Source organism: Populus alba, chromosome 8, assembly GCF_005239225.2.
Source record: "Populus alba chromosome 8, ASM523922v2, whole genome shotgun sequence".
Lineage (NCBI taxonomy): Eukaryota > Viridiplantae > Streptophyta > Magnoliopsida > Malpighiales > Salicaceae > Populus > Populus alba.
This window is the reverse complement of record NC_133291.1, coordinates 2,321,404-2,577,792: the sequence shown is the minus strand read 5'-3', so window position 1 is coordinate 2,577,792 and position 256,389 is coordinate 2,321,404. Positions and strand designations below refer to the sequence as shown.

The 256,389-nt window shown below is 34.2% G+C and overlaps 29 protein-coding genes, 6 long non-coding RNA genes and 1 other non-coding gene across 56 annotated transcripts; 19 read left to right on the top strand and 17 right to left on the bottom strand.

Moving 5' to 3' along the window:
- Positions 1-6,785: 6,785 nt before the first annotated feature.
- LOC118052420 (LOB domain-containing protein 1) lies at positions 6,786-8,703 on the top strand. Its single transcript, XM_035063398.2, has 2 exons — positions 6,786-7,216; positions 8,043-8,703. The coding sequence occupies exons 1-2, from the start codon at positions 6,875-6,877 to the stop codon at positions 8,364-8,366; spliced, it is 666 nt and encodes a 221-aa protein (XP_034919289.1). The 5' UTR covers positions 6,786-6,874; the 3' UTR covers positions 8,367-8,703.
- Positions 8,704-22,971: 14,268 nt separating this feature from the next.
- LOC118052421 (ATP synthase subunit d, mitochondrial) lies at positions 22,972-26,137 on the top strand. Its single transcript, XM_035063399.2, has 5 exons — positions 22,972-23,230; positions 23,886-23,967; positions 25,358-25,422; positions 25,539-25,625; positions 25,709-26,137. Exons 1-5 carry the CDS (start codon positions 23,060-23,062, stop codon positions 25,808-25,810), a joined length of 507 nt encoding a protein of 168 aa, XP_034919290.1. The 5' UTR covers positions 22,972-23,059; the 3' UTR covers positions 25,811-26,137.
- Positions 26,138-27,802: 1,665 nt separating this feature from the next.
- LOC118052422 (uncharacterized) lies at positions 27,803-33,961 on the bottom strand. The gene is made up of 7 exons (XM_035063400.2): positions 32,173-33,961; positions 31,079-31,496; positions 30,773-30,917; positions 30,273-30,388; positions 30,108-30,186; positions 29,214-29,447; positions 27,803-28,520 (listed from the first exon to the last, which is right to left on the bottom strand). Exons 1-7 carry the CDS (start codon positions 33,371-33,373, stop codon positions 28,185-28,187), a joined length of 2,529 nt encoding a protein of 842 aa, XP_034919291.1. The 5' UTR covers positions 33,374-33,961; the 3' UTR covers positions 27,803-28,184.
- A 2,330-nt stretch (positions 33,962-36,291) lies between these two features.
- Positions 36,292-39,864, top strand: LOC118052426 (cyclin-L1-1). Of its 2 annotated transcripts, none has more exons than XM_035063407.2 (9): positions 36,292-36,451; positions 36,688-36,844; positions 36,972-37,053; positions 37,196-37,336; positions 37,463-37,629; positions 38,342-38,612; positions 38,904-39,318; positions 39,459-39,494; positions 39,592-39,864. In XM_035063407.2, exons 2-9 carry the CDS (start codon positions 36,693-36,695, stop codon positions 39,660-39,662), a joined length of 1,335 nt encoding a protein of 444 aa, XP_034919298.1. In that variant the 5' UTR covers positions 36,292-36,451; positions 36,688-36,692; the 3' UTR covers positions 39,663-39,864. The 2 variants fall into 2 exon arrangements, with proteins under 2 accessions (XP_034919298.1, XP_034919297.1); XM_035063406.2 differs by having other exon boundaries at positions 36,295-36,451; positions 37,460-37,629.
- A 557-nt stretch (positions 39,865-40,421) lies between these two features.
- On the bottom strand, positions 40,422-41,414 carry LOC118052427 (mitochondrial import inner membrane translocase subunit TIM14-1). Its single transcript, XM_073410747.1, has 3 exons — positions 41,262-41,414; positions 40,981-41,159; positions 40,422-40,874 (listed from the first exon to the last, which is right to left on the bottom strand). The coding sequence occupies exons 1-3, from the start codon at positions 41,262-41,264 to the stop codon at positions 40,718-40,720; spliced, it is 339 nt and encodes a 112-aa protein (XP_073266848.1). The 5' UTR covers positions 41,265-41,414; the 3' UTR covers positions 40,422-40,717.
- Positions 41,415-41,516: 102 nt separating this feature from the next.
- LOC118052424 (protein REBELOTE) lies at positions 41,517-47,397 on the top strand. 4 transcript variants are annotated; one of them, XM_035063402.2, is made up of 14 exons: positions 41,517-41,652; positions 41,738-41,859; positions 41,951-42,011; positions 42,236-42,344; positions 42,446-42,497; positions 42,593-42,687; positions 43,073-43,141; positions 43,448-43,936; positions 44,228-44,527; positions 44,686-45,009; positions 45,214-45,420; positions 46,106-46,195; positions 46,300-46,397; positions 47,002-47,397. In XM_035063402.2, the coding sequence occupies exons 2-14, from the start codon at positions 41,751-41,753 to the stop codon at positions 47,099-47,101; spliced, it is 2,103 nt and encodes a 700-aa protein (XP_034919293.1). In that variant the 5' UTR covers positions 41,517-41,652; positions 41,738-41,750; the 3' UTR covers positions 47,102-47,397. The 4 variants fall into 4 exon arrangements, with proteins under 4 accessions (XP_034919293.1, XP_073266847.1, XP_034919292.1 ...); XM_073410746.1 differs by having other exon boundaries at positions 41,534-41,859; positions 41,951-42,024; XM_035063401.2 differs by having other exon boundaries at positions 41,535-41,859.
- Positions 47,398-56,684: 9,287 nt separating this feature from the next.
- On the top strand, positions 56,685-59,472 carry LOC118052436 (elongation factor 1-alpha). Its single transcript, XM_035063420.2, has 3 exons — positions 56,685-56,836; positions 57,615-58,096; positions 58,238-59,472. The coding sequence occupies exons 2-3, from the start codon at positions 57,635-57,637 to the stop codon at positions 59,123-59,125; spliced, it is 1,350 nt and encodes a 449-aa protein (XP_034919311.1). The 5' UTR covers positions 56,685-56,836; positions 57,615-57,634; the 3' UTR covers positions 59,126-59,472.
- A 1,485-nt stretch (positions 59,473-60,957) lies between these two features.
- On the bottom strand, positions 60,958-64,803 carry LOC118052454 (transcription factor GTE6). Its single transcript, XM_035063449.2, is given in 8 exon segments — positions 60,958-61,592; positions 61,671-61,837; positions 62,495-62,642; positions 62,754-62,978; positions 63,387-63,464; positions 63,922-64,146; positions 64,244-64,367; positions 64,580-64,803. Coding segments are annotated over 7 exon segments (1,167 nt in total). The 5' UTR covers positions 64,361-64,367; positions 64,580-64,803; the 3' UTR covers positions 60,958-61,385.
- Positions 64,804-68,957: 4,154 nt separating this feature from the next.
- LOC118052451 (uncharacterized) lies at positions 68,958-71,487 on the top strand. Of its 2 annotated transcripts, XM_035063441.2 has the most exons (3): positions 68,958-69,369; positions 69,665-69,774; positions 70,601-71,487. In XM_035063441.2, exons 2-3 carry the CDS (start codon positions 69,684-69,686, stop codon positions 71,251-71,253), a joined length of 744 nt encoding a protein of 247 aa, XP_034919332.1. In that variant the 5' UTR covers positions 68,958-69,369; positions 69,665-69,683; the 3' UTR covers positions 71,254-71,487. The 2 variants fall into 2 exon arrangements, with proteins under 2 accessions (XP_034919332.1, XP_034919333.1); XM_035063442.2 differs by lacking the exon at positions 69,665-69,774 and having other exon boundaries at positions 68,974-69,369.
- A 1,541-nt stretch (positions 71,488-73,028) lies between these two features.
- On the bottom strand, positions 73,029-75,656 carry LOC118052437 (elongation factor 1-alpha). Its single transcript, XM_035063421.2, has 3 exons — positions 75,525-75,656; positions 74,377-74,858; positions 73,029-74,236 (listed from the first exon to the last, which is right to left on the bottom strand). The coding sequence occupies exons 2-3, from the start codon at positions 74,836-74,838 to the stop codon at positions 73,349-73,351; spliced, it is 1,350 nt and encodes a 449-aa protein (XP_034919312.1). The 5' UTR covers positions 74,839-74,858; positions 75,525-75,656; the 3' UTR covers positions 73,029-73,348.
- A 4,359-nt stretch (positions 75,657-80,015) lies between these two features.
- On the top strand, positions 80,016-83,142 carry LOC118052458 (uncharacterized). Its single transcript, XR_004688189.2, has 2 exons — positions 80,016-81,045; positions 81,542-83,142. It is a non-coding gene; the product is annotated as an uncharacterized lncRNA (long non-coding RNA).
- A 3,171-nt stretch (positions 83,143-86,313) lies between these two features.
- Positions 86,314-88,761, bottom strand: LOC118052435 (elongation factor 1-alpha). Its single transcript, XM_035063419.2, has 3 exons — positions 88,612-88,761; positions 87,630-88,097; positions 86,314-87,487 (listed from the first exon to the last, which is right to left on the bottom strand). The coding sequence occupies exons 2-3, from the start codon at positions 88,089-88,091 to the stop codon at positions 86,600-86,602; spliced, it is 1,350 nt and encodes a 449-aa protein (XP_034919310.1). The 5' UTR covers positions 88,092-88,097; positions 88,612-88,761; the 3' UTR covers positions 86,314-86,599.
- Positions 88,762-91,066: 2,305 nt separating this feature from the next.
- Positions 91,067-94,532, bottom strand: LOC118052440 (26S proteasome non-ATPase regulatory subunit 11 homolog). The gene is made up of 2 exons (XM_035063424.2): positions 94,381-94,532; positions 91,067-92,526 (listed from the first exon to the last, which is right to left on the bottom strand). The coding sequence occupies exon 2, from the start codon at positions 92,499-92,501 to the stop codon at positions 91,233-91,235; it is 1,269 nt and encodes a 422-aa protein (XP_034919315.1). The 5' UTR covers positions 92,502-92,526; positions 94,381-94,532; the 3' UTR covers positions 91,067-91,232.
- Positions 94,533-99,484: 4,952 nt separating this feature from the next.
- On the top strand, positions 99,485-102,280 carry LOC118052442 (uncharacterized). Its single transcript, XM_035063433.2, has 4 exons — positions 99,485-99,705; positions 100,513-100,669; positions 101,016-101,309; positions 101,426-102,280. The coding sequence occupies exons 2-4, from the start codon at positions 100,535-100,537 to the stop codon at positions 102,089-102,091; spliced, it is 1,095 nt and encodes a 364-aa protein (XP_034919324.1). The 5' UTR covers positions 99,485-99,705; positions 100,513-100,534; the 3' UTR covers positions 102,092-102,280.
- A 2,251-nt stretch (positions 102,281-104,531) lies between these two features.
- LOC118052441 (RNA pseudouridine synthase 5) lies at positions 104,532-113,433 on the top strand. Of its 9 annotated transcripts, XR_004688180.2 has the most exons (15): positions 104,532-104,727; positions 104,824-104,881; positions 104,959-104,986; positions 105,095-105,141; positions 105,265-105,355; positions 105,459-105,624; positions 106,143-106,230; positions 107,016-107,100; positions 107,329-107,404; positions 107,639-107,706; positions 107,881-107,950; positions 108,172-108,250; positions 108,989-109,082; positions 109,348-109,694; positions 109,841-113,433. XR_004688180.2 is itself a non-coding variant. In XM_035063426.2 (14 exons), the coding sequence occupies exons 1-14, from the start codon at positions 104,616-104,618 to the stop codon at positions 109,417-109,419; spliced, it is 1,131 nt and encodes a 376-aa protein (XP_034919317.1). In that variant the 5' UTR covers positions 104,532-104,615; the 3' UTR covers positions 109,420-113,433. The 9 variants fall into 9 exon arrangements, 7 of the variants coding, with proteins under 7 accessions (XP_034919317.1, XP_034919316.1, XP_034919318.1 ...); XR_004688181.2 differs by lacking the exon at positions 109,841-113,433 and having other exon boundaries at positions 108,358-109,082; positions 109,351-109,406; XM_035063426.2 differs by having other exon boundaries at positions 109,351-113,433.
- On the bottom strand, positions 110,306-118,161 carry LOC118052428 (uncharacterized). 3 transcript variants are annotated; one of them, XM_035063412.2, is made up of 6 exons: positions 117,890-118,161; positions 117,381-117,652; positions 116,692-116,924; positions 116,067-116,601; positions 114,453-115,586; positions 110,306-113,426 (listed from the first exon to the last, which is right to left on the bottom strand). In XM_035063412.2, exons 2-6 carry the CDS (start codon positions 117,577-117,579, stop codon positions 110,482-110,484), a joined length of 5,046 nt encoding a protein of 1,681 aa, XP_034919303.1. In that variant the 5' UTR covers positions 117,580-117,652; positions 117,890-118,161; the 3' UTR covers positions 110,306-110,481. The 3 variants fall into 3 exon arrangements, with proteins under 3 accessions (XP_034919303.1, XP_073267018.1, XP_034919302.1); XM_073410917.1 differs by having other exon boundaries at positions 116,067-116,924; positions 117,381-117,698; XM_035063411.2 differs by having other exon boundaries at positions 116,067-116,924.
- Positions 118,162-127,955: 9,794 nt separating this feature from the next.
- On the top strand, positions 127,956-128,027 carry TRNAH-GUG (transfer RNA histidin (anticodon GUG)). Its single transcript has one exon. It is a non-coding gene; the product is annotated as a tRNA-His (tRNA).
- Positions 128,028-129,097: 1,070 nt separating this feature from the next.
- Positions 129,098-135,147, top strand: LOC118052433 (serine carboxypeptidase-like 27). The gene is made up of 9 exons (XM_035063417.2): positions 129,098-130,224; positions 130,330-130,425; positions 130,605-130,697; positions 130,797-130,882; positions 130,988-131,248; positions 132,588-132,715; positions 132,797-132,892; positions 134,364-134,469; positions 134,717-135,147. The coding sequence occupies exons 1-9, from the start codon at positions 129,858-129,860 to the stop codon at positions 134,864-134,866; spliced, it is 1,383 nt and encodes a 460-aa protein (XP_034919308.1). The 5' UTR covers positions 129,098-129,857; the 3' UTR covers positions 134,867-135,147.
- A 1,267-nt stretch (positions 135,148-136,414) lies between these two features.
- Positions 136,415-139,330, top strand: LOC118052432 (serine carboxypeptidase-like 27). Its single transcript, XM_035063415.2, has 8 exons — positions 136,415-136,902; positions 137,176-137,271; positions 137,372-137,464; positions 137,547-137,632; positions 137,716-137,976; positions 138,086-138,309; positions 138,435-138,543; positions 138,667-139,330. Exons 1-8 carry the CDS (start codon positions 136,515-136,517, stop codon positions 138,808-138,810), a joined length of 1,401 nt encoding a protein of 466 aa, XP_034919306.1. The 5' UTR covers positions 136,415-136,514; the 3' UTR covers positions 138,811-139,330.
- A 771-nt stretch (positions 139,331-140,101) lies between these two features.
- LOC118052449 (tetraspanin-6) lies at positions 140,102-142,108 on the top strand. The gene is made up of 3 exons (XM_035063439.2): positions 140,102-140,718; positions 140,806-141,122; positions 141,833-142,108. The coding sequence occupies exons 1-3, from the start codon at positions 140,227-140,229 to the stop codon at positions 141,870-141,872; spliced, it is 849 nt and encodes a 282-aa protein (XP_034919330.1). The 5' UTR covers positions 140,102-140,226; the 3' UTR covers positions 141,873-142,108.
- Positions 142,109-142,457: 349 nt separating this feature from the next.
- On the bottom strand, positions 142,458-143,170 carry LOC118052398 (agamous-like MADS-box protein AGL62). The gene has a single exon (XM_035063365.1). The coding sequence runs from the start codon at positions 143,115-143,117 to the stop codon at positions 142,458-142,460; it is 660 nt and encodes a 219-aa protein (XP_034919256.1). The 5' UTR covers positions 143,118-143,170.
- Positions 143,171-152,930: 9,760 nt separating this feature from the next.
- On the top strand, positions 152,931-157,048 carry LOC118052430 (MLO-like protein 6). Its single transcript, XM_035063413.2, has 15 exons — positions 152,931-153,281; positions 153,561-153,618; positions 153,740-153,981; positions 154,130-154,246; positions 154,338-154,398; positions 154,601-154,689; positions 154,935-155,009; positions 155,116-155,210; positions 155,295-155,344; positions 155,440-155,480; positions 155,601-155,774; positions 155,879-155,914; positions 156,156-156,223; positions 156,370-156,430; positions 156,517-157,048. The coding sequence occupies exons 1-15, from the start codon at positions 153,159-153,161 to the stop codon at positions 156,961-156,963; spliced, it is 1,737 nt and encodes a 578-aa protein (XP_034919304.1). The 5' UTR covers positions 152,931-153,158; the 3' UTR covers positions 156,964-157,048.
- Positions 157,049-158,440: 1,392 nt separating this feature from the next.
- Positions 158,441-160,811, top strand: LOC118052452 (uncharacterized). Its single transcript, XM_035063445.2, has 6 exons — positions 158,441-158,922; positions 159,136-159,163; positions 159,432-159,662; positions 159,883-159,946; positions 160,025-160,084; positions 160,470-160,811. The coding sequence occupies exons 1-6, from the start codon at positions 158,798-158,800 to the stop codon at positions 160,523-160,525; spliced, it is 564 nt and encodes a 187-aa protein (XP_034919336.1). The 5' UTR covers positions 158,441-158,797; the 3' UTR covers positions 160,526-160,811.
- A 502-nt stretch (positions 160,812-161,313) lies between these two features.
- On the bottom strand, positions 161,314-162,889 carry LOC118052460 (uncharacterized). The gene is made up of 2 exons (XR_004688191.2): positions 161,896-162,889; positions 161,314-161,767 (listed from the first exon to the last, which is right to left on the bottom strand). It is a non-coding gene; the product is annotated as an uncharacterized lncRNA (long non-coding RNA).
- Positions 162,890-164,508: 1,619 nt separating this feature from the next.
- On the bottom strand, positions 164,509-167,781 carry LOC118052447 (rhomboid-like protein 19). 2 transcript variants are annotated; one of them, XR_004688183.2, is made up of 9 exons: positions 167,542-167,781; positions 167,335-167,459; positions 166,265-166,325; positions 165,988-166,154; positions 165,789-165,894; positions 165,459-165,661; positions 165,223-165,360; positions 164,700-164,885; positions 164,509-164,597 (listed from the first exon to the last, which is right to left on the bottom strand). XR_004688183.2 is itself a non-coding variant. In XM_035063437.2 (8 exons), the coding sequence occupies exons 1-8, from the start codon at positions 167,563-167,565 to the stop codon at positions 164,798-164,800; spliced, it is 912 nt and encodes a 303-aa protein (XP_034919328.1). In that variant the 5' UTR covers positions 167,566-167,781; the 3' UTR covers positions 164,509-164,797. The 2 variants fall into 2 exon arrangements, 1 of the variants encoding a protein (XP_034919328.1); XM_035063437.2 differs by having other exon boundaries at positions 164,509-164,885.
- A 517-nt stretch (positions 167,782-168,298) lies between these two features.
- LOC118052459 (uncharacterized) lies at positions 168,299-170,008 on the bottom strand. The gene is made up of 4 exons (XR_012170518.1): positions 169,870-170,008; positions 169,422-169,553; positions 169,236-169,322; positions 168,299-168,918 (listed from the first exon to the last, which is right to left on the bottom strand). It is a non-coding gene; the product is annotated as an uncharacterized lncRNA (long non-coding RNA).
- Positions 170,009-170,091: 83 nt separating this feature from the next.
- On the top strand, positions 170,092-171,760 carry LOC118052450 (chlorophyll a-b binding protein 6, chloroplastic). The gene is made up of 4 exons (XM_035063440.2): positions 170,092-170,424; positions 170,577-170,679; positions 170,941-171,229; positions 171,329-171,760. The coding sequence occupies exons 1-4, from the start codon at positions 170,135-170,137 to the stop codon at positions 171,478-171,480; spliced, it is 834 nt and encodes a 277-aa protein (XP_034919331.2). The 5' UTR covers positions 170,092-170,134; the 3' UTR covers positions 171,481-171,760.
- An 8,240-nt stretch (positions 171,761-180,000) lies between these two features.
- LOC118052461 (uncharacterized) lies at positions 180,001-181,533 on the top strand. Its single transcript, XR_004688192.2, has 2 exons — positions 180,001-180,453; positions 181,230-181,533. It is a non-coding gene; the product is annotated as an uncharacterized lncRNA (long non-coding RNA).
- A 6,862-nt stretch (positions 181,534-188,395) lies between these two features.
- On the bottom strand, positions 188,396-192,654 carry LOC118052444 (putative serine/threonine-protein kinase). The gene is made up of 5 exons (XM_035063435.2): positions 192,252-192,654; positions 190,876-190,991; positions 189,280-189,490; positions 188,949-189,186; positions 188,396-188,761 (listed from the first exon to the last, which is right to left on the bottom strand). Exons 1-5 carry the CDS (start codon positions 192,394-192,396, stop codon positions 188,476-188,478), a joined length of 996 nt encoding a protein of 331 aa, XP_034919326.1. The 5' UTR covers positions 192,397-192,654; the 3' UTR covers positions 188,396-188,475.
- Positions 192,655-199,791: 7,137 nt separating this feature from the next.
- Positions 199,792-204,489, top strand: LOC118052438 (chorismate synthase, chloroplastic). The gene is made up of 13 exons (XM_035063422.2): positions 199,792-200,049; positions 200,157-200,307; positions 200,386-200,462; positions 200,546-200,604; positions 200,972-201,055; positions 201,156-201,248; positions 201,616-201,696; positions 202,194-202,325; positions 202,503-202,605; positions 202,761-202,855; positions 202,962-203,027; positions 203,706-203,790; positions 204,038-204,489. The coding sequence occupies exons 1-13, from the start codon at positions 199,905-199,907 to the stop codon at positions 204,184-204,186; spliced, it is 1,320 nt and encodes a 439-aa protein (XP_034919313.1). The 5' UTR covers positions 199,792-199,904; the 3' UTR covers positions 204,187-204,489.
- An 8,161-nt stretch (positions 204,490-212,650) lies between these two features.
- Positions 212,651-218,591, bottom strand: LOC118052431 (patatin-like protein 6). 2 transcript variants are annotated; one of them, XM_035063414.2, is made up of 3 exons: positions 216,459-218,591; positions 214,724-215,009; positions 212,651-212,877 (listed from the first exon to the last, which is right to left on the bottom strand). In XM_035063414.2, exons 1-2 carry the CDS (start codon positions 217,587-217,589, stop codon positions 214,740-214,742), a joined length of 1,401 nt encoding a protein of 466 aa, XP_034919305.1. In that variant the 5' UTR covers positions 217,590-218,591; the 3' UTR covers positions 212,651-212,877; positions 214,724-214,739. The 2 variants fall into 2 exon arrangements, with proteins under 2 accessions (XP_034919305.1, XP_073267054.1); XM_073410953.1 differs by lacking the exon at positions 212,651-212,877 and having other exon boundaries at positions 214,481-215,009; positions 216,459-218,590.
- A 6,819-nt stretch (positions 218,592-225,410) lies between these two features.
- On the bottom strand, positions 225,411-227,876 carry LOC118052453 (V-type proton ATPase subunit G 1). 2 transcript variants are annotated; one of them, XM_035063447.2, is made up of 4 exons: positions 227,763-227,876; positions 226,873-226,983; positions 226,177-226,277; positions 225,411-225,754 (listed from the first exon to the last, which is right to left on the bottom strand). In XM_035063447.2, exons 2-4 carry the CDS (start codon positions 226,958-226,960, stop codon positions 225,611-225,613), a joined length of 333 nt encoding a protein of 110 aa, XP_034919338.1. In that variant the 5' UTR covers positions 226,961-226,983; positions 227,763-227,876; the 3' UTR covers positions 225,411-225,610. The 2 variants fall into 2 exon arrangements, with proteins under 2 accessions (XP_034919338.1, XP_034919339.1); XM_035063448.2 differs by having other exon boundaries at positions 226,873-226,965; positions 227,763-227,815.
- Positions 227,877-232,024: 4,148 nt separating this feature from the next.
- LOC118052434 (protein disulfide isomerase-like 1-3) lies at positions 232,025-235,158 on the bottom strand. The gene is made up of 8 exons (XM_035063418.2): positions 234,582-235,158; positions 234,212-234,341; positions 233,785-233,956; positions 233,524-233,687; positions 233,375-233,452; positions 232,753-232,845; positions 232,518-232,586; positions 232,025-232,369 (listed from the first exon to the last, which is right to left on the bottom strand). The coding sequence occupies exons 1-8, from the start codon at positions 235,097-235,099 to the stop codon at positions 232,238-232,240; spliced, it is 1,356 nt and encodes a 451-aa protein (XP_034919309.1). The 5' UTR covers positions 235,100-235,158; the 3' UTR covers positions 232,025-232,237.
- A 5,797-nt stretch (positions 235,159-240,955) lies between these two features.
- On the bottom strand, positions 240,956-242,463 carry LOC118052443 (caffeoylshikimate esterase). The gene has a single exon (XM_035063434.2). It carries the CDS (start codon positions 242,320-242,322, stop codon positions 241,309-241,311), a length of 1,014 nt encoding a protein of 337 aa, XP_034919325.1. The 5' UTR covers positions 242,323-242,463; the 3' UTR covers positions 240,956-241,308.
- A 6,226-nt stretch (positions 242,464-248,689) lies between these two features.
- LOC118052456 (uncharacterized) lies at positions 248,690-251,244 on the bottom strand. The gene is made up of 3 exons (XR_004688188.2): positions 251,111-251,244; positions 250,595-250,974; positions 248,690-248,902 (listed from the first exon to the last, which is right to left on the bottom strand). It is a non-coding gene; the product is annotated as an uncharacterized lncRNA (long non-coding RNA).
- A 980-nt stretch (positions 251,245-252,224) lies between these two features.
- LOC118052455 (uncharacterized) lies at positions 252,225-255,791 on the top strand. 3 transcript variants are annotated; one of them, XR_004688185.2, is made up of 4 exons: positions 252,225-253,524; positions 253,621-254,116; positions 254,488-254,597; positions 254,904-255,791. It is a non-coding gene; the product is annotated as an uncharacterized lncRNA (long non-coding RNA). The 3 variants fall into 3 exon arrangements; XR_012170539.1 differs by having other exon boundaries at positions 252,225-253,848; positions 253,968-254,116; XR_012170538.1 differs by having other exon boundaries at positions 252,225-254,116.
- Positions 255,792-256,389: the final 598 nt, after the last annotated feature.

Genomic DNA, 256,389 nt, shown 5'->3' with positions numbered 1-256,389 from the left:
GTTTAACTACAAGCCCATAGAACCCGCAAACCTCCGGTATGAAACCACTTCAGGTCATGGATTCAGAAAGGGTGAAACATTCTTGCAAGTTGGGGCTTGACCCTTGTGAGTTGGGTTAGGAGAAGTGGCTTCCAACCTTACCGTGATTGACATGTTTCATGAATCGGCTTACACATGTTCTAGCGAAGACCTACAAATTAACAACGATTTACCAGCACTGCTTGTTAAGAAATACTTGAAGTAGGAATTTGTCTTGTGAAGAAACCGTGGTGTGATCAAGGCTGTGTCAACATGGCGAGACCGAGTTTTTTCTTCGCCAAACAAATGGAAAATTTTATTAGCCACTTGTTTTCTTTTTCCTTCATCATTGTATGACTCATTGATCAGTTTCTAGAATATAATTACCAGAAAACTCTCACTGAAATCCAATTCGCAGGACACATTTGTTGACCTTTTCTAAAATAGTTTGGTATTGCTAGTTTCATTTCTTATGAATTTTCTTTCCAAATTAAAGACTATTTTACAATCCATTCTCTCTCTTTTTTCTCCTCGCCTTGATCCATTTTACACTGAGCCAAGAATCTACGTGTGGTTTGGTTCACTGCTCCCTGACAGTTCATTAATTAGAAAACACTCATTATCCGAATCGACCGACTGATTGAAGCTCTTGGCTAACTCTTGAACAAGTAAACAAAACCCTAACCCGGGAGTCAGATTTGATTTCTCAGAGTGATGTGCCCTAACATTTACCTCTCTTTTTTCGAAAAGGTCATCTGAAACAGAACAAGAAAAGGGAAATAAAGGAAGAAACCGTGTCACAAGAAGCCATTACAAAATCTAGCCCACCTATGCAATTACGCGTGAACCAACATCTGTTGGGTTAAAAAAATAGAAATGGAAACCAGTTTGCAATAAAAGACTTGTAAAACCCTTCTTTTCAACCAAAGTGTCTGCACATTGTTCGTATAGAATTGGCCACGTAGCTAGCTAGTGCAACCCAATCTGTAGATCTTGCTCGAGATCTAATTCCTCATACTCGTGAGCTGCACTGAAGTGATTAGTTATGAGAAGAATGGAATCTTTGGTTATCTGCTTAAAATTTCATGTCAAGTCATCATCCATTCATTGGCAAGCATGATGTTGAGATGCATCTACAGTTTATGGATCTGAGATTAGCCGTCTGCTGGAGAAGGACCGGACGATATCTAATTATGGAGATTTACTTCTCCCTCTTTGTTTTTTCCCCATTATTAAGGTGTGCTGGTCTTATATGTCACCATTATTAGCCGTTAGTTTATGTACAAACTGTAAGGGAACGTTTTTCATTGCGATCCTACGTTTTTCTATAAAAAAAAAATGATTTTTTTGGTTTTAAACTAAAAAAAATGGTGTTTTTTTATCATTTAATGTCAAATTTAAAAAAAAATATATGGTTTTAATGCATTTACAAACAAAAAACACTTTAAAAAATAATCTCTATCATCACATTCTTAAACATATACCAAGTTCATATTTTGTATTGCGGTGCATGGTGATTTTAAAAAATATTATTTTTTGAAAATGTATTAAAATATTTTTATTTAATCTTTTTTATATTATAACATCAAAATCCTTGGAAAGTATTAAAAATAAATTTAATATTTTTTCAAGAAAAATATATTTTTAAAATATACTTAAACCCGGATGAAAACACAATACAATTCAGAGAATAAACCTTCCATCCATTGAGTTTTATAAGCATTATTAGTTATTATATATGTCAGCATTGCATGTTGGTTAGCATAATATTTGATTTAAACCTCACTAGAAAGTATTTTAATCTTCTCAACCTTCTCTTAGATTAAAGCTTGAAAGAAAGAAAAAAAAAGATATGATTTGGAAAAGCATTAAGATTGTTTTTTATTGGTAAGATCGCATTAGAACTTTCCTAATTAAGCGACCGGTAGAAGAATCCAGACAGCGTTGTAGAGGCGTCAGAAGACTACCAAGACTTTTCTATACATGTACTGTGAATTCTAAGCCTCCTTTCTTAATCCGTTTTAAATGTTATTCTCAATTTATTACATTATTATCACACAATATAGTCTAATGTGCTCCGTCTCGTGTCTTCGTATTTGTAACATGCGGAGTACCGAACTTCTTTTGTTCTTCTCTAAAGAAATCATAGCTCCTCGGCCTAATCTAGACTAATTGTGTCCGAAATTCTGTTTTTATTTTCTTTTTTCTTTTCCTTTGACAAAAGCTTATAGATGGGGCTCACATGGATTCACATAATTCAAACCCTGGCTGCTAAGCAGATCCGGAGGCTCATTCTATGATCCATGCATGCTCGACCGATCTGCTTACGAACCTTCAATTGTAGCGGGGGTCAAATAATGGTAGCATGATTTTGGGAGTGAATTTACCATGTACTTCTGTTGACTTCAGGAAAAATTGACAAGGGTGTTAGGTCACGCAAAATTAATTGGAAAATTAAGAAATGTTGCCACTTGTCACATGATTATGACTCGTGTCAATCATGGTTAATAATGAATTAGTTTAAGACCGATCTCACTTTGTTCATCTTTCTATTAAATTGGAGGGTAATAATTCGATTTCTTTAAAGTTTGTTTTGGTCCACACGCAAAAGACTCTCTGTCTGTCTCGAACATGACAAGAGAAATCCATCTACTGAAGAACTTCAAGCGTGGCTCCGTGAAGCTATTATTCAAATGGTATCTTTTTCGAACTAGGAAAACTCGGAGAGTGGACTAAATTAGTGCTTTACAGTTCTTCTGGTCTGGTGACAATTGTGCCAGCTGCTAGATAGAATTAATCTCAGCATTTAGAGTTTTGTTTGGTTAATTACATGGGATTTCAAAACATGAAAACTAATCCAAGAAACACTCCATCATATATAAAACAAGAGAATATATAATAATCACAAATATCTATTAATTTTAACACTTGAATATAATTAATCACCACACTTAACATCTTCTTTTCTTTTCTTTTCTTTTCTTTTCTTTTCTTTTTTGTGTGTGTGCGTGTCTTTTCTATAATTAGTCTAGCTAGATTAAAATATCAATTACTAAAAGACTTGGAGGAGAAATTAACCTAACAAAGGCAGCACATTGAAATCAATATCCAACTACTTCCCACTACAAACTATATTAAAGACCCAAGGATTTCTAACTCGAAGAAAGAATGGCATTAGGGTGTAGAAATAATACAATCGGAAAACAAAAGTCTCTCTTAAAAGGTCACATTCTCGGGGACTTTTTATAACAAAATGAAGATGATAAGGATCCTCATTTCTCTCCCATTTTCTCTGCGCCCCCCACGAGCCATCGGTTCTTCACCGAACTAGTGACCCACCATGGACCATAGGAGCTCGGGGCTCCATCCTCTGTACTCTCTTAAAATCTTAGGTCGTTATCAATTCATCGCCACTCCATGCAGTCTAGTGTAAAAGTGGTGATAAGTTCGCATAAAATATGCTGCTGACACGGTTGCGTCACAGCAATCAACATCAATAAAAAAAAAAATCATAATTCCTCGGTAAGAAGTCGGCTCCGATGAATTAATTTGGATGGCCAGATCAGCCAGGTGGCATTCCCTTTGAAGTTTCGCGGAGATCTTCTGTCGCTCTGGCATGTTAGGCACTTACCCTGAAAAAAGGGTTTTGCCATAAACAGCAACGTGGATAAAAGAAAATTAGCAGCATAGGAGGCCAAATATCACAAGGCACATGTTAAAAAACCATCCTCAATTCTCGGTCAATAAAACAATAGTGCATGAGCTTCTTTATATTAAAATATAGATTCTAAATTTATTTTCTTAGCTAAGGATGTTGTTCTTTTATTAATTTTGGTTTCGGCATTAACCAAATCCAGTCACGATTAAATTTGACAATTTATCGAGTTCATAGCATACCATTAAAAATATGTATCTTTCCTTGAAACGCTAAAAAAATAAAAAAATAATTTTTTTTTTAATATATCAAGAGACATTATCCAAATATGTTAGGCTCGGGCATGGAAATACAGCTCAGAAAGATCTAGGTGCATGTATAGCTGTATTCAAGAAAACCAACCGTATGCTGGTGCCTTTATGAGAATACATCTCCTTACACGTGATCATTTATGCTGTATTGACCTTATAGAAAAGTGGAGGGAGACCAAGAATACTGTTATTTCATCAGCTTTGGGATGCTATAACAAGGTTGGTAGGTGATTCGATGTGGATTATACATACATTATTTAGACAAGTGGAGGGAGGCCAAAAACACTGTTATTTCATCAACTTCGAGATTCTATAACAAGGTCTCTTGGTAAGTGATTCGACAAGTTGGTACCAAGGGGATCGCCTAACCTAACTATATGTTTTTTAATTTACCAATCCGGTAGCAAAATCATTACAATAAATTTAGGAAATTGGGCAACTGTGTGGTTCTGATCATTGGAACAAAGGTATGAAAGTGATATTTATGGAAACATAACCGAAGGTAGTTATTTTATTCCTGGAATTATAACTAAATTGTAAGACTAATGCTTGCAGGAGTCTTGAAACCAATTATTATGACAGGACTCGTACTGGTATGGAGTTAGTAATTAACGACCGATAACTACTCTGGTTTGAACGATTTAGCAATGATGGAAAGTTACCAACCTACACTGGGTCGAAAGAATTCAATCAAGTTCAGTGTGGTGAAGGTTGGGTGTGAAGTTATTGATGCTTCAAATCTGTCTCAAAAAATATATTTTCAAAGCATAGCAATCTGCATCCTGAATCGAGTAATACTGTAAGAACAGGAAGATTTTAGTATCTTTTTTCTTTTTTGCAATGTAGAGAGAGAGAGAGAGAGAGAGAGAGCATCATCCTTTATAGTTACCCATGGACCCTTTTAAATAAGAACAATTTGGGTTTGGAAATGAACAGGGTGGTAGCTGGGAATCGAACTCTGATCAGGTGGTTATAAAAAACATAAATATAATATTAAACACAGTTTTATATTGATTGACCAGAATCCAAAGATCCAATGCGTACGGATAGGTTAAGAGAGCTCTAGAGAGATGCTTGTTGTTGAACATTCATTTTGAGTAATTGAAATATTTGTAAAGAACGCACAGCATATCATAAAAAACACATTCCTTCTCTCTCTCTCTCTCTCTCTCTTGGTGAAAAAAATAATCTACGGAGAGATCGAGGTAGTCTTCTCGTTCGTACTATCCTAATCAATTAGTTTCCGACGTGATCGTGTTTTAGTGGACCTTTTGGTCTCATAAAACTAACTCTGTGCCCCCACATTTCTAATGAATTCCTAGTGGATTTTCTTTTTTTCTTCTTGCTCTCTGATGTCATCTACAGGTCCCCTTAAGAAGGAAGAAGGAAAAACGTAACATGCTATATACCTCAAAGAGCCCAAAATTGTATAGATTTATGTTGAATACCCTTTTCAACGTAACATGCTATGTATAACTTAAATACACTGTTTACTTTTGTGTTTTAAAAAAATTTTAATTTTTTTACTATTTTTATATCTTTTTATATGTTAATATCAAAAATATTTTTAAATATATATATATATATATATTATTTTGATATGTTTTTTAGTAAAAAAAAATTTAAAAATAACCACTATTATAGTATTCGAAATTAAAATTTGAACATTTCTCCTATTGCGTGTAGACTTGGAAAAATACAAGTATCCTTTTTATTATTTTTCAAATTGACAAAAACAACCGATAACAATTCAATATTATAATCAGTACCTCCGTAGAAAATGTAATATTGATAAAAATAATTAATTACCTGAAAATAGAAATCAACGTTAGGCTTAACTACTTTGTTTGTTTCCTTGAAAACAAAATTTTGTGTTCTAACAGAAATTTGATAGTCCTTAGCCTCCGGTAAAAGGAGATTTTCGGAATTTGTCAGTACTGTAAATGTACGACTCTTTCTCTTGCCTTGTATAAATTGGCTTCCTACAAACGACATGTTACCCAACCAATTCCATATCCAACGTTTTTCAGTCTCCTATACAGCCAAGTGCTCGGTCCATTGCAAAGACTAGAATTTTATTCTGTAGCGTGAAAGATACTAATTTTTAAAATATTGTTTATTTAAAAATATATTAAAATAATATTTATTTAGATAATTTTATATTTTTTATATTAACACATCAAAACAAAAAAATAATCCAAATATTGTTGTTTTTTCGTATAATATTTTGATTTGGAGTCTCATCATATATAATCGCATGGCCTCTTTCATAGAATTACTTTAAGTTTCTATTGCATGAAATGGGAATGGTAAGATTCTTTTAAATGCTACAGCCATAATATTCTTGCCAGGTGGAGTGCTTGAAATAGCCTACCTCCCTCTTAATTTTAGCCCACGTTCTTACAGGACCAAACAGGTCACACGCTTAACTCTTGACTCTGTTCTTCTCTTGCTGTAACAAAAACAAATGACATGTTACATTTCTGATGTCTGCCACGTCCCATTTCGTTACAGTTTCTAATACAGGCCTGCTGTTGTCTCCCACCCAATTAATAATTGTTTATTTCCAATGAATGAGACAAATCCACGGTGTGGAATTGGAGTTTAAACAAGTCAACAAATACACAGTGATGGAAAAAAATTGACAATTAAAAATAAGAAAGGCAAAAAAGAAAAGCCGCTACCATTAACGAAGTGATTTCAAACTGTGAGTGACGTCATGTATGGATTTAATTACATAAGCTTGACACGACACCGTTAAAATAAATGCCATTTTTCTCTATATATATTCCTTCCTCTTGCTTGATGTTAAACTAAACTCACATAGTAGCAGCAATTAATTAGCTCCTCTCTGCCTCCATTTCCCTTCTCCATTTCTCTCTGATCAAGTATGGATATGCTTCAGAAACCTGCAGCGATATCACCAATCAAAGCTCCCTCACAATTCTCCTGCTCCCCGTCTTCTTCTTCTTCACCACCTTCTTGTCATCATTCCTGTCCAAGTACTTTTCCTTCTCCTTCAAAGTCTAATTCACTGAGTCTTACTTCACCTTCAGCTGCCACTCCCCCTCCTCCTCCAGTTGTTATTAGCCCTTGTGCTGCCTGCAAGATCCTTCGCCGGAGATGCGTTGACAAGTGTGTTTTAGCTCCTTATTTCCCTCCTTCCGAGCCATATAAGTTCACCATTGCTCACAGGGTCTTTGGAGCTAGCAACATCATCAAGTTTTTGCAGGTAACCACAAGACATTCTTTAGTTCCATCAGTTTTTTTTCATGGCACAGGTATCCTTCCTCCATGAGTTTGAGTCTGAGAGATTTGAATACTAAGAGAAGATTGTTTTAATGTCTTTTCAACCTCCTTTTGTTCCACTTAAGACAGGATTGTATAAACACAAAGCAATACTTACAGTTTGGCTTGAAACAGTTTTACCAAAAATTGATTTTTCCTGAAACTGTGAGGTTCTTTTTTAATGGAAATAAAAGAATGGATATTCGAGGGACAGGTAGCTTTAGAATTTTATATGGTTTAAACTTTTCATCCCCAACCATTTTTAGCTTTTCTCCGGGCAAAAGCGAAGTAGCTCGCTGCAGTGCGCGCTTCACCTGCTTTATGGAAAAAAAATTATCATAACGTTGAATTGGGGCATCACTATTTCTTGACAGAACCATAAAAAAAAGAAAAAAAAAAGAGGAGGGGCATGGCCAAATTACTTGCAAGTTTAGAAAGCCAGTCGCACACTGCACAAAGAAGTCAGAACCCAAAAAAAGTGTCCATACTAGAGGTCAATGGATGCGCTAACTCCTCCAACACAATTTGTTTAGTGTTATAGAGAAGTCCTTCCACCCCATAACTTGCACATGGGTGCGCAATATGCATCGCCAGTTCCATGGGCACGGAACTTGGAACCCATTCAAAGGGCATGTATGGAATTCCCTCTAAAAGTCATTATGTTGTCATGTTAGGAATCACATCAATCACCGTTCAAAATATTGCATTTACCACTTTCAAGATTCAATTCCAAAACTGACCATTACTGCTACCAATGTAAAAAATCGCAGGAGCTACCAGAGTCTCAGAGAGCAGATGCAGTGAGCAGCATGGTTTATGAGGCCAGTGCCAGGATTAGAGACCCCGTTTACGGCTGCGCCGGTGCGATCTCACAGCTTCAAAAACAAGTCAGTGACCTCCAAGCACAGCTTGCCAAGGCACAAGCTGAGGTGGTGAACATGCAATGCCAGCAAGCCAATCTAGTTGCTTTGCTTTGCATGGAGATGAAACAATCTCAGCAAGAACCCGTCTTGCAGCAACATCAGTACATCGACACGAGCTGCTTTCTGGACGAGAACAATCTGGGCGCGTCATGGGAACCTCTTTGGACATGATTATGCCAATCTTATGCCCTCAAGATGGGGCAGGCATCGGACATTGAAAAACATACTCATTAAGAAAAACTTCAATAAAGTAACCATATTAGCTTTGGTAGATATGTGTCATGATGGTTTCCTGGTAGTCATTTTGACCCGCGAAACCTTTGAAAACGGACTGACATTGATGGGTCTTTCTTATACGTGTAATGCTAGGAAATAAGAGAGGGAAACGTTGAAAAGAAAATATCGAAAGAAAAGGAGAGAGGATATTGATTTGTGCTAATTGTTGAATCAAATTAAAGCAGAAGTTATATATTGGTGACCTAATTTTCTAATATATCATGTTTGTTCACGACTTCCTTGTCAAACTTTGCACCTGACCTCGCTATTAATTTCTTGATTTAGTGCATTAATTTCTTCATTTAGTGCATTTTTAGGAGTGCGTTTTAAATTGTAATTAAGTGTGTTTCAAAATTGCATTGATGTTGAAAATATATTAAATTAGTATTTTTTTTAATAAATTTAAAATACTAATATAAAAAATTTTAATATATATATATATATATCCACACAGTAAATACTTTTAAAAACACAATACACTACACGAATAATCATAAAATTAATCTAACCCTAAAAAGTGTAATTTAACTGATCATGTTTTGGGTTTGTTTTTTAGAAATCATCAGTTTGAGTCTCACAGATCTCAAGACCATTAGAGGCTTACATAATCGTTAACTTCAGGACCCATGAAATTAGTCGAGGTGAACGCAAGCTCATCAAACACTCGCATTAATTTTTTTTTTTTTTAAAAAAAAACTTATAAAATTAATCTTTAATTTTGACCTTGCAACTGTTGACGTACTGAAAATAACTGCCAATGGTGGATCTGCTACCTCATTCATAGGAAAAATAAATAAATCCATGCTTTTCCCTTCATCCAACAAATTTGGAGGATCTGGACTTCTTTTGAAAGTGTAGCATACGGGAACTGCCAACCTATGTAGAATTTCTATTTGTGAAATCCCACAAATTAAAGAAACATGAATTCCCAAGTAAATGTATTCATGCAATAATATAATAGTGCACCTGATTATCTCATTTAGATAATATATGATATTTTAAGTGCTAGGGGATAATTCTAAACACCTCAACTTTCTTAGTGTCCACTTGTGTGTTAACATGAAGGAAAGCTCGAGTATAACTCCAGGTAATGGCGGAAAGAGGGGGGGTTGGTCCTGTAAAAAAATGTCCCTCCCTTTATAAATTTAATAAACATTACTAAATTTTTTTTCCCCTCTTAAATTATGATCTGACCCCTCTAAATGTTTTTATTTGCTCCGCTCCTGATTGCAGGCAAGATAAGAATAATTGTATCAAATTTAATATTTTGTGCATTGTTTTTTTTTTATAAACAGTGAGAAAATTGAGCAGGACATTAACATGTTAATATAGTGAATCCAAACCCAATTTTGTGAACATAATTTCTCCCATAACATGTAGTCGATAGCATGCATCTCGTGGGCTGCCTTACAAGAAACTCCATTGATAAGCTTTCCTAGTCTACAAAAAGAAGACACGGAACACGTCCCAATCTCTTCAATTTTTTTTCTGTTTGGAAAGACGATTGTAAACTATATTTCCTTAAATTAAAAACATTTTATTTAAAATTAATTTTTTATAATTTTACATCATTTTAATGTGCTAATATTAAAAATAAAATTAATATATTATTTTAAAATAAAAATCATTTTAAATAACAATGCTACCACAATACATGATAAATTCCCCATCGATCATGTCACGCGCATCCCACGTGTCTGTTTTGATTTACAAGCAAAAGAACAAGTCTACTCACTTTTGTGCTCTACGCCGACGACTATTTTTTTGTTATTATTGCTTTTTTTATATATTTTATTCCCCAATTCACATCACGTCAAAGTGAAATCAAAATTTCAAGGTCAGAATGTTAAATTGTGAACCACGCTAAAACATGCATCCGCTACTTTTCTTTCTTTCTTTCTTTCTTTCTTTTTTTGAGAAATTATAATTCAGAAAAAAAGGAGAAAAAAATAAATATTTAGATATAAGTCAAAGTCCCACATGGACCGTTACATCGGACCATACATGTACAGTCTTGAAGGGGCAAGACAGTGAATTCCCTTTTTTTTTTAGTTACTGGTTCATGCATTATATATCTATGCTTGTGGTTTTGGATCTACATTTAGATATCGGTGGTAGCTTACGTGCTCTATCTAGCTATATAGAAAAAACTATTTGGTAAGTTAAACAAGATTTTTTTTTTATTGTGTTTTGTATATAAATGTATTTTGAATTTTAATTTTGTATTTATAAAATTAAAATTTTAATTTATTTTACATGCAGAAATTCATTTTATAAAAAAGTTTAATGGGAGATATATTTTTTAAAATTTTTATTATTATTATTGCTTTTTTTTGATATTTTAATAATAATGTAGTTAGCTACTCAGGGTACTTCCAAACTTCACATCACCTCAAAGTGAAATCAAAATTTCAAGGTCAGAGTGTTAAATTGTGAACCACGCTAAAACATGCATCCGTTCAGTATAATGACAATCTTCCGTTCATAGCTGTACTACTTTTCTTTCTTTCTTTCTTTCTTTTTTTTTTTTCATAAATTATACTTCAGAAAAAAGGAGAAGATAATAAATATTTAGATATAAGTCAAAGTCACATATGGACCGTTACATCGGACCATACATGTACAGTCTTGAAGGGGCAATTCAGTGAATTCATTTTTTTTTAATTACTGGTTCATGCATTATATATCTATGTTTGTGGTTAGAGTGGGTTTGAAAGTGTAATTGTGGCTATATTTTAAAGTATTTTTTTATTAAAAAATATATTAAAATAATATTTTTTTATTTTTTAAAAATTAATTTTAATGTTAGCACGTCAAAATGATCTGAAAAAACTAAAAATATATTATTTTAAAATAAAAAAAATTCAAATTCAAATTTTAATTTTTTAGAAAACACTTTTCAAATACAAAAATAAATTGGTGGTAGCTTACGTGTTCTATCTAACTATATAGAAAAAATTATTTGGTGAGCTAAACAGGTTTTTCTTTATATTGTGTTTTATATATAATTGTGTTTTGAGTTTTAATTTTGTATTTATAATTAAAAACTTGATTTTAATTTAATTTACATGCAAAAATTCATTTTATAAAAACTTTAATCAGACATGTATTTTTTAAAAAATTATTTTTAAAAAATCACTACTAGAAATATTTTTTAAAAACTAATTTTTTAAAATTACAACCATTAAAATGGCATGTGAATCAAGGGTCAAGTTTTGATATTTGTATTTTTTAATAATAATAATTATGTGTGGTTCAAATTTTGTTGACCTTTCCATTGAATAAGAAAGTGCGCAAGAATTTGTTAGTAAAACAAGAATAAGTTCAAAATTGGATGAGCTTTCCTTCCGATGTATTTGTCGCTCTTGAAATAAATGTAAATGCATTAGAAATTACAAATAAATTCTATTCTAACTAGTAATCGTAAGCATATACAATCGCGTGCCTTTACATTCTATGTGATTTGCATTTACATACATTTGTATATGTGATTAAGATGACGTGTTGAAATTACTTTGCATGTTCTTGAACTTGAATAATATTGTGAATGCATAGCGTGGCAAGACGAGCAATGTTAATGTCGAAATCTAACTTGACTTGAATGGCTGATTTTAGACGCAAAACCTGTTCTTGATAGTAACTCATCAATTGGTGTTTTTTCCCATCAATGGAAGTGGATTATTGCATACTAGTTATGAAAAAAATATATATATTATAATTAGAGAATAATATAAATTATATTTTAAAATATTATTTAAAAATTTAAATTATTGAATTAAAATAATTTTTTAATATGACATTAAAATTTTGATAACTAAGTAGTTACAAGTTTAAATTTTATTATTTTTATTTATTTGATAAAAATTAAACACAAAATAATGTGAATTTGTATAAATTTCAAACTTAAATTAAGAGTTTTCACTTGAAATGATATGTTAAAAATAATATAAATTATATTTTAAAATCTCATTAAGTTATTGAATTAAATTAGTTCTTTAACACTATTTTATATTAAATAAATATAAAAATATAAATTTATATAAAAAAATATTAAAAGAAACATTAGAAACATTCATTAACCCTCGATTTTTTTTTTGGATGAATCTACTTTCCAACAATTTAATTTTATTTAGTATAAGTTAGAAAAAAACAGATTGCGAGCTAGTGGAGTGTTAATAAACACATTCCATATGATGATATGAAATAAATATAAAAATTTAAATTAATATAAAAGATGTTAAATCAATCTCCCATCATAAAAGATCTAATTAGATCCTTTATATTTTAAATTAATATAAATGTTAAATCAATCTCCCATCATAAAAGATCTAATTAGATCCTTTATACAATGTACTAGTTACAAGCGCCTTTGCATAGAAATGTTTACAAAATGCTCTATTCCTTTTTCTTTCTTTCTTTCTTTTTTTTTTTTTTTTTGATTTACATGGATGTCCGGTCAGCTTGCGCGTACCACTACTAATCCCACGACTCACTGAACATCCTGCAAACCCAGTGAGCATGGAAGGCACCGCTGGAATGACAGGCGTGCACAATGAGGTTTGAACCCAAGATGCAGATGAAGAGAACAAGTCTCTTCAACTGTTGGGCCAAGACCTCAAGTACTTCTTTTTTTTTTTTTTGTCGTGGAGGTAAAATAACATGGGGTTTCGCAAGTTTTTACGAAAGTCAATTAACAGAATAAAACAAATAAATTATATAAATTAAACTCCATACCATTTCCGTCGGTCAGTACAATTTTTTAAAACATGAACAATCATTTAATATTTCCAGAATTCATGATACACTGATTATCACCTGCCACATATATTTGTGCATAAATTTTTTACAGAATCAAGTCTTGGTAATGCGGTTGGATTTGGAATTCCTAGCTAATACCACTGAAAGAAATTAATAAATAGTATGTACAGGGGTGAGAAAAAAAAATAGAAAACCAATTAAATAGAGAAAATTAAAAAAAAATAACTGAAAAAACTAAACCATGAAAAAAACCTTATTAAACTTATTATAAATTTTAAAAAACCGATCGGTTCGATTCGATTTCAGTTTTATAAACCTGAAACCAAAAAACCCGAACTAGAAAAAACCAAGCCAAACCAGTCTGAACCGGTTTTTGTCATAAAAATCAAACCAAAACCGGTCGGTTTGAACCGGTTTCAATTTAAAAAAAAATAATTTGATTATTTAAAAAAAAAATTAAATCAAACAAAAAATGATCACCTTTACGTATACATAAGATATGACTTGACCATAATTAAGAAAGAAATTAATAAACAGCCTTTGTTGTGTTATAGAAAAAAAAAAAAACGATAAAAACTATCTCTTTCATTTACCATAACAAAAATGAAGATGCTGCAGGGATATTGGGTTACTACTCCTACTCAAATTGCATTTAGGGTACAAGAAAAGCATGCATTTAATTATAATTTTCAACAAAAAATGTTGTCTTTGTTATTTCTTGACGAGTCAAACTTCTACCTGCTTATAAAATATCCAGCTGGCATAAGTACACAACTTATCGGGACTAGCCAGCTGCCTGCTAGCTAGCCCCAATAAGTTCACATATTCTATTAATTAATTAGTATTCATGACGGTGATACTTTAAATTCTTCAGCCAGTCAAATTTAATTGCTCCATTCATGACTTCTGTACATCATTTCTAAAATCCAAAATATAAAAAAAAAAAACCTGATAACTTGATATCCTACCATCAATTATATACTTGTATAATAGCCCAATTATGTTTAATTTTGAAGTTTTCTGTTGCAATAATTATTGTTTTTTAAGATGTTTTTTTAAAAAAATATATCAAACAATATTTTTTATTTTTTTAAAATTATTTTTAATAGTAAAACATTAAAATAATTAAAAAATATTTTCAAAATACAGAAAAAAACATTATATGGGTTGAAAAGCGCGCTTATATATATTTGCTTTATGTGAGATGTGTTTCTGCATATAGGGGCTGCCACATAAGTACGTACAGTGTGAACGATGACGGAAAGTAAATCCCATCACGCGTGAAGCCATGAACCGAACAGCACTGCTTGTTGTGGGACCTTGTAATCCTTCTTGTTTATTCCTAGCTAGCTAGCTCGGTGTAAAACGTCGAGCAATGAGATAGCCCACAGTAACACCTGTTCTTCCAAGCTATCGAAAAATGGCTGCCATGCAACCTGCAAGTGGTCAGGTTGGTTTTTGCTTTTACTTGAACCTGTACACACTGCACTGGACTGGAAATACGGTGGCCTCTTGAGATTGCTGTTTGGTCACGAGACTTTCTTCTTCTTAACTGGAAAACATTAATATTTTTAGCATAACTTGTAATTGTATTTTTTATTAAATAGATAAGTTTATTTATATAAAAAAAAACATGTTTCTAAAATAAATTTAATTTAAAAATAAAAAATACGTGATGTTAAACACTACAACAAGCATGTGAAATTATATATAAAAAAAATATAGAAGTCCCATCTCAGCCTCAATACGTCTATTTCTATACCCATGCTCCCAAGCAAGCCGCGGCCCCGTGACAGCTGCCCGGAATTCTGTCCTGGTAGAATAGCGATGTCCAAGATTGCCATAAAAGCCTTGAAAGCTGCTATCTGAATCAGCAATTCCGTGGTCAAAAGAGTCAGCTTTAGGGTATAGACAAAAAAATCCTTGCCATCGCACGTGCAAGCATGCTTATTTTTTCTCTGCTAGCAAGCCTTTCCATCCCGTACGCATGCGCGTTCCTTTTCCTTTTTCTTTTTTTCTCTCTTTTTTATAAAATCTGTTCGAATCTAGAAATCTTTCTTCTCCAAGCTTCGTCATTGTTTTCTCCAGCAAGAATTTGATCAGAAAATTAATATAAATAATGTATCATAAATCTGAGCGCAAACATTAATTTAATGTCTGAGCAAGCACATATACATGAAGCTGGGGTTCTTTCCTTTAAAAACATTAATTAGCCCTACTTGTTCGTTCGTTATCCTTTAATTTTTCAAGAAAAATATCTCTCTGTTCTTTTCAAACAATGAGCTGAAAATCTTCACGTTCATACTGCGCACGTAAGGTGTAAACCCTAGGGTTACTCCAGGAAAAATTAATGTCGACTTTGTCAAAAAAAGAACATGGCACTGTAATTTTCTTGGTCAACTGTGCTAGTTTTGAGCCATCGCGATCCCCTTCTCCCTTTAATTACGAACTTTTTTTTTTTTTTTTTTTTTTTTACGTAGGTATCCAGGCTAGCTTGCGCGCACCACGACTAATCCCACGGCTCACTGAACATCCTGCAAACCCAGTGAACATGTAAGGCACCGCGGGGATAACAGGTATGCAAGGTAAAGTTTGAATCCAGGATGCAGAGAAATGAAACAAGTTCCTTCAACCACTGGACCAAGACCTCAAGTGCATTAATTACGAACTTCTTGTTCATTTACGAGGCTGTTTGGTAATCCTGCATGTGTGGAGCATGGGTCACGTAGAGCATCAACGTTATCCTCGTAGGGAGGCAATTGCAATGAAAATTCTTTATGGATTTAATTATCAATTAGGGGAGAGTATTGACTAGTCTTGAAATTGAAGGATCGAGAAACTGCGAGAGGTTTTGGTTCGTGAATCCATCAATCCACGAGTTGATTTCTAATCAAGTCGTCGAAGTCCACATTATTTTGCTTTTCTAGAACGACTAAGCCATCAATTCGGAGAGTTTAATGTTTACAATAAAATCCGTGACTCACCTCTTGATAGCAATACAGATCATGCGATTTTAATGATGAGTTCTCTCTTTTTAATCTCTCTATTATTTTTATTGTATCGGTGAAAATTCTAAATCTTAATCTAATACTAGATTAATAATTATTATGTTCGCATCTCAATTAATCATGATCATTGGGATGAATTGCAAAGTTATTATTTATTAGCATTAAACTAGTTTAAGGCTTGCGCTATATTGTAAATTGAATTAAAAAAAATATTGCAACCTCTCATTAATCCAACCTCTCATCTAATTAAACATTACAAAAAATATTCTAATTATAAAGAACTGTTTGTTGTTGTTATTAAACTCGGCTTGCCGGGTGAATCTTGCAAACTCTCATTAATTTAATATTTTACTTAGCTCAAGTTTAAAATTAAATTGTATTAGAGTTTTTTCAGCGTGACCAATTCAACTTGACCAATGCAAAGACAAGCCGACTGATCAATAAAAAACTTTTTAAGATAAAATTGAGAAAAAAAATGATAAAATTCTAGGACAGGGAACTAGTTAGGGTTAGAAAATGTATTAGTATCTATAGCATGTCTTATCCAAGATAAGTTGTATTTTGTGGTTTAGATGCAGTTTTAAAGGTAATGATATGTTTTTAATTGATGATCAGTGTATAGATTATAATAAAGATTTATTCTTATAAATAAACCAGACATTTTGAATTCATTGTAGGCTTATGTGCTTAAATAAATTTTAGTGGGAAGAGCTCATATATAGGTGTTCCTACGAGGGTTCACCTATCTTGAAAAATAAAAGAGTTTTTCATAACTCGTATATTGTGATGAAAAATATTTTGAATTAAAATTTATGAATACCTGAAATAATTATTGAAAATTTCTAGTCAACTTCTAGTATTTTAATGTCAACCTACTTATAGGGTCAACATTTATACTAGAATATTGATAATTAATTCTCATAAATTAAAATCTTTAAGATTATTGAAATATTAGCCAAGTTATCATGAATTCAATAAACTTGTTATTAAATAAAAAAAATGCATGCAAATGTATTTTTTGAGTTTTTGTTTATGTATAAAAAATGCTAAATCATACCATATGTTTTTATGTATGTGTGTGTGTGTATTTTAAGTAAGATATGATTTTTATGAGACTTGATTGAATGCATATCAAATAAATATAATTTTTTTTTTGGAAAATGAAAATCTTTTTTAGAAATTTTTGAGATTTCGATGAAAAGAAGATATTTTAATATCAAGTTAGCATCTTATAGTATAATTCTACAGTCTTAATATTAAATAAAAATATTGTAAAAATATACGAGAGACCCATAAATAATTTTAAATTGAATCCTTGAAATTTAATGTTTATAATTTTTATCAATTTATTTGGGGACTAAAAAAAAGCTATTTTTATTCTAAAATATTGTAAATTGTAAATAAATATTTTGTCATGATTGTTAGCTGTGAGAAGTGAGAACATGTTTTCATTTGTTAGAGAAACATCTCCGGCTGTAACCTGTACTGGGACAAGAGCACGTTGAACACTCCCAAGTCTTCCCTTTTGACGATGCTTTAGCTAGAAGGTCAAGTTTTCACTCTATGAGGATGTCGACACATAATACAACGATTTGGAGTAAAAAACATAAAAAATTAACCAAAAAGCTTAAGCTTTTAAAATGGAAATTAAATTACTTTAGTTAGACCTGGAATATTTAAAGCTTGATATGAGAAACCCAAAAAAAGAAAACCCCTAAATATTTCTTGCACTTGTAACTGAAAAAGGGTGGTTAACATCCCTAGCAAGCTGTGAATATTCCAATACTTTACTAGATTTCTCTTCCATTATAATCATCCTATTAATTTACGTGTTTATAAATTCATCTATCATTAATTAATCAAAACCAATTAATTAACTAAAAACCACCACCTGCGCGATTGACGCACAAGAATTCTGTGTTCTGATTAATTAATCAATAAACCTTTTTTCCCTCCAAATTTGTTTCCCTCCCAGCTAATTTGTCATGGCCATGGCAGGACCCTGCAGGTTGAACGCGAAAACTTAAGCTGAATAAATATATTTCTTACTTGGATCAAATTAAACCAAGAATTCAAGACACCGCCTGCACTATAAAAATACAAGTTCTGCTTGCTTGTTTTAGCTACATGCACCAAACCACACCCAACTTGTCCAGACTCTGTCATTTGATGCTCTTAATTTCCACTCCCGACTCTAGCCACTACCAGAAAATCAATAAATACAAACGGAAATACCGATGGAATATTTCCGTCGGTAAAAGCCCTCGGAAATTTACCGATGGAATTATTCCCTCGGTATATACCGAGGGAATTACCGTGGGGAAAAAAAATTACAAAAAAAAAAAAAAAAAAGATGACATGTCATTTTTTACCAACAAAATTACTGACGGAATTTATTCCGTCGGTAAACTGTGAACATTGTTCATCATATCAATTACAAAGGGATTTACCGACGGAATTTTCCATTAGTATTTTCCAGAGAGCTCCAGAACTGTTCATCTTCCAATTGCACTGTTAATTGTTTTATTTTATGGACAAAATCACCGACGGATTGAAAATTCATCGGCGTGTTTTGGCGGTTTTCTGAAAATATTCAATTGATTTAAAATTTTCATTTAAATATTACAGACGGAATCACCGACGGATTGAAAAATCATCGGTAATTTTTTACGGTTTCTGAAAATTTTTTACGAAATTGAAAATTTAAATTAAATATTACCGATGAATTTACAGACAAAATAATTAAAAAATATTAATATTCAATTATCCATTGGTAAATCCGTCGGTAACGCGCCCTAATAAAAAACCTGAATCTGCTTATTTCACAAGAGACAGACTCATTATTTTTTTTTTTTTTTCTTCTTCTTCTTCGCTATATGTAAAAAACATCAATATCTATTTCTTTCTCTTATTTTCTCTCCTCATCTCCTTCTCTTTTCCTCCATGCTCGGGTATGTCTTATTCTTCTTTCTTTTTTTATCCTCTTAGTTTTTTTTAACTAATATGCTTCACAATTTTTTTTTTCCCTAGCTTCACTTGCAAGTATATTAAGGTAAGATCTTTCTTTTTTCTTTTTCTTTTTTCATGATTTTTTCACTATATTTTTTTTTATTTAATTTTAATTGATTTTGTTCTTAATAATTTTATAAATGTTGTTGTGAGATTTTATTTTTTTTCATATGAGATCAATTTTTAGTTGATTTATTTATAGGATTTTTAAATTTTTAGCAATTGCAACTTCATTTTTTTCATATGAATTTTTTTAGTTGAATTAATTTTTTTGTTTTATTTATTTGTTGCAAATTTGTTTGAGTTGATTTTCTTATTATTTTTTCCAAGCATTTTGAGTATATATTATACAATGTTGATTTATGTTAATTTAATTATTTTATAATTTTATAAAATAAATTTTTTTTAAAATGTTTTTAAATAATTACTGATGGATTTACTGATGGAAATTTCCGTCGGTAATTAAAAAATATTTTTACCTACGCGTCTATCCGCCAGTAAATCCGTTGGTAATATTATTACTGACAGAATTATTGACGGACAAAAAATTATTGACGAAAGATTCACCGACGGAAATTCTTCATCAATGATTTAGTCAGTAAATTAATTACCGATGGAATATGTATCTTACACCGATAAAAAAATTCCGTCAATAAAACTGTTAAATCTTGCAGTGAGCCTTGCAGATATTCTGCGTGAATATGAGACAATTGAGATCTGATTAAATGTTTATATGTCGCTGTTGACGACGGAAAAGAGAGGCGTCGTGGTGTGAACACCTTGAAACTATCAAAGACGGATCAAGACGTACGTATTTGTAGCCATAGATAATAGAAGGAGCTTCACTGCTTGAAGGGATATATGAACATGATTGATCTTTTGGCGGAAGCCATTGGCGGTGTCAAAGTAATGTTAAATCTCCGCCTTTTGTTTCGTTTCGCTTTTGTCAAACAGCAACTCGTAATATTCTTTAATTGATATGTTAAAATTAGCAACAGTCAAGATCTTTTATCTAAGAGCTATCGACTTCAATTGGACTGTTATTACCTGTTAAAGCTGCCGTTGCAAAAATCAAACATTCCAGAACAAGAATTCTTGCATACTTGTATTCATAGTTGTTTGAAGAATTGTGGGTGGAGTTTCTGGATCTATGCTGGTTAGAAATATAATTGTTGTTGATTTGCAAAATATTTTTTACTCGGAAATATATTAAATAATATTTTTTTATTTTTTAAAAATTATTTTTGATATCAGCACATTAAAATGATATAAAAATACTAAAATAATATTAATTTGAAATAAAAAAAATATAAAAAATTTAAAAACATTTTTAAAATATAAAATTAAACAGATTCAAAACATGTCGCTTTATCTCCTCTCAGCATGGATGTATGTAGGCATGTGTTCTGTTCTAGATGCAAAACAGGACCAGGAACTAACTCTTGGGCTTCTAGGAATTGTGGGTTGAGCCTTACTTGTGAATCTAGCTCAGTAGGGGTTCTACTGGAAATCTGTGCTTTCGTAACAGAAATTGAATTTTCTATGAGAAAAGAGGACCAAATTTAACTTTCACTATTACGGTTTCTAATACAAGATACGTCGCTAGCCTGCTATCTAATTCTCATTTTTTGCCACGAAATAAAAGCTTTTTTCAATTGAGTCCCTAACACTTGCAATTTTTTAACCGGGTGCTTGCTTAAATCAATATCCCTTTATCACAAAATTCTCAGATTGTGCTTTTTTAAGAAAATTGATGGAAAATCTAACACACATGGATAGAATGACAATTGATTCTTTTGCTGTTCGTCACAAAATTGAGAATTGGATAACACAGTGGTTTTCCCTTTCGGATTTGATTACATAATCAAAATCTCCTTCGGGAAATTCATTTGTTCGCTGCAATGAGGCCCGGCCCAAGAAGGCTTTTGCGCGAAGATACGTCTCCGAAATTACTTCCTTTCCCTTTCCTCATGGGCCTTTTCGAATCGTAATCCACGAGTTTTCCCAAAAATAAAAATAAAAATAACTTTAACTTCTTTAGCTACCTTGTCCATAGCAATGGACCGCACCTAAATCAGTATATTTGAGAGTAGAATTGTTTTTTAAAATATTTTTTATTTAAAATTTAATTAAAATATATTTTTTATTTTTTAAAATTGATTTTTAATGTCAGCATTACATCAATTTAAAAATATTCAAAAAATTTAATGAAAAACTAGTTCAACAACCGCAACCCCAAAAATATTTCCTGCAAGATAAAAATTATTGGTTCCTGCATGCATGATTCACGCAGAACTGCCTTCTATGGTGATGAACAAGGTGTTGCTCGAGGAAAAGTAACCACAAAATAGACACGTCACTTATTTTTCAAGGTCCTGAATATTGACTGGGAGCAGGAGTACAGTCAAGTTTTTGCTTCTTTTGAAATGGAACATGCTAAGCTAACCTGACCACAGCTCTGCCGGGATTGTCAATCTGTGGAGTTGCGGTTGCCTTAATGCAAACCCCGACACATTCTGCCAGTATTAAAGGGATGTTTAAAAGTATAATAATAATTTTTTTTAAAAGTGTTTTTAGTTTAGAAAATATATTAAAATAATATATATATATATATATATATTTTTTTATTTTAAAAAAATTAATTTTGATATTAGTATATTAAAATAATTTGAAAACATAAAAAAATTATTAATTTAAAACAAAAAAAAAAAACCTTTAATATTTAGCGTTTCTAGACTTGCAAATCACATGTAGTGACTATTTAATAATGTGGCTACGTATGAAGATGAGATCAAACCACATAAATATATGCTTGGTTAAGTTAAAACATGGATTTTGTTTTGGTGAAACCTGCCATGAATTGAGGCTATACTTGAAATTTAACAAAAGCAAAAAAATTGAGCTTTACAAATAGCAGCTCATCTCGGTTTTTCCAGAACAGACATTAACGTTGGGAGACGAAACACGGGTTAGCTCAGAAATTCCAAGGTCAATGGAAAGTTATTGCGGCATATGAAACTTGTCTCCATTAACTGTGTGTATATTCAATTAATTGGACCACCCTCAAAGTAGTCTATCGACGGTCTTGGAAGGGAAGGAACAGTGGAATGTCTTCATCGGTGGATTCTTAAACGATCTTGAGACCTTTGCACATTTGGATCGCTGACTGATTTAATGGTTATGCAGCTGCAAAACTGGCCATGAAATTCAGAACCTCCTGTCAAAACGTTGTAGGATTTAATGGCAAGGCCTGTCATAACTCATCTGGAACTTTAAGAAGAAATGCTACGAGCGCATAAATGTAACAACATAAATTTTAACACGGGTTAGCTCATAAATCCCATGAACTATTGATTGTAATTAGCAGACAAGTCTTGCTGTAAGCAATGGGACAAGGTACAATGAAATGGCCGGCTCTGCTGCCACAAGTAGAGCATGATTGTTTCCCAGGAGCCTAATCATCATGAACTGGCTCCTCTGTTTCACCAAGGTCGTGTTTTCGGTTCGCTGAAAACCTCGCATGCTCTAGAAGGAAGATCGTCAGACAAGAAATATCCTTAGCTGGCCCAGTTTATGTGGACTTAATGAGGCTCAGATTAACCAGAGAATCTAGATCATTACAAGCCCATTGGGCTACCACTCGAAACCTTATGCCAGACGACGACGCAGAATTTCACGCAAAGGCCGAAGCGAAAAAAGGGCTACACGGCCATCGAGTGAACTCCCTGAGCCACTGATAAAATCACACAAAGGCGAAACATTTTACAAATCCGAAAACTTTCTGTTTGGTAGCCGAGAAAGAGAGGAGAGAAAATGAGCGGACCATCAAAGAAAGTAGTGGATGTGGCATTTAAAGCATCGAGAACCATCGATTGGGATGGGATGGCTAAGCTTTTAGTCTCTGATGAGGCTCGCAAAGAGTTCGCTACACTTCGTCGCGCGTTCAACGAAGTTAACTCCCAACTCGAGACCAAGTTCAGCCAGGTCTCACTCCCTCCCTCCCTCTAGATCTCTTCCCTTTTTTTATTCTTTTTTTATGAATTTCTTCGTTTCTGGATATAGAATTCTGGTTAACTGTATTGTATTTAATTTGCATATATTTTCTTAATCATAAAGATAGGGATTTTATATTTATCTCGATCATTTTTATGATCGTTGGCATCTTTAATTTAATTTTTTATTTTAATTTTGACCAGGGATTTCGTTGGGATTTTGGAAATGGGTCTGGTTTGCATTGAAACTACTTTGTTGCCAATGAAAATTAAAATGAGAAATTAGTGATTGATCTGTTCTCGTACTGTACGGTTATATGGCGGATAATTTATTGTTGGATTGATGAGAGAATTAAAATAGCTGCAACAAGAAAAGGGAATTATTTTGCAGTAATGTTAGCAGTTGTAAATGTCGGTTTTTCAAGCTGCATTGCACTCAATTGTATCTCCAATAGCAGCAGAGACCTATTAATAGTGCATACGTTGAGGGGCACTCGTGCTTGTCCATTATGAGTGACTTCGTATGCCCAAAAGCAGCTCCATGAAAGTTGTTCCTGCTGTTCTTACTTTTGATTTTCAGCTTTCTAGGTACCTTTTCTAGTGATTGTGAGTATTGTTTAATGATTGTTGATTGTTTTATTGTGCAGGAACCCGAACCCATTGACTGGGAATATTATAGAAGAGGAATTGGCTCTCGCTTGGTGGACATGTACAAACAGGCATATGAAAGTATGTTTCATTATTCATTCGCAGACGTGACTCTCATTCTTTTCGTTTACCTGATTTACGTTGTAGTATAACTGCTGCCTTGTGCTGATTGATACCTGTTTACTTGATATGTTGTTGTTAATTGCTGGTGTCAATGATGTTGCTGGAAGTTACTTGTGTAAGGTTTCCTTGTCTATATTGGATAAATAGTTTAACTTGGGACACTATTGATACTAAATGATTTATTATTTCTAGCAACCATCTGCTTTGGGTTGATTTAAAATGCATCCTCCTTTAGATGATTAGATGTTTATTGAACTGTTTTATTGACTTAACCAGGTATAGCATTTAGCATGATATGTGGAAACTGGAAAGTTTTGACCTTGGATTCATATGCTGACACTCATCGAGTGCTTAAACTTTTAATAGCTAGCGGCATATATATATCTCTTCATGTTTTTAGCGGAGCAGAAAGACATGTTATCCCTGCTTCAGGCCTCACTGTTTTAATTACCCTTTAATAGTTGATCTCGAGGGAACACTTAATGGATGGACTTCCCTGCCATTGGGGTCTAAAAATATCTTCCAAAGTTGAATTTCAGCTGAACATCTATGGATGACGGGTCTCTTTGTTTGATCTTCTCATATTAATTCATATTAAGAGGTTTTGTGAGATGGTATTATGAAAGCTATCCAATGTAATGTTATCATCCATCCTTTAAACCTCATGTGATGTTTTTTTCTCTTTATAAGCTATATTGAAAACCTGTCTGATGTTTCTGAATCTGCTTATGATTCAATCTATAACCAAAGCCTGAAAACTTTTACCCTTTACTTGCTTATAAAAATGAAAGGAAAAAAAATTACCATTTCCTCACATTTCTAAAAGTTCCTTTGCTTTCTGTTTGTTTTATTATTTTGTAAGTATATTGTTTTGTTTCTATGCTTCAGAAACTCACCTTAATGCCTTGTTTTGTTTGCTATGTGTTTTATACTGTTATTAAGTTGATTTATTAATATTTGTTAGGTTGTCTCTTGTTTGATACTGATTTCCTTCCCTGGCATGTGTTTGCCCAATGCATGAATGATGCTTAGACTTATACTTTAGATTCCTTAAACCAATCTTAGTTCCTGCACTTTGTGTGAACTGTTTTGTTGCCTACAATGGAGTGTGTTTTGTCTGCTTTAGGTTTGGTCCATAATGTAAGTAGTGTTCTTTTTGCATTTTTTCAGTTCTAAAGTATAAAGCAAGTGTACATAGAATCATAGCTCTGCTATCTTATTGGATCAGAATCAGTGTGTGACAGGAATATATTCTGGATATTCATCCTTATAATGTCTGGTTACTAAAATGGAGCCACTTTCTATCAGAATACTGAATTGAGCCAACTTGTCCATATTTTTTTTGCAGGCATAGAGATCCCCAAGTTTCAAGATAAAGTGACTCCAGAATACAAGCCAAAATTTGATCAATTGGTGTGAGCCAATAGTGCAATTCTGATTGTTATAGTGGTTTTTTAAACTTGTCTCTTGCAACCACCCCTCCCTCGCTCACTCTCTCTTACAGTATATATTCTCTTTTGGTTTTGCAGTTGGTGGAATTGAAAGAAGCAGAGCAACAATCCCTGAAGGAGTCTGAGCGTCTGGAGAAAGAAATTGCTGAAGTTCAAGAATTGAAGGTGAATGGAAATGGATACGTCATCTTTTATTTTTATTTGTGTCCGGTTTATGATTTCTAACCACCAGACATCAATTTGAGCAGACAAAAATCAGCACCATGACTGCTGAGGAGTACTTTGAGAAGCATCCTGAGCTGAAGAAAAAGTTTGATGATGAAATCCGCAATGACTATTGGGGTTATTGATCACATTAGCTGATTTTGGCACCAACCCTGAAATTCTGAACTTGTGGTGTTTTCCTTATTCCTTTTACAATAATAATTTCTAAAAGGTTGCTCCCAGTTTGTAGAATTTGACCTTCAACAATGCCCATGTCAAATGCTAAACTTCACTTGGACAGGCAGGTTGGGGATTTACAAAGCGGCGTGCTTACTTTGATCAGCATCAATTGTTATCGATCTCTTTTTTACATTTTAAACTGTTTATTATGAAAATAATCCAGGTGTGATTAACATTTTAAACACTCATTCTGGATTGCAGTCCATTCTATTTTGAGAGCAAGGCTTTTTTTTACCAACGTCCGGTGGAAACAAGTTCTGTCTGTAGCTCTTGTATGAACTTTTGAGGTTCATAAACATAAATATGATGAATACAATTTTTGCGTAGCTTTCACAGCTGCTGCTTGTTTTTCCCTTTTCTTTTCCATATTCCTAATGGAATCCCAGACTGACTTCACCGTTGATTGAATTATGTACCTTCCGAAACTGTCATCAAATAATCATCGTAGATGCTGCTAAGGCTGACTCAAGGCTCTTTGAAGATTCTAGAGAGGCTAATGATTATTCTTCATAAAAAATATAAACAAAAAACAAAAGGGATCATTCTTGAATGTTGAAGTGTTAGATTATGAGTTGGTTTGTTCCTTGCTCTTTATTGAAAAGTTTTATGGTGTTAAATGAACAATTAGGGATATTTAATTTTTTAAAAAAAAATACAAAAATATGAGTAAAAAAAAATTTCTAAGTGAAATATATTTTTATCATTTTTAATAGGTTATAAATTTTATTTTATTTTTTTTATGTTTATTTTTTAAAAAAAATAGTATCAGAAAATAACTAATTGGATACTGCACCTTAAAATCTCTCTTTTTGCATCGGATTTGAACTTATAAAAAATTTTAGAAGAAAAAATTCATATTAGAAAATGAAAAACTTCACGGAAGTACTTCATTAAGTAAAATTAATAAAAAAAAAAAAAAAGTTGATATGCCTAAATGAGAAAGATTAAATCGATATATTTAATTAAGATAAAAGTTAAACTCGGTATGCCAGTAGCGAGGTTAAGTTTGAAAAACATGTCATCGAAGTACTTGATTGAGAATGTAAGTCAATGTAGTAAAAGGAAGAAAAAAATCGAGTGCGGGGTTGAGAAAACATGTAAAGCTGGCGAGCTAATAGCGGATTATCTTATTCTTACAACAAGAGGCGAATAACTTAGAAAACCTTCAACCTATTACTTACTGGTCGCAGGCTAACTCATGGATATAGGCTTTTATATGTTTTTTTTTTTTCCTCTGATGGCTGTTCGTGTTTTTATGGCTGTGCCCACATGAATATTGGGCTCTTTTTTCATTTGTAAATTGTGATTCATGTTCTTGTGCTGGGAGAGGATATTTTCCCTCCCTCCCTCCCTTTGCAGGCACAGAGATCCCCAAGTATGTTGACAAGCATAAACTCGATGCATCGTCGCGCATCGCGAAGTCATAAACGTTTAGTATCGAACATTCGACGTTCGTGTCCTCTGGGTCTGGTTCAGTTAGTGATTATTTCTCGGAGTCAGATGCTCGTTGTTTTGCCTGTGAACCAAAATTATGTTTTTTTCTTCTAAGAAGTCGGTATGCATGTATAGAAGAGGCGACGCCAAGTCTAATAACCACTATGACACGGATTAATCTGATCATGATAGCAAAAATGGGATGCTGATTTTGACTGGTTTTGAACCAAATACATCCATGAATCTTCTTTGAATAAAAAATTATAAAAAAAAACCTTAAATTAGTTTATAAAAATCATACCAAATATAATTTTACTCTCAAAAAGCCATCAAATCCCAATAACGTTTGTACTTTTCATGTGTTAACTACAAGCGGGTGGATGCTGGATGGAGATAAAGATACAGAAAATGCAAAATTAAACACCATCCTTGCAAATGATTAATTGAATGCAGTAAGATTCGGATTAAGGAAAGAATAAAATAACCGCACATAAAATGTACAGTATAAAATCTGGGAACAAGGTACAAGATCACTGCAAAAACAGATCATCTGCCATTCTTGGCAAACCTTGAAAATTCTGAACAAGGCATCCTGAAATGAGATGTCTTGACCTGAAAAGAAAAGGAAAACAAAAAGGGCTCGTCGACAGATAAAATTTGATGCATCTGTCGCTAGAGATTCAGAAAAAGAAGAAAAAAACTTGACTGATAAAATTTGATGCATCTGTTGCTGGAGATTCAGAAAAGGAAAAATATCTTCCAGCAGCATTCACAAAACTAAAACCCGGAGGCTGTGGTTGATAGGATTCTTGCTTCAGAAAGGTCTTTATATCTATCCAGGACTAATCAACTTTTTTCCGAGACAGCTAATCTAGCTGCCTCCTCGTTTTTGTCCATGGCCTTCCTTGCTAGCTCATAGCCTGCAAAATTCATGGCGCCTAAGGGAGCAATCCAGAAAAACCTCGGCACTGCTCCTTTGAATAAGCCGAGGGGCCCCTTGTGTCGGATTATAGAGAAAGCTATAAATGACATTGATATAGTTCTTCCTGGCGGAGCTGTCATCATTCTAGTTTTCATCACATCAAAAGGGGTAGTGATAACAGCAGTTAGGCCTCCAGATAAAGCTCCAACTGCAATTGTTTCCCAGGGTTCCAGCTCCCGCCTTAGAAGTTGTTGAGCAACCTTGAAGAATCACGCCAATTACACATTAAATGGAAAACAAGACACTAAAGGAAAAACATGGCAGAAGAATGCGTTAGATTTTAGTAGAAAATAGAACATAAGTCAGTCGCACATCCTCAAATGCATCTAGGGGCAGTAGTAGGATCAAGTAAAGCTTAAATGTTTCATCTAGTGGCAGGTTTTGGACAATTTATTAGCATACTTCCTTTCCCCTTCCCTTCTGTATTCAAAACTTCAATCCTTGCAACTATTAAGTTTCTGTAACATATATTTAGTAATGAAGGTAACTGTCAAGTTTCTACATAATATATTTAGTGATGAAAGTAGACGTGCTTCCCATTCTGTGTCCATTAACACTGTTCACGTGCTAATAATTTAAAGAGAACAACCAATTCTTGGCATTAAACTGTTGCACAAACCCCAACATAAATGTTATTACTACAAATCATCTTCAAAATAAAATCCATTTTAAGAAAGTAAGCAAAAAAACACCAAGCCCCCATGGTATCGAGGACTGCAATCAATAATGGCATTCTACTGATGCAATTGTTTTGCCAAATTTAGTGGTGGACTACAAGAAGAAAGTACCATGCTCTGGTTGACACGCACATAGAGTTGAAAACAGCACCTTTAAAATTTTACACAGAAAAAAGAAATAAGTTTATTAATATTTAAGCACAAAAACCTGCTTACCTTCTTGGACTCGCCATATAGACACATGCCAGCAACATAAAATGGAACCTCACGGAAAAGAGTTGCACCAGTCCCACGAAAGAACCCCTTTAGGCCATCTTGCTGCCAAGTACCAACAATAGCCTGTCCTACATTGTCAAAAAGGCCAGCCTGCAAACGCTGCTTCAGTACCTCACATGGGATCCGCACTGCTGTCCCCAAAAATGTGCTGCAGAATGATGCTACAGATTGAACCTGTATAACCTCCCAATGCATGTTAACAGTTGTTTCAGATTAGAGTTGGAATAGTTGTTTCAAAACAACATAAAATTGGGGTACGGGCCTTAATCATATTCATTTTTATGCATCACTTGTCAAGGCATCTCCTTTAGCACAGGAACAACTCTTGAGCTTGATATGATAACATAAAGTGCAAGTCATGGAAAATAGCCTAGTCAAGAACTAAAGTAAACAATTATATGCTGTGCTGATCTATCTTCTTCTTTCAAACACAAAAGATTTGCAACAACTGATGAGCAAGAAAAATGAATTGAACACAATGGTTTGAGCACCCTATATAGATTCAGTGGAAAGAACCACCAGGCGAGCCAGAAAGCAACTGAATTGTTTTGATCAGTAGAGATAACAACAATAAGAGCAGCAGTAATAACAATAAAGCTGAACTGAGTGATACGAGAAAACAGTAATATTGTTGAAAGTCTAATGCTTAAGCAGAATCTATTAATGCTTTGCCATCACGCAAAATAAAGAAACGGCTGCTCTAAATCATCACTGCCAGTTTGAACTCTTTGCAATTAAACACCATTCAAGAGATTTGGGAAGACCAAGATTTAAATGATTTAGTACTTGTAAATGGAAAATTAACAACCCCAGTAGCATAATGATAAGCATCACCTGGATATCTGGGAGTGTTGGGGCAACATTTATTAGCACAAGTTTGGTAGCTTCAAAAATCCCAGTTCGCAAGCCATGGCTGAAATGCCCATGGAGAAAAGGTGAGCTAGTAGATAAATAGTTGCTACTCAGCAAAAGGCTGGAGGAAAAAAGACTAAAAAAAACCTTGAAAACTGTCCCCAAATTGCAGGAATTGAACCCCTGTACAATCCTCGAACTCCAATTTGTGGAAGTTTTGAAATTATTTCTGGGAAAGTCAACGTTGAAGCTTGCACCCGAGTCTAAAACAGATCATGAGAAGACCTAACATCAGCACTAATGGAAAACAGCATGCATATATATATAAGAGGATTACCAAAAGTAAATTAAGAAGACATTGCTCAATTCAACTTCACATCTATGTGCTCCAATATTTAATTCTCTGGATTATAATTTTTTCAAGTTCCTCTTTTTTCCACCTTTTGACAGTCTAATACAAGTCTATTATAAACAAAGGACGAGATACTGACAGAATGAGGATGACCAACTAAAGGGGAAAGGCTATGTAGTATTTGATCATGAATATCCCTCTATACGACCAATAGTCAATGTAGCTGTAATTGGTCCAAAGTTTCTAGTTGCATTAAAGACAATCAAGTGAACAAAAAAAACACTGAATAGTACACCTTAATTGTATCAACAGGATGCATGAGAGAACAAGAGAGTGCACATGAAAGACCCCCAGCCAAAGCAGATCTTAAAACACTTCCAGCAGGTATTTCCACGGGTGGTGCAACAGCAACAACAGTTGCAGCTTCAAACCATATATTCCTGTATGTATTAGAAGAAGAAGCCAGCATCAAATAGAAATAATCTAGAAAATTGCACATTTTCTGTCTCATCAAATGAAGGCAAGCTTGCAGTACACGATGTGAATGAGCTTGCACAAAACTTGTGTAATAGCTCTGGACAAATAAACACAAACATTTTACCTGGGATCATCTTGAAGTCGATCAGGAGGCAACAGAAGCATAAAATTACGAAAATGCCCATAAGAAATAGATTCTTCAGTGTCTGCATTCAAAAATCGCATCATAGCAACAGCATTGTCTTCATTTGCTGGCAGTCCAGCATTTTTTAATGATGCCAATATTTCACTCTTTTGCAGGGTCCCAGACTTGCTCAAACAAAGAGAAGTGTAAGCACGGAGAATTGTCGGTTCCTTCTGTTCCATCAAGGACAAAAACTGTTTCCAACCAAATGATTTTGAGAATAGGTGACTTCTAGTACGGTGCATGAATTCCCGAGCATATTTACGAGGTAATTTTCTCTTTCTCAACGCAATTTCGAGATCCTCCAAAGTCACTTGACCATCACCATCTCTGTCCAGTTCCTCAAAGAATCTTCTTCCTATAAGAATGCGAGGGTGCAAATAAGAGCAATATTTAGGATGAGAGATACAGAAAGGATTGACAGTATAATAAAAAATCCATTTGAAGATAAGCAATTCTCTCTTCTTTTCTTTTCTTTCTTCTGTTTTTTTTTTTTTTTTTGCCTTTACTTTCTAGTCTGAAGAGTAAAAAATTAACAGTTGCATCTACTAAAAATTTGTTAGACAGTATTCAGAAACGTGGTTGAAACAATGCTTTTTAAAAATTTTAAATTTTTATTTTTATTTAAAATTATTTTTATATATATTTTCAGATTTTTTAATATTTTAATATAGTTTAATATGGTAATGTTAAAAATAATTTTAAAAAAATAAAAAAATATATTATTTTCATGTATTTTCAATCAAAAACACTTTTAAACATAACCATTACCACCCTCTCATACAACCCTTAGTCAAATAAGATCTCCTTTTCCAGCGAAGCACGTTCTACAAATAGATGGATATATCAGCTCCATTCAACTGATATTGAGTAAACTTTGACAAACAAGTGTTACTCGTCTATGAGAGTACTAGAACACTAACAAGAAGTGCGCTCAGCAATATTTCATGCACGTATATTTCCAGTTTTTCATTGACACAAGCAGGAACAGAAACCAGTACAGGTAAATTTCCTAAGGGGACGAGAAACCATACCTTCGGCCTCTGTGTATCTAAAGAAATCCTGGACAGAGAACAGCCTTTTCTTGTCAGGATATTCTTTAGAAGATCGACCAAGCTGCTGCACAAGTTCAATCAACTCTGTGAAAGAAACCGTGGATAATGTGGATCTCAAACGCTCTACATTCGATAGCGGAATGCTTAGTATCCCACTAGCTAGTTTCTGTGGCGAACTACCCCCAGTGTCCTCGGTGCTGTTGGTAGGCGCGCTGCTTACACCATCATCGTCTTCTTCATTAACTGAAGAGGATACTCCAACTATGCTTGATGGTACCCCACCAACTCTCGCAAAACTCAAATTTCCCAAAAATCCATCTACATGTACCTTTTGACCTTCCCAAATACTCATGATTGCCGTCAAATGATCAAACTGGGAGGACGCTGGAGTTGAGTTCGAACAATTATTTTTACAACCCTTGACATTTCTTTCCTGTAAACTCTGATCAAACTTCTGTAGATTCTGAATCAAGAGGTCAAATAGAAACCCTATAAAGCATTCGATGGACACGTGTTTCTCTGTTTTACCCTTCTCGTTCACATTCTGATACCCTTTAACAGATTGAACCTTCAATTCCCTCTGCTTCAGTTCGCCCGAAACCTTTGCTTTTGACCCATTTTTGCACAAATGCAAATACTCTTTATCCTCGTCGCCTGCTTTCTGAAACCGTTTCTTGTTTGTTTTGAATGGGCTAGGAAATGCCTGAACAAAACCATTAACCAACAAAGACCACGACAAGGCAAACCGCAAACAATTTACACAAGACCCATCTTCATTTCTCGTCTCCTTCTCTTTCAATAATTTCTTCGAAACCCCAACCTTATCATCACCGCCATTTCTGTGTCCACTTTCCAAATTCATCGAAAACATCCTCAATAAACTCCTAACAGGAATCTTGATGGATAAAAATCCTTTCCTTTTCTCTTCACTAACCCCGCAATGCCTATTTTCACTATTTCCAAGACTAACACTCTTCTTTTTCACAGTGAAGATTGAGACTTTACTGCTATTATCAGTATCTGAATCACGGGTTGCCTTATGATCATTCTTTGAAACCCCCCAACAAGTTTCAAGATCTTTAGCAGCTTTCCGAATCCCGAGTTCAAGTGGTGAAAGAGCATCTCTGACCACTTGAATTGAATTCATAAAAGACTCTATTGGATCATTTGTAGACACCATTACTACAAAATCACAATACCCCAGTTACAAAAATCCAATCTTTTTACTCCCCCAGTTCTTATATGTACCTTGCCAATTCAAATCTATACAGAAAGTCTGATAAAAAAACAGTAGAAATAAAACTGTGCCCAGAAAAGCACAAGATTAAATAAAAAAGAAAGAACTAGGTGCAGCAAGTGTACAGTGGACTGAACCGGATTGGGTAAGATCCATTGAAGCGGCCTTAAAGGGCATCTGAATCTGAAATTGCAAGACCCTAGCTATACGGACCGATAAACGGTGTTGTTGTGTCCATTTTTGCTTGTTGATAGAGTATTGGAAACGAGAGGTTTTTTTATATATTCAGTGAAAGCTCAGTTCTTTGTGAGAGGAAGAAAAAATCGTGGATAAAATTTTAGAACTTTAGAGAGAACAAAGTGCTATATAAAATTTGGTGGATTCTTTTTTCAAAAAAAGAGAGAGAGGGAGAGGATTTGGTGGCAGGGAAGGAAGAGGAAGAATAGGCCTCTGGCTTGGTTTTTGTTTTGTATTGTTATAGTTTTGTGTGATGAATTTTTGTGAAATTAAAGTGAGGGGAAATTACTTCTGTTGCCACTGCTGTTTGCTTTGCTTGTTTTTGTTTATATTTGGATATTTATTAATAAAAAAAATGGATAAAATCTGACGTAAGGACCCGGTGGAAGGGGAAGACGACACTTGGATCAGATTTTGAGTGCTACCAATATACTGTGGATAATGTACTAATCCATGTCTATCCACATTGGGTTTTTAAATACAAAATTTTGAGTGTTTTTATTGTTTTTGTTTTTTCATAATTTGAATTCTATATTGTAGCCATTCATTTGCTAAACCCATTGATCTTAACTCTGCCAGGCCGAGCATATCCATCCAAAACTTGACATGGTAAAGATTTCGACAGTGGTTGATGCAGTAAATTTTGTTTTAAAATATATATTTTTTTAATATTAACATATCAAAATGATAAAAATTACTAAAAAATAATTTAGAATTAAAAAAAATCAAATATACATTAACTGCACCTTTTAAATTATTTGAAAAAATAATTTAAAATGAGATGTAAATAGATTTTAAAATATTATTTAATATCATATTAAAAAAAAAACCCAAGTTAAGCATTTCAAATGTATTTTATATTGTAATCCTAATATATATAGTTTAAATGGACAAACCCTGAGTTTGTTTTCTAAAAGTTACTAATTTGAGCCCCACAAACCTCAAGGCTACTAGAAACTTATATGATCGTTAACTTTAGTGCATATAATATTAGTTTATATACATGTAATTTAACCCGAACACTCATGTTAATTTAAATAAAATAAAATATTATATTGTCACTAAAGTTATTTTACTTATATCTCATAAATTTTTGTTCAATGTAAAAAATAAAACAACATTCTTTACGTGTTTTTTAGATTAAGAAATAAAATCATGAATTAAAAACTTTACGTGTGTATTTAATTAAATAAATAAAAAATTATTTATGTGGTTAAAATAAATTAAGAAATTTAATTTTTAATTAATTAAAGTTAATTAATTAAACTCAAGATTTAAATACCTATATTAATCAAAATAAAACAAAAAATCACTTGAACAGGGGTGTCTTGCACCTGTAAAAACTATTTTTAATCTCAAAACACCTAGACAAAATCCTATATACCATGAAAAATCTCTTGACAACCTCGAACAGCCTGAAATATTAAAACTAACCCGAAGTCTTAACCTCTTTACTGTGATAAAAAAAAATATATGAAATCGAAAGTGATCAGAGTAACACAGGAACAAGGATAAGATTTTATCCCACTCCATGTAATGAAAAAAGGGATGTACCTCAATGACATCTCCAAGAAGATCTCTCTGATAGACACTAGCGTCTACACATACAAGATATTCATGCATTATTACACTTGACTCTGATCAATGCTACTAATCCTACCAGTCTAAATCAACATTTATTATTTTTATTATTATTATTCCTAGCAGAGATCACAGATTTTCAAAGGGAGCAAGGTTAGAGATCTCTCCACAAAAAATAAATAAAAAAACTACATGTTGAGCAATGTTAATGGCTTTTTTGTTCAAGACAAAATGAATAATCTAATACCTGAATTAGATTATTTTTATTTGATTTTTGTAAAAAAAACTAACCCGATTTTTTATTTTAAAAAAACCAAAATAAAACTAGTTTAAACCAATAGATTTCGGTTTGATTTGATTTTTTTGGATAAAAATCGGTCTAAATTGGATTGGTTCGGTTTTTTCAGTTTTTTTTATTTTAGTTTTTTTTTTTCGTTTCAGACTTATAAAACCGAAATCGAATTGGTCAGTTTTTTTTTTAAATTTTAATTGGTTTTTTTTCACGGTTCGATTTTTTCAATTATTTTTTTAATTTTTTTTTTTAGTTTTTTGATTTTTTTTATTTATCCCTACCTAAATCAATAATTAAATCATATCAAATTTAAAATTAAATCCGTCAAGATATGACTGGTAGAATCTCAAGTAGATTAAAAGGTTGGCTTTTAAAAAAATAACAATAATAATATTTTGTTCAGTGTGAAATTCACACTCTTTTCTCGGGAAAAAAAATTGTTACTAACTCACCAAAATCAACGTAAATAATTTAATTCTAATGCTATATAATAGTTACAAGTTGAATTATACAAAGTAATTAACCTGGATTGACATGTAACCTCTCACGATCTTGACTTGTAGCTATACGTATATTCCACGTGGCAATGTAGCATCACGCGACCTGCATGAGTGACTCATGGCCCCATCAAACATTAAAAAAAAAAAAAAAAACTGCAAATAAAGGTGAAGCCCCAATAAAGAAGATCCAGCTCAATTTGCAGAGCGAAGCCCACAATCTGAAAATCCAACCGGCCCTGATCAACGAAAAAACAAAAACCTCTTTAAAAGGAAACGTAGCCGTTTTAAGCCGAAGCGCAGGAATCAAATTCCAACATCCTGCAAACCTCACAAATCACAATCCCTAACCCCCAACCGGTTGCTTCTCCCCTTCAATACCGCCGCTCTACGTCTTCTCGCCAGCGATCTTAGGTCAGTCTCCGATTGTGTCTTCTCTCTATCTGGGTTTAATTGTGTGTTTTCTGCATAAAGCAACTCACCACAATTGCGGAAATCTTGGGGATACTTTTAAGCTTTCTTTACACTATAAAAGCCAATCAACTAGCAAACATGCTTCTTTTTTTTGTGTTTAGCAAGGAAAAAAGATGGGTTATTAATAACATGTCAGAATTTATAGATTCATAGTTGATTCGGGTTATTTGTGGCAGTTTCAATGATTTACACAGCGATTGATAACTTCTATTTAACTGATGATGAGCTACAAAACTCCCCGTCAAGGAAAGATGGAATCGATGAAGCTACGGAGACAACTCTTAGGATCTATGGCTGTGATCTTATCCAAGAGAGCGGCATTTTACTCAAACTGTATTTTCTCCTCTTTGCTTAATCATGTACTTGATATATGTTTTTTTTTTTCCTCGTTTTTTTGCTGATGCCTTATACTCATGCTGGTTCTATCCGTTTCTGTTTCATTATTTTTTATTCTCAAAAGACCTCAAGCTGTGATGGCTACCGGTCAAGTTTTATTCCACCGATTCTATTGCAAGAAGTCATTTGCCCGTTTCAATGTCAAGGTTAGAAGTGATATTTTCACTTACAGTGTTAAATTTACGAGAGATGGGGATTGGTTTGTTTAGTTCTAGCAGAAGCAGTGCAATATTTATAATTCCCATTTATTTGTCTAATATGTTTTTAGGATGTGCTAATATTTTGCAGAAAGTTGCGGCTAGTTGTGTATGGCTTGCATCTAAACTTGAGGAAAGCCCTAGGAAATCGAGGCAAGTCATCATTGTTTTCCACAGAATGGAGTGCAGGAGGGAAAACTTACCCATAGAGTTTTTGGACCTGAATTCAAAGGTTAGAAATATGGTATCATGTTTGCATAAAGATGCTTCAGTATCATTCTCTTCCCTTTGGCTCACAGCTGGTTTTAGTCCTTCTGGTGTTAGGCACTTACAGTTTTCTCTCTGTGTCAAATAGAAGTTTGCAGAGTTGAAGATTGAGTTGAGCAAAACAGAGAGGCATATACTGAAGGAAATGGGTTTTGTTTGTCATGTTGAGCATCCCCACAAATTCATTTCAAACTACCTAATGACCCTTGGAACACCTCAAGAATTAAGACAAGAAGCATGGAACTTAGCTAATGATAGGTACTTATCTGAATCAAACATTTCGAATGTATCATTCTACAGTTGTTTTGTGAGTCTTATGTGCGTGGTCTGTATATTCAGCTTGATGAATTTGTGCGTTGTTGCTTTTTCCGTGGAAAAAATAAAAATAAAAATCATGTTCAACATGACCATCAATTTTGGAACTAAGAATTATTTATTCAGAGGCAGGGATGCCCTAAACAAAACGACAGCAGATATAAAATAATATTCCTCGCTTAGTGAAATAGCTTATCTGATGTCAGTTTTCAGAATACTTCTTTTTTGCACTTGATAATTAAAAAATAGTCATTCAGATCTCAATAAAAAGAGCATTTACTTTTTGACAGGATTCTGTTAGTTTAAGTTCCTCTTCCTTTGTAACTTATTTCCTCAGATCAATTGTAGCAGTTGCATCATCTTTAAAGGCTTTTAATTGCCGTGCAAAAGATTGCCGAGTACTTATAACATAAGCTCCAGTTATAATGTAACAGTTAGCATGAATTACAATATTTTAAAGGCTTACCTGGTTGCTTATCTCATATTAGTACAAGACAGAATTGCACAACAAGGTGGTTAAAAAAACAGACGCTGCTTCTGTTTTTAAATATATGGATTTTGGTGTTATTGCTTGTTTACCATATCTTCTTTTCCTGGGACATACTAGTGTGCTTTCTTGTTGGTATTTTTCTACATTAACCCATTCTCTTGGCAGTTTGCGGACAACTCTGTGCGTTCGTTTCAAGAGTGCAGTTGTGGCTTGTGGTGTTGTATATGCTGCAGCTCGTAGATTTCAAGTACCTCTTCCTGAGAGTCCACCATGGTGGAAAGCATTTGATGCAGAGAAATCTGGGATTGATGAAGTTTGTAGAGTTTTGGCTCACCTATATAGCCTTCCTAAGGCACAGTATGTATCAGTCTGCAAGGATGGAGATTTTTCTTTTTCGAACAAGTCTTCAGATTCCCAATTGCTCCTGATTTCAAAGGTGGTTCTGTATTTTCTTTTTCCTCAATTTGATTCTAAATCAACCTTTTAATTTTTGGTTTTTACAATATTTGCAACTGTCTCCTTGTCATCAAAGGCAGTATATTACCTAGTGACAAAGGAAGTATTGCTGTTGTTTCCTTAAGAAAGAAAAAAACATCCCGGTTGTTTTGATCGGAAAAAGGATAGAAACTGCAAGCATTTTAGAGATTACTTCATATTCATCTGAGACAGGTATGCTTCATCATATAAACACATTGACTGAAATTATATTTTTTCTGCTCTTGAATAGGAAATTCCACGGACTACTAGCCTGCCAGCTAATAATGATTCAACTGAACCAAAGGCAGCTCCAAGTGGGGTTAATGTTGAATCTGGTGGATCCAAGGACATAACAAAAGTTGCCTTAGACAAGCTGAAGGAATCTAAAAAGACCGATGATGAATCCAAGCCCGCTGAGGGAGAGGCAAGAGAAGAGCTCATTCCAAGATCAAAGTCTGACCACAGAACAGAAGCGAGTGGTGACAAGAGCAAGGAACGGGACAGGGACAGGGAGAGGGAAAGAGAGAGGGATAGAATAAAGGCCCAGGATCGTGATAGGGGCAGAGATTCTGACCGGGAAAGAGAGCGAGATGAAATTGAAAGAGACAGGGATAGGGCTAAGGATCGAGGTCGTCATCGTTCAAAGGATAGAGGAAGAGAGACAGGTCAGCTCCCAAGTTCCTTTTTGTCCACATGTTACACTAAATTTGGGGGCTAGCACTTCTCTGTTTAAAATTTTATACAACTTTAAGTACTCTTGTAACACATTTCTAATTATATATGTGATCTTTTAATCTAAATGCAGGACACTCGGAGAAATCAAGGCATCACTCCTCACGTGGTATGTATTTTAACTTTTCTTATGAGGTTCATCCTTTTTTTTTTTATTCTCGATGTAAATGGCAGTCCTCTCATCTGTGACCATTCTGCATTTTCAGACCGTGACTACCACAGTTCCTCCTATTCATCAAGAGAGAAGGATCGGCATAGGCACCACTCATATGCTTGAACTGGCCATTGGCATGTGCACGCACTTCCTTTTTAGAGATGTAGCAGCAGGGATTGCAAGTACAGTACTTGTATATTAACTTTTTTTTTTTTAATTGTTATAACATATTCTGTATTTGTCCCATTGGAACATAAACAGAGGAGCAAGAAAACACCATCATGTTTACAGTTAAATTGAGATCTAAAACATAAGAGTTCCATTATGCTAGTTCTCTCACCACTATCTGTTCTATACTTGAACTGGCCCTTTTTTTGTGAAAAAATGTCAAACACTGGTTTTTCTATTCTTTTCAAGTTACTACAAGGTGATCATGTCATTGTGGTTAGGCGAACCACCCCATTTTAACAGGAGGGGATGCCGATGCTGGGCTATTGGCTTAACCGTCCCTCGTGCTAGAGTGCTAGCGACTCCCTTTGAAGTTTAGAGCGTGGACTCACAATCAGCGATGAGTGATTACTTGCATATACTGGCATGTTAAATTGGAGGAGAATATCATATGGAGCAGTAACATGTGATGTCATTAATATGACCACAAAAACACATGCTATTGTAAATGTGGTGCCTGACAGGTTCTGATAAAAATAACAATTGTTGCATGCCAAACGAGTCCTCTATCCGTTTCTCATATAGGTGGTGTTGGGCACCCAGTCTTCCTGCAGGTGAGAAACTTGAATTCCTAATACAACCTGCAGTGCACCGCACAAGCAATTTTACCGTCAGCTGAAGAATAAAGTTGAAGGCTCAGTGTAAACCAGATGCTTCAGGTTGGACTCTCAAAGATAACTAATAAAAGTAACAGTTGTCTGAATACATATTTTAATTGTCATCATCACCAAGAACTGCAGCAACAAATCTCGTCGCTGAAGGACTTGCTGCTGTTGAACTCCTAGCCTTAGTAGTAAATGGCTAGTGAAGAGACAAGAAGAGCACACATTGTAGCAACTCACAGTTTCTTGTGCTTTGAAAGAAAAGAAAAGAAAAGAAAAGAAAAGAAACCCTATTCAGTGTTATGTGCAGCAGGCAGCGGGCAAGCAGTAGAGCGTGTTGAAGAAAGATCAGAATGCAGATCCGCCATCCTTTGTCTTTCCAAGCATCACGTCTTTAGCCTCGTTGATTTTTGAAGCAAGGTAGTGGCTACCACCAGCATCAGGATGGTTTGCTACCATTACTCTTCTATGTGCTTCCTTCACCTTCTCCGCTCCAGCATTTTCTCTTCTCAAAAAAACCCCATCTTTCTAACTTCAATTATTAATCATAATTTCAAGATAATCAAGCAAATAATATTCATCAAGAAAGAATAATAAGAAAAATTAATTACTTAATGCCAAGAATAAGAGCAGCTTCTCTTCTCGTCATTTTAGGCTGAAACCCTCCATCATAAAATTTGCGTATTCTGGGCTTTGGTGGTCTTGCTTTAAATGATTGCCATGCCTGGATCCCGTACTTCCCTGCCAGTGCTGCTGCTGCTATTGCTAGCCCAGCCAGAAACGGCGTCGCCTGAAAATCACTCCATGACTATTAATTTCACACCTATCATTATTTCAATCATCGATCAAATCCAGAATTATTTCAGAGAAAAATCTAATCAAATCTGCTCACCATTTTTTTTTAAATTTATGAATAGTAATAAATAGAGAGAATGAATACTGCTAAAAACTCTTCAAAGCTTTCTTTTGAAGAAGAAGAAACAGTGAAAGAGCTTCTTGCTGATTCCCAGTTTCTGTGGCACTTTATAGTCCCAACTGCCAACCATTCACTGCCAGGTGTTGCATAACCAAAGGACATGTTGGTGATTACGTGGTTTTATTTTGTTTAAAATGGACCGGGCCACATGCCACGGCCCACAATATTTAGGGTTATATTTATTTCTAAGAAGACGTAAAAACCCACCTAAACCCTCTTCCTTTTCATTTGCCCTGGTACTTCACTGCTATTCTCTAAGTCTTGAAAGCCACCAAAACCCAAGCGCTCAAGCTTGTTAATTCTTGAAGTAGGCATAAAGTGCTTTCTGGGTTATTTTCTTTTTGAATTTTTCCGTGTTCTTTTATAGAGATTTTGGTAATATTTTTGGGCAGGGAAAGGAGAGGAATGGGGAAACTAGGAAAGAAAGCAAGGAAGTTTGCAAAGAAGAATTTGCAGTCAGTGCTTAAAAGGCAGAGGAAGGTCAAGTCTTTCTTCAAAAAGAAAGCTTCTAAAAGTATGTCTGACCTTGTTGTTTGTTACTTTCATTGCGTTCTTTGCTTTTGTTGTTGCCGTAGCTTGAATTTGTTGGGTAATTATTGGTTTAGGAGATGAGAGAGCTCAAGCTGAAGATTCTGATGGAGAAAGAGAAGAAAAGTATAGTGGAAGGTAAAGAAAGCAGGTGCAAATTAATGCTGCTGCGATTAGGCGCATTGTTTTGACCGCGAAAGATTGAGTTTAATTTTGTTGTGCTCTTAAGATATGATTAAGGGGTTATCTTAAATAGTTCATCTGCTTCTTATTGATATTATATTTGTCTGTCTATGCTTGTTTGCTTACTTAGGAGAATGATTTTGAGAATTGGGTTGTTTATTGATTTATTTTGTATGCAGAAACAATGAAGTTGAAGATTTTAAGGATATTTCCCTTGATTCCGTATTTGCTGAAGATGATAGTGATATGGATGGGGATGATTCAGATAGTGACGGATATTTATCTGAGGTTTTGAATTATGTTATGCCAACTTTGTTTTTGTTAAACTTAATTTGCAACATTACCTTTGCAAGGTGTTTCTAATATTGCTGGTCATGGCAACTTATCAGGATACAAGTTGTTCATATAATGGTGAAACTAGAATTGAGAATCATCTGGAAGGTCAGGATACCACCACCAGTTTCTCTGGTATTTTAATTAATTTTTAAAATTTTAATATGCCCCTTTTATTTATGTTTTTAGTAATTTGCATGCAGAGTACAATGGCGGTGATGATTTATCGGTGCAGAACAAGGAAATTCATTTAGAACTGGCAAAGAAAATGAAAAGGCTGAACAACTTGAAAGCCAAGGTGGTCAAATCATAATTTTTTTTATTACTCAAAATAGAGTTTTTCAAAGGATTTGTAAGATTTTGAGTAATGTTTTTCATATACTGTTATAACTTCAGTTTGTTGGTTGACTCTAAAATCTGTGAGTGTTAAAATCTAAGCCTATCATAATCTAATTGTGATAGGGAATCTCGTTTTATTCTATAAACCCATTTAGGCTTTGACCATTTGTCTGGAATCTGTGATAGTTTTTTGGCTTTTATATGCTTATCAGACAACCTATGGTATTGAGTTTCTCTTGTTAGTTTCTGTACTTAAAATGTCTGCTAGGTAGCAGAATCCGTTTTATGAATTTACTGTCACTATGTAGAGATTCAACTAAACTCTGTCACTTAAAATTTGACAGGATCCAGAATTTGCCAAGTTTTTGGAAAGCAACAAGGAACATCTGCAGACATTAAGGGATGAGGAAAATGTAAGCTATGAAGTCTTAATTTTTTTTTTCATGACTATTAATATCTTGAGAAATTAAAGGTGTGGATTTTTTTTGCAAATTCCAAGCTCCACTGGCTTGTATATCTATCTTATGACTGCTTGATGTTTATTTATGTACCTGTCATCTATATTACTCTCCATATGATCTGTTCTAAGACAAAAGAAATTTCTCCCTCCATCAAAGGCTGTAATTTTCAGTCATTGAACCTTATATTCAATCTGGTTTGTGTCTCGTATCTTTTTAACCCCTTCCTTTATCAAGTTTTAACCATCTCTTCCTTCACAGCAGTATTCAGATGAAGAAGAGTCTGATGAGGATGGCAGGGAGTCCACTGATAAAATGGGGAATTTGAGTAGCTCTACTGTTAATTCTTTGTGTGAACTAGTCAAGGAGCAGAATAATGTCCCTGCTTTTGTAAGGCTCTTAAACGGGTACAGGGCCGCCTGCCACTACGGATCTGAATCACCCACCATTGTTGAAGACAGCCACACTTTTTGCAAGATCTTGACATTCATGCTTCACGAGGCTGATAATATATTTCGTAAAATTCTGGGAATATCAGGCTCCAATGATAGGAAAGAGGCCATCTTGGAACTAAAGAATACTTCCAAATGGAAAACTTTGAAGCCATTAGTCAAGTCTTACTTGAGAAGTACCCTGTTTCTCCTAAATGAGGTTACTGACTCTCAGATATTAGCCTTCGCCTTAACCAGACTCAAAGCTTCTATAGTATTTTTTGCTGCCTTTCCTCCTTTACTGGACAGACTTATCAAGGTATATTAATCCTAGAATTTTACAAATTTGTAACTAACGCAACTAAGAAACCAAGATAACAATGATTTTCTGGGGATTATGATAACAGCATCTTCATTTCATGTCTAATTTGTATATTACCAAGGCGTGCACAATTAATGCACAATTTTGCATTATATTGGATGTTAGGGTCTTGTAACTTAGGAATTTCAGACCGTAGCATTATTCAGTACTTGTGAATTTGTTTGGTGTTTTATGTCAATCTTATGCTTTAAGCGGTTGTGCCTTACCAAGACTTGGAATTGTATGCAGATATCAGTTCATTTATGGGCAACGGGCAAAGGAACTCTATCAGCATGCTCACTTCTCATCATCAAAGATGTAGCTGCTGTGTTTAACTCAAATTGCTTTGAAACCTGCATGATTAAAGCATACAAGGCTTTTATTGACCACTGCAAGTTTGTGGAGCCAGTTCTGTTTAAGCATCAACAATTTCTGAAAAGCTCCTTCATCGAGCTATGCTCTCAAGATCTGCAGAAAGCTTATAGCAAGGCAATGGTTTCTATCCAGCAACTTGCCAAGATATTGCAGCTTGGTTTACGAACTAAGAAGGTATTCACTCAGAAAGCTACACTGGTACCATGTTTTGTTTAATCCTAACATCGTTTTACATCTGTCCTTGGTTGCATTGCTGATTTTTGTACTTTATTTTTCAACTTTTAAGGAGTGAATTGATCAAAATTCTGTGTTGAAATGTTGCTTTTGTGCAGGAAGCAGTAAAGAAGATATGCAGTTGGCAGTATGCTAACTGTGTAGATCTGTGGGTTGCATTTATTTCTTTGAATATACATGATTATGATCTGCAGCCTCTGCTTTATACGATAATTCAGATCATAAATGGAGTAGCTGTCCTGTTTCCAGGACCGAGATACATGCCTTTAAGAGTTAAATGCATCCAATGGTTGAATACCCTCTCTGAATCTAGTGGAGTTTTCATCCCAATTACATCATTAGTGCTGGATATTTTGGAATATAAAATAGGCAAGGAGGGTTCGAAACCTGGAAAGGACTTCAGCTTTTCATCTGCGGTCAAGGTAAGTGCAAATTTTACTTATCCTGAGCCAGTTTTCTTATGTGGCTAACATGGCGAGGCTGTTAGCTCTATGATATGTGTTCAAACCTTTATACTTGATTTCTTTTACTATCAATCAGTCGGTTTTTAAAATCCACCTGTTAACTCTCTGGCATTAAGTGTGCTGCATGCATGGTTAAGCTGATGGTGGTTGTTTCCTGTGTAGCTGCCAAAGCATTGGCTAAAATCTCGAAACTTCCAGGACGAGTGTGTTTTTTCAGCCATTGAGCTGTTGGCGGCGCAATTTGCTCAATGGAGTTATCACGTATCATTTCCTGATCTCGCAACTATTCCACTCATCTATTTGAGGAAATTCCATGAGATGACTACTATTGAGAGTTTACGGCGTGTGGTGAAGCGTTTTATTGATCAGGTGCATGATCTCTTTTCAAAGAGTAAGGTGTTAGATTATATCATATTTAAGAAAGTTTAAACATGTTACAATCTACTTTTGAGATTGCTCTTGGGAAATGGTTCATAGGAATTTGGTAAATACTTTAAGAGGAAAATAGTCGTGCATTATAGATATGTTTAGAGATCTCTTTGAATCCTAGCCAATATAAGTAATGGGCTCGCTCAACACTCAGGCTTTTGTTGAGAGTCAAGAGGCTTTCCTGCCTGGCCACTTGGTTCTTTAAGCTGAGTATCTAGGGCTTTCTGGGCATGGCGAGATCCTGAGTTGTAAATCATTGATCCTAGTCTAACAAAAAGGATTTCTTACGAGGTTGAAACTTAGTTTATATTACATGTTGGCATAATTGTTTGAAAGCTCTGGGTTGTGATTGCAATCCTTGTGATGGCAATATGTTTTCAGCACCTTGTTATTGTGAAAATGGGAAATTCCTTAATTTTGATTATGCTAGTTCTCCTCTCTCTCTCCCCGTAAATTTAACCATAATCATTGGTATTCAGCAGTGCTTTATTACTGTTAACAAAGTGGATGTGCAGATTGTGTAGGGATCCTTTTTATATTTTATTTTTTGTTGAGATGCATGGTGATTCTTGGAAGGATGTATAATTTACATAACACTATTTCTCATACTTGTTTTTAACTGTAGGTAGAGCAGAACATTGAGTTTGTCCGAAAGAAGAGAGATGAGGTTACTTTTTCTCCGAATGATCAGCAATCTGTTGAATCATTTCTTCAGGTTTGCCCCCCTCTCCTTTTTCTATGCGTCCATCTGTGACCTATTCTCTTGTAGGATTCAGTAGATGTCACTTGTTCTAAATTTGATTTCTGGTTACTGTGCAGCTTGAAAAGTGCGGTGGCAATGCTCCATTTACAAAATATTACACAAGTGTAATTGAAAAGGCTGGTTCCAGAAATCTGCTTATGAATGGAAAAATAAGGTGCGCCCTCTATTTGGCCTTATTTTTCACTCTTATAATTTGCTGCAGTGAATGGCTTGTGCTATGATGGTGTCAGTTTTTTAGGCATCTTCTACCTGCTATGAAAACCCGTTTAAATAATCATGGGGCAAATTAATGAGGCGTATTTTGACATATTTGGGCCTTACAGAGTTTGAACTGAATGCTAAGTTACTAGTTGGGGTGGGCTGTTCCCATTTTGAATGAAACTGAACTGATAATTGAGTCATTCTGTAGCTCAATGCCAGATTTTTTATGTTGATATTCAATGACATCTGGAAAAGGAGATGCCAATTTTTTCAAATTGGATTGGGTTTATTTAATTGAGATTCCAATATCCCAGTCGTGTTAGGCCAAGACCAGAAAAAATAAGGTAATGCTGGGTCAGGCCCAGTGTAGTTGTTTCTACTAGGATTGCCACGCTATATAGTCACTGCATTGGCACCATTGCGAGCATGCGCCCTTGTAGCTGCAACATTGTAAATCTCTGTGCAATCTCTAATAAATCTGTATTTGACTATGACATATAATAACAAACTTGAGAAGGGCTTTGGTTTGTGGTAACTAAAACTGATGTTTTCTGTAGCTCCCTGGAGCAGAAGAAATCAAAAGGAAAGAGGCAACAAACTCCAAAGAACGCAATGGATGTGGATTTGGCTGTTAATGCTGAAGGAAATTCACATTAAAATAGAACTATTTCGTTGCGATGTAAACAGTGGAGAGAAATGGAAGAACTTCAGCTTTCCTACCCACCATATCTGATGTTTGTAAGATCATAAAAACTTTGATTACAGTGTCTTACAGCAAATTTGAACTGCGTCTTATTTAGCCTTAAAGACATTCTGATCTTCAAACAGGGTTCAAGTTCATTTTTGTTTAGATTGTAAGATGTTAGGTCTGACGAATCCTCGGTGAGTCTTGTTCATCATATTTACAAGAAATTAAACTAAATAAAGTTTTGGGTTGATATTTGCTGTCTAAAGAGAGTTTGATAGGCCAAGCTAGTGAAGTTAGAACTAAGCGATAAAGATATGAAGCCTATCAAAGGTTCATGTCATTTCTTGCATTACGTGATCAATGACGGCTAATATTTGGTCAGTATCATGATATTTTGGTTGTGACTAATATATTAATTAAACATTGAAACATAATTGAAGCGGCCATCTCATAACTATTGTCGTGCATGAAACTGCTGTTCTATTTCCATGACATGGAAAGCACTATATATGTCTTTTAAATAGCTTCGCGTTTGTGTAATAATATTTCTAGATCTTGTTGTGCTACATTAGTGGGTGGCACTTTTGGGAGCAGCGATAAACGAAAACAGATGCTTGCAAGCTGTTTACTTTGCTAGCCCATTTCTTCATAAATTATAGTTTGTCAATTGAAGTCAGTTTTGCCCGTTTTGGTTTCCTTAACCAGAGGACTAATCTTTGGGGTTCTTGGACCACGGGCAAGGGCAACTGAAATGCTGGCCGGGGCATTATAATGTGTTATGACATCCTGTAATTAATGATCAATATTGGACCAAGTGGGAATACATGTATATTGTATACAATATATATATATATATATACACACACACACAATTAAAAAATTATGATCTAAGCCATGTTCACGCGTTCCCTGGGAACAAAATTTTAAAGGCGATGGGCGTCTCTGATTGAATAGTTTTTAGCCTTTTCGTCATCCCTAGGTCCCTGTTGAATGCTTGGGAGCTAGCCACCAGCCAATTACACCCGTCTGTGATTACAAAAAACGGTCATCTTAGTTTACTGTCGCGTTTCACTACACGGTCAATTTTGGCCTGCTGAACCATACATGCTGCCGGGACTCCGCTGACCTCTCACACAATTGGTGCACCACCAAGTGATGCCTTAGCCCGAGCACTGGAATGTTGACTGTTGCACCCCAAAACCCTAAGCAAACTCCACGATCCTTGCCCTCTCTTATTCCCACTACTCGTTTCAATCACCTTTTCAGATTGAATCATCCTCGATGGGCTCTTCTTGCTCTGCCTCATCTTGATATCGCTTAGCTCCATCTCCATTGGAAGTTTTCCAACTCCAAATGCCAAAAAGTACCATCTCGGCTTCGTTGGGGTCGCTAGTATTGATACCTTCTTCATCGAAAAGTCATACCTATCATCGTATTTCCTTGTTGCGAACCCATGATTCTCTGATAAAGGCTCTTGCAGAGTCTTGTCACTCTTTTCCTGTAGCTGTTTTGATGATGTGGCCCTTGACTTGTTGAAAGAGGATGATTTCCATGGGAAAATGAAGCTCTTCTTGGTATTTTTAGCTTTCTTTGTGCTTTCCAGGATCTGTGTTTTTTCTGCTACTGCTTCTCCTTTGCAAGTAATGAGCTTTCCACAGAAGATGATTTCATCTTTGGGATAAATATTAGAGGCGGTGAAGTCTTCGCTGAAGAACTCGAAGAAATCTTGATCAAAAGACGATCCCAAGCTTTGATCTTCTCTGGAGAAGCCATCCCAATTAGAAGCATAACCATTTAGCGGAAGATCACAGAGAGATAGTGTTTCTGCTGCATCGTCAAAATCTTGCAACTCACTGTTGTCATGTACCGGTAATTGATGAAGGCTCGTTTCTTTTGCAACCATTGTGAATATCAAGCAACGGCAAGAAAACTTGAGGGTTCCACAGAGAACTAAGAGGAGATTCTTGAAGGAAGTTTGTAAATGGCTTTGGTGTAGATTGATGAGAACAACTGGCCAAGTTGTCACGACTATATATAAGCAAGGAGCTTGAAGGGAAGATGCTTTGACATTTTGCTTAAGAATAGGTTCTTGAGAAGGAGTGGGGGCGGCTTCTAGAGGGGAAAGAACAAAGAAGATGAAGTAAAAGAAAGTAGAAAGTATCCAGAATATTAATAAAATTCTTGATTTTAGAAACTCCTTCTAGAAGAGCAGGCGGTCATCGATGAGCAAAACAGGTTTAATTGTTTTTCTATAGGTTGATTAAAGATTTCGCAAAACGTATCTTTAGGGTCGGCTTGTTGGAACTTGGAATATTTTTAGTGGTTAGTTAGGGCACAACGCTTGTCTCTACGTAGATGTCTTCTTTTTTTTAAAAGAAAATAGGAGGATCTGTGGAGCTTTCGTGTGATGTGAGTTTGATATATGCATAGTTCCATTATTATTATTATCAAGGACCCAAGGGCCATAAATTCTGCGTTAAACCTCCCCCCCCCCCCCCCTGCTGCTGATCGGGTATTTTTTAAAAGGTATTAGGAAATGTAGTTGGGATTATTATTTTTATATATGTTTTTATTTATAAATATATTAAAATAATATATCTTTTTTATTTTTAAAAAAATTATTTTTAATATCAACACATTAAAATAATCTAAGATCACAAAAAATATTAATTTTACATTAAAAATTAAAAAAACATGGTGGAAACGATCATTTGTATTTTATTGTTAGATAAAAGGCTTTACAATAGTAAAGAGTTATCTATTTTTTTTTTGAAAAAAATTATTTTTTTTACTTTAAATTAATAATTTTAAAAAATTTTTAGATCATTTTAATATGCTAATATTAAAAGTAATTTTTAAAAAATAAAAAATTATTTTAATATATTTTTTATAAAAAATATTTTAAAAAACAACTATAATTATAAAATAAAAAAATATATAATTTTAATATATTTTTAATAAAAACATAATATTTTTAAAAAACAATCATAATCATCTTTATTAGCCCTTTGTACTCAATTGCTATCGTGTCTTCCACGTGGAACGTGTTGAGATCTAGAAAGTCAATGGACACATCAAAATATTCTTGGTTAGCAAGTATTTTTCTTCTGGGTAATATCTTTTCTTGCTCATCAAATTAATATGCTGTCACTGTCATCATCTGAGAAATTGTTGCACGTTTCTCCTGCATGAAAATGAAAGGATTCGGAAATGAGCATGCGGAGGTAACCTTTTTGTTAGTTGATATTTTACCACGAAAAAAAAAAAGAATTTTAAAAAATGAATGTTGCATATTAGGAGTACGTAAAAAAAAAAATCAATTAAATTGAGAAAATTAAAAAAATATAAAAAATCAAACCAAATAATTAAAATTTTAAAAAAACTGACTAGTTCGGTTTGGTTTCGATTTTATAAACTTGAAACTAAAAAAACTAAACTAAACCCAAATTGAAAAAAAATTAAGCCAAACCAAAAAAACTAATTCAAGCTGGTTTGAACTAGTTTTTGTCTTAAAAAACTAAACCAAACTGAAACCAATTGGTTTGAATTAGTTTCGATTTAAAAGAAAACAAATTTTAATTTAATTTTTTTTTTTTTATAAAAACCAAATTAAACCGAAAATAATCACTCTTATTGCGTACTGTTATTTTTAAGAGCCGATCGTTGTCGATTTTACCATTCAATTATCAACACAGCGAATGTATGGAGTAAGAGTGTTCTTAAGGGATGGCATTTGGACATCTTACAAAACAATTAACAGTCCTAGAGAAATATTCGATGATAAAAAAATTATGCGGTGCCATTAATAATTGTACTAATCCGTTGACAAAAAAAATATGGTTTGATGTCACTTGTTTTCGTTGCTGGATAAAATAACAAAATTAATGACAATGTTAACGTTTTAAATATAATTGATTATGTTAATTTAATTATCGATCTATGCGATTTCCTACGATATATTAACTACTATATATATATACTAAAAAAAATTGGGGTTTTTTCTTTGAATTTCTTCATTTAATATTCCTTGCTCCTTGAAGAACCATACCTATATATCAACACTTATTGTCCTTCTTGCATGCTCGCTTTCAGTACTCTCAAGAGGATCACTCTTTTCTTGCTTCTTTGTCTTTGGTGATCACACAAGCTCTCTCTGTTGATTTACTGGAAGAGTATGATCAAAAGAGGAGCATCGATCTTGTTTGGAGAAGTCATCCCTGTAAGTACCATCGCAGTTTCTTAACGGAGGATTAGCAGACGAGAGTTTATTTTACATCTCCAAAACTATGCAAGCCAGTATTTTCTTGTTTACTGTTTCACGAGGGTCAAATTCCTTGGAGCTAAGTAATCATTGTATCAGAAAATTAATAGATAGGAGAAAAGATATGAATCAAGTGAGTAATCATTATTGCATGGAGCGCTTATTGAAAATGTCAAGTTTTAGTTATATATCAGCAGGGGAAAGACAGACAGAAAGGAAGAATCTTGTTCATGATGATACAGTTGGCTACTTCTGGAAGACTGGGAATACAGAAAGAAATGTATGCATCACGGGCCTCAATCATTCTAGATTTCCTTATTTTATCAACGTTCATATCAGTATTTTCCACTCCTTGCCGCGTTTTGTCGGATTCTTTGTTAGATTTTAACGACGAGACTCGTCTAGGGTTTGGCTTTTAAGTTTGAATCAGAAAGCACATTGGCATGTATCGTATGAATTCAGGTAAAAGACCGCGTAAACACATCAGTACCCATTTTGTCCTTACTTTTACCTTTTTGTGAACTAGTTATAGAGTACCTAAGCAACTTCACCTGTCCTGAAAATGGTTTTGAACTGAAATTATCTTTTAATAATTAAATTCTCTTGGTGATTTTTTACTATCTTTCGACATCACATAAAATTAATTTCATTTAGTGGAGTCAAATTAGGACACTAATAATAAAAAGGGAAAAACATTGTATTTCTTTTTTTATTCTAAAAATAAAGAATTAATAGTTATTTTTTAATGTATTTTTTTTATTTAGAAACGTGTTAAAATAATATTATTTTTTATATTAGCATATTAAAATAATATAGATATATATATATAAAAAATTTAATTTAAAAATGAAAACTTAAAAAATTAATTTTTTTAAAATACAAAAATAAAAATAAAATATAAAAGGTGTCGGAGTCAGAGGAATATCGTCCTAACCTAAGGCGTGGAATGATCCCTTTACCCAAGGGGCACATGAGTTAAAAAGAATATGGACCGTTGATCACTCTCATCGACAGATGGGAACATCCTGGCTGGAGTTGGACTTCTCTTACTTTGCCTCATCTTGATATTGCTTCTCTATCTTTGCTAATGGGTTTTCTAGATGCATTATTGGGTTTGATTTTTTTTCTAGATTTCCTTAATTTATTGACGACAGCGTGTTGTGTTGGATTTTATATTTGCTTTATCTTATTATATTTAAAAGATATTTGAAAATGTGATGATAATTGTTTTTAAAATTTTTTTTATTTAAAAATATATTAAAATAATAATTTTTTAATTTAAAAAAAAATTGTATAACACATCAGAACAATTAAAAATATAAAATAAAAAAATAAAAAAATTAAATTTTTAAAAAACATGGTTGAAATCACGTTTTAAAAAATTTTTATAGCATGTATTTGTTTTTATATTTCAAAAATATTTGAAAAAATTGATTATTTTTAAAATTTTTAACTTTAAATTAATATTTTTTTATGTGTTCATTGTTTTAATATATTATCATCAAAAATAAATTTTTTTAAAAAAATATTTTAATATATTTTTAAATAAAAAAATAATTTCTACTGTAATAACACTTCATGACATCCATTAATATCCAAGTAAAATGGGATTAAACAGAGCACCTTTTCAAGGCACTCGCCTGTGTGATTGGCTTTCCACTTCGTGACGCATAAAATGGACCGTGATGCTCCGCGTTTGGGATTTTTTCTTTGTTTTACTTGACCGTTTCTGCCAAAACGACATGGAAATTACACGAGTTCATAGTTGGCAATCTTTTGGTCATTTTGGAGATTTTATCAATGTCACAAAGGTATATAAAGACTACTTCCAATCTTTTTTAATTTTAAATCTTTTACCGCACATCAGAACATCCTCGAACGCCTCGTGTATCAATTAAAATCTTTTTTTTTTTTAATGACAATTTTCAAGACATGTTCTTACATCAATTAAAGGAATGGACTCCTCTAGATTTGATCTCAAAATTCAAATTGAGAAAATAAATCTTTTTAACTATCTAACTTTAACTCTTTTAGTTATCACTTCACTGAGCACACAACACGACGTCGTTGTCGACCTGCCTTTGAAAGCACGCATTTTCTCGTTTCTCTGAAATTTGCCCATGGTATTCCCCTTTATGCACCTGACGTATCCTTGCCGGAATGTGGACACAAACATTTCTACAACGCTTTCCCAAAGCACGTGATTGCAATTTCAAGGTAACGATTAGTTCCCGATCAGTTATACACGAATTTCTGCGAGTGAGATAGAAAGACATTTAGAAAAGTAATAGAAGAATGTATCAGGTATTCTAAATTTATATAAAGTATATTCGGTAAACCTATCCGATACATGACCTGATTATTAGATTAGATCAATTACTAGACCGGGTTTCAAAACTATAGTTTTTTTTTTTAGTTTAACATGGGTGTCCGGGCCAGCTTGCGCGCACCTCGACTAATTCCTCGGGCCCTGAAGTTAACAACCATGTAAGTCTCCAGTGACCATCATATGAGTAACTTAGGGCTCGAACCTGAGACCATAGAGGGAGCAAACCTCTTGGTCCCAGGCTCTTACCACTAGACCACCACCTAGATGGTTCAAAACTATAGTTTTTGCTCTTACTGGGTGGTGATTCATATAATAAACTTGTACTTTAATTTTCTAGATTAGAAAATTGATTTTTGAGAATCTAGAACTGTTTTATGCAGATGATTGTTAAGGGTAATATGTGTTAGACCTTCATGTTATTTTTTTGTATACTTTATGTTATCCATAAGCTCTCCTCGTAATGCATCTGTTTCATTAGACTTGATATTTTGTTGATAAAATATTGGCCATAATTTAAAGCTATTGCTATGTGCTTCGTCTTTTATTAAGACTGGGTTCAACTTAGCCATCAATCTTTTGGTTGTTTCTTTCTGTGTCATAAGATTTTTAGCATGTTTTCACCATCATCCCGGGGCTGTTCACGGAATCGGGTTCTTGATTGACGGTGGCATCTATTTCGTTTGGAGTCATTTTCTGGGTCTTTATTGTGTCTTCAATGATGACATTTTGTTGGACTGGTGTTTTAGTAGCTAGTAGCTCTTGAATTTCATGTCTTTGAACACCATGGCTGCATGTTCTATATCTTCTATGATTTCCACTTTTCTTTGTTCGTTTTACAAGGCTTTCTCTGATATTTTTTAAAATGCGTCTTTTAATCTTACTTGCTGGACAAATATTGATGTTAATATAGTTTATAGGCTCGGTATATCGACAGTCAAAAAGCTCCGCAAGCTAGAGAAGAAGTCTTGATCTATCATCAAGGTCTGGCAAGTTATAGATATCCTTCTCTTCTGCTTAGTTGTGTTCTTGTGTAATCAACTCTGGGCGACCATTGGGCCTCCCGGAAAAAGAAATTTTTGGTTGGGCGTGATATTGTTTTTTTTACTTGGATGTTTATTCGGAATTTATTGAGCTCCGGCCATATAGAAAACGAATGGTTCATTTTTTATCTTTGAGCCCAATATTGAGCTGTATTTTCTATCATTATTTTTCTTGAAAAATCCCTACAGGCTTTGAGCTTAGGCTAATCAAACTTTTCTTTAATTATTTGGTGCTGCTAATCGATATTAGCTACGAGATTTCGAGTTTAAATTTATACTCTGTAAAAAGTAAATAAATAAACAATATAGTTTTTATGGATATTTTTGCAAGATTAGTACAATTGCTTGTTTGTCTCTAAGAACTGGTTAAGACGTTGTTTGTAATAGAGGTTAAACTTAATTTTTGTCATGATTTGAATAATTTTTTTAAAATATTTTTAATCAAGCTAATGACGGTGTTATCTAAAAGATTTAAAATATTTTTTTATTTAAAAATATATTAAACTAATATATTTATATTTTAAAAAAAAATTAATATCAATATATCAAAATAATCTAATATAATATATATAAAAAAAACACTATTTAAAATGCAAATCCAAGCAACTCCATATTCCATATAATAACCCGGATTGTTTTTTTGCATGTTCAAGATAAATTTCGTTGAAGTTCAAATAGTTAACTCAACGTCCATATTAAATGGAAAGCGCTATCGGGACGTGACATGGCGATTTGCAGATGAAAGTTGACCTGAAGTTCTTGATTACACAAAGTATGAGGACATGACTGTTCTGATTTCCAACAAGATAGTCATCGAACTTTTACTAATTTCTCCTAACCCGAATGGTCTGTTGATTATAATTTATGAACCGAGTGATCCTGGGAAATACATGAAGTAAATGTGAATATTTTGAGTAATTTTATATTTATCTTCATCACGTACTAGATTATCTGACAATAAATTTTAGAGCGTTCTTGTGTTGATATAAATTTTAAGGTTTAGGTTTTTTTTTTCTAGTATTATCTTTTAACATTAACTTTATTTATTATAGTTTCATGATATGGAATATAGATTTAATGTGATGACTAAGTTTTTTTTTTTTTTTTTTCCTTTTTTTTAAGTCAATTTTTCCCTTGAATTTCATGTTAATTTAAAATTAAACTTTGTAATTTTTTTTTGTTTATTTTTATAAGATTACTATGATCTCAATGCATGAGTTACGAGCATGATAAGTTAACTCGAGTTTTTTATTTTTTTATTTTAATTTCACTCCATAACATTAAAAATTAAGTTTTATAATTTGTTTTTTATAAAAATTATTCCAATCATATGATTAGAGTTATAGATTTGAAACATTAACCTGTGCTAAATTGAGTTGTTTTTTTAATTAAAATTTTATTTTCAGCTTTATCCTTTAATATTGGATTGATTTAAAATTTAATTTTATAATTTGTTTCAATTTGTTTTTTATAAGTATATTTAAGTTTTGAATTGATAAATTAATCTGAATTGATATAAGTTAGTTTAATATATTTCCCTCTTATTTTTTTAAAAAAATATTGTATTGATATTTTTTTAGTCAGGTTATGCTTTTAATAATTATTTAGATTATTTTCGAATCCGTTACGTTAATTAAGTTATATCACATCAACTCTTATATAATTAAAATTTTATTAACTAAAAAATACATTAATAATATCTAAATATTTTAATATATCTATATCATAGATCAACGATCTAATTATATTTAAAAAAAATTATTTTAACCTGCGTGCAACCGCAAAACAATAATCTAGTTTACTATCTATTTATCTTTCTTTTCAAGGTGAATACAGGGTAATTACTCCTATTTTTTTTTTTTTATATAGAAAACGATTATTTTCCAGTGAAGAGACCTGAGAAGAGGCCGTTGATAGTCAACTGCGTGAGAAACAAGTGAAGGACATTTAAGGAAAGAAAAATGCCTCCAGCGCGCTATAAATGACTACAAACCCTATCACTCGTTCCTCGCTCTCACACCTGCTTCTTCTTTTTCTATCCTCTTGCCGCTAGTGTTTTTGCATCATTCTTCAGGTTCGCCACCCCCCTCTCCTTTCTCTTGTTCTAGTCATGCCTGTTGTCTGATTCGATTCTCCCTGACACCTCATAACTACTGATGTTCAGTTGATTTGTGTTGATATTTAGTTCTTGATTGCTTTGTTTAGCATTTTTAACTTTAATACGTGGTTTTGATCTGTATTATCGGCTGTCAATCTGTTTTATCTTGATTGCTAGTGCCTTTTATTTGCCTTGAAGATATATAGAAGAAGATCTATTAGATTACAATTCACTTACGTGGTTTTAGCATTTTGTTACTGTTTGTTGTGTAGATCTAATTAGATGTGAATTTGTAGGATTGTGAAATGCCCAGCCGTTATTTTTTCAGCTTTTTACCTGTTGTATGATTTTATTTGTTGATTTTTTGTATTAAAAGAACTTTTAAATCAATCTTTTATTTCTGAAGATGTTGATTTGATTTTTCAATATAAATTTTGCTATTAACTGTCACTTAGATCAAATGATGTGAAGGTCATCAGAAGCTACGTAATTTATTCTTATCCAAAATTATCCTTTTTTGCTGTCTAATTTATCAAATATAATTAACTAGCGTATACAATATGTGCTGTTGATATTTTTAAAATTTTATGCTGTAATCTTCCTTTTGGGTTTGACTTGTTGTCCAATTGGTAAGCTTGTGCTCTTAGATTTTTCTATTGACATGTCCTCTTGAAGTGACATCAATGTCAAATATAATTTTGCTTTCCGTGTGTAATTTTGGTCTCACGCTAAGATTTTGCTTTCTGAGTTTCAGTTAAGCGCTGAGATTTCATTATGGGTAAAGAGAAGAGTCACATTAACATTGTGGTCATTGGCCATGTCGACTCTGGCAAGTCAACCACCACTGGACACTTGATCTACAAGCTTGGAGGTATTGACAAGCGTGTCATTGAGAGGTTCGAGAAGGAAGCTGCTGAGATGAACAAGAGGTCATTCAAGTATGCTTGGGTGCTTGACAAGCTCAAGGCGGAGCGTGAACGTGGTATTACCATTGATATTGCTCTGTGGAAGTTCGAGACCACCAGGTACTACTGCACTGTCATCGATGCTCCTGGACATCGTGACTTTATCAAGAACATGATTACCGGAACCTCCCAGGCTGACTGTGCAGTCCTCATCATTGACTCTACCACTGGTGGTTTTGAGGCTGGTATCTCCAAGGATGGTCAGACCCGTGAGCATGCTCTTCTTGCCTTCACCCTTGGTGTCAAGCAAATGATCTGCTGCTGTAACAAGGTATGCTTGTGCACATTTCAAGTTACACCAGTCATTTCATTTTCCTTGTTCTACCTTGCTTTAGAATTTTGGTTGTGAAATTCTGGAATTTGGAAGCTTTAGGTACTTGAAACTAAATTAAATTTGTTATGCTTATCACAGATGGATGCCACCACACCAAAATACTCCAAGGCTAGGTATGATGAAATTATCAAGGAAGTGTCATCCTATTTGAAGAAAGTCGGTTACAACCCTGACAAGATTCCCTTCGTTCCTATCTCTGGATTTGAGGGTGATAACATGATTGAGAGGTCCACCAACCTGGACTGGTACAAGGGACCAACTCTCCTCGATGCCCTTGACCAGATCCAGGAGCCCAAGAGGCCCTCAGACAAGCCCCTCCGTCTCCCACTTCAGGATGTGTACAAGATTGGTGGTATTGGAACTGTCCCAGTGGGTCGTGTGGAAACTGGTGTCATCAAGCCTGGTACAGTTGTCACTTTCGGGCCAACTGGACTAACTACTGAAGTTAAGTCTGTTGAGATGCACCACGAAGCACTCCAAGAGGCTCTTCCTGGTGACAATGTTGGATTCAACGTCAAGAATGTAGCCGTGAAGGATCTGAAGCGTGGTTTTGTTGCCTCAAACTCAAAGGATGATCCCGCCAAGGAGGCTGCGAACTTCACCTCCCAGGTGATCATCATGAACCATCCTGGGCAGATTGGAAATGGTTACGCCCCTGTTCTTGACTGCCACACCTGTCACATTGCTGTCAAATTTGCTGAGATCCTCACCAAGATTGACAGGCGATCCGGCAAGGAGTTGGAGAAGGAACCCAAATTCCTGAAGAACGGTGATGCAGGAATGATTAAGATGATTCCAACGAAGCCCATGGTGGTGGAGACTTTCTCAGAGTATCCCCCACTTGGTCGTTTTGCCGTGAGGGATATGCGCCAGACTGTTGCTGTGGGAGTGATCAAGAGCGTGGAGAAGAAGGATGCTTCTAGTGCTAAGGTGACCAAATCCGCTGCCAAGAAGGGTGGCAAGTGAACCGTGCAGGTTGACTCTACTGAAATCTATTTTAAAAATAATGACTTGGTGTCCTTTTGTTGTCTATCCAAAGGATGCATTTCTGTGTATCATGAGATTTTTAGTTTTGTGTCTTCACCATCATCACAAGGCTTTTCACAGAATTGGGTTCTTGATCGGCGGTGGCGTATACAAGTCTTGAGGCAGTTTCTACTTCTTTTTGTTGTGTCGCTCAAATTGAGATGCATTTCGAGTTTCATTACAGCTCTTATTTTCAATCAAGTCTAGTATTTGGATAATGAGAAACCCCCCATGTGAAGTTTTGAGATCTTTTTTATTTTTTTATGTTCAGTCTATTTTTATCGTTAGTTATTGAGTGGAATTTTCCTTTTTGTTAATTTGTGCATGCCATGTTTTCCTTTGGATCTTTAAGGATACCGAATAACAATTTCAAGGAAGCCCAGTTTTTATGGGCCTAGATTCCACGGTGACATGGTCTGAAAAATCGAAAGGGTGTTAAAGATGTTGCTGACCATCTCTTTGGATTGGGTTCACATTCGAAATCGATGATAAAAAGGGCTAATGTTGTAATAGATTAAAGTTGGGCCTACGAACATGGACCGAAGTGAACTTGCAAAATACCACACGGTCTAATAGTCAGGTCTGTTTTCCTTTCTATTATTTGCATCCTGTCATATTAACAATATCTAAATGTGTGGGGAATCACTGTTCCCCCACACAACAATCAAGTCATGTGGATTTCTAATATCTGTTTTTCTTTTTTGTTGGTTAACTTCTTATTTTTCAATTTTAAAATATTTCTTTTTTTCTTTAAATCAAATAAATTTTAGTTTTTCTTTTTTTTTTCAAAATATTTTTTTTTCATTTCTTCATTCTTTTTTATTTTTCATATTATTTTTTTTTTTATTTTTTTTCTTTTTTTTCAATATTATCAAGTTTGTTTTAGTGCTTAAATATGTTTTATTTGTTTCTAAATTATTCAAATTGTTGATTAAACACATATTTATCTTTCTTTTAAAAAATGTTTTATATTTTTTTTTTTTATATTGAGTTGATGAATTTAAGAAATATATTTTATATTAACCGCTGTATTTTTTTTTACAACTTGTAACATTGTTGATTTGTATATCAAACTCAACTTTCTAATTTTTTTTGAATAAATTAAAATCTGTAATTTATAAAATATTAAAAATTAAAGTTAAATATAATGATGAATACCAACCAGCCCGACCCAACCTTACCCAAGAACACCTCGCTGTTCTCTAGCATAGAAAGTTTCGTCGCATTGTGCAGTGCTATAAATGAGAACGGAGGGAGCACTTCCTCCGTTGGCATTCTGATGAATATAGCCTTCTGGTGCACCACTGCAGTGTGCATGGGATGATACTGCAACTTATCATCATGAATACTACACTTGTGCTTTGATTTCCGGGAAATAGTTGCATAAACTTGGAGCAAGTATGGACCCAAGGAGCTGGGGATATTAGAAGACATAGTTTCCTGTATACTGAGACGACTATTAGGAGACGACATCAAGCTATGAGAAACCAATGGCCTAAAAAGGTTAAAAAAATGGAGAGTGCAGGCTAGTTCACCACCAGCTCCAGCAATCTCCCTTTGCCCATCACCGTTGACAGCCACCTCCTCCCCGGCACCGCAGTCTGGTTTCCCTCACATGCTCTTGTACTCCCCTACGCTTCCTCACCACTTTCTGCGTAGAGGTACTTTGGCTACAAAACATGCTTTCGTTCATGAATGGGGAAGAAGGAGAAGTTGAAAGGAGAAGCAAGAGCTGGCGTGGCAAAGAAAAAAGGAGTCTAGCAGAACCCAAAAAACAAAAACATCGCCGCCAGAAAACTTCCAGTAGCTCCCAGATGACAAGTTCAGAAAACTCAAGTTCCATCTTTCTGTTCTACACCAAGCAAGAGTATCACTCATACATCTTACAAAATCGTAGCTACAAGTGATGAGATTTACATTGCAAGAAATGAAACTGCACTTGAATCTGGCTTTTTCTTTTTTTGGGAAAATTGGAAACGGCTGCACATTAGAATGGCTTTGGTCGCAACCAGCTTCTCACGGAAGATAAATATCACTCATCAAGAGACAAGTCAAGATACGTGCTTTCTCCCCCCAATACTTGTCGGGCTCATTTTCTGATGGCAAGAATCACTTCCCACTAAAATGTTCCATGAGAAAAGGCAACCAAGATGAAAGCTTACCAGAATCCATAACAGTACTTATCTACGGTACAATAAGATCATGAGGAGGGCTTTTTACTCCTTTTCTTGGCATTTTTGGCAATAGCATCGCAAATCTCTCTTTTACGTTTGTTGTTGTTATTGTTATTATTGCTAGGGGTGTTGCTGTTGTTGTTGTTTCGGCCACCTGCGCTGGCTGCACTTTTTCCCTGGACTTCCAGCGCATCCTTCACAAAAAACTTTAGCCTCCATAGGGTGGTTTCGCTCTGCACAATTTGTTCCTTTACCAAGCTGTTCATTCAAGAATCTATCATATAAGCAATAATTATGATATAAGTTATGACCTGTGCATCGATGTCAAGGTCCACCTCTTCAGCAGTTGCTTGAAAGCCTGGATTATTCTGAGCAACAATCTCCAATGCTTTGGTCAGGTCTTCAGGAGATAGCCTTGTAAGAGCTGCCCCAAGCTTTCTTTTCTCTTCGGTGGACATCTTTCTGGAATGGCATTTTCAAAATTAACTTTGGTTGTCAAAGAGAATTGAGAATTGAGAATTTAAATCTTCATGCTAACTCATAAGTTTAATAACTAATATAAGGGCCAGCGTCAAATTTTTCCAAACAAAATAAAAGGATGCCCAAATGATGACAGATTTTTAAAGAAGCAAGAAAAACTAACCCATGCCATTGAATTTAATGGATTTAAAAAATAATGACCAAAAACCAATTACTATCTGAAAAAAATGATGAAAAAAACCCTTTAAAATTTAACGATTTTATTTGAAAAAAAAAAAACAAAGATGAAATACAATGGTCAAACTATTAGATTATTTTTTTTAATGACTATTTCAAGTCACACAAAGTTGATGACTGACCTTACAAAATAAAAACGCACTTTGAACAAACCTATTTCTCTTTGAAACTCGCTAGTCTTCCAGATGAATCATTAATTGTCAAAAAAAGCAAAAGGGAAAGGGTCACCGCAGAAAAAAATTCTTAAAACATGACATTTTCCAAAACATAATCATAAAAACAAGATGAAAATACAAAAATGAATGTCAAACTTGATTACACAAACAGAAGACCAATTTCAACATGTTTATGAATATTTTTATAGATCATTGAACAAAAAGCTTAATTTCATCAACCACGAAGTGGAAACAATGAGCTTTTGTCAGAACTCTATATAGTTTTAATAAAGTTTGTGAAACTTTTTATACCTCATTACCCAAATCACGAGCCATTTTAGCATGAGCAGCCTCCTGAGCAAGCTGCATATCCAATTGAGCCTCCGCTTCCTCCTCCTCTCTTCTTTTCTCCTGTGGGTACAGTGATTGGTGTTCAATAAAATAATGTTGAAATAAAAGACAACAAAATTGCCTTTTACTTTAGCAAAAGGTCATGGACTCAGATAGCTCACTAGCACATACCTCTTCGGTGACTTTAGGCAGAAACTGTAGCCATTTCTCCTCAAATTTTCCCAGCAATGTTTTGGCCATAACATGAACATCACTTCTTTCATCATTATATTTCATTGCATTCTTAAACACTAACCTCACATCAGCACATATCTCCCTTACATTCTTGTATCCTGTGCCATCCTTGGCCTCCATTTGATTTTTAATTGTACTGAAATCCATGGGCTTGTCGATAACCTATTGAATGCCATAAGTGCCAAATTCTTTGAAGTCAGATTCAGAAAGCACCCATCTCTAAAATGGTAGAGCAGTTAACAACAAGACAATAAATGATAGAACCAACTAAAATTCAGGGCCATGTCTCCAACTATGCAACAAGTCACACTTGTATGCGCGTGATCACACAAATTGAACATGAAAAGCATGATTTACTTTCCTTTAAAAACAACTCCATATGGTTCTCATGTGAACATGACATGTATACATGTGTATAAGGGGGCAGCATGTGTTGTAATGTGTTCGCAATTATACTTGATGGCTCTTATGCAGTCACTGGAAAAGGAAATCAGTAACTGTGCTCCAAGTGATTTCTGATATAGTGGATGTGGATGGAATAGGATATTGAGAAGGGTGATAAGACTTCACCTCATAATAGTCATGCAAACCAAGACCTTTGACATCTACAGGTTGCATAAAAGGCCACGCCCATTTGTGCTGTGTAATCTGAACGCAACAAAAAGAAATTACTTTAGATACTGAAAATTACCTTGCGACACTTGTTTTTTCTTTAACCTTCTAGCATCCAAGAACAAGATCCAAATATAGATTTGATTTGGCAGAACAAATCAGATAAAAACAAACAATTAGTAGCATGAGTTCACAAAAAAAACATGGCTAACAAAGACAAAAAATTAGGACCAACTCTCCAAGCACACACAGAAACTAATTGGTAACCATAAAGTGCGATGTAGTAGGGGTAACAGGAACCAATTTCCATAACATATGAAAAAACTCAGACAGCAATTTCTCAATCCACCTTAAAATCTTATAACAGAAAAGATAATCAACTCTTTCTCAAGATAAAAACGAAATTATGTTGTAACCACTCAGACAGAAGAAACACAAATGATAGAAATAATAAAATGGGCAGCAATAACAACAGCATTGATTGATACATTACTTGACGCAATATTGTACCGAATTGGCGCATAAGCTCTTGCATTCTCTTAGCAGCAGCTGCCTCTCGTTTCGATGCATCTTGCTGCTGTTTCCTAATACTAGGAATATGCCTCTCTTTATCTTTATCTTTCACAGTGGAGCTTCCACCTTTCGAAGAACCACTCTGCTGCTTTTTACTTGTATTCTTCAAGTAAAACTGCTCGACCTCGTTCACTCTTTGCTCCAACTACACATTCATTCAAATATATATAAATAAATCAAACTCATTCCGAAGCAACTAATACAGGCTAGAAAAAAATTAAATTATATAAAATTTCATTTACTTTATCAACTTTTTGAAGAATTTCTTCCACGTTATGCTTGAAACCCTCTGCTTCGGCATCGGGATTTCTTATCGGGAGATTACCGGAATCCACAATCGACGGGCTTATCGCTTCCATTTGATTGCTAAAAAAGAAGAGAAATATTCCAAAATTGTAAAATTGAATTAATAAACCCTCATACATACCTATTTAGCTTGATTTTAGAAACAGAGCCACTAAATTTTATATATATATATATATATGGAATTCATTTACGATTGTTGAATGATGAACATAATTAGACTAAAGAAGTACTAATCGAGATTATAAGATATTTTGTATGTCATGTATAAGTACCTGGAGATATAAGTTTATGTATACGGGTACAGTGCAGGGAGTGGTGGAAGTAACAGAGCAGGCGAGGCGCAGAGAGACTGCTCTGTCTCGCTTCCCAACTCTCTGTCCAGCGAACTGCGAAACGAAAACCTGCCTTCTCTTTTTAACGGCGTCGGTTTTATTCCTGTTGCTGTGAATCTTGTGATATGTCGAGTAACGGCGCCGTCTCTTTCACTTTTTCTCTTTTCTTTTTTTTGGGATTATTTCCGTTTCTCCTCGTTTTCTTATGGTAAATTGTAATGTGTGAGTGAGGGCTCCAAAATAGCGGACCTCTAATATGTCTCTTTTTAATTTGACCTTTTTATTTTTCAAATTGTTTTTATCATGTCCTCGGATTAGTTTTTATACATAAAAATCATTTTTTTTCCTCAAAACATACACTGACAATTCATTTAGAACTCGTTTAGGAATAATAATAAAAAAAAAAAAACTGAATTTTCACCCCCTTTTGCTAGATTTGAATTCAAAATTATAAGGTAGCAACAAATTGAAATTTGAGCATTGCTTACTTTCTGGAGGAAGTAGATTGTTTGTGGAGATTATATACACTGGAAATTAAGAATTGTTCTGCTAAATTCAACCCTGAGAAATTTTTACACCAGATTTGTTCGGTTCATACAAACAAATTTCCCCCCATTTGTGGCAGAACACTCGGTGGAACATTCGGACTCCACATTTCAGAAGGACTACACGCAAGTGGAATGATTTGAATACTAGAAAACTCGTACCATAATCGAGCAAAATCCACTTATTATAATTACTTATGGACTGTCTGTCTATATACAAAATCTCTGAAATCTGTCTGATGGGAGGATGATCTAGTCCGGATCACAAGAGGGGAAGACATCCTTTAAAACAAGCATAGAAGAGACGAGAAAGATGCGATCTGCATTTCAACGGTTTGGCAAGTCCAGCACGGCCTTTGTGGCGGTCATCATATGATCCATTAATGCTGACAACAACGGTTTTTTCATCATCAACTGCCAGCATCGGAGCCGGGATCATTGGTACCGGTGCCTGGCGACTCTGCCTTCTCTTGATATCACTAAGCTCCATTTTTGGTGGAATCTTTGCTAATCCGATCAAGACCCTGTGCTTTCTTGAATTATTACTTGAGTATCGGTCCCGGAAACTTCCGGTTAATTTTGGGGTGGGAGAAGCTCTTAAGGTCTCTACGTGAAGTGAATGTGAACGTCTGCTTCTGTTCGACAAGAGAGCTGAAAAACTTGGAGGGTTAGGACTGTTGGCGGGTTGCTTTGTTTTGTGGAGCATGTTTCTTCCAAAGAAGATGATATCTTGCGGAGGGTTTGTCTTTGTGTCCTGATCAGGTGGCAAGAACTCAAACAAGTCTTGGCTTGAGAAACGATCTCTTTGTTCTTGATCATCATGGTGATAACTGTTGGGTTCAGGCTCTTTGATGAGGAATGATGGGAGATCACAGGAGGAGAGGTCTTGTTCAGACTCTAATTCCCAGTAATCGTGATAGATTTCGGTGGTCTTTTCCATTTCGCGTGCCTGTTTTTTTTTTAAAAGAGAGAGACTTGAGGTTGAGGAGTAGAGAGAGATGGTTAGCGAAGGATTAATTTGCTAGCCAAGATCTATCAATATAAAGGAAGCAGAGAGGGACAAAGAGAGGGGTATTTCTTCTTCTTCTTCTTTCTAGGGGAAGGTTCCTGTCTAGACACAAAAGTATTTCATCCCATTTGATTAATTCTCCTTTTTTTTTTTTTTTTTTTTTCTTGTAGTGTTTCTGGAAGAGGACTGGGTTGTAAGTTCATAAAGAAATAAAAATGGAGAAAAGAAAGGACAAGGTAGTGCTGTAGCTGTGATGTGTCGGGAGATAGAAGAGAAAAGTAAAGGAGAAATCGGCTGTTTGACTCTTGCAGGAACTGGTTATGAAGGAAGCTGTCAAGTTTAAAGACTCTCTAGAAAGACTGGATAACTAACTTGATAACGATTGAAACAGATAAATTGGGCTAAACCAGACAACTTTAGAACCTTGCATATATATATATATATATATATATATATATATATATATATATATATATATATATGCAATTAGTGTAATGCTTAAAATTTGCAATTGCGTGAAAAGATGATTGGTGTGTGTTTATCTCTCGTGCTATTATCAATCCGGGTTAATTTCAAGGAGCTGGCTTATATTCAAAGAGGCGTGTTTTATTTTTATTTTTTTTAAATCTGGGAGTGGAGAATTTAGAAAAATTCTTTAAAAGCACTAAACAGATATAAAAGATGTATCTTTGAAAATACATGGAGAGAGACTTAGGATAAATTTGGGATGGTGGTTAACTGTTTGTCTGAAGATTTTTAAATTTGTTTTGTTTTAAATTAATTTTTTTTTATGTTTTTGGATTGTTTCGATGTGTTAATATTAAAAATAAATTTTAAAAAATTAAAAATATATCATCTCAATGTATTTATGAGCAAAATATATTTAAAAAAAACAATTTCTAATACAATCTCAAACATATTCTTAGTTTCAACAAACATATAAATTGACAAGATGATATTTTTTATTGTAAAAAAATAAAATATAAAAAATATTATTTCAAACTTGATTTTGAGAAAAGATTATAATTCTTATGTTAATAATTCATTAAAAAAAAAAAGAGTTTTGTTTTGGTGTAGCATTATTATAGTTATAGGTTGATCTGCATTGTTCATGAACAATGTAAATTACAACTAAAATGATGAGGTTTCGACTAAAATGACATCATTTAAGTGATTTTCTTAGTCCTTAGCATTCGAGATTCCTTAATTTAAATAAAAAAAAAAAAACAAATTGGTCCCTAGATTTGGAAGGTTAAGAGAAAATTAAGAAGGGAGGGGGAGGGAAGGAGAGAGAAAGCTACGTTCCGAGCAAAGTAACATGCAGATCTTGGACTTTTGTCTTGTAATGGTTCTATCATCTCTCATGATCGAACAAAAAAAAGATCGAGTCCCAAAAAGATGATTGGGTTGATGGTTCCAAGACTTCTAAAGCCGGGTTTTTAGTGATTCACTTAACCTTGACCGATAATATAAAGAGAATAAAATGATATTATTTTAATTAAATTGATTAACCAAAATTTACCCGGTATTCTAATTACCTGAATTCTTTTATGAGTTCACGCCTAGATTAAGTTTGTCAATTATATTTGCGATGAAGCTTTACAAATTATAGTAGATTAGGAGTATGGTTTTTATGAAGAATAATTAGTTAGTTAATTGATTCCAGCCTTCTCATTTATCTTTTTTTAGTAAGATGTTTGATAGTTTATATTTGATAATTGATAGATAAATGTGACTTGTGGCTAATATTCATAAAAAAAAATAATTATGAAGATTAAGACTCTTCGATGTTTAAATAAATATTTTTATAGAAAAAAATAATAATAATATTCTAAAGAGAAATACTTTGAAAATATATACATGTAGCATAGAATAAAAATTATGAACATTTATTTTGAAGGACGCACGGTGTATTGATAATCCATAAATCTTGTTCTTTTTTTTAATATGAAAGACTTAGATATAATTTTATCTCTGTGATATTTTGAGTTATATTTTACTTATTTTATTTGGCTAAAAAGATGAAGATATGGCAGACCATGAAAAACATTAATATACCTATTAGTGTCAGCAGAATATAAACTTGTTTATTCAAGTTTATCCGTTGAAAATTAAATCCTCTAAAATTTTATATAAAAAATTTTAAAATTAACAACATTAGATTTAGTTATTATATTTAAATCTACGAGTATAGCGAATACAATTATGCCCGAGCCATAATAACAAAAATTATTGGGCTCAACATTTTCAAGAAACACATGTCAGGCTTGCTTTGCTGGCCTTGGCAGCACACTTAGCCAAGCTACTAGGCTTGGTATCACCAATCAGAGCGAAATCCAAAAGTACTTGGATCTAATAAATATATCAAACCTAGCAGTTTTTGGGTGTGGTAATGACCAAACCCAACACACCTGGACATGGCACGCTACCACACCCACTCATGGTTGGGTATGGCTTTGGGCAGACCCAATACATTTTCATTAAGATGTGATTGTGTTAGTGTATGTCAACCTAATGTATCCGAGAATTAAAAAAAATTGTAAATATTTTTTTTCTCAATCTAGTATTTTTTTAATGAATCAATTTATATGCTTATATGGTGCTCGGATTACATCCATATTTGATAAACAAAATCTCCATTTTTTCTTACCGGATAGACACAATGATATAACTCTAAACAAATATACAAAATAGGGGTCCATGTGGTGACTTTTCCGGAGAAACATGTTCATATCTTTTACATTTCTCTTCTAGAAAATGCCCATAATTGATCAAGTTGGTGGAGGCATGAAATAAGTGATTAATCATATTCAAATAAACAAAACCAGAGGACCCATTCTCACTAGCTACGTGGAGTCCAGAGAAGAAAAGAGAAGAAGAAAGAATCAATCCATGGATTGAACGAGGGATCTCTATCACCATGTCCTAGGAGCATGCACTAGACCAGATAGTATTTCAACAGCGAATCATTTTCTACATTAAAATATATTATTTAGCTTGAAAATCTTAGACCCTTTAATACGAACCCTTGGACTTGGGATACTTCACTAAGAAAGGAAGTCCTGCGGGAATCAAGAAATCAAGGGAGCCCAAAGAAATGGCGAGGGGAGCAGCTCTTCTTCACCTGCTTCGATCTCAAACCAAACAATTCTCAGCCAGCAGAAACTTCCACTCAGGTTTCTCTCTTCATTTTCTTTCCCAATCTACTTATTGCCTCGTGGGGGCTTGCATTTCACAATCTCATTTTTACGTAAAAGAGCACAAATCAATGATCAGCTTGAAAGTTATGTTGTATTATCTAATACTTGATTGGAGAAGAAACCGACTTCTTTAAATCTTGCCGGGTTTTGTTACAGAGTGACTAAAGCTGGAATCTTTCGTACAGTATATACAAAGATTTTAATTTTGAAAAACATAAACATTGAGAATTAGAAAAGTGTAGGAGACCCGTGATCATTTCTGTGCTTTCAGGGGTTGTGTTGAATTTAAAATGTCTCGACGTTCCCAACAGGGGAGAAAGAGCAGGCCAGGTCTGGATTTTGTGAAGTTGGGGCGGCTTATATACAAGTTGTACTGCAAAGGTTTCAGCCTTTTGATTAGTTTCATGGGAATTTTATATATGATGCAATTGGATGGGAACTAGTCTTCATATTTGTTGAATGCCCTCAATATCTGAGCATATGTGAACTATATGAGATGCATTTGTGAATGGTTTGATGTTGCTGGAGTAACAAAAATATTTGATAAATTTGGAAGCTGGGAATGCAGTTGGCTTGGTGCCTGTTGTTTTGCAGTTTTAATTGATTGGTGGACATATTCAGCAGTTAATAAAAGATATAGGATCAACCAGTTTACATGAATTAAATTTGTTGTGCTTTGTTACAAGGTGGTCCTTCTCAACTGTTTTTGTGTGAATCTTTTTTCCCTGCACATCTTGCTTTGTCACAATTTCTGTCCTGTGCTCCCTGGACCAATACACACTCCAGTACTAATGAAATTTTCAGACCAAAAAAGATATTTTAATCTTGCTCAGGGATCGCTTTCTTGAACCAGTTTGTGTGTTGGCCAATCTTTGTTTGTAATACCCCTCGTTGTTCACCTGATTGTCTCTTACCTATAAAACAGTTTCATCAAACACTGAGGAATCTTGTTGTTCACCACATTGTCTCTCACCTCTAAAACAGTTCCATCAAACACTCTGAAGATTCTTTCCACGAGTCAAATGCAGATTGTTCCTTCTATAGTTGCTTTTTTCATGTTTTAGCACTATCTGTTCTATAGTAATGTCTGCTTTTGTTTGGAGATGCCTGTCAACCAATGTAAAAGCACATTCACTTAGTTTCTGGGAGCATTACTTAAAGAGATTGCTTTACATGTTCTTATTGTTATTAATTTTCTCTGTTTTAGGCTATCATCCTTGTCAGTTTGGCACATGGTCACACAGTCTGTGTGCCAAATCCAACTTCAACCATGGCACTCTTCTTGCTGCAACTCAGAAAAGATGGGCATCTCAAGCTAAAACAACAGAAGATGACAATAAGATCAGCATTGGACCCCGTGGAAGGAAGGAAGCGGGGCAGGATGAAAAAGAGACTGGGGTAGTATATTATGGTCTGATCTCATCCACCATCAAGAAAGTAAAATTTCTCTCTCTTTCAACCTGCTGCCTGTCCGTATCCTTGGGTCCTGTCATAACTTTTATGACATCTCAAGATTCAAATGTCATCCTGAAGGGGGCAGTTGCTTCTTCTGTCATATTCTTTAGTGCTTCGACCACTGCTGCTCTACACTGGTTTGTTAGCCCTTACATCCACAAGCTTAGATGGCAGCCTGGCTCAGACAGTTTTGAAGTGGAGATGATGTCCTGGTTGGGAATCTACATTCCAAAGACCATCAAATTTGCTGATATCCGGCCTCCAGAAACCAACAGGCCTTTCGTGACATTTAAGGCCAACGGAAATTTCTACTTCGTCGATGCAGAGCACTGTCATAACAAGGCATTGTTGAATAGACTGTCCCCCAAAAAATCTGCTCATGAGTCTGCTTTCAAAAATCTGTGATAGGAAAATATGGTGATGACTGGCCTGCAAGGTTTCCTTGAGAAAAGTAGGACCTGATTTTACTCGATGGTTTGCGATAAGCTCTGGCCTAGTTTTGAGCCAATGGGCATTTTTTTTTCACAGCCCTACTTTGCGAGACAAGGTTTCTCAGGCAAGAGAAATAACCAATATTTGATGTTTATATTTTAATGTTACGAATACGTCTATTATGCACACCTACATATAATACGTCTATATATGTCTCCACTGCATACCAGTAGGAGGTTCTGCATTTTGTTTCCAGCCATTTAACACATGCATTGGCTTCATGAAACACATGTTGAAACTGTAATTTGCCATGCTCTCCTCAACAGGGTTCTTCTCTGGTTGAGCTATACTTCCGGCGTTTTTCTTCTGCCAGTATTAGTAAGTGAATCACTACTTTGGTCTCTGGAGGCCGCCTGCCAAGCCATCTTTCAATCCCAGCTTGACACCCCAAAATTCATCTCTTACTGTTACTGGTGTGCAAGCACCAGCATGAAAAGCAAACCCAGCAATACATCACCCCTGCCAGTCACGAAGCAAGCTATTCCAGGTGTTCCTCCACTCAAAACATCTGTGTTAATTTTGTTGCACCATGCAATGTTCCAGGCTGCATCAGTTTCTTCGACAGAACGAGAGATGAGATTAAATGGATTGTTTTGGTAAATGGCACTGGGATTGAATAACCCTCCATTACTCCATCACCAAATACCCACACTGCAGCTATGTCTATGTGATATCCCGATCATCGTTTCCTTTGCCAATTTCAGACTTGGCAAGGCTGGACCTAAAAACCTCAGATTGTCTTTCTACGCTCTCCGATCTGCTCCACTCTAACCTGTTTTTTTTTTAAAAAAAAAAAAAAAAAAACAATTCCAAACTAACATGGTTAGTGCCCACACTTTAAAGGCTCATGCTCATTAGCAAGGATTTCTATCTGAGCTGCGAGCCACAAAAATGTATTAACACCTTCAGGCACTCTCCACTACCAAACACATTCCCAAATGGCCATCCATCTCATTCCTGTTATCATTAAGATAGCTTCATAGTTCATACAGTCTTGACACAATTTTCCGTCATCACAACAGTTTATCCAAGCCCAAGTTTGAATCAGGGCGACAGATCGCAAAGATTTTCATATGGATGCTTTCACGAAGATCATCATTGACCAGTTACCAGTCCCAATTGCCTCCGCTGTCAACTTGACAGTCTATAAATAAGATTAGAGGGAGGGAGCGGCAGAAATCTCGCTAGAATCTAGTGCAGCCACATGACTCTCCTCCACCCAATCCAAGTATCTTCCCTAAGGCGAATCGATAGGGTTCGCCTATTTTAACAAAGAAGGTTATAAATATGTTGCAAAAGCCCAATTAGATGGCATTTTCGAAGCTTGCAGGCTATTGGTCACCGCAGCAATTGCAATAAAATGACAACTAATCACTAGCAAATCATATATATATATCGATTCCATTTACACGTTTGAAACCGAATAATTGAAAACTCAAAAATAAATAAACGCAAATTTAGAAGAACAGATTCCAGAGAACAAGAAAGAAGGCAAAGTGTGTCGAAGGCCGAATGGATAATATAATAAGGTTTTGTATTTAATATTAAATATTAAAACAAAGGTTTTTATTGAATGTAATTGCTTGAGATTTGTAAAAATTTTACGCATGGATATGAATTTATAATGGGAATGATTCTAAACACGCTGTCAGAATAGAGAGAAATAATTGCGCGAACAGAAATCAAAGTTGACAAGCAAAATTAGCAAGTAAAATATAAAAAAAAGTTCTGACAAAAGATTTAAAAGTTCTGACCGGTGTGTCAAAAAAAACAGAGGATAAAATTCTCAACCCGAGAGACATAACAAAGACACAGAAACAGACTAGATCAAAACCACACGCCACCGCCTATCAAGAACCCAGTTCTGTGAACGACAGCCACGCAATGACGATGATGACTTACGACTATAGTTCTCGTACCAAACAGCTAGACAACCAATGAATAGACTAGATACAAGAACCCATTCTTGATTTATATTATAGCATCTAGTTGCATCATCCTGCCCAGTTCACTTGCCACCCTTCTTGGCAGCAGATTTGGTCACCTTAGCACTAGAAGCATCCTTTTTCTCCACGCTCTTGATCACTCCCACAGCAACAGTCTGGCGCATATCCCTCACAGCAAAACGACCAAGTGGGGGATACTCTGAGAAAGTCTCCACCACCATGGGCTTCGTGGGAATCATCTTAATCATACCTGCATCACCGTTCTTCAGAAATTTAGGTTCCTTCTCCAACTCCTTCCCTGATCGCCTGTCAATCTTGGTGAGGATCTCAGCAAATTTGACAGCAATGTGACAGGTGTGGCAGTCAAGAACAGGGGCATATCCGTTTCCAATCTGTCCAGGATGGTTCATGATGATCACTTGGGAGGTGAAGTTCGCAGCCTCCTTGGCGGGATCATCCTTCGAGTTTGAGGCAACAAACCCACGCTTCAGATCCTTCACGGCAACATTCTTAACGTTAAATCCAACATTGTCACCAGGAAGAGCCTCCTGGAGTGCTTCGTGGTGCATCTCAACAGACTTAACTTCAGTAGTCAGTCCAGTTGGCCCGAAAGTGACAACCGTACCAGGCTTGATGACACCAGTTTCCACACGACCCACTGGGACAGTTCCGATGCCACCAATCTTGTACACGTCCTGAAGGGGGAGACGGAGGGGCTTGTCTGAGGGCCTCTTGGGCTCCTGAATCTGGTCAAGGGCATCGAGGAGAGTTGGTCCCTTGTACCAGTCCAGGTTGGTGGACCTCTCAATCATGTTATCACCCTCAAATCCAGAGATAGGCACGAAGGGAATCTTGTCAGGGTTGTAACCAACTTTCTTCAAATAGGATGACACTTCCTTGATAATTTCATCATACCTTGCCTTGGAGTATTTTGGAGTGGTGGCATCCATCTGTGATAGCATAAACAAATTTACTTTAGTTTCAAATACCTCAAGCTTCCAAATTCAAGAATTCCACAAACAAAATTCTAAAGCAAGGTAGATTAAGGAAAATGAAATGACCGGTGTAACTCGAAATCGCAAAAGCATACCTTGTTACAGCAGCAGATCATTTGCTTGACACCAAGGGTGAATGCAAGAAGAGCATGCTCACGGGTCTGACCATCCTTGGAGATACCAGCCTCAAAACCACCAGTGGTAGAGTCAATGATGAGGACTGCACAGTCAGCCTGGGAGGTTCCGGTAATCATGTTCTTGATAAAGTCACGATGTCCAGGAGCATCGATGACAGTGCAGTAGTACCTGGTGGTCTCGAACTTCCACAGAGCAATATCAATGGTAATACCACGTTCACGCTCAGCCTTGAGCTTGTCAAGCACCCAAGCATACTTGAATGACCTCTTGTTCATCTCAGCAGCTTCCTTCTCGAACCTCTCGATGACACGCTTGTCAATACCTCCAAGCTTGTAGATCAAGTGTCCAGTGGTGGTTGACTTGCCAGAGTCGACATGGCCAATGACCACGATGTTAATGTGACTCTTCTCTTTGCCCATACTTAACTAATAGAGTTGAGCTGTCATATATAAAGGTTATAAGAGTTAAGAAACAAACACTGGGACACTGAAACCACATAGAGAAAGTAAGCTCATATATGCAACTGGGTCTACTTGTAAGATACAGAATAATAACAAATTCTCTAGGGGTAAGATGCAAGTATTCGGACCACAAATCAATCAAAAAAACAATGTTTAAGCCAACTTCAAATATATCTTAATATTTAAAACCCTGAAACCCAAAATAAAAAAAACTTTATATTTAGCAGCAGCATATCATTTTGAAGATACACATTTGTATAGCAATGTAAGATTATTAATCAGTTAAACAGCAAATTATAAGTCTATTTTAGTGACAGTGCTTAAACTAATTGAAGAAAATCATAGAATCAATACAGGAATCCTTTTAGATGTATCAAAACCAACACAGAAAAAACTAGATCTAAATAAAAATCAACGACGATGTATGCAGTAACTATCACTGAGAAAACTGTAAATAATCTAAAGAAAACAAGAAAGGTACGAAGAATCAAGATCCAAGACTTTTCTAGAATTCAAGGCTGATAAAACTGATTCAAATCACAGATGCTTAACAGAGAAAAAAGAAACAACATTTTCTTGTTTATGATAAGAGGAGCTAATCAATAAGGACATGTGAGAGAAAAGGAGAACATCGTGAATCGAACCTGAAGAGAGGCGCTAAAACCCTAGCCGCGAGAGAGGAGAAGCAGGCTAGTACAAGAACAGGCAGTGAGCGAGGGAGAAGCCAAAGCGGTTTGTAGACGTATTTATAGTACCCTGGTGATATTTCTGTTTCCTAAAATGACCTCGTTGTGAAATTTAATCCACGTCATGTCCTCGCATGCATTGGTAATTACCGTAATTTGGCAACATTCCGAGAACGCTTTTAAGTTTTAACTAGCCTTCCCATTTTTTGAATTGGAAATAAAACAAAATAATAATCGGTAAAATTGTATTGAAGATGCCGTGTTTTATTTGGTTGGCTGATTTTATTTTAATAGTAATAATAAAGAGAATAAATTAGAAAAAATGGGATGACCGTAGAGAAAGAGAGTGTCTGGGATTGGAACGAAGAAGATAGTATTTGAGAGTGTAATAAGGATTGTTTTTTAAAATATTTTTTTTATTTAAAAATATTATTATAAAAATAAAATTATTATTTTTTATATTAGCATATTAAAAAATAAAATAAATAAATTTTATTTCAATTTTGGTACAACAAGGCCCCACAAAATATCTGAATAGGTGAGGAAGTAAAATAAATCTTAATTATAATTGCCTTCTCTTATATAAAATGGACCACTTCAAATAAATAAATAAATAAAAAAACAGATGTTGAATTTTTCTATATATATATATATATATGGAAAAGGTTAAGTTTTGATGATTTAATCAGTGTTTTTTTTTTGGAGAAACAAATATATCAATTACAATTTCTATATTCAAAAAGATTGGAGAATATGAGATAAATAGTTAATAAATCTATACACAACAATGGTTAATTATCCTAGACAGTAAGGTACAAGATTCAATTTAAATTTGTTTGGAAATACTGTTGAAATTATATTTTTTAAATTTTTTTAAAAATATCTAAAAATTATTTTTTTAATTTTTTAAAATTATTTTAATATAGTAATCTCAAAAATAATTTTTTAAAACATAAAAACTATTATTTAATTTATTTCTAAATAAAAAATACTTTAAACCACTCTAACCATCCCAAACAATTTAAAAACTGTTTTAGTTGCATTTCAAGGCCTTCCTCGTAGGCTTGGAAGCATTATAAGTAAATACTAGTCTTGATACCCGCGCGATGCCGCGGGTGTCAAAATCTGTAATTTTTTTTTTTGCACATGTTATATGGGAATAGATAGTATATTCACAGAGTTAGTTACAAAAATGAAGTTCAGATAGTTAACAAAGTTAGTTGCAAAAGTTAGTTCAAGCATAACAAAAGTAGCGAGAGGTAAATATTTTATGTTTTATACATATAGATGGAGAATTGGACGTGAATGAGCAGCAAGCTGTATCAACAATGCAGATGATGAAGACGCCCAATCAGGTTGTGATGTTGGAAAAGCAAGCATTGACTAACCCAATGTTAATTGGTTTCCTATTGGAAAAAATCAGTGTAACTGAAAGTCATAAATTTTATACAGCAACAAATATTAATTTTTTTGAAAGATAAATCAGTAATGAGAAATGAAGATGTCATTATTGTTGAGTATGTGAGTTTATAAAGAAGGGAAACTAATTAGAAGTAGATGCTTACTTTTTCAGGTGATGAAACGGAGAGGCGCTGCTTCTTTGAAAGTTGAGGTGCAGGATTGTCATCATCTTTGTAGAGATGCTCCTCTGATGAGTCTTCGTTGAAGGGTTTTGGGTGGGGAAGTTGGGTGCTGAATCATATGTTGAAATGAAGTATTTAAGGAATGGGAAATGTAAACAATGTGAATGAAAGAGAAAACAATTTATTTTTTAGTAGAACAATTAAGTAATAACTTTCATAAGATGAATGTAGAGCAAATATTAGATAGTGGTGTCTTGGAAGTTAATATCTTGAAATCAAAAAATAAGAATAAAAATAATGATATAGCTGAAAAAAGATTCCACGGGATGATATTTGCATGCCAAATAAGATATTAAAAATGAAAGGGAAGAGTATTTATAAAGTTGTTGATCAGGCAAGGAATAATTACTAAAGGAAAGGGAAGAGTATTTCTAGAGTGTCCAGACCACTGCAATTATGCTTCCATTTCACCATGAACCATTCCATATTTATATTTAAATTAGTAAATAAAGAAATAAAATACATAACAGTGTGTGTTAGGATATCACTGGACAGCCCAAGAAGGGTCAAAGCTCGAAATACCAAGCTTCTAATCATTTGGGTAAGCCCAAATTAAGCTTGTAAAAATTAAATCTGATCCTCTAAAATTGTAATATTTTTAATTAAGTCCAAATTAAGCTTTTAAACTTAATTTTTCACCAATTAAATTCTTAATAAAATTAATTTTACCCATTAAAAGTCTGATTAAGTCTTTGCATTTAATTTAATTTTTTTAATTTTAGCCTAAATTAATTTTAAACTTAATGGAATCTTTTATTTAGATCATTGATTAAATCAAATAAGTTTATTAAAAATTTCATTAAGTCTCCAAATTAAAGTTTGATGCAAATTTATTCAATATTCATTTAAGTTGACCTTGAATTTGCATCACCTCTACCATTTAAGTTATTCAAAGGTATTCTAAAAAGGTTAAAGATTCATTTTGGTCCCTCCACCTCTCATTTATGCATGTGGATCCCTCTTCAACTTGTTATTACCAACCAAGTCATTTGTCTTCCTGCATTTCTTTGATTTTTCAACCTTTTTTTATATAATATATATAGAAAAGTAATTTTGAAGGAACTGAAAATTAGGTTATTATAGTTATCCTTTATTTACACTGCTTATTATCTAGAAAGCAATAGCTCAAAGACACATTTAGAAAAAAAATAATGCTTAAAAAAATTATTTAACACCCATTATTTTTTGAAAGACAAGTGCTTAAATTTCGAAACACGAAAAGGAAGAGAACTTATACCAAAAAGACTAACAATACTTTTATATATAAAAGGAAAAAGGAAACACGAAACACGTAATGTCGAAAAGGCATCCATTAATTTTAATAAACTTGCCATGAATTTTAATAAACTTCTCAATCTTTTCTCCAAAAGACAGAAGAAACATTCCATGTATTGAGTCCAAGTGTTCGCGCGTGTCGAGGACCTTTTTTGCCTCCCAATAATTAGTGTTATTTGTATTATAACTTTTTTAATATTTCAAATGGATTAGCTATTTCCTTGGCTTGGCGTATTAGCAATTTAGCAGTTTTAGGATCTTTTGTTATTTTCTCTTCAACTTTTTTTATTATATATTTTCTTTACACAGTAAACACTTATGTCCCGCATCATTCTTTTAAGTATATTAACTTGTGTATCGGCATGCGATTCACAGCAGGGTTAATATTAATCTTTTTAAAATTAAAATAGCAATCATGTCAGCCTAAGCATTTTGCATCTAGAATAGTAAAAAGTCTAGAATAATATATATATATATATATATATATATATATATATATATATATATTGTGAAGAAGAAGAAGAAGAAGTCTTGAAGGAGAGAGGAAGGGACGGGGGATGGGGCCAATCCTCTTCTTGATGCTCGGGCAGTAATAACCATGTTGATGGGGACGACGACGACTTGACCTTTAGTCTTCCTGGCGAGTGCGCGCTTGGGCAGCGTGTTCGGGAATCTGAGCTGTCTTGACATTACGTGTTTTCTGGAAATTACGTTTTTCTTGTCTAAACGGTGGCTTTAGATAATGTTCATACTTCATATTTATAGGAGATAAATCAAATTTTAAACGTTCTGAAGCACTTAGGAATGATTTAAATATTCTTAAAAGTAAAATTTTAAAACTAAGGATTCATGGGTGTTTCTATTTTTTAATATTTTGATAGCATAGTAAAATGAATATATTATTTTTAAAATTTTAAAAATGTTAAATTGAAGTACCTTCTCGGGATATTATAAAAAATATTATTTTGATGTATTTTTAATTAAAAAATAATTATAAAATTTTTACCATCATATTATATTATAATGGTGATGATTATTTGATTGAAAAGAATTGAACTTGTTAGAGAATCTGTTTAATATTATGGTAACAATTGTTTTTTAAAGTGTTTTTTTTAAATTATATTATATTAAAATAATATTTTTTATTTTTAAAATTTTATTTTTAATATCAACCATCACAATAATATAAAACTAAATATATAATAATTTAAAATAAAAAAAAAAAAAAAAACTCGAATCCAAATATTTTCTTAGTACATTACAGATGGTTCACATTATTGACTTCCTAGAAATTTTCATTAACCACAAAAGGCTTGTTATTATTATTATTATTTTGTAATTTGGCAGGGAAAAAAAAAAAGGGAAAAAAAGAGAGTGAAGAATCTGTTAATGGCAAGACTTTGAACAGCAAGTCTTCCATCCAAGTGCTTGCGCGTAAAAGGGGAAAAACAAAAAGTGTTTGGGCGTAAACTTTGTTGCCTTTCACATTATATTATAATTTGGTAGGGAAGGGAATAACTACCAATACCATAATACATACGAAGAAATCATGATATAAATTATGATTCACTAATTAATATTTCGAGAGAAGCATCAGCAGACGACAATAACAAAAAACCATGGGTGTAATGATTCAACGTAAGACCCATCTTCTAAGGCAGAGGTAAACTCTTGAAACATTAAGTTACAGCAAAATCCATAGGATCCTCTAACTGTTGGGCAGCTACCACGAGGCCCAGGTTCAGTGTCTTTAAACTCTGTTCTAATTAATTATTAATCATTATCTAATCCTGTCTTAAACAATTCGTTAATCAGAATAAAGAGAACATGCTTATTCGTTAATCAACGCGGTTTCAGTCAGCCTGCCGTTTCGTTTTCTTCTTTCAATATGCAGCCCCCCAACTTTTTGATTTTCGCCGAACTTGTTGATTTTCGGTTCCCTTCACCCGCTCACAGCCCCCTCTCCCTTACAAAACCGACCACAACTACCGCTCTTCCTCCGATCTGCCTCACTACTGGCAGCTTCCATTTTCCCTCTCACTCTCAACCAAACAGGCCGGCTCCCCTGCACAGCCGCCTCCAGCAACAGCTCTTAGCCGGCGACAGACCCACGGTGTCCTTCAACCGTAGCCGCCCGTTCTTCATTTCTCAACGCCGCCAGCTCTAAGAAAGAACCAAGAACAGACTTGTAAACAAATTAATTAAAACCAACTGCTGTTTGGGTTTGCCCTTTTCTTTTGTTTCAGGTGAAGGTAGATCTCCACCGGTGGAGAAGATATGAAGGAAAGAGAAGGCCGAACTTTACGGCAGCTAGATCTCATTTCTTGAGAAGCGGTGGAGGTCACCGCCGACGCAGAAGCAAAGAAGGGACCGTGCGGCTTCGATCCAGTGGTCTGCGTTCTGACGAAGGCGACGATCTGCGAAGGAGGAGAAGGAACCGAGTTTGAGAAGTTTAGGTTAGAGTGAAACCTGAAAGTACCGAAGTGGAGGTTGATTTGTCTATTGATGACACTAAAAACTTTGACCCTGATATTGCTAGCAGATTGAATATGAAAAAGCAGGTTTACCTCTGTATTTGCCCTTTCTTTTTTGGTTGGTCAAAGGCTCATTTTGGTATGGTATTTCTTCAGTGCTTAAACATGGAATGAAAAGGCAGGGTTAGGCTTCATTATTGGTAGTTGTTTTTTTTAATAGTGATCTGCGAAGATTTTTGGGCAGATCATAAGTTCTTGATGTATTGCCAAATTTTCACCAAGGTGAGTGCCTTGGTTTTGTTAATGGGAAACTTGGTGCCTTGAAAGTCATGTCCTAGGAACTCAATTGATTTTGTAGTGAGGTGTGTTTCAGGTGTTTGAAAAGGCAGGGTTTTTTTTTTAAAAAACCCTTTTGCAATCCGGCTCAATGTAAGATCATGTTCTCCAAAAGAGGGGCAACGAAGCAAAGTCTTCTACAGCAATTGTTAATCATTATTACAAATTAATAATTAACGAAATAACTATTTCCTTTGGCAAAGCAGATTGCAAGCAACAAGTAATTAATTACTCATGTATTCTACAGGGTTTGTTGGTTTTTTTTTACAGTATTGATGCATGATTTGCGTGGAAAAGCAAGAAGAGAAGAAGCAACCTGGTTTGGGGGAGGTACTTGCTGCTATTGCTGGACTGTCGCCAGGATGGTGGTCCACGGTGGAGCTGCTGGTGGTCGACGGTGGAGGTGCTGGTGATCCACTTCAACCACTGGAGAAGGCAGAAAAACAACGGTGGATGTTGATTGCTAGTGTAGTGGATGTTGATTGCTAGTTAAAGAACTCTAAAACGCGTGGAGAAAGTACTGTAGCTTTCCCAACGGTTTTCCCTGCCAAGACATATCGCCACTGCCACTAAATATATTATAACTGTGTAAGTTTTCTTCTTCTTTTTTCTGTCAACGACATCATGATGTGATTTCTGAGATGCTTTCAAAAATTAGGCTGCTGCTGTTTTCTTTCCGTGTAATTGGGTCTTCTTTTCCTTCTATTGCTTTCCCCATGGTTTTCCCTGCCAAGACATATCGCCACTGCCACTAAATATATTATAACTGTGTAAGTTTTCTTCTTCTTTTTTTTTCTGTCAACGACATCATGATGTGATTTCTGAGATGCTTTCAAAATTTAGGCTGCTGTTGTTTTCTTTCCGTGTAATTGGATCTTCTTTTCCTTCTATCAAGGGAATTGACATCTTATCACCTTTAAAATAATAAAAAGGCGTAGAGAATGTCAGTCTTTTCAATGCTGCATTAAATGCTTTCAGGCTCCGTTTAGATAAAGTCAAGCTGACCAATCTTTGGCATTATCTTCGTTTTCATTGTTTTCTTTTTCATTTTGGTTGGCATTTCTGTTATTTGATCACATTGTCACCTCTTCTTTTCCCCAGCCAAAACCCACACAATGTGATCAAATAACAGAAATGCCAACCAAAATGAAAAAGGAAACAATGAAAACGAAGATGATGCCAAAGATTGGCCAGCTTGACTTTATCTAAACGGAGCCTGAAAGCATTTAATGCAGCATTGAAAAGACTGACATTCTCTACGCCTTTTTATTATTTTAAAGGTGATAAGATGTCAGTTCCCTTGATAGAAGGAAAAGAAGACCCAATTACACGGAAAGAAAACAACAGCAACCTAATTTTTGAAAGCATCTCAGAAATCACATCATGATGTCGTTGACAGAAAAAAAAAAAAGAAAAAAACTTACACAGTTATAATATATTTAGTGGCAGTGGCGATATGTCTTGGCAGGGAAAACCGTGGGGAAAGCAATAGAAGGAAAAGAAGACCCAATTACACGGAAAGAAAACAACAGCAGCCTAATTTTTGAAAGCATATCAGAAATCACATCATGATGTCGTTGACAGAAAAAAAAAAAAAGAAGAAAACTTACACAGTTATAATATATTTAGTGGCAGTGACGATATGTCTTGGCAGGGAAAACCGTGGGGAAAGCTACAGTACTTTCACGCGTTTTAGAGTTCTTTAATTAAAGCCGATCCTGATCCAGTGTAGGAACCAAGCTAGCATTTAATTATTCCAAAATAACAGAGATGGAGATAACGAAGAAAAGATAAAAAGAAAACTGTGTCGGTAAATGATATATAAAATAAAATAATTGTTTATAAAGTGTTTGATTATAGTTGATAATACATATAAAAAATATTTTACTCTTAGTATATATTATTGGAAAACTTATATATTTAAACAAAACAATTAAATTTTTATTTACTTTAAATTATAATAACCTTGATTACAAAACCATGATTAACCTTACAGATTGATCAAAGACTTGAACTAGTTTGAGTTTTAAAAAAATAGAGAAAGAACTGACTCGACCTGACTTGATAAAAAAACTAAGTCAACTTAGAATAAAATACGGCTTAAAAAATTATTGATTTTTTTTTTTGTCATAACAAGGTTACTATTATTGTTTTTTTGAAGAAAAAAATTAGAACAACCAAGTTGACCCTTCTACCTGTGACCTGAACCTTGTCCCGAGTCAACTCTCGTGTCAGATTTTTAAAATACAATAATAATTACTTTTATCTATATGTTGAATCGTGCTAGCCCGTATTAACCTTTTTGGCCCATGACTCGATCGACCCCTGTGTCGGTTTTAAAAACTATGATAATAACAATTTTTATTCTTATATTGATTCGAATCAACACATGTTGACCATCATGATCCGCAACTCGAGTCTTGCTCTAAGTTGACCCCAGTTTAAGTTTTTAAACTACGAAAATAATTACTCTAATTTTTATGTTGATCCTGGTCAACCTGGGTTTGCTCTACAAACAGGTGATCAGAGTTTTACTCATGGTCAAACTCTAATTTATGTTTAAAAATGATAACAATAATCATTTTTATTATTATATTAAACTGGGTCAACAATCAACCCTACTAATGACTTAGACCTTTTCTTAAGTCGACTCTATATAAAGTTTAAAAACAATGATAATCATTATTTTTATTTTTATATTGACTCAGGTCTACCCAGCCCATGACCCAAACCATGACCAGTGACACAGGTTTTGTTATGGTTTGACTTATAAATCGAGTTTTAAAACTATGATAGTAATTATTTATTAACTTTTTGTGTTCTGGTTGGACAGATATAAAATTGAGAGTTTTTTATAATAAAATTTTAAAAATAAAAAATATTGCTCTTTTTTAAATATTCTCTCTATACCTTATATTTTAAAATAATATATATTTATTTCAAAATATATTTATTTTCCTATCCCATACAAGATAAAGTGTTTTGCGGCGACTTCTAGAATCCGACACTGCTTGACGCGTAAGGGAATAAATAATGGATTCCTGACATCCCATGTCCGAGAATCACAAGGAAATCATTCAAGTTAGACTTTGTGATTTAATTTATTTTTTAAAATATTATTTAAACTGTTTTTCTATTTTAAAAAAAAATATTTTTAAACATGTTAATGTAAAAAATAAAAAAATATTATTTCAATAAATTTTTTTTATTTTTAAAAAACTATATCAAATCATCAAACTCGCATCAAATTAAATAAAATAAATTTTCAATCAACTTATATACAATAAATAATATTTTTTTTTCAGACAGACAACAACAACAAAAAAAAAAATCCACCTTGGTGTTACATCTGTAAATTTAAAAGCTATTTAATTGTGCTCTATTTCTCCCCTCAAAATTCGGTACACTCCACAGATGAAATGAGATAATCCTATAATTATCCAATATATCTAACAAGATGAACTAAGCTTCAATGGAGGACGAACACCTCTCCTTGGTATTTCGAAAAGATACCACATGCATCAAGTGAAGACAGATCTATTCCACTTCGATTTGAAAGAATATTAATGTTTTTTTTTTTTTTAATAAGATCGTATTTCATGGTGACTTGGATTCTATACGGAACATTCGACCATCCATCGTCGACCCATATAAAGTAGGGTCGGGTCAAGTGGAAAAAAAATATAATGACAATTTGATAGCAATTGACTGTAGAGATATATTGAAGATTAAACTTAAATTATAAGTACAAATTAAACTAATATTCCAAATTAAAAGCAAGAGGCCCATTTTTTTCCGTAGCATTCTAAAAAGATGAATTGCGTAAAATGCACCAAGCCATGGATATATATCATGATATCCTTCATGAGTGGATAATGTCCTAAAAGCCGCTGGCATAGGAGAAGCCGCTGTGCTCTGTTTTAATCACCTTTCCTTTTAATAATGTTTGAAAAATCCAAGTAGTTGAACTTATTGTCTATATTCGAAAATAATAGTTACACGAGTTTTTTAAAATTATACAAGATTTTTATCTAAAAATATTTTTAGCTTTAAATTTTCTTGATTCTCATCTAAATAAAAAGATTTATAAACATGTATATTTTCATAGTAAAATGAAAATAGAATTTATTCTTTATTTTTTCCTTTTTATTCACTTGAATCTCTTTCATTTTGTCGATTTTGTCAGGATTCTACAGTTGTTCTGAAATGAAGGAAGAAGATCTTTTTCGGTGGATCCCTCTTGTTCATGTTTAATCCCCTTCATTTCGAGAGTTATTTTTATTTCTACATCTATAATAATCAGTTAATCAGTAAATTTTAGAAATCAATCACATCCAAGTGCACTCTTCTTAACCTCCAGCGGTACTTTGAACTCATGATCCATTTTATTTAGATCTATCACCTTTATTTATTTTCGTGTTTATTCAGGAGCAGCCGATCTTAAACATCCTACAATGGCCGTCGTTGACTATATAAAAGACTACACAACAAGTAGCTCAAAATCAAGCAACATGAAAACGAAAACATGTAAAAACAACGAGTTTGTGATCCTTCCGTGAACATCCAAGTACAGTCTCAAGATTCGAATTTTTCCTGCGTGATAAATTTTTCGACTTAGCTTGTCGCCTACTTCCCCTATTCGGGTGACCATTTGAATTCAGCTCGGGATACCAAGCTATCATCATAACGTGTTATGAATTATTTAAAGCAAATTAATCTGGCGATAAATGACCTCGTTTCAAAATAGCAGGGAATATTTTCGTTCCAATAAAGACGTTCACAAGATCATAGTTGGACGGCCAGGATTCACATTGCGCGAGAACGACCATCGCAAAACAAAGGGAGAAATTGATGTGATTCAGAGGGGGGGCACCCAACAGCTATATCAACTCGCCAGCTGTAGAAAGCATTACAAATCGTGGCAGCACGTATAAGAGGTAAGTTTATAGTCCTGAAGTACCATGTAAACCAAAAAGAAAGATCCTTGAGACGCAACATGCAGAGCCTGTAAACTACAGATTGAAAATGAGTAAACAGAACACTACAGAATCAAAGCATAAAACAAGATACAAGTTCTTAGTATCCAAATTTTCAAGACCTATATTTCACGAGAAGCTCATGAAAAATATCTCCAAAATTTTAACTTGCGAGACAAAAAGAAAATGCTGGAAAAATATTAAAACTAGAATCACGGCACCACTGCCGCCAATCAAGAGCCCAATTCTCTCAACTGCCTTTCGGAAGACATAAAACTACAATTCTCATCCAACATAGCTGATGGAAAATTAACATCAACACGCAGGGCTCACTTGCCACCCTTCTTGGCAGCGGATTTGGTCACCTTGGCACTAGAAGCATCCTTCTTCTCAACGCTCTTGATCACTCCCACAGCAACAGTCTGTCGCATATCCCTCACAGCAAAACGACCAAGTGGGGGATACTCTGAGAAAGTCTCCACCACCATGGGCTTCGTGGGAATCATCTTAATCATACCAGCATCACCGTTCTTCAGAAATTTAGGTTCCTTCTCCAACTCCTTCCCTGATCGCCTGTCAATCTTGGTGAGGATCTCAGCAAATTTGACAGCAATGTGACAGGTGTGGCAGTCAAGAACAGGGGCATATCCGTTTCCAATCTGTCCAGGATGGTTCATGATGATCACCTGGGAGGTGAAGTTGGCAGCCTCCTTGGCGGGATCATCCTTCGAGTTTGAGGCAACAAAACCACGCTTCAGATCCTTCACGGCAACATTCTTCACGTTAAATCCAACATTGTCACCAGGAAGAGCCTCCTGGAGTGCTTCGTGGTGCATCTCAACAGACTTAACTTCAGTAGTCAGTCCAGTTGGCCCGAAAGTGACAACAGTACCAGGCTTGATGACACCAGTTTCCACACGACCCACTGGGACAGTTCCGATACCACCAATCTTGTACACGTCCTGAAGGGGGAGACGGAGGGGCTTGTCTGAGGGCCTCTTGGGCTCCTGGATCTGGTCGAGGGCATCGAGGAGAGTTGGTCCCTTGTACCAGTCCAGGTTGGTGGACCTCTCAATCATGTTATCACCCTCAAATCCAGAGATAGGCACGAAGGGAATCTTGTCAGGGTTGTAACCAACTTTCTTCAAATAGGATGACACTTCCTTGATAATTTCATCATACCTAGCCTTGGAGTATTTTGGTGTGGTGGCATCCATCTGTGATAAGCATAAACAAATTTACTTTAGTTTCAAGTACCTAAAGCTTCCAAATTCCAGAATTTCACAAACAAAATTCTAAAGCAAGGTAGAATAAAAAAAATGAAATGACTGGTGTAACTTGAAATGCGCAAGAGCATACCTTGTTACAGCAGCAGATCATTTGCTTGACACCAAGGGTGAAGGCAAGAAGAGCATGCTCACGGGTCTGACCATCCTTGGAGATACCAGCCTCAAAACCACCAGTGGTAGAGTCAATGATGAGGACTGCACAGTCAGCCTGGGAGGTTCCGGTAATCATGTTCTTGATAAAGTCACGATGTCCAGGAGCATCGATGACAGTGCAGTAGTACCTGGTGGTCTCGAACTTCCACAGAGCAATATCAATGGTAATACCACGTTCACGCTCAGCCTTGAGCTTGTCAAGCACCCAAGCATACTTGAATGACCTCTTGTTCATCTCAGCAGCTTCCTTCTCGAACCTCTCGATGACACGCTTGTCAATACCTCCAAGCTTGTAGATCAAATGACCAGTGGTGGTCGACTTTCCAGAGTCGACATGGCCAATGACCACGATGTTGATGTGCGACTTCTCTTTACCCATTATGAACTGTTATACATAAAAAAGAAACGTTAAAAAAGAAGGCACCATAAAATCAACTACCAAGTTAAATTAACAAGGCACTAGGAGCCTAAACCAACAATAAAATAAACATGAAAATAACATTTACAGAGTTGGAACAAGAAGACCAAAAACCAGAGTTTCACCAAATTAATAGATCTAAATAAAAATCGAGGAAAACGAAATAAACCAAAATCAAGGGATATTTCTCTTATTAAAGATCATAATCACGGCGATTCATTTCTTAGATCTATATATTTATCAAACAAGAAAAAATCTCATGTAACATGAATAGGTCAAATAAGGATTAAAAATGGACTGTCCACGAAGTTTCAAACTTAAAACTCAACACTGAAACCGAAAAACACATAATAGGAAGACATAAATTAAGAAATCAACATAAATCTTAATAAGAAGACAGTAATCAACAAGAAATGATAATGCAATCCTTATGAAAACTATAATAGGAAACAGATAGGTGAAAGGGATCGAAGATTCTTACCTGGAGAGATTTTTTATTAAACCCTAGCCGCGAAGGAAGATACCAAAGGAAGGAGTGAGGGGAGCTGGGTTAGGGTTTGTGGTATTTATATTACAAATGTTATAGTTTTAAATCCCAAAATGTCCTCGTTTTTCATTTAGACTCCCTAAAATATCCTTCCGTTGCTTTTTCAACGAAGTCATATCTGAGACGCAGAAATGCACGTTTATATTTAGCAAGTTAATCATTGCCTCAGTTTTGTTTCACGCGCTATAGAAATGCGTGAGAGTGTTTGAGTCCACTTTCCAGTTGAAGGATGTGATAGGGTGTCGTGTCGTGTCGTGGTGAAAAATTAGAGAGAGACTTGCTGCCAAAGGCAGACAGGCACAGCTGTTCCGTTCCAGGCTTGATGTGGCATTTTATTTCTTATGGGCTAGACTTGCTAGCTAGGTTGAAAAATAATGTGGTCCATTGGGCCTTTTTGGGTCAGGAAAGCCTTTAAGCTTCATCCTCTTGTCTTTCTTTCTTCAATTTTTCGAATCTTTCGTGGCTTCCAAGGTTGATTTAAAAATATTTACAACCGTTAAATCCACGATAAATATGTAATTAATTGAATTAATCATATGATGTTGGATGGAAAACTCTATACTAATTGCTAGGCTGTTCAATTTCATGGGTTTGTAGTAAAATCCAAATTCCGTACTTCATCACTGTAAATAAGATATTGTTTGATAGACTGAACAAAAAAATTGTGAAGTTCTTTAGTGTGTATTTAGATAATACAAAAAATTACTTTTGTCTTTTCGAAATTTGATTCTAAAAGAGATATCACCAATTTATCTAATCATCAACATAACAATTAATCTAATTAATTTAAGTCAATTTAAAAATAAAAATAAATGCCATTTTAAATTTAAAACTTGATTAGAAGCAAAATCATGGTTATGGACCAAGTTAACCATTATCCTGATCAACACAAAGATAAAAATAATTATTATTATAATTTTAAAACTCGATCGAAGGTCTGATTCGGGTTATGGGTTTAGACCATTAACCCGAGTTAGTAAAATGATATAAGTAGTCGTTATAGTTTTAAAAACAATTTTGGATCATGAGCTAAGTTAACCATTAACCATGGTCAGTGTAAAGATTAAAGTAATAATTATTATAGTTTTAAATTTGACTTCATAGTCAATCTTAGGCTAGGCTTAGGTCACGGATCAAGATGATCATTTACCTGAGTTGATGCAAGGATAAAATTGATTATTATTATAGTTTTAAAATTCTATTCAAAGATCAATCCAAGACCAGTCTCGAGTCACATGTTGGGTTGATCATTGGCTTAGGTTTGCATAATGATAAAAATGATTGCTATTTTAGTTTTAAAAACTCGACTTGGAAGTCAACTTGAAGGTAGATCATGGTAGATTATTGATCCAACCAACCCAATAATAAAAATGATTATTATTATAATTTTAAAACTCCAACTTAGAGGTCAACCTAGGGTTAGACTCAAGTCATGGGCCAGGCTAACCATTGACCCGATCAATGTATTGATAAAAATCTTTATTGTCATAATTTAAAAACCCAATTAAGAGGTCGAACCAAAGTAAGGCTCAAATCATGGGTCGGGATGATTAACCTGGGCTGACCCAAAACAATGCAAAAATAAAAATAATAATTATTATAATTTTAAAATCCAACTCAAAGATTAACATGAGGTAAAGCTCGAGATGTGATTTTAAAGGTTCAACTCGAGTTGACCTAAATTTTTTTAAAAAAACCAATCTTATTTTGATAAAAAAAAAAGTTAAAAGAAAATTTGAATTGCATTTTATTTCATGTTGACCCAAGTTTTGACGGGATGAAATCAAACCAATTGTTTTTTTAAAACGTGGATATCCTTGAATTGACCAAGTCACTTCTAATCTGCGGTGTCCACCAAACATAAAATTAAAACAAATAGTTTAATCTAATCCAAAACACATTAAACACAAAACAAAACAATTATTTATTCAATTGTATTTCCAATTCTATTCGGTCTAATCAATATTACCCAGCATTACAAGTACTACCTAAATGAGGTGATGGATAACAATCAATTTTACATGCTAAATCTTCTCACTCTCCCTATTCAAACTATTTAATACCCCCATTTTTTGCCCCTCAACTTCGATCGTTCTTCATGTTATCACACACAGTCACACAGGTGAAGCCCTGATCACGAGAGCCATTGATTGCACCGACAGTTCAAAACATTATCAATTCGTCATATAGACACGTGTATCCATTCCCGGTCCATGTTGACTAGCGAATACAAAGAAACCCTTTTTATCTCGTAAATTAATTATATGCACGTCCCTCCACTCCCTCGTAGCAATGAAGTCATGAACTTTCTGCTGGTGAAGACAACCCCACTCAACATTTCCACTTCAATTGCATGACGCAGTTCATAGCAAGGAAAAAAAAAAAACAAAACAAACAAACAGTTCTCAAACTCGGTAGACATAAATGCACTCCCATACGAAACATTAAGTTAGATCAATTGAAGAAAAGATTAAACACATTTCCGCAACAAAACACAGTTCTTTTAAAGGGTCTAAAACATTTCCGCTAAACAGCCGCCTCCTACATCTTGAACCTTAAGCCATAATCTTGGCGGACCTCACGTAGAGGCTATCAACAACCTTGCCAACATTGGAAATGGTCTCCAACGTAGCTGGGTAGATCACATCTGTTTTTGGATCATCAAAAATGACGAGGCATCCAGCACCTTGGTCTAAAGTCCCAGCAAATTTTTTATCCAGAATCATCTGAGATAGTTTCTTTTCCACGTGATCTATGGGCAGTTCAATCAGATCTGCAACGTGAGCAATCTCAACCCTTGAGAATGGCTCGATCAACCTGCAAAGGTTCTGCTCTAGTAAAGTGTCATACAGGGATGAGAGATGCCGATGAACAATTGGGTCTTCCTCTAGTTGGGCTTTAAAATCCCGAAGTGCAGTCTCAAAGAGCTTCAAGGAGCGTTTCGAATGAGCATCAGCAACAGCTTTCATTGCATCCAGCTCAGGCCCCACATACTGTAGCCCTGCTTTGGATGATATTATTCCTGCAACATCATCAGCTTGGCTCACCATTATTTTGCACAGCAACATATACTTGAGGCTAAATACTGCTCGGGGATCTTCAAGAGCATTGAAAGCTTCAAATGCCTCGAAGAAGTAGCTGTAACCAGTTTTGTAATCCTTCTCTTCTGCATGAAGGATCCCGCTCTGCAAATCTATAGTACCCTGTTGAGCTGGTGGCACATAAATTGCATTGGCTGCTGTTCTTGCTGCCGTTAGTGCAGCCTTGGCTTTAGGGAGGTTTCTTAGAGAAAAGCGGAGCTTACTCTCCAGCAAGTCTATGTCCACAAGAAGAAGCTTGTCATCCAATCTTCTCACCTCCTTGATCAGGCCAGAAAGCAGGTTTAATGCTTCTGAATACTCTTTACTTTCCATCAAAAGGGCTGCCAGTCTTGCTTCAACTCGCTGCCGAAGAAAAGTTCGCTTCTCAGCACGGGTCCACAGCACCATCTCTTTGCACAGAGAAATCTGGAGATCAGAAGTGCCTGGTATTTTAGCTACCGCATCAATTATCCCACGAACAATTTTTGCAGTTTTTGCCTTGGGAATCAAAGCAAAAAAGGGCCTCAACTGGGTCAGAAGGCTTCGAAGCTCCTCTGCCCGGTTCTCCTGTCTAAGAAGATCTGAGAGATTCGTGATGGACTGTTCCTTAATCCTGAGGGATTCAGGAGAAGATGATGGGCTCTCTAGTATGCGGTAAAAGATTGAAATGGATTCAGATGGATTTTTCGCCTCTAAAGCCTGAGCAATTGAATCCGTAGTTGCAGGGAGATACGAGGTTGACATGGTGAATGTTTGAAATATCAAATTCCTGCAAAATGAAAATTTATTTGATACACGCCCTTGCCTCGAGCAATGAAAAAACGATGGCAAAGAATAAAAGTGTGCATATGCCCCAAGAAGAACTGCTTGCAAGATTTCCATCTAGAGTCTAGACAACAACATGTAGTGAATACAAAGGAAAGATTCCTGGCAGTAGCTACCTATACTGACAACATAATAATGTTAAGATCTTTTGCTGCACCAGATTCTGATTATTGTCTCCGTTAGAACCAATAACATCAGAGCTCACAGCACTATTTCATCCCACAAAACAGAGAGAAAAACCAACAAAACCAACAAAATCATTATTTTTAAAAACCACTGATCTTAAGCAGCCAACTTTTAACACTCAATGGGTATCAAAATTTATCAAATTAGTATCCTTGGTTTCTTTTATATGGAATCCTTAATTATTGTCTTACATTATCTTTGGCTTTTTTAGACAGAGTATTCATATAATTCTACACAAATTATACTTGGAGGTTTTCTCAATCAGGCTACAAAAACAATATAGAGAAACAGATAGACTAACTAGCTGAAAAAACAACAATATCACTGATCTTAAACAGGCAACTTAAAGTCAATGAGAGAAAAACCAACAACATCATGAAATCACTATTTTTGAAAAGCACTGATTTAAAACAGCCAACTTCAAAACTCAATGGGTGTCAATGAACACAAATTATAATTGGAAGTTCTCACAATTAGGCTAACAAAAACAATATAGAGAAACAGATAGACTAACTAGCTTAAAAACTAGGATGGTTGGCAGCATTTCCAGGGAAATAAAAACTCATGTTCATTGAGGCTGTTACTATTCCACACCTGGGGGCATATGAGGATAGCACAGCATTCCAAGAGAGATGAGTAGCAGATGCTACTGTTAGAGTTAAAGTGCTTAAGATGATACACGCATGGTTATCAAACTTGCAATTTAAAAGCAGGTTAAACAACTCAACGAACAAATATTGGACCCACATAAAATCATGCAGCGATTATGCCTCAGCAAGATGGGATGGTGGAAATCACTTTTTTATCATGTTTTCACTGATTCTAAATTTGCAACTTCTCATTAAGGGAGACATGCAGCAGTACTTTCACTCCTGATGTAGTGGCTAGGCTTTCCAAATGTGAGAATGTGTGGCGATGAATGTGCCATGTTACCCACTTTTAATAAAATCATAAAGCAAGCATTAAAGGGAAGCTCAATCACTTCCTGACATTTATTTTTTCTCCCTCCACTCTGTTTTCCATCAATCCTAAATGAAACCTGAAATTATGCACTACATGTCCCCTACAGATGAATCTCAAATACAGGCTTTAACCAACCAAACCCTAGTTCCCCCAATAGTTCGACAAATAACAATTTAATTAATCAACCAACTTAAAATTCCAGTCTGCAATAATCAAAGCACTCATCCCCCTAATAGGTCAAGACTAAAGCCCTACATTCAGTAGAGATGACAAAGGAGCAAAAAACACCGTAAATGTCTAGCAGACTGGTTTGGTTGAGCCAAGTACTACTAATGGAAGCGTTAAGCTAACTATAGGCACACTTAAACTGTCAGTGTCTAATCAACACAAGACTGTCATCAATTAATACTGAAACCAAGCCCCTGTACTGCACAAACAAAAATATTAACAGTTTTGATGCAGATCCAAAAAATTAAAAGCCAATGAAAATACGAAACTACTCGGAAAAAAAGTTCAATCCTCATCCGGACCGCATTTAGAAGGTAACCTAATTCGTGCAAAAATCAGAGACACAGCAAGAACAAGTTCATAGATTGAAATGATTGATGCAAAGAGAGAAAACACGTAGATTGTAAGAAGTGGAACGTACCTGTGAACAGAAACGACCGAGCTTGCTGCTGGAGTAGATCGCGTCCGTCTGGTTTTCCTGCCTGTGTTTAAGAGCCAAGTTAAGTCTCTGGTGTTTTTTTTTTATGTGCCCCTTTATTTGGGATGACTTGTTGCGTGGGCAAACTCTTCAGCTGTACTAGGACCTGAAGCCCAAGAAGTTTTCAGGCCCGTTGTAAACAAGAGGTTCCGATTCGTTTTCAGCACAAGCAAATTGCAATAATTTGAGAATGTATAAAACCGGGTTTACAAGCTCAAGTGTCCCTCAACTTTCTTAATTTGTTTAATGTGGCCCTCCATCAAATATTTGTTTAATGAGGCCCTTCTATTTGTGCATGGTTACTCCAGGCACCAACAACGTGATCAATAGTAGACAAATAAAGGTTATCTTTGACATGTGGATGTTCAATTCTCTTTGACCTTGCTTTATTTTCCATTTCAGGTTATCGACAATGACATTGGGAATCATAAGAGGCCTATGCCAGGGATGATTATTTTTGGATTCGCTGGACTGTGAACTCCATCAACATACTTGTCATCGTTTTTCACTTGGCTTTATGTGGAGGCACTTTTCTGTTTTGCCATTACTAAATAGATCAGAGATATTTATAACAGGGATTATTCTGTATAATTGTGTTTGTACTGGGATAAGAGGAAACTGTCAATCAAGGCATCGTATATGCAAAGGACGAAAAGAGACTGTTGAGATATGGAGGGGATTATGTTTAAGCTTTTTGAAAAGCAACCAATTGGACATTGAGACAACTAATCCTAGAGACAGACCAACCCGGATTTTGCCATGATAATCTCTTTGTTTTCATAGGGTGAAAGTGTTCTAATTTAATTTTCTCAAAGTAATTTGAAGAAAGTCCAACAGTATGCTTACCTGCTACCATGTTTAAACATTGCAGGCTTTTACTTGTGTTGGTTTCTGTTAAGAACTCATCCTTGAACACATGGATAATATGAAGCGTTTTGCAGACTCCAAATCTGAGAGGCTGGGAAAGCGATTCGCTCGAATGCAGAGATTGGCCAAAAGCTGGCAAATACCTCCTTTTGTTCTCACTTTTCCTCTATTGGGGTCGCAAGTAAAATTACTCCCTAAATTCCTAGCTGTTCAGCTATGAAAAATACCTGGCCCTGCTTCCAACAATTGGCAAAATCTCTTTGAGCCTTTAGTTGAAATGCAAAAATCTCCCCCTGACAGTTTCAAAGGCGCATGTGCCTTTTTTTGTAACTTGAGTGTTCAAATGGGGATGAACAATCTCTTCATAGAATGGTCGTGACCACATGCTTCATGCTAGTTTACCTCACGAGTACATCCTTTCAATCATATCGTTTTCTACACCTTGTCTTTCAAAGGAAATTTTCCAACTAATCAAAGCCTAACTTCCGATTGCTTAGTTTTCTGAGATTTTACATAATATTGTTTGTTGCAGGTTAGCAATTCTATCTTTTTTAACCCATGTTTCTCTACACGGGAATTTGAAGCTTTGTTCATCCTCAATACAGAGCTTGTTCCAAAATTCTGAAAAAAAAACTATGACTTTGCGTGCTTCTTTTTATTGTTGAACATTTTGAACAGCCCTGGGCAAGAGATATTCCACGAATTGTCACACTAAGGATGACTTTATCATCTTTTAACTCTTCTTTCCTTCCCTTTCTGAATTGCAGACAAATAAATTTTTTTTGTGACTATTTCAAAAACTTAGGGTGTATTGCGGTAGCTTTTGTGGTTGTGGTTTAAAAAAAAGTTGTTTTATAAAAAGTACTTTTAATTGAGGTTGGTTTGAAAAAATAGGTGTTTGGTTAAAACTGTGGTTGAAATTGAGGTTGAATAAAAAGTAATTTAATGTGTTTGGTTAAAAAAATGCTTTTCAAATTGAGGTTATAAAATAATTTTAAAAAATATATATTAATATTGATGATTTTTAAATTTAAATATTGTAGAATTAATTACTCCTATTACATCATGAAATAAATAATACTTTATATAAAATATTATTTATTATTCCATTAAACTATTTATAATTCCATTACGTACAAAATTCATCCGATAAGGTATATTAAAATAAAAATAAAAAATGAATTTTTTTTAAACTGGGCCGGGCCTAGCAATAACATAATTGGAATTGCGATCAAATTTCATAAATGCTAAGTCATCATGCGATATCCTTCTAATTTATGTAGTGTTATTAAATAATATTAAATACTAGTTTTTCGAGTAAAACACAATTTTTTTACAAAAAAATCAACAATTTCATTGCATACAAAATTCATTCGACAATAACTACAGTTATCATGATTTATCTTGCGTGCAATAAAATTAAGTAAAATATTATCATGAATAAAATTGAGATTATAGTACGAACAAATTTAATTTATCTTAAACTAATTTTTAAAAAAACAAAAAAAAAATATTGTTCACATTCACGTGAACAATACAAGTACAATTAATTAACTGTATTATTTTTTCAAAAAAAAAACTTTGTGCACTAGGTTATATATATAAAAAAAAAAAATTTGTTCATGTGAACAGTGCGCAGTGGAGCATGGCTCCACTGTTCAATGAACAGTGAAGCCATGCTCCACTGTTGAGATCATCACGAGAAGCAACATTTTGCTGTTTCTCCAAAACGGCGGTGCAACTGAATAAATAGATGGGTCCCACCAGTAAAAATTACTTTTTCTTCTGTTACCAAACACTGAAATATGTGGTTGCGGGTGAACCTCACCCGCAACTACAAAACCAAACACCCACTTAATCGGCCAAGCTGCCACCAAGATCATCTTTGGACTATATGAAATGCTTGATTTTGGATTTCCTGTTGCTATTTATTCATTATCTATGTTGAATTTTAGTCTAGAAGTATTTAATCTTCTCCTTCTCTTAGCGTGTTTGGCAGTGTGGTAGCGGTTGCTTTTCAAATAGCTTTTCGTGCCGAAAAGCATGCAAATGATGTTTTTTTATTTTTTAAAAATCATTTTTGAAATCAGCACATCAAAACGATCCAGAAAGTACAACTATCACTTAATTTTAGCAAAAAAAAAAAAAAAATTGAATTTTTACAAAACGCCGGCAGCAATGCCAAACGGGCTGTCTCATTATTACTTTGTCTTTCTGCAGCAATTTGTGAAAGACATGCTTCAGGACCTCTGTGTCTACAAATTGGCATTTATTCTTTTTAAGTTCTGAGTCTTGGCCTCTGGTTTTCAGATCAGCAGCTGATGGCAGTTTTGTCAACTTTCTGTAGAGACAAACTTGGCCGCATGTTTCATTCTGCTTTACTGTTTGGTACTGTGGTTAAACAGTGTTTTACTTTTTATTTTATTTTTTAGCCTTTTTTTTTTTTTTAATCATACTCAACCACCCACGTTCTGTCCTTTTCTTTTCTTGTCTTTTCTTCTTTCATGTCAGACGCTGGCCATACTTAGCTTCTGAATTGTAATATAGGCCCACGTGGTGAATTTGCTTGCACGGTGCCGGTCGTAATGTTTGTCTTTCTCTCATGGATTGCAAAGGTAGATGGTGACGCCAAGCTAAATTATTGATATGGTTTTTAATAGTATTAGTATGTTTTTTTTATATGCAATTCAATAGAAAAAAATAATTTAATAATCATTTTTATTTTAATGTATTTAATATTAATATTTTTGACTTTCCGATGAAATAGATATCCAAATAAATTATTTAAAAATTTATTAGCTTTAGTGACAGATATGAGGTTAAAATTGTGTTTTTTTTTTAATTTTATATTTTTTTGGTTAATTTTTTTTAATATTTTCAAATCATTTTAATATATTAATTTTTTTTAAAAAATAAAAATAAAATATATTATTTTAATATATTTTTAAATAAAAAAATATTTTAAACAATATCCACTGAAGCTGTAAATATATTTACCCAGCTAATAAGTCATTTGGAGCTCGTGTGGGGATTTGCCTATAAAAAAAATAATAAAAAAAGGAAGCTAGTGGAGATTATGGATGGTTAAATGAGTTAAATTAGCGCACACGTGACACAACACGTCAAAATGAGCGTTGAGAATTTCCTTTAAAATCTCAACAACTCCACCACACGCTTCATGCATCGACACTTTTTTTAAAACAATGTTGTACGGACTACGAATATTATTTCCATGGCAGAATAAATTAGGATCAAATAAATAATGTAAAATATTAATTATTAAAATGCACGATTGAAGCTACTTGAAAATCAACTAGAGTTGCATAATTCGTCAATTACCTTGTCACTAACCTCCAGCAAAACCAAGAGCATGGTATTATTTATAGAGAAGTGGTTCTATGATCATGATTTAAAAATTTCAGAATCTATTTCAAAAAATTATAAAGTCTCTAGATTGAAGTAGATGAATTAAAATTCATTTTTTTTTCAATCACTAATGAATTGTTAAAATATCATTCAAATTTTACATTGTTTTTTTAGAATTATTTAAATTAAATTGCTTTTTTATATAAAAAAAAACTGTTTTGACCTATTATATACAGTTTACTTAACACAAATCATCTAGTAGGTGTCCCAGAAGTAAGAATTTGAGATTAAAATATTTGATTCTCTTATGGTTTCAGGTTCGAGATATATGATTTCTAATATGATGATCATTTGAGACTTATATGGTCGTTAGTTTTAGAGCTCGTGAAATTAATCAAAGTGCACGCAAGCTTGTCCGGACACCCATGTTAATAATAATAAAAAAATTACCAAACACATAATAGTTATCTATTGATTTCGAATTTATTATGCTGGGAAGATAGAAAAAATATTTTCTGATTATGGACAGAAAACAACTAAAGTTAAATATCAAATAAAAATACCTTTTTTTACATAAAAAAAACTTGAAAATACTTTTGATTGATCACAGATTTTATAATGAAACTACTTCGAGAAAGAAAGACAAAAGTTGAAATGTATGGCTGAGGTTAATTATTAGCCGTGACCTATCATGCATTTTTCTCCATTATAAGTGGAGGGAAATTCACGGTAATAAAAAAGAATCAAGACGCATATTTATTTGATTTTTTAATAAGACGGCTGCTCTCTCTCTCCATGAATTCTACATCTACCATCTTTGACCTCACCAAACCATTCCAACCTTGACATTAACAACGCTCTTACATCCAAGACGTGTGTTCACCACGTCGTCGTTTACTCCCTCCTTTATTCCTATGAGACCCCAACTTTGATTCCTTTCTCTGTCTCTTCAATCTCTCAAAACAGAATAACCCTTTTTTCCTCCCTTCTCTGTCTTTTGATTTCTGGGTTTGAACTGTAATATTTGAATAAGAGGTATGGCATCATAAAGTTTTTTGCTTTCTTTCAGTTTTTAGATCTTTGTTTCTTACGGGTTTTTTTTTTTGCATTGCTCCGTGTTTTGTTTTCTTTCATTTTAATTGAGCTTTGTTGATTTTGGAGGTTTAATAGTTTGCTGAAGTTTGATAATTTAAAGGTTTAAATAAAAAAACACTGATGGGTTTTTCTGGAAGTCAGATGGGTTCTATTATTTTTGGGTGAAGTCAGTTTTTTTTTTTTTTTTTTTTTTTTTTAATGATGAATACTCTGTAGCTCTTGTAATAAAAGCTTTGTGTAGTGATCTGTGGAGCTGTCAGATGATGTAAGGTTTTGTTTAGTTTTATTCTTTCCCAAGAGTTATGTTCTGTTTTTACGAATGTAATCGGTTGTAGTGATGAATGTTTGATATGGGATTTTGTTGCTATATAATCGAACTGTATCTATGTGTATATGGTCTTGTATTTTTCATGATTTCAAATACTGGATGTCATTGATGTTTCTCTCTTTGTTAAATTTTATATTTTGCAGCTAACCTGGTGATTTATTGAATTGTTTGTGTTTACTGGGCACATGATCGTACACTTTGCAATCACAATCTTGTACATTTTTCTTCAGTTTCTGGGGCTGGTGTACAATCTCGATTATTGGTTTATATGATCAATAGTTGCTTTGCGATATTGCTCGTGGTCAATTTTTATTCTAACATTGTTTTGAGAGTTTGATTTCATGTTTAGAGGCTTACCCTTTCTAGTTCAGAAGATGATGAAGGCATTTATCTTCATGCTCTTTCCTCTTTTTGTGCAGATAACCTTGATTTCTGACAAAGATGGGCTTTTTCTTCAGAGGTCTAAATGAGGATCTTGCATCTTCTCAACTGGACATCCAAAGGTGTCCCTTTTTGAAAAACATTAATGAGCCTACTAATTTTTCGTTTTCTCCATCCATGCCTTTCCCTATGCCTGTAAGTTTTCTATTTTTTCTCATTTTTGCTTAAATGTAAGCTTCTTCTATATCTGAGTCCTGGTAGGGTATTAGATCGGGTACTGTTTTACTGTTTTATTATACTTTGTGCATTTCTATTAGGAATTCCTTTGAGAACCAAAAGGTTGTATGTTACTTGGAGCTAGCCTGGCTTAGTATGAAACCAATAAATGTAGAACCTGGGCTTGCCTCTCTTACCTTAATCTGATATCATAACCATCTCAATAGTATAATTTTCACTTGGACAATCAGATCCCGACCAGCTTAATTGAAATTGGTTGATTGCTCTGGCACATTCAACTAAAATTTTGATCAATCTTTGCCAGGTACGCGCAGGTAAGGGTCCGATTTTTGAAGATGGTCCCAATTTTGATATGACATTTAGGCTATTCCATGGGCATGATGGAGTAGTCCCACTTTCTGAAAGATCATTCTCACATTCCGAGAAAGTAGAACCTCGGCCTACTGCACCGGAGTTCAATCCTTTAGCTGCAAAGGCGGCCACCATCAGTCTTTCATCCTTTGGAGCTGGGGGACCCTTCAGTTTTGATGCATTTTCTAAGAAGTGGAATAATCAGAAGAAAAACTCCAATTCATCCAAGAAAGAGTCATCTTCACAGGTAAATGAATGTTGATTTTTAGACTGACAAAAAATTCCATCAGAAGTTCATAACATATATGATGAAAAACATATTTTGGAACTTTAAATTGACAAGTTTTTATAATGATGTTTCAGGGAGGACACTCAAAGCACGAGGCATTGAGCAATGAGTGGCTGCAAACTGGAAACTGCCCTATTGCGAAATCATTTCGGGCAGTTAGTGGTGTCCTGCCACTTGTGGCGAAGGTTCTGAAACCCCCTCCAGGCATGAAATTCAAGTGCCCACCTGCAATAGTTGCAGCCCGAGCAGCTATATCACAAACTGCCTTTGCAAAGAACCTTCGGCCACAACCCTTACCTGAAAAGATACTTGTGATTGGGATGTTGGGTATGGCAGCAAATGTTCCTTTAGGAATATGGAGGGAGCACACCAAAAAATTTTCACCATCATGGTTTGCTGCTGTCCATGCTGCAGTTCCTTTCATAGCCATGCTTAGGAAATCCATATTGATGCCAAAGTCAGCCATGGCATTTACCATTGGAGCATCTATATTAGGACAGGTTATTGGATCTCGGGCAGAGCGATACCGGCTGAAGGGAGTGGCTGCCAAGGGAATACCTCTCACTGAAACACCTGCAGTGGGTGCCAAGGGAATGCCTCTCACTGAAACACCTGCTAGTAGCTTAAGTCAGTTGCAAGTTATTGCTGTTAATAGTGGACATTGCGGTTCTCTGGTGCAATATCCAGTTTCCCTTCAGATGGCCGGAAACTCATCTTCAGCAGCTGACATATTCTGCTAATTCTGTCTTGGCACTGTTGTTCGCCCCATCTTGGTGCTTTTACATGATTGTAATTCCTTGTTTCCAACAAAGGGCGTTTGCCTATTCCTTGTTTTCCATGATTGTTGTTGTTCCCTTTCCTGTAAAGACCTGATTCCGGCTATAGAAGGAATAAAAATATATAAATAATGAGTGATTTATTATTGTTCAGTCAAATTTTTGTCTCGACCTGATTCATGAAATCTTGGTTTTCATTTCAATAAACAGGATTGCATCCATGCGAATTGAAAGGGGCTGAATTAATTAGTAACAATATAATAACAACTGTGGAATTTTCAACAAAACCTGGCTGATAGTTTCGTTGTAGTTGCTGCAATGGCGCATGGGAGCGGGTCAGCTAATTGCTTTGATTCAACCCATTAGTTTATATTGGGTTTGAACTTTGAACTGTGGTTTGTTCTTTGCCGAGTTGTAATGGCCTGGTCGGCGCGTGCGCCAGCATTTTATACTGTAGGGTTTGTGGTGCCGATTGTGACCGGTTGAACACTGCTGCTTGTGTCAAATCTCCGAATCTTTATCAATGGCAGGATATTTCCTCTTCTTTTTTTTAATATCAAAAACTCAATGCACTCAACTCCATTTATAAAAAAAAATATCCAAGACACCACCGACACTACTCTATATGTTTACCTGTTAAAAAAGAAAGAAAGAGTGAGTATGGTCAATAGCGTATTAAGAATTTTGAAATTAAAGGGTGTTTGTGTTGATTGCACACACCTCTTGATGGATCTTTTCTCCGGTATACTACTGGGAAGAATTATCACGAGAGGCACCGCCAAGTGTACTGAGAATCAAAGCTGAGCTCCTAAGGTTGGCAATTTTATGTTTGATCATGGAATGGCAAACCACTTAATATTTATCCCTTCAGTCTGTCATTGGGGAGCAGGTAATTATTTTTTATTTATAATTAAATCCCCATGAGGGAATTTAATAGAGAAAAATATCATTTCTGTGAATCTCTTAGCAGCTATTGTACCATTTGGATTCCAGGACGTCTATATAACTCAACTTCTATCCACATCTATGCCATACCACCAAAAGCTTAAAACCAAAAGGAAATTTGTGCCTGTTCAAATCAAGAACAGAGCCATTCTGGCACTCTTTACAGCAGTCGCCAATAAATGTCTTTAACCAGCAAACTATGGATGTGTTCATAACAGAGAATGTTAAAAATCAATCTTTCACTGCGTAATTTATGACCACAGGTCAAATTGTATACTCACCGGAAATGACCAGACTGGACCTGGGGTTCCATTTTTTGAATCTTGTCAGGTCAGGTGGCTCGCTGGGTGCCATTGCTGTTGGCGTAGCCTTTGTTTTCTTGTTCTTTCATCCGTTGCTCCATAAAGCTACGGCAACATAATTACAAATCCCAAGTTGTTTTATTAAAAGGATCCCCTTTCAACAGAGTGAAACCTTAAATCCGGGCTTTTTACAATCCCCCCCTATTAATTTTCTAAAAACAACTTAATATCATAGCCTAGATCGATCTACAAGCCAACCTCTAAATTAGGTCTTATAAATATAATTAAAAGGACGTGGTTGAGTAATAAAAACTGAAATTAAGGTAAAATAATATTTTTTTTAATATAAGGTTTATATAAAATAAAGCTAAATTATTCAAAAACTATATTTAATTTAGATTTGGGATAATTACAAAAACAATGTGTTTTGGTTTAATTTAAATTCTACTTTTATAGTTTAATTTAAATTTATTTTTTTATATTTTTATAAATTATATTTTATATCCTGAAATCAAATAAAAATTCAAATAAAATGCATTGTTAATAATATAAACTGTTATTTAACATATAAATTATATTATGAAAACTATAATCTGTGAAAGTATAAAGAAAAAATAAATTTAAATCAAACTATAAATTTTTTTTTTAAATTATCCCCGTAAATTTTTACATATCAAGTTTTTTTTTTTTAATACTTTGAGTTATTTTTTTTTTATATTAGAAATATATCATTTTATCCGTGTTTATCTCAATTATAGAACAGGTGTCGTGGTGACGACCTAATTCAACTGCAAAGGAATTCAAACTATTTTTTTTCATTAATTAAAATTAGTTGAAAAAAAAACTTATAATTAAGACTTATATAAAATAATTCCATAAATTCAAGTTAAAAAAGGCTTTCAATAATGAAAAAAGGAGAAAATAAAAGAAGAAAGAGAAATCATTTTTAACAACGGTAAAAGCAAAACTAATTAAAAACAAATAACCACAATTATTTTATTAACTAAAAAAAATAGTTGTATTAGAAGGCAGCCAAATCCTGTTTAGAGACGGACTAGATTTTTTTTTTTTTTTTTTTAAATATATTAATGTTAAAAATATTTTTTTAATATATATTTTTAAAAATATATTTTTTAAAACAATAACAGATACAAGATCAAACACCCCCACGAAGGAAAAAAAGCTGCTGCTAAGATTTTTGCTTTTAGCAACCAAAACTGAAACAGACCGTACAGAAAGAAATGTTGTGCAGCAACAACAGCACATCACCGCTTTGTTCTTTCGGGTCACCTTGGCCTGATCTTAACGACGGCTTGTTCTACAACGACGCCGTCTCCACCTCCTCCGATTCTGGTCCTCTCTTTATTTTTTTTAGCTATTAATTTCTATTTTATTTTTATTCATTCACTACTCATCTCTGCTAATCAATAATTAATTATTTAACTACAGGATTGACTCTGATACACTTCTACTCTTCCAAGCACAAGAATTCTGCTCCCTTACAAGGGTAATCAATTCTCTCTCAAGAAATCTGTTTGCTTTTGATTATTTTTTTATTGGGTTTACGTACTGATACTGAAACAGTTGGTTGCAGAGGATACACAATGGACAGGTTCACCCTCCACAAAAAACAAAGAAATGGTGAATTTTTCACATTTTTTTGGCAATGTAATGGACCATTGAGTAATTATTCGAGACGGGTTTTTGTTTTTGGCTGCAGATAACAATCGATGGTGAAGTTGTTAAAGAGCCCAAAGCAATCCTTAGGTGGGTTTGTGTTCAAAGCCAATTGTCTTTTTTTTTAAAATGTGGTTACTTTGTGCTAGCACATTTTGTTTTTGGTGTGGGAAGAGATTATGATTGTCGGGAAAAAAATGAAATTTTGTTTAGGGATGGTATGGAATTGGTCTATCATAGGCTTCCATGGAGAGAGCCCGATGCTCCGTACTTGCTTCAAGTTTTATATGAAGATGATGACATGGTAAATGTTTTACATACAGTGGGTATTGATTACTTTTGGTTATAGGTGTTTTTTGTGTGTTTATGTTTGGCTGATTTTTTTGGAACAATGCTTAAATGTTCAGATTGCTTTGAACAAGCCACCTGGTCTTCAAGTTTTACCTGGAGGGCTTTTCCAGCAACGCACTGTTTTAATGCAACTCCAGTGGAGGGCAAGCAAGGGCAGCTCTTCCCTAGCAATCCAAGGATCACATCCTGTTCCGGTTCATCGCCTGGGAAGGGGTACATCAGGTTAGCTAAACAGCGTGTGCTGGTGCTGAATAAATGACCATAACTTTATTTCTCCGCTTACGGCTGGCTAAATTTTGGAAATGTGCAAAATGATAACTGCACTCCTTCTCAAACTTCATTAATCAGTGAGGAGGAAGCACGCTAATGAGAACTACTTTACACAACTAATTTTCATTGGTATGAAAATAAGAGATGCTGAGAAGTAAAGATCTGACTTTAATTTTCTTCTGTTTATTGCAGCTTTTAGTGAATTTCATGGTTTAACTGAATAAACAATTCTTGATATAATAGCGTGACAGTTAAATGTCATGGTTGTAAACCAGAAATTGATGTTAAATGATGACTGCTTCTTGTTTTTATTTTGCACAAGTAATATCCAGCATTTTATTCTTCTTTCTACTTGACAACTTTCACTTTTGAACTCTGCTCTTTTGATTTTAATAAAGTAACTGGGAATACACCAGCTCTTCTTGTGAAGTTTTCTATGAGTTGATGATCACTTACTAATTGAGTTATAGGAATCCTACTTTGCGCAAAGACAAAGGTAGCCAAAACTAGCCTTGCTGCATATTTTGCTGATGGGACATCCCTTATTGGAGACAGCAGGTCAACAGAGTTTCATCTTGCCTTTTTCCAGCTAGAGTTGTTGCTCAATGAAAATTTTGACTTTACATTAAAAAATTTCATATTTCTTTGGGGCTGTCAGTTACAAGGTGCCTATTATTTCTGTGGCCATAGATTAACTTCCTTATCTGGTTCAGCATCTGTTCGAACAATAAGAAATTTTCTGCATGGCTAATTGAAATCTGGTTTTACCCAAATTAAGATATCACTATTAGTTTTAGTACATATGAATTGTCAATTGAAAAGAGGATGAAACTTTGGACGTAAGATTATTTCTTGTCCTGTCTAGCTTTTATGTTCTATGTTCACATATAAGAGAAAGATGCAACGAAGAAAGAAATGGACTCCCCTAGGCTAAATGCTTCCAATGCAGCAGGTTACTGTTTTTTTTTTTTTTTTTTTGTGATTTCTTTAGGTGGACATAGACGAATTGGAAGAGACTTTCAATCCTCTAAAAACATGATGAAGCTATTATTTACTGTACCTATCCAGCTGACTGGATTCAGCCAAATAACCATTTTGTCACTCTTAATCTCTGTATACAGAATTTAGAGCAACTGCATCCAATTGATTTCTTAGACGGTTCACTAGACCAGCAACTGATTGACAACTTTGAGCAATTGAAGGAACAATTGTTTTTTTTCTTTTAAACCATGCATCTTACTAGCTTTCTGTTTGTGTGAAAGTCTTTTTTAAGTATTGTTCATCACGCCTTCTTATCATAATATGTTTCGCTGATAAAACGTATTTGATTCCTTCATCTATAGCAATGCCAACATGGAGCAGAGCAAAACGAGGAAGATTTCAAAGATATACCGAGCACTGGTGAACGGGATACTGAATCAGGATAAGGTAACACCTTGGCTCAGCCACTGCCTTTTGCTTCCTTTTCTGTTTGTAGCATTTGTACACTCCAGGTTATGCTGTGATTTCTCCTCTGGTTGGCACTGATTGTTTTGTGTCAATAATGCTGAAAACTCATTTTGTATTTATAATACTGAAAACTTGAAGAATCATCTGTCAAATTTCACCACTCCCGGCAAACAACTTCACATGATAAGGATCTTGTTTGCATTGTAGATTATCATCAAACAGCCAATTGGAACAATGCGTTACCCTGGAGTGGCCAAAGGGCTGTATGTTGCTTCACCCTCAGGTTCATCAAATTTTTTCCTTATTAAATTTTCTCTGATTTGTTTTCCCTCTGAAGTATTTCTAGTTACTATACAAAATTCAAAAGTATATAGAAATTGTATAGATATGTTTTCAAGTCTCAGTAATTTTCACCATGTTTCTGTGATTGTAATTCCACTCTTTGTAGTGAAAATCATCCTTTTATATTTCAAATGTATTTCTGCTCCTGTTTATGTCTTGCTATTGGTCAAGCCAGGTAAACCAGCTTTGAGCAAAGTTGAAGTCCTGGAAAGAGATTCACAACTAAACCAAACATTAGTCCAGGTACCTGTATGCTTCACTTTGTACATTTTGAATTAATCTTAATGCACATATGTAGTAACTTTCCGTGATTCAACACCTGAAGAAATTTAGGGAAGGCACTCTTTGTAATAAACTGCATATGGAACATCATTTAACTTTGCTGAACTTTAAGTACTTGTTAATATGTTTTAACAGGTCGAGATTGAATCAGGACGGCCACACCAAATTCGCATTCATCTTTCTTTCATAGGGCATCCTTTGCTGGGTAAACCTTAGCATTGATATTTTTTTTTACTGTGTTTTAGAAGGAAGTCTACATCCTTGTCAAGATTCATGAGGCAATAAATATGGGAATGAAAGCCCTTTTTCTCTTCAGAGTGTTTATTATGGTTTAGTGTTGCTAATTTGATATGTACAGAAGTTAAAGGAGCTAATGTTTAAGCTATCTAATTGCACAAGTTTGACCATGCTTTTGTAAATTATCAGGTGATCCTCTTTATGATGTTGGAGGGCAACCAATGTGCTTTGATTCTGAACATGAGGATGAGAGTTTTGCTGAAGACGGGTACAAATGTATTTCTGTTTATGTAGATGTAGACGGTTTGGTTCTTTCATCACATTATCTTTTTTCCTCCACATTGACACTAGTCTTAGTAGTGATATTTTTGACAGAGGAAAAGGAAGTTGTCTGATAATCAGCAGCAGATTTCAGCCCTTCAGAAAGCTAATATTTGCTAAGATATGGGAGTTTTCTTTTGAACATAGGACATAATGCTTTGAAGGGGGATTGGACACTGCTCACCTAGGTTAATTGGTCTTTGACCGCTTTTGTTGAGTTTGATCTTCAACATAAGAGATCTCTCCTCCTTACCTTGAGAACAAAGTGTACCTTCATATTAAATCCAGCCTCAATCACGTTTGCATTGATTTATCCAAATCCTTCTCTATTATTAGATCTTTGATGGAATTAACAAGTCTTAACGTGTGTCATATGCCACAGTTACCAAAAAGAGACATTCCTCGAGATGAATCTTATCTTGAGTGACAAGAGGAAAGAATATGAGGAGCAAAGAAACATCTATTATGTGCCTAACAGAAGCAAAAGGACTTGATAAATTTCTCCTATATGTAACAAGTTCTCATTAGCTAGAAATATCTCCTGCAGCAGCTTCTCTGTGCTATCATTTTGATCGTGTTTGCTATTTTGTTTGGTCGTTTTGTTTTTGAGCTCAGTCATTCAGAAATCATGTGTTATCCTCTTATCAAATCCAGAATCCCACGAATTTGATTTTACTTCTTGTAGAGGATATGAGAGGCCAGCAAAACCTGTTCCAGGAGATTGTGGCTACTACTTGCATGCACATCAATTGGTTCTCTCGCACCCAACCAAAAATGAGGTTGGGATTCAATGAACTGTAAAACCCTTTCCAGAGGATATAATCTTGGTATAGGCCGTTGTTGATGATAATTTTAATGAGATGCACTCAAAAAACAAGAAAAATGTTGATATTTTTTATTCTGGTGATTTTGTGCTCCACGACTTTATGGTCTGTTATAAAAAATTTCTCACCATCTTTTTAGCGAAGTAATATTCTGCTGCAATTTTTAAGATGTAAAAAGCTTTCTTCACACTTTCCTCACAGTTTTTTTTTTTGTTGGTAGCAGGTAATAAAAATTACAGCACCTCTCCCATCCATCTTACGTACACAAGCAGAAACCGAAGAACTGATGTGAAATAGTTCTGCTGAGAGCATTGCAATCAACTGGCTGGCAAAACATGAAGGTTGTATGGGTGACTAATTTAATGGCTACCTCTTTCCTGCTGCGGTTCGAGCAAAGGTTGAAACGCACAATAGAGAATCCATTTTGAATCACTGACCTGCCATCTTCGTTGTTAAACGTTTCTTTTCTTTGCACGAGTTGAACGTTTTCCACAAATATTGGACCTTTCAAGTCATAAATCCCATTGGTTGAGCCGCCGTCCAGAGTCAGGGAGCAGGAATGTTCACGTGAGCAATTTCCATTGCATGAAACTTTATTTCTAGTAGCAGAGGCATATTGCTAGAACTTTCTTCGACGGATTCTAATTGGACGAAGACTTGATGGCATATTTTCTGAACCTAGACTGAAGTCTGAACAAATTCCTTATTTACAGGATGGCATTTGATGGTTGAATCTTGCGTCAAGCCACTTGGGCTACTCAAAAGGTTTTCCAGGCAATGAAAATCTCTCAACCCGTGAAGCCATTTTGCATTCAATTACAAGATACCTCAGATGCGTCTTTGAACCCAGCTTCCCCTGCTTGATATCAATATCTTCTCAGCTTGATATCATTATAAGTTTACTGTCGCCTCCCAAGCTTTTTAGCTCATCAAGTTAAATCAGCTGGAAATAGTTTAGCTTTTATTGCCAGTTATATTAATATCGTTGATTTTTTTTTTCTTCTTTTATGGTCTTGCAACGAAGAGTGGGGGCGGGTTTACCATGCATGCTGGTTTCAAGCTTTTAAGGTCATAAAAAGAAGATATGACCTACGGTCTCTGGGATGGGTTTACGAAAGAGGGGTGGGCATTGATGCTGCCCTTTCCAACAACAGATTATTTTTGTATTTTCCATCAGATACAACAAATAGCTGAAATATTACAGCCACCTAAAATAACTTTTACCAAAAAGACGGAATTAAGAAACCGCCTCCTGCCCTATCATTCCACTGAAAAATACAACTATGGTACAAAGTACGGCAAAGGAAGAATTTGCCACTGAGGGCGTCCTAAAGATGCCCTCTCAACACTCCTACTACCTGCCTAAGTCGCCCTTGCCTCTCCGAGATTCTTCTTCTCTAAAGACGGTTCCATTTTGCCCCCCATACTGATCAGCTTTGGCATAGTGCCTTTTAATGGCTACCACAGGATCAGAAACACCCGTGCATGGACCCCCAACAAGAATCCCCCCCTTTTCTACAACATTCATCCCTACCATCCCCCTCGCTTGCTGTCCATTCAGTCTCGGCATCTCCACAAATATATCCTCCCGCTGCTTCATATCCACTCCATCATTGTCATGGTTCCTGTACAATTGATAATCCACCACTCCATTAGTCCCACTTACTTCCCTTGAAGGAAAAACAGACGTGCCACTCTGATTACACTCGTTACTCTTGACAACAGATTGCAATCTCTGCTGTGGCATTTTGGATGATGGCACGGTATAATTGCTAAATGCAGCAGGATACTTCGCCAGTAAAGCAGCAGAATCAGGCAACCCTGTCTGTGTTCTGTTCTCATCCCAGAATCTATGGCTCATGGGAAAATTCTCAGGGCCAAGCTGATTATTACGATCACACTTCAAGAAAGCCACGTTACCCTCTGTAGGGTGGTGACCAGTTAATTTAAAAGTTGCTGACTTACCTGCTGGCTTAAGATGCGGGGCCTCTTTTTCACCATTCTCATGGGCATTAGAATTCTGCTTTTGCAAGGGGTTACTAAGTATTTTACCAAACAGTTTAACATCACCATTCCTACATGGTTTTTCCATATCTGAAAACCTCCGTGAATGATCTCTTGGACGATCACTTCCATGTTCAAAACATTGAGACAGGAATGGTAGCTCAGACACTGAATGCTGAGATTTTGAGCCGCTACACTTTTGAAGATAGCAATCCTCAGCTTCAAACTGACTGGTGACATTCTTTTCGGGGGTGACATTCTTTTCCGCGTTTGGAAAGCTTCGAGCTTCAGAAAGTGGTCTGACATAAATATCCCCATTCATCTCTTTCTTTGTTGGTATTTGCAGCGGATAACCCCTGAGAATCTGGGAGGAATTGTTCTGGCTTGTCAGAGGATGGCCAGACAGATGCTGGAAGTAGCCCTCTCTACAAAAAGATGATTTACCCTGCTTATCTCTACACTCCTGAAGTTGTTCATTCTTTTTCTCATATTGGATGACCACAGAATCTTGTACTACAGAATTTGTTATAGAAAGATCATTCTCGTGTGGCAATGAGATGACAGGAGGCTTTCCCACAGATTCCAACTGCACAGAGACTTGATAAATATTTTCTGAACCGCAACTGATATCTGAACAAGAATCCATATTTACACGATGGTGTGAGGCATTGCTGGTTGAATCTTGCATCAAACCACTTGGGCTACACAAACGTTTTTCAGGCAACAGAATTTCTTGTCCAGTAACATCATTAGAGACCTCAGCTACAGCTTTCAACTCAACTGCAGTGTTTACATTGGATGTGCTGGCATCAAATGTGCCTACAACAGGCCCTGCTTCAGCAACAGAAACAGTCTTGTCAGCCACTTGATCTCTTTCAGATTCTGCATTAGTCGACACAATCAAAACTTTCTGGGCCTGCAGAGACTCCAACTGATTAACAGAATTCATGACTTTGTTGTCAACAACAAAAGCTAGATCAGCCCTCTGCCCTGCCTCCGCTGGATCAGAAACCATTTTATCCACAATCTTGGAATCATTCTGATCTAATATCCCAGATGCATTATTGTCTTCAGTTCCATCCGGGTCAGAATGCAACCTTATCCTCTCCTCTGCATCAGATTCATTATGCTCTGTATTCATGACAGACGGCGGCATGTCCTCATCAACCTTAGAGTCTAGTTTATCACTGGAAATAGCAGATCCAGTCTCTATAGCACAGGCATCTTCTGTGTCACTCCCACCTCCATTTCCAACATCGCTAACTGGTGTTCCAAAATTTCTATGTCCAGGATGCATCAAATCCAGTCCAAGGCACTTCCTGGCCTTGCTAAAAAACACCTTGCACTGGTCCCTAGTTCTTGTCCTGACAAAATGGGAGATCATTGCAAAATCCTTTCCATAGGATGATACAGCTTGTATAAACATGGACTTCTCCTCATCTGTCCAATCAGTAGGATCCATCTCCTCGCAACTCTCATCTGAACAGGTCTCTTCATCAAAATTCCGCGTAACATCAGATGTCAAAGGTGGCTTTGCAACAGAATCCAGCTTTTGGCACTTCCGCTCTCGATAGCCCTCTACAAGATCAACAGAGGTAGTGATACAAGAACTCATGGCCTCAGAGGACATTGAACCACAGATACCTGCTAAAACATCAGCAGCAACAGTCTCTCTTTCACTCCCAAGAACATCCAAAATACTTGATCCTTCTAAAATACCATCATCACAACCTTCTGTTATTTTAGAATTACGGTAGCCACTCGAAAAGATTCTACTAGAGCACAATTGCCGACTGTTCATAGCATGGTCAGCACCAGCTGCCATCACAGCACCAAAAATATTAAGCGACGCAGCATTCAATTCACGATTCCATTTTGTACTTGATGCAACCAAGTAGTTAGTAGAAGATTTAGTTCGTGCACTCTTCTTGGTTTTTTCAAAACAATCAGATTTGTGGTTTTTGTAATAGAATTCAACACAGTCTGCAGTTGACTTGTGATCAAGAAAAGAAGCAATTTTTCTGAAATCCTTCCCAAAAGTCGCGAGCTTATGCATGAAAATTTCTTTTTCATCTGAAGTCCAGGGATTGATCATAGCTCTTTCCTTCTCAACAGCACAAGGATCTTCAACCAGTCCATTACTGGAGATAAACCGTGATGCTATCTTCTCTTTCTTGTCCAAAATTAATGCTGGCATTTTCAAAGCATTCCTGTAAAGCTTGACCTGAGAATCTGCAAACAGCTTGCTTGTGAAGTTAAGTATCTCTGTTGTAGGGACCGGGTTCAAATTTCCAGCTGCAGAGATTGAAAAAAATATATAATTCAACCAGATAAACCTTGGTATTTAAGACCACCATTAAGAATCATTTTTATTGTATTTTGACCTCACAATACATTAAGCAAGCAAGTAAAATCCTCGGTTTTAAAAATCAACTGGCTCTTTCTCTGAAATATTGAGTTGGAACCAAATCCAAGGCCACAACAGAAGTAATATGTTTGGCTTATATCACTGTAACCTAACTTTATATAGCATGAGACGAATGACCAACATCTCTCTTGACCAAAATAACCAAAACTCTCCACAGTTACTCTCAACAGTTACTTTATAAGCTACCAAATCCATAAGAAATTTAGGCAATCCCCCTTTTCGATAAGAGAGATAGAGCCAGTATCCATTTTGACATACAATGTACAGGTTATATACGCACGCCATAAAGACCTGACTTCCAACACAGTTATTCCAGCAATGGACATCAAAATCTAAAAAATCTAATCCAGTCTATAAGATTACACCTACAGTGCTCATGCAAGAAGAAAGCTATCTAAATATATAAAGCTTCCAATATCCAAGTCCACTTGACATGAAGTAAGAACAGGCAAACTCACATTTACACATCATTTCTAGCAAACAAACCTCTAATAGGGCATCTGAACTTTGTGGCACAACAGGAAAGTCAACAGCAAAAGTACAGAGAGTTCTCACATGATGGATCTCCTAGCCTCGGTAGACAATAGATATAAGGAACAATAACACATGTTTTCCAAAATTCATTACATGGTACAGGAACACAGCAATATTATGAACTAGAAACCATGTGATCTCTCACTTTATCACATGGAAAGCTAAAAGTCCCCATGCATATCTGTTAGCTCAGCATTTTCTACCCATATGGAACAAAACTTGCATGGTATCTGATGGCAGTTCTGAATGATAAAAAAAACAAGGCACCTGTTTTACCAATTTACCGATGCGATAACAAGCTTAGCCAGAAAACGACAGCCATTTATAAGGAAAAGGTCAAGTGATCTTAGTAGCCTTACCAGGAGAAAAGAATCGAGCACGAATGGAAGAACGATGCTTTTGAAACCCACTTTGAGTTGTCCGCAAGCTTTGTTCGCATTTCTTATGAGACTTCGCACGATGTTTCCTTATAGAAAGCAATCGCATATCTTCCTTCCACAGATGATGAAAGGCTTTAAACTTCAGGGTTACAGCTCTCTCCTTAAATCTTAATAGCCGCTTCCTCATAGCAAAATTTCCTACAACTAAGGCATCACTCTGCCAAGAGGATCCATTGATAACACCTGAAAAATCAAACCTACACTGCTCACTAGGCAGTAGTTTATTAAATACTTCAGATGCCCTACTCGCAGATTCTTTATTGGAGGCCAGTATTAGATTACATAAATTATCTTCTCCATATGTGTCTGAAATCACATCACCAGAAGGTAAATCCTCCTTGCAAGTAAATATGCCAGTCACTTCCTCATCAGCACAAGGAACTACGCCTCTCAAGTTCATCCTTGCAGGCTGAATAGCATCAAAATCATCTTTCACAGTGACAGCCGATGAATCTGCCCTTGCCAAAAATACTGGTTCAACAAGCTTAGATGTAGCAGTTCCGGGACTATCAATATCATCATCCTTAACATCAGCACGAGCTTCTTCCAACTCACCATTGCAAAAAGAAACCTTCTCCACAATTTCATCCCCACATGATGCAACTTGCAAGGGAGAAGGTCGTGGGACACTGTTAGAGGCAACCCCCTGTGCATTGCAAGGTTTAGCATCACTATCAAATGGACGAGGACTGGATGCTGCCGGACAAGGACATCTGTTTCCAGATTCAAATCTCATGGACTTTAGTTCACTTTCAAGAGAATCAATTTCAGATTCTGTCAATTCCAGTGACTTTGAAATGTCACCTTTCCATACAAGCAGCTTGTTCATTGCAGTAGACCTCACAAAACTAGAGTCCACAGAACTTGGATCATCAGACTGAAGCAGTTCAGCTAGTGAAGAACCCAGGTTAGCTACAGAACTAACATCCATCTTCTCTAAATTAAAACACAATCCCTCAAATTGACTTTGAGAACCAACACTAGGTGAACCACATGAGTTACTAACAACGTTATCAGCAAATGTTGATTTCACAAATGTTTTCTCCTCTAAACCTGGGACACAGAGGCAATAACTTAGAACATTTACAAGGGAAAAAAAGAGAGGAGAAAAGGAGAGCTTGTAGAAAAATAAGATATAATTACTTTTGACAAAAAGGAACAGTACTAGCATGGCAGTATCAAACATTGTTCTCTTTTTTAAAAAAAAAAAAAAAAAAAAGTAGTATTTTGGAGTACACTATGGCAAACTTTCCACTAGTGGAAGGTCATGTAAATTGCCTCCTGGAGAAATTGGCAACATTGCAATTCACCATTCTAAACAGACATATTCAGTGATGCTCCCAGTACTAGGTGTCAACTAGTCAACTAAATAATAGCAAAAACCATGAAGAAAATCAATTGCATGATACCTAATATATCATTTAAGTTTAAAAACCACGTGACTGTTGTTAGATTTTCCATGTAAAAAACTCAGAATGTATATACCTATACACAACAGCTTAACAGAAAATTTTCAAAGAAACAAACAATTACCTGGCGAGGAACTACAAGCAACAGAGGAGGGCGTTGCAGGAGATGCACAGTCTGAAAAGCCCATTACTCCGTGGCTCTTTTCAGCCAAGTTTGAAGTTTGATAATGAATGGACTCTACATTATTAGCAGAAACAACAACTGCATCTTTGTTGTCACTTGTTTCTGGGCCTTCAACTCTCTTCTTCTCATACTTTGCCAGCCCCTCACCCCATCCAAGGCGTGCCTTCTTCCTAGAAGAAATCTCTTCAGATGGTGCTGCAGAAGTAACACAAGCAGCAACATCCCCGGAAAGGGAATGGACTGGAGTGGCATTCTTCAGTTGCAACTCAGTCTTTCCTTCATTAGAATCTGCACCACCAAGGCTCTTCGAGCTACTTGAATGACTTAAACCAGACCCCCGGGAAGACAAGCTTCCAGAACGGGTCCATTTAAGAGGCTTCCAATCTAGTGAGTTCTCTCTATCACCTCTATGGCCTGAGCCCAACCCACTGACACCACCCGTCTTATTATTATCTTGTTGGTCTTTCAATTGAAGCTGATCCCATGAGTTAACAAAATCAGAATGAGCGGGTTGAGATGGGGGAAACATTAGCATTTCATCAACTGACATATGATCATTACTCACATCATGCTGCCTCACAGGCATGTTAGAAGACCCATTACTCATTTCCCATGAATGACCACCTCTCCAATCCCTCTGGCTGAAATAACCCCTATTGTTCCGGACATATCTTCCATCTCCACGCAAAAATGGCCGGCAATTCTCATCTTCCAGCATCTTATCACTGGACCTATATGGTGCGTAAACGTGACCAGATTCTTCAGCAAGCATATGCCAACCACCCTGCTTACCATGACCTTCGCAAGGCATTCAAAAGAAAAATAAGGGAAAACACATAATTAACACAGGCACGGAATATATTTTCACCTCGAAGAAAAAGGGAATAAAAGAACCTTGCAAAGAAAACAAATACCCCAGACCAAAAAAGTTCCGATCTAATAAAAAAATAATGAAGATGAACCTAACAAATTCTAATAACAAAAAAAAACAACCAAATCAGATCTGTACCATGAGAAGTAAAATAAGAACAATAAAAAAAATTTGAACACTAAACAGTCAATCCCCTCGAGAGTCACTAATTTTTTCACTATAAAAAGAAAAGAAACACCTAAAATCAAAGCAATGGCCTATTGCCCGAAAATGCATGGAAACCCTAGATTAAATCTCTTCTAAAAAATCAACTGCGGACTGCCGCGTACAATTAAAATATAAAAACAAAAGTAGAGAAATTGCAGGAAACAAGGAAAACGCACCAGGAGGCCTGCGAAAGTCGTGGGGACCCCAACGATTGAAATCACGGGAGGATCCATAATGACTCGAGGAAGAATAAGAAAATTCCTTCCATCGTGGCGTAGACCCGCCACCAAAAGAAGAAGACGTCGTCTCGGACCTCTCGTGCTTCCTCTCCTTAAAGAAGTCCTTCCGATCCCACGGCAATGGCTCTGGCGGCATCAATACTAACAAAACAAAAACCCTAACCCTAATCTAATCCACCTATCTCACATGCGCCGCCAATTCTTTCCCCCTGCGGCACACCAAACATAAAACCTCAGAAAACCAGATCGAATAAGCTGCAGTACAGGCAGCCACGAGAAACGGCACCGAGTAGAATCCAAAGACAGCAGAATATTGTTATTATTTGTAATTGTATTTGGTATTGATGTGTGCAAATTCAAAAAAAAACAAATCCAGGGAGTTAGTGACTAATGAATCGATTAAAACCGGATAAATCAATGGAAACATTAAAAAAGATTGATCGAACCTGAGAGGCGAGGAGAGGAATTGATTGGCAGTTGGTGGAGATTAGGGTTTTGGATCGGTGAGGATAATAGAGTGTGGTGATGCCATGGAGTTTTTGGATTCTAATAACTTTTCCGTTGTTGTTTGGTTGCAGAGAAAACAAGAGAGAAAATCTGTGGAAGGAAAGATGAGAGGAGAAGAAACTTTTTCTTTCTTTCGTTTCTTGGAGACGATAAGGGACAAAGTGAGAGTTGAGAGAGAAAGAAAGAAGAGAGAGAGACATCTGTACTCAACGGCCCTATTAAATCATATTTCATTCTTCTATCGAGTCCGCTGTTAAAATAAATATAAATTTATAAGATATTTTAGGACTTAGTTTGTTTTTCAATAAATCTTTTTTCCTGTTTCATGGATTGTGATATTTTTTAGTTGGGTTTTTGTAATTAAATAATTTCTTCAAGGCATTTTTATCAAGGATAACTTATTTTTATAAAATCTCAAAAACCAACCCTTTGAATTAATTTGATGCGGTAAAACACTGGTTCGTAAAAATAAAAATTAAATAAATAAATTTCTTTGGTTATCTGGCAATTAAAAGGTTTTGTAGTGTATCTGAAAATTAAAAAAAAAAAAAAACAAAAACAAAATCTAAATAGACTTAGAAAAAAGGTTAAATATTTTTAGGTATGTTTGAAAACCGTATTCTCTAAAATATTAAAAATTCAAATTTTTTAATTAAAAATTAAATTTTTTTTATTTTTATGTTTTTTTATTGTTTTAATATGTTGGTCTTAAAAATAATTTTTAAAAAATTAAAAAAATATATTATTTTAATATATTTTAATATCAAGAATTATTTTAAAAAAATAAACCTGATGCATATAACATTGTAGGTGTTGCTGGTTGTCAAATTCTCCTTATTTGTTTTTTTGTTTCTTCTTTTTCTAAGTGGATGGAGTATGATTATTGCTGGATGTATTCACGGACGAGTACAGTGCATGCATGCTTATATTTTTATGATAGTGCTGAGGTGGATGAGAGAGATCAACGTACATTGAAATATAAATAATTTATCTCCGAAATAAATCTCTTTGCGATGGAGTTTTCCACGGATTATTCATGTTCACAAAATCGTCGCCGGGGTTGTGTTGCAAGTCGGATTAACTTTGTTTGATGTAAAAAAAATGGTCGAAACATCGCTAATATGTTTTACAATACAAAATAATTATAAATCTAAAATACAGTGTGTATTGAGAATTTTTTTAATACTAATATAGTGATATATTGAATGATATTTTTTTTCAAATATAAAAATTGTGACACACTAAATCCATTTGTATTGTGATATTGACATGTTAAATTTACAACTTGTGTTTTAAGACTTTGATAGCTTTACAAAAAAAATCATTATAAATCATGGATGTCAATTCTTAATCGATCAATATTAAAATATAGAATTAAAAAAAAAATCGTAGTGAAAACTATATGAGTCAGCTTAGATTAATCTGTTGAGCTTATAATCTATATCAAATTTAAAAAACCTCATGGAAAAGTAAATAAAAAAAACTATCAAACCAATCTAATACCAAGTGATGGGATAAAAAAATAAATTAAAAAATAAAAAAACAATCAAAGTCAATATGAGTTAGTCAGATAAACTCACAACTTGGTCATAAAACTGTAATAACTTTAAAAAAATACACGAAGATCTATTTTCAATAAATCCAATACCAAAGGGATTATATAAAGATCAAAACAAAAATCAAATTAAAAAAACAACTACAATGTTTAGTTCTCAGACAATTTAATATAAAATGATAAAATAAAAAACATGCAAAAAAAAAATTGAGTTGTTTGAGAGTGAAATTCAAAAATATTATATTCAATTAAAATTTGACAAAAAAAACTATTCGAGTCAACTCATTAAATTCTCAACATAGATCATGACCGAGATGAAAAACAAATACAAAAAACTACAAAGCCCGATCAAAAAGACACATTCAACTAAAAAAGGACCAAAAAATAAACATAATCAATCTGAACTGACTTATCAATCTCGTAACTCGGGATAAGAGATCAGGACGATCCTAAAAAAAATAAACCGAAATAAATTATAAAGCACAACTTCAAATTAACTTAATATTAAAGGATAGAATCATAAAAAAACAACTAGAAAATGACCAAAATACAACTCAAATTAATCCGGATTAATCTATTAAACTCGCAATACAAGTCACGTGATCATGGTAAGCTCATATAGGAGAATAAAAAAAATAAAAAGTATTATTTTTAATGGATCAATATTAAAAGCTAAAATTTAAAAAAAAAACAATGAAATTGTATATAATCCAATAAAAAGAAAAATATAAAGCATAAATTCAAAAATAATTTAATATTAAATAATAAATTTTAAAGAATCGATATGTTAAAAAGTTAAATTTAAAAAATCACTATTTCAATAAAACCATGGTAATATAGCCACATTGTTTTGTTATAAATATTATTTTGTTAATAATCTCATATATGAATAGCATGAACTAGTATATCTAAATAAAGATAATAAAAATGGCAACAGAGGGAAAATGAACTCACCGAGTGGTTTTAAAAATATTATTGAGTAGCGTATCTTTGTTTTATTTATTTACAAGCTTTGTTTTGTTTTATTTTATTCCGTCAATCAAAGCTTTTGCTTTTCAACTTGGCCCCGCAATGTTTTCCTTGACTTTGTTTACGTAAATGCCCTTGATCTAGGCAGGTATTCACGGGAGATGAAGTGAAATTCACGCGTTGGAACGGAGGTTTTCTTGCGATGACGAGTTTATCCTTCGAGGTGCCGAGAATTGCAAGATATACGTGGCGGGTTCTGGAGGGCTGGTTTTGGGTCTTGAGTTGCTTGATTTGGTAACGGAAATCTTGAAATAAATTTTATCATACACACACGCGCGCGTATAATTGAGACATATAAATAAATAATAGCCGGCACAATATAAATACCTGTAACTTGATCAATATAATAAGAATATTTAAATTTATTTATTTTACAGGCAATGTGTAAAATATAAATATAAAAAATCGAGTAGTGGCAATGTAGCCAGACAGCCAAAAATAAATAAATAAATGAAATTACAACAATTTGCTCAAGTTCATAATTCTCTTCAAATGCAAGCAAGCGACTTATGGCTCGAAATCATGAACCATGCCTGCCCGCGGCGTTTGTATAACGGGTGAACCCGCGTCAGCATAAGTGTCTGTTTGGCACTGGGGTTCAACCTGTGTTTTGAAAAAAATTCATTTTTTTTTTTTGCTAAAATTAAGTGCGGTTTGTATTTTTTAGATTGTTTTGATGTGCTGATATCAAAAATGATTTTTAAAAAATAAAAAAAATATTATTGACATGCTTTTCGACGTGAAAATCTATTTGAAAAGTAACAGTTACCACACTTCCAAATATCTTCTAAATTTTTTGACGTCGTGGGAGCGTCGCGGCTAAAATAATGAAATTACTAAATTAGTGCCAATCATGCCAAAACCTGCATGCCAACCGAGTGGCTGACATCGACACTTGCGACACCACAACGTGGCTCCATCTACGCTGTGGATGGAATGGTACAGCGTGTAATGGCTATTCATTACTGTCAGAAGCCCATGGACCAGCCATGGCATGGACCATATTGATTACAAACGGCAAGTCCTAGCAGCTGGAAAAAAAAAAAAAAACTAAACAAAGAGGTCGTTTTAGGTGTCGGTTCATAAAGCAAGTCTACATGTGGCGTCATGATGACAGAACCCTTATGGTTTTTTTAGAAGTTTTTTTTTTAATTAATTATTTTTATTTTTCTTAGTTCTAAATTTTTATTTTTCATGTTTCTAAATTATTTTTATATAGTGATGTTAAAAATAAAAAATATTATATTAATATATTTTTAAATAAAAAATACTTTAAAAAATAACTATTAATACATTTATAAAACATCTCCAGAAATATAAGATAATTATTTATACAACCATGGTTAAGACTTCTATACAAGAGTATTTGATTATATGATGATATTTATTTTTTAATGTAACTTTTATATAAATATATATATATATATATTTTTTATTTTTTAAAAAATTATTATTAATATCGTTACATTAAGATAATAATAAAATTATTATTATTATTATTATTTTCTAAAACATAGATGGAATCATCAGCGCCATCATCTCCGCGCATGAAAACCTCCAATCCATGTCCCTGCAAGGTCTATCTGGGGGGTATCATGGAAAAAAAAAGGAAATCTAAAGAATATTATTTATAGAAAATATTAAAATAAATAATTATAAAAATCATCTTATATTCTAATCTGATTTTCATTTTCTCTCAATATTTTTTAAAATTATATTTTATTTTGTAGTTTACACTTTCAATATGCATTTTGTTTGATTTTTTTATTTGATTTAAGATGTAAATTGTAGTTTATAAAAATAAAATAAAATTCAAATCAAATCAAAAACCAAAAGAGGATTTTTGTAATTATTCCTATTAAAAATGTAAAAAATATTAATAAAAACTATTTCCGAACAGTGATACTAAAATCACACACGGCATGGAAAAGAAAACAAACTCTTTCAACCCTACAGAGCAATCCTGAATTTGCTGGATCTCTATGCCCTGCATCAGTAATTTTTAAAAACCAGTCGTTAAAGGCATTTCAGTAAATAAGTGAGATGACATAAATGTGTTTGGTATTGTGGTAATTGTTGTGGTTGTGGTTTGAAAAAAATTATTTCATAAAAAGTACTTTTAGTTGAGGGTGCTTTGAAAAAATAGGTGTTTGGTTAAAACTGTGATTGAAATTGAGGTTGAAGAAAAAATAGTTTAATGTATTTGGTTAAAAAAATATTTTTCAAATTAAGGTTATAAAATAATTAAAAATATATATTAATATTAATGATTTTTAATTTAAATATTGTAGATTTAACTACTGTTATTACATCATGAAATAAATAACATTGATATTAAATATTTTTTATTATTCTATTAAACTATGTGCAATGTCATCACATACAAAATCTATCTAACAATGAACTATATTTTTCATGGTTTCTTAAGCGCGCAACAGCAAAAACTGAATTTTTTGTTACGTCATCAAGCGATTTCTTTCTAATTTTTAAAATAGAATACAATAAAAATAAAAATAAAAACTAATTTTTTTTTTAACCGGGCCGGACCTGACAAAAACATGATTGGAATTGCGATCAAATTTTACAAATGTTACGTCATCATGAGATATCCTTCTAATTTATGCAGTGTTATCAAATAATACTAAATATTAGTTTTTCAAGCAAAACATATATTTTTTAAAAAAAATCAACAATTTCATTACGTATAAAATTCATTCGGCAATAACTATAGTTTCTATGATTTATACCAAGTGCAATAAAATTAGGTAAAATATTATCATGAATAAAATTGAGATCACAATACAAGTAAATTTAATTCACCTTAAACTAATTTTTTTAAAAAAACAAAAAAAAATATTGTTCACGTTCACGTGAACAATATGAGTGCAATTAATTAATTGCACTAGTTTTTTGGAAAAAAAAAAATTTGCGTGTTGGCTTTTTTTTTTAATTGTTCACGTGAACAGTGCGAGTGAGCCATGCTCCACTGTTGAGGTTCCTTTCCCACCACGAGAAGCAGCAAAATGCTGCTTCTCAAAACCTGCTGTCCAATCTCTGATTTTAATGGGCCCTACTCCTACCAGCAAGATGCATTTTTTTTTCTTTAACCAAATATTGTTATGTGTGGCTGCGGGTGAACCTCACCCGCAGCCACACTCCCAAACGGCCACTTAATCTACAGTATATCAATCTTACCCGCAGCCACACTCCCAAACAACCACTTAATCTACAGTATACCGAGGCACCACTATCACGTGACCTTGAGTATTGTAAATAGCAAGTACACCATCGTAGTCCTGTGAAGCACCAAGTATGGATGGCGGACTTCAATTTATGTCCTGGGAAGCTTAAATCTTGTTTAGTCAAGAGACAGAGACGTGTAATTGGGCAGTTGTGATGAGTGTGTCCATGGGAATCTGAAGCAGGCGGCTGCACCAGCGGGGATATGGAAGCCACGGAAACGGAGAACACTGATCCGGTTTAAACTCCCCGTATAAAAAGAAAAAAAAAAGGGACAAAATCTGCTAAAACAACCAGCCAATATCTTTCCAGCCGAAAATCCTTCCTTTTTTTTAAAAAAATTAAATTATCACAGCCAAAATCTGCTAAATTTTTACTTCTCGCGAGCAGGATTTAGTTTAAATCCCAATAACCAATAAATAAATAATTTTTATTTGAGTTAAATCATCACTTTTATAATTATATAATGAAAATAACATGTTTCAATCGAAAATAATGAATTATGTAATATAATAATTCATTGTATTCCTACAGTACCAGCTATGTAATTTTTAAAAATCACAACGTGATGATATATTAAAATTACAACGACTTAATATATCATAGGTATTTTATCCAAAAAAAAAAAGTCATACAATGAACCATTACTCGATTGAAAGCAACCATGTAGGGATCTAGCTGTAATTTGTTTTGTAATAAAGATTAGGTTTTAGATTTAATTAAATATAAGGACATAAAACTTTTAAACGAGGATCAATATATAAAGAAAAAATAAATACATGGACAGATATATATATATTTTTTAATACAAGGACTGAATAAACACATGGACGATTATTTTTAAGAGTTATAAGGAATAAAAAATAAATCCTGTCGATGCCTTTGTTACATTACTGAGATTTTTACGACCAAACAAATCCATAAAATGAATATTCCTATCACATTACGATATAAAAATCTGATTATATTATATTATACCAAACAATGTCGTTGGTGTATCCTTTTCTTATCCTTCAAATGGCCCTATCAAACACGGAAATAAAACGATGCGTCATCCATGATTTATTATTTAATTTAAAGGGGCAATAGTTTAAAGTAGGGGTGTTCACGGTTCGGTTCGGTTCGGTTTAGACTTAAAAAACCAACCGAACCGAGTTACATTAATTTTGTAAAATATTAACCGAACCGGACCGAAAACCGATTCAAACCGGACCAGACCGGTTCGGTTAAATCCGGTTTTTTTGGTAAAAAACCGGGAAACCTAATCCATCATCCAGATTTTTCATATGGCAAGGAGTTTGCATGAAAGGCACAGAAATTCAAGACAGAAACTTTCTTGATGGAGCTAGATGAAGAAAAATTATCTTTAATATCCAAAATAATTCCTCCATGATTTCCATTGCCATTAGTCCCATCGATCTCAACCATTACCACAAATACTTACCACAATAAAGACAACTAAGAATGAAAAGGAAGGAAAGATAAAAACAAGAAAAGATACAAGAAGTGACAAAGATCATTGGATATCAATTTTTGTATGTGAAGTTGAAAAATATAACCTTTGCATTGAAAGCTCATTCAACATGGAAATGAAGATTGGGAAACGGGAAAGGAAGAATAAAAATTAATTAAGAGGGGAGAGGAAGACTAGAAATTAATTAAGAGGAAGATTGGGAAGCTGGAAAATTAATTGAGAGGAAACGGGAAATGAAGTTTAGAAATTAATTGAGAGGGGGGGGCGGCTGCTTTTGTGAGAGACAGGAAGGTTACATTAATTATTAGGGTTAGGTTACAATTTAACTATTTATACCTCAGATATGGGTAACTTTTGGTTTTTAATGGGTCCGGTTCGGTTTGTTCCGGTTTTTGGTTCAAAACCGAAACCGAACCGGACCTGTTAAAAATTATGGTTTTGACAATCGGTTTAATCGGTTTTTCATTTCGGTTCGGTTTTTTCGGTTAATTTTTCTTCGGTTTTCTCGGTTTTCTCGGTTAATCGGTTATTTTGAACACCCCTAGTTTAAAGTCTCGAGTCCAGGTGGCTGAGCTAGTAGATAGTGGGTGTCGTGTAGAATGAAACTACAACCATAAAGGTTTGACCTGCCCCATCAAATTCAAGGTCTGGTCTGTAAATCAAGCAAAACATGAAGGTCTCACGAGTAAACACCTTTTTTACTCCCCGCCTTCGTTCTCTTACAAGCCGCGAAACGACAACTCGATGCCCCCTGACCATGTCATTTACGGCACATGCGATCACGTGCAGATCTGTCTTCTCCGTGCTGGTTGTTTTTTCTGGGAGTGATAGTTATTTTTTTAAAAATTATTTTTGATATTAATGTATTAAAATTATATATATAAAAAATAAAAACAAATTTCATGAACATTCCAAACGGCGCTAAAAAGCAGAAAACACGTGGCTTGCTCTAATCCAAACCGGTAATTCAGGCGCTGAGAGAGCACGTGAGTTATAAATAAGGTTGGCGTGGCGAATCTACCATGGCATCTTCTAGAATCGTCGGCAACATCTGATTCTCTCTCCTTTTTCAGACCCGTCCTTATAATTTCGAAACATGTTTTAGGCAAGTTTATAGAGAGACACAAGCACCTCTTCATAGTTGATTCATGCAAATTAATAGTAAATCCGTGAGTCAGATAACTTGATCAAAACCCGTGTAACGAGCCGGATCTCCTGGCCATGACTAAAGAACCCGTAATTATTAGGTGAATCAAACAAGATGGAGTTAATACATAGTCTCTATTTAGCAATTGATAAAACTAATGAAAACTGGAGGCTCCTTTTGTTCAGCTGATTCTCCATTAGAACTGCAAAATACTCCGGACATCGACCGTGTATGGTATAACTGGTGTAATGTATATAAAATATTATTTTTAATATTAGCATATTAAATAATTTAAAAATATATATAAAAAAAAACGCCGGAGGAGAAGATTTGTCGGGAACCTATCATGGACAATTTGGTAACATGGGGTGGTGGGCCATCACAATGACGAACAATAATTTAGTTCTTACTGTAGAGAATTACAACGACGACACAAAAGGACAGTCATTAACTTTCACAGCCTTTGACAAATTCATTGTTACTGTTTGGCACTTTAAAAAATTCTCTGTTTTTTTTCGTGTGTTTTTGTTAAGGAGATGAGAGGGGAGATGCATGTGTATCTATATACTGCCACGGTGTATGGGAAAAAGGTGTCCAACTATATTTTTTTAAATTTTAAAATTTTAAATTATTATTTTTTAAAATTTTATTTTATTTTGACGTGAAGATATTGATAATAAATTTTAAAAAATAGAAAAATTTATTTTAATATATTTTTAAATAATTATATTTTAAAAACAATTTTTAACACACTTTAAATAAAGTAGATCAAACCTCATTGTCACTCTTTACAGCCTTCAAGATCATATCATAGTTTTTTATATATATATATAGATTATTAATCAAGAAATCAATAAAATTCTTCAATTTTAATTGACATAATAGATAGTCACTCACGTCGAAACATGTCATGGAACGTACTAGATACATTAATTAGACTGGTTTGTTTGAGGTAATAGATTATTTAAATATAACAAACATCTAATAATGGGCATCTAATTGGAAGAATTTTTAACCATGAGCTTAACTGATTGTAAGCAAATTAAAGAGCACCGGAGGCCCAAAGGCTGAGATGAAAGTCCAGCTGAATTCAATTATCGGGCCTCAAATTGCTGGATGCCTCGCTCTAGGCTTTGCACACCAGCAAGATAGAATTTACGGGTATTTATGATTTGCATATAATTATGAGCCCGATTGAAAATACAAAATACAGGCCAACCCATTTTTTTTTAAATTAATTTTTTTATTAAAAAATAAATTTCTTATATATTTTGGATAGTTTTGATATATTGATCTAAAAAATAATTATTAAAAAATAAAATAATTATTTTCATATATTTTCACATAAAAACATTTTAAAAATTAACTAAAACCACACTTCCAAGTGAACTTTCTATAAAGTTTAAGATCCTGCCATAAGTAATAAGCAGGAGGTCTTGAAATACGAAAAGCAGATTCCAAGCAGCCAAGAAAAGCATCACTCACCCATAAAAAACACTGGAAAGAAACAATGGTATTTCAATTTATAATTAAGTATTATCCTCCCCAGTTAAACAAGAAGTGGCTGTAGTTTAGTGGTAAGAATTCCACGTTGTGGCCGTGGAGACCTGGGCTCGAATCCCAGCAGCCACACTAAGATTGTTTTTTTTATCTCTTAAGAAAAAAAAATAAAAAAACTACCGCAACGAACATAATGCTGACACGAGTAGCGCTCCTTAGCTCGAACATGGCCGCATGTTTTGGCCCATACCGAAGCCATCATTTTCAAGCCTTCGCAGTTTTGCTTTCCTGAGCATCAACTTGCGCAGCAGCGCTCCTTGTTATCCTTGTATTTTTTCTGCTAGTTGACGAGTTTAATAATAGTAATCTTACGAGCTAAAATTTCCCAGAAGGGACAAAAAAAAAAACACGACCATTTGTAATAAAATTAACCAAACAATAGATGGGGGTACAATATTTTAAGGATTAATGAAGAAAATGACTCCACTTTTCTCTCCTGACCCCTGTGGGAAGAATGGCAGTCATCTGCAAGAAAGGAATACATTCATTTATGCACACAAATAACACATATATAAAATTTTGAAAACACGAGAATGGCTTTTCTGAAACGAAATATTCCTTTCCTCCCTCCATTTCTTTTCTTTCTCTTTGCATATTCTCCTTCTTTTTTCCTTTATAATGTAGATGATGGGCAATGTACGTAATGTGTCATGTCTCCAGCAAAAGGTGTATTCCAATTTAAGAATTCTGATGTTTTTCTAAATCTTCAGAAACATTATTAACCAGACCTGAATTAGATTTCATGTATATAGAAAATTAATCTAAAAAAGAAACAAGAAATCTATTCAAATATGCAGTTAAACTGTAAGCAAGGGTGTGATGGCTTTGCTGCCAATCCAGGAAAAAGAAAAGGAAACGGAAAAACCTACAGCAAGCAACAAGATGAAAGCTTTGTTAGCAATTGCCAGGTCCACCATGTCCATCTGCCATTGGTCATTCATGGAAGTTAAATTCAGTGGGCCACCAAGCTTAGCCACACCACACCAGTACATGCCAGAGTTTTTTTTTTTGGGTCAACCAGAACAACGACTCTTGCACTATTATTGGCTGATGAATATTCATAGACCTATTTTAACTGGCTATGAGAAGCTTTCTTTTATCGTTCTTGAGTCTTACCTCATTCCTGGCATCGTTTTATCTACAAGATTCAGTTGAAAAGCTACAAACCTTTTGGTTTATTCAAATACTTTTCAAAACTAGCCCATGTGTACCTCTTACCTGTTTCAGGCATTTGCCTGATAAAACCATACTCGAAGAGACGGAATAAATAAAAAATCTTGGCGTTGAATGGTTATTATCCAACATGCCACAACAGCAATAAAAAAAGAGACACTAAACAATAAACTGCAAGCTTGTATTCACACCATACCTTACACAGACAGCTAATCACAACCACTGGGAATATGAATTTAAGTGCCCCCAATTCTTCATTATAAATCTCTCACATCTCTTCTTTTTAGGTCTCTCTTTGTATTGATTTCTTCTTGGTAAAAACTCAGATATTTTGGGATCTGGGTTTTATCTGTTTTTGTGATTCTTTTTAAGTTCATTCTAAAAAACCCAGATACATTTTTTTTGATCGGTGTTACCGGGTTTTGTTTTGTATTTTGTTGACGGTGCAGTGATTCCGGATTTTTGTTACTTGGTTTTACTTGTGCTTGTGTTTGCTATTATTAATATCAAAAGGCATGCTCTTTGTTGCGCTTGTGTCTGTTATTTAGTCACTTTAAGTGGCTGTCTGTCCTTTTTTTCTTCTCGCGTTTGTTCATCGACTCTTTGTCTCTCTCTAGATCATGTCCCTGTAGCGCTGTCTTGACAATTTCATTGCAGAGTCGGAAACTTTTTGTGACTTCTGTTTCTGGGTTTTGCTTGATTTGTATCATTTCTTTAGTTCATTGATTAATGGATCATTCTTTACTCTCTATTCTTTCCCTTCTAGTCTCTCTTTTTGTCTATTCTTGTATATGCTCTCCTCTAGAAGATCAACAAAGAGACAAAATCACATCTTTGCCAGGGCAGCCAGTGAATGTAGAGTTCAATCAGTACTCAGGTTATGTGACTGTGAACCAACAAGCTGGTAGGGCCTTGTTTTACTGGCTGGTTGAGGCACCAACGAGTCGTAGTCCTGAGTCCAGACCACTTGTTTTGTGGCTAAATGGAGGCCCTGGTTGCTCCTCTGTTGCTTATGGAGCAGCTGAGGAGATTGGACCTTTTCGCATCAGGCCTGATGGCAAAACTCTTTACTTTAACCCGTACGCTTGGAATAAGTGTATGTCTGATAGATAATTGATGGAATGCACTTCCTATTCTGTGCTACAACCTGTTCTCCTTGTAATTTACCTCATTTCTATTTTGTTGTTGGTGGTGGTGGCAGTGGCAAATTTGCTGTTCCTTGAATCTCCAGCTGGTGTTGGTTTTTCATATTCAAATACATCATCGGATTTGTACACGGCTGGTGACCAGAGAACTGGTAATTTATTTCATTTGTTCAATTTTTGAGTACTTTCAGTCGTCATTCAGCAAAGCCTTTATTATTGTACTACTTAAATGTTACCTGATTCAATGTGATTATATGTCCCCTTTAGCTTAAAGTTAATTGATTTTGACTTCTTTAAATGCTTTTGGAAACTGTGCATCGTGCAATTGTAGCCGAAGATGCGTACACATTTCTAGTCAATTGGTTTGAAAGGTTTCCACAATACAAATATAGAGATTTCTACATTGCTGGAGAAAGCTATGCAGGTTTTAAATTGCACACCTTTTCTTTTATTTCGTTTAACTTTCTCTCTTGTTCATCTTAAAGATTGCACTCTGATTTACTTGTTTGAAATTCGGTTTCAGGTCACTATGTACCTCAGTTGTCTCAAGTTGTTTATCAAAAGAACAAGGGAATTAAGAATCCTGTAATTAACTTCAAGGGATTTTTGGTGAGAACACAGAACTCATTATTCATAAAGATTTGGAAATTCTATCAACTTCCATTGCTTAATGGCAAGTGTATAATCGGCTCAATGTCCTTTTCTCTCTTGTAGGTGGGAAATGCAGTCACTGATGATTATCATGATTTTGTTGGCACCTTTGAGTACTGGTGGACCCATGGTTTAATTTCTGATTCCACCTATCAAACTTTACGCGTCACCTGTGATTTTGAATCCTCCACGCACCCATCAGTAGAATGCATCAAGGCTCTCATGCTTGCAGAGTTGGAGCAAGGGAACATTGATCCGTACAGCATTTTCACACAGCCTTGCAATAACACTGCAGCATTGAGGCACAATCTAAGGGGTCATTATGTAAGATTTTATCATATCTTTCTCTCTGTCAATATTATCAAGGAATTCCCCTTAACTGTCAGCAGAAAGACACATGTAAGACAAGTCGGTCTAGGAACCTGATGCATAGCTATCAAAAGTGGATTCTCTGCATCTAGCACAATATTTCTTACCTGAAAAAGGGCTATCGTGGTTTCATTTACTAACAACAGTCTTTTTTGACATTCCAAGTGGTTTTTGGCACCAACCTCTAAGTCTTGGATTTGTATGGTAAAATATCCTGAACAAGTCTGGTCTTTTCCGATTATGTTTAAATTCTACCACCAATAGCTTGAATAGACATTGGAAGATAGCAACTTTTCTTAGACGGAAAGAGGTACATGCAAGTTTCCTGGATAATCTCGCAGTAACTACAAAAGTATTCGTATGCCAATAATCAAAATATTTGCATTTAAACAAAATTATCCACCTGGTTCCGATTTGCAAATATACTCTGTCTGTTGTTAAAAAACTTTCTTACAGTGATTTTCTTCCAAAATGGCTAATTAATTTGTGGGCTCATCGTGGTTACTGAACGTAGCTGTTAAATGTTAACTTTAAGTTTCTGACGTACATCTAGTTTGTGGTTGTTGGACCATAAATTGTGGTTCTGGCATCATCCATTGCAGTTTCTGACCATGAATTCTTCCAACTTTGTGCCAATTCTTCTAGTCTTTTCAAATCACAGTAATCTGGAGCTATTCCTTTTCTTTTGATCTTAGGTCCTAATCTGTAAGATTATGTTCTCTACAGTTTCTAAAAGATTCCACTACAGTGAGTGTCAAATAAATGATGACATGTGTTTCTTACTTGCACGTCTGTTAAATGTTAACTTTAAGTTTCTGACGTACATCAAGTTTGTGGTTGTTGGACCATAAATTGTGGTTCTGGCATCATCCATTGATGTTTCTGACCATGAATTCTTCCAACTTTGTGCCAAATTCTTCTAGTCTTTTCATATCACAGTAATATGGAGCTATTCCTTTTCTTTTGATCTTAGGTCCTAATCTGTAAGATTATGTTCTCTACAGTTTCTAAAATATTCCACTACAGTGAGTGTCACATAAATGATGACATGTGTTTCTTACTTGCACGTCTGATTTTCCTTCAGATTTTTGTTTGTTTTCCATTCTTGAATTTCCCATGATAAATGTTAGGTAAAAAGTTTTTCACCAAATAATTCCTGAATGTAAATACTGTTCATTGCCTGATGAGTTGCCTAGAAATGCTTTACAGAAGTGCATTCACTGTTTCCATATCACGGGCATTGACCGGTCATTAATATTTACACCAAGCTCATTTCTATTACTTTGAAACGCAGCCATGGATGTCCAGAGCATATGATCCCTGCACAGAAAGGTACTCTAAAGTGTACTTCAATCACCCTGAAGTCCAGAAGGCACTCCATGCAAATGTAACTGGGATCCCATACCCATGGAAAACATGCAGGTAAGATTTTTGCTCTGCAGCTTTTGAGAATTCTGTTTCAAATCTTCCAATAATACTGTTAACTAAATCACTACTTTACAGTGATATTGTTGGAGACTACTGGGCAGATTCTCCACTTTCCATGCTTCCTATATATAAAGAACTCATTACTGCAGGTCTAAGGATATGGGTCTACAGGTAAGTTCCCATCTTTTCCTCTATTCCCTCGTTCTGGATTAAATTAGGGAAATCTGTTTAGTTCTTTGAAGAATTCACGCGATGGTGGTTCAAGTAGGAATATTGGCAGAATTGATTATGCATGAACCTTTTTTCAATGCTTGTTCTCAGTGAGAAGGGGATCTGAGAAACAGCTGTTTGAAGGTTTCACTGCGTTATAGCCCATTAATTAAGGAACAGTATGGAGTCATTTCTTGTAAAAGTCATGGTCAAAATGATCAGTTTTTACCATGACATGGTTTCACTTCGCCTAGAAATTTGCCACAGCAAATGCCTCAAAATGGGATTACGAAATAAAGCTGATTGACAGTACTCCTCATTGTCCTTTGTTTGAACATTTGTCGGTACTGCAAATATTGACCGTATGATCTTGGCTTAAAATCTTGTCCTTAAATTTGGTATCAGAGGAGAGACTAGGTTGATGACCCATTTGGTGTTTGAAATTATCAAGAGGTTAAATCCTTGTCCTCTTCATTTGGGGTGCAGGAAATATTTACGATTCCCAACATCCCATGTCTGCTTTAATTACTTTTCTCCTTTTTGTAATTTGCTGGCTTGTACATGTGGATCCTCCTTTTGATATGGAGTTGTTTCGAACATCCCAAAGAACAGTAGCCATAGACAGTGGAACGAAGAAAAGGATTTGTTTAGCTGATCCCAACTAGCCTGTGTTGATCTATTTTAAATTTATTTGGATCTAGTGGTCTGTTTTTATGGAATACTGAGTTTAACCCTTGTTTGCAACTAAATATACATGGGCTAAGTTGGTTGGCAAAGAGACTAAAGGTTTTGTTGAATGATATTTTCATCTAAATATGGTAGCTGGGAACTGGGAAGCTGGAACAAAACAATTTTCTATTGAACTGCTGATTTCTCGACCACCTAATCTCCATGCCTGGACAGGGAAGCTTGTCTGCAATAGGTAGTAGTGTTGACTGTTGATAACGATTGATGACTTCGGATTTGTTTACAGAAGTTGAGACACATCATGTGCCCTAGCAACAATGATTGCACTGGGCCAAGGTGCTTCTTATGTTAGGTGGAAGTGTATGAACCATGTACTAAGAAGAGACACCAAAGTCAACACGAACGTAGCATCTGAAAACTGAGCGTAAAAGGGATAGAAAAACAGCTGCTTAATAATGACAAAAAAACTATGGTTATATATAAATAACGGAATATATTTTGTTTTTGGTTTTTCAACTTGAAGAATTCACTGTGGTGATATAAAATATTCTCCTACTTTTTAGCAGTATGGCATGCATGCCTTGCAATGCCAAGATATGAAAAAAGGTCAGACGTTATCGTTGTCAAGTAGGATTTGTCCGTTGTTTTTTTCTCTTTGGCACTGTTCAGCATTAAAACCATTTGCTTTCAATTGTTTTTAAGTCGTCATGCATTGCATCTAATTCTGTTTTATCTCTTTGACCAGTGGAGATACTGATGCAGTGGTTCCTGTGACTGCAACTCGATACTCCATTGATGCCTTAAAGCTACCAACTATTATCAATTGGTATCCTTGGTATGACAACGGAAAGGTAAGCATCTTTACCGACAACAAAATGTTAGAGGCAACTTATTTTGGTGAAACCGTTGGACAGCGACGTTTTTATGGTTGGGATTTAGCATATTTTCTTGTAATGTTGCCATACTCTTCTGTTTATGGAAATGATGATAACCAGTACTGAAAAAAGGGTCGTATGATAATACTCTTGCTGTAGCCCATGGTTGGAACAAGGCCATGGTAATTTGCTCATCTCCCAGCTTTTCGTGTTTCTGTAATAGGTTGGTGGGTGGAGCCAAGTATATAAAGGGCTGTCTTTCGTAACGGTAACCGGAGCAGGACACGAGGTTCCACTCCATCGCCCTCGACAAGCATTTATTCTTTTCAGATCATTTTTGAAGAACAAATCCATGCCTGGCCAAAGCTTTTAGTCCTCCATTCATCGATCTCCGGTGAATAAACAAGTCATAAATAATAGAATTGTTCATATACAGGGACCGGCAAATGACACAATAAGAGAAGCATTCCTCTCGAGTGCCCCTCCATTCTTCCTTCAAGTGCATCATTTCTATATTTGAAGTTGTAGCCTATTCATATGTAAGAAACTATTCTTTATAGTAACTCAATTATTTAAACTGTAAGTCTTGACCACAGAATTGTACTCATTTGTAAGAGATTTACAGGTAATGGAGTTAAAACGTTTGTGCCCTAAGTAGCGTTATTTTTGAAAACCTCACCTCCAAATCCAGTAAACAAATCGCAGAATCAACAGATTAACACCATGGGGGTGCAAAGGCTTCTTCAGTCTTCTCTCTGTTCCTCTTCAATGTACATCACCCTGCATTGAAGCCTGAACATCAAATATGCGCCAAGACAAACGCCGTGGACTGATATGGATAGAGTGAAGGAGCAGTAACTCGTACTTCTGACCTTATATGCACGAATCACACAATTCAAAATTTCTTGCAAACTCATCATTTTGAACATTAACAGAAATATTACAATCATAAAACATAGGAAAAGGGTCATCACTGTCAATTAGAAGGTATAATAATGGACTCGTGCCTCAAAAGCAACGAAATGCAGGGCGGATGTACTCCTAGTTTTATGATCTATCAATCCAGGAAACAGTGTAACACCCAGAAGTCCAGAATTCCTGGAGGCAAAGAGGAACAGCGTGCTCTAGCAGGACCACATGCCCCATGTGGGTGTTGCTTATGGGAGAATGCACAGGCGCCATCAATGCCACCAACGCCTTCAAAGGAAGTGGTCCATGGTCTTATCCAGCTCACTGCAATATTATAATTCTCATGCTTGGCACCCATATAGTAGCCAAAACATGGCTAAAACTGTGGATCAACACGTTCGTTTCGAATCCCCTCCCTCTTATTGCATAAACTCTACCTCTCAAGGCTCTATTACAAAGGCATCCTGAATCTCGGTCTCATAATATCTCCTGTCGAAATTTAAGATAGTTTACCTGTCTTTTATTTTTAGTACTCGAAAGGAACTCACTCTAAAAGAACATTCGTTCAATGAATTTCAAAGGTGAATAAAATTGCCAACGGCTTTGGATTGAAAAAAATATATAGAAAACTTTTGATGATGAAGGGGGTGTTCAAGATTCAGTTTTAACCTGTTTTTAAATTAATATTAAAAATAAATTTTAAAAATAAAAAATATTATTTTAATATATATCTAAAAAATATATTTTAAAAAGAAACTACTATTTTTCTACCCACCCCAGAATCCTGAGGAGTACAAACTACCAATTATCGACACAGAAAACAAATAAAAGCATTGACCACCACGCCATTTGTGCATGCAATTCAACAAAAGGAAGTACAATATACAGTGCATGATGCATGGAAGAAGTCAAGAAATGATAACATATATAATAAACTGACTTGGCAGCCTATACAGTTTTTCAAAATAAATGCTTTGATTATACTCTTAGACAACCTAAAGCAGGGGCAGAAGTCAGTGGATCACAAACTAATAACAACTACATAAAACACTCTTCAAGGACTCCGAACCCACACATTCAACACAAGCAAAGCCTGATTTTCACTTGTCACAATGCGCATCAAGAGCTCCTCTTGCTTTCTCCTCGCTGTCTTGAATCTTGCTACTCTCTTGCTTTCTACTCCTGCAGTCACCAATCATGATCACCTTGAAGAGCAGAGGAGGGATAGGATTATGAAGCTACCAGGGCAACCGCCAAATGTGAGCTTCTCTCAATTCTCCGGCTACATCACTGTAGACCCAGTGGAAGGTAGGGCCCTCTTTTATTGGTTGATTGAGGCCCCCAAGATTGTCAAGCCCAGATCTAAGCCACTAGTTTTATGGCTCAATGGCGGGCCAGGTTGCTCATCTGTGGCCTATGGAGCTTCAGAGGAGGTCGGCCCATTTAGGGTCCGACCCGATGGCGAGACCCTCCATTTGAATCCATATGCTTGGAATAAAGGTAAACATGATTAAGACAATCATCTAATAATCTCTATGGTTAGTGACTTGATGGGTTATATTAACAGTTTATTGTTATTCATTATAACCAGTGATCAAGGCCACGTTTATATTTAGATGGGACCTGTACTGATGGTGGCGTCTGTATTAAATTGCATATAGTTTCATGTACATTGGGGCAAGTACTGTGTCTGTGAATTATTTTGATCAGCATGATGTTGCTACCAAGAAAAACAAACAAATAGATAAAATTACAGAGTTTTGGCTGTCGCAGTGGCAAATTTGCTGTTTCTTGATTCACCTGCTGGTGTGGGATTTTCTTATTCAAATACTTCATCAGATATATACACGGTTGGTGACGGGAGGACAGGTATCTGTACAAGTATATATATAATTATGTTATAATTTGTCAAAAAGCTTGTTAGCCTCTATCCTAACTAGATTATTATTGCTGAATTATGAAAATGCAGCCGAAGATGCCTACACATTTCTGATTAACTGGCTTGAGAGGTTCCCTCGATACAACCACAGGCCCTTTTACATTGCTGGCGAAAGCTATGCAGGTTAGATAATTAATTGCTCACCACCACCTACTGTTTGACTAATTTGCTTGCATTAATTAATATTTTGTTAATCCACTTTCAGGCCATTACATTCCTGAGCTGTCACGGATTATAGCCCGGAGAAATAAGGGGGTCAAGAATCCTGCCATTAATTTTATAGGTTTCTTGGTATGTCAATCGGTGCCATTAACAGCATTAAAAAATTAGTCCAAGGATATCTTGAGATGCAATCTTAATTTTTTATTTTGCAGTTAGGCAATCCGCTCTTGGATGATTATCATGATAACACTGGCACACACGAGTTCTGGTGGAACCATGGATTGATATCCGATTCCACTTATGAAGATTTAAAGAAGTTCTGCGCAAATAATACGTTCTTGTTCCCCCGGAATGAATGTTACGGTGCTTTAGAGAGGGCATATTCAGAGTTTGGAGATATCAATCCTTATAGCATTTACAGCCCTCCTTGCAATGCAATCAGTACTCTTAGACACAATCTAAAGCATTCACTGGTATATTCTTGGATCACTCAAAAATCCCTTATCACATTTTCCAATTATTGGCGCAACGTGTGAATTTGTTTGTCTAATGAGTTGCTAGCTTTTGTTTGTTGGGAGTTAGCCATGGAAATTCAGAGGAAATGACGAGTGTGTGGTGATGCACACAAAAAGATACATGAACCGTCCAGAGGTGCAAAAGGCTCTTCACGCCAACATCACTAGGGTTCCTCATCCTTGGGTCAGTTGCAGTTCTGTTGTTAGGAGCATGTGGAGTGATTCTCCTAAATCCATGTTGCCAATCTTCAAAGAACTTATAGCAGCTGGTATTAGAATATGGGTTTTCAGGTAAGATCATGTTCAAAAAAGAAAATCATAAGTCGTCCATTTTGAAAATTTGCATTCAGGCGTGTCATAATTAGTTAAAAAAAAAGATCCCATATTTCTCAAATTGATATTTGTTCCACCGACAGTGGTGATGCAGACGCAATTTTGCCACTTACTGCGACCAGATACTCCATTAATGCTCTACAGCTTGAGACCAACACAAGCTGGTATGCTTGGTATGATGGCCATCAACAGGTTAGCCGTCTGCATATGCTATATAAAGTCATGGTTTTTGTACATATAATTTTCATATATTCTGTAAGCTCTAAGAGTTTTCTGGTGGTATCTATGGTTCTTTTTCATGGATTGCTTGTTTAGGTTGGTGGCTGGAGCCAAGTTTACAAGGGCTTGACCTATGTGACAGTAAGGGGAGCAGGCCATGAAGTGCCTTTGACTCAGCCTCGACTCGCTTTATTGCTATTTAGGCAATTTCTGAAAAATGAACCCATGCCAGCACTTTAGTCCTCGAGGACTTTCCTCGACTCAGCCTCGACTCAAGGACGTTACTAGCAAATTACAGAGTGTTCTTATTCTTTCTGTCCAAATCATCATTTGTATTTCTCTTGCAATAAGGTCAAATTGCCCTCTGCATATGCATCAGTACACGTTTGTGCTGTGTATGATAATTCTAAAGGTGCAGTGAGGCAATTTGATTAAACAAACTAAAAGGAGAATTGACAGAGTAGCCTCATTTATCTTTCCACTGCTTTCTTTCAATGCAGCTAAGAATAAAATATGAACACTGAAAGTTTTCAGGTCTTTTGATGCAACCATTTCCTAGTTATTTTTTGTCGTTGCTGAGCAATGGATAAGAAACATGGTGGAAATTCTTTGCCATTAAGAAATGAGATTGTCTAGTGGAGCCGTAAACAGAATCAAACAAGGCACTAAAACAAAAGATTTGTGGAGATAAGGAAGCTTCAATATATTCTATTATCCACCACCCGTAGATAATTCTGGTTCTGATCATGACTTCAAAAGAAAGCTAAAGAAGGGCTCCATGCCCTAAAAGCAACTCACTGTACTACAAGCTTGTAATTACCTAAATACCTTGTATTCTTTGCTTGCCTTGGTCAAATTGATGCCATTACCATATTTTCAGAGAATATTTGGTAACATAAAAGAGACTCGAGTCATTTCTTACCGTGAATAAACTTCCCATCTCATTGGTACATGTAAAAGTAATGGAGAGCAACCATGCATTTTTATCGAGAACAAAAAAGGGGGATTTTTTCCATTAGTTAAAAGATAATTTGATATGTTTTGAAAATTGCAGTTCAATTTTGATAGTTTTTAGAAATATAATAGCGATTATTTTTTAAAATGTATTTTATTTGAAAATATATTAAAATAATATATTTTTATATTTTTAATTTTTTTTTAACATTAGCATGTATAAATAATCTAAAAATATAAAATAATAATTTTTTAAAATTTAGTGAAATACTGTTTGTAACCAGTTTAATACTTAGATTAGGAATCCCAACACATGCCAGTGTGCTTGCAGGGCAGATTAGTCGATCTAAATGCTTAACAAAGTTACTTGCCGGCTAAGAGGTATAATAAAGTCATTCTACATACGTCAGATAAAGATTTTTTGAATACATTAATACAAGAAAAGCAGATAGAGCAAAGTTTACAAGCATTTTGAATTCTTGAATCCCGCAGGAACATAAATTAAAGAAAAGCAACGCCACCATTAAAAAGTGAAAAAAAAAAAAGCTGAAGAAGACACCATATAACAAGAAAAGAAGCGTCACAATTAATAAAGAGAGAGGGAGAATACTAGTAGAAACAGAGCAAAAGAGGGAGAGAGTAACAGATGTTTGGGTTTAGTACTGTATTCTAACGTTTAGAGATTTCAAACCGAAGACAGAGATGTATAGGTTTAGCAACACAGTAATTGGTTTCTTGAATCTTTTCACTCTCTTAGCATCTATACCAATAATTGGTGGAGGTTTATGGATGGCAAGGAGGAGCACAACCTGTGAAAGTTTCCTTCAAACCCCACTTCTTGTCGTAGGTTTCGTTGTCCTTATAATCTCACTAGCTGGCTTCATTGGTGCATGCTTCCATGTAGCATGGGCACTCTGGGTTTACTTAGTAGTCATGCTATTCCTCATTGCAGCCTTAATGGGTTTGACCATATTTGGCTTTGTTGTCACTAGCCAAGGTGGCGGTGTGGAGGTGCCTGGTAGGGTTTATAAGGAGTACAGGATTGAAGATTATTCTCCATGGTTGAGGAATAAAATTAAAGATCCTGATTACTGGAGAACCATTAGGAGTTGCATACTGGGTTCCAAGACCTGTGCTAAACTCGCCTCCTGGACTCCTCTTGATTATCTTGAGAAAGACATGTCTCCCATACAGGTACAGTGTAATTAAACAACGTGTTCTCTCTTGAAATCTGGCCTTATGGCTAGTTTTTACTGATCATATTTATGATTCTTGGTGCAGTCTGGATGTTGCAAGCCACCAACTTCATGTAACTACAACATGGCAACGGCGGTAGCCCAAGACCCGGACTGCTACAGGTGGAGTAACGCCCCGACTTTACTGTGCTATGAGTGTGATTCATGCAAAGCTGGAGTTCTTGAAGATGTTAGAAGGGACTGGCACAAGCTTTCAGTTCTTAACGTCGTGATGCTGGTGTTTCTGATTGGGATTTACTCGATAGGGTGCTGTGCTTTCCAAAATACAAGAAGGGCTGAGACTGATTACCCGTATGGGGAGAACCGGATGACCAAAGTCCGACCCAGATGGGATTATTACTGGTAAGAAAACAACAAATCATTTTTTTTTTTAATTATTATTAGGAGGTTCATTGAATGGCTACACGACGAGGATAGAACTCCTTTATTTATAATAATAATAATAATAAAATAAATTATTGGTGATCATTAAGATTTGAATTTGTTTTTTTTTTTTAAAAAAACCACATCAGGTGTGTGTGTATTCACTAATCCATGCCTTAGATTTTTTGTTTTATTTAAAGGTAGTATTCATGTAAAGAGATTCTGATTAAGGGTTTGAGATTTCTCACAAAATCATGGAGATTTTGGCAAACCCCGTAGAACACACGCTCATCGAGGTTGAAATTTCAAAAATTAAATATTATATACAGAAGGGAAAAAATAAAATAGAAAAATCTCTGTGAGTAAAATAAAAGAACTTAGGAGATTTGATAAACTTGAGTGTTTGATTTAATCACCAAAAGTTTACATTGAAATTTCTATTTTCATTCACCAAATTTTCTATTTTTTTTTTTTAATTATGCACCGAATTTTCATTTTGCAAAAGTCTAGCTGTACTTCAATCTTTTTCTCAAGCTACAATTAGGCCCGCATTAATGGGCCCAGGGTAAGATGGCTAGTAAAGATCCCTCTGCTAAGACCCTGTTTAGTTGTGCGTGGCCGTGTTTACAGAGTCAACCGCTATCATGAAGCAAAACAGTGAGTCGTGCTTTTGGTTTCCTTCTTTACAGGTGGAGATGGTGGCAGGACAAGAGAGAACAGCTTTACTAGCTGAAGCTCCAATGATCCTTCAAAAATCTTCAGCGTATGTTATCTGGTGTTCTAAAGTTGGGACAATTCAGTTGTTTTTCCAGTGTATGGGACATCTTGGAAGTTTCAAGGTCACCTTTCACAGTCCTTTTCCAGACTCTTCTTGTTTGCTGTTTTCTTTTTCTTTTTTATCTGTACAAAGATGGATTTGCCTTTATTTTCAAAGATCACAGCAGTATCTTCCTTTTACTTTTCAACCCCTCTGCATCATGCAGGTTCAGATTCGTTAAGGGTTCAATTACACCTACGTACTAGGCTATAATTATATCCACAGATCTTCTTGATCTTTAAATTAAACTGGCCATATATGACAATCTCCTGATTTTGAAGTTAGATTAATCACTCAAGAACTCTCAACGCTAGAAGGTCATTTTCCAATGATAAATATATATAAACCAGGAATAGCAAACGCGGTTTCTAAAATAATCAACAAGTTGTTGCAATGTTTAAATCCGCAGAATTGCTAACGAGACATTAGTCAATGATATAATTAAGGGGAAAATAAGAGATCTTCAAGGCTCAGCCCTTGAGGGATATGAATATGTCTCAACAAATCTTCTGTGCATAACCAAAATTGTTGAAATGAAGAGCAGCCGAAGCATTATCAATCTCCAGTTTGGTCCCAAGATTTCCAACTTCTCCGACACCATTTACAGCCAAAAAGGGCAAAGAACTGGTGGACTGGATCAAAACATTGTTCACTTGTTTTGCTACGGTCTTCTTTAGCTCCTCCAAAGCACCTCTCAACTGTTCAAGCTCGTGCAATTCAAGCTCTTCAACCGGAGCTTCCCAGCAACATCGGCTTCTATTGACTTTCCTCATTTGGTCAAGCACTTCTCCATTCTTTTTTTCGGCCTCTAGTTGATTAAGAATCTGAGTTAACTGCATGTTTTGCTCATGGACGTTAGCATCTCGACGCGTTTCAATGAGCTGGTGCAGGCCAGAACTTGGAGGAGGAGGAGGGCGGCTTCCGGTGAGAAACCGATGCATCATGGAATCAACAGTAGGGTGGCCAAAGGAAAAGGCCTTTTGAGCTGGGGAGAAAACTATCATTGCTACGTCAACTCCACAAAGCGTGCTAAGTTCACTAGCCTTCTTGAAAAGACCGGCTCGTCGCTTAGAGAAGGTGACTTGCAGATGACTTTTCTTGGCTATTTTTTCAATCTTAATCTTCTGGCGACCCATGGTAGGCTTCTTGTTCACCATTGCAAGAACCTGTTGATATATCAGAGAAGAACAAATATACGTACAAATACCAAATGCCTGGTTAGGGCTTGTGCTCGTATGCTTGGTGGGAAAATCATGCCTGTGGTATTTATACGGTAAAACATTTCCTCCAAGCTCTTCCTTATCATCTGGATCACGCCTTCACTCTCTATTTTTGTCCATGATTAATCAAGATTCGGAGGTTACGTGATCTTGTGCTTTAATTCTAAATTTATCACTAAGGAACTAAGTACAGCCATTAGTTGGCAATTAAGAAACCATTTGGCTTTCGTAGGTTACAAACTTTTAGTGATAATTATATGATTAATACATCTCACTAATAAATATTTAGGCTAACTATTTTTATTGGGATCAAATGCGTAGATATTCGTTACACAGATACAATCAAATATTCTTTAATTAGTTTTGTTATCCAGTGTTAATTAATTAATAATGGTAATGACAATAATTAATACTGTATATGCTGTATTTGTTATGTACAACTCTAATATTTTTCTTCATCGAGATAATGTTACCAGACCTACTGTATTTATTACCTATCTACATCCAAACTAATTAAAATGTTCATAAAATCTTAAATTTTAAAAAATAATACATGATATATTAGCAATTATATTTGATAGTGTTTGGAAATATGCCCAAATTACATTTAATAAATATTTGATTTTTTTATTTAATATTTTTAGATTATTTTAATATGTTCATATTAAATATAATTTTTTTTTAAATATTATTTGATATAAAAATTATCTTTGCCGATATATAAAGTGTGTTTGAGATTATAATAGCATTGGCATATAAAATTATTTTTCATTTATAAATATATTAAAATAAATTTTTTATTTTTAAAAAATTATTTTTAATATTAGCATATAAAAATTATTTAAAAATATAAAAAATTATTCTAAATAAAAAAATCAAAATTTAAAAAAAAAATATAGTTTGTAACAAAGACTTTCGTAACCCTGTTCCTGGCGGACTAGAAAATGAAAGGAGGCTAGTTTGCCGAAATAAAAAAAACAGATGGGCAAGTGGGGGCATTGGGCCCAATATAAGCGAGCCTGCAAAAGCTTTCCGCCCAGTATAAGCGAGCCGGTGAGTAATGGTTTTGTTTTTGGTTGTGCCTCACGGTGGCAGCTAGGTTGTTTTGTTTTCTTCTTGAAAAACGTATTCCCGTATCATATGCTACATTCATAATAATATAATAAATTCTATATCTTCATTATATTTTTATAAGCTAACATGAAGTATAGTATAAAAATATATATGATCATGTAAGGTTGAATTTGGTCAACCGCGGAACAATTATATTATAGTCTGGCTATGAATTAAGCTTTCATGTGAGTTGATCATTTTTATTAAACTTCTTTCTCAATTAGTCAACTTGATAACTTATTAATAATCTAAAACTTGAATTATATTGGTTTTCATTTGAATGGATTTGAAAGATGATTGATTAAATTAATTAACTTATTTAAACTTGATTGATTTAATTAATTTGACAAAACTTGAGTAAGATTGAAAAAGAGTTTGTTTTTTGCGTTTTTTATTTTAAAAAAATATAAACTGATTTTTTTTTAGATAATTTTAATATACTAATATTAAAAAAATACTTTTAAAATATAACTTGTACAATAATATTAAACACACTTAATCAACTTTAAAGATTTTTTTTTTAAATTTGTTAAAAAAATTTTTTATTAAAAAACTTTGTTAAAATTTATTTTTTAATTAACAATTCATGATCTGAGACCTTGTGTTAGGTCAGATCTGGCATGGTTCTTGTTCAATCCTTCCATGTCCTGGACCAAATTCAACCTCCATACATGATCATATATTCTTATATAATATTTCATAAAAAGATTGTTTAAAATTAACTTGAATAATTAATAAAAATATAGTTTGACTAAAAAAAATTCAAGATGATGTATAAATATATATATCAACATAACAACATATTGGATCGACCATGGTCAATATTCAAATCCGTAACCTAGATCATGAGATTATGATAACAAAAAAAAAATCAAAATATATTATGAAATTTAATTCATAATAAACTTATTATTGAATGATAAAATTGAAAAATATTCAATCTAAAAAAAGACATAATAAAATAACTTAAGTTTATTCGGGTTAACTTGCAATATATGTGACTTGGGTTATAAGATTAAGATAATTTCATGGAAAACAAACCAAAAAAATAACAAAGTTTAATTCATGATCAACCAAGTGTTAAAATAATTAAGCTAAAAAAAGGTCAAATTAAAAAAATTAAATTAATTGAGTTAATCCATACAAACCCGTGATATAGATCATGAAACTAATATAACCACAAAAAAAATAAATTATAATAAATTATGAAATTTAATATTCAATAAACTAAATATTAAAAATTAAAATTATATAAAAAAATATAAATACTATTTAGCCGGAACAGAATCAAAATATTCCAAGTGAAATTTTCGAAACAGATAAGATTTTAAGTGAGATAAAAATATATTCATATTTATTTTATTTTTAAAACTGGAAAGAAATATATCAGTAATTTCAGACGGAATTGACAACTAAGCAAATAAAAAACACAAGTCAGTCATCAATAATTTCAGATAGGCGTGTAGCTTGAGCACAGGTCGGAAACTCCAGTTCATGGCAAACTGTGACCGGGCATCCGAAAAGTCCCAAAATTAGACGTATGGGATTCTATAAGCATTACGTTTCTGATTTGAAGAGAGATTTTATTTATTCAACAAAATTGCTGTATTGCCATAATATATATGCCGCTATCCACTAACTATTATTACGTTTTACTACTTAATGATTGAAAAATTTGATGTATTTTGATTAGGAAGAATTAATAATATGTTAAATGCTGAGATCACACTATCGCTCGTATTCTTCTTCGTCTCTTTCCTTTTCTTTTTTTTTTTCTTTTTTTTTTCATGGGATGTATATTTCTTTTAATATTGCGTGTGTTATGCTGTCACGTAAATATTTGGCATCATCTGTGATGGAATCGTTTTTATTATTAAGATATCAAGTCAATAATCAACGATAAATCATATTCACCGTCACTTTATTTTAATTAATTATATTTTTTTTATTAATATAAGTGTTTGGGTTAATTTATGTATATTTTAATTAATTTTACAGTTTTAAAATTAACAATTATATAAATTTTTAGTGACTCTGAAGATTATAAAACTCGATCCAGTACACTACACGTTTCATAGTTAATTATTATGTTTTGGGATGGCAAGTCAAGAGCATTAGACTTAGATGGTAAATAGTTTTGTTTTTTATATTATCATTTCAATTTTGAATTTAAAATTAAATTACAAGTAAATAAATTTCTTATAAATACACCAGTTCTGATAAGGATAGCTAGTATAAAATCAAATATGAGATTAACTTGATTTAAATGAATAGAAGATGGTGATAATACCTTAAAAAGAAAAGGAAAAATGACTAGAAAGTAGAAGCATCTAAAAATTGCCTTAAATAGAGTTCTTGTAACAATACACGCGCTGGGGGTCTTATAATTAGACAAGACAGATTACTCTTCCGATGATGACATGAGCGCTGATAACAAAGCCACGTACTTCGTTTGATGACGTAGAGCCAGCCACCCTTGGCTCCTTAAAATCTATTTTAAATATCTGCCGTCCAATTAATGCGACCGCTAAGAATTAATCATGAAGTTTTTCCCAGCACAAGACAATCATAGCCACGGTAGGGCTCAACCACTGACATCGTACCCCTCTTCCTGGGTTACAAGGCCGTCAAGGTTCATAACATCCCTAGCTAGTTGGGGGTCCCATACCTAGTTGGCTAGGTTTAAATTCTTGGGTCATGGCAGAAAGTCCTAAATAGCAGCAGAACAGCAGGAAAATGACAGGCTAGATTGTTTAATATACCACAAGACAACTCATGATTGCTTGAGTTAAGACAGTACTCGCTAACACTCAGACCGTGTTTGACATTAAAGTAATAATTGTTTTTTAAATAGTTTTTCGTGCTGAAATATATGTTAATGATGTTTTTTTATTTTTTAAAAATTATTTTTGATATTATCACATCAAAAATGATTTAAAAAAATACATACCATACTTAATTTTAACAAAAAAAAAATCAAAATTTGGTGAAATACAGATTGAAACTTTCAGCCAAACACTACCTTAAACAGAGCCTGCTCGGTCTCATAAATGATATGAACCACTTGCACAAGAGATGTCAACTTGTACTTACCATTAATTATGGTCCCATGGGTGTAAAGGGACGGACACCAACCTTGATTACTTGTGAGCTTCAAATACGAACCAGGGTTATTATTCTCATTTTTTTTATTTTCATTAATCACGTTTATTTTTTCTGATTAATCGTTGTTTTTTTTTTTCTATCCTATGTTTTATATATAATCATATTATTAAGTTAATTAAGAGTTTATTGAATCACCTGAATTTCAATTTCAAAATTTTCTTGCTGCTTTTAAAAAGATATAATTATTAAAATATTTTTTTATGTTAGAAAAAAAATATTTCAAAATACTATCACAAATCACCTATATAGTATCTATCTAAGTTTTTATCCAACCAACCAAAAGACTACATAGGGACCCACCACTTAAGCAAACTGAGATGGTGTTTGGGTAAGCGGTTGCGGCTGCGTTTTACTTAAAACGCAGTTGGCAGCCGTTTGGTAATGAAAAAAAGCGAATTACTGTTCATGGGTCCCACATGTTTTTTACGTTCGGACCGCAGGTAAGGAAAAGCAATGAAATCATGCTTTTCACGCACTGTGCATGCTAATTGCACTGTTCACTGAACAGTGCAATTAGCATGAACAGTGCACACTAATGCATTATTCACTTTTTTTTACGTGTATTAAATGTTTTAATATTTTTATTTTTTTTATAAAAAAATAAAAAAACACTAGTTAAACAGTGCACACTAATGCACTGTTCACGTTTTTTTAGTGTATTAAATTTTTTAACATTTTTATTTTTTTTAAAAAAAAAAAACACTAGTTAAACAGTGTACACTAATGCACTGTTCACCTTTTTTTTTTTTCAGGTATTAAATTTTTTAACATTTTTTTTTTTAAAAAAAAACACTAGTTTAAAGTGAATTAAATTCACTTGTACTGTAATGTGAACAATATTTTTTTTTCCGAAAAACTAGTATAGAGTGAATTAAATTCACTCGCACTGTAATATCAATTTTTATACCTGATAATATTTTATCTACGTAAAAAAAATTATGAAAACTGTAATTCTTATCAGATAAATTTTGTACATAATGGAATTATAAATAGTTTAATGGAATAATAAAAAATATTTTATATAAAATATTTTTTATTTCATGATGTAATATAAGTAATTAAATTTACAATATTTAAATTAAAAATCATTAGTATTAATATTATATATATATATATATATATATATATTATTTTTATAACCTCAATTTGAAAAGCATTTTTTTAACCAAAACACATTAAACTACTTTTTCTTCAACCTCAACTTCAACCACAGTTTTAACCAAACACCTATTTTTTCAAACCAACCTCAACTAAAAGTACTTTTTATAAAACAACTTTTTTTTAAACCACAACCACAAAAGCTACCGCAATACCAAACACACCCTGAATATCCCACTTGCTTCACAGGTTTGGATAAGGGCAAGCTTCGTACAAGCCCCCAGCTTATAACAAATTCTCGATTGGGTCCTTATTGTTTTCTTCAGTGACGTCTTTAATGCATAAAACATTCTTAGTTTCGCCTTCTATTCAAATCCGTCGATGATTTCTATTTAAAAGCTGGTTTTTTTTTTTTTTTAAAAAAAGAGAGAACCGGACATGTTTTAAAAGTTTGCAACAATCTTACATGAAAGGACTAAATCGAGGATTGTCATAGAATGATGTATTAATTTAAGAGCTTTACCGACTAGCTAGGAAAACACAAATGGCCAATGATGAATCCCACGGCATATGTACATATAATATATGCAATGTATAGGGGTGAGTAAAAAAAATCAAAAAAATAATTAAATTGAGAAAATTAGAAAAAAATAACTGAAAAAATCGAATCATAAAAATAAACCAATTAAACCGATTAAAATTTTAAAAAAACTGACCGGTTCGATTTCGGTTTTATAAATCTAAAATAAAAAAAAAACAAACAGAATCCAAACCGAAAAAAACCAAGTCAAAACTGAAAAAAACAGAGCTAAACCGGTTTGAATAGGTTTTTTTCCTAAAAAACTGAACTGAAATCGATCAATTCGAACCGATTTCAGTTTTTTTTTATATAAAAAATTTCATTTTATTATTTTTTTTAATAAAAAAATCAAAACAAAAAATAATAACTTTGAAAACACGACTTGCGTTGCGTGCAGCCGTGCACAAATATCACATAAATGTCTCTCTTGGCCATTTAATGTTCTTGGACTTTTGGCTAAAGAAAAATTAAACAAAATCACATAAATTTCTCTCATGGCCAATCGATTCTTGGACTTTTGGCTTATTCATCAACACCAGTTCAATGGTCGCATTAATGCAATAACAATTGATATTTCTAAGGAATGCTCAATATTTTCTCTCTATAATCTCATCCAAAGCCTCCGTGAAAGACACAAGGGGGAGACTTAATCATCAAAAAGCTCAGTATACATATAATTTTCCACTGCAATATAAACCACCAATTTACTGGACAATTCTTGATTCCTTGCAGTCAATCTGGGAAGCCTCACGGCTTTCGTTTACACGTTATGGGAGGGTCTCGAAGAGACTGAAAATGTCTTGGCACGTACGGATTTGGACTCACACGAATCACTAGCTAGCACATGTACATTTCATGGCCTAGCTAGAAATTGTCATCAAAGTCACCATTATCTCGAGAAGCAGTAGAATTTTCCTAGGCTTCACTGATTCCTCGGCGCTAACGGCCAATCGAAATGGACATGCACTGATCGGTCAGCAATGACTGTTTCAATGATAAGAACTTATTATTGCATGCAAGAGTTGACCAGTCAGCCAGGAAAGAAAAGTCAACGGTTCGTGCTAGCTGGGGATTCAGTGGGGGACAATATTATTCATCTCTTGAGCCAACTTAATTCCCAAAACCTTGCGAGATTAAGAAATATTATGCTAATCCCGTGAGCTCAACATAATTATTTAAATATTCAAGCTAAATTTATTTTTCTATTAATCGGATATATTGAAGGCATATAAATATCCACATCGAGATCAGGGAAATGCATGGGTACTTTATTTCTCAAGCTATTACTTGTTTTAAGAATTTGATTAAAAAAAATGCAACCAAACAACCCCCGATCAGCTCGTCCCGCCATGGATGGTTCTTCTCCTCCACTTCACTCCTTCAAGGGTCAGAATAAATTTGTGAAATAAAAACTCCCAAATCATGTGTTTTGCTTCAGTATGCACATAAAGAATTGATGGTGGCCATAATAATAATAATAATAATAATAATTTGTATCAATCTTAGCCAATAAAGTTAAGTTTGTTAGAGAGTAGTTCGAATTCCAACAATGAATATATATATACTAGTTACATGACTCGCGCGATGCAGTTGGTTAATTTGTTTTTATATAAAAAATATCAAGAAAAAGCTAAGATTTAAAAGTATTAAGTCTTTCTGCAACGCTATGTCTAAGAATTTTGAGTTTGGTTGTAACGTCTAGCCCAAAAGTAATATTCATAATATTAATAATAACATTAAACTTGCATGACCCAGTAGGTCTAGCTGCAATACCAGAGCCAATAGCATTGGATGCGGTTTTGACTGTAAGGCCATGTCATAAAAGTGTGATAATTAAATAAATTAATTAAAAAAAACAATAAAAGAAAAAAATTAATGAAGAAAAAGAAAAAAATCTGAATTAACTGGGTTAACTCTTTAAACCAAGTTAACCCGTCAAACCTTGGATTCGTGTCATTAAAATTTGATAATTTAATAGGAAAAAAATGATGGGTTAACCCAAAATTAACTGGGCTAACCCGTCAAACCATGTTACTTGTCAAACCCAGGATCCGTATCATGAAAGTTTGATAACTAAATAGAAAAAAATTAAACATTAACAACCTAAATTAAACGAAAAAAAATTAATTAAAAAGATAAAAAAAAAAAGACATACGCCTGTTACTAATGAGAAAAAAGAAAAAAAAATATAAATCAACTTGAGTTAACCTGTCAAATTTGGAAATTTGCGGCTTGAAAGTTTGATAACTAAATAGAAAAAAAAATTAATGGGTTAAACGAAAAAAAATTAACAAACTAAACTAAAAAAAAAAAATTGATTAAAAAGAAAAAAAACAAAAAAAAAATCTGGGTTAACTCGTCAAAATAGGTTAACCTGTCAAATCCTGAAAGCCGTGTCATGAAAGTTTGATAACTAAATAATTTTTTTTTCCACATTAACAAACTAAATTAAACAAAAAAAATTCACTAAAAGATAAAAACATAAAGAAAAAAGTAAAAAAAAAAACAAAAAAGTTGAAACAATACTAATATATAAAAGGTGTGGAAAAGCTACGATACTTTTCCACACTTTTTAATATATATATATATATATATATATATATATATATATATATATATATATATATATATATATATATATATATTAAGTAATACTCTAAAAGGTACGAGAAAGCTAACGTAGGTTTCCCACACATTTTACTTTCCCATTTTTAATATTTACTTATTAATATATTATATTATTATAATTATAATTATATTATATAAATTTTTTTTTAGTTTTTTTAATTTTTTTTAATTTAGTTTGTTAATGTTAAATTTTTTTATTTAATTATCAGATTTTTATGATACGGATCCCAGATTTAATAGGTTAATCTAATTTGAACGAGTTAACCCGGATTTTTTTAATTTAGTTTAGTTTGTTAAAATTAATTTTCTTTCTATTTAATTATCAGACTTTCATGATAAGTATCATGAGCTTGACGGGTTAACTTGGTTTGATGGATTAACCCATCATTTTTTTTTTCTATTTAGTTATCAAACTTTCATGACGCGAATCCCAGGTTTTAGATGATAACCTAGTTTAAAGGGTTAACTCCTATTAATTCATTTTTTTTTGCTTTTTCTTCATTAATTTTTTTCTTCCTGTTGATTTTTTTCTTTGTTTTTTTAATTAATCTATTTAATTATCATACTTTTATGATACGACCTTATAGCTCAGACCCACATCCAATATTCTTGAGTTTGGTGTTGCAGCCAGACTCACTTTAAACTTGGGTCAGGCAAGTTTAATGTTATTATTAATATTATAAATATTACTCTTAGATCATACATTGCTGACAAACCTAAAATTTTTGGATATAGTTTTACAGAAAAAATCTAAAATTTTTAAATTTTAAATTTTTTAATATTTTTTATATAAAAAAATTTACCCTGGAGCGTCGCACGTTAATCTAACTAGTATATATAGACTCGTCGATGGTTAAAGAAATAAATCCATCCAGCAAAGTCAAAGCAATTTGATCTCGTAATTAATAGTAAATAAGTTGTTAACACATGTCGTTTTCAATTAAGGTTAGAACCGAGCCAGCAAACGAGGAGGAATCCTTTAGTTTATCATAGGAGAGGAGAGACTTTTCTTCATCAACTTGTTTATTTTTTGCCTTGACTTCCTGCGCGTTGTTTTGTACTTTTTTTCGAACATTGGATATATTGCAATCTCTCTCTCTCTCTCTGGACCAGTCAAAGTTGAACTCCCTGTTTCGGTATCCATTTATCCCCCCCTTCAAGACTTGTATAAATCAAGAAGCGAAGCCTATCTTTCTCTAAACACACAGCAGAGAAAAGAAAAATAAATGCAGAGAACAACCATAGAGCTCTGCATAATTTTCTGCTGAGCTTGCTACTTATTGCTCATAGAATCAACCTCTAGCCAGTCTTTTCTATTCTGTTTCAATTCTTGGTGAGTTTTTCCGTTGTTCTGTAGAAGGGACTAGAAGGAGTTACTAGTAATACTAGCTAGGATGTCTTCTACAAACAAAGCAATATCTCTTGAGGAGACGCCAACATGGGCTGTTGCTGTGGTCTGCTTCGTTTTGGTTGCCATTTCAATCGTTATTGAACATCTAATTCATGTTGTGGAAAAGGTATGCCCATGCGCGCCTTCTTTGAATGGTTTAGCTAGGTAGATGATATGCACCATGTTAGGAAACTCAGACCTTGGTTAATCTTGAAAGTATGCAAGCATGTTTTGTATATTTTGAAGTGTTTTTTCCCCTCTTTTATTTTCACGGAAAATGAGTTAGCAGTTCCGACGATTGAACTAAAGTTCTGCCAGTCCCCATTTAATTATAATTGAAGGAGTAGAATTTTTAATGGCTATTTATGTTGCTTAGACCTGATGGTTTTCTGTACTTCTTTTACAGTGGTTGAAGAAAAAACACAAGATAGGTTTAGTTGAAGCGCTTGAAAAAGTTAAAGCAGGTAACCCATTTTTAGTCTGAGAAGCTCCTGCCAGTTTTAAAGTCGATTGGTTTTTTTGTTTTTTTTTTATATCAGAAAACACGGTAACTGACCCTTTCTGTTCTGACATGCTTTTTTGTAGAGCTCATGCTTATGGGATTCATATCCTTGTTCCTAACAATATTACAAGGACCAATCTCTGATATCTGCATTCCAAAAAGTGTTGCAGCCACTTGGCATCCTTGCGCTCCTAACCAGGAGGAGAAAGCAAAAGCGGAAAAGTCATCAGCTTCTAATGAGAATCGTCGAAGGCTCCTTCAGTTCTTGGATTCTGGAGAAAGTCAGAGACGTTTTTTAGCTTCAAAATATGACACATGTGGCGAGGTAATCATAAGATCTGCATATTCTTTGACTACCAATTCTTAATTTCATAAATTTGCTAGGATTGGTGAAAGTAAGCCCAGAATATATTCTCTCGAGCTCTATTTTTTTAGCAGCTGGTTTTTAACATTGATTCTTGCATTTGTTTCAGGGTACAGTGGCCCTCGTATCATCATATGGAATCCACCAGCTCCATATTTTCATCTTTATATTAGCAGTTGTACATGTGCTCTACTGCATAATTACCTATTTCCTAGGCAGAACCAAGGTACTGTAATACTAACATTTATTCATCTCATATGCTCAATTGCTTTCCCTTTTCTGACGGATCGATCTCTTCAATGCTTCTTGAAATGCAGATGAGGAAGTGGAAGACATGGGAGAATGAAACAAAGACACTTGAGTACCAATACCATAATGGTAAGTCTTTCGTCAAAGCTTAGCTTAATGATCAATTATCAAATCATAATTTGTTGCCTACAATTTCGTTAAAGATGCAAAATGACACTTACAAGGATGGAAGCAAGCAACTTTCAGTGAAATAGTTGGTTAAAAATGTTACAGTCAGTGGCAACCATTTCTATTTGAGGCATCCATACTTAAATGACTTTATGGAATGCAGATCCAGAGAGGTTTAGGTTTGCAAGAGACACATCATTTGGAAGGAGGCATATGCAACTATGGAGCAAGTCACCAGTTCTCCTTTGGATTGTAAGTGCTGAATGTGGATTTTTCTTAAAGAATTTGCCTTTATGAAATAACAAGGTGCGCTATGAAGATATCATCACCGAAACACTGCATAATCTGTATTGAACTCAAGATACGGTAGATCACGGTTTCACTATAGGAATGAGTGATATGATTAGTATTTTAATTCATTGTAGCCTGTACTTTTCAGGACACCGGAGTTCATTTTTTATATGAAACTCATTTTTTTTTGGTTGCCCCTATACCAGGTGTGTTTCTTCAGACAGTTTCTTGGATCAGTAAATAAGGTTGATTACATGACATTGAGACATGGATTTATCACGGTGAGTTACCAAGCATATATACTTGAAGTCTTAAACTCTACGCAATCTTTACTCCGACAAGGTTTTCTCGTTATCGGAGTTACAATGTTATGGTACTTTCTTTCAGGCACATTTGGCCCCTGGAAGCGAAACAAGATTTGACTTCCAAAAGTACATCAGCAGATCACTTGATGAGGATTTTAAAGTTGTGGTGGGGATCAGGTCTGTTCTTACAAGCATTTGAAACAGTAAATTACCCGGGTTGATTGTTTGTTTTAGAATACTAACCTTACTTTGTGTATGCAGTCCAATTATATGGTTCATGGCAGTGTTGCTCCTGCTGACCGATACACATGGTAAGCAAAATATTCTGGCACTGGTTCCCAGATGATATAAGGTACTAAAAGTTATTTGGTTGAAGGGCTAAGAATTGTTTCGTTACTCGTGACAGGATGGAACTCTCATCTTTGGTTACCATTTATTCCTTTAGCTGTGAGTACAAATATCATCCAAAACCTTTGCTTTTACCATCATAATCGATCGATAAATTTCCTACTCTTGCGAGTTCTGTGATCATCAGGAAGTCATAACATTTAATTGGCAATTTTGCAGGTAATTTTATCGATAGGAACTAAGCTACAAGTGATCATAACTCAAATGGGACTAAGGATTCAAGAGAGAGGAGATGTGGTCAAGGGTGCTCCCGTTGTTCAGCCAGGCGATGACCTATTCTGGTTTGGACGCCCACGATTCCTTCTCTTTCTCATTCACCTAGTTCTTTTTCAGGTACTCAAACACATCTCGGTATCTAATTTTATCTGAACATCTTAATGCTTCCTGCTTATGCATATGCTTATGCTTACTTGTTGTCTTAACCTTCTTCATTGCAGAACGCATTTCAGATTGCTTTCTTCATATGGAGTGTGGTGAGCAATTCTACCGTTTTCCTTTTAACATTTACAGCATGATTTAGGAAACGTTTTACTTCAACGTATCCTTTAACACCTTTTTTCCTGAAAGAAGAAAAAAAGAAGCATCATCTTGTTTTGTGGACAATTCAAACCAATGCTAAGTACATTGCATTCATTGTCTAAAGTTTACTAAGAACCTAAGAAGTGTGGACTTTTCACTTACATTCTGCCTGGCTAATTGCTCCTTCTCTTTCAGTATGAATTTTCAATAAACTCCTGCTACCATGCTCGCACCGAGGCTATTGTCATCAGAATCACATTGGGGTGAGTTTCGTTAGCATTTTGAAAGGCATGAAAAAAGTACCCCCTAGTTAAAACCTTCTGTATAGTTAGGACTTTTTTTTATCAATTTTTTACTGATTTCACAAGGTTCAAGCATAGCTGACAAGATGTAAACTGGGAATTTTCAGGGTCATCATACAGATCGTCTGCAGTTACGTGACTCTGCCTCTCTATGCTCTAGTGACCCAGGTTAGTATTGTCATTAAAATGCCTAGCTCATAGCAGTAAGACATTTTGTTATCTTGTGAATGACATTGTTTCCGGTGATCTCTCAGATGGGTTCTAGCATGAGATCAACAGTGTTTAACGATCGTGTGGCAGCAGCACTCAAAACCTGGCACCTTACAGCCAAAAAGCAAAGTAAACATGGCAAGAATTCTGCGTCTCACACACCGATGTCAAGCAGACCACAAACTCCCACTCATGGTATGTCGCCAGTTCATCTCTTGCATAACCACCGCAGCAGCACTGCTCCTAATAGCTTCCCGAATTCTCCAAGGCTTTCAAATCACTACAACAATGATCAATGGGATACTGAAGCAAATTCTGTACGTGATTATGAACTTAATGAGTATGTACACCATGGAAGTCCTGATGTTAGGGACCAAGTCACACATATTCAAGATCCAAACTCGATCCAATTGCCTCCAGGACCTGGCTCCATCCGTACCCAACACGAAATTAACCTTGGCAGTGCTCGTGATTTCACATTTAGGAAATGATAGCAGAAGCATACAGCTTCCTTGTTCCTTTCTTAAGAGAATATTTTTACCCCTATTTATTATATACACACAACCATTTCAAAAACCTGACATCTCATGGTTTTAGTGTATATTATGCTTTAAGATGTGCAAGCAGGGCTTGAGCTTCTGTCAAGAATCATTTCCTTGACAAGCGGATGAGCAGAATTGGTCTCCCATGCACAAGTTTTTGTCCTGTTGAATGCTGCTGCTTACACGATTTGGGTGGTGATTTTGCCACGATTTTCACGCTTCTTGCACTGTTGAGGAGTCCCGTTATAAATGAGTGGTGTGGCAAAACCGCCACCGCCACCGCCAGATATTTGTTTAATCAAATCCTTACTGCCTGTTAGTATTGGAAGTTGATGGTTCGCTTTCAATCATAATGAAGCTTAATTTGAACTTTATTTGATCGTATTATTGGAGATCCATCTTCAAAGAATAAAATATTGTCAGCAAATATTGCTTTGATTCTATCCACTTACACCCGGCTTGCGATAAGTTTGTTTTTGTGGCTATAAAAAAAATGATTTTTAGATTCTTTTGATAAGTTGATAATAAAAATAAATTTTAAAAATAAAAAAAATATTATTTCAATTTATATTTTAAAAAACCTTCAGACCAGCTCTAAATCCATCTCCTTAATCTGGCTTTCACTCTCCTTCTGAAATAAGGTAACGGAGTTTGGAGCCAGTAGGTGGAAGTCTTTATAAGCTGTGAAAGCGGAGCGTGGATATTAAAAGCGTTAAGCGAAGCCTAGGGAATAGATAAGTCATCTTATTTGCAATTGGCTAGGTTAAGATCGATTCTTAATGGAGAAAATCTTTAATCCTGGTCTGCTGTTTTCAAGGGTGATTCTATTAATCAGTAAAAAGGTAATGTTCTATTGGACTCGGGCTATGACTCACTCAGCTCAACCTTGTTGTGCTTGAGTTACAAAAATGACTCTACTTCCTGGGATTTCTTCAGAGTGGTTGCTTCATGTGGAGATTTTGCAAGTGAAATAATGCATTAAAAATAGAAAAATGGAGGGACAAATCAAAAGTTGAGATGAGAGTCTGATGGAGGTTTTTTGGGGTCCATGTAAACTTAACTTACCAAGAATTATAAGCTGGAGGTCCAACTTCAAGCATCACAGGTTGTCAGCGAGTTATTAAAAACAAAGGAGTATAAAATAATTTATACCAATTTCTAGACAAATAAATAAAAAAACATATAAAAATCGATACTGATTTTCTTAGGAAAACAATTATGATCCTTTGGTGTTGTTAATAAGATGAAAGTCTCGTTTCTATTAAGTTTTAAATACTATAATCATACGATGCATTATATATATATATATATATATATATATCATTTTTCTACCTTTTTCGATTATATTCAAAGTCATTATATAATTATAATAACAGGAGAAACAAATCCTGAAAAATTTTAAGTGCTTTAAGAGTAATTATTAATATTTACGATAAGATTTCTCACCAAAACCCATTTAACATCCGAAGCAAGCCTGCCTAATCGATACTATAAAAACTAATGGGAGTGATTAGGAGCTAATAAGATGCGATTGCATTTGTGATCGCCATCTCTTTCAAGTTTCAAGAGGGCACGTCGTGGCAGGCTGTGTGCTCTATATGCAGTCTCACTCTCGTTTTAGAAAAGCAATCAAACACTTTGACCTCCAACAACGATATTGTAAGAATATAAAAAAAAAAAAAAAAATCAAGCATTTGATTCATTTGTTGATTGCATATCTGCCCCTGATTTTGATCACTGCAAGAATCGACTTGGTTGGTCTTTTGATTGTAAAAGAATAGTCATGGAGGTGAGGCCAAATCAGACGGTTGATAACTCTCCGCAGCATCGGCGTCATGTGCCAGCGACTCCATCAAAGCAACCTGTTGCTCCTTCTAACACAGCTGACACCGCCTCAGTTTCTCAAAGGTCTCTCTTTCAAGAATTTCCTGTTTGATTCCCCTGAAAATTTCTTTTTAAGAAAGAAAAACCCATTTTATAATCTTGATTTTCTTCTTCTGGTTCTCTTTGAATTAATCGAAGGACAGGAACCTTGTATCTGTTAGTATCTTATATGTTGTTTCTTTGGTTTTAGTTTTTTAGGCAGTGAAATGATCTTGGTGGGTTTTTTTTTTTTTGTAGGTTACAGAAGGAATTAATGTCTCTTATGGTATGCAAATATCGTTTCTTTACTGTAAAAAATTATGAACTTTGATTTTAATGTTTTATTGGGTCGCCAGTCTTGGTCTTGTGTATTGAACTAGAACTGTTGCCCTATATGGTGGGCTGCTGCACTGTGTTTTTGGTAATGGAAATGGCTTTATTGAAAAGAAATCCTCTAAAGGATTCAAAGGTTTATAGTATATACACAACAGCGGAAGTTACATTTAAGCCTTAGTTTTTACTGTGGCAAGTGATGATGGCCTGTTCTTCTGCAGATGATTGGAGGAGATCTAGGAGTGTCAGCTTTTCCTGAAGGTGAGAGCATTTTTGCATGGATTGGCACAATTATGGGTGGAAAGGGAACTGCCTACGAGGGATTATCATACAAGCTTTCTCTCCGTTTTCCTCTAGACTACCCTTTCAAACCACCTCAAGTCAAATTTGAGACGATGTGCTTCCATCCAAATGTTGATCAATTTGGGAACATATGCCTTGATATTCTTCAGGTTTTAATCAACTTGCTGTGACAATACTTCTTTAAACTTTGTGCATGTAGTTAAAAAAGGATGCAGGAGATGACAGATGTTAAAAATGATATTAGGTGATAATAATTTATTTGTAGTTCAAACCCAGCTGATATTGCCAAAGTGTAGCCCTTCTGCCTTGCATTGAAAGTTGCTATTTCTCTCGTGAGACTAACGAGGTCCTCTCTATTTGTTTCCATAGGATAAATGGTCTTCAGCGTATGATTGCAGAACCATTCTCTTATCCATTCAAAGTTTATTGGGAGGTCTGCTCACAATTGTGTATGTGCTTGAACTTTGTCTGTGTTTCTGTGTTTGCCTAACTATGTAGTTCTTTCTTGCAGAACCCAACCCAGACAGTCCTCTGAACAACTACGCTGCCAAACTCTGGAATAACGAGGAAGGTTAGATAGATATCCTATCTTCATATCTAAGATCATTTTCTTTTGTTTAAACATCAAGATGAACTGCCATGGATGTATAAAGCTTGAGCTTCTGTTTACATGTTCTTGCTGGTCATAATTCTTCTTTAAAGGGACACCTACCATATTAAAAATAAAACCATGCTCATTCTTCTTGGACCACCAGACCTAGCTTTACTGGTGCTTATTTATCCATGTAATATCAGGAAACATGCTCTAGGATAACAAAACGACATATCTTCACTATCTGGTCTGAATGGACACATTTACTCTGTTTTTTGTTCGGAAGAATTTGGTGATATGAAACCATTATGCTCAGCCACGTTGCTATAAACTGAAGAGAATTGTTTATGCGGGTTTGTCACAGATTACAGAAGCATGGTCCACAGACAGTATTATGCTGGAGAAGCATTTGAGAGTTGAGCTACGAGTTCCTATCCCTGATAAAATCCGAAATGTGAACACTTCCACACATTTGCTCTTTGAAGGTTTGGGGGAAGAGTCTGGAGTCAGTTTCGATACTTGTATTACCACCCTCTTAATGAACATTCTCGTGTAAAAAACTTCAACTCGTATCATTTTTCAGGAAATTTCAGTCCTTTTCCTACTCTGATTAAGCAGGTGATATTTCTTTCTTGTCATTGGACATCTACAAGTTGTAAAGCAAAATCTCAAATTCAATGAAAATCCATTTTGGGTTCTTCCATAACTGGAGAGACTTATTCTTGTTTTGGCATTTTATCATGCTTTGTCCTGTGGGGCTCAAATCGTCAAACATCACAAGGATTGCTTTGATCATGCGCCAATATCTATCTCGATTGACATTCCATGAGGATCCTGTTAGCATATATATTTCAAGTTCCTGCTCTCACATTGGTCACCATTTTTTTCATATACATATAGTTACAGTGCATTTTTTCCATGGCATTTACTTTTCAGTGTTATTACTGTATCTAATGAGATTGTTAAAAAGCATACTTACTGAGTCATTCATAGTAACAACGACGACTGATATGCGACACCTGCAAAGACAGCTCGTGCAACGCATCACCATGACCGCGATATAAAACCATGCTCACAAGGGAGCATAGTTTTGCTTTTGCCTGCATAAGCACCATGGAGAAATCAGGCACAACAGCTATGACCATCAGAAAGGACGTTAGATGTGCTTAAAGCGAGATTAAGATAAATATACAAGGCAAGAAATGGGCTGAGTTTAAATTAAATTTTATAAATGGTCATTGATTCCCATCTCCGAATTATTTACAAGATAGAAATAAGATGTAAAAGCAAATCACTCCTCATTCGAACTATCAGCAACAGCAGGTGCTTTGCAGATGGGGCACATATTCTTCATTGACAACCACTTCTTGATGCAGTCAGCATGCCCACAGTTCTTTATTGTGCCCGCTTTGTCCACGCTCCTGTATTCTTCCAGTCAATTCCGATCACCATCAAGGTACGCTAAAATGCCACTTTGAGTACCAAAAAATCAGTTTCAATTTTGATCACATTCTGGACCAAATCAGTACTAAACCCGACTTTCAGTCTGAAGTTTTGAAACAATAATTGCAATGCTAAGCTGCAGAAACAAATTAGCTTACACGGGCATCCTGTTAATTCACCCAGAATCCTGCCCTCTGATTTATATTTCCAGAGGAATGCCTGTACACGGTTCAAGACCATGAATCGTGATATTGTTCTTGTGAAGCTTAATCTTGACGATAGCTTCACCTATATCTTGAGGTTTACTAAAAATATAATTAATCACCATTAACACAACTATTACTTACAAGGCAGATAGCACAGGATGTTTCCTCCTAGGCTTATGTCTCCATCAAGCACTTTGAAAACACATCTTCAGGCAATCCTGTGTTGACATCCCCTATCCTTTCTCCTAGAACAAGCAGTTCCTGCCCGGGTGACAGCAGATAATTTTAAGTTAAGGAAAAACAAGAAAAACTGCCAGTCAAAAAAAGTCATTTCCAGGGTCTGTCGAGATGCACAGTTGAGTCCATTTGTTGAAATAGGATTGATCGGATGAGAAAAAAGAACCATTTTCCTGAGAGACTGCCCTTCCTGCAACAATTACTTTAAGAACATAAATAGCTTTCAAGACAAGGCTGAAGTCACGACATAGGCAGTTGGCAGATGAAAGAGCAACAGTTGTTCCAGGCATGCAGGAGGTCAAATCTTCAAGGTGGAACACGATGGATGGGTACAGCTAATTTCACACCTGATATCAATGAAACATTTGTTCTAAAGGAGATAAGAGAAGAGAGAAAAGCAGAATCGAGGAAGGTAATCTATGAACAAATAATCAAATCTAGAAAAATGAGAAAAATTGGTAATAATAAACTCGATGATCTGAAATTGCTGACAGAAACAGTTCAAACAGGATTTTTATATACAGCAGTAATCCTATACAGCTGCAGGAATTCAATGGCAATTACTAAAACCTAATGCACTGAGAAAAAACAAATCCCTAACATTACTCAAAACCCCTACAGCTTGCTAAAGAAATACTACCGAGTTGCTTGGTATTGGAAAACCATGCGAGAGGCTGCAACAACCATATAAAGGTTTGCTGGGCATATTGAAATGTAAAAATGGCATCACATCAGCCATATAAAGGAATAGAACAGCTAAAAAGAGCCCACAGAATAACATCCGGTCAGAACTGCGACATGCCCAAAAATGTCACCACAATCAAATAATGTTTGGATTCCTGATAGAAAATCATTTTTCCAAACATCTACAAGGAACCAGGGCCACTCATTTCACATTTTTCTTATGGAGATTTCTCAAGATCCAGGAAACATCTAGCACTCACCCAATGCTGACAAGTTACCTATCTTCTTTAGTGGGTCATGTATGTAACGTGTACGTGCCCCGCGATGCACTGGAATTTTTTAAAATTTATTTTTATTTAATTTAATAATAATTAAAATAGATATATTATAAAAAAAATATATTGTCTTATTTTCTTATTCGTATATATATTTTAACACAAATATATTTTTTTATTAGCAACATTGTTTTTTAATACAAACTAAAAATAATTAAAAATAAGTATTTATAAAAACTTTTAATAAGAAAGAAATATCTTTTCAATCAAGATTTTGTTTTTTTATTAATGTATTTTTTATGAAAAATATTATTTCTTAAATAAAAACATGTCATGATTTGATAAAAACAAATTTCCATACAAAAACAGAAAAATCATGACTTTTAAACGATTGCATGAAATTTTTTTTAAAAATAATTAATTTGATGAAATTATATAAAACAAACAAACAAACATTTTATTTGCATTGAATTTTTTTAAAAAAATGTGCATAATAAATTCATATAAAATTATTAGTATTACAATTAAAAGAATCGAATTTTATTTGAAAACTATGATATAATTTAATAATTTTTAAAATGCTATTTTAATAATTTTTAAAAAGTAAGGGAAATTGAGGAATTAAGAGACGGCGATTGTAAATTCCATTGTTCTGTGAACAAAAATCCTACGAACCCTGGCCAAGCTGAATTAACTGCACATGCATAAAGGGATAATGAGTTAAGATTTGAAAACATTAAAGAGAGGAAAAGAACATCCCTCGAATTTGAAAAAGGATAAGGGTTCTCGTGGGAAGCCATAAGCAGCTGTGCTGTGTCGATCGTGGAGGCTCTTATTTTTCAAGGAGGTGAACTTAATTAAAAAAAATATATATAAAGCAGTAAGAGAAAAGGGAAGCGAAGAAAATATCAAGAGCAAACTGGGCAGCCCTTTTGGGGTGCTCCTCTGCACGACACCATCCTTTTTATATTCACCAATTCTTTTCTTATTTTTGCAAGTTTCTTTTCTGTGGTTGACGGGAACAGAACCACCATTCCCAAACAACCTCTGATCTGGCAATTTCTTTATTCTTCTTGGTTTTAGCCTTGGACAAGGACTCCAGCTCTAGGGCCAAACTTCTATTCCGAAGCACAGTTCATCTCTCACAACTCCTAACACACTCTCACAGAACGTTGTTAAAACCATTTTTTTACAAAATTTATTTTTTTAAAAAAATTTATTATTTTATGCGTTGGAATCTTTTTAATATGTTAATTTTAAAAAAATTTTTAAAAAAAAAAAAATTATTTTGATATATTTCTAAATAAAAAACATACACAACCAAAAAAATTGATGACTGCCCATCATGACATTTTGATCTTCCAAACCAATTCCATCATTTTTAGGGTTTTGTCAAAGCATACAAAACATGGCAGGCAACATACCAATTGTGATCCTTTAATGTACAGCATGAGACTTCCAAAACTTGTCACCAAAAATGGGTCACAGCTGGAAACAGAGGCCCATCCACCCAAAAAAATCTTGATGGCTACAAACTCTTGGAAAGCAACCTCCCTCGTAGCAGATCTAAATTTTTCATCTATTCATGTAAAACCATCCAAGGGGTAGTTCTTCAGAATCTCTGCTCTATATGTGTCTAGGCAAAAACTGTCATTGTCCAAGAAAATACAGGACATAGGAAAGATTTTACAATAGAGATGAGAATCGACAGAAATATGCACGAAAAAAAACTGTAATATGGAAACCAACCAAAAAGGCTTCTTTCCAAGCACTGCACCAACTCTGAAGTGGTCATAAATGATACAACTTTGAATTTTCTGTCAATGTTTGAAAGTAGAGTCAACCGATCAAACATTCTCCAAGGCATCCTTTTTCAACTCTTCTGCACTCGGAGCAGTGGCCAACCTTTCTTCCAATGCTCTGGCTCCCCTTTCTCTGCAAGGGGAAAGATTGGTCAGAAACTGGAACTTTTTGCCACCCATTAAAACTTAGTTTGAAATGACTGTATTCTTAATATTACAAGTCATCGGAAGTGCTTGGTGATTTTGAATCACTGTTTTAACTGTTCCTTTGGTTGTTTTTTTTTTCTTAAAAAAATTGCCAAGCATTTTTTGTTACTGCTGTTACATTAATACTAAACACACAAGTCTACCGATTCATAAAAGCTTGTGTTGAAGACATTCAATTAAATTGAGATAATTTAACAATCTCCTAGTAGTTGAAAAGAACATGTATCTTTATCCAAAGTTTGAAACTGAATGGATAAACTTACCTCCTCCTAGTTGCCTCGATGGGATCAGAACCAGGCAATGAAGCATCTCCCAAGGTATCACCATGGGCTTCCGTAGAAGTTTCAAATCTTCCACAAAGCATCCGATGGAATATTGATGCAATAGGATCAATGATTGGCCTAGAAGCAGATAGAGAGAGGGAGATGGAAGAACGTAAACAAACTCATTCATTCCATGGACTAAAAAACCAGTGTCTTGCAAGAAAACGAGAAAATACCTGAAGGATTCGGGGAAGAAGGATGAGAATGCAAAATCATCACTTGGATCACCCCTTAGTTTTGTTTCTGGTTTCCTCTGAAAGTATCTCAAGTAAATCCAGCTCATATATGTGCCAAATATTAAGGTTGGAAGATATGCTGCAGACTCTGCGGTAAAGAAGCTTATAGCAATAGCTATCAAGAGCATAAAAGATGGAAACCACTGCATGACATTTGAAACAGTACCAATGAGAATCTAATGAGGCATCTTTTCAACTTGCAAAACAAATCATCAGGTGATACTTCAAGGCAAGACGTGAAGTAATCAGCCCTATTGTAAACATCCATACCTTTGCCTTTATTCTCAATAGAGACAGCTCTTGGTCTGGTATAATTTGCTTAATGCCAACCAAGAAACCTGCTAGGATCCCCTGGAAGCCAGAAATAGGCATATAACTACCACAAAGAACAAAGATAATCAGTATAATGGCAATAGTATAAGTAGCAGAAGCAAAACAAATACATCACGCTTTGGAAGCACATGCTTACAGGTAATTTTCCTGCCTTGTTATGTAGTACAAGCTAATAGCAGTAATGAAAACGCAGATGGAGATGAGAAAGTTGACTATGAATATGAACTTCAAGAACTCTTTAGAACCCCATACTGGCTCAAGAAGCTTTCCCATGATGAGGAGGCATAAAGTGCTTGCAACAACCTACAGAACCATTTCATTATTTGTGCAACTTTATGAAGGAAAATAAAAGCCATAGGACATTTATACAAACCAAAACAAACATTAACACTATCAACAGATGAACTGCATACCCCATATATCGATTGTTCGATGTAACCAGCTGTTATGAGGTTCCATACAAAAGGAATCGTCCTGCAAACCAAAAAATCATGTAAGGAGTAAATTTCTAATCATTGAAATGAAGCTTATACATATAAAGCATTGTGCATGAATGATATCAATCTCCACAGCCTAACAAAGAGGGCAATCAAGTTTAGTAAGTTCATAGCTGTCTCCGTCTTTGATCCCCAGTACTGGCAATTATTTTTTTCTTACCGTATGTCATTAATATCCACTAATTTCAAGAGAGAATCGCATCCAATCAACTGTTCATTGTACCATGGTAGGGCCATACCAACAACAAGGATATGATTACCAATAATACAGGCAATTACACTAAAACAAGCAAGTCAAAGCAAGTTTCAATATCTTGTGTTCTAAAACGTGAGATCAAGGAAAAATACAAGTATGACATGCCCATTTTAAAGGCAGAGTAGTCCAAAGTGATTTAAAGGCTCTGTTGTCCAAAGCGATTAACATTCCATGATGAGTATCCGGAAGAGTAGAAACTCTAATCTATCTCCAGATGTTACTTTGATTTGCAGCATTGGACCAACACATTGTTTTTATGATCTTTAAAAAGTGATTTAAAAAAATAACAGCATCAAAACCACGATTCCAGCCAAATCCTAAACTATTGTATTTAACCAGAACAATAATTCCCACGCAAAGATCCAGCAGCTCGCCAGACCATGCACCCCCACTTTTTCAAGCTCCTTCAACCAGGACAATAACAAGAAGAAAAAAATGGCAGCAAATCAACATTGAAATTATCAAAACATATCTACAAGTTAATGGGTATATAGAAAGATTCAATTAGTAATTTTTTTTTAATTCCTCTGAGTCCACGCTGCATATCTTGAGTAGTTAGCTCTCAGCTCCTAACATTCTGCCTCACGTTACCATTTCCGGATCCTTTACCGTCTCTAATTAATAACACATTACTAAAATACACACTGCGGAGATACCAATTTTTCGATTTATAAGGATAAAAATGAATGAAGCGAGCAAGGAATTCACGAATTGAAAAGTTAAAAGATACCTGGCAGGAATAAGAGCAAGATAGTTAACAGCAGGGGGTAAAATCTGAACTAAGATGTGACCGGTGACGAGAACAACCGCTAGACCTTTGCATAGCTTCGTGAATCCTGTAAACAAGCTCGCGCCCTGTCATTTGAAAACAATTAGGTTAATCGGGTCAAGATCCGGCAAGGAACAGCGAGAATTCAAGAAGAGATAGAGTGATTACTCCGAGAATGGGTGGAGAGCTCATAATGGAAAGATTTAGGGTTTTGATCGGAACAGTTTGATTTGGTTGAAAAATGCAACGGGTGATCTAGTAATCGCTTCCGTGAGTTTACTTTTTGATAAAGATTAACAAGAGAGTTTCAACTCGATGTGGCCCGGGTTTCTTAGATCAGAAGATGGTTTTGTATTTGTTCTTAAAACGACCTCCCGTTTAACATTTTTTTTTTTTTTTTTGGGATTGGAGTGTTTTTTAAAATAATTTTTGTTGAGAAAATATATATGAATAAAAAAACTACGAATAATTTAAAATACGGGTTCGAATTCACGGACAAATAAACTGTAGTGAAAAGGTACATCAATATAAAACTCACTGGCAACGAAAAATTGTGAACATAAAAACATTTAAAATCTAAAGTAAAATACTAAAATGCATTTAACAACCAGAAAATTAAATAATAATAATAATAATAACTAAGTCCCTATATGATAAAAATAAAAAAAAATAAAAATAAAAAAACATATGTAGTAGGAAAATTGCTGACAGTAAGTCAAACCGAAGAGATTGAGGTAAGAGGAGTTCCAGTGAAGAAGAAGGATATTCAACTACAGTTGCCATTGGCAAGCAGAATATATATGTATGTACGTAGAAGGATATTCAACTACAGTTGCCATTGGCAAGCAGAATATATATGTACGTACGTACGTATGTATGTATGTGTACAAACAAAATTAGCTTACAACAAGCTGTATATTATTATTTGAAATACAACTTCAAAACTAAAATCTAAATAAATAAACAGAGAGCACTACAATGCAGCACGTAATAAACAATAAACGACTCTAATTAGCACTGATGCTGCTGACACTGGATATCATAAACTGTTTAATGTATGGAAAAGGACATGACATGGACGATCGAATGAAAACATTTCAAGTTTTTTCACTTGAATTATCCACGATCAAACAACAACCTTAGAACGGTTTCATAAGTACTGTCATCTAGCTATGGCTTTCATGATCCTAAATTGTTATCCTAGAAAGTAGAAACACTCATTCAGATAGAAACCAGACCTTTCTCAACTGATGTGAAAGGGAAAAAAAAATCAGCTCTGCGTGGGAAACAAGTGCTGGGCTTTTCTGGATTCATACTTTTGTAGATTTGTTCTCTCGAGCAACAAAATCTACCCAGGAACATTTTCAATTTCTTGAAATACTGATTGATTGAGGAGAGTGACCTTATTGCAAATGTAGATAGTTATTAGTGCATGGTAAATAATTTTGCCTGTCACCATAGCAGAGTGCTCAGCTCCAGCTGCGATCTTCACAACTTCCACCCCATCAAGAACAATTACTTTATTCAAAAGAGCTCCAGATGAATCTGCTGGAATATAAAAAAGAGCGGTGGTGAAATGACAACCACCTACTCAATGCTAGAACTAACGCAGAAGACGATCATTTGATGTGCATGGCTTGAGTGGATAGACAGTCGAAGTTGTTCGGAGTTATAAGACTACTGGGAATTAGCCATCTACGCTGTGAAACTGAAGCTCCTTACCCATCATTAAAAACAAGGAACTGCAAAAGTCTCTTAATTCTTCCAGTTTTGAAAGTGATATAGAACAAGTATTCATTACTTATCATATACATTTGTATTCATGTACAACAACGCTAATGCAGGTCGAATAAATGCACTACCTGAAAGGTGCTTCACTGCACTCATTTCCTCAAGATCACAAAGAACCCCATGGTAATTGCCACCAAGCATAAATACTTCTTCATCACCTGTTCAAGATATCACATCATCATTGAAGTCTTAACACAGGAGCGAGGTGAGGGGTTGTTCAAGAATACGAATAAAGAGAGGAAAAGAAATGCATTGACCTGACAACAGCAAGCAGTGATTTCATCCAAGGGCAGCCTTCGTGCACCTCAAAGACGAAGGTGAAAGCTGAGGAAAGTTAGCATCAGAAGCGCCAGCAAAACCCCTTCCCCAAGTGTATAAATGACTGTTACCTGATGTGAGCAGGAACTTGCAACATCAATAACAACAATAGATGGCTTGAGACTGGATCATAATATGAATTGCCAACAAAAGATTCAACTTGCAACACAGAAATACGTACTTTGGCATGTATTAGAAGATTTCATGTTAAGTTGTTCATCCCATTTCCCATCCAAAAGTTTTTGAATGGTTTGGTGTTCTATAGGAATGTGAACCAAGGGTCCAAGATAATTTATGCTAGAAATTTCCAGTCCAAAATATCTTTGTTTATTGTGTTCTGGAACAAAAATCAAAAGCTAGCATAATTTCATATCCACAAGCACATACCCGCTAATTATATGACGAGTGTTTCATGTTTAACGGACCTTTGCCAACCCCGTGCTGTGAGGCATTTAGACGATTAACTTTTTCTCCTCCATTTTTACTCCCTCAAAAGCACCTTCGATTCTTGTAGCTGGCATTCACAATCTCAACCACATAACCACAGGATGTCACACGAACCCCTGCAAACAGATTAACATATCCAACGTGGCCCAATAGCAAGTCCCAAGCAGGTCTCCTTAGCCAATTACAGTCCACATAGACTTTGCCTATGTCCCCCCTTTGCCTAATAACTTGTAATGGCCTCGCTTTCTTCATCATCCATTCTCACAAACTCAACTTCACTTCGCCACGGATTCTAAGAGAATATATGGCCGCCGCCAATACATTGATGAGCTGTGGCATTGCCACTGCTTTCCCTTCACTTCTTTCATCTTCAAAGTCCAAATTTGCCTCTTCAATTCCACTTCCTAGTGTCAATGGCACCTCTCGTGTCACCATGTCAGCTGACTGGATGCCTGGCCAGCCTCGTCCACCTTACCTTGATGGCTCAGCCCCAGGGTAAATCGTACCACTAATAATTTAATGGACTGTAAATTAAATTTCAAACTTCGGATTTCTTCTTCATCTTCTTTTCATGTACATAATGTTACACAGCACATGCTGTTTTTGTGAAATTTTGTTGATGAGTTAGTTGGGATGGTGCGTTGCAGTGACTTCGGGTTCGACCCACTTAGACTGGGTGAGGTCCCTGAGAATCTCGAGAGATACAAGGAGTCTGAACTCATTCACTGCAGATGGGCTATGCTTGCTGTTGTGAGTCTTTTATTAATCTCAGTTGAATTTCCTAATGCAAAAGAATAAGAAACTGCTTGTTAACATTGTAGAAATGAACTTGGTTTCTTAAGAGTCGACAAAAAATCCCTTTAGCTAAGGAAAAAAAGAAACAGAAAGAGTCTAGTTCAGACGATAAGTTGCTGCGCCATGTTTCAATAATAACCCACATGTTTTAGGTTTTTTTTTTTAATGGAGGGTATAATTTTACTTTTAATAATATGATTTTAAATCATTTTGCAGCCTGGAATCCTAATACCAGAGGCCTTAGGTCTGGGCAACTGGGTGAAAGCTCAAGAGTGGGCTGCAACCCCAGGTGGCCAAGCTAGTTATTTGGGCCAACCAGTTCCATGGGGGACCCTCCCTGCCGTCTTGGCCATTGAATTTGTTGCCATCGCCTTTGTGGAGCACCAACGGAGCATGGAGAAAGACCCAGAGAAGAAGAAGTACCCTGGTGGTGCTTTTGATCCCCTGGGCTACTCCAAGGACCCTAAGAAGTTCGAGGAATACAAAGTCAAAGAAATTAAAAATGGTAATCTAACAATTTTGGTGTATGGTTCCAATTCTTGCTGCTAACTTACGTGAGTTCTTGAATTATTACTAATCCAACACGCATCTGATCATGTTGTAGGTCGTCTAGCTTTGTTGGCGTTTGTTGGGTTCTGTGTGCAGCAGTCAGCTTACCCTGGCACAGGACCGTTGGAGAACTTGGCAACTCACTTGGCTGACCCATGGCACAACAACATTGGGGACATCATCATCCCTAGAACGATTTCGCCTTGAAAAATCAAATGTTGCTTCGAGTATCTACTGTAAATTCCATACAACCATGAAATTCTGTGAAATTTATTGCTCTCATGGCCATGCCTCTGTGATCAACAGTGGGATTTGTTTTAGTTGTTGTTCAGAATTCTGCAAATCCTCATCACCGGACAGAACCCCTGATGTGTTGTTGGCCGAGTGATAAGTAGGTTTGCTATCAATATTGTTACTATCACGAGATAGAATAAGAAAAAAAAATGAAAAATAAATTCTTAATAAATGCATTTGATGATGGTCTCAACCTCCAATACCCACTTTTGGATATATCTTCCCATGTCGCTATTTTAAAATTAATAAGAAATAATTCGATTCAGGTGATATAATTCTTCTACTCTTTATGAAACAAATCCACTTTTCATTGTTGAGATGATCTTTTTTATTTTTATTGATTATTTTCTTTTTTTAATATTAATCCCTCCCATCATAAGATTTATGAAACATGTCTAATTTGAAAACTTTTTTTGATCAAATTATGAAAATTAGGTTGATATTCTGATCAAATTCATTCACGAATCGAGAGGCTTTGCGAGGAACATTCGATGAGTGCTTATATATTGTAGTGAATATTTGTAGCAAACAAGTTTGTTTCATATGTTTAACATCCATTCTCTGTTTTGCGAAGTAAAGGAGATGGCTTTTGATGTCATAAGATTTTGCAAGGTTACATCCTTTGCTGGTTACCATGAAGCTATCTGGGAATGTGGTTATGATTTTTAAAAATTTAAATTTTTTTTGTTTAATTTTTTTATGTTTTTATTATTATTTTAATGTGTTTATGATAAAAATAATTTTTAAAAAATAAAAAAAATATTATTTTAATATATATTTTTAAAAAATATATTTTAAAAAACCAAATTCCTAAACGAGACATCTTTTTATCACCTTGAACTGAATGACCGTGCATCTTCACCATTGTATGGAGGCATTGATTTAAAAAGTAACATGTAAGAAAATACTCCTTAAGGTTCAGGTCATTCAATGCAACATGATTGACCACTTTTTTGCCTTTTGAACTGATACTGAAGAATTTAAATAACATGGCGAGAACAGCAGAATTCTAACACCTGACGGGCAGAGATCACACAATTTCTGTCTTGTTTTTTAATTTTAAAAATTTTTGAATTTTTTAATTTTTTATTTTAAATTGATATTTTTTAAATATATTTAGATTATTTTGATTTAAAAATTTCTTATAAGATGTGATAATAACCACTTCGGCAAGTCCACTAGGTTGCAGCAGTTAGAAAATATCCAGTTTAAGTAAATACTTTCATGTAACTTCCTTAAGCTTTTAGCATAAAACGATGGATAGAAGCCCATTTGTGTGCCCAAAGCACATGCGAGACTTTTTCTCTCCCTTTCTTACTTTATAATGCGATAAATAGGCCCACTTGGAAGAGTTTAGTAACTATGCGTGTAAGGCTTTTTGTTTCTGTAAGAATCTACACAGATATTAGATATATGGGCCGAACATAAAAGCAAGAGCCCAAGTCAGAGATGTCCAAACAAGGGCTTCTCCCTAAATGGTTTAATATTTGTGGGCTTCAAGTATAAGTTTGGGCTCACAAATAGAATAGTTCTAAACATGGGTTGTTATTAGATTGCAGTCTCTGAACATTACATTTTTGCCTGCAGCTGCTGCTGCGCTCATCTTAACACTTCCCAGGGTATAGAACCACGGCCACATGAACGAATAAATTGTGTAATTAGCCTTCAAAAACAAAATAAATAGTTAAGGATTAAAAGTTTGGATGAAATAATATAATTTAAAAATATTAAAATTCATAAATGTGATATTTTATAAACATATTATTTATTTAAATATGATCGCGAACCATAATATTATTAATTATAATTTTGTTATGATGGTATTATCCTCTCTATTTATGAAATGTCATGCTTTTCAAGCATGATATCCATGTCATCACTCTTTAAAAACATGACAATATTAAAACACATTATTCCATCAAATTTTATATTTACTATGCTAGTTTTAGGAAAAAAGAACTCAAAATAATACTTTTCTGACCCAACATTGTAATTTCTTAGTGTGCGATTTAGAGATTGCTGTTTTTATTTTTAAAACTTAATTTTTTAAACATGAAATGTTTTATCCATGCGCTTCACGACATTTTCTATACTGTCCACCACAAAAAAAAAAAAAAAAAAAAAAAATCAAAATTTTTGAATTTGAACAGGTACTGCTTGGATGGTCCATTGGCTCTTTTATTCTTCGAGCTTTCATATTCACGCAGTTGTGGTTAGGCTAGATTTCAATCTCTCTGTGTCTCTTTCTGGTGGAAAGATGTTCACACTCGTCTTGCAAGAGACTAAAATGTTTCATTGAATTGAACCATCTTCCCGAACCCAATCGTTTTCCTCATGGGGCTACTGATCAATTGACATCTCCTTTTCACCCTTAACCTGTCTCGGGGCTAATTTTCCCAATATCATAATATATTGAATGTTATCTTGAGATTGAAACTCTGAAATTCACCACAGTAAAATTACGACGGAAAAAGACTCCGTCGTCAAAGTTCAAACCGTAAGAAGTCGAGATAATGAGATTGGATTCTCATATTCGGTGGTATTAACTAATCTAAAGTTTAATGTTAAGTTTTTTTTATTATTTTTTGCTGGTTTTTTTCTCTTCATCTAGGATAGATTATTGAATTCATAATCGATGATAATATCGACAAGATGAATTTTCATGTTCCGTAGAAAATCTAAAGTTAACTAATAAATTATTGAGTTCAAAATTAATGCAAGATTATGAATCGAACTCTCATATTTCCCAAGCAAAATTCACTAGCTTATACGTGGTTGGCAGATAAAGAAATTCATCATCTAATTAAACGAATTGACATATCACATTAACATCTGGATTTTTCACAGTATAATCCCGAATACAGAGCAAAGACAGCAGATTTATTTTGCCACGAGATGCCCAAAATGTCGGCTTGGTGACAACAATTTCGTTGTGTAGTGATGATGATGATGACGCCCCCTTGAACGATTGACATGCAAGTTTCAAGTGAATTTCATGTACATGTACATGACGTTCCTATGAACTGGGCATATGCTACAGCTTGCTCATTATCATCGATCTGACCCCACCTTCAAGTCTTTCTTTCTTTTCTTTTTTTGGCGTGAATAGTACCTCGTTATAGTAAATTTGGTAGCCCCTTTTTTTTCGAAACCCTTGTAACCACCGAAGTAGAACTAGGGTTTTCACTTTTCATAACAGCTCGGGCGCCAGAGAGAGATAGAGAGAGGGAGGGCGTAGGGTTTGATAAAACAGATACAAAATGGGTGACTAAGAGAACCGGCGGGAAGTGCAAACAGTCTCAAAAGAAGAGAAGCGAGTGCAAAACATGTACGCGGGGATGGTACAACCACAGCAACATGCGTGTTGGTGTTGGGGTTAAGTTCGAGGAAGGAATGAATAAAAACATGTGTTACTGTGTATAATGTTGTAAGAGATATTAATGTTTCTTGATTTCACGCCTCAAAAATTACACAAATGATCAAACGCATACATCTGGAAAGCAAAAGAAAGAATTAATGCTGCAAAGCTAGCACATGACTCTCTGCGCCACCCTCATCATCATGATTCTAATACTTGTTTGCTGTGTGGTGCTGTTCGAGGCGCATAGAAGTAGAGAAGGTTACAAAACTGATCTGTTTTATTAATTAGCACACATACATTGATAAAAAAAACCTCGAATCTGGAACATTTTTTCTCGAGAAATCGCAACCGAAAGATTCAGCGATCGATAGGGTTAGGGTTTATGCAAGAATAGGTACTAGATAGTTAAATAGAATTAGGATTAATTAGGTTAAAATTGTATAGCTGTAGAAGTAGTTAGAGAGAAGGGGTCAGAGAAGAATCTTGCCGTGAGAGACATCTGCAAATATACAAATTAACAGCTAGGAAAAGGGAGAAGAGATTATCAGACCCATAAATCTCTGACAGGAGAGATTCCCACACTTGTTCCTTCCAACACTATACACGATAAAATGATGAATAACTTTTTCCAATTTTAATAAGGAGTTTCCTCTTCTTTTCTTTCTTTCTTTTTTTTTCTCCCTTTTGAATCGTTTACCATTTTCTACATAGAAGGGAGGTGGGAAAATTCCCCTCTCTGCAGCCTTTCCTAGACATGGAAGATCGATCGCTCTCTCTCAGACCCACCCCCCCTGCAGTCCCCTTTTTTTACTACCATACGTTTTGTTTATAATACTTCTCTTTATCTTTTCTCGCTCGCTCACACTGTTGTTCCATTCCAAGTGGACAAATAGCTGTTTTTTTTTTTTTTTGTCTCGGTAATAAAATATATAGCTGCTTGTGTTCACCTACTCTTCCCATCTATTTCTTTAATTCTCTCATGCCTTTATAGCTTCATTTCTCTTGCTCGAGGTTCATATTTCATTTTTTTAGTGTCTTAAATATTGACAGTCCTTGTCATTAACCCTTGTCCATGATGGTTTTAACCTCTGGTTTTATCTACAAAACATGCATGCGTGTGTAGAATATTGTTTCTAGCTAGCCAGCCCTATATATCTTCGCTGTTTCGCTCCCTTTGAATTTCATAGCCATATCTTTTTGTTACTGTAGTGACAATTATACTGGGCCATGTTGCTGGCTTTAAGTTGACCAGAAACAGAAATCGATCTATTTATGTGCTAGGATTTTAACATGCAGTGACTTTAATTATATTATCATTCAGGTTCCAACATGCGAGAGGATTGCACATGTATTGTGCCCATCCGGTATATCAATTGATTAGGCTAGAGATAGATGACAAAATCCTAACAAAGTGGAAAAGCCAAGGCCATCGTAACTCAATTTTTTGGCTCACGCATATCCCACTTGATCCAGTACTGTCCACTCAGGTATACATCTCAAGACTCAGGCTCCTTGTCTTCTTCAATTGCCCTCTGAGGAAAGTGATGAGGTCGAAAAGAAAAGGTTAGGCTTGAACTGGCCTTGCCATTTCAAAGCAAAAGGAAAAAATGAAGAGTGGTTTTATCGCAAAAAAAAAAAAAAAACAAAAAAACAAAAAAAAAAACTAATTGGCTGAATGAAATTATGTGCTGGATGTTAATTACATGTATCACCATTATTATTCATTTTCTTTGATAGAAACTCAAGTTCGTACATTGCCTGACATATATGACCTATTCATGTTTTATTATTGCATTGTTGCAAGTTGCAATTAGGTGTCCGTCCATACCATTACATAATACACAGGAACCATTGCATAATTGTATCTTAAAAGGTAAAATTAAAGAAGATTAAAACTGATTCTAGCAGGGATTATGAATTTAAATTTGGCTTTGGAAATTTTCCTTTTAGTCCTATATACTCTAAGCCTGTTTGAACGTACGTACCCTTATATATATATTCCCAGAACATGTATTTTGCCCTCCCACCACCCCCTGATCATGTGTATAACCTCAGAAGGTAAAGTACTGTCTATTGATCAAATAAAAAAAATGCCGTCTCTGCTTCATCATTGTCGATCCACTCCCTTCATTTGTTTTGGGCTAGGAGTTAAATGACTTTCCAAGGACTATATATCCTGTTTAAGCGTGTTATAAAAAGCCCTAGGCTCTAGCTTTAATAATTCATATATATAGTCCAAGACATCAGTACTCTCTTCCTCCGTGCATTCATTAATGGAGACCGAATTATTTGAGGTCGCTTCAAAGAATTGAAAAGGAGTAGTTCAGATGAATGAGTGGCTGGAAACCAGAAAAACAAAAGGGCAAAAAATTATGGAAAAAGAACACCACATGAGCAAATAGCTTCCAAAATGCAAGGATTAACGTGTCTGCCCCAAAAGAAGGTCAACAAAACAAACACATATCGGCGTTCTTGTCACCGTTTTGTATATCCCTTGTGTATCTTTGTCTCTTGTACTAATGCAGGCCTCCACTTGGAGCATGCAGTAGAGGACTAGAGGTATAATTCAAGCTAGGGACCAAAACTTCTGCTAAGTGAAATATCAGATTCGTATACCTAATTGCTCGACGTCATTATCTTATATCGTGTGTTTAGCACTGCATCTACTAATTAATACCGTTGTAGTTATTTGTTTTTTTTTTTTTTAGAAAAAAAACGTTTTCAGTTCAATTAAAAATCAAAACATATAAAAAACTCTAATCTAAAACGCCTTCAGAGAGTAATTCTTAATATACATCAACATATGTCATGTAAGAGTATCTTGTGTTGGGAATGTGGCCACTTTATTAGATCTTTGAAAATCATGGTTCGAATAAAGCAAGATCAAATGTTTCTTCAGCTAAGATTTCGGCAGATCTTACTTTTAGTCACCTTCCAGATCTCACACACACGTTGATTTTCTTATTTATTTTTTACAGAATTGATTTCCTTAATTATTTGGACTGACTCTGTATATCTCAGTAATTTATATTTTATAGAGCATGCCAGCTGGTTCAACCTGCCGGGTTGGTTAATATGATAATTATTCAAACCGCCCCAGAAAGTCTCCACTAGTACTATTTGGATCGAGGCATTGGAATGGCTCCCGGACGGACTATGCCCACTATCGTGTATCCTCTGTGTTCTTTTGCAGGATCGGACAGACAAATCGTATAATCTAATAATTAAAAGAAAAGAATAAACGAATTTTTTACAGTGGAAGTAAAACAAAAAAGGTATTGTGGGAATTTGAAGGTGGAGTTACATATTTTATAGCTCAAGACAAAATGAAAAAATAAATCAGATGAATAATTGATGTAGGTGGAAGCACAATAATGAGGGTAGAAACAAGGATAAGAAAAACAGAGCTTGGTCGAAAATAGAGTTAGAATATATATATAAGCATTTTAATTTATAGCTAATTTATCACTGATGAAAAGTATTTTTAAGAGATTTATAACTCTTTAAATTAATAGATTAAAAATCAATCTCTACTAGGGAGTAGCTAGAATCAGAATCTCTAAACAAAACTGAAAATAATAGAAAATCCAAAATTAAACTAGAAATACAAAAAAATCAAGAAAAACTAACAAAATTAGCTCAAATAATTAAGTTCTTCCAGATCTAATTATAAGGGTTTTCCGGATGGAGCCAGTAAATCCGGTCTGTCCTTTTATATAACTGGATCTCGAGAACTTTCAAAAAAAAAAAAAAAAAACATAATCCAACTGGTTTGAAACTTATGTTCTTTTATTATCACTGTGTTCATCTCATGCGATCATGTTCTCTCCTAGAACTAGCCCTGTTCTGTTGTTCTGCCTAGGTATCCCTAGGGTATCCGCATAATTATTTATGACAAATCTTTATCAAACTGTGAAAGATTTTCATGTGACTAGTTAAAAACGTTCAACATATGCTAGCCCGGCTACATCAATAATTAAGGCACGTGGAGAGGAAACGGTGATTAATAAGAAAAAAAAAAATCAATTTGACTGATTAGAACCATTTCATCTTCACAATCTTAATCTGCCGATCATTTACCATAAACAAACAATTTAGACAGTTAACATTTTTATTCACGGTACAGAAATGAATCAACAACTATTCATGCAGATATTCACGAAAGGCTGAGAATGGACATACAAGCAAACCTGACACGCCTGTTGTTTTTATGTCAACCCTAAAAATGTATAAGTGGCCTTATATTGACAGAAAAAGATTCTCACAAAGATATTGACTATTCGAGGAACAATCACAGAGCTGGTTACTTGCATCGATCGTTTGAAAATATTATGGGTTTAGACGGTGAAGAACAAAGGGGTCTAGGAATTGACCGTATAGAGTTAAGAATCACTCATGCCATAATGGACTGTAACCCAAGGAAAGAACAGATTTCCATCAGAATTAGGAGAGAACTTGGACATGGACAGGTCCTCCATAGTATTCTTCAAAAGAAAAGACGAGTCTTGCTGATAAAAACCAGGTTAGGTAAGTAGCGAAATGACCGTTTAACATGCATATACTTGATTAAATGATCTGACAGGGAATATAATTAATATCTAATCTGCATATAAAGACAAACATGTACATATATACTCGCACTAAGACTTGCCCGTGAGAGGGAATTTAAGTGGGATCGATCGTGGATATGACATCCAGACAGATAAAGGGTTTAGCACAGAGAATCTCAGTTGCTTAATTAACAAAGTAGTAATATTACCAAATAGTGGGAGTGGTAATTAAAATGATGGTATAAAAGGAAATGGAAAAGATAAAAAGAAGGAAGTGATGGAGATAAAGAAAAGGATATGAAAGATCGATAGACAGGTACGTAGATAGGGTAAATTATGTGGTATTTCTTTCTTCTTTTTTGAGCACTTTATTTAAATAAAGGTAAAGAAAGTAGAGAGATTGAGAGAATCCATGCGTTTCCAAGCACTCCCAGACAAAATGAGCTTCTGAGAAGAAAAGCAACCTTTGCTTTACGACTCAGAAAAAGGAGATTTCAAACCACCATAAGGGTTAGCTTAGGAAACTGCGTGGTTAGTAACCCAACCACACCATTTCCACTTCTCGTTTTCTTTCTGTCTGAATATCTCTCTCTCTCTCTCATATGATGGTGCCTGTCTATATTTATTTGCGAGCTGGGGGTGCAACTACAACCCCACCTCTCTCCTTCTTTCCCTCTCAATCCAACCACACATAAACCCTTCCGATAATTACCTCCTACACACCGGCCCTTTCTTTCTCAAGTCTAGCTAGTTTGCAGCTGGTTTCCCTGAGTTATGCCAATTCAAAAGAGCTAAATTTTTGTGGGGCTTTGAAACCCTTATTTGATTATGACCTAGTTTCTATTTCCCATCAATCTCTCTGTCCTCTCCTCCTTAAATACCTCTCTCCCTCCCTCTATCGACCTCCTTCTCCCTCCCTCCCTCTACCCTAATTTTGATGCTTCACTAAATACATTTTCTCGTCAACTTCTTTAGGTATGGTGTTCACGGGGAAGACAGCCTATGGTAGAGAATAGATCATCATCTATATGCATGCACTTGTAGTTCATGCATTTATTCATTCTAAGTAGTGTGCATCCTAGCTATGCAATTATGGGTAAGATCTTATACACACGCATACATGCTTAGAAATGCGCTATAGTCTATAAGTACAAACCATAATGCACAGATATGTACATGTTTTCACCATCATGCATCCATATATATTATATGTGCCTGGCTCCCTGTATGCCATTTGCAGAGCCCAACGGATCTTCGATGGCCTCCGTGGATGGCGTATGAGGAGCCATGCATATTCGCATGTATATTATACATGGTTTAATTTTGCTCGCAGAAGAAAAACTTATACTGTCACTTTGTCCAAATTTGAAGCTTAAAAGCCTGCAAGGGCAGCATTGTAATTTTCAATAGAATCAGGTTCTCTCTGATGCGAAGGTATTTGCTTATCCTCTTCTCTTGTATAGTTTTTAGGGTTTTCATGATGTGATGTTAATCTAAAAGCTTTTGCAGGAGAATAATATTTACTTTTCACCATATTTTTTCATTACAATTAGTCTCATGTATGTTTCCTTGATAGTGATTTAACATGAATAGGTACTGCATCTGTATCGAGAGATCTGAGTATAAATCTATTTTCTTAGCTCTCAAAATATTGCAGTGGATGAATTATAATTTTTTGTTCCTGACAACATATATAGGAGTTGCATATCATCCGTCTCATCTTCTTGTAACAGTACACATGCTTGTCTCAGGTACATGTCATATGACCTAGAGTCAAGGTATCATGTCCTAGAGCTTTGAGCACTAACAAAAAGGAGGAGAAAGACAGTTGATCTTGATCGCAGTTCGTTGATCATGGGAAACAAGACTGGAAACCCTGGTCATGTGTGCTGTACCTAGTGTCCAAGACTCCAAGTTGGTGCTAGGTGGTATAGATAAAAACCGATTAATTGATTTGTTTTATATAAAATTAGTTCGTTGTTGTTTAATTTCATTGTGGAATTGTTTAAACACAGGTGAAATTTTCATTGGTAAATGATAAATATTTTCAGAAAATTTCATGGAATTATTAATTAATTATTTTAATTCACCCTGACAGAATCACTAACATAATAAATCGTAAGTGGTATATTACAAAAAAAAAAAACATCAATGAGACAATACATTACCAATAGAAATATCCATCAGAATTTCATCGATAATACCACACCGATAGAATCATCAACATAACATGTCGTTAGAGATTTATTAGATAAATTAATCATCGGTGAGACAGACATTTGCCAACGGGCTAATATTCATCGAATTTGACAACAGATATTGATCGACTTTGTTTTTAAAGATCGACAACAATAATTCATCATTATATTCATTGGTATAAAATAATATAAGCGACGAGATATTTCTTCACAGTACGTTTTAATTAGTAAAACTGTTAGTGATATTTATACCGCCATAATTATTAGTACCGATGGAATATTCTTTGAAATTTTCTGGTTGTGCTTTCCATGTTTCGTTTTGGATGTTAATCTACTCTGAGTAACCTTGACTTCCCTTTCAAGCTTGATTAACCACCATTAACACAGCTCCATCTAGGTCTGCGTTTTGCTTTTTCTGTGGCCGTAGGCTTAATTACTGGTGCTGTTCTTCTTTTTATTGATCTAAGGCAATTAGATACTATGCTGTTGTAGCAGTGTTGGTTAAATCTTGTGAAAAAGAAGGTCTGTCTTGTATTTAACAATTAAAACACCAACTAAAACTCCTATAAGTCAATGCTAAAAGACTACTACTGAAATTGGTTACAAGTGTGTGAAACTGCTCCTTCGGGCATGTAGCAAGCTAGGCAAAGTGTAAAGGCGAAAGGAACTTGAAAATTAGCCACACCTTCCGTCTATATAGTGGAACAGGTCTAAAGAACCTAAAGTTGTAAAGTGTTTTTTAATTTGTTGTTGGTGGATACAATCATGCGTTCAATTAACTATAAAACAGCTTGCGCAGCCCATTTTTTCAGTGGTGTTTTTGCTCTGGAGGATAGTTAGTGGAGTTGTGTCCAGCTTTAGGTTTCAGTGTCATGAAAGCACAGGAAAACCACGCTTCTTATAGTTAACTCTCCTGCTTTAATAAATCAAAAGCAAAAGGCTAATTGATGGATTAAAGATGAACAGCAACACACAAATTATTGCTGTTGTTGTTTTCCTTGTTTTACACATAAAAATTTATACTATTTGTGGAGTAGTGATATCACCTGCGAGCCCAGGTATAATGAACACAGCATGCTTTAGATGCTTAGGTTATCTGCATAAAAAAGTGCAGGCATAATCATGCTGGCCACACACGGACGTCGGGCCAGAGATTCAAGAAAGAAAAAGAAGTGTGGATTATAGGGAAAGTAAAAGCAGAGGGTGGGCAGCAGCAGGATTATGATTACAGCTACTTGGGAATCTCATACAAAAAGAAATGGACCCCGCTTACTCTGTGTCTCTCTTTTTCATTGGCCACAAGAGTATATATTATACGGTCAAACTGGTCTAAAGGACACTGTCAGGCAAATCGAGGGACCACATTGGAGATCTACAGTCGAAATGGGATTTTTTAATTACCATTTCTTTTTCATGATTTATTCGTTTTTTTTTTTTTTTTTTTTGGGGGTAAGAAAGGGGAGAAAACCAGGGAGCCAAATAATCTGCAGAAACCATTCTACCTCTATTGAATTAGGGGATAACTGGTGAAAAAAGAAGAAGATTGTGCTATAAGATTACGAAGAACAGAACCGAGTCGTGTACAGGAAACAACAAATATTATCTATATTTCATAATTAACACAAGAAAATCCTCCAAGATTCAATATGTTGTTCAGGGTGTGCACAGTAGAATCAATTAGAGATTTTCATTTATTTTTTCAATATAAAATTAAAAATTAATAAATATAAAAAAAATTAAATTCTTTCAATACAATAAAAAATAATTTTAAATATAACATAAAATAAAAAGTCTTTTCAAATAATATCTCAAACTTTGTTATTGATAACGAAAGATATTTTTAAAGACCACCCTCCCCCCTGTCTCGTCGAAGAAAGTAGACTCTAGGTTATTGTATGTCTACCTATGAATGGTGATGAAATATCGAGTGTAATAATATCCACCAGTAACATTTCTTTTATATTTTTTAAATAATTAATTCAATCTCTTATTATATTATCTTTTTAAATTTAAAATACATACATTCTATTTAATTTTTATCAAATAAATAAAAATAATTAAAATTTAAATTCATAATCAATTAATCAACAATACTATAATACCATGTTAAAAAAATTAATTCAACTCAATAACTTAAATTGTTAGATAAAATTTAAAATATGAATTTATATTATTCTCTAACAACACCTAATCATGATTTCAAGTTTATATGCAAAATATGATTAGTTTTTTTTTAAAAAAATATATAATTTTTTTAAAGCATAAACTACACCCTGTAAAAATAAAAATAAAAAATACATATTTTTTATATAAATTCTATATTAAAAAAAAAAAAAAAAAACCAACCACACTTATGTTACAAACACACTTCAAATATTCTTTCAAAGACAAGGTCATGCACGTTTATGTTTGGAAGGTGGGGAGGGGGGGGGGGGGGGGAGGTACATGCACGATGTCGTTCCTGTGGCAGACACTTCTCTCTTTTTCCTCCGTTTAACAAAAAATATGTTTTTCCCGTGTTCTTTCATGAAAATGGTAAAACGCCAATATATCAAAAGCTTGTTTGGGTTTTACCATGGAGTTCTCTCAGATTCCTTGGTGTCATGTATAACTAATTCTTCAAGGATTTGGACCTAAAGAAGATGTTCATTATTACCCTAATTTCTTTAAAGAGTAAGATAAATGAAGATTCAACTAATGGAGTTGATTCTACATGCATATTTTATGGCAGGGGTTCAAGTTCATTCTAACTATATACTCCTATCTTTCCCAAGCCTGGTTTTGCTATTTGCATTTCAAATTGAAAGAATCTGGGATTGGAGAGGACCCTGTACTCCGAGTTCTTAGATTTCTCGCATATCCTGCAAGAATCATGTGAGTGCAGGCTTCAACCAGTTCAGAGCCAGGGAAAGGGTAAGAATAAATTCCGGGCTAAACTAATGGATTTATTTGCATCAGCTGCTTGGATCAGTTGCAGAAGATATGATGTTGATGGAGAGAATAAGTTGTGGGAGATGCTTCTGTGGATCAAACTGCAGTGACGATAACGTTTAGAAATGTGCAGTACAAGCATAAGATTCTTTAGATATTACGTATTTCGGACTTCATCGTGTATGTAAATCTTAGGCAAAGGGAAAAGAAAATAAAAATTAAAGATGTGTTTCTTCATCATCTCCTTCTTTGTTTTTTTCTTTTTCTATAGTTGTTCTCGTTGGCTCTTAAGAAGCCTATATATGATTCTGATTGTTCTTGATTCCGACACAATATTGGTTTTTCTTCTCATGAAATTTCAGGATTTTTTTATTAATTTTAAAATTCGTTGCACTGATTATTTTATACAGTCCATCGCCTTTCGATTCAACAATCAATCCGACAATTGAACTGATAAGCAATTGGCTAATGGTTTGGACCAGACAGGTCCGATCGAGTTGAGTTTGTCAATTATGCACCACAGTAGCATAAAGGGTAGGCAATAATTGAGTTTTCCTCCCTGCAAGCGTTAGAAGTTATTGAATATATTTTTTACGAAAAATAATAATTTTATTATATTAAAAAGAGGACACAGTCGTAATTATGAATTTCCAAATAAATTCTTAAGCTATACTCTTTTTTTTAAAAAAAAATGTTAAAATTTCTATGCATCTCGAGCTTAGGAATCTTATATCATCGTTGAAAAGGAAACTAGTCGTTTCACAGGACTTTGTTCTATGAAAGAAACAAAATTGATAGTACCAAGATCTTTTTCCAGCAACAAATCCAAGGGCTGCCCCATTTGAAATTGAAACCTCCTTAAAACTGTAGATCAGCTTTTTGATACAGTGTAAATTAACTTGTTTTAATTTAATAATTTAAATTATTTAATGAGATTTTTAAAATATAATTTATATTATTTATAATATATCCTTCAAATAAAAAAAATTAAGCTTGAAATTTATATAAATTCATATTATTTTTATGCTTAATTTTTATTAAATAGATAAAAATAATAAAAAATTAAATTCGTAACCACTTGATTATCACGATTTTAATATCATATAAAAAACTATCTCAACAAAACATTTAAATTATTTAATAAAATTTAAAATATAATTTATATTATTCTCTTACATCTAATAAATCTTATTAAAAAACTATGTTAAACACACAATTCAAAACAAAGAGCCTCGTAAATTAACGATACTGAACTAAATAAGAATTAAACCATCGATTTTGTATCATTTAAATATATAATTATTTGGAGAACTAAAAACATCCAATCCAATGACCGATTCATTAAAAGCAACAGGAAAGGAAAACTAATCACGAGGATGAAGAAAATTAATGCTTTAGCTTAATTATTATGGATAATAATACTATATTACAAAATTTTGAGAATAAAGTATGTTTTATTAGGAATTTTTCTCTTCTATATAACTTTTTTTATTTATAGGTTTAAAATTCTAAACAAATAATTGATTAAACCGAAAAAAAAAAAATTTTAAATAAAAATAATAATTTTATCAACTTAACCGGTCAACTTGTTTTTGGCAAGTAAACAAATTGTTTTGTTTTTTTAAAAAAATTAAAAATATAATTTATTTTAAAAATGATTTTGCCATCAATAATAACTTCGGCATCCCACAAAGGTGCGTTTTTGGAACAAGGATTTGTGTTAAGATAATCCTCCTTGATTCTTAAATATTGATAGACTTTTAAAGTTAATTAGAAAAAAAAAAAAAAAAAAAACAAAGAAAAAGCAAGGTGATCAAGGCTACCTTTCATCCTTATTCTTAGACATTAAAAATATAAATATTTAGAAAAAGTCATCAGGTCAACGCAGGATAAAAGGCTTTTTTCTTGGGGGGTATCTGATGACGAGAGGGGCCCAAAGGACCAAAAAGAATCAACATCTTCAAGAGATTGGATTCGATCCAGTTCACAAACAACACCTTTAAAAAGCTTTTTCCTCCTTGATTCATTGTTTCGGCCCAATTTACAAGCAACGGTTTTCAAGGCCCAAGGTTGTCTCTAGAAACAAGATATTTTCTTTACCCACAGCCTCCTTAAAATTTTTTAAAAAAAATTAAAAAAAAACAGCTACGGAAGCACCGTGCTCCAACACGAAACAAAGTGCATCTATTCACAGAGGGTGTAGCCGAGGGCGGCACCTATTTGGGATGCTTTGCATTGAGCTCTGTGATTTTCGGCCTATTTTAACGTCCATGATGTCGATGATGAATCCTGGTTGAGTTATTTGCATGTTGTTGACGTCGATTTCACCTCTCATCATCTTGATCGCCATTGACATACTTGGTCGAAGCCCACATTTCTCCTGCACACAGAGCAAGGCAATCCTTACAAATCCAACAGCTTCTGTTTCTAAGAAGTCGGCATTCAGCATCGGATCCACTAGTTTTAGAAGGTTGTCGTTCTTGTACATTTGCCATGCCTGCAAGAATCATTGTCCAAAACATGATTTCAGTAGCAAATCGAACAGGCCATCGGAGCAAACTGAGCACGTTCAATGGCTAATCTAGCATGTTTCCCGTAATTAACTTGAACAGCCAGGCCCCTTTCGACCATGTAATGAAAATAAAGAACAGCCAGGCCCAGCACATCAAAGTGGTTGGTGGTATTAAAACAATAATCATTTATTAACTTCTTGGAGTTTGGAAGAAAATAAAATCCACAATGGCCCTTTTGATTTCAAGCAATAATGGTAATTAATTAAAAATTGTGCTCAAATATTCCAACGAGCACTGCTGACTTTCTTTATCTTCGCTCCAGAGCAACAAAGAGTCAAATACAAGAGAATGAATGGTATGATTGTGATATATACAAAATACTTGGGCACATATTAATAGATCGACGCCGTCTACCATCTTCTTCTTTGCCCGTCTTCTCTTCCAGCCAAACTCATATAACCATGGAATAAAAAACCAGTCGTTAAATATCAATGGAAGATTTATCAAGATTAACAACATATTCTCACCGCCAGAACAAAATACAATGATTGGTGGGAATAATATAATTAAAATGAAGTTAATATCTGGTGTCTTTTTTTTATGTTGGGGAAATCGCTTTGAATAAAAAAGGTTATAGAGTGTTGCCTATGGTGGAGAAACCGGGCCGAGTGGCGGAGGAAGCGGTGGGAAGGGGAGAAAAAACAGTGCGGGAAGCCAGCAAGCGGGGAAGTAAACAAATGATTGATTAACAGGTGCCCGTGTAGTTTGCTCGTATTACAACTATACCATTAACTTGCCTGCATTTATTAGATTAGGTGCACCTTTTAAAAGTCCTCAACTTGGAGGGGAAATTCTGATTAGATCGCCCGTGTAATATTTATAATTTCGATGTGCTGGTATTAAAATGAAAATATTATTTTAATATATTTTAAATTAAATAATATATAACAATACATCACCAAACATGCAGGCTTCAATTTCAATCAATAGAGTTATTAATTAGTAATTTGAAACTCATGTGATTTCTCATTTTTCAATATAAAACAATTAAATTCCTCTTTATAAACTACAAGATGGAATAATCTATGTAGAGAAACATAGATTTCCTCTTGTTTCTTCATTTTCTGGCTTAATATATTTATTCAATTTATAGAGATGTGATCTGTTTTATTGCTTGATTGAGAAAACATTTAGTAAATTCATGATTTTTTTATTAAAAAAAATGAAATTGCATTAGTTTCAAGTGATCACTGTATAATTATATCAACTGAAATCAATGTAAAGATCTGTTATTAATACATTGATGATCCAATCTAGACAAAAAAAATATTACAGTTACATATTATCAAGTACATCTATATGATTTGAGCTTTTGTTAGATTTTCATTAAATAATAAATAAATTACTAGGCGTTGCCCAATAATATATAGAGCGTATTCTATTTTATAAGACGAGGACTGCTGTTTGCAGCTTGTAAAAAACAGTAATACCTTCTCCACCAGGTAGTGTTCTCCAAGTTCTGGATCGAAATCAACAGCTTTTCGCCCGCTGATTATTTCAAGAAGTAGCACTCCAAAACTGTAGACGTCTGTTTTCCGGGTCAGACGGCCACTAATGGCATATTCCGGTGCAAGATATCCCCTTTACAACAAAATAGACAGTGACTACGATTTTATTACAACGACCAATCAGAAAATCTTGATTTACATGAACAGAAATAGTCAGATGGCTTCGACATATATGCATGAACCAAGTTCGTGTCACAATCTTTCAAACAATAAACCCAGCAAGATATTTGATAAGAGGAAAAGGTGAAAAATGCACTTACAATGTGCCAGCCACTCGTGTACTGACATGAGTACAATCTTCAGGAAATAGTTTAGAGAGACCAAAATCTGAAACTTTCGGACACAAATTATGATCCAAGAGTATATTGCTTGCTTTTATATCTCGATGCACAATACGGGGCTTAATCTCCTCGTGGATATAAGCAAGACCTTGAGCAATGCCTAACGAAATCTCTCTCCTTGTTTCCCACCTGAAGTTGGCTCTTTTTTCCTCGGAACCTTGAATTTAAGCAGAATCACAACAAATGAATTGGTCATTGTCGAAAACTGGTATTGGATGGAATCAATATAAGAGTTGATCGGAAGATTTACCGAGCAAAGTTTGAGCAAGATTGCCGTTTTCCATGTAGTCATAAACGAGAATCCTATAAGGACCATCAATGCATCCACCGTGTAACTTAACAAGATTTTCATGGCTAATGTTGGACACCGAAGCTATCTCAGAGATGAACCCCCTGTCTCCTTGTTTTGATCCCGCAGAAAGCATTTTGATGGCAACCATTCTCCCATCTTGCAGGATTCCCTTTAAATCCCAACAACATAACGTATCATCAACAAAACAATCTTACCAGATTAAGACAATTCTTTAATGGAACAGTGAAGCTGCTTTGGTGTGCAAAATACACCTCTTTACTGTTTTGGAGTTCAAAACAAGACCGTTTTACAGAAAAATTGAGTAATTTTTTGTAGATTCGCCCTGATTTACAGTATGGTACCTGATGTTTTATAACTTAGAGAATAGTTCCTCTCTGCAGAGAGGTCAGAGGAGGGGAGGGATGAGAAAGTTTTTTGGCTACTTTCTAGTGCAAAATGATGTCGTTTTCCCAACGGTTTCAGGGCATTTCTATGTAGCTTACACTTATGTTTTACAAGATGGTCTCCACATTTCTATAATCTACAAAATGGTCCCTGATGAAGAGGGAAAAGGAGAAATGGAGAAATGAGGAGTTGGTTATCAGACCCAAGCATTTGTGCCTAGTAGGGGTGAGCAAATTCGGTTCGGTTCGGTTTTTATAAAAAAAATAACCAAACCGAATTAAAAAAAAAAAAAAACCGAAACCGGTTCGAACCGGCCCGTTTCGGTTCGGTTTTTAGGGAAAACCGGTTCAACCCGGTTTGGCTCGATTTTTTCTGGTTTGACTCGGTTTTTTCGGTTTGACTCGATTTTGGCTCCTTTTTTCCGGTTTGGCTCGGTTTTTTTGGTTCGGTTCGGTTTTATAAGCCTAAAACCAATACCGAACTGGTCGATTTTTTCAAATTTTTAATATGTTTTTTTTCTCGGTTCGGTTTTTTCGGTTATTTTTTTCTCGGTTTTCTTAATTTCTTGGTTTTTTTGCTCACCCTAATGCCTAGCATAAGAACCTAGTTGTTTCTTAATTTTATTTTCTTTGTTATTAAACCACCTTTTATCCCAAGATCTTGAAAAAGAGATAATTAATTTTTTTTTTTTTTTTTTTTTTCGGTACACAGCCTTATAAAATAATTAATTAGGATATGATTCTTTCCTTTCAATGGACATATTTCTTCAAAAAAAACAATATAATATTAAATGTTAAAATATTAAAATCTAACAAATGAAATTAGTCAAGTTTATATATATTTTATTGAACATTATTAATTCCAATTGCGTAAGAGCTAGCATGCTCGTTAAAAGCTTGTTTGAAAGTGTAGTTGAAGTTAATTTTTAAAATGTTATTTATTTAAAAATACATCAAAATAATATTTTATTATTAATTTTAAAAAATTATTTTTTACATCAATACATCAAAATGATTAAAAAACATTAAAAAAATATTAATTTAAAGTAAAGAAAAACATTAAAAAAAATTAATTTTTTTCAAAAATACAAACAAACTGAGCCTAATTATGTTTTAAATCATAGTAAATATGATTGGACTATATATTTACCTTGTATACAGAGCCAAATCCGCCTTCCCCAATTTTATTTGATGAACGGAATGCATTGGTGGCGACTTTCAATTCATTAAACGAGAAAGCATGCACATTTTGAAGAACTTGCAAGCCTATAATTAATTACCACGAGTAATAAATAGTTCATTAATTAGATCACGAGAGAAGGAGGCAATAATTAATAAAATACTCGTAATAATAAGAAAGATTAATTTTATCATACGTGGCATGAGCCACGAGGTTGCATTAACGTGTAACGGCAACTTAAATATAAAAGGATGGAAGACTTAGCTAGAAAACAGCTAATGTTTTCATGAACAACAACACTAATATTGGTTCAAATTCATTACATGGTTAGCTCCTCGAGATTATTATTCTACATTTAAATTTATGATTTCGTGGTGGATATATATAGTTTATCTTTGAAAAAACCTCTCTTACGGCAAGAGACTCTTAATTTCCAGTATTTTTACATACTGCCCAGAATTTATTGGTTAAAACACCGTCAGATCCTGGGTTGCTTTTGGATTTTCTCGTTAGTACAGTTCACACTCCACCCAAAACAAAATTAGAATTTGAAACTGCAGGGTTATATCCTATTTATTTTTACATTTAAAAAAAATTAATTTTTTTCTTTGCTTTCAATTTTTTTTCAAATATTTTTAATTTATTAATATCAAAAATAAATTTTAAAAAATAATAATAACAATATTATTTCATGTATTTTCAAACAAAATCATTTTAAAAACAACTATTATCACAAAACCAAATAAACTCCTAATAACTTCCATGACTATCCCGTGGATATCACATAAGCTCCTTCACTGGAAAATATTTTTTATAGAAAATATATTATTTTTTAATGTATAATAATCATAAAAAATAAACTATAAAATTATTTATTAATGTTTTACTTTGTAAAATTTTATATAACATAAATGATTTTGTATAAGCAATGCTAGAAATAAACAAGTCAAATTTGAAAAGTACGGAGGAGGATGTAAAATTCTCAACATCAAGGAGTAGGTTTTTTTTTACTAAAAAAACATCAATCTTGTATTTATTTTTACATCAATATAAAATCAACATAAAAACATAAAAAACAATTAATTGTTTTTAAAAAGCAGCTTGAACGCGTAAATAAACAGGGTCTAAGCCACGCCAAGCACCCCAAATGTAACTTGCCTTCGTGAACATATAGTTGCAGGGATGCAAACACTAGGACAAGCTTTCTTTTATTAATTACTTATTAAATAGACTTATCTGTACTAGATACTTCAATCCAACGCTGCTTTAAAAATTAATCTCGTAGCATCAGAAGAAAAAAGACGAGTAAAAGAAGTCGCTAAGATTCCAAAATGAAGAGTTAATACCTTGCATGAGTGCATTGTCTGTGGGGATGTCAGACGAGGAAGAGAAGCATTTAGAGCAAGAGAAGGAGAACCTCATCATGCTTCTAAACGTGCTGCTGCTTCGATGCTTGGAGCTGCTGTTTTTCACCCTTCCCAAACTTGACATCTTAATTATTCTATATGTCTAGTTGATGAACAGCAATAGAAGTTGAACCCTAAGAAATCCACATACGAATGGAGGAAAGGATCAGAAAGGAGGAGGAGGAGATAATGGTGGAAGGTTCAAGTGTCAGTGCTAGAGGCTTGTTAGCAAGGGAGGAAAGGGTTTTATTTATGTGGGAATCTTTCGATAATTCAACAATATTTATTTCTTTAGGTAGAGAGGAACCACGATGGAGCCCTCCTTGAACGAACAAAAAAAGGCCTAAAGTTACGTTATTCCACGGAGATAGATATTATTATTAATAATATATAGTATGCACTGTTTGTTTTTTTTAATTGTTTCAGATCGGTTGTCAATTTTTCATATCAGTTAACGCCGCTGGATTCAGCTCCATGGACTGGTGGGGCGGCGCCCGGCAGCGTTGGGAGTTGGAGATGCCTGTTTTGTTAGACACGCATTTGGTCTTCTGACTTCTTTAAATTAAAATCAAAATATATTCGCAAAAGAGAGAATAAGCGATTGCCTCAGCAACACGAATTTCCATGTGAAGAACTCGAAACTTTGATTCAAACATCTCAAGCTAAATACGAAGACAAGATTATGGGAATTCTTAGGTAAAGCTTGTTTACTAATTTAAATAGACACTATTAAGATTTGAAGTTTTCACTGTTATTCATTGTTTTCTGCTTAATTAGTTATATCTAATTTTTAAAATTAGAATATAAACTCTTGATTATTTGATCAGAAGTTATTGGAATAAATATTAATATATAATTTATATTATTTTTTAATTTTAAAAAATATATTTTTATATTGTTTTGTTTTGGAATAATTAGATTTTACTTTAAAATATATTTATTTTTAAATTTTCATCAACACTTCTCTAGTAAAATATATTTATGCCTCTTTTATGATTTTTTTTTTTTTAGATTTTAACATATGGTTTTCAACTCAATGATATCCTAATGTGAAGTCATATTAGAACCAATTGGATTGCGCGCAGCATTTTGAGCAAAGTCAATTTGTTATTTGATTATATAAATTGCACCCATTATTGGATATTCTTCAGGACCGAAGAAGTCTATCCAACTCTCATGGTTTATTAATTAAACAGCCCGAGACGACTTTCACTCTCATGAGATGAGACGTCGATGACAGGGGATGCATCCGTCGCTGTTGCATTATTGCTCTGATGTCATTTTTATTCTTCTTTTTGGCTCCACTTGAACAAGGAAACCAGGAAAATAAAAGCGACCAAGTCTGTGTGACCTCAAATTTCTGACCAGGGGCTTTGATTTGAAATAGTTTAGGGCAGATATTCTACCTTAATTATTAATCGGCAACAGCCGTTCAAAGGGTGTATAGTGACCAGTCCAGGTCCAAAGAAGTTCTACAGTATTGGATTTTAGACAACCATGACCGAGTCAAGAAACATGAGCTTCTCGCGTCCTTACATTCTTGTCCGAAGAGGATTTCCCACTCCAATTCTGCTTCTGTCCTTTGAACGAATAGGTTGTTCAGGGTGTGCACAGTAGAATCAATTAGAGATTTTCATTTATTTTTTCAATATAAAATTAAAAATTAATAAATATATAAGAAAAAATTATATTCTTTCAATACAAAATAAAAAATAATTTTAAATATAACATAAAATAAAAAATCCTTTCAAATAATATCTCAAACTTTGTTATTGATAACGAAAGATATTTTTAAAGACCACCCTCCCCTGTCTCGTCGAAGAAAGTAGACTCTATGTTATTCTATGTCTACCTATGAATGGTGGTGAAATATCGAGTGTAAAAATATCCACCAGTAACATTTCTTTTATATTTCTTAAATAATTAATTCAATCTCTATTATATTATCTTTTTGAATTTAAAATATATACATTCTATTTAATTTTTATCATATAAATAAAAATAATAAAATTTAAACTCGTAATCGATTAATTAACAATACTATAATACCATGTTAAAAAATCAATACAACTCGATAACTTAAATTATTAAGTAAAGTTCAAAATATAATTTATATTATTCTCTAACAACATTTAATCATGATTTCAAATTTATGTGCAAAATATGATTAGTTTTTTAAAAAATATATAATTTGTTTAAAGCATAAACTACACCCTGCAAAAATAAAAAATAAAAATACATATTTTTTATATAAATTCTATATTAAAAAAAAAAAAAAAAAACAACCACACTTATGTTACAAACACCCTCCAAATATTCTTTCAAAGACAAGGTTATGCACGTTTATGTTTGAAAGGTGGGGTGGAGGGGGGGGGGGGTACATGCACGATGTCGTTCCTGTGGCAGACACTTCTCTCTTTTTCCTCCGTTTAACTAAAAATATGTTTTTCCCGTGTTCTTTCATGAAAATGGTAAAATCCTTTTTTTTTTTCCCGAAATTATTATAATTTTATAATCTGAATCATAAATTTAATAATTTAATTTGGGTTGACTCGTAAAGTATTTTTATTTTTTTTATTTAATATTTTTTTAATTATATCATTCAATATCAGATTAATTAATAATTAATTTTTATAATTAATTTTTTTTTAAGGTTATAAAGGTCTCAAGATTCAGGTCATAGATTTAATACGTTAATCCAGGTCAATTTAACATACCATCTTTTTAATATTTGAAAACAAAATATCATTTAATTTATAACCATATCAATATAAAAAATTTAATTATACATTATATTTTGAGTTCAATATAGTTTTTTAATTAAAAAAAATACTCCAGTAATATTTAAATATTTTTTTATATTAAAACATCTATACTACCTGTGGCTATAATATAAAAGCTTCCCTGTCATCAGTAATTGAGAAATCTATGTGACTGGGAGTACGATATAATTGTGCCTTTTTAATTTATTTATTTTTAAAATATATTATTTTAAAAATCCCCACACCCTATTCCACGCACCGGTAATTGTGTTCAGAGACCGCACCCTGAAAAGAAGAAGAAGTAACTTAGCAAGGTCTGTCTATACAGCAGAGACCTTAGTCACAGGGCTTCTGGTTCTAGATGGAGTAGCTTGAACTTTGAAACCTGGAAAGTAACAAAGCATTCTCTGGGCTGTCATAGTCACGTGCTGACTGGGCATGCATTGTTTTCTAGGCCAGGCTTGTAACCTGCACCCTAAACTGGACTAGAAGTATGGAAGATAGACTATTTCTGATAAAATCCTATATTCTGAGGCTTCACAGTGTATACGATTTGTTTGGTTTTATGTTTTATAAGTATTTTTTAAAAAATTTAAATTTTATTTTATTTATTTTAAATTAATATTTTTAGATAATTGTAATACGCTGATATCAAAAATAATTTTTTAAAAATAAAAAATATTATTTTAATATATTTTTAAATAAAAAACATTTTAAAAAATAACTACTACTATATTTTCAAACAATCATAATCTCCAGGTCAGTATAAAATGAAAATACTAATTACTAAGGGATGAACCTTCTTTTTTCTCGAACCACACTCCAATAAGCGTCGACAAAAAAAAAAAAAAACCGGGAGCAGTCTAACTTGGGCCAATACGTGTTTCGATTTGTGCTTCACGAATAGAGCCAGGCATTTCAGGCTTTGGTCCAAGACAAGACAGGCCGATGACATTTTGGGCCAAAGCTGTTTAATGCTCACTTCGGCCTTAAGAGGTCATTATGGGCCAATGCTTTTGTTGAGGTGTCTTTTGCCAAATCCATTCATTGCAAATCGTTATCTTACTTGTGTTTGATAAGCAAGATGTCACACGCGTAAAAAAAAAAAGAGAGAGCTTTTAAATATTTTAATAAATATTAAAAATTAAATTTTTATTAATTATTTTTTTGAAAAGAAGTGATTTTATTTTCTGTAACTACAGAAATATAAAATATAGAATTTATTTTATTTCTATCTTTATATATAATAGTATATTTTATTCTCTCAAAATTTATATAGAAAATTTAATTAAAGGGTTATAAGATAAACATGTTTTTCTTTCATACCGAGATTTCATCTCTTAAAAGATTTTTCATGGATCCAGATATATATATATATTTTTAAAAATATTTATTTGAATGTAAAAATTATAAAGTTTTAAAATCACAAACATTAAAATAATAAGTGATTGTATAAGCTTACAGTCATGTTCTTACTCGCTTCATTGTATATTCATGTAATCGTACTGCAAAGTGATATAACCAACCCTAGACAAATCTGATCAACCCAGATATATATATATTTTCTATTTATTAAAATTTAATTTTTATATATATTTTAGATTGTGTTGATGTATTTATCTTAAAAATAATTTTTTAAAAAAATGTATATTATTTTAATATATTTCTAAAATATACTTTAAAAAATAACTATAACTATAGTAATTCTACCCAAACTATAATTTAGAGATTGGTGAGTGGAGTTTAAAGGGAAAGGCTGGGCATATAAAAGAAAAACACCCCCAAATTATGCCCAGTTGGATCACAAATTCACAAACCCACATCCTAAAAGTGATCTTGATCGATCCTACGTACGGTTGGAATTCGTCAAGGTTGCCGTGGGATTGCACGATTTTAAGCTTGTGGACTCGAGATGCAGGAGACTGGTCACGTGCTTGTGTCTTCACTTGGGAGAGTGATGCGCATGGAAAATTATAGATTTTTGTCATTTTACTATAAGATTTTAAACTTTTTTTTTTGTTTTCTATTAATAAATTCACTATAGAGGTAGTTAAACTGAAAAGCAAGAGTTCGACGGTGGTTCACCTTTTTTTCCTTAGATTTTTAGCTATATAGTTTGCAGGATCTGTTCGCTTTTTCAGTATTTATGAACCATATAACTAGCTCAGCAGCAAGCAAAGGCTCCGCGTTTGTTTGAATCGATTAACCATTGATGCATGCAATCTTTTAATTCTCAAAAACCTTGCTGCTGTACTGATAGAAAGGTGGCGATATGATATCTAACAAAACCACCAGCTCAGGAAAACGGATTTTGTTAGGACATTGTTGATTGACAACTATGATAGTTACACCTGCAACATTTAACCTGAGCTGTCTGTTGTTAATGGGGGTATGTATTTTGGTGTTCTCGCTTTCGCGTATCGGCTAGTACTCTTATTCTCAGCAATTTTCTCTGGAATTTGATTCAACTGCATGGTGGAATCCAAGCATATGTGAAGAGAGGGAGACTATTCTTTGAAATTGTCTCATTGGGTTTTGTTGATGCCATTTCCGTGCCTCCTGTGGTCATCCAAGACGATGAGTGGACATGGGGAGATGTGTGCCATTACTTGACTGAAGAAAGAGCATCTTATAATTATTATTTTAAATTTATTTTCTAATAATTAAAAGTTTGGATAGAATCATTAAATGTTTATATAATCATTAATTTTAAAATTTATAAAATTAGTTAAAATATATATAAACTAGTTTAAACATACACTTAACAATAAAAAAAGGCATTGATAACGTAGTTATTTCACCTGGAACTGGTTCTCTAACAAGTGCAGCGATATAGGTAATGGAGTTCTTATTGTTTACATGTTCCTGAACTGTATCAATAGTTATTTCACCTGGAACGGTTGTTTTTTTTTTTATTATTGTATTAATAGTTGTGTTTTAAAGTAATTTTAATATAAAAATATATAAAAATAATATTTTTTATTTTATAAAATTTATTTTTAATATAGTACATCAAAATAATAAAAAATAATTTGAAAATAAAAAAATAAAAATTTTCCATATTTTTCAGAATCATAATTTATCACAAAAACAAACAATATCGCTGAGTGTCTCCTGTCGTGTTCTTGCAGCCCCAGAAGGCCGAGAATTGAGAAACATGATTAATGTTTTCAAATTCTCCACAGAACAGAACAACCGAACCTGGGGAGCCATATAATTGACCAACTGACCAAGTCCTCACGTGGTGGTAGTGTGGACAAATCGGAGGTTGGTAGCTCTTTCCAGCTGAGATTGAAACCCGATTGGTCAACGCCAAAGTTCCCACAATTACTGCCTAATTGATTCTTTTTATTTTTATTATTTTTTTAATTTCAGGAATTGGTGGTTGGCTGTATATTTTACTGGGAAAACCTTGTCTATCATGAGCGTGTTTGGCAGTGTAGTAGCGGTTGCTTTTCAAATAGCTTTTCGTGCTGAAATACATGTCAATGATGTTTTTTTATTTTTTAAAAATTATTTTTAACATCAGCATATCAAAACGATCCAAAAAGTACAAATCGAACTTAATTTTAGTAAAAAAATAATAATTTGAATTTAGACAAAACACCATTTGGAACGCAGTGCCAAACAATGTCTATATCCGTTTTAAATTGTATTTAAAACACCATCAATTTGAATAAAATCTGATAGAAATAATTGGCTAAGAAATTCTACATTTATAATCAAATAATTCTTGATAAAATCTATTAAATGTAAGACCCGATTGATTGAGTTGGGAAATAAGGTGTTGTTTTCTTTATATAAGTGATATCTTTTCACTTTTTTCTACTCAAGTGTTTATATTTTAAAGTATAATAACCCAGACAAATATTAAGAATTAAAAAGGAAAGAAAATTTTAGTCATGCCACTAAAAATTAACCAAACTTCTATCCCTTAGCTAGTAAAAGATTTCCATTCAAATCCTATTTTATCGATTTTTTTTTCTTATCGTTTTTATTTTTACCCCGCCACCAACCAGATTTGTATGAGTGTTTGTGATTGGGCCGTGGTCTTCCCATCCCCTCCCCACTATCTGCTCACCTACCCAATAACTTAAAAAAAGAAAAAGAAAAAAAGGGAAAATCTTCACGCATAGAGAGAAAAGGAGGAGAAATTTTATATTGCTAACAAGTAACTCTTAATATTTTATTATTTTTTATAAAATATTTCGAATAATAATGGATATTATTTTTTAAAATATATTTTACTTAAAAATATATTAAAATAATATTTATTTAATTTTTTTAACATTAACATATTAAAATAATAAATATATAAAAAAATTAATTTTTTTTAAAAATCGTTATATCATATTCCCAAATACTTTATAATATATTTTCTTTTTTAAAAATAGAGAGTTAAATAAAAAAATAACAAGTAAAAACAGTCTTATATTTTTTTATGGTATATGAATTTAATTTTTTTATATATTTTTTTAAAATAAATTTAAAAAATATCTTTAATTATCTAAGTTTTTAAGTGTTTTTAATTTAAAAATATATTAAAATATTTATTTTAGTATATTAAAACAATCTGAAATAATTTAAAATTTTTTAAAGGTAATTAATTTAAAATAAAAATCAACATCAGTGACAAACGGTCACCGAGATATTTCTGACAGTACAGGGTAGGTGGCTACTGACTTTTTTTTTTTGTAAAACATCAAAATAAGCAACTACACCCAACAAACCACTTCTAACAAAACTCCACCAATTTGCTCTTCCATAAATAAGCCAATCTATCTCTCCCTCTCCCTCTCCCTCTCATTCAGTTTAGTAGAGAGATCAATCAATGGCTTCTTCTTCTACTCTTACTTCCAGGTCCTTCCTCGATTCCTCAAGAATCGATACCGCTTCGCTCTCGTCCGCCGACCTCCGTAAACTCTCAATCTCCTCCGTTCAGATCTCCTTCCGCTCACGTCTTCCAAAGAAACTCCGTAACGACAACCTTACTCATTCAATTAATCTCTCCCTGTCGTTTTTTCTTAAATATTAATTGAGGTTCACTGACCTTGACAACTGAGTTAATTTCATTGAATTGTAGAAATAAATGCGGCGGGTAGCACATTTGGGAATAATTTTAGAGTAACAACATTTGGTGAGTCACACGGTGGTGGTGTTGGTTGTATAATCGACGGATGTCCTCCGCGCATCCCGCTTTCCGAATCTGACATGCAATTTGATCTAGACAGAAGGTTTTTCCTCACGGATTTCTTAAAGAATTACTTGTGTGCATTGTTTTGTGGCTGAAAGTAGTTGTATGTTGTGTACAGGAGGCCTGGTCAGAGCCGAATTACGACTCCAAGAAAAGAGACGGATACCTGCAAAATATCTTCCGGTGTTTCTGAAGGTTTTATTTAGTTTTTTTTTTTTTTTTGTATTGCTGGTGTTGGTTTTTGATGTACTGATCTGTTGGTGGTGTTTTAACTGCAGGACAGACTACTGGGACGCCTATTCATGTATTTGTGCCAAATACTGATCAGAGAGGATTTGTGAGTATTTATTGAAATTTGGCATTGCATATATTCGGTGGTTAATTTAGCTGAAAAGGGTAAAAATAGAGTGTGTTTTTGGCAAAATTTATGATGGATGCGAAATGATTATGCGATTGTAGCCTTAAAGAATGTTTCCTAGGATTTTCAAAATGTTACTCTTCTTTGTACGCTATGATGGTGACTGCATGTATATTTGATTGCTAAAAGAAGTTGAGGCTCTGGATTTAATTTGAAAGCTACGGAATGAAATAGGTAATAGGGTGTCTATTTACTTGGAAAGGCACATGTACTTCTTGGTTGGCAATCTGTTTTGTAGTTTCTAAGGAGCTGAGAAGGTCTCATTCCTATTTTGTTGAATTTTCAGGATTACAATGAAATGTCTGTTGCTTACAGGCCTTCACATGCAGATGCGACTTATGACATGAAGTATGGTGTTAGATCAGTTCAGGTAGTGTATTTAAGCAATATGTAGTCTCTAATTATAAAGATACTGTTGGTGTTGTTGTGAAATGCAAGTGTGACCTAGTTTATTTGGATTCTAATTTCAGGGCGGGGGTAGATCTTCAGCAAGAGAAACAATTGGAAGAGTTGCCGCTGGAGCTGTTGCAAAGAAAATTCTTAAGCTATATGCAGGAACTGAGGTATGTTTATTAACTCTTGGGTGTAGAAAAACTTGTTCTTTTCTCTTTTTTTTCGATTCCCTGTTGAGGACAAATGATTATATCTTTGGGTTATTGGGCCTGTCAGTTTTATAGCTCACTTGCATGTTTGATTTTTGAGTTACTTGTATGGATAATGCTCGAGTATCCTGCATAAATGTTGCTATCTTAGGAATTTTAATTTTTGTTTCCAAATATCTGATGGATGGTAAAAGATTTTAAACGTCTTTAAATAAGTTCACTTAATTGTAATGATTTTATCATCAGAATAAAAAAAAACACAGTTATTCTAAGAGTGTATTTTTTCTGTTTTCATTGTATTTTCCCTTAACATTTGTTTTGTCTTCAGATTCTTGCTTATGTCTCTCAAGTCCACAAGGTTGTACTTCCTGAAGGAGTGGTTAATCATGACTCTCTTTCACTTGATCAGGTATGAATGCTGTTTTATGTTTTTTCAAAGAACTTTTATTTTGGCATTCATTAGCCATGTGAGAAGCAGACTAAGAAGTTTCTCCATATTTCTGGGATGTCAGTCTTGTTTTGCTAGTGGAAGAGTCCTTTTTAGCAAGAACCTCCCACAAATCTGAGTGCCTTGATTTGTTGCTCGAAGTGTTAGAGTCCTTTTTAGCAAGAACCTCCCACAAATCTGAGTGCCTTGATTTGTTGCTCGAAGTGTTAGAGTCCTTTTTAGCAAGAACCTCCCACAAATCTGAGTGCCTTGATTTGTTGCTCGAAGTGTTACAATACTTCAGCAACTGTAAAATTATATTTGGACTTCTGAAAGTTTGTCTGGGAAGTAATAGCATTTTATAAGTCGGAAAGTGTAGTTCCCTCTTTCTGGAGATTTTTACTAATTGGCTTCCTTTAGTTTTTGACTGACTTATTATCTGCACTTAGTCTGACCCAGCCAATATGCCACCTTAACAGATAGAGAGCAATATTGTCAGATGTCCAGATCCTGAATATGCAGAGAAGATGATAGCCGCCATTGATGCTGTCCGAGTGAAAGGGGATTCTGTTGGTGGTGTGGTCACGTGTATTGTAAGGAATGCACCACGTGTAAGTATCGATTCTCTCTCTATCCTCATGCAGCATGCATGTAATGTGCATGATGTTTCTTTGTCAGGTTTTGAATTGTTCAAAGAAGTTTCTAGATCCTAAAAATCCAAGGCTCATTCTTATGACTTGTTATAGCACAATCTTTGCCTGTTATTAAAATCTGTAATTGTATGCCAGGGGCTTGGTTCACCAGTCTTTGACAAACTTGAAGCTGAGCTTGCTAAAGCTGCTATGTCACTACCTGCAACGAAGGGCTTTGAATTTGGGAGTGGATTTGCAGGTTGAAAACTATTATATGCATCTGGCCCCTAAGTTTTTCAATCAAATTTGGTGATTCATAGTGATATACTTAGGATGCTACCATGCTCTTTGCATTTCTATATTGCTATATTTAAGCCAATTCTAAGTCTTAATCTATGATAAAAATCATTGCAGGTACTTTCTTGAGTGGGAGCGAACATAATGATGAGTTCTACACAGATGAACATGGAAGAATACGAACAAGAACAAATCGATCCGGTGGAATACAGGTGCGTGTTTGATTTGATTCTGGATCTTTTTCTAATTTTGGTATTTTGGTAAAGATGAATCCCTTGATGAGCATCACTTTTGACACTTCCTTCTGTTGGTGATCAGGGAGGAATATCAAACGGTGAAATTATAAACTTGAGAATAGCTTTCAAGCCAACATCTACAATAGCAGTAAGTTTGATCTATCTACACGCACCAATATTCGTGCATGCATTTATGTGTATGCTTAGCAATTTATTTTTAAGATGCAAATTTTATTGATGCAAAGATCATGTCTTTATGACCATATTTGTACCCATTCTGTTTGGTTGGGGTGGTTTACCATGTTTTCACCATACCCATGAGCCTGGGATTGGGTGGTAATTCAATATAATCATCCTGGATTCAAATCCAAAATGAGGATGCAAGAAAGAGTTCCATGAATGCACCAGCCCAGGCTTGCCTAGACCTGAATAGGAGGGATTTAGTCTCGATGTGCAAACATTGGCCTTGGATATTTGTGACCATTAAGTCATTGAAAAATGGAAGAAAGATCAAATTAATTAAAGGTCCATATCTTTTCATGTGCTTTGTGTGTTAAACCCTATCTTAGGATTTTCTAGCAAGGACTGATAGTTTGGAACCACATGCACACCCTCTGCCTACATGCATGTCATTAACAGCAAACAGTTGCTGCTCTTTCAGGTTTCTGAAGATTTGCCAGGAAGTACCAGATTGTTTTTCACATATTATGCTTTTACTACTCTTATTGATTCATTAAGCTATGCTTGTATATTTGAATATACTTTTCAAATATTTGCATGTAGTTTATTCCATATTCCATATTTATTTTGTGTGCTGGTTTTGCAGAGGAAGCAACATACAGTTACTAGAGATAAAAAGGAGATAGAACTAATAGCTCGTGGTCGCCATGATCCCTGTGTTGTCCCAAGAGGTATGTCCTTGGATAGTAGGATGATATTTGAAATATTTGAGAAATATTTTAGAACTTTGATGATTTGATCAATCTTAACCAAACTAATCCTCAACATTAAACTAGCTGGAGTGGGCGTGTAGGCTATATATCATCATCATTAAGGAAAATTGAAGAGAACCAATGTTTGCTCATGTATGTTTTCTCGTTTGATAGTGAATGATAAATTTTCTCTAAGAGTATGCTTTTGCTTGGGATGGTAATGCAGCGGTACCAATGGTGGAAGCTATGGTAGCCTTGGTGCTGATGGACCAGTTGATGGCACAATACTCACAAAGTTATCTGTTTCCCATCAATCCAGACCTACAAGAACCCTTGACAATGCCAAGACTTGAGGCAGCCAACGCATCTGTATGAAAGGTGACAGTTGCTGTAACATATTTTTCAGTTCTATATTAGTGCTACCAAGGTTCGCAACAAAGTTTCCTTGCTAAGACGTGTGGAATTACAAGTTAAATTTTGTTTTTCTTGTTTACTTGAGTATGTTGTTGTAATATCTAAAATTGCTTACGCTTCTTCTCAACATCTGTCTCTCATGGCAAAACTTGAGCAGATATCCGCTATTATTTAATAATTATCAATAAAGAAATCTGTATAATCAAAGAAGCTAGTGAACTTTTTTCTCTAGCGTTTATTTATTTATTTTTGCTTTTCGTATAAGTTGAAGCTTTCATAAAATTAGCTGAGATCAGCTGAAAGGACCCAGCTCCCGTCATATCCTTCTTTCTGGAAGCTGATTAAGCGATTTATTTTTGATCGAGATATTGATAATAGACTGGATTTTGTGTTGTCAAAGTTATATCCTTGCACGACAAAAAATGTTGGTTAGAGATAAAATTAAATCTTGATCTGGATTTGTTTGCCATGTATCGATGAAAACCGTTTAGAAGTTGTAAATGTAGGGATGAAAAAGGTTTTGAGAGGAGATTCTGCAATGGATACCTCTATGTAATCCTGCTTCCATGCATGTGAAAACTATAGCAACAGAGGATCTTGATGCATCTCCCTGTAAAGTGACCCTAATCTCCTCTAACCTGCGAGGAGGAAGAGCATAATTAAGTAGCTTCTGGTAAAACTCTGATTTGGGAGAATCCTTAGAGGGAGAATATGATTCAGGACTAATGTATCCGAAGAGTATATTCGATGTAAATTGTTTTATTTTAGTATTTAATTAAAATTTTCAATTATTTTTTAATTTATTTTTATTTACCATAAAAAATATCTTATTATTTTTTAATTACAAAAACTACAATATCCAGATATATATATATATATATATATAATATAATATTTTTTATTAAAAAATTATTTTTAATATAGCATATCAAAATAATCTAAAATTAAAAAAAAATATTAATTTGAAATAAATAAAAAATAAAAAAATTTAAATTTTTCAAAAAAACGTTTTTAAATAGAACTGTTACTTGAAACGCGTTTTCTCATTGATGAAAATCATTTTGTATTTTGATGCATTTTAGCGGTAGAATGAAATGGTGAAAGTAGCATTCAACAAAGCCTATCGCTTTCTTTCACTTTCGGTATGGACTATGGATAGTTAGTGTAGGACTGTAGGCTTAATTAGTTCACCCAATTACATCATAGGTTTGTTGTCTGTTGGACCAACTTAAGAAAGCTAGCCACTACCCTAATCCAAATAGCCTTTGATAGGTTAAGCTTTTCAACTAAAAGTGCTTGAAATTGATTTCTTTAAAGTATTTTTTTATTTTAAAATAAATTAAAATAATTTTTTTATTTTTAAAAATTATTTTAATATTAATATATCAAAATGATTCAAAAACATTAAAAAATTTAGACAAAAAAAATATTAATTTTTTTATAAATGTTATATTGAATACAATTTCAAAAATCCCTTGATAATTATGATATTACACATCGAAATAGATATATGACTTTATTTCATAGCAAAGTCAAGAATATAATGTTAAGTATTATGGTATTGATTGTTTTTTAAAATGATTTTTTATTTAGAAATGTATTAAATTAAAAAAAATTTTTTAAAAAATTATTTTTGACATCAACAAATCAAAATAATTCAAAATAAAAAAATAATTAAAATAAAATTAAAATACTTTTTTTTTTTCAAAAGCACAGCTTAGTCGCGATGCCAAACATAGTTTAAAAAACATAGCAAAATGCATAGTGAAACATGTATTTCTCAAAAGATTTTCTTTTTTAACAAAGCACTACTTTATTAGAATAGTGTAGTCCCTTTTTTTTTTTTTAACAATCAATGTTTTTTTTTTTTCAATTTCATTCTTTAATATTAGATTTGTTTTTTTATTAAGTTATCATACTTCCATGACACAGATCACAAGTTTAACAGGTTAACTCCGTTTAATTGGCTAACCCGGTTGACTTATGTTTTTTTTTTGTTTTTTTTTTCAATTTCATCATTTGATATTGAATTGATTGGGAATTAGACTTCAAGATTTGTTTTGTTTACTTTTTATTATGTTATTTCAGCCTCATGACTTGGGAATAATACTTAAAGAGTTAACCTGAGTAAACTCGGGTCATTATTCAATACTGGATCGGTGAAAAAATTGAAGTTTCATAATATGTTTTGATTTGCTTTCTATAAAATGTCTTGGTTTTATGATCAAGGTCATCGATTTTGGCATTTTAATCATGGTTAAATCGAGTCATTTTTTATTTTCTTTCTAAGAGGTTATCTTGATATCATTACCCAAGTCATAGGTCCTTCAACATTGATTTTTTTTTTTATTGGATTTTTCCTATCTCATGACCTAAGTCATGGTTTTGACGGGTTAACCCAATTGACCCAGTTTTTTTTTCTTTTTTAAATTGACTTTCCCTCAATTTTATTATTTAATATTGTATTTGATCAGGAATTAGGTTTCATAATTTATTTTAATTTGTTTTTTTATTAGATTTCTCAGGCCTCATGACTCGAAAATAGTGTTTAACAGGTTAACTCGAGTTGACTTGACTTATTTTTTCAATTAAATTTTTAACAAATTTTATCATTCAATATTGAATTCAAGATGGACGATTGGATATTGTGCTTCATAATTTATTTTGATTTGCTTTCTATAGAATTATGTTAGTCTCATGACTAAAGTCACGAATTTGATAGGTTAGCCCGAATTAAATTAAATCATTTTTTTTATGAGTTTATCTTAGCTTAGTAACCTGAGTCATGAGTTTGGTGGATTAACTCAAATCGTTTTTATGTTTTTTTTTTAATCGATCTTCTTTCTATGGTACTTATCTCGATCTTATAACTTGAATCGTGAGTTTAATTGGTTAACTTTAATTGTTGTTTTAAGTATTTTTTTTTTATTTTATCATTCAATATTAGTTTGATTAAGAACTAAACTTCATTATTTATTTGCTTTCTGCTATGCTATGGGTTATCATATCTTATATTACTTGAAAAATTATTAAAAAAAAAAAAAACTTAAAACCCCTCTCCCCACGAGGGGAAAAACTGTGATTTTTTCTCTTTTCTAGGATTCTGTTTTTTCCACAGCTTTCACCCCAATCCTTTTCCAGAACAAATTATGTTTTATCATTGATCATTACATTCATACGAATAGGGAGAGTGGGACGTTCCTAATTGACAGTTACACATCTATTTCCCAGAAAAACCAGGTTAGAAGAGGCAGTAACTTGCAAGTTTGAGTCTTCCTATAATAATAATAATAATGACAGATAAAAATCAATTCCAAACACTTTCAATCTATAGGTAAAGGACTTGACTTAGTACTGCTTGCATGATCGTAGAATAGCCTAGACTTTAGCAAAAACAAGGCCAAATTTACGGTGGACAAAAAACTTTGCTATATAATTCATAATATTATTACATTAATTTGCTTATCTAAAACTTCCCAAGTGCTAGGTTACAAGCAAAACCAAGGTTAGCAATGGGGAAAGACCACAACATTCACGTTTTCATTCTGCTGTTGTCATTTTCAATTAACATCCCTAAAGTGTGTGTGTGTGTGTATATATCTTTGACTTGACATACATAATATTGTTGAACAAATTAACTTATTTTAATCTCCCAACTAATCACACATGCTTTGTTTTCCTTAATTTTTTATGTGGATAATTTTCCTCCTTTTATTTTGCCACACATGCTTATGAAGTTAATTAACAAGTGCTAATCATCATGTACCTAGCTAGCTCTTTAGGTTCATAAAGTGATGGCGTTGCGTATATTTAAAGGGAAACGAGATATTTAGGCACTTGAGGCATGGGCATGTTGCACGAGTGATCATCATATTAAGATAATTATTTTCTGGAAAAAAAAAGATCATCAATTATGAGCACGACTTTTGCTTTATATTTATCATTTTTTGGACGCTATATACAAACATGCGTCCTAATCCGTAAAGCAATGTGTGTGAATAAAAAATGAAGGAAGAGTCTAATACGTACTCTATCGTGTCAAAGCATAAACCATTCGATTATGATAATCTAGATTCCTTCATAAAGTTAGGTCTCCATCTACTCTTCACCAGAAAAATAACATATTATACATCATATATATAATACAGGAAAAAGACAGAATCATATACTATATATTTGTATACAATATATGTGTCACATACGAGAGAGATTACAAGGACAGAGAACATAACTCAGTAACTCACAATTTGCAGGATGGGTGTGACTGTGAGTCTGTGACCAGACATACAAAACCCTAATTTTAATAAATATTAAGGCACCAGGAAGAATGACAAAAATGAAAGTCTCCTGTACGTTACAATCCTTAATAAGGACGTTGCACCGGAAAATGGATTTCAGCAAGGAATTTAACTTACTAATGGTCCTTCTAATCACCTAAACAAACGGTTCGTGTTGATCCACGCTCCTTTATTTGATCAACTACTTGGCTTTAGTGCTGTTCATCACGCATTAATTAAATATATGGTTAAGCACTATTTTCAACACAACCACCGACAAATACAAATAATTAGTATATTTTCTGCTTCTCCAAGCTAGTGTGATGGATAAGGGTGTGATAATGTATGCGCTTTTTGACGTGTCTTCCTGTGTGTATGGTTAAGCAGTATATAATATTTATTTCTTTTTGGTTTATTAAGAGGTTCGAATATGGGCTTTGAGTTACATAATGAGGAGTGGCTCTTTACCATTACATAATGATTAAATAATTTATATTTATTGATTAAAACTCAAACCTATTTTATTAAACAAATATCGAGTAAACAACAGCTAAACCATGCCTGTTTATATATATATATTAATGATCATTTACTTTTATTACAAGTAAACTTATTGATAAATTTTTTCAAAAACCTTCTATCACCACCCCTGCTTGGGAGCCCGTTTACAAGCGGTTTTACGTGACACGGGGACTAGTCACAAGTGGTAGCACCAACTACCATCCAGCTATGAGCCTGTGACAAGACATACTGAGGGAGGCAGAAGCATGTCTGAAGTCACTGCACCAAACGTTTACACTGTGATTGGTATTGAGATAGTTTCTTCTTTTCTTTCTTATTTTTTTTTTTTTTTTATTTTTTATATTAAAATAGTTTTTATGATTGTGATTTGAAAAAAAAAATATTTTATAAAAAATATTTTTAGTTAAGATTGGTTTGGTATTTATACATGTTTAGTTAAAAACATAGTTAAAATTGAGATTAAATAAAAAGTAGTTTAATGTATTTGGTTAAAAAAATACTTTTTAAATTGAGGTTATAAAATAATATATATATATATATATATATATATATTGATGATTTTAAATTTAAATATTGTAGATTTAACTACTGTTATTATATTATGAAATAAATAATATTTATATAAATATTTTTTATTATTCTATTAAACTATCTATAATTTCATCATGTACAAAATTCATCTGATAAGAACTACAGTTTTTTGAGTTTTTTAAGCGCGCAACAACATCAAGTAAAGTATCATCAAGAATAAAATTAGAATTATAATTAAATTTTAAAAATGCTATGTTATCAAGCGATTTCTTTCTAATTTTTTGAATAAAACACAATTAAAAATAAAAATAAAAACTGATTTTTTTTTAACTGAATTGAATATGATTCAATGAATTTAACTTTGGATGAGATCCGATCTGGATGGAACAATGGAGAGTGACTCCACTATTCATGTGAATAGTGGAGTTTCACTCTCCACGGGTTTGCAGAAAGCAGTTAAGAGCTGGTTTCCACAAACCTATAGTTTAAAAATAATTTGTTTGGATTCCACATTAATAGTAAAATGCTTTTGAGCATTACTAAACATTCAGCATGTACGGTTTATTTTAAAATAAAAAACTACCATCGTAAACAAACAAAACATACAGATACAATATTAATGTCTTCATGTGTGCATGCTTTTAATCAATGTTTATGTGCTGTTTTAGCTCTAAAGCCACGGTTCTTTTTCCTTAACCTTCATGCTAAAGAGCTTTACAGCCATATGGGGCCAGACCAAACATGAGAGATTTACGGGCAAAGTTTGGGGATCATAGGGCTTGGCATATGATTACTAAGAATTAATTTGTAAAAAAGATAAAAGGTCGGACTTCGTAATTAGATATTGTAATCCACGCTGTCCCTCACAACAAGGTGGGTGGTTAATTAAAGCAGTAAGATTATGGTGTGATGCATGCAATTTGGTCTGTCACGAGTCCATGATTTATGATAAAGCCTGGTGAGGCGGATCAATTTGTCTAGTCGAGCTTTGCATTTGTCTTTAATTTTAATTTGTTGCTTTTGACTTGGTGACCGTGACCAATTGAATGTTGGATTAGACATCACCTTTTGAGATTATATTTTCTACGTAGAAAAAGGTTGAGATTAACGTTCTTAACAATGTATAGTTGTAAAAGTCGTAGTTTGGTCTACTAAGCTAACCTATAATAACACAGCAATCCATTAATTTTAACTATCTAGTAGCTGATCTAGTGATAAGAGCTTGTAATAATATAATTTATATCTTTTATAATCTCAAATTTAAGTTATATAGTTGTTAATATGATTACCACTAAAAACTACATGGTTGTTAATTTTAGGATCCGTAGAATTAATTAAAGTGCGTACAAGCTGGTTTGGACATCCACATTAATCATAAAAAAAAAAAGAAAAAGATCATGTTTTGTTTTAAACTAAACTTTATTTACCCACAAAAATGCTGTTTATTTTCTTATATAAGAAAAATAAAATGATATAAATAACTTATTATTTTATCTTCAAGCATGATTGTTTTAATGTTTGTTTGTATTGTAATTAAAATGGGTGGATCTACTAATCAATGGGTTAACCCCGACCAACTAATGAACCAAGTGTTGAATTAGGTGAGGTTTTATAATTATATTTATATTTTAATGATTGTTTTAAGTTATAATTAAAGGAGATGTTATTTTTTACTCTATCATATTGTTATTTTGTCTGGAAGGAGAGGAGACATGAACTAGAAAGAGACGAGGCTCGACACATGCACACATATATAATAACCACAAGACATCGGTAATGGAGGTGTACTTAAATGACATTGACGTATCATCGGAAATTCTTTAGATTTTTTACAGCAGTTGGCAAGGCGTGTATAGCTGATCATCCTCTCTTGGAAGGAACATGAGAGAGTACCCTAGCTAACCCTCTAGATTATATGCCATCGATTTGAAGTTAAATGTTTATTTCCAACAAGAATATTTATGTAATTACTATATAGAGTGCTGAAATTAAATAACTCAGGAGATGCATTATTAATTGCCATCCCCACTGATTCTGTTCTTGTCATGTCCTAATCAAAACAAAAAAAAAAAATGTTAAAAGTTAGCCCGTAGCACCACTAATTTGAATGGACTCCTATTAGTTGTGTAGCCAAAAGATGGGATGCCCCTCCTCCAAAAAGATGCCTTTTTCTTTTTAATTTTTCTTTTTGTAATATTAATATGTATTGGAATGAATTTTGACTCGATCGAAGAGAAGTGAGCACCCAGACAACATCTACCGTTTTCTAATAAATAAAATCCTCATTAATAAACGTAAAAGGTGATAAAAATAGCATAATATTCGTGTTTTTTGGGTTGTCAAGTTCAATGATCATCCAAGTGTTGCTTGTGCTCGTTAAGTACAGCCACAAATTAGAATTAGTGATAAAGACAGAGGCAATCCAAGGCGTGCGCGTATGAAATATATTCCATCTGAGAATTTTTCAATATCTAACCCGCCTACCATAATCCATCTAATAACCCACTAATCATTTGATAATAGCGAGGGGCCAAGCAAAAAGCTAATCAAAAGAAAAATGAAACATCACCACCAACCAGTCGAAAATTCCCTTCCTCCAAACAATCATAATAACACCAGAATCCTGTAATCAAGGATGGAAATTTCACAAGAAAAGCAGCTTTTATATATATATATATATATATATATATATATATAGTGACCCGTAAATCTCTCCATTCATGGATGTGTGGGTATTCTTTGCGGTAGATATTACTTTACACAGTAATTTTTGTTTTAAAATATATTAAAATAATATCAACATGCGCAGGTTTGGTAGAATTACTCTCAAATCTATTCTTCAAAACTACAATCTATTGGAAGAAAAGAAATGATGAAAAGGGAGCAGAGGTCGGATAAAGAACTTCGGCTATATATCAGGGGTTCTATGACAAGGAGCCCATCATGCAAAGCTCCCCGGAGAGATGAGCGATTCTAAACAAGAATGTAAATAAATTCAAGAAACAAAATATGCAAAGAGTCTTCCAGACATCAAAACTTGATACTTGGTTTGACCTTCAAAAGCTGAATTGGCATTATATCTGCGTTTTCTTCTGTTTCTTTTCTTTTCTGGTTCCTTACCGTGGTAGAAAAGTGGAGTGGACACCACCATGTCCATCACCTAGCAGGCAAAGTATCCCACTAAGATCTTCTACCCTTTTATGTTTCTCTTGTCCTTTTTCACACAATTTCCTCTCCTTCTATCGCTATCTTCATGGCTTTGAAAAGTAAAAGCTGCTATATCACTCTCTCTCTTTTTTGTTTCTTGAAATCTATTTTTCACCTGCATTTCAGAGCATAAACTTACTATTAACAATAAATAAATCGTAAATGAACTGCAACAAATAAAAAGAGACCAACAAGAAGCACAAAGTTCAAAATTTCACAGCCCAATGCAACTCTTTTGACCGCGCCCTTACAAACATCTGGACAAAACAATGCAGCACTGAGGTTGAAAAGGAAAGGCAAAATGATCAACATGTGAATTCAAATTTGGAGCACATCACACTCTCTCTTCTTGATTTCTAACAGCTAAACATGAATTTATAGGCCTAATTTTCTCTCTAATTGTCTTTTAATCCCTGTTAGACTCACCTGGTAAGTTCCATAATATTGAAATCACACGATTAAACCCAGCATGAATTTGGAGGGAAATCCTAACGTTATTGGTCCCCCACCTTGCACACAATCCATTCCATACGGTGGCATGGGGCTAAATTTAATGGTTGCTGGTAGGTACCAAAGATAATTCATTTGAAGAAGAGTTCCCCTTATTTACGCAATAGAATAATAATGGTCTATAAAGTACTTGAATACTGATCAAATACATGGACAGGCGCAGTAATATGCAGGCTGCAATATTAAATCAAACCACCACCAAGAAAAGTAATGAACTTTCCAACCAAGACAATACTATTGAGTTTGCTATATTATTCAAATCCATTGAACATGATGGCCATTGATATTACATCGATACTCAAAGCACAGATATTTTATTTTTCCTCTCTATTTCGAACTGAAATCAAACAAAGGGGAGAAGTCTAAAAGGTTTTGTCTTCATGATGTTGTAAGAAAAATCGAGACAAAAAATGTTCACCTCAGATGTTCTAAATGCAGCCCTTGAAACTTTAAATGAAATAATCGCAACAGTTCCCCTCTCCACATCAGTCCAAGGACCCAATGACATTAGGGAACTTTGAAGGCAATAAAAAGATGCGACAGCATAGCCAATATTTACAAGCAGGGTTCCTTTAGCATACGAGTGCTGGCACGAGGACATAGAATTCAGCTTTGTCCTAACAGTGAAGCAAACAATGATAAAAGAGAATTCTTTTCGGGGTACCATGGATATACCTTCAAGCACCCTCAATGATTTGGTTCATCTATGAACGACACAGAAGCAGGAACCGTGAGGTAGTGCCATAGAATGACCAAGATATCCCTAATCTATCACAGGAATCAGTGTCGGTCGACCGACAACAATTGAGAATGGCTTCCCCACATCACCAATTTGCACACTTCTTGCATCCCCTGACTTTTATCTTCAACAAAGACGATAACAACTGGTTGCTGTGTGGTTGTTTGAGCTTTCGAATCAAACAATGAAAATGACAAGGTGAGCCCACGAATTCACTAAATGACAACTCTAGGCTATTACCTGCTGCTTTTTACGTCCATTTATTTAAGACAACCGAATTTGTACAAGACAAGAGCTTTGGTTTAGGTTCCAAGGGTCATGCACTGCAATAATAAGAGTGTGCATGAGCTAAATGTGATGGCTTAACTTAGTCCCCAAAGAGGAGTGTTCATTTTCGGGCAGGCGCAATAATGGTTTCAATGGACAGGGACATTTCAAAGCTGGAAAGGCAAGATCAGATTTGAAGTAATGTACAAAAAACTGAAATACAAACTTTTCAAATTAACTCGAAAATTCCCAAACCCAAGCAAGATTTATGAATGCCTGAGGTGAAAAATACTTGAACCCCTCTAGCGTTTCCCTCTTGTATAATGAGTGTCCCCGCTTGATCATTTACATCCAAAGTAGGGTTCAGTAAGATGCCTTCAGATTTGAGACAATAGCATGTAAAGATACAGCGTTATCACACAGTAAATGGAAAGAAAGAGCTTACATTTTTCTTTTTAATCTTAGGCTGTTTTGGTGGCAGCTTGCTTGAAAGCAACAGTGGGAGCAATTCTGCAGCTCCTCCTCTGATGCTCAAGAACAAGCTGTTCAGCAAACCAATCAAGTTTCTCAAAATTGCTTTGCTCTCCAATCCTCTTACCACCAAACAGTACAGATTCTACATTTTTCTGCTTCAACATTTCCTCCGCTATCCCAATCATCATCTTTACATTGTTAGGGCTGGGGTCTGTGTCCACATTAGGTCCACATCTTCCCAGATTGGACCCATTTGCCTGTCACGCCAGAGTTAATATGGTTAGGAGATTAAGCACATATCATATTTAATAACACTGAATCATAATAAATAATAAAGGGATCGGATCACGGGTGTCAGACAATTTAATCCATAGAATTATTTGTAGAATTGTAATTAAATTATTGCTATTTTAATCCAACTACTATAAGAAATTACCGAACCTTATTAACTAGCCAAACCACCCCCCGAAAAAGAATGGACCCAGTGACGCTGGCCCCTCAAATAATGAAGCCTGTACAACTGAGGACATCCACTGCTCATTTTATATTCTATATATGCTTTAGCAGCATGATTAAAACCACATTAAGATTAGCATTCTCAGCACATTTTAAGATACAAAAAAACATAAAATTATAAATTTAATTCCATATAAAAATAACTAGAAGGATGCAATAGTAGGTTTGCTGGAATGGTACCAAACAAAGTAAGACTGGAAGGTCAATTGGTTTTGGTGCTGTACAATCCGAAGATACTCTGACGATTAAATATCAGAAAGAAAAAAGAAAAAAAGGCAGACTGACTTGTCATCCACACACTCTATTATCAACTTTGTATCCACTTTATATAGCAAAAATTAAATACATGGACTGCCTAATAATTTTACTCTCTTCAAATTTCTTTCTTATCATAGGTGCCTAGCACAGAGGCGGTGTAAGAATTCCAGAGACACGGACCCTGTCCTTGCATCTGACAGCAAACAAAGCGTGGCTACAAGCGATCCTCATAATAAAAGCATAGCTAATTATGGCTATAGCTAATATATATATATATATATATATCAAAATAAAATCATGAGTGATATTTCTGTAACCACTCATTGATACCACCCACTCTTGGGAAAATCCAGTCTCCAGCCATTTCTATCTGCAATTTATTGCAGAAAAAACACCAATGAACCCCCCGCCCCACCACAAAAGCCTCCCCCGCTGTCCCTTTTCTACCTTCTCTTCCATGCACAGAATTATTTTCATAAAAATGCAATTAAGATTAAGGGTGTTTGTTTTTTATTTTAAAAGGGTTTTTTTTTAAAAAAAAATTCAAATTAATTTTTTTAAAATTATTTCCAGAACCCAACGCCAAGAAATCTAAGTCTCGAGATAGAAAACAAGAAGAGCAGTGGCAGACACACCCGTCGCCATGAGGTAGTGCCACTGAGGGGTTGAATTTATGGTTTCCCGGGCATCCCTACTACATGTCGGCGAAACAGAAGCCACCAGACACATGGCACCACGGACCCCATTTACACTTGCAAACACCACATTCAATTGCATAAAACCCAAACCCAGCTAAATATGCACAAAAATTGTATATGAGTGTAAAAGACACAGCTAGGTTAACCATTCCAGCCTGGCCACAACTGTCCTGTGCATTAAAATCAAGCAAAACTAAAAACCATGTCCAGGTTGAGCAATACGAGATACCATACCTGAATTCTTACATAGTTACTGCTTCTACACTGACCAAATGCCATGGCCACTGCCTGGTCCACTGAATCAGCCGAACTATCACCTGAAATCCGAGCCATCGGTCGAGCCCATTGCTTGGCCCTCCAATTCTTGACCTGCTCGTAATCATAGCTAACCTCAAGAATTTGACCAGTCCCTAATGATAACACGAACAAATCCTCGACTCCTCTAACGAACGGAAACTCCTGTTTATTATGCAGCACGTGAGTTATGGCTGCCGCGGTCGGGTTGCTCATGGCTAAACCACCATCGACTGCCAAACATCTGGTCTGACCATCAACGGACCGCATTGAAACAGGGTCAAACAAGCCCGGTTCAGCTGATGTTGCCCGACAAACCTCCCACATCCGGAAATCGAAACTGTCCGTTTCCAAGGCATCTGCTCTAGAAAACAAAAACGGCGCCGTACTGGAAAGATCATAACAAGGGATCAAAACCGGTTTTAAAGTATCTTTCAAAGTCAAATTCCGGCCCTTCTCTGTAAAAGTCTCTTTCATGGCCTTCTCTAAACCGGCTGTGGCAGCGGTCGTACCGGTTGAGCTCCCTTTGAAAAACCGCTTTAAAAACCCAACATTTCTGTTACCAGAAGTGAAAAATTTCTTACCCTGATCAGCTAAAAATCTCCATGTCTCCTCAGCTTTCATAATCGGACGGTTATGATCTTTGGTGCCAAAAAGCATAGCCGTGAAGAGTCCACCAATTCCAGTTCCGGCTGCCACATCAAAATAATCAGCAATTCTGGCGTCAGGGTTACCTGATTTCAATTTCAAAGCGTTTTCAAGATAAGCCAATGCTTTCCCTGAAATAATCCCTTTTAGACTGCTACCACCATCAATAGACAATATGCAGATTTTCCCTCGTTGATTCTTGATTGCCGACAGCCCGTTGCTGTTGTTTTCTGTGAGAAAAGAAGGATTCTGTGACTCGGGTTTTGCTTCGATTGTTGCAGGAGAGATCTGTTTAGGAACCCAGAGTTTCTGATCATCATAGCCGAAAAGAAATTTGCTTTCAAGAACAGAAAAGATTTCGTAGCTGAGTTTGTCAGTGTCGATGCTGGGTTCTTGCATTTCTGAAGATTGATTGTACTCCATAGAAAAAGAAAGAGAGAGAGAAGATAAAATGTAATTTGTGAAATTTCTTCTGATGGAATGAGCGTCTTTCTTGCTTGTTTCTTGGAAGGGAGAACTTATTGTTGAGCAATAACAAACTCTTTTTTTGATGCTAACGCTACACACGCTCTGCTGCAGCTTCTTTTTATCTTAATATAGCTATACAAAGAGTGTACTGACGCCTAGATGAATTTGTAGCCAAAATTTGATCTTGTTTTTGAATAATGTAAAACTTATTGAATTTAAGACAAGAAACTTCCAAAAGAACAAGAAAACATGGAAAGAAGGCTCAACGAACCAATCCCTTCAAAGCAGCACCCCGCATGTTGTATTTTGGCAATCTTTCATGATCAAGAAACTTAAAAGATTTCTTTTCTTTTCTTTTTTGTCACCAAGACCAGACTTTCACTTCAGTTCAGCCTTGTAACCAATCATTCTTTACAAGAAAAGAAGTAAAAAAAACAAAAAGAAAGGAAATGAAAAGAAACAAGAAACTCTCTTCGAAGGGAAAAAGAAAAACCTTTTGCCCAATCCCCAACTCTCTCTGTCACTCTTTATCTCTTCTTCCTCTCCCAGCGTGTGCTGCAGTTATCTTTTATCAGAGCACGCCAAAGCTGGAAGTAGTAGTATCTAGATTGATGCATAAAAAGATTAGCCAGCCAACAAAAAACAAGCAAGCAACTAGCTAGCCAACACGAAAAAACAAAACACAAAAGAAGCCAAGGAGAGGTGTTGGTGTTTATAGGAAGAAGAGCGAAGAACACAGCAGTTGCAGAGCATGTCTGTCTATGGCCCTTTTAAAACCAGTCGAACATTTTTCAACGCGGTCACTCCTTCATAATCTTTATAGTATGTGGCCACCTCACCTACATGAATAGGCAAGGCTTCTACTACTTTAATTTCATTGACCCGTTTTGCATTCCTTTCTCTGTCCTGTGGTATTTTACTACTCTCGATGGTTTCTCTTTTTAACAAGACACCAATTTAATTCGAGGAATTTAATTTAGCCGCCTGGTGCTTGAACAATGTCAATGTTAGAACTCGAAGCATACTCAAATTAAATTGTTACTTGAATCATCTAGAGTCTTGACTCGAAAAAAATAGTGATTGAGATATCATCATCAACTCAATTTAAACATGTTCGAGTCAATTATAAATAAATAAATAAAATCTATTTTGGATATCTTAAAACTCAATATACTCTTTCGAAACTTGTGTTTTTTTTTATTATTATTATTATAAATTGTGATTGATTCCATCTAGATATTTGTGACTTCAAATATAATTTATATTCTGGACATTTGATTTATGTTGGTGGATTTAAATATTTAAATTGTTATTTATTTTTTGGATTAATTAAAAAGGTATATTAAAATTAATGGTGGAAATTGTGTCGCGATAAAAAGATGTTTAAGTCACCGGATCAGTTATCGACGAGGCATGACAGCCGTGGTTAATTAAAACAAAGAAAACGGAGCGGAGCATTAACGGCTGTACAGATTGTACTTGAATGCTACCTGCTTCATTTCTTTGTTCCTTGATTGAATGATCTAGATTTTGTTCACACTGTTTTCCCGTGATCAACGGTCAAATGGAAGACCAACAAAGACCGCTGCCTTGTACTTTTTTTTCTTTTCTAATTTCTCCTCCCGCCCTGATTGTCCTTGCACGTGGGGCAGCGGCCGGCGGAAGAATGGAGCCGCACTAAAGTATGCTCGGCGACCCTCATTTTTCTTCGCTACACTAATCCTGTACGCTTCTATACAATATACACTCACAAAAAGAAATTATTTTATTGTGTGCTGTTACTTTTGTGACCTAGTAAACTTCTTTTTAATATATATATATATATATATATATTAAGGGCCAAAATGGGCACCATCAGGTCTACGTGCTGGCGGCAAATGTAGGTCACTGTTAGGTTATTGCCAGGGCATAATTTAAGGTAAGGTGAGAAGTAGCTACAGCTTGGTCAACACTTGAGAATAGCGAATTTGAGGAGGTGGACTTGTAGTTAAGCAGATTTCAGCCCTTTTTTACTGCCGGAAAAATGGATCTAACCCTACGTCCGATACTGTCGAGAGAAAAAAAAAACATGTATAAATTGTTGTGAATAATTAGAATATTTTAAAAGACTTTTATCTCATATCATAAAAAACACAACTTATTTTTTTTATGAATAGATAATATATATACATGGGCTTCTTATTTTATATTAAAAAAATAAAATATTTATCTGGTGTTTATATATTAAATTTTGATATAAAATAATAATTAATTAGAAAATAATAATAACTTTTTTTATTAGCTTTGATATTAAAAAAATAATCTCGAAATCAATTTTTTTAATAGCCGTCCATTCTTTTTTAAAACTGATGTAACGGTACGGGCAAGTACTCTTTCTTTAATTCTTTATTTATTAGCTGTTGGGGGTGAATATGAATACTCACGCGGTGATTAGTTTGATTTGATTTTTATTTATAAAAATAATTAAATTAAAATTTTATAAAATATAAAAATTAAAATTGAAACCAAACTGAAACTCTTTCTAACTCAATGATTTTGGTTTGATTATTTTATATCAAAAAATTAAAACTCAATTGATCAATTTTGATTCGGTTATTTTATATTAAAAAACAAAAAACTATATATTTTTTTGGGATTTCTTTGGATTTTATGATGGGTTTTGATTTTTGGTTTGATTTGATATTTTTTGCTCTATTCAATTCGATGTATTTTTAATTAAACCGGTTCGGTTTAATTGAGATTTTTTTATTATAGATTTATGAAACTAAAACAAAACAAAACCAAACCAAATAATTTTTAAATATTCTAATTGTTTTTTTATTATTTTATTTTTTTAGTTATTTTTTTTATTTTATTGATTTAATCAGTTTATTAATTTTTTTATTTACCCCTACTCTGGATCAACAAAAATAATAATAAGGAGAACATATATTTTCCAGGACTTTAAAAACCTTATCGAGTATTTCTTTTAAATTTTTATCTTTCCGTTTCTGTATCTTTTATTTTGAAGAAAAAACATGTTGAATCCCAAACAATAACCCTGCGTCGAGAAAATATCTTTAAAAACACCGTCATCAAAGTTTTTTTTTCTGATTTTGTTTTTCTCTCTCTGTTCTTTGTCATATTTTATCCACCACGAGTAACACGTTAGAAACCATCTCAAAGAGTTGACGAGAACAGTGCACCTAAGGCTAATAGAAGGTGTACAATTCCCGATGACCGATTCTCGGCGGTGATTTAATAAGTTTCTCAGAATTTTCCGTGTACGGTAGCGAATAACTTTTTCATGTAGCATTGTTATTGGATAACGGGAATGGATCCAAAACCCCCGTAATTATCTGTAGACATAAAAAAAAAAAAAATGGATTTGCAAAAAATGTGTAGAATTATCTGGTCCTTGGTTTCAGGAAGACTAGTCAATGGCCATGACCTATTAATATGCATGAAATTAGTTGAAATTGTCAAATATTCGTCTCTCATCCTCAAAAGCACATCAACCACTCTCTGTTAGGGTTTTAATTTTTTCTTTTTTCATGGCATTCCTATGTTCCGTTCATGTCAACTGGTCCTCGGGCAAGTTCTTTTCGGAGCCCACCAATTCGTCGTGATGAAATTGATGCTTGGTTGGCATCGGATTGATGGAAACACCTTCGTGTTATTCTGATCCACTAATCTACACAATTTCTTGATAACAAGCGACTGACGACAAGTCAATTGCATCACATCTTGTTGATTGTTTTGTAGATAATGAGAATATATAGGTTTTTAATAATGATTTTGCAAATAAAAATCTCCCACTTGCTCAATTACACGCAAGCTCGTTGGCAATCATGAAGCCGTCCACAAGAAATATTCAATTGGTTCTTAATTTCTCCAAATTTAACAAGCTCCCAATGCTCCAATCCCCTCCATCCATTTTTTTTAAAAAATCCCCTCTGCCCACGAAAACTTCGAGGGTCTCTCTCGTTATCTCTCTAAAGCTGTTTTCTTAGCTGTTAATTTTCACTTTCATTAGCTTTGTCAATGCAATGGACTCGGAAAGGGTTGAACTAGGAGAATCATCGGCACCAACACCGCTATCTTTCTCCACATTTCCTCTCACAGTAAGATGCTAATCCATGAGATTAGAGAATTTTTTGCGAGCACTTAGTCCACTAATCACGGCGAACATCATATTAAGGCCCACTTAACTTCTCATAAAGCTTTCATCCCAGCTCACACGTAACAAAGACAATATATAATTTTTGGAGAATTTGTTTTTTGGACGTCTTTAACTTCCGATAGGCTACAAAGTCATTCCCACACTTAATGAATTATTGTTTCATCAACCCACTTGTATATAATTTTTTCCAATGACCTTCATCAGATTTCTTGAAAAAAGAAAAGAAAAGGGAATGCAAGCGTATAAGCAGGGTTGAATGCCTTTTGGGCATTTGGAGATGGGCTTGCAGTGACCGGAAGCTTACAGGGGACAGCAAACACAATCCGATGAAGTAAGCAAGAACTTCCTTGGCTTCTGTCCAATCACTCACGGTGGTTTTGTCACATTTCATCAAGTTGATTTCCCATACCTCCATAAGTCTACAGTCCTTATCACGTTTATCTCTTAACCCTTTCCCCTGTTCACCTTCCCGGGTCACAATCCAGCCTACTGGCTATGACTAATCGATTCTCTGTTTACTGGATCCTATGCATATTAATTTCTTGGTGTCCAAATTAGGTCTTTGAATAATGGGCCTGTCTAATACGTGTCTTTAGAGGAACGCACGTTCACTGTTGACCATCCCATTTGTCAACCATGGAATCAAACCGCTGATAATTCACTGTTAAACTTTTTTTTAAAAGTCTAACAATCTTTATTGCAATTAAGCTCCTTTTCAAGTTTGTGGGGGGGAAAAAAGAACTAGTCGAAGTGGCAGTAACTAAGGCCGACTAAATTTGTTGTTGAATGGGCCCGATTTTATTTCTCCACTTAGGTACATTGAAAATATGGTTCATAAGACATAGCACCCTGGCGTGGTCCAAAAAATCCGTAGGTTACAGCGAGGATTCACGGGCCTTGAGCTGTTTGTTGCTAGAAAATTGGAAAAAGGTCTGAATAGTCCTTCTCAACGTGATTCGTGCAAGCCCGTTTATGGGCACCTTTCCTTCAGCAGGTGTATTGAATCGGTTCAGGAAAACAGTGTACGTTCTTGTAAAATGACATGTGAGGATACAGAAACCGTAAAGCACACTGTTTGAATTGCATTCTTGTACCACAAATCCATGGATCTTCTTTCTAACATGGTCCACTTTCAAGATACATGGAGGGAGCTTGCATTCGTGGTTCATTCATTTCCATAGATCTTCGTTTCTCTCTGTCACATGGATACACAGTGCAATTCCATCACTTGATGGATGTACGAAGTAGCTCCCTTCTCTTAATTAGTCCTTCCTCTGATTCTTTTTTATCAAACTTCTCTTTCAATTGATGCCAGTGATGCACAGATTTAAACATCAGATTCTTTTCTTCCAGCTGTGGTTATCTTTCTTGTGCCTGCAAATGGCAGCAAGAGCAAAGGAAAATTATAACTCGAAGACCTATAGTAACCACGGCAAAGAATCGCTGATGAAGTCAATCAATGGCCTCCCCGATTCTCCACTCGCTAATTTCTGTTGGTGGGAACCAAGCAACTGATCAATCCAATTAATCAATGGCTTACTGCTTCCATGATATGTGTACGCTGATTATGTTTGTTGAAGTCATGTTTAGAAATGCAATAAAACGCTACGTTTACTTGGACAGCTCCTTCTGTTCCTCTTGGCAACACAGAATTACTTTAATTTGTATGGCAACTTGTTCCTAGGCAAGTTACTTCAATGGATACATAATCACACATGAATGCTGACAATGAGGACTAATACACAGGATTACTACTAGGGATTGGAGGGAAGCAGTGACTGGGAAAAAGTCTCAGCTACAATTCCTGTGATGATTTTTGCTTTGGTGAATCAAGATCCAGCACCTGGTAAATAAAATTGCTCCAAAACATGTATTTTTTTTTATCCACAGAACGCCTTCACATTTAAGATATTCAATATCCCTGCAGTTCTTTGTGCATATTTGGGTGGTGACCTCAAGCGTCTAAGGGCTTCAGCTTTGCTGGGTAGCATCGTTCCTTTGCTGGCATTGCTTGTTTGGGATGCAATTGCACTTGGCCTTTCTGATCAGGCTGGTCATGTTATCGATCCAGTTTAATAATTGCTGATGAGGTAACTTAGACTCTGCGTATTCTATTAAGTGTAGAGATGCTCATTAAATTTCTAGTTACGTAGCTCATTACTTAACTGATAGATGAATAAATTCTCTATGATGCGTGGTTTTTTTGTTTTATTAATTTTTTAGATTAATTTGGTGTTCGGGCAGTTGTGTTTACTTTAATTAATCATACAAATCTTAAAATTAATAATTATATAAATTTTTAGTGGTTCTGATAATAATAATTTTTAAAAAAACAAACTTAAAATTTGATAATTAAACTATATTTTTTAATATTTGATGAGTGGTTCTTTTGCATCGCTGAGAGACGGAGCAGGGTCCAAGACCCATATTATTGGCTCTCATACCCAAGCTCAAATTTAAGTCAAAAATAACTCACTGGTGCTTAAAGAGAAAGTTACCCTATAATTTACTTTTCCTCTTCTTCTTTTTTTTCTCTGATCTCGTAACTTTCTCCTACAATATTAAGGATTTTCGGTTTTAAGCTTAAGTTTTAGTTTAAGAAAAATGGAAGAAACAAGTAAATATCCTTCCTTTACTGTTATTTTTTATTAGGAGATTGATTGTAAGAAGATTAAGAAAGAATTTACGTTTTTATTTTGATTTAATAATAAAATAATTTAAGAGTTTTAATTGATGTTTAGGGTGTTAATTTTAATTTAAAATGAACCGATTAAAAATTTAAATTATGAGTTTTATAGGAATAGATTAATAGTTGAGGGAATATGCAGTTTTAAAGATTAACTGATCAAGATTCTGAAAATCTCAATCAATTGATTAACTTGTTAATTTCATGTTGTCAATCGACCGATTTGTTTAAACTAGTCGATTGGTTGGCTTGTGAAGCGGTTGAGTGGTTGGTCATTTAGCTGACCAATTGACCTAGCAATAGAAATAAATTGGTGTATTAGATTCGATTGGTTTGAGTTATATTCAAGATTGATTAAGCAAAACAAATTAATTTGATTTTATAATTAAGTTTTTATCTCTAAACTTAAACTTAAAGTTTAAATCTTTTATGTAATTTTTTTTCAAGTTTTTTTTAATATTTTCTGTATCCATTGATATTTCTCCTAACATTCTTTAATAATCTCTTATTCTCATCAGTTTGTTTTAAAACAAAATTTCATTAATTTTTAAATAAAGAAATTAATATTTCATTAATCCTGATTGGCGCAATGGTTAAATCAATATTTCATTAAATTTTAAATTTATTTTTTAATTATCTTGATACATTAATTTCAAAAATAAAATTTAAAATTTAAAAATATATATTATTTTTATACATTTCTAAATAAAAAACAAGTAATAAATATTCCCATTTCTGCCTGCAGTTCCGCCCTTTCAGACAGTCTCAAAAAGTCGACAAAAATTATATTGTGCAAACACGCTACTATATCAACATCCAGATCTTAGCAGACAGAACCACTGAGACTGAAACAAATCGCCACAAAACCACATCGACTTGAAAATTAAGAATTTAATTGTTCCAAAATAAAAAAGTTTTCCAGGATGGGTGATACGAACAGGGATGCTTTATTTCATTGGCGATTTACTCAAAAAATTTATTGCAGAGGAACATAATCAATCAGTCATAAACATATTAGACAGCACAATACAAGCAATCTCAACAAGCTGGAATTCCAACCCTTAGTTTAAAAAGTACACGCAAAATACAGTATTTGAACACATCTAGCCTCGTAGACCAAGGAGGATCCTAGTTTTTCACTGCTGTCACATGCTTCAAAAGCATCTGTACAACATCATGGGAGATCCTTGAGGCTTCTGTCTTCAGGTGACCGATCTTTGCCTCAGTTTCATGCTCCAATCGCTTCACATTAGCACCAGAGTCCCCGCTGCTCTGTATGATGTTCACACGAGTAGGTTAAAGTCAGCTTTTGAATAACATAAGCTCCAAGTAGCTAATGGGTTGATCCGAGTTTCATTTAAGTCCTAAATGATAAGATGGGAGCGACAATGACCAGATTTGGCCAACTCTGTAGAATGACTGAAATGAAATTCAAGAAAAGAAGAGAGCCGGTACAGGATATGCAGTGCTGGAGAAGTATCATACGATGCTATGAATGCAATATAGATTTATCACACACACACAAGTAGCAAAGGTGACTGGCAAATTACTTAATATTTCCATTTCCTCATTCATAAGCTTAAGTGGGAATCACTATAAGGATTGAAGTTAGCAGATAATATTTGAGATTGCAAGTGGATTTAACATGTTCTCATATGAATGGCTTAATAGGAGTCTTTCATTTGTGTTCTAACCTCAGTAAGTTTCCTCTGAAATTCAGCTTCCATGTGAGCACGAAATTCAGCAATTTCCTTGTCAGCCTCTTCTTTGGCTTGTCTCAGTCTAGCCATTTTCGCTGGACAAAAAGAAACAGAAGCATGTAAAAATCAAGATCTGCACCAATGCAGTGACTGCTTGCATCATAAATGCAATTAGCAAAGTGTGAAAGTTTCTTCCAAGTTGTAAACATAACTTTGATTGTTACTGTATCATAACTGAAAACAAACAGCAAAGCTTCAATTTAAATTTTGAGTGGCAGCTCAAATTTTAAATTTTCCTTTAAACCATGTTATGCACATCTAAGTTGTGGTAGACCACAGGAAACATGCAAAAAAAATGGAGGCCCAACCTCTACTTGTTTGGTTGGAAGGCAAGAAAAGGAAAAGGAAAGATGAAAGGTAAGAAAGAGGAAAGACATGCCTTCCTCCCAATTTTAAAAGGATTGTAAATATGACTCTAGATAAAGAAGCGGATCCCTCTTTTCCTTGATCGGGGATATACTTCTTAAATGAAATGAGAACCTCATCTTTTCCATTCCTTCCTCCTACTCATCTGTCCTACTCCCCCTTTACCCACACAAATAGCATATGCAATCAAAGGGATGGCAAGTATATATAGAAAACAAGGACAGTGCTTCAATTATTGAAAGCACAGAGGGAAGAAGTGATTACCATTTCTAGCAGTATTGACAATATGCTGAGCTTCTTGCTCTGCAGCAAGCAAGAGTTGAATTCCATTCTGACCCCTGTTGGCCTCCATGCTTCCTGATCTCCAATGTTATACTGAAATAAAAAGAAGATTAATGCACCTAAAATCAGCACCTGAAGATGCTCCTCCCAGTAAATTATCAAGCGGCCTCTTCGAATAACAAAACAAATTTTGATTTGCATTTAGACCCCATCAAAACAAACAAATACGATAGACGAATATAAGGCTCGACAAGTAAAAATTAATACAAATCCACAATCATATACAAAATAAGCAAATTGCTATAAATGACTTTTTTAAAAAGCCAAAAGACAGCATTTTCTACGAAAATAGAAAAAAATCATAAAAAATTATTCAGTGGTCATAATCCTCGAGAAGATCAGCAAGTACATGCAAAATCTAACCATTCTATAACTATCAGCTCTATAGATTGCAACCAAGTATCAAAATCCAAAATTCCCAGACTTCAATCACTACTACCCCTTCAGAAAAAACTCCTATCTGATTCACAAATCTCACTGATCTGATCCAACACATCCCCTACCCTTAACAATCAAGATCCGCACAAATGATTGGATTCAATCTCAACTACAAAGAGTAAACTAGATGCACTAGCAAACGTTAAAAAATTTCACCTAAGAAACCATCTCAAAGATTTAGATTTATCATTGAAGTTCCCTATTTTTTTTACTATTCAAAAAAATTAGATTAAGAAAATTTTGGCGACCCATAACAGTAAAAGATCCAAGCAAACGGTGCAGTGCGATCTGAGAATCTATGCAGAGACGCACCCAAAGAAGTAGCAGGAAATCTAGACACGTGAAGGGGAGGGAGGGAGAGAGGGAGGGAGTACCTGAGGACTCGGCGCTTGCTGTGTTTCTTTCTGCCCAAGAGGTTTTCTAATAGAAGTAATAAGCTCGATGTGTTGGAAAGAAAACTTATCGGAGCCCAACAAATTATTTGGGTCCTAATTACATTATCTAAAGCTGTGTGTTGAAATTACAAATTTAGTCCTGTCAAGCCCGTTATTGACTGACAAGGACTCTTTTTTTTTTTTTTTTTAAAGGTTCTTCCCCTCACAAAAACAATAAAATAAAATAAAAGTTTTTGATTTAGAAAACAAAAATTCCAAAAAACAAATTGTTTCTATTTCACGAAGATTAATTTCTAGATCTCCTGTGACCTTTTCTTTTCACTTTGTTATTGTGGCGTGAGATGAGATTTTCTTAAATAAAACAATTTTTTAAAGTGAAAATATTGGATAGAATTGTAAAATCAAATTCCAAAGAATTCGGAATATATCCCGATTTTCGGCCGAGGCCGGGTCATTTGATGAAGATGAAAATAAAAATTTATTTTTATGGTAGACTACTCTGTACATTCAAGAAAGTTTATGTCCGTTTAAATTGTAAGCATATGATATCAGAGTGTTATTGAAAATAATAAACGGTTTTTAACACTATTTTAACTAGATTTTCTCTGAGTTAATTGAAACATTGATCAATTTTGGTTTATTCTATTCCATTGGATTAATTCTTTCTAAATTTCTTTTGAGACTCAAGTTGGTCTACACCAAGGGTCACCTAAGAATGGATCAATCTGTCGACGAGCTAAGTTTTTAATATTTACTTTTCTAGAATGCGATACTTCTAATTTAGTCATTACATAAGATTATAGGTTCGAAAAGTTAATACGAATTAATGTTGTTGTTTTTTTCAATTATATCCTTCAAAGTTATTCATTTTTAAAAATAAACTTTGTTATTTTCTTTGGTTTTCTTTTCAATCAAGTTATCCCAATCTCATGAGGTGAGAGGTTTATCCGAAATAACTCGGGTGTTTTTAGAAGTCATTTTTTATCTGTTTTTTTTTTAGTTTTTCCTTCAAAAATTGTTTTTAAAATTAAACTTTGTTAATATATATGTGTGTGTGTTTTTTTTTGGATTATCAGGTTCACATGATACTACTCGTAAGGTTTTGACAACTTCACTTAACTTTTTTTATATTTTTTTTTCATTGATTTTTTTTCTTAATTTTATTCTTTTACGGTTTGATTCCCAAGGTTTGATAATCATTAATTTTTTTAGTTATTGTGTTAAGTCGTTGATTTTTTTTTTTTTTTTAAAACACAATAACAATGTTTTAGCATTATTTTTTAACGTTACAAAGAAATTAGTCCGACTCACAACGAAGCGGGGCCATCAATGTAATGCAAACTATTTTTCATCCTATACCCAATTTTTATTTTTATTTTTTTGCCTTCATCAGCATGCCACCAATTTCACCAAGGAAATGTTGCTTGAGCACAACAAATAATTTTTTTGGATTATATCTTGGAATTGAAGGAAATTTCTTTAATTGATAAAACTAAATCAATCATTACAATACAATACAATCCCATTCCCATTCCCATTGCATGATAAAATCAGCCTAGGTGTGCTTAAAAATTGCAAAATCTGAAACCACCTACTACTTGGTCCTGCATCCATCTTGTCAACACTAGAATGCTTAACAATCCAAGTGAAAGGAGGCTGGAGAAAAAGCTCGTAATCTAGGCTGAGAGAGAGCCTCTGACATAAGCTTCAAGATTTCTTAACATAAAAGGAGCTTTGATTTCTTCCCTTCTTTAATCCCAGTTAAAGTTTCCAAACATGCTATAAGATTTCTCCTTTTCTCTAAGTTTTGATTTTGCCATGTTAAGCTGTTCTGTAAGAACCTTCTTCTCCTCTTCCCACCTTTGCCGATCTTCATCACATTTAGCTTTTACTTCCTTCAGTTCATTTTCATCAACCTACCCATAAAAACAAGAAAACCATTTAACCACAATAAATATATAAAAAAATGAATGGTCTCTGGAAATACACAAATGGGGGGGGGCATCTCATGCAATGCCAATCGACAATTATCAGGCTTAAAGAAATTCTGCGATCCTAAGAATTATAATGACAAACGAAGGTTAAAGAACTCAAGTTCCTAACCTTTTCACCAACGAAGGGCAAAAAACATCAACATTAGTGCATAAAGATTCGTTATTTGACTGTTTTAACAAGTAGAAGCAATGTTTAGGCTTAGTTTCTTCCAAATGAATGAGTTGGGTTTGATTGCCACAAGTGTTGACATGCTTTCATATATGCTTTTCACAAAAATCTGAAAGACAATGTCCGAGGAGATTGAGACCATTACCTTGTTCATGCTGTCAGCCTGATCAAGATTTTGACCTAGACTCTTCCTCTTTATTGAATCCCACATGCAAGAAAACAAAAATGTATGGTTTGCACAAACAGCAATGGCAATTAACCCACCTGCGAAAAAAGTATCTAATGATACAGGATATCTTAAAAGTACTTGAATCAGAAGACCAGCATAAGCTACATAGCCCGTCCATATAGCAATGGTCCCTGAGCATCTTCTCTCCAAATGAGGGTAATTTGTAACAGGCTCCTCACATAGTTTATTTGTGATGGACACAACAATGTCGCATAGTTGCTTGCTAATTTCCATCAATTTGCGTGCGGTAGTGATAGGCAGACTGCTATTGCTACTGTGATCCCGAGTCAACAGAACAATCGCTGCTATCGAAAGTAATATCACCCCAGTGTAAGAAAAGATTTGTTGTAGAATGAGAAGAATCGTATAGAAAAGCAAAGCGCCGCCAAGAAGGATTGTTATCTCCATGGAAAGAACAACAGCCTCCCTGCAGACTTCAGGGGTTCTTAACCTAAATGGTGGCACCGCCATTGCGATTGGATCAATTGTTATGCTCTAAGAGTGATCTAGCGGGGGGTGATGAAATGGTATTCAATGGAAATGTTCATCTGTAGGCGGTGAAAAATGATCTCACTGTAGCATTGTTTTCTAATCTGACATAGAAATTGCAGCAATATAGGAAATTAATGAAAAAAGAACACTCTTGATTTGGTGGTGAGTCCTCCTATGATTCATCCAAGGACTACACCTGTTTACTTTGGCTAATAATAAAGTCTGAAATTACTAAATATATCAGATTAATTATAGTCAAATGATGTGGCAGGTTGCTACATAGCAAGCTAATCTGTCCATGCAATATCAGGCACGGACCTTTAGGCATGCTAGCTTGCAGAATTTTTGGCAAGAATGTCTTGTTCGGTTCTATAGTCTCTCACGACTAACAATAAAAATGGCATACTAACTTGTAAATAAAAAAATTCATTGGTAAGAAAGGATGTTATGCACTCTAAATTTCTCTACAAAACCAAAATTCATCAAGCTAAACAAGAAATCCACAAAATGGCAGAACTTGGGAGACTCATGGAGCTGGTCTTCTTGATGGATTTCCAGATCGATAGAGCGACGTTTCTTGTGCATCATAGCACAAGCACTATCCGGCCAGCCCCTAATAGTGTTCTGGTGACTATTCCTGCCTTCTGCGGTTCTGCCCTCCACTGAGTCCACCTGAATTTTGCTGTCAGACGTCAGGAGAAGCTTGTGAAGCAGGCGCCGGCTGAGGGGTGGCAAAATCTGCGGGGAGAAGAATAGAGCAGTTTCAATTGGTTGCCATGAGAACTGGAAACTGGAAAGCTGACACGAGTTCAAGTGATGAGGATGATAGGGTATATTTATATGTGCAGAAAGTTGAAAATGGTTCAAGAGGAAGTTTTTGCGTGGAAGTTTCAAAATGAAAAATAAAACAAGTACAATGTTGGCATTGAGGAAACAGATAGGGAAGAACAAAACAGGAATGATCATTGCATTTATCAGCTAAACAAACTAAAATCGAAACCTTAGATTTTCCGGCATGCATTTAACCTGGCCCAAGACCTGATCATAGGTTGGGAGTGTTATCCCGGTCAATTAAAAAGACATATGCTGATTTGAAATTTTTTTAACAAGGTCTCCTAGTTAGCAGGTCAACTTTCACCCTTTGTTTGAAACCGACTTGGCCCAGGTTTTGAGTCACTCACCAAACCAGGTTTAATAACTCTGCTTCCAGCAGAGAATGACCAGCTTTGATAAAGATTCTTACTATTCATTTCATTATTATTATTTTTTATTTTTTGAACCGGGAATTCAATGGAGGGTATCCTTTTGTGGCTCCCCTAAATTGCCAAAATGTTATACAACCAATACCTCAACAGCCTGTTCACAATATATAAATTTCATTTCTGGTTTACTTGTCTCCAAAATGAATAATAACGCGATCCAAGAGGGCATATAGTGCCCTGAAATTGCAGCTTTTACTGATTACATTCAATTATACCTTGAGTATCACTGCAAGATTATTCTCACGAGAGAAGCATCATTCTACTTTAAGGCAATTCCATACAAGTTATTGCTTGCAATTCAGTCTTAGCTATATATTGTATACACGTGAAAACAAAGACGGACTGGATTGATGAGAATCCGACGGAAGTCGAAGAGCTGACTTTGAAATTGGAACTGAATGGATTGAAAGATTATCTTCCAGAAACTCTTCAGCAAATGACTGCACCAAAGTATAGAAGATGTATCAAAGATCATACAAAGTGTACAGGAAAAACATATTAAGAAGTAGAGTGGTGATCCTTCCTGTCCTGTTTAGTTGTTCAGTTAAAAATTCTTAAGAAAAAATCCAGTAAAAGTAACTCAAGTACCTTAATACCATCAAAGGTCATTTCACCATGATATAGATACTTGTCACCATTAGCCATGCAAGCTACAACCTGCACATCCAGGAATTTTTTAAGTATTTTGATTAAGGCTTAGCACACCACAACTCATTAGTTACAGGAAAAAAAGCTTGGAAGAAATGGCACAGATAGTTTTTAATTTTTTTCCTGTTCTTTTTCTGTTTTCGAGAAAAAGAGGTGCGGGTTTAGGGGTGCTCACTCTTGGTGAACCTTCAGGCACTCCAAATTGAAAAGCAAGGTTTGCTCCAAGTCCCAAATTTGTACCATCAGTCTCCACATGGACAAATACAAGCTACAAGAAACGCAGCAAAGAACCAAAGACATATCATGTCGGTGAAATATAATTGAGAAAACTTGGAATCAATGTGGATTTGAAGAGGAAAAAAACCTCTATCTTTAAAGTAACATGTCTTGGAATTAATAACTATGACTTCACTTCGGTTCTTTTCCTTCTTTCCTTATATTCTTGTATTATAATCTACGCTTAACATTCACAACCAACAATTAACTATTTGATATATTTAATTTATGATTCGTTGTTGTGAATTTTCCAACAGATGAATGATAGGATTTTTAATGTCATGTGACTACTCCTTGAATTGAGATTTGGAACATTTGACACAAACCAAGCCATGGCAGTTTATCCAATCTTCCAGTTATGCAGGAAAAACCTTAATGTTTTTTTGTTCAACTTTTATGTTAGTGTATCCCAGATTAGACAAGCGCGGTGCAGTTTTCACCGAACTGAGTTATAGAATACAACAAGATAATCCAATTACCAGGTGCTCTTAGCAGAAGCATATAGAAAATAAAATGACCACCTTGTTTCTGAAAGCTTTTGCTGCCTCTTCAAATGTGGATATCAGCTCCAACGAATATTTTGTTGAAAATAGCCACAGCTGAGTGAACAAATAGACATGTTAACTAATCATGAAGTTCTATCGTCAGGAAAATAGACTTAAGGACTTGCCTGTTTCATAGGATTGCCTAAAATACGTGAAGCATCGTCTACCGTAAAAGTGATCACCGAAGGAGCGTTGTTTGTGGATACAGAGTCAGATATCTCTGATTTGGTGAATTGAAAGCTGTTAGTGGATACAAAGTCAGATATTTCTGATTCGGTGAATTGACCGTCTGCAGAAAGAAGAGTAGAATCGATCATTAAAGGTCAAATAACTTGTATTACTTGGAATTTCTCCGAACTATTGACTCGCAAAGTGATGAAACTAACCAAAACCAACATAGCTACGATTTGCAGCCTCCCATTTCAGAATGACTAAAGCAGGAGGTTTGATTTGTGGGTCAATGCGAAACAGCCTTGCAACATCAACATAATCAGTTTGATAGAAATTGATATCGGCATGCAGTCTGGAAGCAGCAGTAAGCTCCTTGGTATCTGAACCCTACCAGTTTTTTAGGAAAGATTTAACTGGTGAGAAGATGAGAAATATTTGCACTTTTCCACCATAAATATTTATCAAGTACAAAAATTTTAAGTTCATATGGAATCGATCAATCTGAGTGCAGTGATTATGAGCTCCTTAAATTTTATCAACTGGTATGGTAGTGAGTTGGACAGATTACATCCTGGAAATAGAAATTGAAAAATATTATTCATTAGATGGAAGTGAAATTATTACCAAGCAGGGACTAAATACCTCTAGAGTGCCAAGGAATCCCATTACGATCACAGAATTAGTCCTCAATATCCTATTAGCCTCCTCTGTTGTTGATACAGTTTGAACAACCAGGCCATTTTTCTGCCTCATCCAAGTTGCAATAGCATCTCTACATGAAATAAAATTAAAATTAAAACAAAAAACAAAAGAAGACATCGCAATTAAAAAAAAAAAAAAGAAACAGAACGTCCCAAATTTTCACATCTGTCAGAAATTAAAGAACCAAAAAGGCTAGCCGATAAAGCATTGATAGTTATACTAGGTCAAGCCAAAGGTTCTGCAAATTAAAGTCGTAGATTTGAACCCTCCAAATATATGCAAAAAAAGAAAAAGAAAAAATGGATCTCACCTGGTCCTTTCACCATAATAGCTACCCTTTTGAATTCCACCAGCAAATAAAAGCAGAGAAGGATACCCCCGAATTTCATACTTCCTTGCCAGCCCCATTTCTACTGTAGCTTCAACTTTTGCAAGCACGGCCTCACCTTTCAGTAGGGTAGCAGCAGCAGAGTATTCTGGTGCCAACTTACGACTCCAATGGCACCATGATGCATAGAACTCCACCATCACATACGGATTTGTAGCAATGAAATCACTGAAGTTCTTCTCTGTGAGCACCGCCACATCCTTCTCGTCAACCACTGGATTCTCTGGCCAAGAGTTAGTCCCTTGATTCTCAAGACCCTCATCATAATAGACATCCTTGTGGGTGTTGCTTTCAAAGATGGTGTCTTCCAGGTGTTTAAAGAATGAAAGAACTAGTGGAAGTGATGATGGAACATGGGAGACAGGCGAAAACCATAAGATGGTGAAGAGAAGAAGGATTGAAGTGAAGAGAAAGAGAGAGATTCTTGCAGCTCTTGACATTGCTGATGAGAAATACACACAGAAGGAAATGATGAGGAGAGACTTTTCTTATATTGACGGGAGCAGGAACGAGAAGGCGTTGACCCAAAATAGTTGTTGATTTTTAAAGTTTATTTTTTTTATAAATATATTAAAATAATATTATTTTATTTTTTAAAATTTATTTTTAACATTAATAAATTCAAATAATAAAAAATTTAAGCTGCTCTTGACATTGCTCATGAGAAATACACAAAAAAAATATTGATGAGGTGAGAGTTGTTTATTGTCATATTTGCGTGATGCCGCAAACTTGTGTGTTGTTGTATAAGTTTATAAAAAAAAATTATATGAAAAAAAACTGTTTTAATTCATAATATTTTCAAGAAAAAAATTAAATTCTCGACCAGCTTAATAATAAAAAAATAAAATCAACAAAAATAATTTTAAAAATAATCAGGAAAAAAAATAAAGAGAAAAAAAACCAAGCAAGGAAACACTGTAGCAATCTATAGTGTTTCATAAGAAATTCTAAAGTTATAATTATCAATCAGCTCAATATTGAAAATAATAAAATCGATAAAGACAATTTTTAAAAAAATCATAACAAAAAAAAAAATCACGTAGAGGAATACTGTAGCAATCTACAGTGCTTTAAAGAAAAAAACTATAAAATTAAATTCTCAATTAGCACAATATGAGAAAAATAAAATCGACAAAGATAATTCTATAAAAAAATCATTAAAAAGAAAAAAAATATGTGGGGAAACACTGTAGTAATCCACAGTATTTAAAAAAAAAAACTACATAGCTAAATTCTCAACCAGCTCAATATTAAAAAAAAAACAAACAAAAATAATTATGAAAAAAAAAACAAAAAAGAAAAAAAAAAAAAAAAGAAATTTTGAAAAAAAAAAAAGCAAATTTTTTTTTTTAAAAAAAAATGGCAAAAAAACATGTGGGGAAAAATTAAAGCTAAATTTTCAACCAGATCAATATTAAAATCATTTAGGAAAACATTGTAGCAATTTATAGTATTTGTTAGGAAATATACAATTATAATTCTCAACAAGCTCAATATTAAAAAAAATAAGATCAACAAAGTTAATTTTAAAAAATATCACAAAAAAAACAAAAGAAAAAAAAAAAACTATTCAGGGAAACATAGTAGCAATCTAAGTGTTTCGTGAGAAAATCTATAGTTTTAATTTTCAATCAGTTCAATATTAAAAATAATAACATCAATAAAGATAATTTTAAAAAAAATAATAACAAAAAAAATCATGTGGGGGAAATTGTGACAATCAATAGTGTTTTAAAGAAAAAAAAACTACAAAGCTAAATTTTCAACCGGTTCAGTATAAAAAAAATAAATTTGATAAATACAATCTTGAAAAACAATCAATTAAAAAAAATATATGAGGAAACACTGTAGCAATGCAAAAATCATGTGGGAAAACATTGTAACAATTCATAATATTTTAAAGAACTACAAAGTTAATATCTCAATCAGCTCAATATAGAAGAAAAAAACTCAACAAAGATAATTATGAAAAAAAATATAAAAAATCATTTTAAAAAAATCATGTGGGAAACACTATAGCAATCAACAGTGTTTTAAAGAAAAAAAAATAAAAAACTAAATTCTCCACCAGCTCAATAGTAAAAAAATAAAATCAACAAAAACAATTCTGAAAAAAAAAACAAAAAAAGAAGAAGACAATTTTGGAAAAAAAAACAAAAAAAAAATATATGGAGGAAAACACTGCAACAAAACAAAAACCATGTGGAAGAAATATTGTAGCAATCTACAGTGTTATTTTTGACAAAACTACAAAGCAAAATTCTCAATTAACTCAATATGGAGAGAAAAAAAATTGAACAACGATCAATTTGAAAAAAAAAGAAATAAATCATAAAAAAAACCATGTAGGGAAATATTGTAACAATCCACAATATTTAAAAAAAAACTATATAATTAAATTCTCAACCAGTTCAATATTTAAAAAAAATCGACAAAGATAATTTTGAAAAAAAAAACCAATTTTGAAAAAAAAAAACATGTAAAAAAAAAGAGAGAACATAAGGAAAAAAAAACACGTGGGGAAAGCTATAGTGCTTTTCCCACGCATTTTAGAGTTATTAATAATTTTTAAAGTTTATTTTTTTTTATAAATATATTAAGATAATATTATTTTACTTTTTAAAATTTATTTGTATATTAATAAATTAAAATAATAAAAAATTTAAGCAGCTCTTGACGTTCTTGATGAGAAATACACAAAAAAAAATGATGAGGTGAGAGTGGTCTATAGTATATTTTGACGGGAGCAGGAATGAGAAGGCGTTGACCAAAATAGTTGCTGATTTTTAAAGTTTATTTTCTTTATAAATATATTAAGATAATATTTGTTTATTTTTTAAATTTATTTTTGATATTAATAATTAAAATAATAAAAAAATTTGAAATATTTTTCAAAAACAAAAAAAATGGTAATAATTCATTAAATGATTTTTTTTTTGTAGGGATGGTGTGAGAATAATATTTGAATTCTTGTATTTTCTTAGCGAGTTACAAAATAAATTGTAGTGGGTGTTGCAGGAGCCGTTATAATTCTACCATTATTCTGTAACAATTAATTATATAATAAAATTGTTATTTTTAATTAAAATCGTTAATATATGTCATTTCAAATTCTATAAGTGATATTAGAACTGCACCAAGCTTAACAAAAAAGAAAATATTAAAGACTTCAGCATTTTACATGAACTACGATGACTCGAGAGTAATTGATTTGATTATCTTCTTTTTCACAAATAACTTATTTTCCAAATGCTTTCTGATCCTATGTTTTTTATATGGTTCTAGTTGCCTTTGGCATTATTATTTTTTCACTTTTTTTTAAAAAAAAATATTATTTAATGAGAAAGATGATTGCCAGATGTATGTCATCTCAATGGCTATAGCCTAAGCTAGAGCTGTGACTGTCATTTGTGTGGTTATAGTCCGTCTTACAAAATGTACAGGATTGTTTATTTTTATATTTTAAAAATATTTTTAAAAAAATTAATTAATTTATTTATTTTTATTTCAAATTAATATTTTTTTTAGTATTTTTAAATTATTTTGATGCATAGATATCAAAAATATTTTTTAAAAATAAATAAAAAATATTATTTTAATATATTTCTAAATAAAAAATACTTTAAAAAACAACCACAATTACAACCACACTTTCAATTATACAAAACTTAATCCGAGCTGGAATTTATATTAAATAAAATGGGTATTGATTTAGTTAATTTTTGGTAAAAATTAATTTAATTTTTTAAAAAAAATTATAACCATGTTATTTTAAAAAAATATATATTAAAACAATACTATTTTTTTAATTGAGCTAAATTGATCTATTCAATCCGTGACATAACATATGCTTGATGAAAAATTTATTAATAGTTTGATCGTTATTTTTTATGAAGACTAGCTTTGGAAACATAACCAAAACATAGAGTAAAAAGTATATGAGTGGTTATAGTGTGGGTAAATTTGATCATAAAACTTAACGTAAGACATGGTAGACGAAAAATTTGCAATAGATTAATAGTTTATCTTTGAAAACTAGCTCTGTAAACATAAACAAAGTACACAGTAATAAGTAATCATATCCTGTTCACTTGTTTTTCAACAATGAATTAATGGGGTATTACTTATTAGAGGGCATATAACGGCCTGCGAAGGCAGACTCTTACAGATTCTCACAGAAGGAGCACCATTCTTTTGCATGGCAACAATGGCATGTATACAAGTTACTGCTTACAATTCAGTTTTAACCATGCTACGCATTTGGAATCAAAGATGATGAGAGTTTATGAGAATCTGATGGATGTCAAAGATCTTTCTTTCAAGTTAGAAAAACTGGTTGAATCAAAAGCTTTATTTTTTAAAAATTCTTCAACAAATGGCTGCGTCTTTATATAGTAGATGTATTAAAGATCTTCCAAAATGTAAGGAAAAAACATATCAAGGAAGTAGAATGATGATGACGATGAGAGTTTATGAAAAATTTGATAGGATGTCGAAGATCTTTCTTTCAAGTTTGGAACTGGTTGAATCAAAAGCTTTATCTTCTAGAAATTCTTCAGCAAATGTTGAGTGTGTCATTATATAATAGATGTATTAAAAATCTTCCGAAGTGCAAGGAAAAAACATATCAATGAGTAGAATGATGATGATGATGAGAGTTTATGAAATCTGATGGAATGTCGAAGATTTTCTTTCAAGTTTGGAACTGGTTGAATCAAAAACTTTATTTTCTAGAAATTCTTCAGCAAATGTTGATTGCGCCATTATATAGTAGATGTATTAAAGATTTTCTTAAGTCTAAGGAAAAAACATATCAAGGAGTGAAATGATGATGATGATGATCAAACATTTTTCCCTTTGTTTTCCATGTCTAATGCATGAAGTGGATTTTAATTCGAAACCAAGCTATGCGACTTTTCATAGAGTTATATCCAGTTTGCACATGGACAAAGAGAAGCTACAGCAAACCCACCAATTATATAGTTTTCGCTTGTAAGGATTGAGAACTCGAATTGAGGTACCATTTTACAGTTTGTTGCAAAAGCTGCAGTAGAATACATAGCTTCAGTATCAACAACAACCACTTCTCAGAAAAAAAAAATGAAAAATAAATAAATTCATATCTGGTCTGATAAAAAAATAATCATATCTGGGTTGTCTGTGTATTACACTTTCAAGAACAAAAGTAGAGGAATATGAGATCATACAATGCTGCGTGCTTCAAGTTTTGTCCTGTGATGGTGTATAGTTATTGTTACATAGTACTGGAGTAAGGTACAAAAAAATAGTATTACCTTCCCTTTGAAATGGTCTGCTGCCTCCATAAACGGGGTTAGATTTTTTTTTTTCATTTTTTTTTTAATATTTGGTTGACTTGAAATTATAATTTATAATTTTTTTTTATTTTTTATAAAATTATTCATGTTTTATTGCTCAAGTCACGTATTTGGTGAATTAACCCAGGTCAACTCAGGTTATTTTTTTAATCTTTTTAATTTTATCATTCAATATCATGATTACTTATCCTGAGTCGCGGGTTAACTAGAGTTTATTTTTATATTTTTTTTTAGTTTTTTTTTCTGAATTTAATATTTTAATATTTTTTTTATTTGAAAATTAGACTTTTTTTTTTCTATTGTGTTATTTCAATCTCATTATCCGGGTCACAAGTTTGATTGATTATATTGAGTTAACTAGATATTTTTTTAATTAATATTTTTTTTAATTTTATCTTTCAACATTAGATTAATTGAGATTTTAGCATCATAATTTGTTTCATTCTGCTTTCTATAGAGTACAGTCACAAGACATGGGTTGTAATTTTAATAGGTTAACCTGAGTTGACAGTTATTTGTTTTTCTAGTCTCTCTTTTCAATTGAATTTATTTTTTTGCAATTTAATCCTACAACATCAATTTAATTGAGAATTGACTTTCATATTTGATTTTGATTTATGAAGTTATTTTAGTTTCATGATTTGAACCAATAATTTAACAAATTAACCCAAATTAATCCATTACATTTTTGTCTCAATATTTTTTATAATTATTTTTAATTAAACTATGTTTTTAATTATTTTACTATTAAATTAACTAAATTACATTAGATCAACTCTTATATAATTTATTTATTTATATTTAAAAATACATTAGTAATATCTAAATATTTTTTTATATTAAAAAAATTATTAACAAAGCATATAAGTATATTCTGATTACAAAAGTAAATACGACAAAGTTGATTAGTCAAACTTATTTTACAAATTAAGTCAACATTAATAAAAAAAATTATCATCAATAAAAAAATCATAAATAATAATAAAAGGAAACTTTAAAAATCACAAGAAAATACAAATTTTAGAGCAACGTCCCATTCCTTTATTAATTCCGTCACCTTCCATATTAAAAATCACGGGTTGCCCAGTGCCATAATCCTCTGGTCACAGGTTTACTGGTCATTATCTTTATAATTTCAGAGATTAGTTCAAGTGCACCTGAACTGGTACAGATACTCTCGAATACCTAAAAAAAAAAATAACAGGTTGCCCGTTGGCTGGTACATGTTATTATCCATGACTGCACCGGCTAAAATATTACCACATTAAATTATCTGAAAGAAGATTTTCCTACCAGTAACAAAGAACATATCACGCGCCACCATCACTGGCAGCAGCGCGAGCCACATCCCCATCCTTATAGCGTTCAGCACGGTTTTGGAGCCACTCGACCATATCCCCAAACACCAAATTCACATTCTCCTCGGGCTCACCGATCAACTGATGCCACATCCCAGAATACATCTTCAATGTCTTATCAGCACTCGCAGCGCGTTCATACAACTCCTTGGCGCTCGCAGGGTCGCACACCACGTCATCACCACCATGCACAACCAACAAAGGCACAGCCACCTCCTCAAACCTCCCTTGAAGTTCCTTACACACTCTCATAAGCTCGTATGCCGTGGCCGCGCGTGGCCTCATTGTCACCCTCTTCGGGCTCGCACACCCCAACTTCCGCTTCCACTCCTCCTTGAACGACAACTCAGGAATCGACCCGCGAGTGGGAATCACGCTCCAAGTGGGTACCACGGCCGCGACTACGAAAAGCAAGTGCTCCAACGGCCACGGTGGCTTGAGCTTGGCACTAATTCCGCACATAGCCCCATTCAAAATCAACCCATCCCACGCGCCTCTCTGACGGAGCGTAACGTACAAAGCTATCGCCCCACCCAGGGATTCCGAGTACAGAAAAGCCGGCAAATTGGGCGCGTGAGTCTCGCGAAAAGTCTTAAAATACCGCATGCAATCTTCCACAACTGGGTTGATATCTGGGATGTGATATATCAAGTTGTCAAGCCCATCAGAGAAGCCATGGCCTTGGTGATCAATAGCGCAAACAACGAACCCATGTTTAGCAAAGAGAATTGAAGTTAATTGAACGAACCAGCTGGATTCACCGGTGAAGCCATGGACAACGGCTACGCAGCCGATAGTTTTCGTCGGGGGAAGTGGGGTCCACCATTGAGTGAAGAGCTTGAGACCCCGGGAGTTAGTGATGTATTCGGAATTGTGGGTCACTTGGTGTTTGGCGTAGAATTCAGAGGGGGAAAGGGTCCCGAATGGGCTTTGATCGTTGGCTTCTGCCACTGGGTGCTGCACCATTTTTTTATTTTTCTTTGGTATGTTGGGGGGTGAAGGTGTCAGAGGGGAGGAGATTGTGGAGTGAGTGAGCGAGGGAAGGGGGAGATTATTGAAAGTGTGATTATGGATTTTATCGAGAGTTTGGGTTTGGGTGCGTGTGTGTGTATTAATTAATATGAGTGTTTCAACCAACTTACATTTCATGTATTTCTTTGATTGGTTTAAAGAGGTGGGGATCCAGTGATTTTGGAGCATGGTGTGCTTGCATGCAGATGAGAAGAAACCAATAATAATTATTGGGCAGACTCTAAAAAAAATAAAAAAAACTATTGGGCTGGAATTAATTTTATACTTAAATAATTTTGATTTCTCGGTTGGATTTTTTTTAAAAAAAAAATTGTTTGATAAATATAAAATGAAAAGTAACTCCACAATGATGGCCTATTTTTTATAAACCAAAAATAATTATTGAGCAAAGACTTTTGAGCACAAAAAAATCAATTATAAAATTAAACTGGTTATTGGTTATTAATTAAAGTCCACTTTAAATAAAAAGACAAATACAAACATAAAATTAAATTTATTACCCACCAAAAATGTAAGAATTCTACATAAGATTTCTTTATCCTCTTTTTTATGTATTACTTTCTTCAAAGTGAATATCATGAAATAAAATATTGTTAATTATTCTCTCAGCATTGAAAAACCAAACATTATATTAAATGATAAAATTATAAATTTTACATGTATGCCATGTTAATATTAAATAATGTATATATTATATTGAATTTTAAAAAGTATAATTATTGTACATACATATACATATGATGTGAAGGCATTTATCTTAGTTTGTATTTTGTATTTTGATCAGATTTTTGTGTTGGATTTAATAATATCTATAAATAACTATTTTAAAAAACTCATTAAATAAAGTCGTTTCGAGTTAAATCGTCACATATCTTCACCGAAAACCAACCACCATGAGTGATTAATGTATATTTTCTTTTTCTTGTACTTTTTTTTCTTTCTGGCGTATGATTGGTCAAAGATAATGTATGTACCCGATTTTTCTTATTGAATGGAAAGGCGGCATCTCACGAACAAAGTAAGGCAGGCAGATCACCTAATTCCTTTCGCAGCAAAAATAAAAAGCTACAAATTCCCAGAAAATAAAATTATTATACACACACACACATACGCGCGCGCGCAAGAAAAAGGGTTATTTCTGATCTTTCGTAACGCGTGGATGTATGCAAAAGCTTTTTCTCGGGCACAAAAAAAGAAACAAGAAAATTTTTAGTTTTTAATCGACGTAAATTTTTAAGGAAAAAGAGTTACACCGCCTGGAAAGGTAGTGCAAACCAGTTTTTTTAAAATTTAAGTTTTTTTACTAAAAATTAAATTTTTTTATGTGTTTTAAATAGTTTTAATATATTGATATCAAAAATAATTTTTAAAAAATAAATAGAATATTATTTTAATACATTTCAATACAAAATACACTTTAAAAAGCAACCGTAATCATATTCCTAAATAGACAAGTACTAGTCTCCTCATATATTCGCGTTAAAAAAAAATTTCTCAAGTTCTCATGCTATTTAGAGGTCGTTTGGTAATGCGACTGGACCTTAAAGGTGAAGGCAAACCACAATTAAAAAGTGTTTGGTTATGCTTTAAATATAGGTTGAAATTGGTGGGACCGATCACCGCTTGTTGTCAAACCTTTTATTATAAAAAAAGTTGAATGCAACTGTTACTAACCAGCAACAACCTCAACTTTTGTCATCCATCGACACTCCACTCTAAAAAAAAAAAAGTCGCTGAATAATAATTATTATCACTCTCCCAACAAATCAATTCAAACGTTCACTCATCCACTGTAAAAAAATTCAATGAAGCACTCATTTTTTCTCACCTAGCAGATCCCTCCTCCCACTAAAAAGTTTTTCCCTTTTGTTTTTTCACCCGAGACGCCTTGCTAAGCTCCTGATCTTGTTAGGTTGCTGCAAATTTTAATTGCAGTCGTTTATTCTCACCGTGTTTATCCCTCCTCCCTCTCATACAAAAAAAATTTGAGCTCACAAACAAATTCACTGCAAAAAAGTTTTCTCCTCTACTGTCAAAAATAATTTCCCCTTCTGTTTTTCTACCCGAAACGCCTTGCCAAGCACCTGATGTTGTAGATTTGCTTAATATAAAGGTATATTGCCATTTGTATCATTTTTTAGTTCATCTGCATTAGCTTAAAATAATTTCCCCTTTTTTATTTCTTCTCACAATTTGTTTGTAATTGTTGATGCTATGCCTGCATAGTCGAGTTCGTGTGAAAGACAAAAGAACAAGGGGACACTAAGAAATTATTTGGACAAAAAAAGAGACGGTGTTGTAGTAGAGAGTATGTGTTTCTGTTAACCAATTACATCTCTCTGAAAATAATTATATAGATGTATATATGTTTAGGTGTTGTGTATTGTTCTGGGTTACAATATTATGAATATATTGTGCTGTGAGAATTGTGAATTAAGCACAATAATTTTCTTGCTTAGATGCTGATATGGAACAAAAATTAGGTGTTGTTATAATAGGTCAATTAACCATCTGTTTGTTTAAAAAAAAAAAAATTGCATTGTTGTGTAGACAATATTGATTTGCAGAATTTGATATAGTGTTAATTTGGATACTGCTATTGCCATTTGAGTCCAAATTGGTGCAAAAATCAAATTACAAAATTTTTTTCTGAAATTTTTTTTCAATATTTTTGGGAGTGTGATTTGCATCGCATAAACAGTTACCAAACATATTAAACTGTTTTTTTGTTCAACCTCGATTTCAACCACAGTTTTAAATAAACATATATTTTTTCAAACTAACCTCAACTAAAAATACTTTTAATAAAATAGCTTTTTTTCAAATCACAACAGTAACCTGAATATCAAACACACCCTTAAAACAAGTTGAACATATTTTTTCTCTCTCTCTCTTCTTTTATTTTTTTTGATATAGCAATTTGTTTACGAGTGACAGAATGACAAATAAAATAAAATAATGTGATTAGCATGAAAAAAATAATAACAATATAAGGCTGTTGGGAAATATTTTGAATTACATTTCAAACCCTGTTTCTAAAAAAATTAAATTTTTTTATTTAAGATTATTTTTTACATATATTTTTAGATTGTTTTGATGTATTGATATAAAAACTAATCTTAAAAAAAATAAAATAATATTATTTTGATGTATTTCTAAATAAAAAATAACCTTTATTATAATTTTAAACATCACTTTTAACACAAATGAACCACCTTATAGTTATAAAGTAAATGTTTGATGGATCGAAATTGTGATAATTTCTGTTTTTAAAAATATTTTTTTTATTAAAAAAATTAAATCAATAAAATTAATACGCTGATATTAAAAATAAAAAAATCACTTTGATATATTTTTAATTAAAAAATACTTCTAAAAAACACATTATTAAATACACTAAATGCTCAGTATTTTTTATTTTTTGAGAGTGATACAGTATTTTTAGTATTTAAAAGCTATGAGAAGTTGGTGTGGTATGTAAGGGATTCAAGGCGATCAAAGTATTGATTAATTATTTTCAAAAAGAGGAGGACTAATTGTTTATTTTGGAAAAAACACAGGAACTAATTTGTATTTTAAAAAATTAAAATAAAATTATTAAATAAACTTTTTAAACACAAAAAATAAAAACACTCAAATTATAACTCCTACATTAATGCTGGCGGTGGCAGTGCAACCACCTCGTCTTGAATTTCAAGGCGAGTGTCGGTTGTCTTTCATGGTGGAAAAGTCTGGTCATCGTGGAATGCGGATCTGCTCAGGTACAGTTATGGATCGGATGGTTTCAGAATGCGATAATTTATTTGTATTCCAAAACTGAGCTCAAAGTGATTGGTTTTTCTGATAAATTATTATATCCCTCGCATGAAAATTAAGATGCCAATGAGTACCCCCAAGCAAGACTTTTTTTATATATTTATATTTTATTCATTATTTATCAATAAATAATATAAATATTCTACATATATATTTATAAAATATAAATATATATCAAGTTAGGTTTATATTACATTTACCAATATTTATATTCTATTTATTATGCTAAGTTAACTATTAAAAAAAACCTATCTATTTCAATGTTTTTAAACCCAACCTGGTGGTCAACCCGGTCCAAGGCTAGGGTCACAGGTTTTGATCGGGTCGCCCGGGTTAACCCTAATTTTTTTTATAAATCAAAATGATGTTATTTTAGTAAAGAATAAAAAAAATAGTCAACATGTTGCAACTAGATTTTTGACCGGGTCTTGCCCGGTTAACCTGCCAGGTTTTTAACTACCATTATTTTTTTTATAAACTTGGCGTAGTTCTAGCCCTAGATCAATTGGGTTCCAAATTGATCAGTTAGACCATATTTTAAAACTATGATCTATCCAGGTCAATTCATATTGGTATCCATCAATTTCATATTAAATTTTCATGCCCGTTTGGAAACGTAGGTCAACCTGTATTTTCAAAAAAATCATTTTTTTTTGTTAAAAATTAATTAATTTTTTTTTAATAAAAAAATATTATTTTAATATATTTTAGTATAAAAAACACTTTAAAAAATAACCACAACTACACTCCAAAATATTGATTGATCACCAATGAAAATGAAAGCAACAATGATATCCAGCCGCACATCTCACTTTTATGTGAACATGTATTGATTGGAGAATACCTATAATTTCTCTTGTTGTTGTTGTTTTTATTATTATTTTTATTGTTATTATTATTATTATTATAGGGAAATAATCCACTACATCACTCTTAAACTTAGCCAATACAAGATATGAGTATAAAGAATGAATAGAACATGATGTATGGATCCATTCCACATATATCATTTATCCATTACTAGTTACATGAGCTGCGTTTCATTACTTATCAGATATTTTTATATTTTATAAAAAAATTACACATACAAGTTTTCTCAACGCATTTACATTAAAAAATCTAAGTTCTAATAATTTTTTTTTTAAAAAAATTATAATAACATGTCATCTAATTTGCCCAAATTCTAGCCACTTCAATGGCCAGAGAATCGAGGTTTAATTTTTTTTTTATTAAAAAGATTGTTTTTCAACCCATTTTTTTAATTAAAAACACCTAAAAATACCGTAGCAACCATGATAAACCTATATATGACTTTAAAAAACTCAAAAAATAGCCATAAAAACATAAATCAATAAAATCTACAAATCATCTCTATCTTATATCTGTTTTTCATGAACTTTAAAGGTAAAAAGTACCCAATATATATTCCTCTCATCAAATGGAATCATTTAACACAAATATCATCTATTTTGGTGGTTTAATTTGATATCAACGATACTTTTTTCTTTTCTGCCGAAATTCAATGACCTCTCTCTTATCTCCCAACCAGGAACTAAAAAATTATAAAAATAAACTTTGGTACTAAAATTGAATTGAAAAAATATTGAGACACTGAAATTGAATAATTTGCGTAATTTTTAAAATTCAAGGACCAAAGTGTATCTTTTACAAAATCTATAGTATGCCATTCACATTTGACATCTTTTTCATTTTAGTCTCTCTTCTTTCAATCCTATATTTTCATAACAAATTAAAATTAACTAGTTTTCAATTAGGATTAAATTGCCGAAAAAAATTTAAGAACCCATCTACAATAATAGAAGAGAAAATAAGCAGTGGAGCCTTACACGGTGAAAACCACGCTTTTTAGAATAATAGGCAATTATGAGGCCAGTTTTATGCATGAGTTGCTAGACAATGTTATCTAACTTAGAGTAGAGGACTTTCCACACAACCTAACCATAGCGTGTCTGAATGAGCAACCTTGTTAGTTTGTAACAAACTAATGATAGGAAATTGGATGACTACCTGGGTTTTCTGATCTTTAAAAAAATGCACTGTTGTCTCCAGAACAGTACCGACTCCGTTGTGCCATCTGTATTAAGAACCACCCAATCACTGCAAGACAGCTCTCCCATCGTAAAATCATCTCTTCTCATCCAATCTCAATCGCTATATCTCCCTATCTCTCTCTCTCTCTCTCTCTCTCTCAAGTGAGAGCTCTTCCATCCTGCCATTCATCAGCTTTAAAAGCTTGAGGTTTGATAAGATCGAGGTGTATTTCACCGTACCAAACTGCTTATGGAAAGAGATTATTTTAAGAATTGTTTGATCCAAAGAAAGGAGAGGGAGGGTGGGGAGGCTGGAGGTTTTCTTGGTTGCACAAATATTCGATCGTAGTTAGAAGACAACTACAGATGATAATTTTAATAAATGTTTCCCCTCCACCCTGGAACTTGTGCAAAATGAACTAAACAGCATAATCTCCAGATAGAAACATTAAGCATATTGCATACTCTCAACGGCATGATATCAGTTTTGATCACAAATCACTTCATTTCCTATTAACACTAGCAAAACATTAACAGCTAAACTGTACAATTCCTGTCCCACCTTCTGAATTATTATCTTCAAAAAGCAGATTCAGTGGCCTAACCCCTTCCAAAACAGCTTCATTCCTCGTCTTGATCAACACAGGCTGAAAGAGAAAGAATTAATGTCAAATGGAAGTCTTTCTAGTCATATAACTAGCGCAGTTACTGTCATTTTCCACAGTCCTTACGGCAAATAATGAATTCAGAAACCAGAACCCTCTGTGTTCAATTTAAAGATCACATATGAGACAGACACGTGGATACCACCCCGACAAAATTAGTTTTCCTGTCTCTAAAAAGCAAATAATTTATTTAAGATATATATAAGCACTATCAGGAAAATGGAAAATCCAAAAGTGATGTAGCAAAGGGACAAGATTTTTCAAAGAAACAGGAATCGTCCAAGATACAAGCAACAACCCAGAACTTGATGAAAAGTTTATCAGAAAGAACAAGTTATTTAAGTATGATCAAGCGTCCAAGAAAGGTTGGAAGGGTATGCTATCGTTATTCATCACTTCACTGCCAATACAAAACCTTGATTGGATCATCACTCTTAAAACCACTTGCTTTCTCCGTAGTCCCTCGCAATCACTCCAGTATATTGCATCGTATTATCCACAACTTAAAAACACAAAATCCACCTTAAACCCACCAAATTGAATGTTATCAGTGAGATATTAGTAACTGCCAAACTGAAATAAATGCCAGAAATCTGTTAAAAAGCCCAAGGGGGTGGGATGAGACAACCAGCTCTACCGCATCATTTCCAGTTGCAAGAGTTTTCCCCTCATGCTATTGATTTATACTCCTAATCCAGTCATCCATAAGAAAATGTAAAGAATATTGTTGCCCTTCAAATGCCCCCGTGTTGTCTTATTAGCAACACATACTTAGCTAATCAGAAACAACCCCCAAGCTCATTTTTTCTTGGAGAAAAAACCTCGATCCCTTCGGCTTCAAGCATTGAGCTCATTTCCCGGAATAATATGAGCCAAATGAATCCTGCTAGTTTGTAGATCAGCTCGCAAAGTACTCTAGCCAAAAAATAGAGTAGCCACAGGTGATTGATCTTTCCATCTTCATACATAACCCAATCATAATGCCACAATTCTCAATTAATTCTTCGGAAATATTCATTTTGATTTCTCTTAAAAGTGCTCTAGCCCAAAAATAGAGTAGCCACAGGTGCTTGATCTTTGCAGCTTCACACATCAGCCAATAATAACGTCACAGTTCACAATTAATTGTTGGAAAATCTTCGCCTTTGATTTCTCTGAGCATCCTAAGGAGATTTTCCAAATGAAACTACATATCACCCAACACCTCATCATATTGACGATATCATCATAGGGAAACGATTAATCCCTAAGCTATTCTAAATCCCATTCGGTCAAGGGGGTTATGCCAATAGTTTCAAGATTCAATAGAAAAATCCTATATTTTAACAGGCTATCACGATTAATCGAGGTGCTCATACAATACAAATCCTAAAACCATCTCTGACTTTATGCATGTATAATCTTACTTGCTAGGAAAACAATTAAACAATCATTCATGAGTCTAGCATTAATCTAAGCACACTAACTCGACTCCAAGAACTCAACAAGTGGCTCTACACCGCCAAGTAGTCTAATTATTCATACCATCACTTTCAATATCGCACGGAGTATATCAAAGGAACACTCAAATCCTCAAACTTAAGTTCCAACGAATCGCCCAGAAGCAATGAATTCTGAGAATCAAACCCCACAAATTAAGCTCATAAATAAACAAAAACCCAGATAAAACTTTACCTCCAAAACAGAAGCAACAGTAGCAACAAGTGATGACCATGAGAATCTCTCTGCAAATCAAAACAGCTTTAGAATTGTTTGCTGGTTTCTGCTGGTTTCTGCTGTTCTCACCAGCATCATCCAAGAGTCTTTGCTGGTTGCTGTTGTCGTTGGCTTCTTGAGACTGCCGCTTCTTTTCACTATTCATTCTCTGAAGATTCCAGTCATATTTTTTCAAATATGAAATCTTGAATGACTCCCTTATCCTCATCGTAGGCCATAGATGCATCTTTCTTTTATTATTTGAAGGGGGCACAGAAAAACGTAGGCTTGTGTTTTTTGGGTTTGACAGGCAGATGCATCTATGGCAAACGGCACTGCCACGATGACGTTTTTAGTCACTGTAGTTTTCAAAACAAATCAACTAATCCTTCTATTGTCAAAAACTAATTAACTAGTCCAAACATTTTTAAAATCTGGTAATAACGTAAGTCTTTTGGGGAGTTCGATGTTGAAGTGTCGATGAGGTGTCCTTACTGCGATGCTTTATTTTCTGCTCAAATTCCCCTGTAAATTCATTAGTGTCCACCATCATCTTTCTTGTCTCTCCACGTCCACCTATCCTCTCTTTCTCCCTCTAGTAACACTGTGATAACCATCTTCTGCCTTTCTCCATTGCTCTCTCCTTTCCTCCCCCCTCCCCCTCCCCCTCCCGTCTCCGTCTCGTCCTTTCTCACCTTCCCTTCGCTTCTCTCACCTCCTCTCTCCTTCCCTTTCAATTCCCTCTCTCTCGTCCTATTTCTCTTTTCTCTACCAACACAACAATCATCGCTTCTCTACTTCCACATCTCTTGCCGTCGCCTCTTTTCCTTCTTCTCGTATCTTTTCTCTTCCCTTTCCCTATCTCTCCTCCTTTTTCCCTCTACCTCTCCCTCCTTCCTCCTTTTCTTAAAATGTATTTTACGTATTATATGTAAATTTGACAGAGCTGTCAAGTACTTAATAGTCTAAGACTAATTAATTAGTTTTTAAAACTAGAAGAATCATTTGATTCGTTTTGAAAACTACAGTGACTAATTTATAATTCACTCGCTTAAAGCCTATGCACACACACAGAAAAGGCCTCTCTGCCTCTTAAACCTCGATTCTAAAACCCTTTTCACTCTGCTGTCTCTCTGCAATCTAATAGATTAAACAAACGATACTATACCTACTGTTTCAGACACCCTGAAGCTGCTTGTGTTCCTCAGTAAAGCCTGTTTGGTGTCTCTATACTGCGGATTCCTCTTCGCAAACTTGCCCGGCCAGTCACTGCTCATTTCCACACACATATATGTCAAGTTTCCTTGGTGAAGGAATCGAAATGGAGCAGTTTTTTGTTGATTTCACATATTTGGGTCTGGTTGCAAGTAGGTGATTTAATTGTGTGATTGACATACTTGGTGGGCGAGTTGTGGCTTTTAACTGCTATTGTGTCAGTTTATTTTCTATTACTTTGTGATTATACAAGAAAGGAGTCTAAAGTTGCCAAATTGCATAACTGTGTTTCAGTATAATTTGAAAATAGACATAAATTTGTAAACATGGAAGGGAAACAATCAGTATTGGGTTGCTTTACCGTTACCTTGGTTCATATATTTTACAGACAAATATCAAATTAGTTGGCTTTTCCTAGGATGGTTGTAATGCCTTTATATCTTAGAGGAAATCTTGCACCTATGTTATGTATGTGGAACCAGTTTCTGATAATTCGGACAGGGTCTGATACCAAAGCTCGATAATTGCATCATATTTTGTAGAGTTAACATAATTTGCTACATAAAATGGTCTGATTAATTTCTTATGTTTACATAGAGATTTAATTAGATGATATGATGTATCTTGTAATTTTGATTATCTGCCTAATATTTTTGTTCATTTCTTCGGTCTTACTGCTATTTTTTTGTTTGAAAGTGAAGAACTTGTATCGTGTTTCCATGTCATTTTTCAACTTTCATTTCACAAAAGCAAATATAATTGTAGTATAGTTCTTTTTATGGTTGATATTAGCAACAGAAGAAACTACTCTAGCCAGGTTTTTTTGGATCCATCTGGTGAAGGCCCTGCCAATACTCAAATCTACAATCATTCCCATTCAAGAAATTCAAGCAGCCCTTCTACATCAATTTTTTCAATCCAGTTATCTTCAGCATAGATTAAAAAAATGGTAAGATCAAAGAAAGTTTCAGTGGGGCAATTGGTTTTTGGCGTTACAGGAGAGTCCAGCTCTGGTTAGAGAAACTTGGTGCAAAAGAATCATTTTATGGTAACATGGCTATCTGTTGGACCAATGCCAAAGAAGAGGAAGCACTTGAAAGATATAAGTTGATTACAGGAAATATAGTTTTGTTTCCCAAGTTTCAGGTCCACGGTAAAAACAGCTTGGAGATGATTGGCTTGCAGCTTTCATCTGATGGGCTAGTTGACAAGTGTTCTGGGTTGAATTCCAGAGGAGTGTTGAAAGTAAAGTGTCCATTTTTTAAACGAGAAATGTGCAGGGCTTCACCTTGGAAGCAGATCCCTCGTTATTGTGTTCCACAAGCTCAAGGTTTAATCGAAATAGTTGGCAAGGATTGGATGGATTTCTATGTTTGGACTCCTAATGGAAGCAGTCTGTTTGTGTTATATTGAGACGAGGCATACTGGATGCTCTGAAAATAGCACTTTCTGATTTCTGGATTAATCATGTACTGCCAGCAAAGGAGTTGTGAAGTAAAAGAGATAACAGATCCCCAGAAAGAATTAGGATCATTGAAGCCTGAAGTCTGCATCTGGGCATGAATTGTATAGCTATATAGTTTATGAAAGTTCCCACTTAAAGATGCGCGAAATTAGTGGGCAACTTCAAAACTGATGCAATTAGGATTTGATGAGCTGGGGCATTTCGCTACAGTTTGAATACATGAACTTGTGTAAGTATCTTTTTTCGTTATTTTTTACTTGCAGTTATGAGAAAATTCAAATGTATCTGATATTAAACAAACGATGACCCCTTCTTGTTGGTGCAGGTTGCATTGCATCTTCTCCAATCTGACTTCTTCTTCTTTATGTTTTTTAATTAGTATTGTTATTAAGTAGACGAATTATGACATTTGATCAAAAAGTTAGGAATAAGGTTAGGCAGTTTGAGTGGAACCAGATTAGAGCAACATGGGTTGTTAGCAGCATGGAGATAACTCAGCCCGATCACTATCCTTCCTCCCATGCTGATTAGTGCAGTGTTTTGAATATTTTTGGTACAAACATGAGCATTTTGTTGTGATAATATATTATATGCACAACTTGATGATTTTACATGTTTAAACCACGTGATTCTGCCATTTTTAAATAACGCGTTTCCCCCCCTTAACAACAGCTTATCAACTTTGAGTTATGAAGATTTGTTGGCTTGTCTACTTTGGATCGACACACGTGCAGAGGCACACATTGAGATATGGCAGGTCAGTTGTGCACGATTAATCATCAAGTTTTGCGACATCACTATCCAAAAAACTGCAATTTGAGGTAACGTGTACTGTCTTTGCTAATATGCATTCCAATGTGGATAGGCAATATTTTAGTGCACTAATGATGCATGCTTATCTCAGTGTCAGTTTCTTGCATCCTTGAAAACCTCTGGATTTGAAAAATAACAGACAAAAACATTGAGTTATGGAATAATTCATATGATTTTAAAATATGCATTCGCTTAAGCATGGTAACCAATCAAAACAATGATGATTGATAGCTTAATGCTTCATCTGTTTAGCTATCCGATCCTTGATCTCTACCAAAATGAATTTATGCAGGCAGAGAGTTTCAATTTTTTTGTCATAAATTGCTGCATCTAGTATGACATGGGGTAACCATTTGATTGGAAATTTGATACATGGCAGTAACAGGATAAATTGGGAGCATGATTTTTGGTGTTAGAGCTTCGATGCTGTTACATACTCTCCATAAACTGCATACAAGGGAGGTGTGAGCACTTTGTAGTGATAGCAAGGTAACCATTAAAACTTTTTAGGTGGGAACTAGTACTTCAATTTTATCTTTCCTGACTTATAGATGAGGTTTAAAAAGGATATAACAAAATACACAGTTGTAAATTCAGCTTCCCATCAGATAAATCCTTAGTAGGTTTTAAATTTATCGGACAAGCAATAAAAATAGGTAAAATCTGACTACTTCCAGCCAGCTTAATTAAAACAATTGGGCACCATGCATTATATTACATTAAACTTAAGACTAGTTCATTAATATAAAAAAACCTTCTACATGCAATATAATATGATGTGCTTGCAAATGTCAGAACAACGAAATACAAGATATAAATGAAGACGAACATGCTGAGACATACTGAAGACTGAGATCAAGGAAATAGGCATTATTTGCCTCGGATTTACTGCAAGACTGGGCACAAAAGCAAGACCTGCAGACTAGCTTTGCTGGAGCAGCCTCTATGCATGTTTAACAAATTACGGCGGAAGACATGCAAGCTCTATGTTCTCATCAAATCAATAGAGGGTTGAAAAACCCTGGAATATGAGACCATATCCCAGAGTAGGGAACGAAGGGGAGTCCTGAAAATTCAAAATGTGGTGTGGTAATACTCGAGGGGTGGAGAGAACATAAAACCAAGAAAAGAGGAAGAAGAAAAGGGTGGTGATAGGTGCCATAGTTTTGAGCTTACTACACAGGGGAAGCTTTGTGCCGGAGCTAGCTGGGTTTTTATGATCTTAATCCGTTGCTTTCTTTGCGGGTTTCGACGAGGCATGAAACAAGTGATTGTGGCAATTGAATATAACGATCCACACACATGCACACACGCAAAAGGCTGAGAATGGAATCCCAAGTGTGCATCAATTCTCTTACCTGATGCTGTGAAAAATTATGATCTTTCGGGTTTTCCAAAGTTTTTCCGACAAAGAGGTGTGAGAGTGGGTGCTTTCGGTCAGAGTGACATTATGCCACGAAAAGAAAAACGGGCAAGCAACAAAGTAGTTAGCAATTGCTTTCACGCTTCGGTCAAGGTTGAAAAAGAAAATGCGAGGCTTGGAAGCAACTTCTTTCATGGCATTCTAGATCTGCAATGACGGCAAAAGCAGCTCTCGCCACGTTACCATACCATTAGCATACCAGACTACGAGAACTGATTAAGATATTTTTATAAAAAAATAAAATTTTAAAATTTATATTTTTTTTAGTGTTTTTAAATTGTTTTAATATATTAATATCAAAAATAAATTTTAAAAAATAAAAAAAAATCATTTAATGATGAAGAACATTTTGCATGTCCAATTTGTCTCCAAAATCAACAATGCAATTCATGATTATGGCGGACTGACATAGAAATTGGGAATTTAAAGTCGTAAAAATTATAGTAGTAAGCCTCGGCTTGGCTTCACTGATTAACTAGTGACCCACTTGAGTAAAAAAAAAAAATCTAAGTAATTTGACGGTTTTTTTACCTCCAAAATGACGTTTCAGATTATTTTTAATAAAAGATTTTAACTTACCTAATCCATGATTATGATGATAAAATGTGCTTTTGAATTGACCATTGTTGATTTGTGCTGATACCCCACTTTTATCAGTACAGAACCGTCAAAAAGAGATGTCATGGAGCTGTCTTTTGTTTTTAAGAATACAGTTAAACCTCTGATCATCCATCACTGAAATTGATGCCTTCATCGATTGTTGCCGCTGCCGATCATGAGGCAGGGCCTTGACAAGAAGACAACATACTTGCAGACCACAGCTAATGAACTAATCATCCCATAACAAATATCCAAAAG

Coding starts and splice junctions, on each gene's coding strand:
- LOC118052434 (XM_035063418.2), bottom strand. CDS start 235,099: ATGTCAAGAGCTGCAAGAATCTCTCTCTTTCTCTTCACTTCAATCCTT. Junction 233,957..234,211: donor GATTCCTTGGCACTCTAGAG/GTATTTAGTCCC, acceptor AAAAACTGGTAG/GGTTCAGATACCAAGGAGCT. Junction 232,370..232,517: donor TGACCTTTGATGGTATTAAG/GTACTTGAGTTA, acceptor ACTTTGGTGCAG/TCATTTGCTGAAGAGTTTCT.
- LOC118052431 (XM_035063414.2), bottom strand. CDS start 217,589: ATGGAGTACAATCAATCTTCAGAAATGCAAGAACCCAGCATCGACACT. Junction 215,010..216,458: donor GTAACTATGTAAGAATTCAG/GTATGGTATCTC, acceptor CTGGCGTGACAG/GCAAATGGGTCCAATCTGGG.
- LOC118052420 (XM_035063398.2), top strand. CDS start 6,875: ATGGATATGCTTCAGAAACCTGCAGCGATATCACCAATCAAAGCTCCC. Junction 7,217..8,042: donor ACATCATCAAGTTTTTGCAG/GTAACCACAAGA, acceptor AAAAAATCGCAG/GAGCTACCAGAGTCTCAGAG.
- LOC118052435 (XM_035063419.2), bottom strand. CDS start 88,091: ATGGGTAAAGAGAAGTCGCACATCAACATCGTGGTCATTGGCCATGTC. Junction 87,488..87,629: donor TGATCTGCTGCTGTAACAAG/GTATGCTCTTGC, acceptor TGCTTATCACAG/ATGGATGCCACCACACCAAA.
- LOC118052426 (XM_035063406.2), top strand. CDS start 36,693: ATGATTTACACAGCGATTGATAACTTCTATTTAACTGATGATGAGCTA. Junction 37,630..38,341: donor TGGAACTTAGCTAATGATAG/GTACTTATCTGA, acceptor TTCTCTTGGCAG/TTTGCGGACAACTCTGTGCG. Junction 38,613..38,903: donor AATTGCTCCTGATTTCAAAG/GTGGTTCTGTAT, acceptor GCTCTTGAATAG/GAAATTCCACGGACTACTAG.
- LOC118052433 (XM_035063417.2), top strand. CDS start 129,858: ATGGATCATTCTTTACTCTCTATTCTTTCCCTTCTAGTCTCTCTTTTT. Junction 130,225..130,329: donor CCCGTACGCTTGGAATAAGT/GTATGTCTGATA, acceptor TGGTGGTGGCAG/TGGCAAATTTGCTGTTCCTT. Junction 130,883..130,987: donor TTAACTTCAAGGGATTTTTG/GTGAGAACACAG, acceptor TCTCTCTTGTAG/GTGGGAAATGCAGTCACTGA.
- LOC118052421 (XM_035063399.2), top strand. CDS start 23,060: ATGAGCGGACCATCAAAGAAAGTAGTGGATGTGGCATTTAAAGCATCG. Junction 23,231..23,885: donor TCGAGACCAAGTTCAGCCAG/GTCTCACTCCCT, acceptor TTTATTGTGCAG/GAACCCGAACCCATTGACTG. Junction 25,626..25,708: donor CTGAAGTTCAAGAATTGAAG/GTGAATGGAAAT, acceptor CAATTTGAGCAG/ACAAAAATCAGCACCATGAC.
- LOC118052428 (XM_073410917.1), bottom strand. CDS start 117,579: ATGCCGCCAGAGCCATTGCCGTGGGATCGGAAGGACTTCTTTAAGGAG. Junction 115,587..116,066: donor TGCTTGTAGTTCCTCGCCAG/GTAATTGTTTGT, acceptor TCTGTGTCCCAG/GTTTAGAGGAGAAAACATTT. Junction 113,427..114,452: donor TGCTCGATTCTTTTCTCCTG/GTAAGGCTACTA, acceptor CAATCTCTGCAG/CTGGAAATTTGAACCCGGTC.
- LOC118052452 (XM_035063445.2), top strand. CDS start 158,798: ATGGAGGTGAGGCCAAATCAGACGGTTGATAACTCTCCGCAGCATCGG. Junction 158,923..159,135: donor ACCGCCTCAGTTTCTCAAAG/GTCTCTCTTTCA, acceptor TTTTTTTTGTAG/GTTACAGAAGGAATTAATGT. Junction 160,085..160,469: donor ACTCTGGAATAACGAGGAAG/GTTAGATAGATA, acceptor GGTTTGTCACAG/ATTACAGAAGCATGGTCCAC.
- LOC118052447 (XM_035063437.2), bottom strand. CDS start 167,565: ATGAGCTCTCCACCCATTCTCGGA. Junction 167,460..167,541: donor GCTCTCCACCCATTCTCGGA/GTAATCACTCTA, acceptor TTCAAATGACAG/GGCGCGAGCTTGTTTACAGG. Junction 165,895..165,987: donor ACAAGGCAGGAAAATTACCT/GTAAGCATGTGC, acceptor TCTTTGTGGTAG/TTATATGCCTATTTCTGGCT.
- LOC118052441 (XM_035063425.2), top strand. CDS start 104,616: ATGTTGTGCAGCAACAACAGCACATCACCGCTTTGTTCTTTCGGGTCA. Junction 105,625..106,142: donor CCTGGGAAGGGGTACATCAG/GTTAGCTAAACA, acceptor ATTGAGTTATAG/GAATCCTACTTTGCGCAAAG. Junction 107,405..107,638: donor GTATGTTGCTTCACCCTCAG/GTTCATCAAATT, acceptor TGGTCAAGCCAG/GTAAACCAGCTTTGAGCAAA.
- LOC118052437 (XM_035063421.2), bottom strand. CDS start 74,838: ATGGGCAAAGAGAAGAGTCACATTAACATCGTGGTCATTGGCCATGTC. Junction 74,237..74,376: donor TGATCTGCTGCTGTAACAAG/GTATGCTTTTGC, acceptor ATGCTATCACAG/ATGGATGCCACCACTCCAAA.
- LOC118052438 (XM_035063422.2), top strand. CDS start 199,905: ATGGCTTCTTCTTCTACTCTTACTTCCAGGTCCTTCCTCGATTCCTCA. Junction 201,056..201,155: donor ATGGTGTTAGATCAGTTCAG/GTAGTGTATTTA, acceptor TTCTAATTTCAG/GGCGGGGGTAGATCTTCAGC. Junction 202,606..202,760: donor ATTTGGGAGTGGATTTGCAG/GTTGAAAACTAT, acceptor AAATCATTGCAG/GTACTTTCTTGAGTGGGAGC.
- LOC118052451 (XM_035063441.2), top strand. CDS start 69,684: ATGTCTCGACGTTCCCAACAGGGGAGAAAGAGCAGGCCAGGTCTGGAT. Junction 69,775..70,600: donor ATACAAGTTGTACTGCAAAG/GTTTCAGCCTTT, acceptor TCTCTGTTTTAG/GCTATCATCCTTGTCAGTTT.
- LOC118052443 (XM_035063434.2), bottom strand. CDS start 242,322: ATGGTGCAGCACCCAGTGGCAGAAGCCAACGATCAAAGCCCATTCGGG.
- LOC118052453 (XM_035063447.2), bottom strand. CDS start 226,960: ATGGAGGCCAACAGGGGTCAGAATGGAATTCAACTCTTGCTTGCTGCA. Junction 226,278..226,872: donor TGTCAATACTGCTAGAAATG/GTAATCACTTCT, acceptor CTTTTTGTCCAG/CGAAAATGGCTAGACTGAGA. Junction 225,755..226,176: donor TTCAGAGGAAACTTACTGAG/GTTAGAACACAA, acceptor AACATCATACAG/AGCAGCGGGGACTCTGGTGC.
- LOC118052442 (XM_035063433.2), top strand. CDS start 100,535: ATGGGCTTTTTCTTCAGAGGTCTAAATGAGGATCTTGCATCTTCTCAA. Junction 100,670..101,015: donor CCATGCCTTTCCCTATGCCT/GTAAGTTTTCTA, acceptor AATCTTTGCCAG/GTACGCGCAGGTAAGGGTCC. Junction 101,310..101,425: donor AGAAAGAGTCATCTTCACAG/GTAAATGAATGT, acceptor ATGATGTTTCAG/GGAGGACACTCAAAGCACGA.
- LOC118052440 (XM_035063424.2), bottom strand. CDS start 92,501: ATGTCAACCTCGTATCTCCCTGCAACTACGGATTCAATTGCTCAGGCT.
- LOC118052424 (XM_035063402.2), top strand. CDS start 41,751: ATGGGGAAACTAGGAAAGAAAGCAAGGAAGTTTGCAAAGAAGAATTTG. Junction 42,012..42,235: donor GAAGAAAAGTATAGTGGAAG/GTAAAGAAAGCA, acceptor TTTTGTATGCAG/AAACAATGAAGTTGAAGATT. Junction 43,142..43,447: donor CATTAAGGGATGAGGAAAAT/GTAAGCTATGAA, acceptor CTTCCTTCACAG/CAGTATTCAGATGAAGAAGA.
- LOC118052444 (XM_035063435.2), bottom strand. CDS start 192,396: ATGTCAAGTTTGGGAAGGGTGAAAAACAGCAGCTCCAAGCATCGAAGC. Junction 190,992..192,251: donor AGACAATGCACTCATGCAAG/GTATTAACTCTT, acceptor AATTAATTATAG/GCTTGCAAGTTCTTCAAAAT. Junction 189,491..190,875: donor GATTTGGCTCTGTATACAAG/GTAAATATATAG, acceptor TGGGATTTAAAG/GGAATCCTGCAAGATGGGAG.
- LOC118052436 (XM_035063420.2), top strand. CDS start 57,635: ATGGGTAAAGAGAAGAGTCACATTAACATTGTGGTCATTGGCCATGTC. Junction 58,097..58,237: donor TGATCTGCTGCTGTAACAAG/GTATGCTTGTGC, acceptor TGCTTATCACAG/ATGGATGCCACCACACCAAA.
- LOC118052422 (XM_035063400.2), bottom strand. CDS start 33,373: ATGGTGTCTACAAATGATCCAATAGAGTCTTTTATGAATTCAATTCAA. Junction 30,918..31,078: donor CGACTTCAAGATGATCCCAG/GTAAAATGTTTG, acceptor TAATACATACAG/GAATATATGGTTTGAAGCTG. Junction 28,521..29,213: donor TATATGGCGAGTCCAAGAAG/GTAAGCAGGTTT, acceptor TGATTCTTCAAG/GTTGCTCAACAACTTCTAAG.
- LOC118052450 (XM_035063440.2), top strand. CDS start 170,135: ATGTCCCCCCTTTGCCTAATAACTTGTAATGGCCTCGCTTTCTTCATC. Junction 170,425..170,576: donor CTTGATGGCTCAGCCCCAGG/GTAAATCGTACC, acceptor GGTGCGTTGCAG/TGACTTCGGGTTCGACCCAC. Junction 170,680..170,940: donor GATGGGCTATGCTTGCTGTT/GTGAGTCTTTTA, acceptor ATCATTTTGCAG/CCTGGAATCCTAATACCAGA.
- LOC118052427 (XM_073410747.1), bottom strand. Junction 40,875..40,980: donor GCTCTTATTCTTGGCATTAA/GTAATTAATTTT, acceptor TTTTTTGAGAAG/AGAAAATGCTGGAGCGGAGA.
- LOC118052430 (XM_035063413.2), top strand. CDS start 153,159: ATGTCTTCTACAAACAAAGCAATATCTCTTGAGGAGACGCCAACATGG. Junction 154,399..154,600: donor TGAGTACCAATACCATAATG/GTAAGTCTTTCG, acceptor TATGGAATGCAG/ATCCAGAGAGGTTTAGGTTT. Junction 156,431..156,516: donor TCTATGCTCTAGTGACCCAG/GTTAGTATTGTC, acceptor GTGATCTCTCAG/ATGGGTTCTAGCATGAGATC.
- LOC118052398 (XM_035063365.1), bottom strand. CDS start 143,117: ATGGTGAACAAGAAGCCTACCATGGGTCGCCAGAAGATTAAGATTGAA.
- LOC118052432 (XM_035063415.2), top strand. CDS start 136,515: ATGCGCATCAAGAGCTCCTCTTGCTTTCTCCTCGCTGTCTTGAATCTT. Junction 137,977..138,085: donor ACAATCTAAAGCATTCACTG/GTATATTCTTGG, acceptor GTTGGGAGTTAG/CCATGGAAATTCAGAGGAAA. Junction 138,310..138,434: donor ATTAGAATATGGGTTTTCAG/GTAAGATCATGT, acceptor TTCCACCGACAG/TGGTGATGCAGACGCAATTT.
- LOC118052449 (XM_035063439.2), top strand. CDS start 140,227: ATGTATAGGTTTAGCAACACAGTAATTGGTTTCTTGAATCTTTTCACT. Junction 140,719..140,805: donor AAGACATGTCTCCCATACAG/GTACAGTGTAAT, acceptor TTCTTGGTGCAG/TCTGGATGTTGCAAGCCACC. Junction 141,123..141,832: donor CCCAGATGGGATTATTACTG/GTAAGAAAACAA, acceptor CCTTCTTTACAG/GTGGAGATGGTGGCAGGACA.